The 288358-nt window shown below is 40.5% G+C and overlaps 5 protein-coding genes and 1 pseudogene across 17 annotated transcripts; 4 read left to right on the plus strand and 2 right to left on the minus strand.

Annotated features, from left to right (window-relative positions):
* Positions 1-7418: 7418 nt before the first annotated feature.
* GGPS1 (geranylgeranyl diphosphate synthase 1) lies at positions 7419-18705 on the minus strand. Of its 8 annotated transcripts, none has more exons than XM_081297205.1 (4): positions 18524-18705; positions 12816-12888; positions 8736-8806; positions 7419-8493 (listed from the first exon to the last, which is right to left on the minus strand). In XM_081297205.1, exon 4 carries the CDS (start codon positions 8470-8472, stop codon positions 7732-7734), a length of 741 nt encoding a protein of 246 aa, XP_081153331.1. In that variant the 5' UTR covers positions 8473-8493; positions 8736-8806; positions 12816-12888; positions 18524-18705; the 3' UTR covers positions 7419-7731. The 8 variants fall into 8 exon arrangements, with proteins under 8 accessions (XP_081153331.1, XP_081153329.1, XP_081153326.1 ...); XM_081297203.1 differs by having other exon boundaries at positions 18473-18705; XM_081297200.1 differs by having other exon boundaries at positions 12796-12888; positions 18524-18704.
* Positions 18706-18856: 151 nt separating this feature from the next.
* On the plus strand, positions 18857-162776 carry ARID4B (AT-rich interaction domain 4B). Of its 4 annotated transcripts, none has more exons than XM_081297193.1 (24): positions 18860-19462; positions 20009-20063; positions 84266-84376; positions 87337-87402; positions 89941-90031; positions 93407-93486; positions 99703-99794; positions 107259-107397; positions 111353-111432; positions 113660-113736; positions 115088-115242; positions 118506-118578; positions 120286-120380; positions 121310-121407; positions 122295-122538; positions 122827-123002; positions 128364-128630; positions 143835-143919; positions 146580-146778; positions 150157-151371; positions 153135-153248; positions 155594-155809; positions 157567-157713; positions 162572-162776. In XM_081297193.1, the coding sequence occupies exons 2-24, from the start codon at positions 20058-20060 to the stop codon at positions 162697-162699; spliced, it is 3954 nt and encodes a 1317-aa protein (XP_081153319.1). In that variant the 5' UTR covers positions 18860-19462; positions 20009-20057; the 3' UTR covers positions 162700-162776. The 4 variants fall into 4 exon arrangements, with proteins under 4 accessions (XP_081153322.1, XP_081153319.1, XP_081153320.1 ...); XM_081297194.1 differs by having other exon boundaries at positions 128364-128522; XM_081297195.1 differs by lacking the exon at positions 128364-128630 and having other exon boundaries at positions 18861-19462.
* LOC308652279 (ornithine decarboxylase-like) lies at positions 61804-68866 on the minus strand (the record flags this gene model as incomplete). The annotated part of the gene is made up of 2 exons (XM_081300043.1): positions 61804-62800; positions 68839-68866. 2 exons carry the CDS (start codon positions 68864-68866, stop codon positions 62121-62123), a joined length of 708 nt encoding a protein of 235 aa, XP_081156169.1. The 3' UTR covers positions 61804-62120.
* Positions 162777-168212: 5436 nt separating the features above from the next.
* Positions 168213-189307, plus strand: RBM34 (RNA binding motif protein 34). Of its 2 annotated transcripts, XM_081297197.1 has the most exons (11): positions 168213-168392; positions 168467-168638; positions 168715-168851; positions 171786-172020; positions 173629-173688; positions 177185-177228; positions 183703-183786; positions 184113-184176; positions 185800-185839; positions 186025-186143; positions 187419-189307. In XM_081297197.1, exons 1-11 carry the CDS (start codon positions 168340-168342, stop codon positions 187698-187700), a joined length of 1290 nt encoding a protein of 429 aa, XP_081153323.1. In that variant the 5' UTR covers positions 168213-168339; the 3' UTR covers positions 187701-189307. The 2 variants fall into 2 exon arrangements, with proteins under 2 accessions (XP_081153323.1, XP_081153324.1); XM_081297198.1 differs by lacking the exon at positions 173629-173688.
* Positions 189308-191276: 1969 nt separating this feature from the next.
* On the plus strand, positions 191277-202673 carry TOMM20 (translocase of outer mitochondrial membrane 20). Its single transcript, XM_081299317.1, has 5 exons — positions 191277-191492; positions 195360-195406; positions 197167-197248; positions 200909-201051; positions 202150-202673. The coding sequence occupies exons 1-5, from the start codon at positions 191372-191374 to the stop codon at positions 202192-202194; spliced, it is 438 nt and encodes a 145-aa protein (XP_081155443.1). The 5' UTR covers positions 191277-191371; the 3' UTR covers positions 202195-202673.
* A 27158-nt stretch (positions 202674-229831) lies between these two features.
* On the plus strand, positions 229832-235328 carry LOC308651893 (selenoprotein K-like; annotated as a pseudogene). The gene is made up of 2 exons (XR_014024445.1): positions 229832-229887; positions 234643-235328. The product of XR_014024445.1 is annotated as a selenoprotein K-like (transcript).
* The last annotated feature ends 53030 nt before the right edge of the window (positions 235329-288358 follow it).

The following is a 288358-nucleotide window of genomic DNA, read 5'->3' on the forward strand; positions in this document are numbered from 1 at the left end:
AATTATCCCAATAGCTGTAAAAATCATACTTCAAACATTGTAGGAAAAAAGCTCTAAATCAAAATGTTTGCACTGCAATCCATTCTGAGTCCCATCATTCATGCAATAAGTAAATATTTAGTGAGTACTAGCTTTGCACTGAAGATCTAGCTATGAAAGGAGAAATGCAATATTCCAATCCTGGAGAGATGTATGCTTGATGGTGTGAGTTAGACAATATGTGCGGGGTACAGTGATGCATGACTTACTATACCATTGACTTGGGAGGCCGAGGCAGGAGGATCACCAAGTTCAAGGACAGTCTGGGCAATTTAGTAAAAGTAAAATATAAAAAGAGCTGAGGATATAATTTAGTGGTAGATCACCCTTGAGTTCAATCCCCATTTATGAAGAGGAAAATAAAAAGTGGCTTAAACCAGAGAGGTAGGGCCAAAACTGAAAGAGGGGGTTGCAGCTACTCGTGAGAGAGAGTATTAGAGTACCCTGCTCCCTTATCCACGTGTTGCATATCCAAAGACAAGATTAAAGCCCAGCCAATCAAAGGCCTTCTTATGACTTCACTGCTAAAGTCAAAACAGGAGCTTTTGCCTTTGAGGTCTTGGTACTTGGCTGATAAAGACATTGGAAGCCAGTGACTGTTTTTCCTATCATGGGAAAGAGTTTGTCCTTTAGCATCAAAGAATGAGGCCAACATTTTTTAAAAAATGTAGAACTAAGAGAAAAAATGAGGAGAGAATAAGTGATTTAACCCCCAGGACTTAACAATAACTAAAGTAAAAAAAAAAAAAAAAAAACCTGGATTTTCCAATTATAAGCTCCAGCTAATTCCTTTTATGATTAAATTGGTTTGACTTTAATTTCAGTTGCTTAGAATGGAAAGAGCCCTAACTACTACAGAGTTCAATACTCACAACCTATGTATCAATTAGGCTGGGGGAAAGATAAAGATTAAATGTTTTAGATAAAAGAAATTTAGAATTAGGAATGCAGTACAGTGGCAAGAGTATTATTATGTGCAAGCCCTGGACAACAAAAAAATTGAAAAATATGGGAGCAAAGATAGATTATGAAAGCACATGCCAGCAACTCAGGAGGCTGAGGATTACAAATTCAAGGCCAGTCTCCACAATTTAGTGAGGGCCTAAGCAACTAATAAGACCTTATCTCAAAATAAAAAAACAAGAAGGGCTAGGTATATAGCTTAGTGGTAAAGTGCCCCTAAATTAACTCTCCAGTACAAAAAAAAAAAAAAAAAGAGAGAATTGGGTGGGAGAATATAGCCAATAAACAACAAAGGGTGTTTGTTATAAAGCTCAAGCCTCATTTATTTTACATATATTCATTAATCAAATAAAAGTGACTCAGGTCAGCAGTAGACATTTGTAACTTGTGTTTTTCTTTTAAAAGTGGTGTAGAGCCAGGTGCAGTGGCACATGCCTGTAATCACAGCAGTTTGGGAAGCTGAAGCTGGAAGACTGCAAGTTCAAGGCCAGCCTCAGCCATTTACCAAAACCCTCAGCAATTTAGTGAGACCTTGTTTCAAATTAAAAAATAAAAAGGGTTGGGGATATGACTGGTTGGTTAAGCACCCTGTTTAGACTCCATTGCCAGTAAATAAATAATCCCATATTGAATAAATGTTCTCTAGCTGCCTTACAGTGAAGTCAGTAGCTTATTCAGGGCCTCTTGTATGTTGGGAATAACAAAAAAGACTGCAGTTGAGCCAGTCTTATGTATTTGAAAATCCATTACCTTAACTGAAGGCCATATTTAAGTTTCACTCTGAAAGGTACCTATTAAATACTTAGCTAAAAGCCACTTTCACTGATTTCCTATTGGATGGAAGGGAGTAGTTTGTTTAGTTACATCCTTATTATTATTTGTTATAAAAACATCTTAATTGTTCAATTCTCTAAGGTTAATTGACTTAGTATCTGTGGCACACATCTGTAATTCCAGTGCAGTGTGATTGCAAGTTTGAGCCCAAGGCTTGGCAACTTAGTAAGAGTCTGTCTCAAAGTAAAAAAAAAAAAAAAAAAAAATTAAAAGTCTGGGGATGTAGCTCTGGTACAGCACCACTTGGGTCAATCTCTCATACTGCAAATAAATACATTAAACAAATAAAACCATTTGTTTCTTATAAAGAATCGACATCTGCTGGATTTAGTTGCATATACCTATAATTCCAACAATTTGAGAAGTTGAGGCAGGAGGATCATGAGTTCAAAGCCAGCCTCAGCAACTTGGCGAAGCCCTAAGTGACTCAGCAAGACCTTGTCTCAAAAAATAAAAAAGGGGGCTGGGGATGTGGCTCAAGCGGTAGCACGCTCACCTGGCATGCGTGCGGCCCGGGTTCGATCCTCAGCACCACATACAAACAAAGATGTTGTGTCCACCGATGACTAAAAAATAAATATTAAAAAAATTCTCTCTCTCTCTCTCCTCTCTCACTCTCTCTTTAAAAAAAAAATAAAAAAGGGGGGCTGAAGCTGTGGCTCAGCAGTAGAGAGCTCGCCTAGCACATACAAGGAGCTGGGTTCTATCCTCAGCACAACATTAAATAAATAAATAAAAACAAGGTATTGTGTCCATCTACAACTAAAAAAAATGCCTAAAAGTAAATAAATAAAATAAAAAAGGGCTGGGGTGTGGCTCAGTGGTTATATACCCTTGGGCTCAGAATCTGGTATCAGAAATAAAATGAGATATTGACATCTATATGTTAAGAGTATTTATTAGGCTAAATCTCTTGAAAACTTGTTAACTTTTAAATGTTCAACTATTCCCATTTTACAATTTCTTTTAAGCAACTCATCAAGTTTTGGTTAAGATTTACAAACCACTTTTACCAGTTTACCATTACTACTACTTCACCATTGAAGTCCAAGTATCTTCTATTACTCATCATAGTAATTCTAATATCTTTGCATATATTTTTCTTTGTGTACACTGATATAATATGTAATTCAAAGATATTAAATTGGTAATTCTCCAAAGCAGAGTACTTTTAAAAAGAATGTGCCAGCTGCTGGCTCAGTGACATGAACCTATAATCCCAGCACTCAAGAACTGAGGTGGGAAGATCCCTGAGTCTAGGGAAGCAAGGGCAGCCTGAGCAACACAGCAAGACCCCATCTCAAAATTAAAAAAAGAAAAGAGGGCTGGGGATGTGGCTCAAGCGGTAGCGTGCTCGCCTGGCATGTGTGCAGCCCGGGTTCGATCCTCAGCACCACATACAAAGATGTTGTGTCCACCGAAAACTAAAAAATAAATATTAAAACAAACAAACCAAAAAAAAAAAGAAAGAAAGAAATGTGGGTGGTTGGTAAGACAAATGTTTCCAAGCTATCTCAGTGACAGAATGCCCATTAATCAGTGGTATGAAACACTGTACATAATTCACTTGAACTAAAGGGTTAATTCTGAAATTTATTAGATTATTGCTTATTGCACTTTTTGTGGGAGGAGGGTACTAGGGATTAAACCCAGGGGCACTTAACCGCTGGGTCACATCCCCAGCCCTTTTTTGTGTTTTATTTAGAGACAGGGTCTCACTGAGTTGCTAAGTGTCTCACTATATTGCTGAGGCTTGCTTTGAACTTGAGATTCTCCTGCCTCAGCCTCTCAAGTCTCTGGGATTACGGGCATGTGCCACCGTGCCTGGCTTATTGCATTATTTTTTTTTAACCAACCCATGTATAGTAAAACTATGCCATAACATTGTAGGTTATGTCCAATATATTCAATTACAAATTACTAAAAGTACCAGAGTGAGTCTGCAGTTAGTTAAGTGGGGTGTAGGGGTTGAGGAAGCCAAGTGCCAACTGCATTATATCTGAATTCACATTATTGTAGGGCCTCTTACTATCTTTTTTTGTAAACACTGAATATCAGCTATTGTGGCATACTTGGGAGAAGGATGGACTGAAATGGGGAGACATTACAGGAAGAAAACTTTCTGTTATTTTAATAACCAAGTGCTTTCCAAACTTTTAACAGCATCTAAGAGTACATGAAGCATTAGAGACAGTGCAAAAGAGCCCACTGCTTTGGCTTGATTCAAGGTCCTGGTGCTGCTTTGCAAATACTTGAAGAAAACATAAATATCTCATGCTTGAAAGACACTTCATGAATATTTCCCCCCTTTCCTCCTCTTTATACATTGATGAAAAGAGCCAATGGATAAATCTTGAGTATATAAGATGGAATGGAACAAGGCTTTCAAAATATAGAAAGTGAATCCAGGCATGGTGGCTCAGGACCATAATCCCAGTGGCTCAAGAGGCTGAGACAGGAAAATCACGATTTCAAAGCCAGCCTCAGCAATGGTGAGATGCTAAGTAGTGAGACCCTATCTCTAATAAAATACAAATAGGGCTGGGGATGTGGTTTAGTGGTTGAGTACCCCTGAGTTCAATGCCCAGTACCCCCCCCCCCAAAAAAAAAAAAGCAAATAGATATAGAAAGTGAAGGAATCAGGAGTTCCTTTGGCTTAGGGCAAGTCAAACTTTTGGGGGGGACTAAAGGCAGACTATTTGAAGACAGACTTGAATAGAAGGGAGGAAAATTAAGAGAGTTTACATTTCACGAAAGAGTGGGAATTAGTGGACATTAAATTGATAGTTGAAATCTTCCCTGGGAAAGATTAGATGAAAAATAGTTATTGGACTTCAATATAGTAAGTTATAATGGCCACAACAGCAATTCTGAAAACATTCCCTAGAAGCACTCAGCAACAGAGCAAGAACGAAGTAGATGGTTACTTAGGCCAAGGAAGGGAAGCAATGATCTAAAAGTCTTCCTTAAGTGAATGATAATAGGGTGTAGGTTAGGGACAGAAGGAGGTAAGGTAGGAAGAGGTCCATAGAGCAGAACAGAGAAGAGCAGCTGAATTTCAGGTCCTGCTGAAGCTGAACATGTCTAATTCCAGCTACTCCAGAGGTTGAGGCAGAATGCAGAGTTGGAGGCTGGCCTTGGCCATTTAGTTAGACCTCATCTCAACAAAAATAAATCTTGCTCAGGTAATTGACCTTTATATTCTTTTGAATTTGGAAAATAAATGAAATCAATTTGTCTTTTGGAGCTGTATTGACTAGAAAAATTATGTTTTATCTTTACTTTTTTTTGGTATTGGGGATTGAAGCCAGCCGTGCTTAACTATTAAGTCATATCCCCCACCCTTTTTTTATTTACTTAGATACAAGAAATTTAACCCATGGACACTTTACCACTGAGCTACATCCCCAGTGCTGTTTATTTTTTGAGACAGGGTCTCAGTAAGTTGCTTAGAGATTTCTAAGTTGCTAAGGCTTGTCTTGAATTTGTGATCTTCTTGCCTCAGCCTCTAGATAGTCTCTGGGATTACAGATATGTGCCATCATGCCCAGTCCTTTTTATTTATTTTGAGTCAGGTCTTGCTAAGTTGCTCATGCTGGCTTCAAATATGAGTAGCTGGGATTACAGGTGTGCGCCACCACACCTGGCAAATACTCTTACTAAATGGTAAAACCCAATTCTTATTTGATCATGACAAGATTTTCCCTTATTCAGGAAAAAAAAATTGCTGTATCATAAACATAAGCAGATGAATTAATTCATTTTGATTTAAACTACTTATTATCTCTTTCTATATTAATAGCTCTGACTACAGTTGGAGTGAAAAGAATGGAGTTTTATTTAATAAAATGAATTTTTGTCAAAACGTTCTCAATTCAACGCCAAGCATTTCTGTCAATGGCAAAAGCAAGAGAAAAATGGCAAAAGAATCATAAAATTAGCACCAGGTCAAAACTATTTTGATTAGGCAAGGACAAAAAAATTATGTAAACATTCTTTCTACTTAAATTCTTTTTTTGGGGGGGGGGGCAATATTGTGGATTGAAACCAGGGTCTTTTTGTTTTCTAGACAGGATCTCACTGAAGGGCCTAAGCTAGCCTCAACTTGCAATCTTCCTACCTTGTCCCCACTTTTATGTCACAGTTTAGTACCATTATGGAATTAGACATGTTCAGCTTCAGCAGGACCTTAAATTACTGAATTTGTGATCTTCTTGCCTCAGCCTCCAGAGTCTTTGGGAGTACAGATAGGTGTCATCATGCCCAGTCCTTTTTATTTAGTAATTCCAGAGGATTACTGGTATTCACCAGGCTGTCTGGCTTTATCATTTTTTTGTGGTGCTAGGCAAGTGCTCTACAACTGAGCTACACCTCTAGTCTTCAAAGGTTAATACTTTAGTCAGCATATTTTTAAAAATAATCATGTTTTTCTTGAACTTGTGATCCTCCTGCCTCAGTCTCCCAAGCCATTGGGATTACAGGGGCATGCCACTGCACCCAGTTTGGAAAACATTAACTTTCAATTTTGGGATATCAACTCTTATGTTATTATTACTATTTTGGTGGTGCTAAGGATGGAATTCAGGGACTCATGCATGCTAGGTAAGCACTCTACCCCTGAGCCATATCCTCAGCCCCAGTAGCATGGGTCTGGAAATTATACTGCAGGAACAGCTGGGTCAGGGTTAGTGATCTCAAAAAGCTGATCAGTGTGGTGAAGCCTTTATTGCTATTCAGCCACACTCTGAAGGCAACACTTGTTACCTTTAATCAGAGATTAAAGGTGTCTCTTCTCTTTCCATTCAAGCACCTACTGCCTTTTCAAGGGTGGTGGTGATGTGGTTGGGAAAGAAAAGGGCATTTCCCCGTTTTTGTACTGAAGCTACTCAAACAGCTCTTTAAATATCTCTACCACCAATGACCATGAAGTATGACAGCTTAAGAAGCCCCCTCCTAAAACTTATTCTTTATATATATTTTTTTCTTTCCCAACCGGACAGATGGGGACTGGGGTTATAACTCAGCACTACTACTCAGAGCTTGTTTAGCAATGCATGATGCCCTAAGGTTGATCACTAGCACTGCAAATAAATGAACAAAGCCAGAAATTCAAATGGAAAGACAATTCTGTACCTTGATACTAAACAGTCTGTGACATAAAAATGTTACAAAGAAAAAGAGAATTCAGATTAGCATGTGAATTTCATTAAATGGGACTCTGGTTAAAAACCAGAACTTACAGGGGTAGGAATATAGCTCAGTGGTGGGCACTTGCCTAGCATGTTTGAGGCCCTGGGTTTGAACCAACCAACAAAAAAGTAAGGTTGCAGGGTGAAGGTGTAGGAAAAAAAGAAGAGGGTAGGAGAGAGAACACAGTATTTCCTGTTTTTCACCTGCTCAGTCTTTTTATAGAATACTTTAGCAATATACTTAGTAACAGCATTTTGGCAAAAAAGAGGAGTTTGTGATCTTTGGGTCAGCAAGCTAAAGAAATCAGTCTCAAGTAGTCATCGGTTTGGAAGTGGGATAGATGAACTGGGAACTGCCAATGTAGCATGAGTAGGAAGTACCTAGATAAAAACTCCTGGAAGCTAGTCCTTTTTATTGACAGAATCAATAGAACATTTATGGTACCATGGCAGATTGGTCACAATGTCCTGCCACCACAACTTCTGACATTCAAATTAGATCTATATAAATGTGAATCCTTTTTATTCTTTCAACTCTGTATTACATATATGGAGGGGTTTCTACATTGGAACAGTTTCACTCACACCGTCCCTATTTACTCAGTTTTTGAAGACTAAAGCTTGGTCCAAATTTGTGAAAAGGTGACAGGCTAAAAGAAAAATTAAATTAAAGAAGCTATCCAGCCCAATCAAGAATGGCTTAATATTATTCATTTTCTTCTTTGAACATCTTACTTAAGTGCTTTATTAGAGCCACTAGCGCAGGGTTCCCACCACATGCCTCAATTTGTTTATAGGCTTTAGATTCAAGCTCTTTAAGAGTATTCCGAGTGTATTCAAAAGAACCTACATCCTCCAGATAATGTACACAATATTTTTTAATATCTATGTTTTCTGTTCTTTGGCGCAAGATGTTCTGCACCTGGGTGCTTTCAGGCCTTGACCAAATAGCATGAATAGTAGGGAATGAGAATTTTCCCTCTGTTAGATCTTCACAAAAACTTTTGTTTTCACTATATTCTTTGGAGTGCAGATTAGCATAATCATCTCTAATTTGAAAAAAGAGGCCAAGTGTATTAAGTAATGGCTTTAAATCTTCTTTGTAGTCAGAGAATAGCTGCATGAGACCTACTGCTAATCCAAACAGTCCACCAGTCTTTTGCAGCACCATGGCTTTATATTCTTCTTCAGTAGGACAAGTGTAATTATCCCTCCAGTAAATGTCCAGGCCTTGTCCCTGATGGAGTTCTAAGAGCTGACGGGTAAAAAGTTTCACTGCATCTGGATGATCCAGAGTTAGGACTTTTTCTAAGCCAAGGAAATATACATAATTGGCTGAATTGATGACAGATGGAATTCCATAGATGCTATGTGCTACTGGAAAGCCACGTCGGAGTTTTGAATTGTCTTCAATATCATCAATGAGTAAACTGGCATTGTGCAACATTTCTGTCACTTCAATGATAATCTAAGAAAAAAGAAAAGAAAAAAATTACTTCACATTATTTGAAATATTCAAATAGTTTATATTTAGTGGTAGTAATAGATTAAGGAAGTCTCAGGTGTCTTAAATTTCATAATGAAAAATTATTTAGTAACCTGAACATAAGACAATAGTGTATGAACATAAAACTAAGTCAAGAAAAGTAATTTCATGAGAAATCTATTAATTTGGGGAGACCGAGAATGAGATCAGAATTGCCTAAATACCTGTAATTTGTCTTCTGGAACTTTTAGCCAATGATTAAATGCCTGTGAAAGTTTGGTTCTCACTTGTTTACCTGCAATTAAAAAATAAAATATGACAATAAAACAATTATTTACTTACACAAAACAGGAACTTCCTTCAAAACATGTCAGATTTGGCAAATGCACCCCCATCAACCCATTACCTACTGCAGAGATTATATTTCACTGCTAAATACCCAACCCCATCCCTCTGAAATCAACAGGCTAAAGTGCATAACCTTTCAGAATTAGAGCAGATAAGATAGATTCTAGATAAATTCTATGGCACTTCAGGAGGCTTTAATTTTTTTTTTTTTTTGGTACCTGAGACTGAACTCAGGGGCACTCATCCACTGAGCCATATCCCCACACCTATTTTGTATTTTATTTAGAGATAGGGTCTCACTAAATTGTTTAGCATCTGGCTTTTGCTGAGGCTGGCTTTAAACTCATGATCCTTTGGCCTCCTGAGCCTGGGATTACAGGCATGTGTAATCCGTGCTACGGTGCCCGGCAGTATGCTTTAATTTTTTTAAAATATTTTTTTAGTTGTCAATGGACTTTATTTACTTATATGCGGTATTAAGTGTCTCACACATGCTAGGCAAGAGCTCTACCACTTAGCCACAACCCCAGCCCAGTAGGCTTTAATTTTTAACTTGCCATCAACAACTTCTGAATGAAACGGGCATTTTTAGGAAATCCTCCTGCCTCAGCCTCCCAAGGTGCTGGAACTACAGGTGTGTGCCACTGAACCCAGCACAGAAAATCTTTTGAGATTATGTTATTATAGATCAAGAACATATTTGTCCAAGGCGTGGTTCTTTTTTTTGTTTTGTACTGGGAATTGAACCCAGAGGTGCGCTTAACTACTGAGCAACATCTTAAAAAAGTGAGTTAACACTCAAAAGCAGTATCCTGGATTTTTCTTTTGGGTACTAGGGATTGAATGTAGGGATATTCAACCACTGAGCCATATTCCGAGACCTTTTTTTTTTTTTTTTAAATATATTTTATTTAGAGACAGGGTTTCACAGAGTTGCTTAGGGCTTTGCTAAATTGCTAAGGCTGGCTTTGAACTCATGATTCTTCTGCCTCAGACTCCTGAGCCAAGGGCACCACCGTGCTCAGTTTCCTGGCTTTTTCTTTCTTTCTCTTCTGGCACTGGCCTCAGATTTGCAAAACTCTGCCTCAGCCTCCTAAGTCACTGGATTACAGATATGTACCCTTACACCGGGCTTAGGTTTTCTTAAACATTTCTGACTTCACTCCATTTTTTTTTTCTTTTTAAGAATTAACATTAGCAGGTTAGTTTCTATTAGGGTGTGCCAGAACAGAAATACTACTAATCATGATAGTTTCCTAAGTGTACCTAAGGAGCTAGCATTCTTTTGGCTTTTTTTTTTTTTTTGGGTACAGGTTCTCATTAAGTTGCCTAGGGTGGCTTAAACTCTTAGCCTCACGCTATCCTCTTGCCTCAGACTCCTTAGTACTCAGGACTATAGGCATGAGCCACTGTGCCTGACTCTTTTTTTTCCTCTCTTCTTCCTTTTTTCTTTTGTGGCGAGGGGATTGAAGCCAGGGCCTTGTGCATGTGAGGCAAGCACTTTACTCACTGAGCTATATCCACAGCCCTTTGTTTCACTGAGTTGCATCACCAGCCTTTATTATTTTGAGATAGAGTCTAAGTTGTCTAGGCTGGCTTTGAAAAATGGCAAGTGATTCTTCTGCCACAGCCTCCTGAGTTGTTGGTATTTCAAGTGTGCATCAACATTCTGGGCTCTCTTTTGGCTTTCGATAACCATATTTATCCTACCCAGATTCAGGAAGAACAGAAAAGCATATTACCATTGTGGTGTGGTCATAAAGATAGATATGTACTTTAGGAAGAGAAAAAAAATATCTACTGTGATTGAAAGCATCATTATAGTTTAGCTACACTATGAACTAAATAGACTATTAAGGTTTCAAATTGCCTTTTATGTTATTATTTGTGGTACAAGAGATTGAACTGAAAGGTGATCTACCACTGAGGTACACTCTTAGACCTTTTTCAATTTAAGATAAGGTCTTGCTATGTTGCTGAAATTGGCCTTAACTTCAGGTGTGTGCCACTGTGCCCATCACTTCTTATATTATTTTTATGAGAAAGAGCATGCCAACTTCCAAGTAACTCATTTATAAGTAAATAAAAAGTTTTTTTAAATTTTTTATTTATTTTTTTATTTTTAAAGAGACAGGGTCTCACTATATTGCCTAGGCTGGCACCAAACTCCTGAGCTTTAGCAATTCTCCTGTCATGGCCTCTCAAGTAGCTGGAACTACAGGTATATGTCATTGTGCCTTTCTGTAAATGAAACAAACAAAAAACAATTTTTTTTATAGTGTTGAGTGTTGAATCTAGAGCCTTATGCATCCTAGGCAAGTATTTTACCACTGAGTTACACCCTTTAGCTCCTCCAAATACTTTTTAAAATTTTTATTTATTCATTACTGGAAATTGTATGTAGAGAGGCTTTACCAATGAGCTACACCCCCAGCCCTTTTATTTTAAAACAGTCTTGCAAAGTTGCTTAGAGTGACCTCAAATTTGTGAGCCTTCTGCTTCAGATTCTGAAGTTAATGATTACAGTTGAGTGCCAACAGGCCGGCTCTATTTTATTAATTTTTTTTTTTTTTTGTACTGGGGATTAAACCCAGGGATACCTAACCACAGGGCCACATACCCAGCCCTTTTTCCTTTTTGAGACAAGGTCTTATCAAGGATCTCTTCGCTAAGAGAAAAGATAAAATAAAAAATAAAAGGGCTGGGGATGGGCTGCAGTTGTAGTTCAGTGGTAGAGCACTTGCCTAATGTGAGAGGCACTGGGTTTGATCCTCAGTACCATATTAAAAAAAGTCGGAGGAGGGGGTGGTGGCTGGGGCTGAGGATGTGGCTTGGTGGTTAAGTGTCTTTGAGTTCAATCCTTGGTACCAACCAACAAACAAAACAACCTCATATATACACACAATAAGGCAGCCATTAAGTCAGAAAGCTGTGTTCAGGTGATACTCCCTTATATAAAATAATATGGTTAGGTTTCCAGATAAAGTGACTTAGTTGTATTAGTTCTCAAAGGAACTAATAGTGTAAGAAATGCCGGTAGTTGTATAGTGGGAGACATGATCATGGAAGGTGACACTTTAACATGGAGTATAAATCAAACTTTCTGTTGTTATACAAATCAGAGATAACTTCCCCTAATATCTAAATAGTGAAAAAAACAGGTTTGGAGGTGCAGTCCTGTTATCTCAGCTGGAAAGGTAAGGTAGATGGATCTCAAGTCCTAGGCCAAGGCCAGCCTTGCCAACTTAGCAAAACCCTGTCCCAAAATGAAAAATAAAAAGGGCCGGGGATATAACTCTGGGGTAGAGTGCCCCTGAGTTCAGTCCCCAGTACTGCAAAAAAATAAAGGGGAGGGGGGTAGGGGCAGAATTTGAATTTGCAGTCATCAGACCCAGTACATTTATTTTTTGAAGTATATCATTGTATTTTTTAAAAAAATGTTTTTTAGTTGCAGATGGACATAAAACTCTTTATTTTTTATTTTTATGTGGTTCTGGGGATCAAATCCAATGCCTCACACATGCTAGGCAAGCACTGTACCACTGAGCCACAACTCCAGCCCATCATTGGATATTTTTAAAATTACTTTTTAGGAGTGAATAATTATAAAGTTTATTTGTAAACTTTCTCTAATATATCTCTCTTTCTTTCTTTGCAGTACTGGGGACTGAACCCAGGGGTGCTTTACCAGTGAGCTATGCCCTGGGACATCTTTAATTTTTATTTTGAGGTAGGGTTTTCTTTAAGTTGTCCAGCCTGGCCTTGTAGTTGTGATCCTCCTGTCTCAGCCTCCTGAGCTGCTGGGATTATAGTTAATGTATCACTTTCAGCAGGAAATCTCAAAGGCTGATAAAGCTAACCTTTTCTGTTTGCTAACATTTGAATGACCACTACTGTCTGATAACTATTCTATACAGACTGTAACTGAACTGTTACCCGGTAACTGAAGTAAGTACTTGTAGGGTTCTAGAAGAATTCTTTGGACAGTTTCTTGAGTCTTCTCCATTGTTTTTAAATTTCAAAGCTGATCTGTAGAAAAGAAGAAACAGAACCGTGATCTTATGAACCAAATTATCAAGCATTAAACTGCCAAGAAATTTGTATCTCAAGGTGTTTTGGGAAAAGCATACCTTTAGTTTGGTTTAACCCAATTTTTTTCAGTTGTTGATGATGAACCTTTATTTATATGTGGTGCTAAAAATGAAACTCAGTGCCCCACACATGCTAGGCAAGCACCCCACCACTGAACCACAACCGCTGCCCCTGGTTTAAAATTTTTTAAATGTATAAAATATTGAAAACATTAAACTAGGAGTGGTGGCACATGACTGTAATCCCAGCAGCTTGGGAGGCTGAGGCAGGAGGATTGTGAGTTCAAAGCCACCTTTAGCAAAAGTGAGGCACTAAGCAGCTCATTGAGACCCTGTCTCTAAATAAAACACAAGATAGGGCTGGGGATGTGGTTCAGTGGTCAAGTGCTCCCGAGTTCAATCCATAGTACTCCCCCACCAAAAAAATTGAAAACATTATATTACATTAAAGAAGCCAGTCCCCAAAGACCACTTATCACATAATTCCACTTACATGAATGTTCTGAATATGCCTATATAGATGGAAAGTAGATTAGTGGTTGCTGGCACAGGAAGAACAAGGAACAAGAACTAACTGCTAGTGAGTAATGGTTTGTTTTTTGTTTTTTGGGGGGAAGCATCAAACCATAAAATTAGATTGTGGGAATGGGCATGGTGGTGCACACCTGTAATCCTAGTGGCTTGGGAGGCTGAGGCAGGAGTATTCCAAGTTCAAACCCAGCCTCAGCAACTTGGTGAGGCTCTAAGCAATCTGGCAAGACCCTGTCTCTGAATAAAAAGTAAAAAGGGCTGGGGATGAGGCTCAGTGGTTAAGTGCTCCGGGTTTCAATCCCTGGTACAAAAATAAAATAAGATAAAAATTAAGATTGCGGAAAGACTGGGGTTATAGCTCAATCATAGAGTGCTTGCCTAGCATATGTGAGGTTCAATCCCAGCACCACATAAAACTAAATAAACAAAATAAAAAAATATTGTGTACATCTACATCTTAAAAAAAAAAAGAACGTGGGATGATTGCACATTGTGAATATACTAACAATATGGAACTGTCTACTCTTCTTGATTGTGTGAGATGGCATCACACTTTGCCGCCCAGGCTATTCTTAAAACCGTGGGCTCAAGCAATCCTTACACATTAGTTTCCCACGTAGGTGGGACTACAGGTAGTTACTACCACATCCTGCTTAAAGTGTACACTTTAAATGGTTGGTATATGGTATATAGATCACATCTCATGTTTTTTTAAAAATACAATTCTTCATTGAAATGATGACATTGGTCAAAGTGTTCAGCTGATTTAAGTGGTTTTCTTAGATACATAATGTATTATTATGCCTTGCCTGTTTTCATCAACCATAAAAGACTTAAATGATTGAAATCAAACAAATGTCAAAACAAATCACAGAATTAGATATTTTTGTTATTAATTGATTATATAAATTAGTAAGCATGTTCCTTCTATGAACATTAAGATAGCTTTTTAAAAATTTTATTACTGGGGATTAAATACAGGGGCACCCTACTACCAAGCTACATTCACAGCTTTTTTTTTTGGGGGGGGGGTGTACTAGAGATTTCCCCAGTCCTATTTTGTATTTATTTAGAGACAGGGTCTCACTGAGTTGTTTAGCACCTCACTTTTGCTGAGGCTGGCTTTGAACTCGTGATCCTCCTCAGCCTCCTGAGATTACAGGCCTATGCCACCACACCCAGCCCTTTTTGAGATAGGGTCTCAACAAATTGCTGGGGCTGGTCCTCCTGCCTCACCCTCCTGAGTAGCTGGGATCACAGCCATGCTCCACTGTGCTTGGCTGGCTGGGTTTTGTACCTCCAGTCCCAAGATGGTTGTTTTATATATTTATAATTTAAAGGGAAGTACTCATATTTGCTCTAAAATATGAGACTCTGTTTTAAAATATGCATTAACTTGAATGTAATCTTATGTATTAAAAACATTCCCCTGTAATGTTTTATTATTTGGAATTTTGTATGTACTTTAACATTTTTGTTGCTGGGGATTGAAACCAGGGGTGCTTAACTACTGAGTACATTCCCAGCCCTTTTAGTGTTTTGAGACAGGGTCTCAATAAGTTGCTGAGGCTGGTTTTAAACTTGTAGTCCCTCTTCCTCAGCTTCCCAAGTCACTGGAATTATATGTATGTGCTACCGCACCTGGCTTATTTCAATATTTCTTAAGAGTATCATGGTCTTTATAGGGTCCTCCTTTACTGCTGAATCTCTCTCTCTCTGGCAATCCATTTCTATTTTTACCTGTCACATTTTAGGAGTTTATCATTTTTGTCCTCTTTCTTTTGCCTTTTTTTTTTTTAAAGAGAGAATGAGAGAGGAGAGAGAGAGAGAATTTTTAATATTTATTTTTTAGTTCTCGGCAGACACAACATCTTTGTTGGTATGTGGTGCTGAGGATCGAACCCGGGTCGCACGCATGCCAGGCGAGTGCGCTACCGCTTGAGCCACATCCCCAGCCCCTTTCTTTTGCCTTTTGGGACTATGATTTGGTCTCCAGGATCACAAGACATCTTCTAATCAATATTTTTGGCTTAACTGACAATATACAAACATAAGAATAAACCTAATATGATATGGCAGTTCAAGATTAGTGCAGCTGAAAGCATTACACATCATAGAATTTTGGAACTGGAAGGCATCCTAGAGTTCTCTTGTATGCTTGAATAAAGCTCAAGAATATATTCACTTGGGTGAGTGTCACTTTTTTTTGGTGCTGAGGATTGAACCAGGGCCTTGTGCAGGGTAGGCATGCAAAAACTCTACCAACTGAGCTATGTCCCCAGCCCCCAAGTGTCACATTTATGAAATCAGGTATACTTTGTGTTATTTTGCCTAGTCAAAGGTCTTTTTCGGATTCACTAAAGTCTGGGAAGAGGACTAGGAATCTCCATTTTTGATATGCATCATATACAATTCTTAAGGAGCTGCTTGAGAAAATGGTACAGGATCTGAAGATAGATAGCTTCATCATACTGCATGACAACACAACCAAGGGGGATGGGCTCATATTTTTATTTACTATAATGCTGAGGGTGCATTTCTTGATTTCTAAACCTGCTCTAGTAACCTCATAAAATTAAATATGAAGCCCATTCTTCTGTAGCCCAGTCATCTGAGACTATGATCTCATCATCTACCACCTCATGGATAAGGCAATTCTAGTATCTATTACTGCTTACAAGTATCAATTAAAAAAAATTTAGATGGACATGATACCTTTATTTATTTATTTTTATGTGGTGCTGAGGATTGAATACAGGGCCTCACACATGTGAGGTGAGCACTCCACCACTGAGCCACAACCCCAGCCCCAACAGGTATTAAATTTAAAAATGTAAAATAACTTTAGAAGAGTCTCATGTTTAACTCATAAAATACAAGACTCTTTGTACATATTTTCAGTAGATGAACACACTGATACCTTGATCCATACTTCTAAGCAGAGCTAAAGCTCCTGAATAAATACTGACAAAGTGCCACAAAAGTAAATGATTTCTAAAAGCTATTAAGAACATAGAAAAGCTGCAACTGATCAACCTGTAAGAACCAGCTAATGTTCCTGCCTCAGCAGGCACCTAACATGAAGGTAAAGTGTGAACCCTATCGTGCCTATTTTTCCACTATGGAATGAGATGCCAACAGGAGGGAAGAATAAAACCTCTATATTATCTAGTCATTGTGAGGCAGACAGAAGGCCTGTGAGAAAGGAGAGCTAAAATGAAAATACACAGATTACCATCAACTCTACAAGTATTTGGATGCTTCCACTAAGTATAAACCACTTGAAGGGTAGGAGAAACCTTTTGATATAATAAAAGCTATGGATCTTCTTTAAAAAAAAAACAAAAAACAAAAACAAAGCCAGTGTGTAAATCATTAAGCTCCCTCCCACATACATATGCACAGCAACAAAAATAAAATCTGTACCCAACTTTTAAGGAATCACATAGTCCCTGAATGCTTTACCTCAGATTAAAATCCTCAAAGAATATTTTCATACTTTTAATATCAAGCAAATCTGGTGTTTGCATAATAGGCCAAGACATAAAACCCATTACCTTAACTATTTCTCTGGTAGGGGAAGGGGAGGATATAGGGGATTAAACCAGGATGTTCTCCCATTAACTTATGCCCTCAGCTCTTATACACACTGGCTAAGTTGCCCAGGCTGTCCTGAAAATTGTGATCCTCCTGTCTAAGCCCCCAGATTTGGGATTACAAGTGTGCATCGCTGCATCTGGCTCCATCTTAATTTTTTTATTGAAGGCAGATTACAAATGGAAATCCAATCTCAATTCATGTAGGTATCAAAAAATCAGTTTGTCTTGTCTTTTTTTAAAAATATTTTTTTAGTTGTAGGTAGACATGATATCTTTATTTTTATGTAGTAGTGCTGCTGATCGAACCCAGTGCCTCACAGGTGACAGGCAAGTGCTCTTCCACTGAGCCACAACTGCAGCCGTCTTGTCATGAGTCCAAGGGGACCAGTAAAGGGGCAATATTAGGAAATGTTATTGGGTGCACGTATGAACAGGTGACAACTAACCGCACCACTATGTACAATTATAATGCACCAGTACAAATACGGGGGGGGGGGGGGGGGAGTCTAAGGACTTATTTGCCCCGCCCACCTTTTTTACTCAGCAGTTTATCAGAGCCGCAACTCCGGCTTTCAAGTCTAAATACGGAAGAAGACAGTAGTGTACATTTACGAATCCTAATTCATTTTTACGGCGAAAAACTACAGAAAGCTCCAGCCAGAGTCTCAAACTACTCTCCCACTTTTAAAAGTTAGAACCTGCAGGAAACGTGCTCAGAGTGGATCAGTGAGTTCAACCCTTGCACCGGCGAACCACGGCCGTCGAAGGGCCTCCTTCCTCCCAGCGGAGAGCCCCCGAGGCAGCCCCCGCGCGCCCCACTGCAGGGCGAGCCCGCCCCGGCCCGCCGCTCCCTCAGGGCCCCGGGGTCCTTTCCCCGGCTCTTCCTAGCCCTCGCCGGCCCCTCCGCCAGTCCCCGCGCCCTGCACCGCAGCCAAGCCTGCCCCTCGCCCGTCTCCTCGGAGAAGCACACCCGGTCGTGTGCTCCGTCCGCCCTCCCGTCGGGCGCCCACAGCATGCGCGAGGCCTGGAAGGCTGCAGAGCACCCACTCGCGCCACCGAACTGGAACTTCCGCGCAAAGCATTTCTTTAAAGGGGAAGTCTGGATTCAGAATTACTAAACCCGGACAGACGAAAAGCGTGGCGGTCGGGCGCAGGCGAGCCCTCCCACTCCTAGGGACGCGGCCCATCGGCCGGGAACTTCGAGTCCCGGGGGTCACCTGAGACATCCCCTTCCGCCCGCTCGGGCCGCTCCTCCTCCCTCCGCTAGGCGCTGGCAGTCACCCGAGCGCCGGGTCAGCATCCGGGTCCTCTCACTCCTTTCTTCTCCCCGCGGCCGCGGCCCCGCCCCCGCTGTGTCCCATCCGGGTCCCCCCAGCCACCGCCGCCGCTCACGGTTTCACGATGGTCTCACGACTTTACGCCGTCGGTCGGGTGTAGCAGTACCTCATGTCAACTTCCCACTCCGGAGTTCAGACCAAGGCTCCTCTCGGCTCCTTCATAAATCTCTCTGCCTACTTCACCACAAAACTCTCCGCCCTCCTCAGCCGCCAGCGACGCCGCATTACTCGTAGCAAGAAAATGCGCCATCCCGGTTACACTGCGCAGGCGTCGTTGTCACCTCCCCGTTTCCAGGTGGCCCCTCCCTCTTTCCCTCCCGCTTCCGTCTCACGCAGGCGCGGGGTGTTGCGGGTCTTGCAGTTCTCGCAGGGTAAGGCTTTGAGCATTGTTCCCGGGAATTGGACTACATTTCCCAAGAAGCTTTGGGGCGTAACTTTCTGTTTCCATAGAACTGGTGGGAAAATGGCGTCGTTGTTTGTATGATGGGGACCAATAGAAACAGGGCAAAGGCGGGCTCTGGTGGACCCCAACCAATCCGAGGTCGTCTAAGAGGCCATCCGGGAAAGAAGTAAGGGAGGGGAAAAGAATCAAGGGGAGGGGAGAAGGAGGAAAGGGGGGGCCGGGGTGGGGGGAAAGCGATGTTTGCCCGTCAGTCGAGTCCGGAGTGAGGAGCTCGGGCGCCGGAGCGGAGGAGTCTCTGGAGCCCTAGCTTGCCGCCGTCACGGCCGCCGCCTGGACCTTTGCCCGGAGGGAGCCGCAGAGGGTCCGTCGCCGCCATCCTCTGGAGGGCGGCGCGCCCGGGGGCCCGGACCTCAAGTCCGGGAGGGATTTTTCGTCGGCCCCCTCCCCCCAGCGAGGGAGCCCGAGCGGCCGCCAAACAAAGGTACCAGTCGCCGCCGCGGGAGGAGGAGGAGCCGGAGCTTCAGCCTCGGCCGCCGCTGGACCCGCCGCCCTTCTTCTCCATCTCTGCTCTGGGCCTGCCGCGTCGGGGGAAGGAGGAGCGCGACTCTGGACGCGCCAGCTTGGACCTCGCCTCCGCGGAAGGTAGGGGCATTTTCTGGGCGCTCACCGTCCGTGGCGTTGTCCCTGGGCCCGCCGCGGAGCGGGGCGGATGGCTGCGGTGCTGTCGCCGCGCCGGTGTTCGCGGCCCCGGCCTCCCGGGACCCCCGCCCGGCCACAGCTCGGCGCCCGGTGGCCTGCCGCGGGGGGCCCCGGCGGGCGGGGGCGGCGGGCCGCGGCTTCTCGGCCCCTGCGGCCGGGCCCCGCTAGGGTGGGACGAGGCCCCCGGCGCCGTCCTGCTCGGCCCTCGGCCCGCTGGGCCCCGGCGCGACGCGGGTGCCTACCCGTGGGGGCGGACTTCGGCGCCCGCGCCGGACCCTGGCGCGTTGCGAGTTTCTTCTGACAGAAATGGCGTCATCGTCGGAGACGGGGCTCCGTCGGGTCGCGACAATGGGGACGCGGAGCTGCGGGCCGTGGGGTGGCCGCGGGCGGCGGGGCCGAGTGCGGCGCGTCTGGCTCTCGCCGAGCGTCCTGCTGGCGGCGGCCGCGCAGGCTGCCCGGCTCTGAGCGGTGCCTTTTGTCTCCCCGCAGGTGCAGGTGACGCTGGTGTGGTCGCGGGGGTCGCGGTCCCGGAGTCGCCATGAAGGTAAGCTTGCCGCCCGGCGCTGCGGCGGGGCCGAGGTCTGCGGGCGCCGCGCTGGAGGCTTGTGCGGTGCCCGCGCGGGGATGGCCGCGGAGTTGCGGTGCGGGGCCCCGCTTCCGCGCGGCTGGCCCCGTGCAGGCAGCGCCGGGGAACTGCGGGACGCGGGCCAAGCAACCTGACCTGGGTGAGCTGTGGGCGCTCTCGGGTGCGCCGCCGAGGGAGCACCTCGCCCGTTGTGGGAACGCTGCTGTGGGTTGCTAGCCGAGGACCTTTTTGATGACCACAAAGCTCATCTTATTGGAAAGATTTTAGAAGGATTTTGGTGATCTTTGCACACTTCGGAGAGAATAGTTCCTTTTTTGAAGGGACTTGGGGTTATATGTTTTCTTTTCCTTTATCGATGTGTGCCTCTGCAGGTTGTCGTTGTTCTGTGGTGTCGTATGGAAAAGTGATGGCTAGTTCCTTTTCAGTAAACCTATTCACTCAGTACATACTGTGTCTAGTAAGGCTTAATTGTTGGAGGAAATTAAAGCCATAGAAGTACCGGGCTTTTCACTTTAAAGATCATGGGAACAAATTCTGTCTCGTTTGTTCACACTCTCAGGGATGACAAGCCTAATGTACTGGAAATGTCTAGATTTCACTGGTGTAACTTAGATACCAGCAAGTGTTTTTTCACCTATTATAAATTCAGAAGTGCTTAAAGGGTAGAGTGTTCACAAGTATAGATATGCAACAGATAATATGTTAGAATGTAAACTTCATGTACTTTTATTTTTTTGAATACTTTTTATTTTATTTGTTTTTATTTTTGCTGTACTGGGAATTGAACCCAAGGTGCTTTATCACTGAGCTACGTCCTCAGCCCTTTTTATTTTTTCCAGATGGGGTCTGGTTTCCTTGCACAGGCTAGCCTGGAACTTTCAATCCTCCTGCCTCACCCTCCCCAGTAGCTAGGATTATAGGCATGTACCACCATCCCTGGCTGCTTTGAATTTTTTTTTTCCCCCACTTCTCTTCAGAGTAAAGATTACTTTTACAGAAATGCATCCAAATTAAAATTTGTAATGCTTGTGTTTATGGGAGACAGTGAAAGCTGTGGATATTAATATTTATCTACTGTACAAAGTAATTTAGACTAATTAGGCCTCTTTTTGAATTTGGGGTGCTGTGGACTGCCTAGAACAGTTTATATCTGCAGAGTTCCTGTCTCACTTTCATGTAAATGAAAACAAACACTGATGTTTCAGAATGAATCCTTTTTGTTAGTCACAAATGCTAGTTAAAATTCCTGTGATCTGTGTAAAGCAGTGAAAAGTGAATTTATTAGGAAAACCATGTATCTATGTTGGATGAGAATTTAAGAAAACTTTGGGTTGATTAATAGATAACAAGTTCAGAAGCTGAATAGTATTTGGGATAAATGTATTGTGTTGCAGTTACAATTGTAAAGCCTGGTACATTATAGTTCTCTGTAAATGTTTGGCTTGTAGATATATAGTAAGCAGAGGTATTTTAGTTTTAAAGTTTCTTTTTTTCCTTTCGTTTCCTTTTTTAAACTTGCCAGTTTAAAAAAATGAAAGTATATGGGAAACTTTAGCCCTAAAAGTTTCAGGGTATTAGGCAAATGCAAATTTTTTGATATAATTTTAGAACTAATAATTTTAGTGCTTAGCATTTCCATTCTTAAAGTTAAAAAGAAGTTAGTAACTTTAAAAGGAAAAAGGTTATGAAAACAAATTTCCAACTTTACCAAGACCTGTACAGCAAGTCTTCTCTTAGGGAATTTACTAGTAATCATTAGTATTAACAACTTAGAAGTTAGGTGGTAAAAGATAAACTGCTCATGATTTTTATTTTGCTTTATAGCAAAAACAGCAATTGGAAATGCATTTAGTGTTGATTATATTGGGCTTAAATTTTTTTCTTGATTTAGTGTGTTCTCAGTTTTTGCATTATGGTGACAGTTATGCTGTAGAGGATTTATACCATTTATTGGCTCTTAACCAAATTTCTGCTTTGAAGTAGGGTTTTAAGTCTATATTTCGTAGTACTCTTTGCTTGTTGCCTTCTAGTCCCCAAATAAAGAAAATGTATACATCACTCTAAGTATTATGCTTTAGTACCAGTTTTCCAGTAGAAAAGAAAGCCCTGTACTGCTTAGCATACTCCATCCTGTGATATTTTTGCAGTGTGTTTTTTGAGAAATATAACTTATGACATTAAAGCACTTTATGCCTTAAGTAGATCATAATGTTGGTGCTCTGTTGGATTTGCTTTTCCTACTTGTGGTAGACCTTTCAATATCAGTGATAGCACATTAGAAGGAAGCGTTAGATTATTAAAATTTGTAAATAATTCGTTTGTAAACGAATTCAAGATTCGTTTTCTAATTTTTTTCTAATGAAACCTTTTTCTGCTTTCATATTATGTATTTTGCTAGCATCTGCTTATAATGAGTGTATTTTTGAATGAAATGGGCCAGACATCTTAGAATTTTTAGGGGATCCGTGATTTAGATAATTGTACTTAGAATCTGGGTAGATTGGCTTTTTGTATGTTCCATTATCTCTTTAATAACCCTGGCTTAGACCCTGTAAAAATGTGGATTGATTACAAATGTCTCTTTTTTTAATGCCCTATATGTGTGCACACGTTCCCTCTACCTTTCTTTCCCCTTTTCTGTCTTTATCACATCCTTTTCTCCCTCCCTCCCTCCCTCATCCTTTCCTTCCTCTCCCTTTGCCCCTCTTTTATAAATTGTTCTTTTAACAACGTCTTCTATGTGTCACGCATGTGGGATGAACACGTATAAGTTATCTGACTTGCTTTCAAGGAGTTCACAATTTAGTAGAAGACACAAACAGTAAAGCAAAACTCACAGTATATTGCATTACAAGAGTATTTATTCCAAAATATGCTAACTGTGGTAAGAGTTGTGGGAGGACAGACAATATCTAAATCAGAAAGTTTTCTGATGACATTGTGTAAGTTAAGTGTTAAAGCTTTTGCCAGACAGATAATGAGAGAAAAATGTTTCAGGTAGAGGGATAGACAAGATATGGGACAATAAAGAACAAAACGGAAGTGGTTTATTTGTAGTTTGCCAAGTCTGTGGTAACAAAGTATGATGTGTTGAGTGTGAGAATAGAAGGACAATGATCAGTAATAGGAGATGGAGCAGGGTTAAGGAGTTGAATATTTTTTGTGTATGTTGGGGGGTGGAATTGGTGCTGGGGATTAAACATGAACGTTTTGCTGTTGAGCTGCAACCTCAGTCATTTTTATTTTTTGAAATAGGGTCTCACTAAGTTGCTGAGACTGGCCTTGAACTTGTGATATTCTTGCCTCAGACTCCCAAGATGCTAGGCTTACAGGTGTGTGCCATTGCACCTGATTTTCTTATTTTCTTTCTTTCTTTTTTTTTTTTTTGCCTTTTCTCTTTTTTTTTTTTTTTTTTTTTGGTGGTGTTAGAGAGTTTTAGGGTCTTACACATGCTAGTTAAATGGGCTACCACTGAGCTACATCCTCAACCTAAAATTTTTCCTTTTTTTTTTTTTTGATATTTGTATTGAACCCAGGGATGCTTTACCACTGAGTTACATTTCCAGTCCTTTATATTTTTTGAGACAGGGTCTCTCTGAGTTACCTAGGCCCTTGCAAAGTCCCTGGGGCTGGCCTTGAACTTGTGGTCCTACTCACTTGGCCTCCTGAGTTACTGGGATTACAGGTGAGTGCCACTGTGCCTGGCTCAAAATTTTCTTAAAAGCTACATGGAACCACTGAAATTTTTAAGAAGGGGCAAAGATGTTGGATTTGCATTATGGAAAATTCACTTCAGAAGTATATTAGTGAGTACATAAAAAGGAAGATCTGAATGGAAGGTATGGAGATTGTGCATGAGAAGTCCAAGTGAGTTGTGAATTAAGAGACTGAATAATGCATCAGGAGTGGAGGAAAGGGGAGAGATGAGAAATTTTTAAGTAGAATTTAAGATCTATTAACTCACCCTGAGGTAGGAAGAAAACGAAGGTTTCTGTCTAGGAGAATTAGATGTTATTTTCATTTGAAGCATGTTGTCATTTCAGTAAAGATGAATAGGGTTTTTAATACTTAAGGAGGTAAGCCATTTATGTCTAGTGGACCTACTAGTTAAGTTAAAAGACTCAGAGAGCAGGTAGTTGAAGCCAGAGACTTGGATGAATTAATGTGAATGTTTGTACCTAATTATAATAGTTGAGGGATTTAAGAGTCTTGATATGGCAATGGTATTTTATGTTATAAATTGTAGTCTTTTGGTCAAGAGGTAATTTTGTAAAATCATACTTCTTTCTGAATTAGTAATTTCTTGTTTATTTTAATTTAATAAACTACAGTAGATGAGTGCATACTTCACTGAGGAGTGAGTTTTTGCCAATTCAGCCATCAAACAGATAGTGTACCTTGTTTGTGCTACACATGGCTCTGGGTATTGAGGATGCAGCAGTGAGCAAAGTAAGAGTTCTTACTCTCATGGAGTTTTCCTTCTATTAGGGTAAACAGACACTAAGGGGAAAAAAATGTAGTGATTAGTGCTGTGAAGCTGAAGTAGAATAACCATTAACACCAAATCTGAAGTAGACCAAGTGTGCTACTTCAGATTTGGTGGTAATGGAGGATCTTTTTTTGAGTGAGTGTGGTTCTGGGGATTGAATGCAGGGCCCTAGTGCATGCATGGCAAGAACTCCAACAGATGAGGTATATCCCCAGCCTGAGGATCTGTTTGAACAGATGACATTTAAGTATAATATGAAAAAAGTGATATAGTGAGCCATTCAGTTTTCTGGAGGGAGGGGCATTCTGGACAGAAAAAACAAGTGCAGAAACCCTGAAGTGTTATGTGTTTGGCATGTTTGAGCTGGGCGTATTTAAGAAACTGGGATGGCCATTATGGCTGCAGTAGTAGGAAATGAGACTAGAGAGGATCACCAGGGCCAGTAAAATGTAATTCCTTGTGGGCCATGGCTTGAGCTTCAGATAAAATCTAAATATGTTAATTCTGTGGTTTGGGATGGTTTGAGTGTTTCCCCCAAGGGTTCATGTGTTAGAAGCGTGGTCTGCAGTGTGATGATGTTAGGAAGTGGTAGGATTTTTAGTAAGGAGGCATTTGGGCGTGCTGCCCTTGAGGGATTAAGGTAAGGTAGTTCTGTTTGGACAGTGAGTTAGGTCTCTCCAGAGAGTTGTTATAAAAAGAGAATAACTGGGCCCTCTCCCAGTTCCTCTGCCTGTTGCACATACTCCAGTAGTTACAGTATCTGTCAAGGTTGAACATGTGGGATTGCCTGATCTGGGACTTTTAGCCTCTGAAATTGTGAGCTAACTAAATAGTTTTCTCTTCTCTTCTCTCTCTCTCTCTCTCTCTCTCTTTCTTTCTCCCCCCCCCCCCTTTGGTGCTGGGGCTTGAACCCAGGCCTTGTACATGCAAGGCAAGCACTCTACCAACTGAGCTATATATCACCAGCCCATAAATGTTTTTTTTTTTTTCTTTATAAGTTACCCAACCTTAGGTATTTTGTTGTAGGAAACGAAAGTGAACTAACTATATTAGGAAAACTTATTAGTCTTTGTTGACCTAAATTTTTTTTTTTCAATTTTTAACTAAAATTTCTTTTTTTTTTTTGGGAAAACTGTTACTTGAACCTAGGGACTCTTTACTGTTGAGCTACATCCTCAGCTCTTTTTAATCATTTATTTATTAATTTTATTTCAAATTTGTTTTTAGTTGTAGATGAACGCACAGTATCTATTTATTTTAGTATGGTGAATCCAGTGCCTCACACATGGGAAATAGGCACTTTACCCCACTGAGCTACAGTCTTACTTACTTATTTATTTATTTAGTGGGCTGGGGAATCAAACCCAGGGCCTTGTGCATGCAAAGCAAACACTCGACCAACTGAGTTATATCTCTAGCCCTCTTTTTTATTTTTTTATCTTGGGACAAGGTCTCACTGAGTTGCCCAGGCTGACTTTGAGCTTGTGATCCTTCTGCCTTAGCCTCCTGGTTGCTGGGATTATAGGTGTGTGCGCCACATCAGCCTTTGAAGGTCTGAAGACTGAAGCCATCTGATAGAACAGTAACTGCTGTGTGGAGAATAGGTTGTAGGGAAGTAAAAGTGGAAGAAAGGAGATCAGTCAAGAGGCTGTTAGGTTAGTTCCGAGAGAGATGGTGATGAACTGAGTCAGAAAAGTGGTAGTGTTGAGGATATGTTTGAAGGTGGGGATGATTAGATTTGGATGGATTTGACATGATGTGAAGGTTCTACTTGCTGTTATTTACAGATGAATAGCCCCCAAAACACAACCTTTTTCCCCCTTTTAAAATAATTTTCCTGTAATTGGTAGGTGGATGGGGTTCTTGAAACAGTAAAATCAAGAAGATAGTACCAATTTTTAGTCTTTCCTTATTATAAGTGAACAGTCAATATTGAGCCAGGCAGTCCTCTTAGTTGTTTCTGGTTTAGGTTTTGAATTTTAAAAATTGAGGTGTTGGGCTGGGGTTGTAGCCCAGTGGTAGAACACCCGAGTAGCATGTGCGAAGCCCTGAGTTTGATCCTCAGCACCACATAAAAATAAATTAATTAAATAATAAAGGTATTGTGTCCAAATACAAGTAAAAAGTAAATATTTAAAAAAATTGAGGTATAACTCTGACTGCAAAAATTTTTTTTTTTAAAACTATGTAGTTTATCACGTTATTTTTACACAGTTGTGTGTCTATCATTATTACCTAACTCCAGAGCATTTTCATCCTCCCCATTAACTCCCTGCTCTTCCTCCTCCTGTTCTTCACTGGCAACTACTGATCTACTGACTGAAAGAATTTGCCTGTTCTGGATATTTTCTGTCAGTGCAATCATACAATATGAGGCCTTTTGTGTCTAAGTTGTGACTTTGCACAGTGTTCTCAGGGTTTATCCATTTTTTTGAATGTGTCAGTACTTTTATTGCTGAATAATGTTTCGTTTTGTGGGTAATATTACATTTTGCTAATGTGTTTATTATTTAATGGACTAGTAGGTTATTTCCACTTTTCTCTATTATGAGTAATACCGTGAGCATTCATATATAAATTTTTCCACAAATGTTATTAACTCTTAATTTACGAATGGACCTTCCAATTTTCAGGTATTCATTTTAGCTTTGTGATAATTTGTTGAGTGTTTTAACTTCAGGTGTTTTGCTTGGAAGTGGCTATCTAGGCTTTGGACATTTTAAAAATTCATAAAAATGTGTATTGAATGAATTCACATAATTTATGCTTTTATTATGTGATATTTGTCCTAACCATTTAGGACATATCAGAAAATAAAATGGGTAGAAATTGCTGGCTTTGTGGATCTTATATTTTAAGGTGTGCCTGGTGGCAAACAAATAAGAATAAGTGTAATGAATTAAGTGTTAAGTAATGTGGAGATAAAGAAAAAGTTTAGCTGATTTAGGGAAGATAGAAAATATAAGGCAGGGACAGTTGCAGTATTATGTACAGTGGTGAGGGTTGGCTTTATTGAGAACACTATGGAGCAGATAGTGAGCAAGTTAGCCCAGTGGCTGGGTGGCAGGCCAGGGTTCAGAGTGGCAGCATGTTCAGTGAACAGAACAGAGTCCAGAGTGCCTGGAGTGAAGGAAACGAGAAAACAGTGAATGGGGTTAGATAGCTAAAGGGGATGGTGGCGAGGAAATTATTGCGGATTTATCCAGGAGTGATGCAGTCTCTCATCACAGAGTGAAAAATTCTGACTATATTTCTACATATCTTTTGAAGGTAGATCCAATAGGAGTCCTTGTCAGATTAAGCATGGAAAGAGGAGAAAGAGTCAGAGGACACCAAGATTTTTTGTGTGAATAACTGGAAATGAGTTTAGGATGAAGTAAGGGCTACTTAATTTTTGGAAATAAGCTTTGATATTTTATACTTCGGAAAATGCTGACTGGCATGTATTATTATTATTTTGTGGTATGGGGGATTGAACCCAGGAGCACTCTACCACCGAGGTACATATATAGCCCCTTTTACTTTGAGATAGAGACTTGTCCAGAATGGTCTTAGACTTGTGATTTTCTTGCCTCAGCTACCGGAGTAAATGGGATTGTAGGTGTGTGCTGCCTGTTATTTTTTTAATCTTTATTTTTATTATTTTAATGACTGAAGAAACATCTAAAGCTGAAATTTTCAGAAAGAATCATTTGTTCTTGCCTGTCTTTGTACCTTTTTCTGAACTTGACCTTGACTTCCCTTTAGGCCCTGCACTTAAGATCAGAGTCTCTGAAGACATCCTTATTGACAACAGTTTTGTCTAAGACTATATCTATAGAGTACCTTGTGTACATGAGATGATTGCAGTATTCAACTTTCACAAAAGATCTTTGACTGTTTGGTGATTTTCTTTCCCATGGCAGTTTTACTGTAGGGATAGTAGTCAGTTCCAGCCACCAGAGTGTGGTTGTGGGAGTGCTAAGGTACAATTATCCTCAGTGTTCCATGGTGAGAGCTTTGTGTCCAGCCAGGACCAGTCCCACTTTCCCTGGTTTTTTTTTTTGACTTGTCAATTTTGACAGCAGTCAACCTAGTCTAGAGCAGAAAGTAAAAGAATTGTTTAAAAATAGCATTTAACACTTTCTTTCATTGTCTGGGAACAAAAGTAGAGAATCCCATAGGTTGTTTCATTCATTCATTAGAATATGACCAGCCTTTAGCTTTTGTTCCTAAGATGATTGAAATATTTTTATTTAATTAATTTGTATGAAAATAGTATAATATAGCAGAGCCCTATGGCGCATGTCTATAATCCCAGCTACTTAGTATGCTGAGGCAAAAGGATTACAAGTTCAAGGCCAGCCTTTGCAATTTAGTTTGTCTCAAAAAAAAAAAAAAAGTGTATTTGTGACTTCTTAAGCTACCAATCAGTATAGTTAACTTTTAATTTTACTAATCAGTTTAACTTTAAAGAGAAGTTTGGTTATAAAAAATATCTATTCTCATGTGCAGGAAATTCTGACATTCAAGTTTTCCATGTAAAAGAGTATGCTTTTAGAAACTGGATAGTTTTCATACTAAAATTGGAGACAGGGCTGGGATTGTGGCTCAGTGGTAGAGTGCCTGCTTAGCACATGTGAGGCGCTGGGTTCAATCCCAGGCACCACATTAAAAAAATACAGTTATTATGTCCATCTGCAACTAAAAATGTTTAAAAAATAGAGACAGCATAAAGTGATTTCATGAAAGGTATACAAGCAGGTTATTAGAAAATAAAAAGCAGATCAAAGATCAGCCTATATAGACAGAGAAACTGTATTTTACATTTACCCTGCTGTGCTGATCATCACATATTGCCTTACTTTGAACATAGTTCTCAGTACTCCTTTAATTAATACTCCTTTAATTAATACTAGTTCATACTTAGAAAATGCAGGTATGGCTTCTGGGATCATCTAAGTTTCTCCCTTCCTCCAGAGTTATGTGCAGAATTTCATACATACATATGCTTTCCCAAAGAGAAGCTTTCCGATAGCTTTTATCAGGTTGTTGATGGAACCCACTATACACATGATAAGAAACAAAACTCTGTAGCAGTCTCTTAGCTTATCTATTTCTTATCGAGTTAGTAGGAATAGTCTGTTCATTCTTCTACTCTTACCATTATCAGTTAATCACTAATTTTCTAATTTTCTATTGCTTAAAAAACACTGCAGTATCAGCTGGGCATAGTGGTATGTGCTTGTAATTCCAGTGACTTGGGAGACTTGAGGCAGGAGGATGCAAGTTTGAGGCCAGCCTCAGCAATTTAGTGAGACCTGTATTAAAAAAAAAAAAAAAAAAAAGTGGGCATTTGGGGGGGGGTAGCTTAGTGTTAAACCCCTAGATTCAATCCCCAGGACCAAGAAACATAAATAAATCACTCTATAATAGAAAAAAGTTATATTGTTCCTGAAACATTTTTATGTGAAACACATATTACTTGAGGTGTTTATTGCTCTAATTCCTAAAAAGAATCTGATTTTTAAAAATTATAATTAACCTTTGATTTCATGGAAGCGTAAAATCATTAAAAGGTTACTCTGGAAATCTGGAAGTATAGTTTTTAGCATAGTGGCTCTTATTTATTTACTCATTTATTTATTTTATAGCACATCTCTTTTTTTTTAAAGTTTATTTATTTTTCTTTAGTTATAGGTGGACACAATGTCTTTATTTTGCTTTATGTGGTGCTGAGGATCAAACCCAATGCCTCACGCATGCTAGGTGAGCACTCTACCTCTGAGCCACAACCCCAGCCTGTAGCTTTTATTTATGAAATTATCATGAAAATTAGAATATATCTACTTTTAGATGTACTCAGCAATTAAAGATAAGTATAAAATTGGGCATTACCTTGAGTTGTGTTAGTGTCTTTCCAGCTTGATGATAGTATTATTAGTAAGGTAGTAGAGGGTCTACTTCTCTGGGCCATTAAAACAAAATTTTTTAAAAGAATTTAACCTTTAATTAATTAATTCATTCATTTATTAATGTGATGCTAGGGATCAATCCCAGGGCTTCCCTGGGCTAGGCAGGTGCTCTAATACTGAACTACAACCCCAGCTCCTGGACCATTAATATTGATTTGTAAGAAAGGAAATCTTAGGGAGCATAGTCTATATATCATTTTTAAGTAACAAATTTTAGCTGACATCATTAAAAGAAAAATAGTTCTTGCTAGGCCTGGTGATTCACACCTGTAATCCCAGTGGCTCTGGAGGCCGAGATAGGAAGATCATGAGTTCAAAGCCAGCCTTAGTAACATAGTGAGGCCCTAAGCAACTCAGCAAGACCATGTCTCTAAAAAAAAATGGCTAGGGATGTAGCTCAATGGTTAAGAAAAGCGCCTGTTGGTTCAATCCCCAATTAAAAAAAAAAAAAACAAAAAACAAACAAACAAACAAAAAAACATAAGAGAGAAATAATTCTATATATAGCTTTAAACTATTAAAACATATCAGATTGCAGCCTTCTAATTTGATATTTTCTTCTCTTTTGGTGGTTCTAGAAGTCAAACCCAGGGCCTTGTACATACTAAGGAAAGCACTCTAGTAAGGTGTTTCCTAGCCCCCCACTTTTTAAAAATATATTAATATATTTTTAGTTGTAGATTGATACAGTACCTTTAATTATTTTTGAATGGTGCTGAGGATCGAATCCAGTCCCTCACATGTACTGGATAAGCTTTCTACCACGAGCTACAACCCAGCCCCCAGCCCCAGATTTGATAGTTTGATTGGAGGGCATATTTTTTTTTTTTTTGTACCAAGGATTGAACTGAGGGGCACTTAACCACTGAGCCACATCACCAGCCCTTTTTAAATATTTTATTTAGAGACAGGCTCTCATTGAGATGCTTGGTGCTGGGGCTGGGACTGGGGATGTGGCTCAAGCGATAGCGTGCTCGCCTGGCATGCATGCGGCCTGGGTTCGATCCTCAGCACCACATACAAAGATGTTGTGTCCGCCGAAAGCTAAAATAAATAAGTATTAAAAAATAATTCTCTCTCTGTCTCTCTTTAAAAAAAAAAAAAGATGCTTGGTGCTTTGCTAAATTGTTGAAGTTTGCTTTGAACTTGCAATCCTCCTGCCTCAGCCTCCCAAGCTGCTGGGATTAAAGGCATGTGCCACCTTGCCTAGCTGAAGATTTTTAAATTTTGACCTCCTGCTTACCTAGTGTGTGCATTTTTCTTCAACTTTCTAAGAAGGCAGGTGTTCTCTAAAATGAGGAATGGTTGTAGTATTTAAAGGGGCTGTTGAGATTGACTAAATGTAATAACAGGATTTACTCTATAATGAGTTTTAATAAATTGTAGCCATTATTGTTAGTTCTATAGAAAGAATGTGCAAATATTTGTGAATTTAAATAGGCATTCTGGGGGCTGGGGATGTGGCTCAAGCGGTAGTGCGCTCGCCTGGCATGCGCGCGGCCCCGGGTTCGATCCTCAGCACCACATACAAACAAAGATGTTGTGTCCGCCGAAAACTAAAAAATAAATATTAAAAAATTATAAAAAAAATAAAAATAAATAGGCATTCTGGGTGACATAGTGACTCTAGTCTGTGGATGTGTGTGTCTGTGTGTAGGGATGTGTTTTACTGAAGATTAAACCTAGGGTCTTCTGCATGTAGGCTAGTGCTTTACCAGTGAGCTACTATCCCAGCCCCTGCCCCACTTTATTTCCAAGACAGGGTCTCCTTAAATTGTCCAGGTAGAACTCAAACTTTTGATCTTCTTGCCTCACACTTGCTGCTCAAGTAGCTAGATTACAGGTACGCACCATCAACTGAGAAAGGACTCTAATCCTTATTTTAGAAGTTTGAGGAAATAGTTGTAATTTTGTAATTAAGGATAAAACCTGTTATTTTTTGTTTGTTTGAAATCCTGAAAAAATGTTTAGAAGGTGAAAAGCATCCAATTTTTGTTTTCTCAATCCTTATCAGTGTGGAAACTTTTCTTATAAATGTAGTACTTACCTTTCCTTCTGGTTTGCTGCCATTTTATCCAGAATGGTATTCTTTTTACTATTCTTTAAGGAAAAAGTAAATTGTACTTCCCAACCTACAGGGTTGTTTACTGGATTAGGTGAGAGAGGTTTTATTATTTTTTATTTTTTAAAATTTCCTGGGTAAGCATCTATCACTTCTCTTGCTTATGTAGGGCAGAAATGCTTTGTGACTTTTCATCAGATCACTGTTCTGATGTGGCAGTTAGTCACCTAAAACCATGCGAGTGGGACAGGCAAAAGCTGGGGCCCTGTCAAAACTAGTATACTGGAGAGGAGTAAAAGGAAAGCTGAACAATCCTGAAAGTGGAGGAGCCACTACTACTGTCATTGTTTAAAGGAGAGGCAGCTTTCCTTATACGTATTTGGAAGGTTTTAAAAATTCAGCTTTTTATATTTTCAATTTTATGTTGATAAGGATAACTCACCAAAAGTCTTTTGTCCCCACCCCATGGCCCGGGGGATAAAAACTAAAGTCTTGTGCATGTTAGGCAAGTGTTCTACCTCCATTTTTCTTTCTTTTTTTAAATCTCAATTTCTGGGCTGGGGTTGTGGCTTAGCGGTAGAGTGCTCACCTAGCATATGTGAGGCCCTGGGTTCAACCCTCAGCACCACATAAAAATAAAACAAAATAATGGTATTGTACCCAACTATAACTAAAAAAATAAAAATTAAAATTAAAAAAAATCTGAATTTCTTTCTTTTTTTAAATACTTTTAGTTGTAGATGGCACAATACCTTTATTTTATTTATTTTATATTTATATGGTGCTGAGGAACCAACCCAGTGCCTCACACATCTAGGTAAGTGCTCTACCACTGAGCTACAGCCCCAGCCCTAATCTGAATTTCTTGCTGAAAGTAGTGGCGCTTTTTTTTTTTCCGTTTGATATCATCTCTCGCTGTGTTTCGGAGGCTGAACTTGAACTCCTGGACTCATGTGATCCTCCTGATTCAGCTTTCTGAATAGGATTTTTTTTTTCCCCCTAAGAAAGGCAAATCAAAGAACTTTTGACACTCAGTAAGTCACCTGTTTGCCCTGCCCCGACTTGGATAAATATTTTTCTAAATTAGTTCTACTCTTTACAAATTTAAGCTTTTATTGTAAGAATAAAAGTTTGCTGTAAATATTAAAAATTACAATATAGTTTACAGTGAACAGTAAAAGTGTTACTTTCTCCCAGTCTCACTTCCTCTGGGGAACTTGATTCAAGCTTGTGATATATTTTTCTATTCCTTTTTCTTTCTTAGTATTTTTATTTGGTTTTGTAAAAATTGATTTATACTATAATTATTATTTATGTCTTTTAAACCTTTGTAGCCGTATGAGTATGAACAGATGTATGTCATTGTTTCTGGGTTTAGCAAGATTTTATTTGCATCTGAGGTGTTGTTTTTCTCTAACACTAAATGATTTATATAGATCACCACTATGGTTCTTTGAGTTTTGGTAGGTAAGTTTCTGGAGGTCTCACTAAGAGGAGTGTTTAACATTTGGTAGGTATACTGTAAGTATTCTTAACTCTTCTGAATGTCTCATACTACTAGTTGGCATTCTACCAATACCTGTAACACATACAAAGCCTCTTGTAGCCATATATGTGATTTTTGCAGCTGCTGTTAATGCCTCTAATTGCATGTGATTGCTTCTAAAAAGGTAAGCTGTGAGGACTAGTGAAAGAGCCACCCTCTGATGGATGGCTGCTTCTCAAGGAGCTCAGACTCTCTTGGGATCCATACTAGTATTCATTGAAAGGTTAATTTTTGAACAGACCACTGTAGACAAGTGACCTCAGCAGATGCTCAGGGTCAGAATTAACAGTTTATAAATGATTCTTTTTTTTTTTTAAAGAAATTATTTCTGTTTTATTTTTTGTTCTAGGATCTGAACATATGTAAACATGCTAGTCATGTGCTCTGCCATTATTCTGTAATGGGATTCTTTAACATTAAGCTGTTTAATGTTCTTAAATGGTGCATTGTGTTTTGAAAGTTTTATAATAATCAGTTATTTCTTATAACATCCCTTTGAGGCAGGTCAGCAACATCCATCCCCCACCCCCTTTTGAGAGGTTTCCATATTTACACATTTATTTGGGTTCAGAGAGACAACACAGATAAAATTCCCCTTTGTATGGTTGAAGAATCAGATGCAAAACTGTTCAGTGATTTGCCCATAGGCACACATTAAACTGATCACAGAGCCTGCACTCCAGTTAGTACACTGATCCATGCTGCCTAGTGTTCTTTTGATAGCTTTATTGCTGTTTAGTGTTCTTTTGATAGCTTTATTGAACAGTCAGTATAGTTTAGAATCTTTTTATCAACTTTCTTTATAGGAAGAAAATACTTATAAAGATAGAATTTATTGATATCATGGTATTAAGCATCTCAAATACATTTACTCTGTTCTCTTAAAAATAGAATAAATCATATGAAAACATATTAAACTATGTTGGGAAAACATTCACTAGTTTGAAAATTAGTATTGTAAATCAGGAAAACAGTATAAGGCTTTGAAGACTTCATACTTTGAAATAGGAAAAAAAATGAATCCTTATATTTTCAAAAATGAATCTTCAGGTTGCATTGCCACAGGTTGAATTGAAATACTCTGTGTCCTATGTAGCTAGAAAGAGATCTTTCAAAGGTCATTTTGGCCCTGTGGAGTTAGACACCAACTTTTTTGCCAAGTGACAATATAAAAAATTTATTTAACCTTAAAAGACATTACATTTAGGATTACTTCTCAAGTTCATTTTGGGGCTGGGGCTGGGGCTGGGGCTCAGTGGTAGAGCACTTGCCAGCATGTGCAAGGCCCTGGGTTCGATCCTCAGCACCACAAATAAATAAATAAACATGTAAATAAATAAATAAAGCATACCTGTTTGTTTTGTTTTTTTAAAGTTCATTTTGTTCATTTGAAACATTTCTGTTTACTTGTTTGGACTTGGTTGTTTTATTCCATTACCACTTCCCCATTGTAATTATTTTTTTCTGTATTGTAATTATTTTTTTCTGTATGTGTGGCCCTCCCAGTTGAAAATGATTCTGTGATTTTTCTGTGTTAAAAGGGGGAGTGGAGGGGTTCAAGTAAATGACTATTGTAAAAAGATTTTATTTAAGGAGTCAAACAGTTTGAAAATTGCATATTCACATTCAGAGGGTTGAGACAGATGTCTTGACATGTGTGCATTATAAGTCTCTGATGATAAATAATGGATAAATCCCGGTTTTTTTGTAATTAGCATAATCCAGTGTTTTAGTAAGTGTTATGATTTCTAAATTATTTTTTTTCATCTGTATATGGTGGTATGGATTGAATCCAAGGACCTCATGAGCATGTTAGACAGTTGCTGAATCCCCAGCCCGAAATTCATCTTTTATTACTGTATAAACACCCTATTTTTCTCAAAATCAAGCTATCAGTTTTGACTTGTTCTCTAGTATTAAAATATTTATCATATAACTACTGTCCTGCTTATGTTCTTTTATGCCATCATTCTCATCACTGTTTTTATTATCATGTTATTTAAGCTACTACTTATTTCATGCTTAATGTGTTATAGTAATTTTTTACATTTCCAAATGTAATTCTCAAAAAAAAATCTTGAGAGCCAGGCATAGTAGTGATTATCTGTAATCCCAGCTATTTGGGAGACCAAGGAAGGAGGACTGCAAGTTCAAGTCCAATTTAGGCAACATAGTGAGACCTTGTCTCTAAAAGATTAAAAGGACTGACATGTAATTTAGTGGTAGAGTGCCCCTGGATTTTATCCCCAGAACCTAAAATCAATCAGTCCATTCATCCTGAGAGATTATATGTGTGTATTCTATATTATAGATATAAACTATCAATCAATCAGTCCATTCATCCTGAGAGATTATATGTGTGTATTCTATATTATAGATATAAACTATCAGTGCTGAGAGAGAGATTGTAATTTATCTAAGGTTATGTAACTGGTTAAGTGGCAGAGCTAGAACTTAAACCTGCACTACTCTAAACCAGAGCTCTTACTAATGCTAATGCTGTTTTAATTCTTATTAACATATTTACTGAGATACCTGTTTTTCTTATTTCACAGAAGATTTAGAACTATCAAATTCTGTGTGAGTTGTATATGTTTGTGTGTATGGGGGGGTGGATTTTTTTTTTTTTTTTTAAAGAGAGCAGCTTCTCTTTAACATCCTATAGGTCAAGATAAGGAGGCTGGACACCAGAGGTTGGAGAACCAGGAATGCAGACTCTCTCCCCGGGTAGTCCAAATGCCCAAAGGATACCAAAATGGTAGAAGATGCTCTGGAGTGGGGAGTCTTTAAGAGGAGAGGGCTGGAGACTGGGAAACTGGACTGCTGTAGTGCATTGTGTATTCCTTTGCTTATTGAGCCAAATGTGGCAGAAAGTAAAGCCTCTGAGGAGGAGTAAAGGCCTGTGGCTTTGAAACAGTTGTAGCTGACTTGCTCATAAAGGGTTGTATATGTTCTGAGGCCCATTCTCAAAATCCTTCCTATGAAGGGAACATGTTCAGTTAACAGTGGAATGGACATTGAAAAATTTGAGAATTATATGATCACTCCTCAGGTAATGAGGATGGGCCCCTGGCACAGGAGTGACTCCATGAGAAAAGGGAATCAGGGACTGCTTAAGTGTGAGTGAAGGGTAAAGGTGATGAGAAGCAGTCTTTGAGGGTGTGGATTTTGAACAGTAGTGAGAATTTGATTCATACTGATGGGAAGAGATATACTTAAGACACATACATTATTGCCTAGTATGTATTACATTTAACTTTAAAATATACACGTTGAATTGTCAAGCTCTTAAAATTTTCCATATTTTTATTTAAGAGAACGAAGAAGTAGAAAGATTTACAAATAATTCTATTAAATTTTCATAACAAGTTTTTGTTCTGGAAAGTCTAAATTTCTCATTTAAAAAAAGACATTATGGAATTTTTCATTCTTGTTTGTTGCTAAAAATTGATGTAATATTTTAAAAGCATGTGAAGTTTTAAATTCAGGATTAATTTCTGAAATTTGTTAAGAGTCAAGAAATTGTTATGTAAGAATATGCCTGTTGAATTTTTAAAAAATATGTTTTTAGTTGTTAATGGATCTTTATTTTTTAATTTAATTATATGTGGTGCTGAGAATTGAACCCACTGCTTTACACATGCTAGGCAAGTGCTCTACCACCGAGCCACAATCCCAGTTGACTTTTGAAGCAAACAATGGGACAGAAGTTTTTATAAGTATATATTACTAAATTTTATTTTTACTATTTCACAAAATAATTTAGCAAATTTACTTTGCAGATTGGGCTGTATTTTATATTGTTGCTGTAACAAATTATTACAAATTTAGTTGGCTGTTAAAACAACACAGACTTTTTTTTTTTTTTTTAACAGTTCTGGAGGTCAGAAATCCTACATGGGTCTTATTGGGCATTTTCCTTCCGAACTCAGGCTCCAAGGGAGAATAATTTCCTTGCTTTTTCCAGCAGAGGTTAAGAGCCTGAACACTTTCTGTCTTCTCTCTTTTCCCTTATTGTTTGGGTACTGCCAAACCCCAGGGATGCTCTACCACTGAGTCACATCCCCAGCCCTTTTTCTTTTTCTTTTGAGACAGATTCTTGCTAAGTTGCCTTAGGCTGCCCTTGAACTTTAAGATACTCCTACCTCAGTTTCCCCAGTAAAAACATTCCTTTTCTCCTGGGCTCTAACTTCAGTGCCAGCAACCTAATATCTCTCTGATTCTGACTATGCTTCTCAGGCTACCTCTTTCATAAATAAGGATCCTTGTGATTATATTGGACCCAACAAGATAAACCAGAGTAATTGTTCCATTTCAAAATTAGTTGATAAGCAATGTTAATTCAATCTGCAATGGAAAGTCTTTCCTTGATAGGTAATATAATATTTTCAAATATTTTGGGGTTTAGGATGCAGGCATGTTTTTCTTTTTTTGCTGGGGGGCGGTGTGGTACTTTGGATTGAACTCGGGGCACTGGACTGCTGAGCCACATCCCCACACAGCCCTATTTTGTATTTTATTTAGAGATAGGGTGTTTTGATTTGTTTGGTTTTTGTTTCAAGCTGCCTATCCCTAGAATTTTCTAAGGCAAACTGGGAAGAATGGTTGGCTCAAGGTTTGAAGTTGTTCGCCCCTGAGGAAGAGATAGAAATAGACCACAAATGCACATGTCAAGAAAATAGGAAAGTTGATACAACGATTGTTTTGTTTGTTCCGTTTTTGTTTCATTCTGTTTCGGTTTTGTTTTGTGTTATCTTGTTGTAGATTAGAAATTAGTAAAAAACAAACCGAAAGAGTGTTAAGTAAATTGTTAGAGGTTCAGACCATGGAGAAAGACATTTTAGATCAAGCAAAAGAGAAGGTCTCTCGAACTAGTCAGACAGAGGAAGAAAATTTAAAGGAAAAGAGGCTATTAGGGAAAAAGCTACAACAGGAGGCTGCTACTAACACTGTTCTATCACCAGAGCGCGTAATTCAACCAACAGTTCCACCTATGGAGACAACTGAGTGGCCCTCAACCCCCATAGTTGATAGATGGTATCCTGAGACAGGACCTCTAAGAATTAGGTTGCCAATAAGGAATTTTGCATGGAGACGGCTAGGTTACCCTTAAAGAAATTTAGATATGTTGTTAGGAAAAGGACCTTATGAGGGTCAACGGCAACAAATTGAATATGATCCTGCTATATATTCACAAATTGCTGCAGACGCAGTTAGGGCATGGAAGACTTTACAAGGACATGGAGATTTACAAGGTCAATTATCTAAGGTAATACAGGGAGCTAATGAACCTTACGCTGAGTTTGTAGATAGGCTTGTTCAAACAGCTACCAGAGTTTTTGGGGATACAGAACAAGCAATGCCATTAATAAAACAACTGGCTTATGAGCAAGCAAATTGTTGGTGCAGAGAGGTCATTAGACTATGGAAACATGGAGATTTAAACACATATATTAAATTATGTAGAGACATTAATGAACAAGGGCAAGTCTTGGCAGCTGCAGTACAACAGGCTTTAGACGCCAGGCCAAAAACATGCTACAATTGTGAACAGGACATTTTAAAAGGAATTGCCCCATAGGAGGAGGGTTTAACAAAGCTAGGTATCAAAGGAGTAGAATACCGGGTATTTGCCCACGATGCCGTAAAGGGAGACATTGGGCTAATGAATGCCATTCTCAAACCACCATAGAGGGTACTCTGTTATCAAAAAACGGACAAGGAACAGGTGTTTACCCACAATATCGTGGAGAAAAGCATCGAGCTCCATTGCCAGAAAACGGACTGGGGGGCCCAATGCTCCGGGGCCCACGACCACAAATATACGGGGCAATGGAGGAACCCAACAACACCATCAGGGTAGTGCCCAGGACACATTATCCATTAGATCCTTCATCAGACAAACCAGAGGGAGCGCAGGGTTGGACATCTGCGCCTCCCCAGAGCAGTACTAACTCCAGAGATGGGAGTTCAAATCATTCCCACAGGAGTAAAAGGAACTGTTCCCTAAGGAACAGTAGGCTTATTATTGGGACGCAGTTCTTCTACACTAAAAGGACTTATGATAAGTCCTGGGGTAATTGATCCCGATTATGAAGGTGAAATAAACAGGGGTATATCAGTAATTTCACCAGGAGATAGAATAGCACAGTTATTAATAATACCCAGCCTGCATGATAAATTTTCCAGTCGTAGTGTAGAAAGAGGTTCCCGGGGAGCGTGTGTGGAGTGTGCTGGTGGAGTTCAGAAATAAAGTTTGGCAGCCATTATGAAGTCAAACAACAACAAGTGCTGGCGAGGATGTGGGGAACATTGCTGGTGGGACTGCAAATGGGTGAGGCCAATTTGGAAAGCAGTATGGAGATTCCTGGGAAAGCTGGGAATGGAACCACCATTTGACCCAGCTATTGCCCTTCACGGACTATTCCCTGAAGACCTTAAAAGAGCGTACTACAGGGATACTGCCACATCGATGTTCATAGCAGCATAATTCACAATAGCTAGACTGTGGAACCAACCCAAATGCCCTTCAATAGATCAATGGATAAAAAAATGGCATTTGTACCCAGTGGAGTACTACTCAACACTAAAAAATGACAAAATCATGGCATTTGCAGGGAAATGGATGGCACTGGAGCAGATTATGCTAAGTGAAGCTAGTCAATCCCTAAAAAACAAATGCCAAATGTTGTCTTTGATATAAGGAGAGCAACTAAGAACAGAACAGGGAGGAAGAGCATGAGAAGAAGATCACCATTAAACAGAGACGAGAGGTGGGAGGGAAAGGGAGAGAGAAGGGAAATTGCATGGTAAAGGAAGGAGACCCTCATTGTTATACAAAATTACATATAAGAGGAAGTGGAGGGAAAAGGGAAAAAAAACAAGAGAGAGAAATGAATTACAGTAGATGGGGTAGAGAGAGAGATGGGAGGGGAGGAGAAGGGAGGGGAGGGGGAATAGTAGAGGATAGGAAAGGCAGCAGAATACAACATACACTAGTATGGCAGTATGTAAAAAAGTGGATGTGTAACTGATGTGAGTGTGCAATATGTGAATGGGGTAAAAATCGGAGTTCATAATCCGCGTGAATCAAATGTATGAAATGTGATATGTCAAGAGCTTTGTAATGTTTTGAACAACTAATAATAAAAAAAATTTTAAAAAAAGAAAAATGTGGCCCTGGGATTTACACACTTTCAAAATAAAGGATTTAAAAAATATTATAAGGGCTGGGGTTGTGGCTCAGAGGTGGAACATTTGTCTAGCATGTGCGAAGCACTGGGTCCAATTCTCAGCACCACATAAAAATAAAATAAAGAGATTGTGTCCACCTAAAACTAAAAAAAAAATATTTAAAAAAACATTATAAACAAGTTAGTATTGAAGGAATATATTTAAATTACATGTATGCAAAGTTTTTTCTATGAAAGAGAAGGATTCACCTAAATTATAAAGAACTATATAAACTGTCAAATTTGATCTTCACAACAACCCACAAAAATCTATTTGATATTCATTCATTTGAATATTGATTCACTCATTCAACATATTATTGGGTAATTTACTATAGGCCTGGAATTACATCGGGAAAATTAAGATGATAGCAAAAAACAAGTGTAGCAATTAATGGAAGTGAACACAGTTCAAGATATCATTGCTTTCAAAAAATAAAAAAGAAATGTTACATGGAACAGAAGTAAAATTGTTTAAGTACTCAGAAGCAACTGGTTTGCTATATTCAGCATTTAAAACTCTTACTGGACTGTTGTTCAGTCCAGGGCTCTAAACTACACACAGATAGGAAATCATGGAGACTTTTCACAGAAGAACCACAAGGACAATTAAAGGATTAAAAAGTAATGTTTATGAGAAAAGGCTACAGAAAGGGGATTATTTAGCCTGCAAAAGAGGATAGAATGGTAGCTTAATATTGACCTTTAAAATAAGGGTTCTAAAGATCCTGGATTACAATTCTCTCCCTTAGCTGAGAAAAGAAAAATAAGGAAATGGTTTGAAGCTACAACATCAAGTCAGACACAAGTTAAAAGTGAGGGTTGTTAGATGTTGGCATGAAGTCATGGCATTTCTTTCTCAGGGAGCTTGGTCTTTAAAAAGAAAATTGATTTTCGTCTGCTTAAATGACTTCCCAGATCCCCTTCATCCTTCTGGTTCTTTCTTGGAGAAAGGATTCCTTGACCTGGCTTAGCAATCCATTCCTAAGCCCAATAGCCTTCAAGGTCAGGAAGCTCCCTAGTATAATTCACCTAAATATATCCAGCTTCAAGTTGAATCCATTTCCTCTTGCTCAGTCATGGACCACAGTAAACAAGCCGGGGTTTCCATTCTTATATCAGATAAAGTGAACTTCAAACCAAATAGTTTCAGAAGTCTTGGTTCAGAGAAGGCCAGCTCCAATCCTTGGGGCTCCAGGTAAAGCTGAACATCATGGCGGAAGAGTGTGGCAGAGGGAAGCAGCTTACAGGGTGATCAAAAAGCAGGGAGAGATGTTCTATGATTTGAATCAGTCTAAAAGATAAAACTCATTTTTTTAAGCTGTAGGCTTTTGTACTTACTATGATTATTTTTAAAAGGATTGCTATAGAAAATAATTAACGGGATGCTAATTGCATTCTTTATTTTTTATTTTTATTTTTTAGTTGTAGATGGACACAATAAATCTTTATTTATTTTTACGTGGTGCTGAGGATCAAACCTAGGGCCTCACATGTGGGAGGCAAGTGCTCTACCACTGAGCTACAACCCCAGCCCAATTGCATTTTTTAAAGTTAATTTGTTTAGGATTATATTGTGTGTGTCTGGATGGTGTTTTTGGAGGTAATGTTGTCATTTCTTACTCTTTCTTTGGGCATGTTAACTCAGGTCTTTCAAAGTCTTAAAATCTTCATTATGTGAAGGAATATAAGGTGAAGGAGAGTAGATCTATACATCTCCACAGTAAAAGAAGTAGGTGGCAGAAATGGCTGTCAAGAAACCCTTGTTGAAGGAAAATTTAGAGACAGGCTTATACCATGTTATTCCTACTTCCATGTTGACAAACAAAACATTTATATGTTAGCATTCTCTAGTTCATGTTGTAGGTGTTCTAGATAGAAGCAGTTGTCAGCTAATTCTATCTTATTAGAAACTTAGGCAAGTAGTTGAGATTTTTCTCAATTCTCTGGTTTGAAAAAATCTTTCTAGATTGCCTTATGGTATATTCCTTTGCAAATATAACTGATGTTTAAATATGATTTAAGTTAGAATGTGTTTGAAGATTGAGTTGTAACCAGAGATGGCATGACAGGATTCTGTGATTCTGGGATTTCTTTCCTGTTTCTGATCCTTCTCTGTCCTATCACTACACATTTGGGCTTATTTCTAGCATGAGCCCTACAGTTCTCTAAAGACAGGAAGTAAGTATTGAATTGACACTTATTTTAATGCGTGCATCAGAATAAAACGAGTTTTATAAAGTTTCTTGTGCCCTGTGTTGTAAATTCATGCTCTCAAATTTTGTTTCTCATACGTGAAGTATTTGGTACTGTGTGCCTAGAATGTGGATTTGTGGATGATTTGAGTTTGATAGTACTTTTGGTGTTATATTCAAATTTTTACTTGTTAAAAATTAAAATACCTATTCCTTATTTTCATGGAGGTGATAGATTCAAGTGCCGCTTTTAGTTGTCAAACTTCATCAGAAGTGTATTAGAATTAGAAGTAAAAGAGGGGGCTGGGGCTGGAGCTGAGGCTCAGTGGCAGACAGCTCTTGTCTAGCATACATGGGATGCCGGGTTCAATCCTCAGCACCGCGTAAGAACAAACAAATAAAATAAAGGCATTCTGTCCATCCACAACTACCAAAAAAAGTTGAAAAAAAAAAAAAAAGTAAAAGAGTGTGTTTCAGGATGTGTTATTACTTAACTCATAGATAATACAGTACAGTGGCTCAGCTTCTTACCTAGTTACATTGCCTTACGCAGTTTACTTCTTTAAGCCTTACTTTCAGCATGTAAGAAATATGAATAATAATAAGTACTTTGCATGATTATAAATTTAAATAAGATGATGAATGCAAAATAATTATTGCCATGTTTGGTTTATAACTGCCCCCAAATGGTAACCTGTAAGATGATAATAGGGTGAGGGGAAGATCACTTTAGTAGATCTTCAAGTTAGCAATTACTGATAGTTTAAAATATATATGTTGTATGTTCAGTGTGCATTGTATTTTAATAAAATACAGTGCTTATTGCTGTGCATATTATTATTGGAAGTTAGGCTCATATTCCTTTTGCTTTTAGAACTAGTAAAAAATACCTGTTTGGAGGACAGTGTTTTTAGATGATATAAAATTTAGGAATATAAATTTTGGTTAGATAGTAGAGCATTGGTGGTGGTTAATAAAAACTTTCAAATCAAACTTTGAATTTTTATTCTAGTACCAATACTTCCTGCCTTGTACTTTTTATTGTCTCTGATGCTTAATTTTAAATTGTTTCTGAAATGAGAATAATGAAAAATCCTGTCTTCTACTTTGGAAGAGTTGAATGAGATAATCCATGTAAAGTATTTAGCATGGTGTCTAATAGGTAACAGCTGATCAACAGCTCTTAGTTACTGTTATTAATAATGATAAATAGGAGAGGGGATTAGTAGAAGGCAGGTATTTAGGTGCTAGAGTATATTGTTTGGAGCATTGTTATCAGTAGTAATAAATGGGAGCCAAGAGCAATTTTAAGTGTTCTAGTACTTGTAGTATTAAGAAACTGGTGATATTCATTATAATAATTTTAAAATTAATCCAATATATCTAAAACATTCTCATTTCAATATGTAATCAGTATCTTTTATTTTATTTATTTTTCTTGTACTGGAGATTGAACTTAGGGGAGTTCTACAGTTCAGTTAAAAAAACAAAAAACCAAAAAACAACTTTTATTGTGAGACCGGGTCTTGCTGAGTTTCTGAGGTTAGCCTTGCATTTGTGATTGTCCTGCTTCAGCCTTCCATTAGGCTAGGTTTCTAGGCATTCCTACTGTTTGTGGTGAAGATTTGGTTTTCATTCAACCTCTTGTATTAAGTTGTGTATTTAGAATTTGAATTTTACTTTGAAAAGTGTATATTTAGAATTAGCCAGCTGGATTTCAGTTTTGTTGGCAGCATCCAATGTGTCAGTCAGGAACTAGTGGAACATATGCTTTTTTTCTCACATTTAGACCAGACCAAGGTGTTGACCTTGGCTATGTTAATGTCATAGAGTTTTTTCTTAGCCTGTTTTATGTGATGGTCCATGGCCTTGACATCCACAATGAAACAAGTGTGGTGTTATCTCCGTCTTCTTCATAGCTGACTCAGTGGTCAGGGGGAATTGATAGTGGCATAGTAGTCCATAGTGCCTAGGGGGAACTCTTTCAAGGACTGCCTCTGGAGCTCCCGTATCTTGGACCACCAGAAGGAGGGTTGATATGTGATCTTTTTTCTTGTGGCTGTAGATACATTTTAGGCTGGCTGGCTGGCTAGCTTGCTTGCTTCCTTCCTTCCTTGCACCTTCCTTCCCTCCTTCTCTCTTTCCTTCCCTCCCTCTATCCTCCTTTTCCTCTCTCCTTCCCTTGAATTGAACTCAGGGACAATCAAACCGCAGAACCACATCCAAAGCCCTATTTTGTATTTTATTTAGAAAAAGTGTCTCACTGAGTTGCTTAGCACTTCATTTTTGCTGAGGCTGGCTTTGGACTCCTGATCCTCCTGCCTCGGCCTCACCAGCTGCTGGGATTATAGGCATGTTCCACCACACCTGGGCCCAGCCTGGCTTTCTTGGTCTTCAAAGTCTTTACTTTGACTTTGGCTTTGGGGGTTCCCTTCTTTGCTTACTGTGCCTTCTTGATGAATAGAACTATTTAACTTTTTATATTTGTATCTTGTGTTTAAAATCTTGGTTCCTAACAATATTAACATTATATTTTATAAATATGTTTTGAAATAATACCAGTCTTATTAGTAATAAGACCTAACAAGTGGAACTGAACATTCTGTGTGTTTATATTCTTCTGATGTCTATTCCTCTAGGAATGTAAGGTCAATATTTGTTCAAATAAATATTGAAATGATATTTCTCATTGTACTTATACCACCAGCTTAGTAAAATAGGACATGTATGAAATTTTGGTTTTTACTTTTAATTTTTTTTTCTTTCTTTCTTGCAGTACTAGGAGTTGAATTGAGAACCTTACATGTGCTAGGCTAGCATTCTACCACTGAATTATATCCCCAGTGCCAGTTTAAAATTATTTTCATTGTTGGTTAATCACAATAGTGGAATTCATTATGCCATATTGGTTTTTAGTGATTTTTATATAAAGTATTTACATGATTTCAGAATGGTTAGGTTATTTTTAAAAATAATATTATCATCTTATTCTGTCAGTAACTAAAGAAAATAAACTTTTATTTTACCATATTTTAGGATTTTAAATGTTTTACTGGGTTTTGAACATAGAGCATGTCATTTACAATGCAGATGGATCTATCATTATATAAAAGTTGAGATTGTAGTATTTGCAGATAATGAATTTCTTATAATCCCTTTTCATCAATTAATAAAATGGTTTTTAAATTTTTTTTTAAGTTGTAGATGGACACAATACCTTTATTTTTTATATGGTGCAGAGGCTCAAACCCATTGTCTCACACATGCTAGGCAAGCACTCTACAACTGAGCGACAACCCCAGCCCCTAATAAGATGTTTTTCAGGTTAATATTACTGAAATTATGACATAGAGTTAAACTTTCAGATTATGTTGCTCAAATTTGTCAGAGTAGGAACTTATCTGTGAAGGAGAAAGGAATCTTTTCCTAAAAGTCTATTGTATGCTACAATAATCTCCCATATCTGCAGTTTCACTTTCCATGGTTTCCGATACCTGCAGTCAACCCTCATCTGAAATTTGTTTGTTTATTTATTTAGGTACCAGGAATTGAACCTAGGGGTGCTTTACCACTCAGCTATATCCCCAACCCTTTTTTATATTTTATTTAGAGATAGGGTCTTGCTGAGTTCCTTAGGGACTTGCTAAGTTGCTGAGGCTGGCTTTGAACTTGCAGTCCTCTTGCTTTAAATAACATTAGAGCATATTGTCATAATTGCTGTCTTTTATTATTAGTTATTATTATCTCTTATTGTGCCTAATTTAAAAAAATATATATTTATATATATTTTTAATACTGGTGATTAAACTGAGGGGCATGTACCACTGTGTCCAGCTTCATCTGAAAATATTAAGTGGAAAGTTCCACTTAATTCATAAGTTTTAAATAACATTACAGCATATTGTCATAATTGCTGTCTTTTATTATTAGTTATTATTATCTCTTACTGTGCCTAATTTAAAAATATATATATTTAAATGTTTTTAATACTGGTGATTAAACTGAGGGCATTTAACAACTGAGCTATATCCCTAGTCCTTTCTAGTTTTTTGTTTTGCGACAGTCTCACTAAATTGCTGAGAGTCTTGGTAAGTTGCTCAGGCAATCTCAGACACCCCAGTTGCTTGCTTATACGTATGTTCTACCACACCTGATTCTAAGTTTTATAAATCAAACTATATTGTAGGTTGAGGAAACGACAGTATATATACAGTTTGATATTACTAAGAGTTCCATGCATTGAACTAGAGTCTTGAAATGTATCACCCAAGCATAAGAATTGTGCCAACTGAATTGACACGATTGTTAATGCTTCTTAGGAATCATTTGGACAGACCTTTAACAATGTGTTAAAAATGATTTTTTTTAGCAGTATAGAAAATTTTTAATTTCTATTTTGTGGACATGTGTGATTATTTCAATTGTTTATTATTTGCTGTTGTGAGATTGAGTGCAATATTACTAGATATTACTAAAGCCTAATGCCTGCCACAAGATGAGCGATCAATAAAATTGAGTTCTGATCTTTGTGGATCCTAGATGTGCTGCTCTTTAGGTTTTGGAAGAGGGTAGTATAGTTACAGAAGTATATTGTGGAATCGTGGAAGAGTTATGTGTTCTTTTCAGTGTACAACCTTCCCTTGGAGCTTTCTTCCTATTTACTTCTACTTCACCTTTTCTCCTCTGTAAGTTATGTCCAGAAGGCTCATTTGCTGTTGTCTGCACAACACTTTGGGGTCTGCTTTGTATTTCTTCTGTTTCTGTTACCTAAAAATAGATTAGAAATTTATCCTGTTAATCATAATCTGAAAAGTGAATCTTTAAGTTTTATGTTATGTCCTGGATGAGTCCATTTTGCCCAATCTTAAATTGGGTCATATAATGATAAAAATTATTGGTGCATTTTCCGTGTCACTGTAGAAATAATTTATGGAAAATGTGGAATTTCCAAGAGCCTTTTTAAGTTTATAAATCAGTACATTGAAATTGAACATTTTAAACTGGAACTGTTCCCAGAATATTCAGAATATAATATTTTTATAGGCACATGCAATACTTCAAAAAAGCAGATTGTTGGGGAACATGATCAGGATGAAAACAAAATTATATCAAAAGTAAATTATAATGAAATGAGGAAGTAGACAGCTTATATTAGAGGGTATATTCATATTGTTGAAGCCCAAATCTGTTTTTAAGTTTAATGTTTTGAATGAGTAAAACACATGGCAGAAAACTTATAAAAATACATATACAAGGAATGTATATGTAATGTATATGTATTTTTGTATAGGAATATATATATTTCATCCTACCCTTTTGTCTTCATTTGTTGAGTTTTTTTAATATTTATTTTTTAGTTGTAAGTGGACATCTTCATTTTTTATTTTAATGTGGGTGCTGAGTATCAAACCCAGTGCCTAATGTGTGCTAGGCGAGCACCATACCACTGAGTTCCAGCTCAAGTTTCCCTTCTTTATGCAGATATTTACTATTATTTATCTCTTATATATCCATTCAAAGTTACTTACAATAGAAAAACAAACACAGATTTGCTTCTTATTCCCATCTTTTTTGACCTTTGGCTTTTAAATCATGCCTACATATCTGTACTTCTTAATTTTTTGTCATTCAACACATCTGGGAGAAATTTTTTTTCTTTTTATCTAAAAAAAAAGACCACTGAGAATTGAACCCAGGGTTGCTTTACAGTTGAGCTGTACCCCCAATTCTCTTATTTTTATTTAGAGATAGGGTCTTGCTAAATTGCTGAGGGTCTCCCTAAGTTACTAGGGCTGGCCTAAACTTGTGATTCTCCTATCTCAGCTTCTCGAGTTGCTGGAATTATAGGTGTGTGCCACCACATGAGGCTTTGGAGAATTTTCTTCATCACTATACAGAGAATGCCATTGTTCGTATATTCTTTTTTTTTTTTTAAGTATAATAAAAATTTATTCTAATACTTTTTTTTTTTGGTACTGGGGATTGAACTCAGGGTTACTCGACCATAAGCCACATCCCCAGCCCCTGATACATTTTATTTTATTTTATTTTATTTTTTATTTTATTGTTGGTTGTTCAAAACATTACATAGTTCTTAATATACCATATTTCACAGATTGATTCAAGTGGGTTATGAACTCCCATTTTTACCCCGTATACAGATTGCTGTGTCACATCAGTTACATTTCCATTGATTTACAAATTGCCTTTCTAGTGACTGATGTATTCTGCTGTCTATCCCATTCTCCACTATCCCCCTCCCCTCCCCTCCCCTCCCCTCCCCTCCCCTTCTCTCTCTCCACCCCCTCTACTATAAATCGTTTCTTCCACTTATATAATTTTTCTCCTACCCTTCCTTTCCTCTTATATGTAATTGTGTATAACCCTGAGGCTCACCTTCCAATTCCATGCAATTTCCCTTCTCTCTCCCTTTCCCTCCCGCCTATCATCCCTGTTTAATGTTAATCTTCTTCTCAAGCTCTTCATCTCTACCCTGTCCTTGGTTACTCCCCTTATATCAAAGAAGACATTTGGCATTTGTTTTTTAAGGATTGGCTAGCTTCGCTTAGCATAATCTGCTCTAATGCCATCCATTTCCCTCCAAATTCTATGATTTTGTCATTTCTTATTGCAGAGTAATACTCCATTGTGTATAAATGCCACATTTTTTAATCCATTCATCTATTGAAGGGCTTCTAGGTTGGTTCCACAATCTTGCTATCGTGAATTGTGCTGCTATGAACATCGATGTAGCAGTGTCCCTGTAGCATGCTCTTGTTAGGTCTTTAGGGAATAGACCGAGAAGGGGAATAGCTGGGTCAAATGGTGGTTCCATTCCCAGCTTTCCAAGAAATCTCCATACTGCTTTCCAAATTGGCTGCACCAATTTGCAGTCCCACCAACAATGAACAAGTGTACCCATTTCCCCGCATCCTCGCCAGCACTTGTTGTTGTTGGACTTCTTAATGGCTGCCAATCTTACTGGAGTGAGATGGTATCTTCGGGTGGTTTTGATTTGCATTTCTCTGTCTGCTAGCGATGTTGAGCATTTTTTCATGTACTTGTTAACTGATTGTATGTCCTCCTCTGAGAAGTGTCTGTTCAGGTCCTTGGCCCATTTGTTGATTGGGTTATTTGTTATCTTATTGTCTAATTTTTTGAGTTCTTTGTATACTCTGGATATTAGGGCTCTATCTGAAGTGTGTGGAGTAAAGATTTGTTCCCAGGATGTAGGCTCCCTGTTTATCTCTCTTATTGTTTCTTTTGTTGAGAGAAAACTTTTTAGTTTGAGTAAGTCCCATTTGTTGGTTCTAGTTGTTAACTCTTGCGCTATGGGTGTCCTATTGAGGAATTTGGAGCCCGACCCCACAGTATGTAGATCATAGCCGACTTTTTCTTCTATCAGACGCCGTGTCTCTGATTTGATATCAAGCTCCTTGATCCACTTTGAGTTAACTTTTGTGCATGGCGAGAGAAAGGGATTCAGTTTCATTTTGATGCAAATGGATTTCCAGTTTTCCCAGCACCATTTGTTGAAGATGCTATCCTTCCTCCATTGCATGCTTTTAGCCCCTTTATCAAATATAAGATAGTTGTAGTTTTGTGGATTGGTTACTGTGTCTTCTATTCTGTACCATTGGTCCACTCGCCTGTTTTGGTACCAGTACCATGCTGTTTTTGTTACTATTGCTCTGTAGTATAGTTTGAAGTCTGGTATCGCTATACCGCCTGATTCACACTTCCTGCTTAGCATTGTTTTTGCTATTCTGGGTCTTTTATTATTCCATATGAATTTCCTGATTGTTTTATCTATTTCTACAAGAAATGCTGTTGGGATTTTGATTGGGATAGCATTGAACTTATAGAGAACTTTTGGTAATATCGCCATTTTGATGATGTTAGTTCTGCCTGTCCATGAACAGGGTATATTTTTCCATCTTCTGAGGTCTTCTTCTATATCTCTCTTTAGGGTTCTGTAGTTTTCATTGTATAGGTCTTTCACCTCTTTTGTTAGGTTGATTCCCAAGTATTTTATTTTTTGGGGGGATATTGTGAATGGAGTAGTTGTCCTCATTTCCGTTTCAGAGGATTTGTCGCTGATATACAGGAATGCATTTGATTTATGCGTGTTGATTTTATATCCTGCCACTTTGCTGAATTCATTTATTAACTCTAATAGTTTCTTTGTAGACCCTTTTGGGTCTGTTAGGTATAGAATCATATCGTCTGCAAATAGTGATAATTTGAGTTCTTCTTTTCCTATTTTTATGCCTTTAATTTCTTTCGTCTGTCTAATTGCTCTGGCCAGTGTTTCGAGGACTATGTTGAACAGAAGTGGTGAGAGAGGGCATCCCTGTCTTGTACCAGATCTTAGAGGGAATGCCTTCAATTTTTCTCCATTCAGAATGATGCTGGCCTGTGGCTTATCATAGATTGCTTTTACAATGTTGAGGTATGATCCTGTTATCCCTAATTTTTCTAGAGTTTTGAACATAAAGGGATGCTGTACTTTGTTGAATGCTTTTTCTGCATCTATCGAGATGATCATATGGTTCTTATTTTAAGTCTATTGATGTGGTGAATAACATTTATTGATTTCCGTATATTGAACCAGCCTTGCATCCCAGGGATGAATCCTACTTGATCATGGTGTATAATTTTTTTGATATGATTTTGAATCCGATTCGCCAGAATTTTATTGAGGATTTTTGCATCTAGGTTCATTAGAGATATTGGTCTGTAGTTTTCTTTCTTTGAAGTGTCTCTGTCTGGTTTAGGTATCAGGGTGATGTTGGCCTTGTAGAATGTCTTTGGAAGTTCTCCCTCTTTTTCTATTTCCTGAAATAGCTTGAAAAGTATTGGTGTTAGTTCCTCTTTAAAGGTTTTGTAAAACTCTGCTGTATACCCTTCCGGTCCTGGGCTTTTCTTAGTTGGTAGTCTTTTGATGATTTCTTCTATTTCCTCTATTGTTATTGGTCTGTTTAGGCTGTCTATATCTTCCTGACTCAATCTGGGCAGATCATATGACTTAAGAAATTTATCGATGTCTTTACTATCTTCTATTTTATTGGAGTATAAGGATTCAAAGTAATTTCTGATTATCTTCTGTATTTCTGAAGTGTCTGTTGTGATATTGCCTTTTTCATCCCGTATGCTAGTAATTTGGGTTCTCTCTCTTCTCTTCGTTAGCATGGCTAAGGGTCTGTCGATTTTATTCATTTTTTCAAAGAACCAACTTTTGGTTTTGTCAATTTTTTCAATTGTTTCTTTTGTTTCGATTTCATTAATTTCAGCTCTGATTTTAATTATTTCTTGCCTTCTACTTCTTTTGCTGTTGTTTTGCTCTTCTTTTTCTAGGATTTTGAGATGATATATGAGATCGTTTATTTGTTGGCTTTTTCTTTTTTTAAGGAATGCGCTCCAAGCAATGAATTTTCCTCTTAAAACTGCTTTCAATGTGTCCCATAGATTCCGATATGTTGTGTCTGTGATTTCATTTAACTCTAAGAAGTTTTTAATTTCCTCCTTAATGTCTTCTATAACCCATTGATCATTCAGTAACCTATTGTTCATTCTCCAAGTGATGCATGATTTTTCCTTCCTTCTTTTATTGTTGATTTTCAGTTTCATTCCATTATGATCAGATAGGATGCATGGTATTATTTCTACTCCTTTATATTGTCTAAGAGTTGCCCTGTGACATAATATATGATCTATTTTTGTGAAGGATCCATGTGCTGCTGAGAAAAAAGTGTAACTACTTGATGTTGGGTGGTATATTCTATATATGTCAATTAAGTCTAGGTTGTTAATTGTGTTGTTGAGTTCTATAGTTTCCTTATTTAACTTTTGTTTGGAAGATCTGTCCAGTGTTGAGAGAGGTGTGTTGAAGTCTCCCATGATTATTGTATGGTGGTCTATTAGACTCTTGTACTTGAGAAGAGTTTGCTTGATGAACGTAGCTGCACCATTGTTTGGGGCATATATATTTATGATTGTTATGTCTTGTTGGTGTATGGTTCCCTTGAGCAGTATGCAGTGTCCCTCTTTGTCCTTTTTGATTAACTTTGGCTTGAAATCTATTTTGTTTGATATGAGTATGGACACTCCTGCTTGTTTCCACAGTCCATATGAGTGGAATGATTTTTCCTAGCCTTTCACCTTCAGTCTATGTATATCTTTTCCTATCAAATGCGTCTCCTGTAGGCAACATATTGTTGGATCTTGTTTTGTGATCCATTCGACTAGCCTGTGTCTCTTAATTGGTGAGTTTAAGCCATTAACATTTAGGGTTATTATTGAGATTTGGTTTGTTCCTCCAGTCATATTTGTTTATTTATGTTACTAAACCTGATTAGTTTTCCTCTTTGATTACTTTCCCCCCTTTACTGTCCTACCTCCCACTGATGGTTTTCAATGTTATTTTCAGTTTCCTCTTCCTGTAATGTTTTGCCAAGGATTTTTTGAAAAGATGGTTTTCTAGGTGCAAATTCTTTTAACTTTTGTTTATCGTGAAAGGTTTTAATTTCATCTTCCATCCTGAAGCTTAATTTCGCTGGATACACGATTCTTGGTTGGAACCCATTTTCTTTCAGTGTTTGAAAAATGTTATTCCAGGATCTTCTAGGTTTCAGAGTCTGTGTTGAGAGATCAGCTGTTATCCTGATTGGTTTGCCCCTAAATGTAATCTGCTTTCTTTCTTTTGTAGCTTTTAAAATTCTCTCCTGATTCTGTATGTTGGGCATCTTCATTATAATGTGTCTAGGTGTGGATCTCTTATGATTTTGCACTTTCGGCGTCCTGTAGGCTTCTAGGATATGGGATTCTGTTTCATTCTTCAAGTCTGGGAAGTTTTCTCGTATTATTTCATTGAATAGATTGTTTATTCCTTTGGTTTGGAGCTCTGTGCCTTCCTGTATCCCAATGACTCTTAAGTTTGGTCTTTTAATGTTATCCCATAATTCTTGAATGTTCTGTTCATGGTTTCTTAGCAGTCTTGCTGAGCTGTCTATGTTCTTTTCAAGTTGAGATACTTTGTGTTCATTGTCTGATGTTCTATCTTCTAAGTGATCTATTCTGCTGGTAGCATTGTCAATTGAGGTTTTAAGTTGGTTTATTGCTTCCTGCATTTCTAGGATTTCTACTTGTTTGTTTTTTATTACTTCTAACTCCCTGTGAAATTGATCTTTTACTTCCTGGATTTGTTTCTGTAGTTCCTTGTCAATGTGATCTTTCATTGTCTGATTTTGCTGTCTCATGTCTTCCTTGAGACTCCAGATCATCTGAAGCATGTATATCCTGAACTCTTTATCTGACATTCCATCTGTTGCAGCTATTACCTCTTCTAGAGTTGAGTTGACCTGCATTGCTTGTGGTCCTTTCTTTCCTTGTCTTTTCATATTGCTTGCGTTTCTTTCTGCTTGGTGAAACTGTTGTGTTTTTGAAATTTTCCCCCTATTTATTTATATTGCTCTTGTATAGTTGGGAGATCTCTCTTGTAGGGCGGGTAGTGGCTGTGCTCCTCCTCTAATTAGGGTGATCTATCTACCACGCTGGTTGGTCGTAGGTCTGCCCACCCTGCGGGCGCGGATGGCTGCTCTACTCTGCCCCCCACTCCAGTTGTGGTGACGTACCTACCACGTCCTCAGATCGTTGGTCCAGATCCGGATGTGGGCGGCAGCTCTGCTCCACCCCTACTCCAATTGGTGTGATGTGTCTACCACGCTGGTCGGCCTCTAAGCCTGTTCCGCCGGTGGGTCTCAGATCTGCCTACCTTGCGGGCTTGGGTGGCAGTTCTGCTCAGCCCCCACTCCCAGTGGGGGTATCTAACTGCCTCTCCAACGGGTCGCTGGGCCTTTTCCGGACACTGGCGGCGGCTCTGTTCAACCCCCACTCCAAGCAGTGTGACGTGACTGCCTCGATGTACTTGTCCACCACACTGGCAGGCTGCCGAGCCTGTCCTGCCAGTGGGACGCAGGTCTGCCTACCTTGCAGGAACAGACGGCGGCTCTTCACGGCCTCCACTCCAAGTGGGGTGACTTGGCTACCCTGTCGTCGGGTCGCTGGTCCTGTTCCAGGCATGGGCGGCTACTCTCCTCGGCCCCAGCTGCAGTTGGGGTGTCGTGATACCACACCGGCGGGTCCCTTAGCCTGCTCTGGGCACAGGTGGCAGCTCCACTCTGCCCCCCAGGCCCCCGCAGCACCCAGCAGGAACCGGACCAAGAAGCAGTCCCTGTAGGATCCCCAACCCTGAGCCAGAGCAGCTTCGGGAGCCAGGAGCCGGCCTCTTCGATCCACGCCACGTTCTGCTAGGAGCAGGCTCCACAGAGCAACCGCCGCGGGTTCCCCAACCCCAGGCCAAAGCAGCCCCGGGAGCCCAAGCCTGGCCACACCAGACTCTCCCTGCTCGGTGCACGCTCCGCTGGGAGCAGAGTCAAAGACGCAGTTCCCGCGGGCTCCCCAGCCCTGGGCCAAAACTGTTCCGGGAGTCAGAGCCCCCCTGCCCCTCGGCGCAAGTTTCACTTGTAGCTGGCCTCAGCTCGCGGTCCCTGCAGTTTCCCCGGCCCTGGGTTCAAGCAGCTACGGGAGCCAGAACCCAGCTTCTCCGATCCCTGCCACACTCTGCTAGGAGCAGGCTCCACAGAGGTACCCCAGCCTCAGGCCCAAGCAGACCCGGGAGCCCAAGCCTGACCGCTCCAAACTCTCCCAGCTCAGTGTACGCTCTGCCAGGGGCAGGGTCAAAGACGCAGTCCCCCTGGGCTCCCTAGCCCCGGGCCAAAACTGTTCCGGGAGTCAGAGCCACGCCGCCCCTCAGCGCACAATCCACTTGTAACTGGCCTCAGCCCGGAGTCCCCGATGGATCCCTCGCCCTGGGCCAAAGCAACCCGGGGAGCTAGAATCTGGCCGCTCAAAGTCCGGCGCCCGCCTTGTCAGGGGCGAGTCCCGAAGAGTATTCTCCTCAGGTTCTCCAGTCCCGAGCCTGAGCGATCTGTCTGCGAGACGCAGGCAAATACCAGCCTGGAATCACCTGTTCTGTAGTTGAATGAGCTGAGATTAGTAGAAAACAGGGATGATTGCATCAGCTCTTCAAGATGGCGGCTGCTGTCCTCCTCCGTGTTCCGACCGGTGTCGGGAATCGAACTGGACTGGTTCTCTCCTCTTTCTCAAAGCCGGAACTCAGCACTCAGCGAGGCCAGTGCGCCGCTGGCAGGAGCCTCCAGAATCCGCTTCGCTGTAATCCCGCTCTGGTACCTCGCTGCTAACTAACTAGCGCGCGCCCCAGACTCCATCCGCGGGGCGGTCCGCCGACCAGGTACTGCTACCCTCCGTGCGGAGAAATCGCCCGCGACCGAGCCCCCCGCAGCCGAATCCCGCGCGCTGGAAATCTGTCCTCTAGATTCTGGAGCACCTCAATTTCACTGGAAATTCCCACCAAGGTAGCGTTCAGCCATTTCACCTCTGTCTTTCTCCCGCACAGTGACGCGGCGCACTGGGGTGCTGCACTCCCATTGCCGCCATCTTCCGGTCCTGTTCGTATATTCTTATAAACAACTTTATTGAGGGATAACATGCACACTAAAACAGTAAACCATTTTAAGTGTGAAAATTAATGATTTTTAAGTGTCTGTGGTTGTATATCATCGCCACAATCCAGTTTTAGAACTTTCCTCTTTCCCCTGAAAAGTTCCCTTCTGCTCATCCACGGTCAGCCTCACTCCCAGGTCTCCTCATTATTTATTTATTTTTTGGGGTGGTGGGGGTGGCAGTGGTCAAGTATCCTTGATTGAACTCAAGGGTACTTGACCACTGAACCACATTCTCAGCCTTATTTACTTATTTGTTTGTTTGTTTATTTATTTAATTTAATTTAGAGACAGGGGCTCACTGAGTTGCTTAGCACCTTGGCTGGCTTTGAACTCTCAATTCTCCTTTCAGCCTCTGAGTAGTTGCTGAGGTTACAGGTGTGCACCACTACGCCTGGATGCTCATTTCTTTTTGCAATTCTACACTAGTTTATTTTGTAGATGTAACATAATTTATTTAACCATTCTCCTGTTTTTGGATATTTAGTTTGTTTGTTGACTTTTGACTTTTACAACCAGTTCTGAAATGAGGTAACTTCATACATAGATTGTTTCATATTTATGCAAGAGTGTCTCTAGGATTAACTCCTGAAAGTATACTTACTGGTTAAAGGGAATATGCATTCTTTTATTTTGATGATCATTGACATATTTTCCTCATGTAGATTAAACAGGTAATTTTAAATATATACTGGTGAAAACACGTTTTCTTGGTAGATCCTTGAATATTTAGAAAAAGGAGACTACTGGAAGAATACCCTGAGTAAAGGACAGTAGCTAAGTTGATGAAGAACATAGGAAGGGAGAAGGTGAAGGGAGACAACATTTATTTTTATGTAATTTTATGTATTTGTGATTTTATAAAAACTAATTCATGTACTAACTTGTGAGAAAAAGAGACTTAACTTATATGAGACCAGGAATTCATGAGAATGGCTCTTGTTTTGTTAGGCTTATTTAATAATTTTAGTTAAAATAGTAGCTGCCAGTAGAATCGCTAGGTAGAAAATAAAGATGTCAACAGAAGTAGTTTATGAATTTTCTGGTAATTAGACATTAATTTGCATAATGTGATGGGTGTTCATCATTGTTGGGCAAGTACAATAATTAAGTAAACCCTTTCTCCTATACTATCTGAAAGAAGAGTTTCTGATACATTCAAGGTAGTAAACAGCCAGCTTCTTGCTCTATAGCCTCATCTGGAATTCCTTTTGTCTTTGTCTCTATAGCCTCTTTGGCTATTTGGTTAGCTCTCTAGTTCAGTTTTCTTTTCTTATGAAATTGGAGATAAGCAGTTAAGGGGATAAATGGTAATATTCTTCATCCCTTTGTTTAGTCACTAAATATGAAGATGGATGGCTTCCGCTAGTCATTCTGTCTGTATGCCAGTCTTACTGCAGACCATATGTTCTCATTCTAGATTGTGTGTGAGTGTATACACATGAGCACACACATACTTATATATACACATACACACATATACATATGTATATGTGTGTGTTTTTCATTGGTGGTATTGCAGATAGAACCCATGAGTGTTTTTTGTATGAGCTACATCTCCAGCCCTTTAAAAAATGTTTGAGACAAAGTCTAGCTCATTTGCTCAGTCTGTCTTCCTGCCTCAGCCTCCTGAATAGCCGGGATTACAGGAATGTACCACTATTCCCAGCTAAATTACAGTATTTAATTCTTAACTGGTCTTTCTGATCCTGCCTCATCTTCTTATAGTCTGTTTTCTGCAAGCTGTGTGATCTAAGACATAAATTGTGTCACTCCTTTTCATGAAATAAAGCTTACTCTATCAAAATGTTTCTCAGTAGGGTCATTAGTAATTGTAGCCTATATTGCCACCTTTCCCTTGTACTGCATTTCCCCCAAATCTTTGTTGTTTCTCATTTCATGTCATTGCACATCTTTATTTCTTTATTTCCTAAACTGCGAATCATTGTTCATGTAATTTCTGACATCCTAAGAAAGATGTAAGCCCATTTTAGGATGTCAGAGATGTCAGGATGTCTACCCTTGAACAGAACAACTTCATAGTAGTTACCTAACTGCTCACCTATTTAATTGATACCTCCGCTAGACCGTTTAGAAACAAAGACTAGAAGCTGGGGTTGTGGCTCAGCGGTAGCATGTACGTGGCTAGCATGTACGAGCCCTGGGTTCGATCCTTAGCACCACATAAAAATAAATAGAGGTATTGTATCCAACTGCAATTAAAAAATAAATATTAAAAAAAGACTAGGTTTTAGAGTATATGCTGTTTCTGTCATATGTGGAAGTTTCTGAATGGTTAATTTTACCATGCCACCAAACTTTGCCCTTTTCTATATTACTCTTCCTTTTCTGAGTTCTTTCCCTACCCAGTAATAGTGGGAGTAGGAGAAATGGAGGGGAATATATAATCAGGGATTTGATAAGTTATTGTATAATGGTGTATTAAGACTTGTAATGCAAAATAAATAAAAAAAATAGAAAAAAAAAAGAAATGGAGAGGAGAGGTTTAAAAAAAGGTGGGGGGGGGAACTAACAAAACGGAGTGGAGTTTTCTGCTGGGATTCATAGTATTCTATGCCTAATTTTTCCTTTCCCTGCCACACATATACTAGGTAAAAGGAATTAAGGCATGCAGGCCTTCAGCATGGGGTTTTGTGTTCTTCTGGCCAGGAGTTAGGCTTTATTTTGTACTTGCTGTAGCTATTTGTGTTAGAGGCTGACATTTCCTCTCATGGCATTGTTTTTATTTCCTCTTTTGTCTTTGAGTTTTCCTAGAAACTCCTTGAATAAGTTCCAGTTGGTTCAGTTCTTTGATTTGTGACCCCTTGTTATTATATAGATGTTCTGTTGATGTGGTAGAAAGATGTTGGACAGTGGGAAATGATCTTGGTTTTATGAGCATGTCTCTTTTTTTTTTTGTTTTTTTTGTGTTTTTTTTGGTGAGCCTATATCCCTTGGCTGTGACCTTCATAGGTGGTTCTCTGCCTGTTTTCTCTCTCAGGTAAGGCAGGAAGGCTAGAGGGGGCTTTCCCCCAGGTCATTTAAGCTCTGTGTCAAACAGAGGGCAGACCTTGTTAAGAATAGAATGCTCTGGGCATATTTCACAATGATTTCTTTCTCCCTTCCCCGCTTAGAGGCTGGAGGGGATTTTTCTGTAATCTCTGTGAAAACCTGGTAAGGCATCTATGAAATATGGATCCTCCTGAAGATGGAACTGTCCTGGATTCATTGTTGTTTGTGATACTGGGATTGAACCCAGGGACATGCACACATGCATGTACTTTGAGACACATCCTCAGCCCTTTCGGGGGCCCACAATACATTGTTTAGGCTGTCCAGCTTGTAATCCTCCTGCCTCAGCCTTCTAAGTAGCTGTCCTGGAGTTTTTAATTACCAAGCTTGTATATATTCAGCTTTTAAGAATTTATCATTTAGTTAGGTTTCCATATCCCTTCCTAGAGGAAGTGGAGGTTTCTTCTTCTGGACTAGTGCTCTGGTAAGTTGTGATTCTCTGTTTCTGCCTGCCTGTCTCTCCACTTTGGAGGACAGTACTTTGTCCTGTGACCTCAGTTCTCTGACAGATCCAGTAGGAGGTGTTGAATATCAAATTGTTCAACTTTGTTTTAGTGGAGGAAGATCATGACTTCTAATCTTCTTTATATGGTAGACTAGAAACTGGAATTCTATTTGCATTTACTTTAAACAATTCAGAGAAGATGGGGGGATGGAAAGAGAAACATATATTGTAAAGTTGTAGACTAAAACATTGGTAGGATGTATGTGCTCTGAGCTGGGACACAAAGAAGGCTAGGAGAATGCAGAGGGGACATTGTAGTGGGCATACAGGTATACACTGTGTATTTCATTTTTCTTCTCTTTTTTGGGGAGGGGGGGATATGGGGGATTGATCCCAGGAACACTTTGCCATTGAGTTATATCTCATCCTTTTTTATTTTTATTTTTTTATTTTGAGACAGGGTCTTGCTAAATTGCTGAGACTGGCCTCCAACTTGGCATTTCTCCTGCCTTAGCCTCTGAGTCTCTGGGGTCAAAGCTGTGTGCCACTGTACCAGGTGTAGTTTTTCATTCTGTTGTAAATAGTATTGTTTTCCAATTTTAATTTTTAATTGTTGGTAGAATAGGAATTTATCTATATTGATTTCGTATCTGGTGATCTTGCTAAACCTACTTAGTAGTTTCATTAGCTCTTTTGTAGATTGTTTTGGATTTTTTTTTTATAATGGATTATGTTACTAGCCAATAAAGAGAGTTTTTTTTTTTTTTTTCATTCCAATCCAAATGCCATTTCTTTCTTGGTTGTATTGGATAGAATCTCCAAATCGGTGCTGATTATAAGTGGTGAGGTGGATATCTCTATCTTATTCTTAACCTTAAGGGAAGCATTCAGTCTTTCATCATTAAGTATTATGTTAGTCGAATATTTGGCATGAATGCTTTTTATCAGGTTGAGACATTTCCTTCTGTTCCTGAGAGATTTCAACAGGAATGACTTAGATTGCATCAAGTACATTTTCTCTGTTGAAAAGATTCTGATTTTCTGTTTAAAGAAAAAAGCAGGTTGATACGGTTAGTAACATGGATTAACTTCTTTTTTTTTATTTCAAGATACTTTATTTTCAAAACAGGTCACAACTTTAAGCTTTTGGCCAATTCTGCCACTGTACAAGCTACAAATGCTTGCTGGGCAGCTGAGGGGGCACTCTTTAGTAGCTTGTTTGAAAAGTGAATAAAAATCCATATAAAACAAATATTCAAATAGTTTCCATAGGAACACAGATAAGTGTGACCCCATCTTCTAGTCGTCCGTATTGCTGCATCTGTGCCAACCCTACTCTTACAAAGACATTTCAAAACTAGCAGTAATTAAGTTAAATGGTCCCCCCAGATCCCTTAACTTAAGCTAAATCTGTAGTGAACAGCTACAGAGCGGCATCTACACGTTGATACTACTGGAGGTGCACGCTGCCGGGTGACGTTTCATGCTTCTTTCCTGAGCACAAGACACGGGCAGAGTGCCAACGTCCTGCTCCTCCACTTCGGGTGGGAAGCCATGGTTCTGGATTTGCTGCATGCACTGCCATGTTGGTCCTGACATCCCATAATAGATAGTTTGCCTCTGGAATCCATTGAAAGTAGAAGCAGCAGCAACAGTGTATGCACCCATGTTTCCAAAAAGCATCCAGTCACCCACATGCATTTCGGGAAGGTCACAGCACTCGACAATCCGATCAAGGCCATCACAGGTCGGTCCCCATATGCTGGATAAATAATACTTGTCATCTGGTTTAGGTCTCTTCTGCAGCAGGGGCTTTACATGTGCATGATCATAAAGGATGTAATTAAATGATCCGTATACTCCATCATTCACATAATACATAAAGGTCTGTTCACTTGCCTCATCTTCATCATCAGAGCCTGTCTGTTCCTTTAATACGAGTTTTTTGGCAATGATATTAACTGCAAGCGTGAAAGCTGAAGCAACATAATATCTTCCTGGTTCAGCTATGATTCTCACTCCAGAGTCTGATGGAAAGTATTTGTCCAGTGCTGGATTGATCACACTGGTGATTTCCTCAAACTTAAGCTTCACATCCTCAGAACATGGATTAACATCTGGATTTTAAAACAATCCTCTATATCTAGAGGATGGGGGCATAGCTCAGTGATAGAGGGCATACTTAATTTCTGTCAGACCCTGAGTTTAATCCCAGCACACATAAAAACAAACCAAAACAAAACCCTCCATTGCTAGGGTAAACATTACTTGATCATGATGCATTTATTACCTTAAAAAAAAAAACCGATTGATTGATTGATTGATTGATTGATGTACCCAGTGTCTCATATATGCTAGGTAGGTGCTCTATCACTGAACTACAAGCCCAGTCCAGTGTATTACCTTTTAAAAACATTGTTGTATTCTTTTTGCATTTGAGAGATGGTCTGTACTTTTCTCATAAGCTTATTATATGTCAGAATAATGCTTGCTTTGTACAATGAGATTTGAAAGCATTTGTGCTGAGTTGATAACTATTTCTTCTTAAGTGTTTCTCATAATTCTCCAGCAGTGGGACATTTACTTAGTGGGAGGTGTTTTAAACTGCAGAGTCAATTTTCAAAACAGATTTAATGCTATAGGTTATCTGTTTCTTGTTGAGGGTGCATTTGTACTTTGTGTCTATCAAGGGAGATGTCCATTTTATCCAAGTTGTCTAACTTATTGGTATAGGTTTGTTCATAATATTCCCTTATTGTGCTTTTAATATTTGTAGAATCTGTAGTGTTGTTACCAGCCTCATTCCTAATAGTGGTAACTTGCATCTTCACTCTTCATGTTCCTTGTAGCCAGGACTGCCAATTTTATTGATATCAACAAAGCCAGATTTTGTTCTTCTTGATTTTCTCTGTTATTTTACTGATTTCTGTTTCATTGATTTTGATCTTTTTTAAGTTATTGCTTTTCTTAATTCTGACTTAAAATTTTCTCTTTTAAAGGTAGAAAGTGAGGTCATTGGTTTGAGACAGCTCTTTTTTTTTCCTTTAAAAACAGTTTTTCCAGTTTATTGGTGCATTTTGTTTTAGCAATACATTCTAGTACGTAACGTTTTTGGTTTTCATTTTACACATAATACTTTCTAATTTTCCTTTTGATCTCTTCTTTGATTCGTGAGTTATTTTGAAATGTTTTATTTACTTTTTCAAATATTTTTAGACTTTTCAGAGTTTTTTTTGTATTGACTTCTAAATTAATTCCATTGTTGTCATACTCTGTATAACTTAAATGCTTTCAGATTTATTGAGATTTAATTTATGACTCAGGATATGTTGTCTTGGTAAATGTTCTGTGTGCAGTGGAAAAGAATGTGTATTCTGTTCTTGTTGGGTGGAGTGTTAGATGTAAATCAGATCAAGTGGATTGATAACGTTGTTTACTTATGCTTGCCTTTGTTGAACAACTTCAACTCCTCCTCCTCCTCCTCCTCCTCCTCCTCCTCCTCCTCCTCCTCCTTCTTCTTCTCTCTCTCTCTCTCTCTCTCTCTCTCTCTCTCTCTCTCTCTCTCTTTTTGGTACTGGGGACTGAACTCAGGGGCACTTGATCACTGAGCCACATTCCCAGCCTGGTTTGTATTCTATTTAGAGGTAGGATCTCACTGAGTCACTTAGCACCTCACCATTGCTAAGTCTGGCTTTGAACTTGTGATCCTCCTGCTTTCGCCTCCCAAGCTGCTGGGATTACAGGTGTGTGCCACCTTGCCCGGCCGAACTTCTTGATCTTGGTTTATATTTTTTGTCTAATTTGGAAACAGTTTGACCATTATTTCTTTAAAAAAATTTATTTTTCTGTTTTTCTACTTTCTCTTTCCTCCTCCCTTTCTCTCCTCCCTCATCCTTCCTCTCCCCTCTCCTTCCATATCCTTTTCTTCTCTCATAGTCTTGGGGATTAAACCTTGGGCCTCACACTAGGCAAAAGCTCTACCACCCCCAGCTCACAGGCCTGCATTTTGCTTTTTTTTTTTTTTTTTGTATGCCTGTTAATCTTTGGTGATCCTAGATGTAGTGAATTTTGCTATGTTGCGTACTGAATTTTTCTGTAGTGGGAGGTGTTTTAAACTGTAAGTCTTCCTGAGCTTTTTCTTAGCATATAGTTAAGTTCCTTGAGAAAAGCGTGATTTTCTGAGTCTTGCTTTAGAATCTTATTAGGTGAGGTTGGAGCAGTGTTCTTCAGAACAGTGGTAATTATTAATCTGCTACTGGGACCAGACCTTCTGGAGTATACTAACTAATGCCTAGAAATTGTGTATTTTTCTGGGTAGGCCGTTAGGCTCAAACTCTTAATCCTTAGTTAATATCAAGCATTTTTCACTCTAATTTTTTCCATTGTCTTGGATAATTCCTCATATGCAAGTGCTAGTAAGTTCTCACCAGAGTACTGAGAGGACCCTCTGTACATCTCTTAAGTTTCTCTGTCCAACAGCTCTCCTCTTTGGTATCTGATCCATAATCTGTAGGTCCATGTGCTGGTAATTCTTAGGGCTATACAGTAAGGTACTTCTACAGCCTGCCTTACATATTTTTTGTTGCTGTCATTCAAGAAAAGAAATTTCTTTTTTTTTTTTTTTTTGGGTCCTGGGGATAGAACCCAGGGCCTTGGTACATGCTAGGCAAGCACTCTACCACCTGAGCTATATCCCTAGCCCCAGGAAACTTGTTTTTTGAAATCATCTTTTCTTCTTTATCTGATGTCCAGTGATTGACATTGCTTAAAGTATTTTGTCTGTTTTTTGGGGGTATTGAAATGTCAATTGTTACTCCATTTAGGCTGAAAGAAGAGACTAATATATTTTTTTTTAAGATGCTATCTTACACATTAAGAAAAAAAAATGAAGTCAGGATTCCAGAACAGAGTGGACCATCAGAATTCATCCTTAATTCCTGCTGAAAAAATAATCACTAATTGTTGACTTTTTTCAAGGCATTGATAATATTCAGGTTTGCGAATTAGAAATCAGACTGTCATTAGGAATGTTGTTCCTTAATTTATTTAGGTCTCTCTTTACTTGCATTCTTTTTTTTTTCCTTAAGAAGGCTTGAATTTTCTTGTTATAATATTCGAATAGTCCTATTGCTTGAGGATGCAGTAAAACCTAGGCTCTCTGGAATCTTTTGGAAAAGTGAGTAACTAGATACCAGCTGTGATTTTGCTTATTTTAGCATTGGGCTTAAATTTTTTGAATGGAAGTCTTATAAAATGTCTTATTTTAAGTTGTTTAAAAGATTATTTTGAACTCATTTGAACCTGTTCTTGATAATGACTGTGTTGATAAGTCTTAGTGCCTCTTCATATATTTATTTATTTTTTAGTTGTAGTTGGACATGATACTTTTTTTAAAAAAAGTGTTGATGGACCTTTATTTTATTGGCTTATTTATATGCGGTACTGAGAATTGAGCCCAGTGCCTCACACATGTGAAGCAAGAGCTCTAAACTACTGAGCCACAACCCCAGCCCCACAATACCTTTATTTTATTTATTTATTTTTATGTGGTGCTGAGGATCAAACCCAGGGTCTTGCATGTGTTAGGCGAGCCCTCTACTGCTGAATCACAACCACAGCACAGTATAAGATGATATATTTATTCTGTTCTCTGTTTAACTAAATAAAATATTTTACTCTGTGGAAGAAATGTGTTTACTTCCTTTTGATAGCCACCAGATAACAAGTCCAAGTATGCAGAAAATTCTGAAGTTTTTGCAAAGTTAAAAACAAAGTTGAGGTGACACAAAGTTAAGGTGACAATGTATAAATGTAGAATTAAATCATTTAATTTTTAATTACCATAATGGCCATAGTTATTATGGGCTGTTTTTTGTTTGTTTGTTTGTTTGTTTTGTTTTGTTTCTTGGTGATGCTGGTTATTGAACCCAGAGCCTTGTACATACTAAGTAAGGGTTCTGTGGTTCTAAAGATAACACTTGTTACATTACAGCAACAGCTGAAAGACAGGGAAGTAACTGTAATTAATGTTCTCTGATCAGTTGATTACAAGCATCTTAAAATAGGTTTACATTATATCTGGAGAGTAGGCAGTTTAGGCCTTAAAGAATTATTGGAAATTCATTTAAAATGTACAATGGATTTAATTTCCTTTGTATAGATAGTGTCAGCAAGAAATCATTGATGTTACCATCTTCAAATAATAAAATTTAATATTAATTTTGTTATTTAATAATAAAATAAACTTTTTATTTAAACAAATTTGCATTATTTTTAACTCATTGTAGGAAGAATGAAAAATCCAGAAAATTAGCAGAAGAAAATCATTTATAAATTAGCATTTTTGTGTGGCATCTCACACATTTTACCTATGCATACTTTTTATTTTTACCTATGCATTTTTCTAAATGTATGTTGTGATACTTTTTATTTTTTCCATTGTGGTGATACCCATGGCCTTGGAATATGCTAAAGCATACACACTACCACTGACTTGTGGACCCAGACCAATAATTTTCTTTTTTTAAAAATATTTTGAGGGCTGGGGATGTGGCTCAAGTGGTAGCGCGCTCGCCTGGCATGCGTGCGGCCCGGGTTCGATCCTCAGCACCACATACCAACAAAGATGTTGTGTCTGCCGAGAATTAAAAAATAAATATTAAAAATTCTCTCTTTCACTCTCTCTCCTCTCTCACTCTCTCTTTAAAAAAAATAAAAATTTTTTGATTTTTTTAGTTATAATAGGTGGACACTATCTTTAACTTAATTTTTTTTTTTTTATGTGGTGCTGAGGATCGGTGCCTCTCGCATGGTAGGCGAGCGCTCTGCCTCTGAGCCACAACCCTAGCCCTCAGTAATTTTTCTTTTTAAATTTTTTTGGAGGAGCTGGAGTTGTGGCTCAGTGGTAGAGCGCTCACCTAGCATGCATGAGGCACTGGGTTCGATCCTCAGCACCACATAAATGTAAAATAAAGACATTTGTCCACCAAAAACTTAAAAATAAATAATTAAAAAAATTTTTTTGGGGGGGTGGAATCAGGGCACTGGGGAATTAACCCAGGTGTGCTTTACTACTGAGCTGTATCCCCAATACTTCTTATTTTGAGACAGGATCTGGCTAAGATTTTTTAGGATTGCTGAGGCTGGCTTTGAATTTGTAATACTTCTGCCTCAGCCTACGGAGTTGCTGGGATTATAGGTGTGGGCCACCATACTTGGCGGCTCTTCCTCCTCCTCCTCCGTTTATTTTTTTATGTGGTGCTGAGGATTGAACCCAGTGCCTCATTGTGTGGGGCTACTACTCTCCCTCTGAACTACAACCGCAGCCCTTGGCTTCTTCTTAACAGTTTAAAATTGCTTCCTTTAATGGGTAGGATAAATTGATTTTTTTTTTTTAAAGAATGATACGTTGCTACTGCCTGACAGTCAGCATAAAATGACATTCAGTGGAAATCTGGGTTTAAGCTCTTTTCCTCTTTTTTTGGAGGCGGAGGGGCAGACCAGGGATTGAATCCAAGGGTACTTAACCACTAAGCTACATTTCCAACCCCATTTTAAAAAATAATTTTTATTTTGAGATAGGGTCTTGCTGTGTTGCTTAGGGCTTTGCCAAGTTGCTGAGGCTGGCTTTGAACGCAAGATCCTCCTGCCTCAACTGCCTGAGCTGCCAGGATTATAGGTTTGGGCCACTGTGCCTGGCTCTTTTCCTGTCTCCAATAGTAGTGTTCTTTAAAATAATTTAAAGCTCTGCTTCTTCTTTTTTTTTTTTTTTTTGTACCAGTGTGAAATAGTGCTTTCTTACCTAATTTTTTAAATAAAAGTGAAATGTGTAAAGCTTGCTGTTATAAAATGAAATACTATCTAACATAGTAAATATTTTCATGTCTGGTTAAATCTGAGTAGTTTGCCTCAAAATATTCTTGTTTTCCTTTTCTCCCACATTAGTAACTTATATGAAAAATCATGGTGCAATAGTTTTTAAACTTTATTAAATTGATTTGGATCAGGCTTTATTGCATTAGACACATAGTCTTCTGAAAAATTCTGTCTTTAATTACAGTGAATTCAGATAGTTCTTCAGAGACCCACAGAAAGTTTTATGGTTTCCAGGTTAAAATTTTTATAGTAGTTTTCATTAATTGTCTATACCACCTACTTGCACTTCCAAACTTTGATTCACCCATGTAACTAATTATTGTACTATCTGAATCTATGTACTTTTATCCCAGAATCTACCAAAAATATGTCCTTGAGCTTACAGTATTATTTCCAGGAGACTTGAAGAACATTACCTTCTGTGAGTTAGAAACAAGATAAAAATCAATGCTTCTTGGGTCTGGGGGTGGGGGTGGCCTGGTACTGGAAGTTGAACCCAGTGGTGCTCTACCTCAGCCCTTTTTAGTTTTTATTTTGAGACAGGGTCTCACTGAATGCTGAGACTGGCCTACAACTTGTCTTCCCAGTTGCTGGGATTATAGACTTGTACCACTGTGCAAGGCTAAATCACAAGTTCAAGACCGACCTCAGCAACTTAGTAAGACCCTATCTCAAAAGATAAAAGGGGCTGGTGTTATAGCTCAGTGGTTAAGTGCCCCTAGGTTCAAACCTTCCCCCCTCCAAAAGAATAAGAAAATGGAGATAAAATAATACTTAAACATTTAGAGTATTATGAACCATCAGATTTAATGATATTTGCCTCATTTTTATCTTGGTATGTGACTGTCAAAGAGCTCATTTATCTTAGAACTAAGAGAATATATTGGGGATCCCTCTGGTTAGATAATTTGCAGGAGAACTTGTAGGACTCAGTGTGTGGGTTGCATTACTCAAAGTTGTGCTTTATTAAAACAGAAGGATATAAAGTGTAATCAGCAACAGGAAAAGGTGCATGGGGTGAAACCAGGCACAAGTTTCCTCAGTAGAGTCACATAGGCAAGACACATTTAATTTCCCGAGTAAGAAATTATGACAGTGCAAGTGAAATATTGTTAATTAGGTGAATCTTGCTGGAGACCAGCATGCAGTGTTTTATTGATGTCTGGTCACATAGGCAGTCCATGCCTGGCACATACTCAAATTTCAGACTCTTGAGAATGAAAGCAGGTTTTAAACATAAGCCATATTGTTTGTACATTACAGTTCAGGCACTGGTTTCTTATCAATTCATGGTGGAAATCTGGAAATCTAGATTCATGTAAGATCCCAAATGCTAGCTAACCTTGCAAGCAGAAGTCTCAGGCATGCCTTTAACTCTTCTGTGCATAGAAGTATTGGCTTTCCATTTCCTTAGTTTTTACTTATTTGTATTGAAAAAATGTGATTTCTTTTTAGAACCTTCTCAAAGCATCTTTTCTATTATATATTTTAATGAATGTTCCTTTTATTGCCCTATTTTGTGTTGATGTTTTATTTCTTTTTCATTATCATCATCTTGGCATCTTTTAAGTCTTTAATAGTTACTGGATTTCCCTGATGCTTTTCACTCTTCCATTTCATTTCTTCCATATGATCTCATACTACATGGTTAGGAAAACAAATGGTGATTCTGTTAATTGCCAGCTATCCCATTTAAGACTTAGGGAAGGGCTGGGGTTTTGGCTTAGGGGTAGAGCTCTTGCCTAGGACAGGTGAGGCCCTGTGTTGGATCCTCAGCACCACATAAAAACAAATAAACAACAAATAAATAAAGGTTAAATTCTTTTTAAAAATTAAAAAAAAAAAGACCTAGGGAAATAACCTCCGGGCTTAGTCTTCCCACAGGCGTATGATGCCTCAGAGTTCAGAGTTCTCTTGATGGCTTGATAAAACACAAATGGCTGGTTTCCTTCCCTAGAATTTCCAATTCAGAGTGAAATGGAGCCTGCACTTCTACCAAGTTCCCAGGTGTTGCTGACCCTGTTGGTCTTGGGAACCCACTTTGAGAACCATTTTTCTTGTTTATAACCATTGACTCAGGTTAGCAAGAGTAATGCACTGTGTAAACCCCCCCCCCCCCCAATGCAGGTTTACCTAATGCAGTATGCTAAAAGTGAATGAGCTCTTGGTACCACTGTCAACTCTTGTGTATTTTGCAACTGGTACATTTTTCTTTTCTCTCTCTCTCACTTTTACTGGGGATTGAACCCAAGGCCTTGAGCATGCTAGGCAAGTACTCCTCCACATGGCCTACATCACCAGCCTTTCAAAAATTTTATTTTATTTAGATATAGATCTCACTAAGTTGCCTAGGCTGATCTTGAAATTGAGTTCCTGCTGCTACCTCAGCCTCATTAGTAGCTGGAATTATAAGCATGCACCTCTATGTTCTGCTAACTTTATTTCCTATTTGTTTTTAAGATAAATAAAATAATAATAATGTTTTGTATGGGCTCAGTGACTCCTCCTCAGATCACAGGAAATTTATCATCTCATTTGGATAATCACAGTCTTGTGGATTTCTTCTTTCTTGGGGAAAGTGAATTGGCAACCAAAAATGCTAGTATTTTAAAGTGCTTTCTGGACTTTTCTCTCCTCCTGGGAATGCTTATGGGAAGAGATGCCATAGAAGTGTTTTTCATGATCTTAGTAGGGATCAGGAAATCCTAGGGAGACAAAACTTAACCTATGACTAGCTGGGGCTATTGAGTAGCAGTGCAGGTTTTCTAATGAAATTCTAAAATATATTCTGACTCACATGGGATCTCTAGGTAGACAAGCAGCCTAGTAATTCATTTCATTGGTATAGTTTTTTAAAACTCCCATGTCTGATGATGAAGGAGCTAATAATCTAGTAGATTTTATTGGAATCTATTAATTGTAACATATTAAAATGCTTACAGATTGAGTCTGTTTGTTTTTCAAAGTCTATTGAAAGGAGGGATGAGTTCAAGTGTCCTGGAATGCCTATTACAAACTCTAGCATAGGGCTGGGGTTGTGGCTCAGTGGGAGTACTTGCCTAGCACATGTAAGACACTGGGTTAGATCCTCAGCACCACGTAAAAATAAATAAATAAATAAAGGTATTGTGTTCATCTACAACTTAAAACAAACAAACAAACAAACCCTGGCATATAGCATGACCCTTCCTATTTAAGAAAATGGACTGAAACCTTCAGTCCATTTTCTTAAATTAGTGTTCAGTGAAGTGAGGAATAGTCATTTCTAAAATTTGATATTGGCTCCAACTTAATGGTAATATCTAATGGCTCAACACCAGTGTGATTTTATATTTTTTAGTTTGAAATAGACTCTCTAAGTTGTAGAGGCTGGCCTTGAACTTTGCAGTCCTCCTGCCTCAGCCTCCTGAATAGTTGGGATTATAGGCATGTGCCACCATAACTGTATATATTATATACTATTTCATTCTTAAAATTTATTGTGTTATCTGTCTTTATGTTATAGTGGCGTGCACACCCAAACACACACCATGTTTATCTAGTATTTAAATACATCAATTAGTAAGTAGTTCTTTGAGAAAAGAGTAGGTAATAATAGGTGAACAGACTTAAGAGTTTATTTATTCATTTTTGTATAAAGCTAAAATTGTATTTTTAGCACAGTGTTTTGAAATTTTTGATCAAATGATTTTGAGGTTTCAAACTGAGTTTTTCATTAATTGTCTTTTTTCTTTAAACATTTAAACAAATGTTAAAATTCCATTCCATTAATTTTGGGGGAGACCATCCTCCCCAATTAAATCATGACATTTTTAAGACAGGAAAATAAAAAAGCTTTTTATATATCTTGGCATCTAGCCAGGAACATAATAGTCAATTTCAATTTGATTGTTTGGATATGTTCACTTGTTCACTTAAATGGTATTTATGGAGCAATTACTATTCTTTTATTATTTCTTGTTAATGATCTATTTTTTTCTTCAGATTTTATAAGAGACTTCGTAATTGCACTTAACAGCTTATGGAATTGTTTATCCTCTTTATAAGATGGAGAAACAGAATAAGAGAGTTAACTAATAGTTGCATATTGGGGTCATAACCTGGGGTATTCTCCACATAAATCCTGTCCTCATGTTTCTATATCCTATTACTCCTGTAAGAGTCTTTGTCAGACCGAACTCCTCAAATTCTCTTGGGTCTAGTCTCAAAGTTCTCTTTAAAATTTTTAAATAATTTCATTGGCTAATACATGTAACTGTACATTCTAAAGGTATATACATATTCTTACCTTGTTATATCTTCCATTTTCTGCTATTTCACTCATAGACAGATAAAATGATTCAACATAAACATTTTCTGAGAATATCTACATCTGAATAAAAGAACTACCTTTTCAGTTTCTGGATCTGCTTTTTATGTTTTACAGTCAGAGGTGATAATAATAGTGTTTCTTTAGTTGTAAGTTTAATTAGAAAAGAACAGAGATGGAATAAGTGATAAATTTATATTTCCCTGCCTTATGAAGCAATATTGATCCCCCTGGTAAGGGTTTTGTGTTATTTTGAATAGAGGAAAGTTGTGGGAGAATTGATTGGTTACACACTGCTCAATTTTAAAAAACCTGGTAGTCCAAAGTAGTCTGTGTCATGTTTATGTTGTGAATGTGAAGTTTCAGCAGAATAACATCCATCTTAGTGAATTCATGTAGAGTTTCATAGACTTTGTTGGTTTGTGGAATTTAATTTATAGATTTGTGTTAGTTTTATGCATATGTAGTGCTATAAACATAAAGAATTATCAGTTCCAAGACATGCTTTATCAATATTGTAATATTTCTGAATATATCCACCAGTCAGTTGAGAATATGCCATTGTCTAATTGCCATCTTTTTTCTTTCATGGTGGTAAGTGTGGTTTATAATTAATTATGTAAGTTAGGTAGAATATGGTAACCTTATTTATATGAATTTTTGGTTACATAAAAATAACTTGTCATCACTCTAGCGGGTAGGAGTGAAATTTTAGTTTTTGAAGGGAGATACTGGGAATTGAAACCATGGGCACTCTACCACTGAGCTACATCCCCAGTACACCCACAACCCTCTTTTGCCTTTAATTTAAAAAAATTTTTAGACAGGGCCTTGCTAAATTGCTTAGGTCCTCACTAAATTGCTGAGACTGGCCTCAAAATTGAAATCCTCTTGCTTTAGGCATCTGAATTGCTAGAATTATAGATATGCATTGCTTTTTAAGAACAGTTTTATGTAAAAAATGGTGATCATGTTTTCTATCATACTTGTATCATATTTTTTGATTCCAGTACCCATACATAAATGTAATTGCCAGGAAATTGAGATTCCATAAAACATTTTTTCAAAATATTTGGAAAATCACGTGGTCTAGTCAAATGAAATTCCTACTTGTGAATATTCACATCATTCCTATCTCTGGTATTATATTCATAAGACTAATAGCTTAGCTGCTAATACCTATTTTTTTGGTTATTGTTTTTAGTTGTAGATTATTTTTATTTTTATGTGGTGCTGAGGATTGAATCCAGTGCCTCACACGTGCTAGGTGAGTGCTCTACCATTGAGCCATAACCCCAGCCCTGCTAATAACTGTTCTTGAGCTGCTTTTGTCATTAATTTTTACATCATTTGATTGTTAAGTACAAAATCTGCTTTAAGAAGAATGGCAACAATAACAAATTAAAGCTGACATTTATTGAATGCTTATTACATGCCATGAACCATTAAGCATTTTATATGGGATTTTATGTGTAACATATACATAACAGGTCACAACTTTATTGTGTATTTTATTCAACATGTACATAATTTATATTTAATATGTAATGAATCAATAAATATTTATTTTTACTGTCATCACGTTTACCTTACAAATATGAAGGTAGACTTAGAGAAGTTAATGTCTCACGAGTCAAGTATTATGGACCTGGAGTTTGAATCCAGATATTATGATTCTAGAGATTATGCTTTTTTACTTCCCAGCATAAAGTACCTCCAGATAGAAGATATTTTTGAAATATAAGTAATTTTCAACTTCAATGAAATCACATTTAGTAGGGCTTAAATGGTGTCTAATATCTTTGGTTTAACAAATATTTTCTGAATTTTTTCAATATGTAAGTGCTGTTTTAGGACTAGTGCATACAAAGATGAATGAGACACTATTTTCTGCTGTGAGTAGTTCAGTCTAGATAATAGATAGTTATGGTTAAAATACAATGTGAAGGAACCGAGGGTGTAGTTCAATGGAAGAGCACATGCAAGTTCCTGGATTGGATCTTTACCACCACCTAATAAAACTAACTGTGAAAGGTCATCTTTTCAAGATGTTTGTTTATTTGGGGCAAATTCAGTATTGTAGTATTTAAAAGCTCTGAAATTAGAATGAATTCTATGACTTGAGAGTATTTATTAGAGTATTTATTCTTTTAGTCACTAGATATAGTGGATAAAGTTTCATGTGATCAAAGATTAATGTTTCCTATTGATTACTTAAGAACAAGTAATCAACAGGGCTAACCTTGATTGTTGGGGGTTTTAAATGAATTTTATTGATCAGTCAAACTCTTAGAAGCGTACTTTAGATGCATCTTCAGTTTTTAAATTTTAAAATGTTTTACTTATTGCCCTTTTGTGTGTGTGTGTGTGTGTGTGTGTGTGTGTGCGCGCGCGCGCGAGCACGAGCGCGAGGGATTGAAACTGAGCGGCTCTCAATCACTGAGCCACATCCCCAGCTCTATTTTATATTTTATTTAGAGACCCTTGAGTTGCTTAGCGCCTCTCCATGTGCTGAGGCTGGCTTTGAAGTTTCAATCCTCCTGTCTCAGCCTCCTGAACTGAGGGATTGCAGGTGTGCATCACCCTGCCCAGCTACTTATTGCCTTTTAATTTGATGACCTTAGATACTACTCACATACTTTAGATAGAAATCATAGCAATGCCAGGTTTGGTTTTTCTTTGTATTCTTTCTTTTTAACTCTCTGCATCACCAGGCTCCTCTAACTTTCAGATTATTATAGTTTAAATATATTCTGAGATTTCTGTTACTCAGATGAAGATTTGTTTGCATTTGAATCAGATTTTGATCTCATTAGTAAGGTAACAAATTATGACTAATTTTTTTTTTCCTGAGGGCAAAGTAAATTGTCTACCTTTGCATTACGTGAAATAGCTACTTTGCTTTTCTGCACTTAGATCAGTGTCTTTTTTTTTTTTTTTTTTTTTTGTGGAAGGGTGCTGGAGATGAAACCAGGTGAGCTCCAGAGCAATGTCTTAAATATAGTGGGCACTTAATAATGTCTGATCTGGTGTCCTCTCTTACCTTTTTGCTGAAAATTCTAGTTAGAGTATCTATTTCAATTTCCAGGATTATGCAGAAAATCATCTGTTAATATCTGTAAATACAGATTTATCCCCTCGTTGATAGACGTGGGTCTAAAGGGTACTTTGTGATTTTATCTTTGAAAGCAATTTAAATTTTAATAAGAGTATTAAGAAATAGAGGTAGGATCCAGAGATAAGATTGTGCTTTGGGGAGGGTTTTTAAATTCAGTATATAGCTTTTTCACAATCAAGTTAAAAAAAATGAGTAACTTGGAAAGAGGTAAAAACATAAGTAGATAATTCATAGAAAAAGATAGTAAATGCCCAATGAATACATACTCCTTTTTGTTTATTTAATTTTTTAGTTTTAGGTAGACACAATATCTTTATTTTTTATTTATTTTTTTAATGTGGTGCTGAGGATCGAGCCCAGTGCCTCATGCATGCTAGGCAAGCGCTCTAACACTCGAGCCTCAACCCCAGCCCTATATACTACTTTTTTAAAAAAAATATTTTTCTTTAGTTGTAGATGGACCCAATGACTTTATTTATTTTTATGTGGTGCTGAGGATAGAACCTAGTGCCTCATACATGCTGGGTGAGTGCTCTATCACTGAGCTACAATCCCAGCCTGAATATATACTACTTTTAAAAATGGTATATTTTCTCCAGGTGTGGTGGTGCATATCTGTATCTCCAGCAGCTTTGGGAGGTAGAGACAGAAGAATCAAGTTCAAGGCCAGGCTTATCAACTTACTGAACCCCTCAACAATTTCTTGAGACCTTGTCTTAAAATAAAAAGAAAAGGAGTGGGAATGTAGCTCAGTTGTAAAGCACCTCTGGTTTCGATCCCCAGTTTATAAAGATAGGTTTACAAATTCAAACTTACAGAACTAAGAATTCATAGTTCCTTTTACCACATTAGCCAATTGTTATCTTGCACGTCATTTACTCTGTATCTGATCTTTGTCTTTCTCTGTCCTGTCACCCATAAATACCCCAGAGTGTAATTCTCAAAAAAGAACATTCTTTTACTTACCCTGCACTCAACATTCTAAACCAATAAATCAGCATTGGTACAGTACCTATCCTTTCCATGCCCATTCAGAGTTTATCAGCTACTCCAAATAATGTCTTTTTCTTTTTTGGTCCATGCTTCTACTCAGGAACACAGGTTGTATTTGGTTGTCTTGTCTTTCCAGACTATTTCAATCTAGAACTTTCCCCAAATTTCATTTAAATTATAAGAAATAGAAATCTTATATTCTGTAGGATAACTTTCAACCTAGTCCACCCAGTTTTTCTCATCATTAGGGTCAATTTTGGCAGAAAGAATATACTTTTATTCTCAGTGTTTCACATCCTCCACCTCTGAGTGGTATTCTAGTATGAAGCCAATATCCTGTTCATCAGACCTTTTACCAACCCATCAGCTAGTATCTCTTGACAAATTTCTGAGTCAGTTCCTTTATGATGGTTGCCAAACAGTGATTCTCTGTTCTAGTTATTCCTCCTGTGCTAACATTTTTATTAAAAGGATAAGCTTCTTTTCTGTCTTTTTTTTTTTTTTTTTTTGGTTGTTGTTATTTTTGTTCTGGGGATTGAATCCATGGGTGTTTTACCATGAGCTTTTGGGATGCAGTCCTTTTGGGATGCTCCTGACTCAACCTTCCAAATCCCTGGGATTACATACAGATGTGTTCCACCATGTCTGGCTCTTTATTTAGTGCATCTTAAAAATTCATTCATTCATATGTTCATTCATTTATGTAAATATGGACTCATGGATTCCAGATTCAATACATTATAATTTATCATTTTTTAAAAACCTATATAATCAACTTATAGTAGAATACACAGATGGTAAGTGTATCTGTTTGGCATGCATATACAGCCCTGACAAGATAATAGACAGCTAATATTTATTTATCTATCTATTTATTTATTTATTTTTGGTATCAGGGATTGAATCAAGATGCACTTAACCACCGAGCCACATCCCCAGTCTCTCTTTTTTCAGTTTCTCCCCACCTGGGCATTTATTTATTATTTATATTAGACCTTTATATATAGTAGTTGGGTTCATCCTGAGAAATTCATACATGCATGGAATTCGATTTCAGCTTAGCTCTCCCTTTCCCCCTCCTGTTCTCTCTCTTTTCTCCCATTCTTTTTCTTTTCTATTAGACATCCTTTCCTTTATCTGTTGCCATTTATATTTGATTATTCTATGTATTCATAAAGGTGAGATTCCCTGTTGTATATTTATGTATGCATACAACATGACTTTCTAAGAATTCATTCTGCATTGCTTCCCCTTACTTATCACTCCACTCTGTTTCTTGATCTCCTGCTTCTACATTACTGACCTTCCCTTTATTTTATGTTATCCTATTCTTCCCTCCTCCTTTCCTTTATTTTACTCTAGCTTCTACATTTGAGAGAAAACATTCAACCTTTGAGTTTCTTGAGTTTGGCTTATTTCACTTAGCATTATATTTTCCATTTCCATCCATTTGCTGGCAAATGCTGTATTTTCATTTCTTTTTATGCCGAACCCTTTTTAATTTTGTTACAGGGTTTCACTATGTTGCTTAGGGCCTTGCTATGTTGCTGAGGCTGGTTTTGTACTTGGAATCTTCCTGCCTCAGCCTTCTGAGCCACTGGGATTACAGCATGCGCCACCATGCCCAATCTAATACTTATTTTCATGTTCAGAATTATTTGATTGATAGGATCTCCTTCAAATTCCTCCTGTGTTCTTTTCGAATGTTCCCATCATTTATTAAGCATTTTCTTACTTTCTGGCACAAAATGTTTCAGATTCTTCCCTGCCCAACCTTGAAATCCGCCATTTTCTAAGGATCAATAGTTTCTTTCTTTTTTAATATTTATTTTTTAGTTGTAGTTGGACACAATACCTTTAATTATTTATTTTTATGTGGTGATGAGGATCGAACACAGAGCCTCACATTTGCTAGGCGAGTACTCTACCGCTGAGCCACAACCCCAGCCCAATGGTTTCTTATAATGGAGGATTTAGAAAGACTGGGCTATTGCCATGCTTCAGTCTTTCCCCCATAACACTTCTCCTCTTTTCTGTCACTTGCACATTCTTAGGCTTTCTTGGTGGACAGACTTGGGAAAATATAAGGTTGTACATAGGTACATGCATAGGTACACACAAACCTATACTTGTGGTGTGTATATATGTATTTCACAACCATGAATCCAAATTGTGTGTGTGAGAGAGAATGTGTGTGTGTGTGTGTGTGTGTGTGTGTGTGTGTGTGTGTATCATACACCCCCACATGGCTAGGAATTGAACCCAGGTTGTTGTGCATGACAGGCAAATGTGCTACTGAGCCACATTCCTAGCCCACTTAAACCATATTCCAAATTTCAATCCATTATTTTGACTTCTTTATACCATGTCCATTTTCTCCTTTTTGACAATGAGAAACATGGTCCCCATTATCCTCTAGTGTATTTACTTATTCATTCAGTCAGTTTATTTATTTGGTATGTGTAACACATGTTCCAGCCATGTTGCTCAACTCTTCTGTCCCTGTTGAGCCCCTCCTACCATATCCTTACCTGAAGATTGGGACTGTGCCTCCATGTTGCTTTCCCTAAATTCCTCCTTATTGCTTTTTATACTTAGTATCTGTTCTCTCTACCTCCTTGTGCTTTCCCAACCTATATCCTTCCTTCCTTCCTTCCTTCCTTCCTTTTTTTAATATTCATTTTTTAGTTTTAGTTGGACACAATATCTTTATATATTTATTTTTATGTGGTGCTGAGGATCAAACCCAGGGCCTCACACTTGCTAGATAAGCACTCTATTGCTAAGCTACAACCCCAGCCCAACCTGTATCCTTTCATAATCCATGTTCTTAGTAAAATGAAAGTGAGGAGATGATTTTAAAATTAGATTATGTGATTTTATTTTCTTAATTCATGTCCTAAAAAATGTATATTTAAAGCTTAGTTTTAAAATGATATACCTTTGATATTATATGTGGAATTTCATGCATTCATCATGAAATTATATCCTCTCTGAGATTGTCATAATGTAACATAGGTTGTTTTCATAGATTTGTTTGTTACTCTGTTTATTTATTAATGTATGTTTTTAATATCAAATTTAATTTTTTTGTTTTCTGATTCTCCCAGCTGTATTGGCATTGTAACCAATTTGAATGTTGTACTCTTTAAGAAACTAGATCAGTAAAGTTTCATGTAGTATGTTTTGATTTTTAAAGAATCAGTCTTGAATAACTGAATGTTTTCTGGGTTGTTTCATTGTTAACCAGACATTTGAAGAATTGATTTTTAACTATCATCTAAAACTTATTTTATATATTTGGTATACTGCAGTTCAGAGGCATATGAGAAATTGCTGTATATTCATTTGTATACTTACATGCTTCCTTGGCATAGTGACATCTTGAAAGACTTTTTCCACAAATTTCTAATTGAAAATTGCTTATGCCTTTTAGTGGTCTTATGGAACGCAGCAGTGATTTTTTTAGATGCCAAATAGGACATTTGGTAGATTGACTAGAAAAATAATTGTTTAAGAAGTGCTGTGAGGTAGTTGTTTCCTTGACAACTAGAAAACTGTTTTGTTTGCTTAACAAAGAGATGATAGTTTAGTAGTTTAATTTCTTTTATGTTATGGTTGTGTTACATAAATACATCTTATTTAAACCTTTGAGATGGTCCATATTATTAACCAAAATCAGAGAAACAGCAAAAAGAGAAGGTATAGCTGTGTAGATATGTATGTATATGTATCAGGGCTGGTGTTGGTCAAAGGATTCTTAGTTAATCTGGGTATATAATTCTTTGTACATCTCTACTTTAGACCAAAGTACATTAGCCTGGAAATAGGTGTATAAGTCTTGGTTGTCTTTCTGTCATTCTCAGGGACCATGATATACTTCGTTATGGAGCAGAAATACAAAGCCATAACACCTCTTGCTGCTACTAGAATTCAGAGTGCTTGCTTCACATATGAATTGAATGAGGGAATCGGTATGTTAAAGGTGCCTTGCCCCCATTCAGATCCCCCCCTGCGCCCCCCCAACACAGGCATCTTGTGTATGTGGGAATTCTTAGTGACTTAAATCCTTTTTCATAGGAATCAAATTTTTTTAAAACTCAGTTTCTCCTCATATTATTAAGCATAACAGTAGCCTTTAATTGGTGCTATATGTTGAACTCTGTACTAAACACTGTAGGTATGAAATCTTTTTCCTCATCCCTGTGATATCATAAACTGTTACTGTATCCTGAGGCACAAGAGTCCTAGACCAAGTCAGGCAACTAAATAAGTGGTAGAATTTAATCTAAGCATCTAATGCAGAAGTCTGTACCCTTTGTTGTTGTGTTGTTGTTGTTTGTTTTTTGATGCTAGGGCTTGAACCCAGGGCCTCGAACATGCTAAGTACAGGTTCTATGACTGAGCTGTATCCCCAACCCTAGTGCTTGTACTTTTAATTACTATTTTATACTGTCTTTCATTAATATGGTTGCATCAATAAAATGTAGGGTATAGAAAAATATTAATAACAAAACTCAAAGTAAAATTCAGTTCCAGTCACTGCAAATAATAATTTTTTTGTTGCCCTGATGAAGTAATACAGTATCTGGAATTTCCTTCAGGATAATCAGGATTGAGGGATAATTAAAAGAGGAGGGTTGATGAGACAGTTGTGTGGGTTAATAACTATGGTTACATGCAGAATTTATTATAGTAGTCTGACTTCTTTCTTTTTATTAGTACTGGGAATTGAACCCAAGGATCTTTAGCCACTGAGTCACATCCATAGCCCTTTTTATTTTTTTATTTTGAGACAGGATCTCATTAGATTGCTTACCACCTTGCTAAGTTGCTGAAGCTGGCTTTGAACTTGTGATCCTTCTGCCTCTGCCTCCTGAACCAAAGAGATTACAGGCATGCACCACTGTACTGTTCTGTCTTCTTTGGTATTATGTTTGTAACATTCCTCAGTGTACATTTTTAAAAACAAAGAATACAGTCAAATTGTTTAAAAAAAAAATTAACCTTAGAAGTGGACTTTGAATAAAACCTTTTTTCTCTTCCCTCATTTTGGTTTGGATGTGAAGTGTTCCCCCAAATCTCATGTGTGATAAGAATGTAATTAGTTCAGAGATGAAATTATTAGAGATGTAATCTAATCAATGGATTAATACAATTGAATGGATTGAATGGGTGGTAACTGTAGGCAAGTAGATGTGGCTGGAGGAAGTAAATCATAAGGGACCTGCCTTTGGGGTTTGTATTTTGTACCTGGCACCTCCTTTACTGTCCTCCTGCTTCCTGGCTGTTATGAACTGAGCTGCTTTTCTCCTCCATGCTCCTTCCGCCTTGCTGTTGTGTCTCATCTTGGGCCCAAAGCTAAGGATTTGGCTGATCATGGACTGAACCTCTGAAACCGTGAGCCAAAATAAACTTTTCTACCTCTTAAGTTGTTTTTGTCTATTGTGGTCACAGGGACAAAAAGCTGACTAAAACATTCCCTCATTCTATTCCCTTATCCCTCTTAACAGTTGTTCTTATTATTAGATATACTCTTTTCCACATACATAATATAATGTGTCCTTGGTTATTTCCACTTTGCTATAGGGGGAAAATATATAACATTTTAAAGGAATACACATTACCACTTATCCTGTGTTTTTTCCCTCATTAGATTTAGTACTGAGAAACAGTGAATTCTCAGGATTATTGACATTATTTGAAAAAACTGAAGAAAGTGATTTAACTTTGAATTTGCATAATTTATGATGTGAATAGTCATTTAAATTGAGATGTTGCTTCTTTTTTTTTTTAAAGAGAGAGTGAGAGAGGAGAGAGAGAGAGAGAGAATTTTTAATATTTATTTTTTAGTTCTTGGCGGACACAACATCTTTGTTGGTATGTGATGCTGAGGATCGAACCCGGGCCGCACTCATGCCAGACGAGCGCGCTACCGCCTGAGCCACATTCCCAGCCCGAGATGTTGCTTCTTGAATTTTTTTTGTGTGTGTGTCTGTATATATACATGTACATAGTGCTGAGGATTGAAACCAAGGCCTCCTAGGTGCTAGGCAAGCACAGAGCTACTTTTCATTCCTTTTTATTTTACTTTAAGACAGAGTCTTGCCTAAGTTGCCCAGGTTGGGCTTGAACATCAGATCCTCCTGCCTTAGCCTCCTGTGTAGCTGGGATTACAGGTGTGCGCCACCAGGATCAGCATTTCAAGTATTAAAGGAGGGGGTGTGTGGCATGCGAAATGTGAAATCATACTGCTCTATTTTACTGGTTTTTTTGTTCACTGTGTTAGTCAGCTTTTTGTTGCTGTGACAAAATATCTGGGGAAAACAACTTAGGAAGAAAAATTTACTTTGGGTTTTGTTTTCAGAGATTTCAGTTCATGGTGGGCCAGCTAGCTCTATTACTTTAGGCCTGGGGTGAGAATCAAACTCATTGCCTCACATATTGCCAGGCAAGTACTCTACCACTGAACAACAACCCCAGCCCCTCCTTTTCTTTTTTGATGGCGCATCGTGCGATATTAAATATAAAACACTTTGACAAAAACCGTTTACATAATCATCCTTTGGCTATGGAATTGGTTTATACAAGCAGAACTCCTTAGAAATAAATGGTTCCTATGCAGAAATTTCTGTGATTGTAAAAGGTAAAAGTAATTAGATTAGGGCTGTTATAAACACAATCACAAATGAGGAAATATAAGAGTAAATAGTTTGAACCTATATGAATGCATTTGAGATGTTTGACAATTATTTATTGGAAATGTCTCAGATTGTATTTTCTTATAGGTTTCATCAGTGGTTTGAATACATTTATTTTCCTTTCCTTTTATACTGTTTTACCTTACGTTGTGTGTACATATAACAGCTATTCTGAATTTGGGTTGAATCTTCAGATATAGCCTGAAATATTAGAAGATATATATATTTTTTCAGATTTTTTCATCTAGCAAATGGATCCTTCTCTTTAATCATATAACAAATCAGTGTTTTAGTGAGTAAATGAATGACTGGAGGTGGAAATGAAAGGCTATACCTTGTAAGTGAGCTAATTCATATCAGGGACTATATGTGTTTAATAGGAAAGAAAAACTTATATTTTACATGATAGATATTTAATACATTTAAGTAGGTTTTGTGGTACATATTTTATTATTTTTATTTTATAGATTTATGGTAAAATATAATTCTGTTAACTTAATAGCTAAAATAGGGTTGGATTCACTATTTTGATTTTTGGAAAGGAACTTCGCAGTTTGAGTCTAATTATATTTCTTTGCATGTTTAGGCCCTTGATGAGCCTCCCTATTTGACGGTGGGCACTGATGTGAGTGCTAAATACAGAGGAGCCTTTTGTGAAGCAAAGATCAAGACAGCAAAAAGACTTGTCAAAGTCAAGGTAAAGTAGTCGTAGTTTTTGTAAGTTCAGTATTTGATATTTAAACTCTTGTTGGGTAAGTATACCTAAGTTACTTTTCTGCCAAATGAGTTTCTTGGAGTAATGGTTGTAAAAGTAACCCCAAATAAGCATTATTATAAAACATTGCAGTTGGAATAAAGTTAGATTTTCATAGTTGGTATTTTGAATACAATTTCACAATGGATTTGTTATTGTATGTAATGTTAGTGTTTTAGTGCAGGGAAGGATGATACAAGTCGTCTAGTTTAATTCCTTAATTTTACTATAGGAAAATTGAGGATTACAGAGGGTAGTGATTTATTTCCCCAAGGCCATTATAGCAAAACAGTTTGCCAATTTCAACCATAAGCTTCGGTTGTGACTCATAATTGATAGTATCTTAATGATGAAATAAGATACATCTGGTTGATGATTCTTTATTCTTTATCTTCTGCGTTTTTTGAAAAATCTAAAGTTACATGAGTTTTCTCTCAAATACCAGACAAAAAGAAATGTAATTGCTTTCATTTTAATAAATGATCATGATCCTGGTGTAGTAGTGTTTGCCTATAGTTCTAGCTACTCCAAGAGATGGAAGCAGAATCACACTTAGAAGTTTGGAGACCAGTCTCAGGAATATAGCCAGATTTTTCACCCTAAAAACAAACAAGAGTATAGCTCAGTGGTAGTGTATTCACCTGCCCTGAGTGAGGCCATGGGTTCAGTCTGCAGCACCACAAAGAAAGGAGAAAAAGAGAAAGAATAAAACATGGGCCACCTATATTTAATAACAAAAATATGTCTGTGTATTTGAAAAATATAAGACAAGTAAAACATTTGAATGTTGATATTCATTCATTTATTATAATATATTGATTAGTAAACCATATTTATGAAACTTAGTGGGAAGGAGTGTGTGGGGATACGAGAATGAGACCTGAACTCTGTCCTCCAGAGATTTATCATCCTGATGAGCAGATATGTCAACCATTGGCTGCAGAGGTGTTGTGCTTCCTGTGGAGAATATCTGATTCTCCTCTGTAGCTTTTCCTATGTTGCATGCTTGGGTTCCTCACTCATTATGCTCTTATCTAAGAACCATTTGAAAAAGCCTTAGAATTAGCTATAGACCTATAAGATACGAATCTTGGCCCCAAGGTGCCTCTCCTTTCTAGTCTGCATGCTGACAGTTCACTTATAATGTGGTTTTATGAGGGTACTGATGTTTCTTCTTCTGACTGCACACACTGGTGTTCCCTAAACACTCCATTTTTCCCAGCACTATACTAGAGTTGAAGAGAAAAACACTCACTAATTTTCTCACTTTTTCTGGGGCTGCTTTTAGCACATGTAACACCTTCCTGTGAATTAGACAAAGATCCTCCCTTCTGGTAGAGAGCTGAGAACACACAACAACTCTGTTAGAAGAAACATGCTCTGGGGGCAGGAATCTTGTTATTCCAGGACCCGTGCTTTGGCCCAAGAATTAAAAAATTATCGTCTGAATTTTACCTCCAACTTGCATTCTAGCTAAGATGACATCTAGCATTCCTACCATTTTTTGATCTAAATAAAAGGAACAAAACTTTGTTTTTGGCTCTACTGCTTCCATTGCTAGGAGAGAACACCTTGTGCCTCATACTTTTTTTGGGGGGGGGTGCTCTAAAAATTTGTTTTGAATTCAAAATTAATGGTTTTCTTAACAGATTGAGAGCATATATCTTGACCAGTTTAATTTGTTTATAACTAAAAGTGAATGCATTTTAAACAAAATTGTTGATAAATTTCTTTACTACCAGTTTTCATTTGTTGAACATGTATTCTGTGCTAAGCACTATATGAAGACACTGAAACTTTAGTGTTAAGACCTCCCATCTGCCAGTGGCTTATGGTTTGAGTGAAGGATACATACAGATACCTATGAAGATGATTTAAGTAAAGTGGAGATGCTTAGTGATACAGAAATGCCTGGGATGCCACTATGCATCTCCTTTCATAGCTGGTTTGATAATCACATAAATCTGATAAGAACATAATGATGGTTCAATCCTTTTAAGAACTGTTTTGCCTTGTGTAAGAAAAAACAAGTTTTTCTGTACTGAACAGTGGAAACTATCATGTTTTTCACTAGCTAATTAAATATTCCAACACAAACCCTTTAGTTTAAATATTCAAACTTGAATCCTTTAGTTTAACTTAAGTGTGTTCATGTCTGGTTTTCTGTTTTCTGATTTCTGTAGTACTGACATATAGTACAGTAAAGTTCTGGAGCTCATTGAACTTTAGTGCCACCATGTACTAGTTATGAGCTTGGACCAGTCCTGAGTTTTGTTATCAACAGACTGGAAATACTCAGATCTACCTAAAAGGGTTGTTTTGGAGATTGATTGATTGATGATTAATTGATTTTGGCAGTATTGGGATTGAACCCGGGATTGCATGCTTGCTAGGCAAATGTTCTACTACTGAGCTGCATCCCCTTGAGTGTGATGCTTAGCTCTCAGTAAATTCTTGTGGCTACCGTTTATTATTAAGCTAAGCCTTCACAAAATTATATAACCTCCAATAGCTGAAGGTCTCTATGCTGTCTTTCAGATTTATTTTTTATTTTAATTAATTAGTTAATTTTTGTGGTATCGGGGTCCTTGACCATGGACCGAGCTATATTTCTAGCCCTTTTTATTTTGAGACAGGGTGTTGCTAAGTTGCCCAGGCTGGCTTCAAACTTGCCATTCTCCTACTTCAGCTTCCCAAGTTACCAGATTGCAGGCATGGACCATTGTGCCCAGCTGTCAAAAGATTTTTCAGTTAATCCATTTAGGATTTGGGATCCCATTTAAATTAGGCAATTGTTAGCTTTTACTTCTTATAACAGAAACGAAAAATTAATGTAAATATAAGATTATGTTGCTTGATTTTTGTTGTTATTGTTGTTGGCTAATTAAATTTATAATTTCTAGGTGACCTTTAGACATGATTCTTCAACAGTGGAAGTTCAGGATGACCATATAAAGGGCCCACTGAAGGTAATTGATTTATTCATTATCAATTCTGTGATTGGAAAACAGAAATACATGATCTTTTTCTTTTGGTTCACTTTGTTTTATAATTAATAAAATATATGCTTTTCTCTAAAAATTGAGTAGTAGAAAAAATAGCTTTAACATTAAAAAATACCTGATATGTCAGTAAAAACTAATAGTGTGTTCAGAAATGAAATATGAATGTCCAGAAGGCATTGAGTGTTTTCATTATCTAGGATGATGGATTTTTCCATGATGGAGAGATGGTGAATTAGAGATCATTGATGCACGTTTTGCATGAGAAACTTAAACACTAGAACTCTTAATTCTTTGGAGTACCTGCTGGAAAATGAAGTCTAAGAGTCACTAGGCAGCTGTAAATAATGAGCATGTTCCTATTAAAAGTTATGGAGTTTTATTTCTTTGCTTTCATTTTTTTCCTCATTGACCCATAAAATAAATGTTACTCTACTTTGTGTCAGTGAGCAAGCTCTAGAACATGTGAGGAGCCACTTTGTGATCTTGGGCCCTTTGAAGTGTCTGAAAATGGTCATTGGCCTGGCTAGGAGAATTTAAGAAATGTTAAGAGTATTGAAGAAATATATTTGTAGATATAAGAAAAATCTCTTAACTGTTGAAGCTGTAATTTTGAGACAGAAATAGATGTGTTTTATACTTGTTCAATTTTAAGACTTAATTCAACCCTCAGGGCATTAATATTTTGCATATATAGTAGGTATTATGCAGGATTAAAACTCATTAAGTTTGGTGGTGGTTGTTTTGTTTTGGTTTTATTCTTGCCTTGTAAAAATTTATTTCCAATCATTTCTATTTTATAGGTGTCATCTTGAATATTCATATACATGTTTATTTCTTGCAGGGACAAAAGACCAAAAACATGTACTTTTGTAGTGTGACATTAAGCCACCATTTCTTTACCCACCAGTATGGGCTAGTACAGTGCTAAGTCTTTTTGCACATAATATTTATCATAACACCTTTTTAGGGAAGTGGAAACTGAAGGGAGGTGAAATAATTAGGCCACAGTCTCAGTCAGTAATGGCTGTACCAAAGTTCTAATAGGGTCTTAGCCTGTCATCAAAAAAACTTCCCTGCTGAACATTCAGTACACATACATATCCATGCTCTGTTTGTGTTTGGCTCATAAGCACAGGAGCATGGCTCTTCATTGCTTGACTGCCCTGTTGGCCTGGCATAGACACACAGGTGTTAACTACAAAGTTCTGTTGTACAGGAATAGAAAAGGCAGCTATTTTGTAGCTTTAAGCCATCTTCTCTGCTTTGACCCCCAGCTTCCTGATAGTGGTATAGTTGATTTATTTTGTTCATTTAGTTTTCCTACATTAAAATTTCCTTTGTGATTAGGACTTAAGACTATTTTAATTTGACATATGCAGCGTACCACATTTTGGTCTCAAGATTATTAAAATATTTTTTCTTTTTTAGGAGGCAGGGTTAATGAGTATTGAACACAGGGACCTTTTACTACTGTGCTACCTCCCCACCCCTTTTTATTTTTCAGTTTGAAACAGGGTCACACTATGTTGCTTAGACCCTCATTCATTTGCTAACGCTGAACTTGAACTTGTGATCCTCCTGCCTCAGCCTCCCCAGCTACTGGGATTTTAGGCATGTGCCACCACACCTGGCTGAATTGCTTTTCTTACCTGTGGTTTTGTGGTTTGATTGTTCCTTAATATCCTTTGTAACTTTCTATCACCTGGTAGAGTGTCAGCATTTGGATAAAGAAATAAGTCTACCAAAAATGATGGTCATTTGATATCAACACATTTTCAGTAATGAGCTAATATGGAAATAATTCCTAGGCCATTTAACAAATAAAAAATAACAATGGTGTTTACTGATTGTAATCATTTAATCAAAGTCCTATTAATTCCTCAGAGTTCTCTTTTCTTTCTTGGGCATAGTTGGGGGTTAACAGTCTCTTTGAACAAGTTTAATAAATAGTTATCAGCATTTAATGATCAGATGGATAATAAATTGCTCTCATTAGTAGAACATACTATCCCTTTAGGAACCTCAGAGCTATTTTTTTCAATTGTCAATTTCATATGCAATGGTTCTTAAAAGAGTAGTTTGCTGATCCTATGCGGTTCCCACAACCCTTTAAGAGGATTGTAAGAGCAGAACTGTTTTTTCTTTTTAATTTATTTTATTTATTTTTTATATGGTGCTGAGGATGGAACCTAGTGCCTCACATGTATTAGGCAAGTGCTCTACTACTGAGGCACAATGTCAATCCAAAACTGTTTTTGTAATAATAGTTAGTTGTTCAAGTATGTTTTTCTGCTATGTCAATATTTCATTGATGTTATAAACCTATTGGTGGGTAAAATTGCTGGTATCTTAACACAAATCAAGTTCAGTAGTCATTTTATTCTTTACCATTGTGCACTCATTTAAAATAAAAAAAAAAAAAGAAAGAAAGCCAGGGTTCACTTTATTTATCTTTAAAAAGTTTTTAAAAATTTTTTTTCTAATATTTTTAAAATATTTTAGGTAGGAGCTGTTGTGGAAGTAAAGAATCTTGATGGTGTGTATCAGGAAGCAGTTATCAATAAATTAACAGATGCAAGTTGGTACACTGTAGGTAAGAGAATAATTTTTCTTTTGATGATATGTATTTAATTATATGGTAAAACTTAATCTTAAAATAGTGTTATTGGTTATCTTTCTAGATAATTTACCTTATTTCACTGCATAATCATGCCACCACATTAATGTATATTCAGTAGTATTCCATGCATCCTAATCTTGCACCAAAGAGATTTAATTACTTAAATGATTTTTAAGTAATTACACTACTGAAAATAAAAAGGTTTACATAATGGAACAACCAGAGACATGAAAAATTGTGCTTTATATGTGTACTATGAATTGAAATGCATTCTGCTGTCATGTATAACAAATTAGAATAAATAAATAAGTTTCTTTAAAAAGCTTTACATAATAGTCACACCCAATTTTTTTGCAAAAAAAAGCTCATAAAACTGACAATTATGTGGTGAAATATGGAAAAACGTTTTTACAAGATGTATATATGTGTACATAACAATTTGAAATTATTGAATGCATATATTATGCAATGGGTTTCTATTTAGTTTTCACTTTAAATTATATCGTATAGAGTTTTCTTTATCGTAACCATTTGTAAGTATGGAGTCTAGTAGTGTTAGATATTCACATTGTTGTTTAACAGGAGTTTCTTCTAACTATTGTATTTCATAATAGTCCATGCATTATAGTTTATTTTCTCTTACTATTTTGCCAGTCTTCTTGCTCTTAGAGTATATATTGGGTAGAATATATTTTGTATGTGTATGTGTCTTTTGTATGTATAATATTTCTCTAGTGTGTGCACTGAGAAATAGAAATAGTTTGAAAGGACTGTCCTTTTAAAAACTTAGTAGTGAAAACTATGTTCTTAGAAGACTCCCATGAACAGTGTATGATATGCTGCATATACCTGTTTTCCCGGTCCTTTTCATATTTGTCTTTTAAAATTTTTTGTCAATTTTGACATTTTATTTTAATGCCTCTCCCATGAATACTAATGAAACTGAACATCTTCTCATAATGTGTTTATAAGGAACATCATTTTATTTGTTTTCTCTATTGTGAATTGTTTGACCTTCCCATTCTCCCTTTTCCTCTTGGGATAGTTTATCTTTTCTTATTATTTTTAGGATGTGAGTTCTTCAGATATTCTAGATATTAACATTTTGCTCCTTTCATTGCATGTTTTGATGTCTGCTTTAAATTTTCATGCAATTTTTGTGTGGTCACCTTTTCCCTTGTTCTGAGATTTGTTTAAGAAAGGCCTTTAGGGACTGGGGTTGTGGCTCAGTGGTAAAGTGCATGCATAGCATGCGTGAGGCAATGGGTTCAATTCCTAGCACCACAATAAAAATAAATAAAATAAAGGCATTGTGTCCATCTACAAATAAAAATTGTTTAAAATTGGCCTTTATCAGTGTTACAGATCTGTTTGGTAATATGTTCTTCAGCTTCCTCATAGTTTTACTTTTGTTTTACAAATAGCTTTTTATTTTCCCCACAATTTTTTCAAACATTCTAAAATAATGATTGAACATTAGTTTTTAATGGATAGCCAATTATTCCATATCATACTTATTAAATGATAGTAAGTCTTATTCTTAAACAACCTCAAAGTTGAGAATAAACATCTAGTAAAATGTCTTTGGAGATGTCCGAATTCTGTAGAGCTTTGACATAATATGGGTGAGGTTTGTTTATATTTTGGTGGGATTAGGAAAAAAAACACAATAAAGAGAAGGAAATGTTTCATTTTGCTATAAGCAAAATATTTGATGATGTCAGTTGCAGTACTGGAAATGATTCTGTGTAGTCTAGGTGGAAATTAGATGTGGTTGTCAGTTTCTTGAACATGACACTTTTATCACTGCATTGGCTCAGTTGCAGCACTAAAAAATGTACTGAGAGTTATTCATCCAATCTCACATAATGTGAAGTGTCGCTTAATGTCTAAGAATCTAATTTTGATAGGTAGGCAGAAACTGTATAATTTCTAAGATTGTGATCTTGGTAACTCTAAAATACATGTACTCTTTTTCATAATTTCTGAGAAATGTAGTGTAGCCCCAAATTATATTTATCATGGAAATATACATACATTCCTTTTTTAAAAATTTTTATTAGTTATTGATGGACCTTTATTTATTTATTTGTTTATGTGCGATGCTGAGAATTGAACCCAGTGCCTCACACATGCTAGGTAAGCACTCTACCACTGAGCCACAACCCCAGCCCGTGAAAATATACATATATTCTATGTTTACAAATTTACGATAGTTTTGCTAGAATATTTTAATATTTTAGTTTTTGTTATTTAAAAAATTTTTCCCCTAGTTTTGTTGTATTGTGTTTTATTATGGTGCTGAGGATTGAACCCAGGTCCTCATATATGCCATGTTCTACCAGTGAACTACATCCCTAGTCTCTATGCTCTATGGAAATATTAGGTTCCAAATAAAATCGTGTAAATTGATTTTATTTGGAACTTGAACTTATACATGGAATGTATACTTAATGAGGAAATATATAAGTATATATTTATATATTTTGTCAAGTGACACTTGATAAAGGTGCCAAAAATATACGTTGGAGAAAAGGCAGCCTTTTTAACAGTTGGTGCTGGGACAACTTGGTTTTTATATGTAGAAGAATGAAGAGATGTCTTATACATGATGATTTAAGACATGTACATTTTGTAATGTGATTATCACAATCAAGTTAGTTAACACTTTATTTACTCATATTTTAGTAGACATTTGAGTACTTTAAATGTATAGTTTTCAACCAGGGAGGGAGTTGAATATGCTCCACCAGGGAAGCTTTGGTAGTATCTGGAGACATTTTTTGGTTGTGACAACTGGAAAGGAGGAACTAGTGGCATCTAGTGGGTAGAGTTAGGCCTGCTGCTAAATATCCTGAAGTATACAGGATAAACAAGTTAGACGGGGAAATATCTGATATGATATGTCACTGGTGCAGTCTGTGAAACCCTGCTTAAAATAATGAAAATAATCATTTTTGTAGGAACAGTTTGAATGTATGAGTTTGTAATCTTTCTGTCACTTAGGTAAATATCTATTGGTAACTACCAGTAGGACAACTTGCCTTGATAAGCATTGGTTAGCATTTAAATGATTTCCTCCTTAAATGCCACCTTGTTTTTATTTTTGTTTCCTGTTTCAGAGAAGATATTTTCATTTCAGGCATATTTCTTTTTTACTAGAAATGGTAAAGATATACTTCATAACTCTGACTTTAAAGTTATTCACTAAAGAATATAAAAATGTGCGTTGAATTTCAACGTAATGTTAACAGGTCTGTTCTACTCAGAAAATTAAATGATTTTACATTTTGTTGTTAATCTTCAAAAAAACTCTTCAGTAGCTTCCATTTTTACTTCCTTACATAGTTTTTGATGATGGTGATGAGAAGACACTGAGACGGTCTTCACTGTGCCTGAAGGGAGAGAGGCATTTTGCTGAAAGTGAAGTAAGTAGTGACCATATGATGAATGAACATCTTAATATCTTGTGTTGAGGGGTAAATTTTTGCTTCCTTAATTAATCTACTTATTAATCAGGAAAATTTATCAATATATGGTATTATTATAATGCCATCTGTGAAACGTGTTTAAGGGCTTGTTTTTGAGCACCAATTTCTGTTGTCCTGGTTGTTTCAAGTATTTTGGTGTTAGTATGGTAAGCTTGTATAATTATCTTTAGGTCACTTTTATATAGATTTCTTTAACTTGTCAATAATTATAAGAAGAGATGACTGATTTATTGCCCACTTGAATTCTGTCAAGAGTAAAAGATGTGTAAATACTAGCAACAGTTTCTACCTATGGCCAATCAACTTTGTCAGAGCCTCACCTCAAAGAAGTCTTACCAGACCGCCCTTTTGAAAATAGTCTCCCCATTCCTCTTCATCCTTTTAGGTTGATTTAGTTTTCTACATGACACTTATTCCTTGACTTCAAAATATGTAAATGCACTTAATATTTTGTTCATTGCCTGTCTTCCTCACAAGAGTGGGGACTTTGTGTCATCTTTACTTCTTTGTTCCTAGTTTCTTAACACTGCCTGGCACAGAGTGGGAACTGAATAATTGTTAGTTAGGTGAATAAATGAAGTGCTTTATAATTCCCAGAGACTTTGCTAAGAGACCAATATATGTTATCACATTTGCTACATTATATAGTAGATACTATTATTATCCTCAACTTACAGGTAAGGAAACTGATGACTAGAACAGGCTAAACCATTACTTTTCTAGCACCAAAGCCATATTCTTTATTTTAAAGTTGTATCATGAATGCAGGGTTTGTCCCACACAGATACATGCATCTGACATTTGACAAAGGTGCCAAAAACATACATTGGAGAAAAGGCAGCCTTTTTAACAAATGGTGCTGGGACAACTTGGTATCCATATGTAGAAGAATGAAACTAGACCCTTATCTCCCACTCTGCACAAAAATCAACTCAAAATAGAAACTATGCAACTTTTGGAAAGAAAAATGTAGCATAAATACTCCAACTTTTAGACACAGATGACGACTTTCTCAGTAGGACCTCAGACACTCAGGAAATAATTACACACATTAATAAATGGAATAGCATCAACTGAAATAGCTTCTGCACAGCAAAGGAAACAATTAGGATTGTAAAGAGAGAACCTACAGAATGGGGATTAATATCTAGAATGTATAGTAAAGAGTTCAAAAACTTTACATAAAAAAATTAAATAACCCAATTAATAAATGGGCAAATGAATTAAACAGACTCCTTAAAAGAGGAAATACAAATGGCCAACAAATACATGAAAATATGTTCAACATCATTAGCAATTAGCGAAATGCATTTCAAACCTAGACTGAGATTATATCTCATATCAGTAAGAGTGGCAGTCATCAAGAATACAAATAATAAATGCTGGAGAAGCTGTTGAGAAAAAGGAGTACTTTTACACTGTTAGTGGAACTGCAAATTAGTACAATCACTATGGAAATCACTGTGGAGTCTTTTCAAAAGGCTAGAAAAGACTTCTCAGAATTTACCTTGAAGACATAGCCATCTTACTACTTGCTGACCCATGTTTATAGCAGAGCAATTCACGGTAGCCAAACCATGAAACCAGCTTAGATGTTCATCAGTGGATGAATGGATAAAGAAAATGTGGTATACATACATAATGGAATTTTAGTCAGCCATAAAGAAAAATGAAATTATGGCATTTGCAGGAAAATGAATGAAACTAGAGACTATAATGTTAAGTGAAATAAGTCAAACTCAGAAGGTTATAAGGGTTGTATGTTTTCTCAGATGCAGAAGCTTGAAAGGGAAAGAAAGGTGGGGGTGGATATCTAGAACGCAGAGAGATCAGTAGAGGAAAGGACAGGAGTGGGAGAAAGTGCTGGGGAGTGATATTGGCCAAATTATGTAGTTATACTGTGTGCATATGTGAATATATAACAATAAATTCCATAAATATGTACAACTATAATGGACCAATAAAAAATATGTGGGAAAAAAAGTGAATACAGGGTTTGCAAAGTTGTGTAACTCAGTAGTTTGCTATTAAAAATTTGAGATGTTATTAAAATGGTGTTATATTTCTAGCCCTGTCTATATATATTGATTGATGCACAGTGTGGCCAAACTGTAGTTTATTTTTACTAGTCACCATTTGGGACAGTGTTTGTTTGGGGACTTACCTATTAAACTGTTAGACTTCATAGGGTTCTTCATAGGGTTTCTTGTTTAGTTTTGAAAATATTTTTGCTTCCTCAGTGACTGAATTCCCATTTAAATTTAGAATTTGGGACAGGTCCTCTGAATTATGATTTCATCTCATTTTACTATTTCCTGTACTTCTGCCTTGGTAGATTTCTTGGTATTTCTAAATTATATTTTGTGTTTTTCTTTTCTTGGTTCCTGCAGAGCCCTGCTCCTCTGTTTGTTGGAATTTTCCCTTATTTCTTAATCCCACTAGAAACGATTCCTCCTCTATGATGTCTTTGATGAGTTTTCTACCCAAATTTGTTCTCTTTATCCTTTGAATCCCTTGGCACTTTCCTTGCTTATCCTTGTTTTATGGTCTTTTTGTTACTTTTCCTTATGAGATTGTAGCTGTTTGAGGGGAGTAACCATGTTTTCCTCATCTTGATAGGCCTTCCTTTTCCCAGCAGTGCTTTCTACACATTAGTTTTCAATATAATATGTGGGCCTTGAAGTTTTAAAATCAGGAGAATTTTAAGTCAGAATAAGACAGATGTAGATTGAAATATTATGAACAAGTACCTGAGTATCCTTTATACCTTGGGGGAGGATCTGTTTTACCTTGTATGTTTATGCAGCTGTATACTATATGTTTTGTGAGAGGAAAATTAGTACACTGGTATGATTCCTTAAATCCTTCAGCATGCCAGGAGCTGCTGTGCTAAGGATTCAGTGTGAACCATGTAGACATGGAATTTATACTTAGATAACATCTTTTGGAGGGGGAAACGTTCATTAATCAAATAATTTTAAAATTTGAGTATATTAAGCCCTGTAGAGAGATGGTCAGGAATGTACACAGGGAATTTAATTTGCCATCTATATATACTCCTTTCCCTTTGATATATATTTTTGGTACCCTGATTGAACTCAGGGGTACTCAACTACTAAGCTACATCCCCCAGCCCTCTTTTGTATTTTATTTAGAAACAGGGTCTCATGAGTTGCTTAGTGCCTCTCCATTGCTAAAGCTGGCTTTGAACTCAAGACCCTCCTGTTCCAGCCTCCTGAACCGCTGGCATTACAGGCATGTGCCACTGTGCCCGGCTGCCTTTGATATATTTGATACTAAAAATGCTTTAGTTTTTTGTACAGGTATTTGGAGTAGTATCTGTATCATTTTTGCCTTGGGAAGGATGTTATACTATACCAACAGTATTTTGGTTAATTAATGCCATTAATATACTGTGTACTTCACAACAAAATCATAAATTTGAGATTTTCATGATGAGAACAAAAGTACCTCAGTCATTTCAAATTCCCACTCTGAAATTGCTGGTCCAGTCATAATCAGCTCATTGAGCATGTTAACTGCTGCTTAAAAATCAGGGTATTTCTGCAGAGCATTCATACTTTTGTTTATTATCTGAAAGCAGATTTTTTTATCTGCTTTGCTCTCTGTGCATTTACTACATGCAATTAAAAACTCTATCAAGAAGATTAGATAAAATTCTAGTCCCCTATTTTCTGCATCCCATTTTAGGGAAATAGACATTTCCTTCTAGACATGTGGGGTTTTCTGTGTGCCTTTAATATCGCTTCCAAGAGTCTCTGGTGTTTACTCTTTAGATATGACACAAAGCAGATGCTATCTTTCCACCAGTCTCTTTTGTCCCTTGAATAAAGATACTACTCCTTTTTTGGACATGGATTGAGGCTATGACAGAGATATTGCTATTTACTGTTTATAATTCTTCATTACATACCAGACAAAGATTGTAGTTTCTTAATTGAAAATTACTGTAGTGGAATTGGTAGCACATGCCTGCCTATACTCAGCAACTCTGACACCTGAAGTCAGAGGATTGCAAGTTTGAGGACAGCCTAGACAACATGGACCCTGTCTCAAAAATAAAAAGGGCTGAGGAGGTAGCTCTGTCCTAAGTGCCCATGGGTTCAGTCCCTAGTACTGGAAAAATTTTAAAAAGGAAAATTACTGTATGTAAAAGGAAAATACTGTATGTAATTTAGAAATTTTCCTCCCTGTGAAAAGTGAAATGACAAACAGATTCTTAAAGTAGAAATCACAACACATAATAAAAATCTCTTCTTTCAAGAAAGCAGCCTTAGTTTTTGTGGAGGGGGAGAAGCATTTAATCCAGCTCTCAGCTTGGCAGAAAGTGAGTCCAGAGAATTTTTTTTCCCTATTTACCTAATGGAGTACTTCGAAATTTTCACTCTTTAGAAGTATAATTAGTAGTTAAAAAGTAACTTCTAAGGACTTTCTGTTTGGTAGATATTGTGTTTGGGATGGCTTTGGTCTCTAAACAATACTTTTCAAATACCTGTTTCATTTGTATAGAGTATTACAAATAGCTCCTCTATGCTCTACCAACCTTAACAGCTGTTATTTACTTCCAGTTTCTCCCTGTGTATATCTTGGTGGTATAATTAGAATGGAAATAGTCCATAATCTCTATCAGCCTTTGTACAAACTGAATTTGAAAGATGAGGGGTTTTTTTTTTTTTTTTTTGCCCTATAAAAATTAACAATTTTGCCTTGAGGGAATCAGTCTTTTTGTAATTCTTTATGACTGGTACCTTTTTCTTATATACCATATTCTTTGTTGTTGGATGAATATCTAGATATCTTAAACACATTTACATATATTTTAATGGATCATACACAAAAGATTGTTAATATGCTTTCCCTTTCACAGTTCAGTTCATCATTATTTTCATTAATGTTACCTCAATTTAAAAAATGGAAGTCGAAAATTTCTTTTTAAATTTAGCATTGTTTGTTTAGATGCCTGACATTTAAATCAGAGTCGATGGATATCTTTTCTTATACTATACTCTCTTGATTGTAACTTTAAGAAGTCCATGCTCTGAATAGTTCCTCACCCTTATGTCCATCCTGGCCGTTTTCCCAGGAATCCCTTGTTTTCTTGGTGCTCATAAAATTATCTCCAATAGCAAAGGACACTGAAGGAAAACTGGCCATGGAAATCTCAAAAAGAGTTTTTTGAGAGAAAAATAGTAGAGACAGTAGGCATATTGTCAAAGTTGATATTGAGAGAGTCAAGTTTAATATCTTTGCATTGATAGCATTTTATGTCAAATCTTTTCAGGAAGTAAAGGCCAGGCAAATTGTAAGAAAATTTTTTTGAGATATCTAATACTGAGAAAGTTAGGGCAAAAACAAACAAACAAACAACAAGAAAAACTAATTCTTTTCTTCCCCTCCTTCTGTCTTCAACCATCAGTCTTTTACTGGAAATCATTACTTTTGGAAGGGGGTGAGGGACTTTGGTTGATGTGAACTATGCACTTGATAATAAAAAAGAAATGTTCATTTATTGGTTGACATTTTCATATGAAGTATCATGATATTAGTTGCTGCAGATTAAAGAGGAAAGGAAAATAAATTTAGAAAAACTTATGTTTTAATTTTCTTTAAAATACTTATATTTTCCAAATAATCATACAGCTTCTCTGAAGTCCATTTCAAAGCAGTTGGTGCTTATCTCGATAGTTAACCTGTGTTTGTGTTACTTGTTAATCATTTTATGAATTATAATCCCATATGTACAAGGGAAAATTTGAGCTACAGTACACACCCATCTAAGAGTTTGATGGGTATTTTACTTCTCGCATCCATATTCCCTGAGTTATTTTTTAACTTTTTCTTGTATTTTAATCATTCTGAGATGCCTGTCAACCTTTTAATAGGTAATGAGTCATCTAGACAGAAGAACCAATTTTTTTTCATTTTTTTCCTCATTAATGGTCTCATTCATCTTTATTCTAATATCTTTGAAACTAGAATTTTCTATCTTTAGGAAAGTTGTGTTTTAGGTTTTAGCCTTCCTTGGGGAATAATTTAGTCTCGCAATCTGAGCATAATCTCAAACTGATTTGGTTTAAAAAGAAAGCACTTGCAAAGTAATAACTTGTGATGGGTTTATGTTCTTACCCACAGACATTAGACCAGCTCCCACTCACCAACCCTGAGCATTTTGGCACTCCAGTCATAGGAAAGAAAACAAATAGAGGAAGAAGATCTAATCATATGTAAGTCCATTTTCATAACTGTAGTTGAACCTGAATTCATTTCTCCTAATATTGTTTTAATAGTTCTTATTTTTAAATTGTAATTTGCAGAATGCTAATGAGATCAAATAGTAATTTTAGATCTAGTATTGCTTTCAAACTGCTCAGCATGGGTAATTGAGCTTCTCTATGCTCTACCAATCTTAACAGCTATTATTTACTTCCAGTTTCTCCCTGTGTATATCTTGGTGGTATATTCAGAATGGAACTAGTCCATAATCTGTATCAGCCTTTTTTTTTTTTTTTTTAAATCTCTAGTGCCTCCTTCCACGTCACTGTCTTGCTCATTCTTTAATTCTCAACAGAAGTGCTACTTGCTTTATGTAAACCATTTTGTGTCTCCCAATTTTTTTCTTGAAACCAGACATGCCACATATTGTTGGAGTATCTATTAAAAATAAGTATTGAGTTAATTATTAAAAACCTTCAGTGTAAGTGAATGCTTTCATTCAATATGTTGAGTCAAATATTAATTCTAATTGTGTCTGAGCATTGGAGATAGTTGGGTAGGCGCTCTCTCTAATTATTTAATTTCAGCCTTACAGCAACTCTTTAAGATAGGTTATCCTTATTAAAATTAAGAAAATAAACCTAAGAGAAATGAAATATCTGATCCAAGGAATAGAGGAAGAACCAGGACTTGAACTCACCCTTACTCCATAAGCCTTTTCCTGTTCAACTAAGGGACTCTTTCTTTAGAGTACTTCAGTTACTGCACAAATTATTTGTAATAATAAATAAAAATTCATTTGAGGGAGTAAATTAGAAGATGAGTTATTGCATTGAAAAGATACTTAATGTTACTCATTTTCCTACCATGTCTGTGATTAGTTACCACGTGAATAATTTCTCTGACTAGTGACTTAGATTACTGGTTATTTGACTATTTTTAGGATACCCAGGTTGTAAATGTTAACTTATTTATATGTATGACATTTAAAAATTGAGACAAAAATAAATTAAAAATATATAATAGCATTATTAGTATGAAAGACCTCTGTCATGAATATTAGGTATTACTGTGATGTAATAATGCTTCCAGTTTTTCCAGAGGGCTATTAGGTTGCCATAATGTATTCACTGAAGCACTTCGTTTTTGATATCTTTGGATGTCTCTTTGAAAATTAATGACTTTAATTATGAATTAAGATCTTATATATCACTGATCATTATAGTCTTCCTCTAATTCTCTACTTAACTTTTTTTTTGTAGACTTGATGTTTTTTTCTTTTTTTAAAAATATTTTTTAGTTGTAGTTAGACACAATATCTTTATTTTATTTATTTATTTTTATGTGGTGCTCAGGATGGAACCCAGGGCCTTGCACATGCTAGGTGAGCTTTCTACCGCTCAACCATAATCTCAGTCCTTTACTCAACTTTTAATTATGATTTATGATGTCAGAGTAGTGAGGTTCATGAAATTTAAAATTATTTTTTTATTGATGATTTCTGATTATCTAGCCCAGTGTGGAACCAGATGGCTTGGGCTTGAATTCTAACTCTCCCACTTTTTTGCTGTGTGATGTTTAACAGGTTACTGAATCTTTTCATGTCTCAATTCTCGCCTATAAAAATTGAGGTATTAGTATTACTTATTTTTTAGAGTTGTTATGGAAATTGAATTAATATCATGAGTGTGTTAATATAGTAAGTACAAATAGAGAATCCCTTTTCCAAAATGCTTGGGACTGGAGATGTTTCAGATTTCAGAGTTTAGATTATTTGTGTAGACTGTACTGGTTAAACATCCAAAATTCAAAATGCTCTCATTTCAGACCATTTTAGATTTGGCATGGTCACCCTGAAGTAGGTAAATACCATCATCATGTTATTTACATGAAGAAAAAAATTCATGAAGAATTGGTAGTGTATCAGCTGAACTCATTATATATGAAAATATGTGTATATGCATGTATATAAAAATTCTTCTTACTAGTATTTACATCTAATAGGCAAGTATTGGTTTTTGCTGCATTATCTGCACTTTTAAAAAAATATATATTTTTTTAGATGTAGTTGGACACAGTATCTTTATTTTTACATGTGCCTCACATGTGCTAGGTGGGTGCGCTTCCACTTAGCTACAGCCCCAGCCCTAGCATTATCTGAACTTTTAACAGCATTCACATATATTTTAGGAAAAATGGTTTTTTATACATCTCAATTTTTTTCCATTTTGAAAAAAATTGTGTGTGCTGTTTATAGCATACTTTAAATTTTAAATAGCTATATTATGGAGTATCATTTAGACTGATGTACAAAAATGATTAAAAACTAGAATCTATTAAAAAGTCTGTTAGGTTTGTAAACTGAGTTGTCCCTTTCTTGAATATGAGAATAAAGTATGTGGGTGCTATGGAACAAGTTGATCTTTGCTTTTTAAAGACTCCAGCAAACATTCTAAGTTGGAGGTTTTTCTATTAAGAATCTCTGTGTTTAATGAGAGATTTGCCTTGGGATTGTACTGTACACACACCAAGTATGAAACAGATAAAAGATTGAGAATTGCTTTTCAAGGGGATGAATCCCATTTTGATCTGTGATCTTGTTTTACTTGCTGATTCTTCCCCTTTACTAGTGAGGTTGGTCATTCTCAATGCCGAGGGACCTGAACATTTGTGCTTGCTTAGTGTTTGGAACCCTGTTGTGTAAGCATCATGAACAAGTACCACAGTTTGAATTACCCATATCCTTCAATCTAATTCCTCAAACTTCATTCTCCTGTTTCTTCCAACTCATTCTCTACAACAAAGTCTTAGACCTAGATCTCAAGACTGCTCATCTGACCTTCATTTCTATTTTTAATACTCTACTAAAAAACATCTTCATTGTGGTTCTCTGATTGCTGTTTAAAATGTATTTTTGTACAAAGATAAATAAGGTTGTCTCTTCAGAGAATTCCATTGTTGTAATAATCTATCACTACCTTTGTTTTCTTTTAGCAGCTACACCAGTTAATGTGCCCCCTGTTATTCCAGAATTATTTTTGACATATTTCATTTAATCGGCTTTCATTTATGTTCTACCTTTAATTCTAACAAGTTCAACTATTTTCTTTTTAACAATGATCATCTTCTGTCATTAATTTTTTAAATTAATTAATTGATCTTTTTAATTAGCATGTAGGTACCCATTGAGGCTGACATAATTTTGTAATGCCTCCCTTTCCCAGTTTTTTCCGAAAATTTGGCTAAAGAATATGTGCATTTGCAATAGTAGGAAAGCAGTCTACTTGCTGTTTTCTCCTTCAGAAGTAATGATTCTTGCTAACAAGGAACTATTTATGAGTAAATGTTTTACCCAGTGACAGTGCTAAGATTAACCTGATGAACTAATGATTTAACTTGGTATTTACAGGTCTACAGATCTTACCACATTTTTTATGGATACGTAATTCACACACCATAAACTTCACCCTTTTGAAGTATACAGTTAGTGATTGTTAGTATATTCATGGAATCACACGGTTGACACCACTGTTTAATTTCAGAAGTGTTTTTACTCCTTTATTTTGAAATGAGAATTGGATTCTAGTTTCCTTCATAACTCTTCTTTCTTTCTTATGTTTGGCAGTGTTGGGGATTGAACCCAGGGCCTCACACATGCTAGGCAAATGTTGTACTTGAGCTGCATTCCCAACTCTAGTTTCCTTCTTAATACAAGTTGAGAAGAAAATTGGAACACTTTTCTTTTTTTCTTATGTTTTTTAAATTTGTTCAAACTCTTTTAAGTGTATAAGTCCATATATTCCATATTTCTCAGTATCTTAAGACCTGTTATACGTTGTCAGTTTTCATGGTACTATATAGGCTTTTAATTTACAACACCCAAAGTATGAAATGGATATTGACTAGCCTGAAATAATAAAGGATCATTGAATTTGGAATAGCATTTCAAAGACTGATCCTCTGAAATTCCTAGCCCAGTTTTTCATTTGCATCTTACCATTTGCCTTTCTTTGGCCCACGTCTTATCTGAAGTTCTTCTTTCTAGATTTAAAACTTATTTAATAGTGATAATCACCTTTGAGTATTTATTATAGTATTATGGTAAATATGAAATACTTTGTTTCCAGTGGCATCAGATTTTATTTCATAGAGGCAGGGCATTATTTTTTAAATATTTTTTTTAGTTGTAGATGGACACAATATCTTGGTTTGTTTATTTTTATGGGGTGCTAATGATCGAACCCAGTGCTTCACACGTGTGAGGCAAGGCTGAACCACTGAGCTATAGCCCCAGCCCAGGGCATTATTTTTTTGTGACTCTATTAATAAGTACTTTGCCACTGAAGAAAAAACAATGTCGGAGGTGAACAGAGACCAAGTAGGCTCTTTAATTGCTCTGTCTCCTCCACCTCACCTTGCCATACGTCTATAGTGTAGTGCTGGGCCCGGAACCCACATGATGGGCAAGTGCTCTACCACTGAACCAAAACCCTAGACATTCATATACACACACACACACACACACACACACACACACACATACATACATACACACAAACACACATTTTTAAAAAAATATTTTTAGTTTTAGATGGACACAATACCTTTACTTTATGTATATGTGGTCCTGAGGATCAAACCCAGTGCCTCACATGTGCCAGGCAAGCACTCTGCCGCTAAGCTACAACCCCAGCTCTCTTCATATATTTTTGATGCTCATTTATTTTAGTTCATCAGTTTATTGAGTACTTGCCTTCATTAACAATTTCCTGGCTAAGTTCCTTTAAAAGGACGTAAGAAAGGAGCTATGGGCATAATTGTATTATTTACACTGAATGTATATATTTTTTGATTTAAGAATAAAGTCAGAATTACCATAGTAGAAAGAAGGAAATCTTTTTATTTATTTCATCAAATATTTATTGCTGTGTCAAACGCTGTTGAAATACTTCAGATTGTTTCAGTGGAAAAAATAAACAATTATTTTAAAAAATTCTCTGCCTTTAAACCTTATATTTTCTTAATGGAGGAGTTGGACAATATGTAAATTATACAGTAGTAGAGCAGGGTAAAGGGAGATGGAAGGGGTGAGCAGGTTGAAAACTTGAAGACGTGGGCAAGGCAGCCTTACAGAGGGGACATTTTAGACTCAGATGGGTATTTATCAGTTTTGAGGGGAGGATCAAAAAGAGATGAGAATAAGGTAAGAGAGGCTGGAGGGAAAAATGAGATTAGGATATTTTTCTTTTTTTTTTAATTTATTTTTTAGTTTGTAGTTGGACACAGTACCTTTATTTTTTTTATTTATTTTTACGTGGTGCTGAGGATCGAACCCAGGGTCTCCCAAGTGCGAGGCAAGCGCTTCACTGCTGAGCCACAACCCCCAGCTGAGGACTTTTTTTTTAAGATGAGAAAAATGACAATAAATTGATGGAAATAACAGTATATTGATGTTACTGAATCTAGTAGAGGCAGAAAAAATGGATACCAGAGAGTGGAGGATTCATGGTGGGAGGAAATGTTGAGGGAAGGATAAGGATGAGGTTGATCTAGACCAACAAAGGTTGTTTCTTTTTTTGTATAACTTTGAGATGTGAAGTCTTCATACTTGTTAAGTCTGAAGAAGTCAGAATTTTGATAGAGAAATTTACTTCCCCAATAAAGCTCAATTTTCTATATTTTACAGATTTTTATATGTATGTTTTATATGGTGATGGGATTTTCTAGCATGCTAATGATATAAAGGGCATACACAAACCTTGATATTAGTAAGAGAGTTGAGTGACTACTTTTGAATAGTGATATTGATGGTGTTAAGTTTGGTTGTGCTTTATATTTATTAGAGGGTGGAGAGATTAAAAGTCATTGCCCTTCAGAATGTCTTCTACTGTGTACCCATATGTATAGTCTCATGCTCTGGTAATAAACAGGCTTGTTGAGTTTTTTGGTTTCTTTCTACCTGCTTTCTAAGTGGGCATTAATCTCAAGTGCTATTTGAAATACAGGACTTTACTCGATAGCCGACTTTGCTTTGTTATTTACTTGGCTGATTGTTAGAGTCAAATTTTGTTATTCCCATGTCACTCAGATTATTATAATATTTTTTGCTTTGTTTACATTCATATTGAAATGTATACATTTAAAGAGATGTTGTAACAGATATCAAAAATAATTTCAGAATATACTGGACTTGTCCCAATCAACCAAATAGATGAATCACTTTAAAATTTGGTATTGTTTTTGGTGCAATGGATGAAGTGAAGGGCTTTAGCATGCTAAACAGGTATTCTGCCATTCAAGTACATCCCAAACCCCAATTATGTTTGAAGTTTTAAAGTAGCAAATCTGTTAGCAAGTTTATTGACAAAAAAAAAAGTAAACTATCTTAGATGTTTTCATCATTGTATATATTCAGTGCTAGACATTATTCTGTGTTATAAAAGAGCATATTTTATATTTTATGTATATTCTTTACATAAAGAACATATTTTCATGTAGTCAAAATTTCTTAGTGTCCTTTCTTATTCTGGGCATTTGAGCAGTCAGTTAGAAATCTTTTTGTTAGCAGCGATTGTGAACTTTCTTGCCACCAGGTATAAGGTAGAATATCTTTTTGTTTTACATTTTGTTCTGTTTTTCTTTTTGAAATTTGCTTTTTACTTTATTTACCTCAAATATTGATAACATAGCATCTGGTTTTAGGTCCTTCCTTTTTCTTCTGTCAGTTAACAGTTTTTTAATTTACTAGCCCAATATTTTATGTTACTATATACATCTTTAAAACATAATACAAAAGAACCATATGGAGTTTATGAATTCCTATTTTTTGTTTGATACTAAGGATAGCAGTGATGATCTCTTACCAGATTGCCTCCTCTCCCCATTCTAATCTCTACTTAATAAAGATCTGCAGGTCCTTTCTTAAAATTTAGCTTTATACTGGGAATGTAATATGACTTTCTCCCTAACTCCTAAAATCTGAGATTGAGATCTAATATATACATTTATTTTTATTTTTTTGTAGTTATAAGTGGACAGAATGCCTTTTTAAAAATTTGTTTATTTATATGTGGTGCTAAGGATCTAACCTAGTGCCTCACATGTGCTAGGCAAGCGCTCTTCCAATGAGTTACAGATCCAGCCTGGGATCTAATATATTTTAGTGTAGTATTGAGATATTTAATAGAGACCTTCAAATTTGGGGGGATTTGAGGACCGGTTATTCTGATCTGTTGTTCCCCCTTAATCTTTTAAAATAGTAGTAAATAAATTTGAAAGAGTTTTAGGAATTTGATGTGCTTTTCTTTGAAGATAACTCTTGTTACTCTTTAGAAAGTTCAGAAACTTTAAAATTTAAATTTGCCATTTTGTAGGTGTTAGGAAATCTGATAAAAGGTCTGAAACACCTATATTCATCATTGGCATGTTTATTCTTTCTAAAGATAAATGGAAATATCTTATTTTTTTTTCTTTAGACCAGAGGAAGAGTCTTCATCATCCTCCAGTGATGAAGATGAGGATGATAGGAAACAAATTGATGAACTACTAGGCAAAGTTGTATGTGTAGATTACATTAGTTTGGATAAAAAGAAAGCACTGTGGTTTCCAGCATTGGTGAGTAGTTTCAACATTAAAGAATTTAATTTTCAAGTATGTAATTTATGAGGAAAAGAATGGATTTTCTTACTGGTGTTTGTCATAGATGCACAATGAAATGTTTCTAACATCAAGTTCACACAAAGATTACTTTCAAAATTGTTTTTAAGTTCAATGATTTCTTGATGACATCTAAGAAAATAAAAATTTGATGATCTTAGAAGTAGGTATATGACAATTGCTTATATTGCTCTATTTTAGGTAGAAAATTAATAATGCAAACTTGTAAAACTCCAAATCTACCATGAAGTATAGACTGAAAAAGAAAAAACACTTTCTTGGTTGACATCCCCCAAGTAGGTATTTTCCCCATACCTACTGGACCAGGGCATTTGCTTGGATCTTAATCTTGCCTCTTTGGTACTTCCTGCATAATCACAACTGCAGTTACGTATTACCCAGTCTCTGATTTTCTTTATAGTGAATTCTCTTATCTACCTACTCTTTCATGTTTCCTCTCAAATTACAGTTCTGTAGGTTGACTATGTAGAATTTTCTATTTTCATTATCTTTCTGAAATTCTGAGGAGGTAGTGCTTCATCATCAGGAGTATCCTGATTATTTGTTTGTAGTTCCGTGCAGCTCAGGCAGCAATGGCATGTCACAGAAAGTCTTTTGAACTTCATTTCATTGGTGTTGCTAACCACTAGCCTCTGTAGCAAGTTGGAGGGGTTCTGTGTAAGAGTTTTTCCTTTGTATTGTTTTTCAGCAGTACTGACTATGGAACCCAGGACCTCTTATCTGAGAGGCATGCACTTTGTCATTGAACTACTTCCCCAACCTCAGATAATTTTTCTTTGACTTTTAGAAAGAAAACACATATCCACATATCTTTCAAAGACTAACTTAGGTTGGCTTTCAACTAATCTTGTGGTGGACAGCATCATAATTTTGTAGTTCTTAAGGCAGACACAGACTTTACTAACAGTCTTGCTATACTTTAATGAAGATTTAATTCTTGTGACAGTAATACATTTTTTTCATCCATAAGGTATAATTGGATAAGTGATTAAAAGGTGTCTTTTGGGGGGTCGTGCTGGGGATTGAACCCCAGGACCTTGTGCACGCGAGGCAAACACTCTGCCAACTGAGCTATATCCCCAGTCTAGTTATTAAAAGTTTTAAATTTCAAACAGGAGAATGAAGTGAATAATCAGTATCTCTTCAGAATTATCTTGAACTCTTAAAATTTGATGTGTCTAAATTTATGGCCTCTGATGAGTTTGTCTGAAGACCATTGGTTCATTTGTGTCCAACACTGGTAAACACATCATTTACAGAGGTGTCCCCCACACACTTCTTATTAATAGACCTTTCGCCTGAAGACCTGTTGACTAAATTAAGGGTACATTGCAGATAACATTCTCACCTCTAACAACTACTTTGTTTTCAGATATCAAGAGACAGAATGGGTCAAAAATTATTCACTGAACACTGTTTTATGTTTTACTGTCTTACTAATAGTAATTAAACAAATTCCCTTAGAATGCATTTTTCTTCTGCTAAAGTCATTTAGTGAAGTTTATATGTGTTCATGGGATTCTTTAAAGCATATTTGTTAAATGTGGCACTTTTTATATGTTAAGCATTGTTTAAAATGTTTTATAGGGATTGACCCATTGAATGAAGTAAAAGTTTTTTGTTCTTGTGTTTAATTAATTTTTTAAATTATCGGTTGAGAATCCACTAACCATTATTGTCATCTTGTTTTCCTTTACACTGAATACCACTTGCAGAAACTTGGAGATAGGATTAAAATACATTATTCAGTGTTTAATGTGCATTTGTATGAAAATATGTGTCCATCATATGTATAAACTTTTATACATTTGCAGTTTTATTTATTTATTTTTATGTGGTGCTGGGAATTGAACCCAGTGCCTCACCCATGCAAGGCAAGTGCTGTACAACTGAGCCACCACCCAGCCCCTTATATTTGCAGTTTTAATGAACTATACTTAACCCTAGCCTCATTATTATTTCTCAAATTAAATACAATAAAATTTGGAGTAGAAACATCTTTCTTATGTACTATGTACTGTTGTCTACAAGTGATGACTATAATCCTTTTCAGTTTATACATTTTGTAGTCTTTATTCCAAGTGCTTAGTTCAGTGTTTGACACAAAATAAAGCACCAAATCAATGTGAGTTTTTATAAAGAAAAATAACAAAGATGATTCTTTGGTTTGATAAATATAAATACTTTCTGATGCCTTTATCCTCCAAATATCCATCCATCCATCCAACGTTTATTGGGTGCCTATTATGTACAAGGATTGTGCTAATAAGCCTTCACAGGTACTCTGAGGATCAGTATTATTATTTCCCTCATTTGGAGATTAGGAAACTGTGAATATTAACCAGAAGAGTTAAGGTCATACTTTGGATGAATAAGTAAACTGAAAATTTAAATCCCAATGTATGTGACCATTTTCTTTGTTTTTATATATGAGGGATATTGAACCCTGGGGCACCTAAACTCTAAGCCACACCTCCAGTCCTTTTTTATATTTTACTTTGAGATATGGTCTCACTAAGTTGCTAACAGCCTGACTACATTGCTGAGGCTGGCTTTGAATTTGCAGTCTTCCCTGCTTCAGCCTGCTGGAGTTGCTGGGATTACAGGTGTGCACTATCTTGCCCAGCCATTTCTTTGTTGTTAATGTGGTAAAATTCTTTGTATGAATTCCTTTTGAAAATATGTTTTAAAAACTGTTCTGTGTATCTTTTTCTCAACGATAAGTAGTTGTACATGTGTTTTTATTGAGATTGTATTTAGCCATCTTTTAAGAGGAGGAAGTCTTAGCTTATTCTCCTTTTCAGTTTTTTTTATCAAGTGCTCCTCATCAACTTTTAATGTTTGTAATTCAGAGTATGTCAGTATTCCCTTTAGGGTGATACTATTCTGTTTTTATAGCTTCACCCCTAAGATAAAACAAAGAAGTGTCTTAGGGACCAAGAAAATAATGAACAGGATAAAATATAGATTTGGGTTCTATAACAAATCGAGTATGAACTCACTTACCTACACACCACTGTCAGCACTGGCCAGAGATGATCATTTGTGTAGATTGCATAACCTGTAGTTTATCAAGAAAAAAATGGGTGACTTTGGTTCACAGGCCCTATGTTGTAAAACTTAGGGCTTTTGACTTCCAGATTTCTATCTTAGAATCTAGAGTTGGGCTGAACTACAGACTTGTATATTTTCCTGTTCATTATCTTCATTCGGATATCATTTAGTTGCCTCAGAACTTAAGCCCCAAATTTACCCCTTTGTTCCTTGTTTTCCTTTCTTGAGAATGCACTGTCATTTGATGAGATAGGAAAACCTAGTGTCCTCTTCTATTCACCTTTTACTTCTCTAATTCTATGGTTTTTCTCATTCATTTAATTTTCTATTGTTGCCACTTTCCATTCAAGCCACTGTCTCTTGCCCAGGTGATTTCAAGAGCAAAATATTTAAGTTCTTGTCTGGTATAACAGCCAAAGTGAATTTCTAAAAGGCAAATTTATGATGGCAAAATCTTAAATTAGCCTTTCTAAAGATCTTAGATTTTATCCTAATAATTATGCGATCAACAAGGCTCTGGAAACTTTGGATCTCTCTTTATTTTAGTTGTGGTGCAGCTTTGCCTCTTTTCTCTATTCTGCTGAGAACTTTGCCTACAGCTTCATCCCCCTTTCAGCCATGGTTCTGTTTTCAACACCATCCTGTACCAAAAAACCGGTCTGAAATGTTCAGAATTGGAAGGATGTAAAAGATTGATTTCAAGTTACATAGGTGTGCTTACTACTCTGTAACTAAAATTGGTTTTAAACTCTTTAAGTTTAAACTAATTTTTAAAAGGATTTAATTAAAAGGCACATTTGTAACTAATATGCTAATAGTCTCACACTTTTTTTAAAAGGTGGTTTGTCCTGATTGCAGTGATGAGATTGCTGTGAAAAAAGATAATATTCTTGTTCGATCTTTCAAAGATGGAAAATTGTAAGTATCATTCATTTGGTTTGAAAAACCTATCTAGAAGTACATATGCTTTCCCCTCTTCAGTTTAAAATGTTAAGGGATGAGTGTTATTTCCAATGACCTTAGCTTTCATTTTTCACCAGAGAGAATGTTTCAAAGAGAACCATTTTTCACATTGGAGATTTAAAAATTTAAACTGTGCTAGGGTTCAAATCCAGGGTCTTGCATGTACTATGAAAGATAATGGAAAATTAAACTACCACTGAGCTTTATACTCTAGCCCTTATGTTTCTTTTAGTAGTCTTGTAGTACCTTTCATTACTCATTTTGGTCCATTTATATACACACACACACACCCCCGCAGGGATTGAATCCAGAGGCACCTAACCACTGAGCCACATCCCCAGCCCTTTTTATTTTTTATTTTGAGACAGGGCCTTGTTTAGTTGCTGTGGCTGGCCTTGCACTTATGAACATCCTGCCTCAGCTTCCTTGAGCTTCTGGGTTATTGAGCCAAATTTGATATTTTTAATACTAATAAACTTAATGACTTTTCTTTATGGTTCATTTTTGTGTGATTTGTTAGTTTTTTCTAATATTTCTAGTTAGGTCTGTTGGATAACATTTGGCTTTTATATTAGTCTGGAGGTTTAAAAATGGATTACATTAGATTTATGTAACAATTATTTTTCATATAGAAAAATTTTAGAGCTGAGGTCTTAAAATCTGTGTGTCACTCCTCCCCACCCTCCCTTTTGACTAGAGAAGCCAGGTATTTTCTTCTGAGCCTTGTCTGGTATTGTCACATTTTAAGATTTGGTGTTCAGGTTTTAAAGTTTTCAAACATGATTTTTAAAAATAAAGCTGTGACACACACTTGTAATCCCAGTGGCTTGGGAGGCTGAGGAAGGAGGATCACAAGTTCAGGACCAGCCTTAGCAATTTAGTGAAGCCCTGAGCAACTTAGTGACACCCTGTCTCGAAATAAAATATAAAAAGGGATGGGGATGTAGCTTAGTGGTAAAGCAGCCCTGTGTTTAATCCCTAGTGCCAAAAAGTTGTTTTTGAAGATCCGTCATGAAATATCATATAAATTATAATGCCTTGAATTTGTTTCTGAATAATCCATTAAGGTTGGAGGCTGTGGTAAAAATATCTGAGTGATTGAGTTTACAGTTATTGTAGTTGGATGATGGATACATGGGGGTTCATTGTACAATTCTGTCTACTTTTGTTTGTATTTGAAATTTTAAAAATAAGCTGGTGTGATGGTGCATGACTGTAATTCCAGTTACTTGGGAGGCCAAAGCAGAAGGATTGCAAACTCAAGGCTGGCCTCAGCAACTTAGTCTCAATGTAAAAATAACCAAGCGTGGGCTGGGATTGTGGCTTGGTGGGACAGTGCTTGCCTGCCATGTGTGAGGCACTGGGTTTGATTCTCAGCACCACATACAAATAAAATAAAAAAATTCATCAACAATTAATAAAACGTATTTTTTTAAAAATGCCAAGCGCTGGGCACACAACCTAATTGTAGAGTGCTTGCCTAGCATGTGTAAGGTTCTTCAGGGTTCAATCCTTAGCACCACAATGAATGAATGAGTTAAAAAATGACAGACTATACATGTGTTTGGAATAGTTTTCAGGCATTTGTAGTTTGAGTAACAGAAAAATCAAATGCTCAAAAGCTGAAAGAAGATTTATTAGGGTAAAATAGAAAATACATGTTATGAATATCATAGAACCTGTCTTGGTTGTGTTTAACTGACCTTCCTTATGGTCAGGGAATTCCATAAATGGCCTCAGATTGCATATTAGAATTTATTTTGAGCCGAGAAACCATTGAAAAAAATTATCAAAAGAACATTTAGATTTAACTTGGTACATATTCTTCTTAAACTCATTTTTATTGTTGACTTCTTTTTTTACTGTATTCATATATTTTTGTCATCTAAACATTTTTATTTATTACTGTATTATTCTAAATAGTTTTCAGTATTTTTTTTCAGGCAGAGGTCTCTTTGATAACTGGAAACCAGGGATTTTTATAATATTTCTTAAGGCAGAATCCTCTCATAGATCTTCTCATATTTTAACATGCTGTCCAGCATGTGATTTGGGATTTGCAACCCTGTGTATAGTCACTTTCATTGTATATGTCAATATTTTCATATATGTAGTGTCTATCTGTGGTATTTAATTGACTGAACTCCTAATCTGTCTTTTCTTTTATAATTAAACAATACAGTACTTCAGTGCCAAGAAAAGATGTTCATGAAATTACTAGTGACACTGCACCAAAGCCTGATGCTGTATTAAAACAAGGTAAAGATAATCTTGGAATGAATTGGAACTACTATAAAAAGGGCTCAAGTGTTTTTGAAGATTATGTTTTGTTTTTAAATTTTTTTGAAGTTATATCCTTAAAATTATATTTGATTCTATGTGATTTATACTTCTAAAATCTTTTTTGGGGGGATGCCTAATATTAGGGGCAGTATTCTGGAAAAGTGGAGAAAACTGTGTCATCAGCTCTTGACTTTTCTCCTAGTAAATGAAGTATTTGTTTCCATAGTTATAGAAAAAGGAATCAAAGTAGTTTTGATGTGTTAACTTTCAGTATGAATGGAGGCTCCAGTAGTTACATTTGATTGAGGAATATGCTATAATTGCATTTGTTACTTTATTGTTTGGCCTTGTAAATATTGTTATTTTGTCTTTGCCCTTATACATCAATTCAGTAATATGCTGTGTAATCTGCCTTAAAAATCATTAAGATTTTATGTTTTGTAATTAATTTCCATGTATTGTAAAAGGAGGAATGATTGTGTCTAGCTAAGTTTAGTTGAAGCTAATTGTTATACTTAGATTTAACTGGAAATGTAGAGAACATTTATGGTCAATTATCAGGTATTTCATTATAACCATGGCTCACGTGCCTTGTACATAAAACTATTTAGTAAACGTTGGATAAAATATCGAATGACTGTGTTAAAGTTGTTTTCAGTAGACAAGCTTAATATCCGTTTGAGAGAAGAAAACTGTTCCTCTTGTATTTGTTTGAGCCTGATAAACCTTCCAATGATATCAGTTTTGCTTTCTGTGTAAGAGGATACCAGTGGCCTTGAATGAGCAAGACTGCATGAATTGCTGCATGGCAAAGCAGCACACAGGGCCTAGAGCTCAGCAAACAGCAAATACCTTGTAGCAACATAGTTGTGTTTATTTCTTTATCTTTTTTTTTTTTTTTTTTTAATTTACAGTTGTAGATGGATAGCATGCCTTTATCTGTTTAGTTTTTTACGTCATGCTAAGGATCAAACCCAGTGCCTCACACATGCTAGGCAAGTGCTCTGCCACTGAAGTCCAGCCCTCTATTTCTTTATCTTGTTAAATATTCTTAGAGAATATCAGTTGGGTTTATTTCTTTATCTTGTTAAATATTCTTAGAGAATTTCAGTTGGCTTAATTTCTTCTATGTGATGGATATCATTATCCAAAGTACATGTATGAACACACGAATGGTATGAATACACTTTATATACACAAGAGATATTTGTTCTCTCTATTTGTAATATGAATTATAATACGTTCTGTTGTCATATATAACAAATCAAAATTTTTTAAAAAATGAAAAATATTTCTCCAGTTCACATATTTTATGGTCCTCTTCCAGCTTTTGATCAGGCACTTGAATTTCACAAAAGTAGAACTATTCCTGCTAACTGGAAGACTGAATTGAAAGAGGATAGCTCTAGTAGTGAAGCAGAAGAAGAGGAGGAGGAGGAAGATGATGAAAAAGAAAAAGAGGATAATAGCAGTGAAGAAGAGGTAAATAAAAACAGTTGATGCTTTAAAATTCCAAATAACAACTGGTTAGGTCTTCACATGAAGTCATTAATCACGTAAATATTTTTAGTATTAGAAATACTTCATAATAAAATTATATTTGAGATTCATCGTAATCGAGTTGTTTGCTTATCCAAAGTAGAAATATGATCTCATGACATTAAATATATTTAGTATAGATATACTGGTAATTCAGTAATGTCTTAATCTTGCTGTGGTTTTGGTTTATTGGATGATTAATGAAATATCACCTAATACTTCAATATGAATTTCACTGCCATATACACAGGAAAGCTGTCACTTCCTGAGTTTTTTATTGAAATACCTCGAAAATTATAAAACATTTTCCATTATTAAAAGAAAAATCAATAAAAGTAAAGTTAATATTTCTTTGATTCAGATAATCTTAAATAATCTCATACGAATGGGCAGCACCTATGCATTTTTAGCTCTTGAATCCATATCCATGAACTAAAATCTTAAATTTTACTGTAATTGGTGCTTTAGGCCTAGCAGTGACTGACACTCATTAATGGTTTTCTAAACAACTTTTTAAAAATCATTTAAGTGTTGCAGATAGTGACAGGTACTATTTTTGACCATGAAGTGTGAACTATGTTTAATGTGTTTAGAAAATGTGTTTAGAAAATTAAGGTAATTTCTATCAGTATATAATATTTTTGTGACTTATGAAACTATGCCCTTCATTTGTAGAGACTATTAATGAAATAGACTCTTTAGGAAGTTATATTTTAGAGTATAGTGACCTGATGCAATGGATAGTGTAAAATTTCTCTGCTTGAGTCTATTTCCTGACTTCTTTCTATTTAATAAGCTAAATGAGCAGTCATTCCCTTGCTTAAAACCTCCAGCAGTCAATCCCTTGCTTAAAACCTCCCAAGTGGCCTTTTGCCTACCACAAAAGTAAAGCTTCAGTATAGAGCCTCTTTTTTGGTACAACCCTTCCATTTTTTCCTTGTCACTGCTTTGCTACATTCTTCCCCTTTGAACTTCACTCTCTAGTTATGTCAAAGTAGGGACCTTGCTGCATCTCTGCATATCACAGTACCTCTGCCAGCACCACTTTTCCTTCCTTTTCTTAGTCTCTGGGCACATTTCTGTTCAGTTTTCAAAACCGTGTTTGTGCACATTTTTGTGTTTCATTTTTATTAATGAAAACCTGTGAACCATTGCTTTCCTCCTTTCCCCCAGGAAAGGTAATCATTCTAAACCATTACTTTTTTTGTACATATCTTTGGTACTTAATGTGTATGTACACATACATTATATATATTTAGGTTAATAGCCTGTTTTTTATTTTTTGGTACTGGGGTTTGAATGGTTGAACACCCAGGTTTTAACCACTGAGCTACATCCCTAGCCCTTTTTATTTTTTTATTTTGAAATGGCCTGAGTTATTTAAGGTCTCACTACATTATCGAGACAGAATTTGAATTTGTAATCCTCCCACTTTACCCACTGGAGCTGCTGGGATTACAGGAGTACGCTACTATGCCTAGCTTGCTGATTTTCTTTCTCCCATGCTACACTGTAAGATCCTCAAAGATGGGGGAGAATCCTGTCTTTCTCATCTTTTTGTACTTGGTGTTTGCCATGGTGCATAAAATTAATGGATGACTGATAAATATTAGTTACCAAATCTTTTGTTGTTAGGTTTGTGTTTTATTAGTTGAGTGTGTGTGTGTGCATGTGTGTGTGTGTTTTTTTTATTTTTTTGGTAATGGGGACTGAACCCAGGAGTATTACTTCCCCAGTCCATTTTAATTTTTATTTTGAAATAGTCTTGGTGATTTGCTGAGGCAAGCCACAAATTTGCAGTCCTCTTTCTTTAGCCTCCCAAGTCACTGGGATTACAGATGCGTACCACCATGCCCAACTTAAAAGCAAATCTCTAGTTTAAGAATTTTCTCAAAAACTTAAATATTTTTGGAATAGGAAAAAATTTGGCAGTTTAAGTCAAATATTGTACCACAGTATTTTAAGATAATGTTTAAAAAATAGACAACTCTGAATTTGTTTTCAGTTACCTTACCAAAACCCAACATATGTGTACTATGAGAAATAACACATTTGTTATAAGGATATCATTGTTTTTCATTTTTTATTCTCTGTCCAACTATCAATGAGAAACCTACTAGTTAATCATCATATGTTTCTTCTTTTAATTTTATTTTTTGAATTTGCCTGCCTTTGCTGTATTAGTTTTTAAAATTAAAGGGAAAATTTCACTAGAACAATGACATTAGATACATGATTTTCCAAACTTAACAATGCTGTATTTAGATTTATTGAGCATATCAGTTGAATATCCCACCATATATATCAGTTGAGTATAACTACCATATATATTTCATCTGGAGTAACTGTAAAGTCTGGCTTTACTGTTTGAATACCTTTTTTTCTGCAGTTACTCCTAATCATGTTCTGTAACGGTAGGCTCCATAGCTTATTTTTCTTTTATTTGATTCAGCACCTAGTACAGTGCCTACACTTACAGGTGCTCATTATTTGTATGTTGAATGGATGAAAGTCATTGGATTGGTGAGTTCCTCAATCTTACCTACTACCCTGCTCCTTGCAGGTTGCTTCAGGACCAGCTCCCTACTGCCACAGCCCTTGGCCACAGCAGCAAGAAGCTAGTCCCTCCCTTGTAATTGATAAATCGGGGAACTATTTTATTACTTGAAGATTTCCCTAAGTCTGAATCTTCAGGTATTGTAGATCAAGTTTGTTCCCCACTTTACTGATTATATAAGCTTGAAGTACTATACAGTGGGGCTGCCTATAATGAAGAATACTTGTAATAATACCTAATGGGACCCATATTTGTACAGTTCCTTGAGGAGTAATAATAGAGTCAGATATGACCCGATTTAATGTAAGTAAGAGTAGGTATTATTGAGTCTGTGACCCTATTGAAGAATAGCTCTCTGGTCATTAAAAAAAAAAAAAAGTTCATGAACAATCTTTAGTGTCTTTTCTTTCATGAGAATTTATGTTTGGAAATCTATTGAGATACCTTTTAGGATATATTCCTCTGTACAGCATAAAATGTTAGACATACCTGGTTTTGGACAGCTTAGTATTAAGAAATATATTTTATTTATTAAAACACTTGAAATATTTTAATGAGTATTAGTTTTTGGTGTTGGCAGGATGTCTGCTTGTATTATTAAAATGCTGAATTGAGAAAAATAATATCTTTCTTCTGTGATTAAAATTAGGAAGAAATAGAACCATTTCCAGAAGAAAGGGAGAACTTTCTTCAGCAGTTATACAAATTTATGGAGGACAGAGGTGAGTGTTTTTGCTTTCATTCATCCTTAAATTTGTAGATTTCAGTGAGGTAATTAATATTTTGAAAAAAGGTATTCAGCTTATTCAGCCTCATGTCGTGGCTAATTAAGACTGTGTTTCGACTGCTTGTATTAAAACACTTGGCACAGAGCTTGTCATATAGTAAAAAAGAAAGGGCCATGAAGAATTTGACTGTATTTTGACAGATTTTGTCCAGTTCCCCTCCTATATGTATCATAACAAAGGATCATTCATTATCTTATGGAACAGCAGCAGCATGGGAACCATGGCACCATTTAAGTAGCATCTACACAAAGGATTTTATTAAAATGTCTCCTCCAAATCACAATATACCTAGGTGTGTGTATGAGAGAGAGAAATAGAAACGACACACTTAATGTGGCCCTTATGTCTCTTATGACCCAGCCACATAGATATAAGAAGAGAATTACATCCTTCACAGAGAGCCAGAAATACAAAAAGAAACATGACTTGGTCTCGAGGTGAGCCTTGGCTCAGTTGTAGCTACCTAATGTGGAAAAACTGCAAGGATGAACGGAAAAGGAGTGGGTGCTAACCTTTGTAAATTTATAGTGATGGCCTAGATCTTCAGTAACTGTGTCCTTGTTTACTCTTGCTTCTTCACTTGGCCAGAGTTTGCTGGAAAGATTCTAGAAAGGTAGAAGGGAAAGGCAAAAGAATTTGTAGCTGGAAGGAAAGGACAAGATGAGTGTGATAATATTTGGAAGTGCCACACTACTCTGGGAATTAATGTTTTCTAAATCCTTGTTTGTAATGCTGATGTGTAACTGGGTCTATATGTCTTCTTTTGTTCTAATAAATGTTAATGGCTACCCTAATATGGGTATCTTTTCATTCTTCAATAAAAAGTGTTTTTTTATTCCTGTTTTCTTTTCTTTGAATGGAGGCTTGGCCCAAGAATATGCTTTTTTCTTAGGCTTTTAGGTAAGATACATTACAAACTGAAGAATACAAATAAAATGTGGTGTTAGAAAAGAGGATAAAATAAGCCATCCATTTTTAGAGAGGTTCATAGATTGCAGTCCATCACTATATTATTAATATCCTACCATTTTTTTTTAAATTTGAGGTAGGTGGACACAATAATCTTTATTTTATTTTTATGTGGTGCTGAGGATCAAACCCAGTGCCTCACACATGCTAGGCAATAGCTCTACTACCACTGAGGCACAACCCCAGCCCCCTCTACCATTTTTTAACAGTTTTAGAGTTTAATGTAGTATCCTTGACCTGCATTTCCCAGTGTTGGAATGAAATAAGACTGTAGAACCAGTAGAAGTGGATTAGTAAATATAAATAGAGCATCATATAAACTGATATCATTGTGTAGCAGTTCCTTATCAATTATCTCAGGACTTTCTTTTGTTTAGCCAAAACTTGCTTCCTTTATTTTTAAAAGCTTGATTCTGTCAGCATTTCAGTTTGTTTTGAGTATATGCTTTTTTCACCAGAAGGAAGATGATGTAATGAAGTTTTTAAGGTTTCAAAATTCTGATATACAAAAACTGTAAAATTGTGACATGGGTTTAAGTATGGTTATCCTGTCTTGCAATAACAAAGGAGGTTTTTTTCCTGATATGTATATATGTGTATTATTTGAATCTTTGAGACTTTAGATAAAAAAATGAAGCATAACACTAATATATTTTGTGATTTCTGTAACAGGTACACCTATTAACAAACGACCTGTACTTGGATACCGAAATTTGAATCTCTTTAAATTATTTAGACTTGTGCACAAACTTGGAGGTTTTGATAATGTAAGTATGGTCGTTGTCTTCATACAACATGCTTTCTCAGGTGTCTGCTGTCATTAAAATTATTTTCTTTTAATAAAAATGCAAGAATATAAGGAAAAGAAAATGGAAAGTACAGTTTAGAAACAAGGAAGTTTCACCCTCGGGTGAAATAAAAAATTTTTTGGCTTGTGTTGACACTGGGTATTATATGTTGATTAGGCTGGAGTTCTCCTATCTTAGCCTCCTGAGTACTTCGGATTACAGATTTATATCACTGTACCCTGAAATTTTAATTTTAATTTAAAAAGTCTTCACAGTGAGCTTTCTGATTTTGTCAGCATTTCGTGAAAATCCTGTGCATGTCTCAGTCATAGAATGACCATATAGTAGAAACAGTTTCTATAATTCTTTGTCATTAGACTTGTATATTTCTTGAGAGTACAGATCCTTTTTAATATTCTTTACATTTTTAATCTTTTTCACTGTGCCTTCTATAGATAGAAAATGTTTGTTGAACTGACTTAAGGAAATAATTCTAAGGTTGCCATGATGTGTGGTATTCATCCAAATAAGAATATTCTGTAGAATAAAATGCTTTACTACTTGTAATAGAATTTCTTTGATTTATTGGCTTGTAAGTTTTATGGGATTTGTAAGTCCTTTAAAATTATTTTTCTCTCTTTGTTACAAATTTTGTTTTGCAACCTGGATACTTCCATGTTTACTATAAACAATTTTATTTAAAAGTCATATGGTCTAATATTTCAACCTTTGTAAGTCTTTCAGATAATTATTTATTTGTAAATGAAATTTAGAATTAATCATGTTTGAGATATTTCATTCTTTTGAAACTAGAATCAATAAATTAAAACATTTATATGCTGTATCTATCAAAATATTACTATATTCATACTCTAATTTGAAAATTTTCATTTCACTTTGTCTTTTAGATTGAAAGTGGAGCTGTTTGGAAACAAGTGTATCAAGATCTTGGAATCCCCGTCTTAAATTCAGCTGCAGGATACAATGTTAAATGTGCTTATAAAAAGTAAGTATCTGGTAAATTATTCAATATTTACTGTAGAAAACAGGATTAATTTACCAATTTAACTGAAGCTAATTACTTCATTAAAGAACTTAGAAAATTTTACTAGAATAATCCTGAAAGTTTTTGTGGACAAGAACATTAGTAAAGTATTGCATATAGGTTAGAAAGTTAATATTCTAAAGTAAGATAAACCTAGGTTTGAATCCTAATTTTTAAAAAAAATTTTTTTTAGTTGTAGATGGACACAATATTTTATTTATTAATTTTTTTATGTTGTGCTGTGGATCAAACCCAGTGCCTCACACATTCGAGGCAAATGCTCAACCACTGAGCTGCAACCCCAGCCCTGAACCCAGTTTTGAAGGTTATTATCTCTTTGTGCCCTTTGACCATTTATTTGTTCTCCTAAGCCTTAGTTTCTTCATTACTACTATTTGCCTCTTAAGATCACTGTTTATTAAATGAGATTTACTGATTGGCCCAATTTTGTTGCACTTAAGAAATATCAACAAGTAGATGATCTTACTAAATAATATGTCTTATAGCTATTATTGTCACTTTTGTTATATTTAAGATTATGAAGGTCTTTCCCCCCCTCCCCCCCCCGGGGAGGGGAGGGGAGTGGTTAGTGCTGGGGAATTGAACCCAAGGCCTTGTTCAAGCAAGGCAAGCACTCTACCAACTGAGCTATATCCCCAGCCCATCTTTTTTACTCTTAATATTGCTTTTAAATGAATTTTTTTTCTTGCGTATTTTGGTTGAACATATTGAAAAGAACTAAAGATAATAAATTGGCTTTATATGGCTTGATATTTGAAAGCATAAATAAAAGAGAGGAATGCATGTTAAAGAAATCTCTACACTAATATTATATCTTATGTTTCCAGGTACTTGTATGGTTTTGAGGAGTACTGCAGGTCGGCTCATATTGAATTTCAGATGGCATTGCCAGAGAAAGTTCTTAACAAGCCATGTAAAGAGTGTGAGGATGGAAGAGAAATGAAAATTAAGGAAGAAAATGAAACAGAGATCAAAGAAGTGAAGGTTGAAGAGGAGAGGAATGTAATACCAAAAGAAGAGAAGCCTACTGAGGATGACATTGAAAGAAAGGAAAATATTAAACCTTCTCTGGTAAATCAGAAATTGTTGATTGTCCTTTTCTACCTTTGGTATATATTTTTTTAATAATATTGTACTTTATTGTGTACATTTTTCTTATGTACTACTTTAGAATATTTCTGATTATATTTTTACGAATGAAAGTAGTTTTTAAAAAATGACAAGAGTTTCTTAAATGTTAAAAAATAACTGTATCTTCATTAGTATTGGCTGGTAGTTCTTGTTCCTGACACTTAAGATGATGGCTTTGGGTTGAAATTTTTTACTTTTGTTTGTTTAGTTCCTCTGATCTTTTCCTAGGGAAATAAAAAGAATTTATTAGAATCTGTACCTACACAATCTGATCAGGAAAAGGAAGTTAATGTTAAAAAATCAGAAGAAAGTGAAAATCTGGAAGATAAAGACACTGATATAAATAGGATAGACGAATCCCTCAGCATAAAGGTAGAAGCTGAAGAAGAAAAAGCAAAATCTGGGTAAGAAATTTGTTTTTGGTTATGATGTATTTTGGCTAGATGAATTCTTCTCCTTTGATCTTTATGTTTATGTGTGTGAATCTAAATTGATTGACAAAATATGGAATAGTAGTGGTTTGCATTTATTAAGAAAACAGCATTTGCCTCTTTCAGAGACCGTAATAATGTTCATTTATAGAAAGAGATCATATTTTTGATCCATTCTTGCTCTCATCATGGAAATTTATAAAAATTTTTAGAGAAAAGTACTTTAAAAAAATTTTTTTTTTAACTGTGTTAAGGTCTTTTGAATGACCAGATAATATGAACTTGAGACGATACCCTTCTTGTGTTCTGTGGATGGTTTTTTGGCTATAGATTTGGAGAGTTGTATGTATTGAGGGGGAAAAAAAGGAAAAAAATACTATTATAATAATAATCTTCAAAGACCAAAATCATTGTTGTGTTCTATATGATAGAAGCATTTACTTGTTTTGATCACTTTGGGATGATGAATTATTTAAAAATTTATGGACTGACAGGGGCCCCCTAGATTTAAGAGGTATTCTTTGGCATTTAATTTATTTCTGAGGTTGAAAAAACATCAGCATTGCCAGGTGTGCACTCCTATTAATTTCTGTAATCCCATCAGCCCATGAGCTAAGGCAGGAGGATCGATAGTGGGACCCTCTCAAAATGAAAACAAAGGCTTGGGGCTAGCTTAGTGGTGTGGCATCCCTAGGTTTAATCTCTAGTACTACAGACAAAATGTAAAACACAAACATGATTAAGCACATTCAATTAAATAAGCACAACCAATTTTTTAAAATCATTTTAGTATTTTTCTTACATTTACAGCATACAAACAAGGAATTAAAAAAAAAAACTGTGCCTAGGGGGATATATTAAGAAGTACTTTTTTATTAAGCTTTGTTATATTTCTATATGTATAAATATATACTTGAAGTACATCTTACTGCTGTTGAAGACTCTTTAACTATTAACAAACTTAGTGAAGGGCTGGGGATGTGGCTCAAGTGGTAGCGGGCTCGCCTGGCATGCGTGCGGCCCGGGTTCGATCCTCAGCACCACATACCAACAAAGATGTTGTGTCCGCCGAGAACTAAAAAATAAATATTAAAAATTAAAAAAGAAAAAAAAAAGAAACAGTGAAATTGAGCCTTTTGCCTAAAATATCTTGATTATTTAGACTTCTGAAATTTTCGTGGCAGTGAACATGGAAGAAAACAAAGTGGGGTTTAGATGAATATAATAAAATGTTTATTATACTTTGTTATATTTGTGTATAGGTGTATATGTGAAGTTTTTATTTTTCATAGAAATTATTTCATCTAATAAGAAATCTAATCAGGTTTTAACATTTTGCCTAAAAATCTTTAGATGGTTTTGGAACATCTGTTTGTAAGGCACATTGGTAAATCTGTGTTTTTCTTCGTTATCATTAATTGTTTTCAGTTTGGTATCTTTTTTTTTTTTAAAGTTGTATATGGACTCAAAACTTTTAATTTGTTTTTATATGGTGCTAGGATCAAACCCAGTGCCTCACTGGTGAGGCAAGTACTCTACCACTGAGCTATACAACTCCAGCCCCTGCTATCTTATTTTATAGAACAGTTTTTTTTGTTGTTTTATTAATCCCTTTAACTCTTAATCTGTATGACTTTTTTGGTGCCAGTAATGTAGTTCTGTGCTGCATAACAATTTTAAGGTCAAAGATAGTCCCTTTATATTATAATACAGCCTAGAGTCCATCCTACATAGGGATGCATAAATATACTGTGTGATTCTTGCACAATGATGTAATCACCTCATAACTGACATGTTTGCCTGAATTGTTCTGTTTTCTTAAGCAACACTTGCCTATATTTATACCAGAAACAATTTTCCTAAGGTGGCAGCCTAAATATGATAAATATTCTTTAAAAGCATTGTGTGTTATTATTACTGATACAGTAGTTGCCCCCACTCTTTGGGGGCATGTCCCAAGAACTCCTAGTGGATGCCTGAAACCTTGGCTACCACTTAGTGACAACATATTGTGCTGTTTTTTTTTCTTATGCTCTACAGCATTGCCAGATTTAGTCTATCCTTTCATATTTTATGTCCTTGTATCTTCTTTGAATCATTGCTGTTTCACTGAGTGTCCGTTTTAAAGTAAAATACAGGTTACTTGAACCCAAGCCCTGGTCCTATGATATGATAACCTAGATGGCTACTAAGTGACTGATTAGGTAGGTAGCCTATACATTGCGGTTGGACATAGAGATGATTGACATTTGGGCAGGATGGAACAGGATGGGACAAGATTTTATCTCAGTCTCAGAATGCTACACATTTTTAAATTTATAAATTATTTCCAGAATTTTCAGTTTACTGACTGCTGTTGACCATGAGTAACTGAAATTGGGGAAAGCAAAACCCAAGAGTGGGGTGGGAAGACTGCTGTAATTTTTTAGTTTTTTTTAAGTGTAGATGGAATTGTTGCCACATAAAGTGTGTGGGGTGTGTGTGTGTGTGTGTCTGTGTGTGTGTGTGTTTCTAATATATGAACTTTTTCTAAGTATTTGACTACTACTAAAAGTTTTCATTGTCCTTTCTTCATAGGCTAGGCATGATAGATTGAAGAAGTTTTATATATATATATATATACATATATATGTGTGTGTGTATATATATATATATATATATATATATATATATATATATATATATACATGCCTATGATGCAGCTCAGTGCTGTTGCACTTGCTTAACATGCATGAAGCCCTGAGTTCAATCTGTAGTGCCACTATAAAAAAGTTAATATATATAAAACGTCTGATTTTAGTGATTGGCCCATAGGTAGGTCCTTAGTAAACTGAAGCTTAAAAAAAAATTCTTAACATCAAACTGAGGGAAATTTGGCATTTCTTTGTTAATTAAGATGAAAAATATCTTTTTAACACATTTGATTTCCCAAAATGTTCTTTAACTTAAATACATATGCATGTATTTATATACATGAATCAGTTTAATTTTAGAAAATCTATATATTAGTCACATTTAAGACATTCAGAGGATGTCTTTCTTGACATTCTTTGTTAGTACATTACCTTCTGAATTTGCCACTGAATCCTTTGAAAGAAGAGTAGAAGTGTTGCATAACTATAATCCCAGTGACTCAGGAGGCTGAGGCAGGAGTATCATGAGTTCAAGGCCAGCCTCAGCAACTTAGCAAGCTTCTCAGTAATGTACTGTGACCCTGTCTCAAACTAAAACAATAAAAAGGACTGGGACTGAAACTCAGTGGTAAAGTGCTACTTAGCCCTCCAAAAAGAGCAAGAAGATTAGAAGAAAGTTTTATTTGGCTGATTGCCAGTAATTCCATTATTTGCTTCTTTATTTTTTGGTGGATTATTTACATAAATTTTATTAGCTTGTGTCTGAAATTGATATTAAATGCAAATTTTTGATTTTTGATTATTTTATTAATGTAAGTATTTAGTTTTCATTCTAGTATAAATAAAACTGCCTTGGCTACCACTTAAAGTATGATAGTTGTTTGTGTTATTGGCATTCATCAGTTGTATTTGGTCTGATATATACTGTAAAGGTACAGTTTAGTGTTTGTTTTCAATTTTTAGAATTTGAACTTCTTATTCTATATCTCTGTCCTTTCCTACATGGTGATTCTCAGGTGCATGATAAATCTCTTCCTTTTACTGTGACCATTAGAATATACTTCCTTTTTTTCCTGACATGCAGGGATATAATCTTAAGACTTAAAGTATTTCAAAGATATTTCTTAGCTGTTTTAATTTACTATATAATTTTAAGAACAATTTTTTAAACATGTTATTTTTTTAATTTTATGGTTTATTTTAAAGTTTAATGTCCATAGTACCAGGTAATTTCTTAGATTTTTTTAGCCTTATTAAAGTTATTTATTTATTAGAGAATTGTTTATGTATTTTCAACAATAGTATTTTTTTACCTCAGATCATAGCTGGTTTCAAGTTGTATTAAACACTTATTTGACTATAACTGGGTGTTTAAAATAAGAATAATTCTTGAGAATCTTTGTACTCTTTATATTTCTGACAAAATTGAAACCTTTGGCACTTTGTGAACTCAGACTTCATTCCCCACATCTTTTATGTTTCTTCCCAACCACACAAACCAGAAAATGGGTGATAAAATATTTGAGAGTACTATTTACATCATTATTTATAGGTTATTGTATTGCCTATATAGTTTACATAATTAGAAATGACAGAAAATATGTTGTCACTAAAGGGGTTACATATATAAATGTAAAACTGTAATTAACAGTAGAGAAAGACATATATTACTCTGTTGTTGTAAAGCGTTATTTATTAGCTGTCTTGTTCTTTTTCATGGTATTTATTCATTTGTCAGTTACCAAGTGATGGGTGCTTTTTTTTTTTTAAGAGAAAACTATTGTAATAAGAACAGAATAGTGCGGAGGATATCAAAACTGACCAAATATGGTCTTGAATTTCATAATGATATAGCAATTGGAAATATTTATAATTGAAAATGTTCTCTAGTTCAATGTAGATTTGTGGCTAAAGAATGCTCTGGTTTAGAGAGTACATGGTATTGAGAAGATCAAATTAGTTGTAATAATTCTAGAATAGTTTTGTGTATTTGGAATTGGTCTCATATATTATATATACTTACATCTTTGAAACTTTAAAGTTGAGAGAATCTGTAGAAGACGACTCTCAGTAAATATTTGGTAAAGAGTAGAAACTAATGTTCAGAAAGAGAAAAAACAAGCTTGATGTGATATTGATGTGACATTAGTAGAATATTCCTAAGTAACATTTCAGTTAGTGTAACATTTGAAAATGTGGTTGAAGCATGTTTTATTAAGACTAGCCATCTGCTAGTAAATATTTTAGTTTTAACTATCCTGAGTCTGGAAATATGTGTTGAAAAATATTTTTAGTCAGAAAATGTCAATGAAATATAATGACTTTCTTTGTCAACTGAGATGTAAAACACTTCCATAAATAAAACCTGAGAAAATTGTTACAGTTGATCTTATTAGTTTCTTGATCTTACTAGTTTCTTGCTATTTAGACAACCTTCTGTTCTTCTGATTGTTGGAAATGTTCTTTGAATGCACTTATTTTTAAATCTTCATTTTTCACTAGACGTATCTTTCTGTAACCATGGTCATCTTACACAGTTTTAGTTGTTTACATTAAATTGAAACTCAGAGTATTTCACACACATGGAATCTGCTGTTCCCGGAACAAGCACAGCCACGATTTTTATCAGTGTATGTGGTTTGGAACTGAAAAGCTTATGAAGTATCTTTTATTAACTCTGCAATTTTTTAAACCTTTCAAGAGATGAAACGAATAAAGAGGAAGAGGAAGATGATGAAGAAGCAGAAGAGGAGGAGGAGGAGGAGGAGGAAGAAGAAGAGGAAGAGGATGAAGATGATGATGACAACAATGAGGAAGAGGAGTTTGAATGCTATCCACCAGGCATGAAAGTCCAAGTGCGGTATGGACGAGGGAAAAATCAAAAAATGTATGAAGCTAGTATTAAAGATTCTGATGTCGAAGGTGGAGAGGTCCTTTACTTGGTGCATTACTGCGGATGGAATGTGAGGTAACTTGAGTTTTAGCTAGTGATTATTACCTAAAAGCACTACTAAAATACTTTTCTATTTTAAAACTTAAGTAACAAATTTCGGACTTGTTAGTATTCTAATTGAGGTCATAGTAGTGTATAAAAAATTCAACCCGTAGTGTGTAAATACCTCACCTAGTGACTTTCTACTTAATGTTTTCAGCTCAGTAGACATCCTTAGTGTCTAGAAACAGAAATCTATGCAGTTGATTTTTATGTAATAAAAACATAATAGAGAAAACATTATTGATGGAATGATACCACATCTCTTAAACAGGTAAAAGGGATTTGAATGTCCTGATTTCTACCAGGCCATTTCCAGTCTGTCTTCTCTGTTTTAAACTACATTGCCACAATAGACTCTTGCTCACATTCTTAAGTCATCACTCTTTCTTCAGTAGGCAGAGATTTACAAGTTGAGGTTTCTTAGGGAACATTAGTTGTTTCAAGAAGTCCTTATCTCCTCAATAACAGCTGTTACATTATACCCTTTTCTAAAGTCTTAGAAATTTATTTATGTCTTTGAAACAATATAATTGAAGATGTTGCTGGCTTGATGAGAATAGAATGCACCTTGTCACTGCCGCTGATTTAAAGAACTGAAAAGCAGATTTAATTTCAGGTTGTGTTCAGTGGCTCGAGTTTTTTTTTTTTTTTTTTTTAAATACCACTTTTCTTTGGTTTCCTCAAAGAGATTTTATATTTCATTTTTATCCAAAGTTGGCAAGTCAGTTTTACAATCCGGTTACTTTGTTATCTTTTAATGATACCTTAATTCATTTTGTAATGTCTTACAATATATGTGAAATCTAGACTGTGATAAGAATTAGAACCCCTGGAAAATCAACCACTGACAATTTAAGTGTCAGTTTCATGGTTTGCCTATTCTTTAAAGAGGAATATGGTTCTTTTGTTTCATATTTAAATTGGGATAGGGGTGTGGCTTATCAAGCACAAGACACTGAGCTTGAATCTCAGCACAGTACTCATGTGTGCCTGCACACATACACATCAAAATATTCTGTGGTTTGACCCATCTCCGATTTTCTGTTTCTTGGAAGTACTTTTTTTTTTTTTTTTTTTAAGAATAGGAAGTTCTGGAAGTGTGGCCTAATTAATTACCTTTCTTATTTTGAGACAAGTTGAATTTTGATCCATTAGGAAACTGGAAAGAATACAGGAATTTCTGTCATGCGAGAGTATTCAGGAGGTTTGTTTGGCCTCATTCTTTATTTTTTTCTAATCAACAAGATTTGCCAAAGGAAATAGTAATTCTAAAAGCAATTCTTTCCAGAAGATAGAAATATTTTAGTTTTGAAAGTGATAGGGAGAGGGTAGGGTAAGGAAAGATTTTTAACAGAGCCATTCATGTTTGTAATAACTAAGGAAGAAAATGAGACCTAGTTCAACAAGTCATGCTTATGTCATTAAGGATGCCATCAATTTCTGACAACTCAAGTGTTCGTACGCTAAGAACTTTCAAAAGAAGAAAACTTGCCTTCTTGATGAAGACTCGTGTGTTGGAGCTCTACAACTCCAGCATCGTAGAGAAAACAGCTGCACTTCAGTAGACTAAGCAGTTAACTTTCTTATTGTTCACATGACAGTGTCTTGTTTCTTTCTGTAATAATAACGAAAGAGATTGTCTTATTGATAAATCAGCAAAAATTATAATATTTGCTACATCTTCATGTCTGAAGTTAATCTCATAAGGACTGCAACAAATCCTCATCAACTCTACAGCTATTTTCCTACTGTTTGGGGGTCTTCACCTTTAACTTCACAAACGAAATCAGAAATGAAGATTTATGCAGAGGGAGGCTCATGAAAAAAATTTATCTTCGGTGACAATCATTCTCAAGAACATTTAGGAAATTTTATGGAGCAATTTGTACATGCTTTTGTTTTATCTGCAGCTTTTTTAACAAATAGATTTTTCTTAAAAGAATATCTTGTTTTTTTAAAGAAACATTTTTTCTCAATTTCTACATTTTTTCCCTTTTTTCTGAAATGCTATGTGGATATGCAAATATCCCTATGTCATAGATGAAAAAAAGTATTGATTTTTGTTATGCACAGATTAGTATTTGAGATAATTCGTTTTTTACTACAGCAATGAAGGGGGGGGGAACATTTTACCTGCTTACATGAAATTTATTGGAAATAGCCGGAATTCTTGACCCAAACCACAAATGGTATAATGCTACAGAATTTTTCTGGTGTGTTGACCGTATATAAAAACTGTTGTCCATCTCTGTAGAATTTATTAGGTTATCAGGCGGGGCAGAATATTTGGGCATTCTGTCATTATTTTATAAATAATTTTTAAACTTTCCTGAATTACATTCAATATATTGACAAATGTATTTAGTTATAGTGTGTTCTCTTTTAGTCTTTAAAAATATATAATTACATTTTTAAAAATTATAGTATGGGGCAGGGGGTGTACTTCAATGAAAAGTACTAGCCTAGTGTGTATAAGGCCGTAGGTTTGATCTCCACCACTGTCTCCCCAAATATACATACAGTTCTGTTTTAGTAATTTTTAAAAGTAGACTTTCTGTTAATTTTAACTTCTCTTAGTTATGTTGATATTTTACAGAAGTTCTTAATATTGTTACCTAATTGATCCTCTTCACTCTCAGTCTCCAAGGCATGTCATAAATATGGGAATGATTTTTGTAAAGTAAGGCTACCTACTGAATTAACATACCATAAACTTCATGGAATATGATGGATTTACCCTTGGTTTGTAAAAGTTGAATGTATTGGAACTATATGGATTGCTTGGCATGAGATTTAAAATGCATCAGTACTTCACTATGTTGTTGTGATACTGATTAAATTTTCTCTCTTCATTTCCAACTTGGCTTTCTGCAGTCAAGGGAGCTAGGAATGTGATGAGGGAATAATATTTTCTATATTGAGGATAATCAACTGAATTAAAGGATACCATAAAGTAAAAGAGGAATAGAAAAAAGATACTTTAAAATTCAAAGTATAAAGCTCAAGTGGGTAACAATAGTTCTATTCCTTATTAGAAATTATTGAAAACTGAAAATAAGGCAAATTATGTATATATTATTTTAAATAAAAATTGATTAGATTTTAAAAATATCTAATTACTCCATGTGCACTGAATCCTTTGGAGGCAGGGAATCAAGAAGAGAAAAAAAAAATCTGAGTAAAAGACTCACAAATAAATGGATTCAATTCCATTTTTATAATACTCAGTTGCTTTTTATTAAACTTTATTAGAAGCAAACATAAGTTGAACATCTATGTGCTAAATACTGTGTTGGGGCTTAATTAAAAAAAGAATTTTTTTTAAAGGAATTTCTAATCCAGACAAGGAAATCAGTCACTACAATAGGATTTTTTTTAATTCTTTAATTTGTTTTAATTAGTTATACATGACAGTAGAATGCATTTATGCACTTTGATATATCATACATAGATGGGATATAATTTCTCATTTTTCTGAGTGTACAGGTTGTAGAATCATATTGGTCATGCAGTCACATATACACACACAGTAATTATAATGTCTGTTTCATTCTACTATCTTTCCTGTCCCCACATCCCCTCCTCTTCCCTCCTGTCTCTTCCCTCTACCTAATCTAAAGTAACACTATTCTTCCCTAGTGCCCCCAGCCTCATTGTGAATTAGCATCCGCATATTAGACAAAACATTCAGCCTTTGGTTTTGTGGGATTGGCTTGTTTCCCTTAGCATGATATTCTCCAACTCCAACCATTTACTGGCAAATGCCATAATTTTACTCTTCTTTAAAGCTGAGTAATATTCCATTGACTATATATACCACATTTTATTTATTCATTCAGCTATTGGGGGACACTTAGGTTGGTTCCATAGTCTAGCTATTGTGAATTGAGCTGTTATAAACATTGATGTGGCTGCATCATTATAGTATGCTAATTTTAAGTCCTTTGGGTGTAAACCAAGGAATGGGATAGCTGGGTCAAATAGTGGTTCCATTTCCATTTTTCTGAGGAATCTCCATACTGCTTTCCATAGAGGTTGCACCAATTTGCAGTCCCACCAGCAATGTATGAGTGTACTTTTTTTCCCACATCCTCACCAACATTTATTGTTGCCTATATTCTTGATGATTGCCATTCTGACAGGGGTGAAATGAAATCTTAGAGTAGTTTTGATTTGCATTTCTGTAATTGCTAGAGATGTTGAACACTTTTTCATATTTTTGTCAATCAATTGTATTTCTTCTTGTGTGAAGCATCTGTTTAGTTCCTTAGACCATTTATTGATTGGGAAAAAACCAAAACTTATCCAGTAGGATTTTTGAGCCATTGAATCTACCACCCTTAGCCCTCCTTTGTACCCTCAGACCTTTTCTTATGTGGTGTACTTTTGTTGATCAGTTGTTAGAATAACTTCATGTGACTCCCAGCCCTGCTGTTGCTTTGTAATAATAGTATTCCTTGACAAAAATCACAAGATCCCCGAACACTCTTACTCCTTGCCTTCTGCCTCAGCAGCCATTCCTGGTTGGAGTTAAGCAAACAAACCATATTGACTGTACTTATTTTAAATTCCTGACTGTGAACCTTAGGTGATCCCTTAATTCTCTATGTCTTTTTCCCATTCACTTTCCTGGTTTTTTAGTGGACTGTAACATACTGTTTTGTTTTGTTTTTAAATCTCTTTACATCTCTAACATCTCTTTCCTGCCTCACTTTCAGATTGTGACTTTGCTTTTTGCCTCATTGAGAAATTGAGAAGAAAATTTCTATAGATTTACATTGCATCTACCTTCCTACCTGCATTTACATTCATGTTCTCTGTATTTGCACTTTTGGCGATATGTGTTTATAATCACATTACAGTCTAAATGCCCTCCTTTCTTTCCAAAGCAAAGACATGGGCCTATTTTTTACTTGTTCAAAATCATTCCCACCTTTAGACCTCTAATTATTTCTCCTATCTCAAAGAAAACTTTGCCTTCAGTCTATCTGGTCCCACTCTGCCATTTCTTTTCTTCATTTCCATCTAGCAAAACTATTTGAATGAGTTATTTTAACTTGTTTTCCATGTTTTCTCTTGTATCTGTGTAAATCCATTCTAACTACCCCCACCTACTCCACCTCCAGAACTAAGTTTATCAGGATCACTAGTGAGTGACCTCATGTAGCTGAATCCATACTCCATCTTTTCTTGTATCTTGTCTCATCAGTGGTATTGGTAGCATTTAGTTTATCATTCTTTCCATGATGCGCTTCACTTGGAACAGCTGCAAATTATTTCTTTATTATTTCTTTTCAACCTTTCTCAAAATTAAAACAGCCATTCTTCAGATATCCTAACTTTTGTCTCTTTTTGTGTGCTTTTCCCTTATTTTTTCTTCTGTCCATTTAACTTTTAGCTGTCTTTTACATTTGATTTCTCTTTCTTTTGCTATTCAGTCTTAAACTTGAGTCACTTTTCTAATATTGAATCAATCAATCTTTCTTTTTTTAAATGGAGTTGGGGATTGAACCCAACAGCACTTTACCTCAGAGTCACATACCCCAGTTGTTTTCTGTTTTAAGACAGGTTCTCGCTAAATTTGCAATGACTGGCCTCAAGTTTATGATCCTCCTACCCCATTCTCCTGAATTGCTGGGATTATAGGAATGCCCCATCATGCCCACCCACCCTGATATTGAATATTCTATGTGATTTTTCTGAGCTTAAGAAATTTCATCTCCCAGAATATAACTTCTGCCTAAGATTCTGGCTCATTCCCTCTACTACTTCTTCTTTTTTTTTTTTTTTTTTTTTTACCAAGCTTTCTGTATCTGGACCAGATTACTTTATGTTACACAGACCATTTCACTTAAAACACGGGGAGAAAATTCCTGTTATATATTAATTCCATTAATATATATTAGCCATGTTTAGAAAAGTTAAAAGTATGCCTGGCATATGGCAAAAGGAAATGAGTTATTTTAACTTGTTACCCATTTTTTCTCTTGAAGAAGTTCATATAATAAAAGAAGCCTCAATGCTTTTTTAAAGTGGTTCTTGAAGAATATAAGAATAATGGGCTACTGTGACAGATGTGGCCTGTACCTTGAAATGGAACCTCCTCACAGCTCATTTATAAGTGTAACTATGTGCTCACTTTTTTTTCCCCCCCTTGTACCAGGGATTGAATTCGGGCACGTGATCACTGAGCCACATCCCCACCCCTATTTTTTGTATTTCATTTAGAGATAGAGTCTCACTGAGTTGTTTAGCATCTCCCTGTTGCTGAGGCTGGCTTTGAATTCATCATCCTCCTGTGTCAGCCTCTTGAGCTACTGGGATTACAGGCATGCACCACTGCACACAGCTGTGCACTCACTTTCTAAGGGACTGTCAGACATTGCCATAGAGGCCTCACTAGCAATGTATTAGAGTATCATTTTCTCTACATCTTTGTATCATTTGTTGTTCTCCATTAAAAAAATTTTTAGTTATTCTGTGTGTGAATTGATATCTCATTGTGATTTTGATTTTGATTTTCCTAATGATTAGTGATGGTGAACATTTTTTTACATGCAGTCATTCATACATCTCTGGAGGAAATTTTGTCTTCAGGTCTTTGTTTTTTGTAATTGGTTAGGTACTTTGTTCGTTAGCTGAAGAAGTTCTTCATATATTCTCGATATTAATCTGTTATCAGATATGTGATTTACATGTATATATTTTTTGTTTAGAGACAGGGACTTGCTTAGTTGCTTAGGGCCTCACTAAGTTGCTGAGGTTGGCCTTGAACTCACAATCTTCCTGTCATAGCCAGTGGAATTACAGGCATATGCCACCAAGCTAGACTCAACATACATATATTTTCTCACCCTGTGGCTTATCTTTTCATTATCTTGGTGGAATGCTTCTCTCTCCCCTTTCCAGTACTGGGGATCTGAGAATTAAATTCAGGGCTTCATGCATGCTAGGCAAGTACACTACCACTGAGCTACATCCCCCAGCCTTTGGAATGCTTTGATGTACAAAAGTTTTTAATTTTGACAAAGTACAATTTATGTATTTTGTTGCCTTTTTTTTAATTCAAGAAACTTCCATATCCAATATTATGAAAAATTTGCTTCCTTTTATATTGAATGGGTAATATATAGGTCTTTGATCCATTTTAATTCATATTTGAATATGTCATAGTCAATTCTTTTTTGTGACCTATTTGGGTACTATAAAGAGAGCCTATCTTCTAGATAGCAACCAAAATGGAGTTTAGACTGAGATACCTGAATGAATTTAATTGAAAATGCTTTATCCGTAATTTTCCTTTTACTTTTTGTCTCTTTTTATCTCTAAAGAATTTTTAACATTAATTTTCATCTTAATTTCTCTAGTCTTTATAGACTATGCTGTATGCTTTATTTCCCTCTCCCATTTTACTTCCATGAAATTTGATTCCTGCTATACTGTTATTTGAATGTCATTATATTTAGGAATATTCATGAGAGGGTGCAAAGTTGTTCTTGTCATACGTACATTTTGAAATAATTGATAATAATAAAAATGGTAAAAGCAAAGTGCAATAGGAAATTATATGTTTTGTTTTTATATTATAAAAATTAAAGGCCCATAAAATGAAGGCCATTTTACAGTGGCTTCTTAGTAAATACCTGTGAAGTAGTTTTCGAGGAGAGTGACTTTTTTGGGTGGTGGTGTTGATGGTGGGGTAACCAAGGATTGAACTCAGGGACACTCAACCACAGAGCCATATCCCCAGCCCTATTTTGTATTTTGTGTAGAGACAGGGTTTCATTGCGTTGCATAGTGCCTTAGCCTCCTGGGATTACAGGCATGTACTGCTGCCCCTCGTGAAAGTGGCTTTTTGAGTAACCATAATTTGGGGTACATGTAAACATAAACATTCTCAAAGGTAGATAAATATTCAATGTGGGCCTGTCCTATTAGGTAGTTTTTATAGATTGGCAGTTAATGTAAAGCATAAACTTAAACATGTTCTCTTTGATTGTCTTATAGATTGGCCAGTGTATTAGTATTTTGGTCTAAATATACACAAATACCAGTTCTCCAAGCCTTTCTGATATTAAAGTAAATTTTTGAGGTATTCAAAAACCTCATCTGTATCATAATATATAGTTTATGTTGCAGTTGTTAATCCTTTTTAGTGTTCATTATAAGCTTGATAAATTCTTGGGTGGGGTGTTTTTGGTATTGCATATTACATCTCCCTTGAGATCTATACTTTTGTTAATTTTCCTAAATGATAAATCTTAAATATGGTTGTGTTATAATATCCATATTTTTGTCAATCTCTGTTTTGAATTATGACGAATGCCATTCCTGTTTCTTAGTGAGTTTAGCAGTGTTATGTTTTTTGCAGTTTAGGTACATGACTAAAAGCATTAAATGGTGATCAATGGTTCTTTTTTAAAATTTTGCTTTAGATATTTCATCAGATTAAAATATAAATTGAGATTATGTAAAATTCACGTTTAAATATTGCCAAATTGCTTATATAAAATTTATAGTTATTAAACTAATGATACTTTTCATTTTCACTTTCCTTTTTCCCCCCCTTCTTCTGTTAATTTTCCTTAATCATTTAAGGAGGGGAAACATTTCCTTGTTAAAATAGTTTAAGTTTCTACTTTGGATCTGAAGATTTTAAAAATTAGTTGATATGATATGTATTTTCTTTATGTCTCTGGAGAGGCAAGATAGAACATACATATTGTCTAATAGTTATTAAATGAGTATCCAAACAGGGGAGAAAATATAAATGTTTCAGATATATTCATGTAAGGTCATTTATCCTTTTAATAATATGTATATATATTTCAGAGTTTCAAAGTATTAATGTCAGTTTGGTTTTGCTGCAATATTATCTTTGAGATAATTTTATTAAGAATGTAATTTATTTGTTAAAAATCTCCAGACTATGCCATTAGAATATTTATTAAGTGCTCATGTTATGTCTTTGAAAGTTGGGCATTAGAACTGAAATCTTAAGTGATATTTGCGTGGTAACTGTTTTGGTCAGTATATCTTCTTTGATGAACTGTACTGTTTTCATTATTACTAAATTATTTCTTAGGTGATTTGCCAGTATATCTGAACAACAATCAAAGTTTCTCTTTAGAACTTTTATTTTTCTCTGGTGAGAGCAAGTATGCTATGGTCTCTGAATGGTTTCTGTTAGTTTTATACTGTTATTTTAACCCATCTTAAAAATATTGATGTTCGATTCTCAGCACCACATATAAATAGATAGAGGCCCATCAACAACTAATAAAATATTTAGAAAAAATACCCATATGGCTGCTTCTTTCAAAAGGTTTGTATTGTTACTTTTGTAATTACTGCTTAGCATTGTTATCTCTATTCAATTGTAAGCCTCTTGGTGAAAGGAACTTTTTGTTGCATTCATTGCTGAATACCCAATGCCCACTGCAGAGTCTATCAGGTAATAGGTACCTGTGAGGTATTTGTTGAATGAATTAAGTCCACCGAGGCTTGGAATCTCATATATTTTGTCTTGTGGTTCAGGTACTGCATTTTATGTGGTTAGGGAGCTTCTGAGAGCTTTAAAAAGTTAAATATTTGAGTTGATTATGCATTGTTCCTCCATGTCTGTTCCATTAGTTAAATGTTAGATAATCTTAATAGAAATACTCACATATTATTCATGTATATACCTTGAAAATATTTTCCTTAGTGGTGTAGATGAATATTGGATAAAGTACTTGTCTGTGTTTCATGTATATCATAAATTGTAATGAATGGTTTGATAAGTGAATTGAAAAATTTGGACTAATAATCATATTCTTTTATTTTTGTTTTTCATAATGTTGGAGATTAAATTCAGGGTCTTGCAAATGGTGGGCAAGCACTGTACCACTGAGCCATACTTCCATACCCTGCTAATCACGGTTTTAATTTTCTAACCCAGTATTTGTTTCAATATTTGTTTATTTACTTATTTATTTTTGTGGTACTAGGGATTGGACCCAGGGGCGTTCTACCACTGGCTACCCACCCACCCCCTTTTATTTCAAGAGTGGGTCTTGGTAAGTTGCACAGGCTGGCCTCACACTTAGAATCCTCCTGCTTCAGCCTCTGAAGTGCCACCCTGTCTGGCTCAATATCTGTTTTTATGTGGAAGCATAAGATTAATTTTCTTCTGGCAGAAATTTTTTTCTTAGTGTCAAGAAGAGGACAATTAATCCTCTGATCATAATTTCTAAAGGTAAAGTTCACTTCAAGGCAGGATAGTTTAAATCAACATTCTGCTTTATTCTTCATATCCATTCCCATAAAATTCTATTGCATGATTCTGAAGTTGTAAGACATTTTAATATTTTTTATTTTATTTTTTTGTGGGCCAACTGCTCAGATTAAGTTTTTTTCCCCCTCAGTTCTCCAGCTACATTATCATTAAACATGTAGCTAATGGCAAAAGACCTGTTGTGCTTAGAGAGAATTCTAGTTGTTAGGTATAAAGTGACTTTTCTGAAGATCTGCTGCTGTTATAATACTATGTCCTTCCTGCTCAGTATAGATGTCCATCAGAATGTGCTAATGTCCTGATGGCCTGTGTGATGTTTAAACCAGAGTCAGCCATACTGGAGTGCCCTGTACAGGAATAACCAGTGTATCTGAGAGGATAGGGTTTTCATATGTTTGGGGATCCCTAAGAATAGGACTAGAAACATTTTAAAACCAAAAGGTTTGTTAACTTACCTATGAAGACTCCAGTATTCTTCAACAATGCACTTTTGAGTCAGGAGCAATGATGCACACTTGTAAGTCCAGCTACTCAGGAGGCTGAAGCAGGAGGATCATAAGTTTTGAGTTCAGTGTAGACAACTTAATGAGACTCTATCTCAGTAAAATAATAAAAAGGACTGGGGGTGTGTAGCTGTGTGGTATAGTGACCCTGGGTTCCATCCCTAGTAGGTGAGGCATTCTGTTCCTTGAGAAATGAAAAGGTATTTTATGCAATAAGGTATCCTAAGGAGAATTTGGGAAATATTTTATGGTCTTCTGTATCTTAGTTGCAGTTTTCTGCTCTTTGCTATTTCCTTTTCAGAAATTTTACTTTTTAATGGTGTTCAAGGTATTTGAACTTGAGCTACATTTGCCCACTTTTTATCATCATTGACTACTTTATCTGTTATACCTAAAATAAATGTGTCATAGTCATTTTAGGTTATATTAAGTATACTGAATAAAAAGTCTAAAGTTTGTATAGATTAAACAGGGTGAGTATAGCTTTTTGTTGTAGTTCTGAACTGAATTACTTTTTATTCATGTAGTTTCTTTTGGTATTTGATGAGAATTAGAAATTTTGACCCATTATTGCTTCCCTTATTTAAAGCAGTTGGCATTAGTAATATACACATTGAGCACTTTTTGTGTCTGTTGATTTTTGTTGTTTAGTGAGGTGGGACTAATGTGGCCCAGGCTGGCCTCAGAATGCCTCCACCATTCCTCCTACCTTCACCTTTCAGGTGGTATCTGTAAAGAATATTGGGTTTGGGGACCCAGCTTTTTGGTACCCCCAACACACATGAATTTGTTTCTTCTTTTCTGTTCTTTGAAGGTAGTCTTTAAATAAGAGCAGTTGTGTAATAATCTAAAGGTAATTATATGAAGGGAAAAACGTTTCCTGTTTTCAAATAGAATAATCAGTTATAATTATTATTTTATCTTCTGATTGTCTTTTGCTTGGAAGATTGGCCAGGCAACTAAAATGCTACTTAAAACCTCATCACATTTTAAAATATTTGTCTGCCTGTATGTCTGTATCCATAGTCTCAACCTCTGTTTGGTAAGAGCATTTGTATTTAAAAAGATTTCCGGTGGCTGGGGTTTGGCTCAGCTGTAAAGCGCTTGCTTCCCATGTGTGAGGCACTGAGTTGGATTCTCAGCACCACATAAATCAACAAAAATTTTAAAAAATCCATTTACAACTAAAAAAAAAATTTTCAACCAAAATTCTCATGTATTGTTTTCACCTGTCTGTCCTATTCACGGGTAGTTTCTTTTTTTTTTTTTTCCTAGTTATACATGGATGCAACTTCTTTATTTCGTTTATTCAGTCAGTGGTCTTCCCTGTGCTTACTTTGATAAGGCCAGGAATGCCCCACACCATTATTCTGGTGTTTTACCAATCAGTGGGTATCGGGGATTGAACTCTGGCACTGGACCAGTGAGCCACATCCCCAGCTGAGTTGCTTAGCACCTCGATTTGCTGAGGTTGGCATTGAACTCGTGATCCTCCTGCCTCAGCTTCCCCAGGCACCCGGACTATAGGGGTGCACCACAGCTCTCAGCTTCCTTTTGTTCTCTAATTCTCCAATTCTCCACATAGTGTCTTATGGAAAGCCTAGAATACTTGAAAGAAGTCAGTAATATTGTTGTGTCAAATAAGTACAGTAATTAGGATTTTAAGCATACACACTATACTTCTAAAAGCTGTTAATTATGATGACAATTACAGTATTCTTACTACATTTTATAAAATGAACAGAATTCTGGCTAAGAAAAGAGAAATCCAAAAGAATAGTGTCAGAACAAGGGAATACCTGAACAAATTAATGTTAAGTACCAAAAAAGTGGATCGGGGAAAAAAAATGAAGGAGTCATAACATTAGCTAATATTTTATAGACTTGCAAGTTAATATGTAATTGCTGTAACAAGACATATAACCAGAGTGACCATGATGGTTCACACATGTAATCCCAGCAATGTGGGAGGCTCAGGTAGTAGGATCACGAGTTTGAGTGCCAGGCCAGCTCAGGCAACTTAACATGACCTTGACTCAAATTTTTATAATAAAAATAAAGTGGTTATGGACGTAGCTCTGTGTTAGCGCACTCCTGAATTCAGTCCCCATTACTGCAAAGCAAAAAGTTAAAAAAAAAATCAGAGAAAGATAACCACTGACTTTCCAAATAATTTCAAAACCACATATGGTATTTGATGGTAATTTTGAAACAAAATTGTTACCCAGAATGATTAAGACCATAGTGATTAATTGCTATTATTGAAATAGTAATAAGAACTATTTATGTAGATTATTCTATCTAAGTCTAGATTGACATCTTACTTGTAATAGTCTGCTTGGTCCAGTGGTCTTTCCACATCAAATTCTTCTGACAGTCAGTCAGTCAGTCCTTTGATACCATCCTTATTTTATAATTTCGGGGAAGAAGATGAGGATTACCAGATAGTGTCTGTATACTGTGGCATTTGGGAACTGAATAACAGCCTTTACTATATAACAAATAGTCTTTGGTTAAGAAAAGTTTTTTAAAAAGACATGTTTGTTTATCTCACATTAATGTAATGTGTAGCCACCATGAACTGCCTTTGGTGTATCTCAAATAGGAAATTTGTTTTCTTTTACTCAAATTTGATAGCACTGACTTCTTCCATAGTATATTCTCATAAAGGAACTTTTTAGGAATCACATTGAACTTTGCAGAGGGTTGGAAATTGGAGGTATTTTGTGTTAATATTCCATCATCTTCACAATTTTTAAAGGAACTAAATTGTTTCTTTTTTATTTTTGCAGTGCTGGGCCTTAGACCCAGGGCCTCATACATGGTAGGCAGGCACTCTGCTATTGAGTTACTGCCCAGCTCTAAATGGCTTTTTAAAGTATAATGTAATTTTTTGTATTGCTGGGAAAGATAAAATGCATCATAAATGTATAGTAGATGCTACTCTGCCAGAATAGTTCCCAAAGGAATAATAATACTTCCTTTTTAAAGCTATTCAGAGTACCTAACATATATTTGATTCTCAAAAATCTTTATGTGGTATGTAGTCTTATTTTTTAGTGTATTTTTAAAAGCTGTCTTATGTTATACAGTGGAAAACTTGGCCTAGTATTGAGAATAGGGACATATGATGAGTAAGCAGGTATTATATTAAGACTTTTCCAGTGTTCCTTCCATTCCTTTCCCTGTTCTCATTGTTGCTCTCAGCAGCTTCCAGTGGGTGAGACCATGGCATGATCCCTTGCATGGAGTTGAGTCCTCAACAGTAGTTTATACTAGCTATATGTAGCCAGTAGTTTATACTAGCAGGATGTCATTTTGCCTGGGAGTTGCTATAGATAATTTTTAGGCTATAGTAGCAGGAGAATGTAATTTCCTTATCAAGTCATGACTCAAGTAATTTACTTGTTCATTTGGGACCCTTGTTAATTTGTTTAGTATCACTAATTTAAAACCTCCTTTTCAAACTTTCATGTTCTAGAGTTTAAGATTTGAGTTTTTCTGCAATAATGTATATAACGTTAGAACACAAAAAGTGAATGACAATTTATTTTATTTTAAAATTTTTTTTAGTTGTAGATGGACACAATACCTTTATTTGTTTATTTTTTAATGTGTTGCTGAGGATCAAACCCAGTGCCTTGTACATTCGAGGCAAGCGCTCTGCCACTGAGCCACAATCCCAGCCTGACATTTTATTTTTAATGTTTTTGCTTTCTAAGATTTTGCAGAAAATGAAAAAGTCACCGTTTTTTTCATAAACAAATAGCTTTATTGTAATCAGTACTAAGTTGCACCCTGTAAAATCATTAAGACAAGAGGTCACCATAGCTCTGTTGATGTACAGCTGTCTATTCACATAGGAAGTAAGCATCTCAGAATACTGAAAATTTGACAAAATGTTTTTCTAGTATTTTATGAGCAGGCTTTTTTTTCCCCCTAGGTGGTTTTGCATCATCTATAAGTTACAGTAGGAGGCTTTTGAAAATCAGATAATGCCATTTAAAATCACCATATTACCTTACCTTTCTGATGGATCTGGAGAAAATAATTGCCTACTTGCTGCTTAATAGCAAAACAAAACAGAAAGTGTAGAAAATACCGTGATTTTTCCTAATACTTATTATACAGATTTGGTTTCTCTTTTGTGTAGCAGAGTAAGGACTGCACCTCGGAGTCAAGACTTCTCGCCTTATCCAGTAGCTAACATTGTGAACTTTGCCAAGTAAATCTCTTTGGGCCTTGGTAGCTTATTTATCAGACCCAGGAAATTGAACCAAGTGCTCTCCAAGATCTCCAGTTCTAAAATGTTACAATTCTGTGTATAAGTTTAATGTGGTATAGGTTCTTCTGTGGTTTTATGTTTTGTATATTTACATCAGTTTCTTTTAATTTTAGATATGATGAATGGATTAAAGCAGATAAAATAGTAAGACCTGCTGATAAAAATGTGCCAAAGATAAAACATCGGAAGAAAATAAAGGTAAATGTGTTGATTTTGCTACACATGACTGGCTCTTAAAGAACTTTTCATCCAAAATGATGAGTTAAGTGTGTGCACTAATATTGTTCTTAGTTTTACACTCTCTTGAAATAGTGTGTTTTTTGTTTTTGTTTTGGTGCTGAGGATTGAACCCAGAGACACTCAACCCCTGAGCTATATCCCCAGCCCTTTTTTATGTTTTATTTAGAGACAAGAGTCTTGCTGAGTTGCTTAGGGTCGTTAAGTGTTGGTTTGTTTTCTGGGTTTGTTTTTTTTTTTTTTTTTTTTGGTACCAGGGATTGAACTCAGGGGTACTTGACCATTAAGTCACATCTCCAGCCCTGTGTTATATCTTATTTAGGGTCTCAGTTGCTTAGTGCCTCGAAATTGCTAAGGCTGCCTTTGAACTTGCAATTCTCCTGTCTCAGCCTCCCAAGCCACTGGGGTTACAGGCATGCACCCAGCTAAAATAGCATATTTATGAATGCTGTATTTTGTCAGCTTGTTGGAATGCATTTTTAGAAATAATGCTAAATGATTTTTGAGGCTTCATCAGTCCCAATGTTGTATAAAACCACCCAACCAGTTTCCACTTAACCTGCTTCAACACTTTTCTCTACTTCTGGTCCCCAGTTACCAGCCGTAAAGTAGTATGGCTGGGAAACATGGGTTAAACCTTGGGTAAACTGTTCTGTGGAAGAAAAGATTTTTGAAGGCAGAGGAGAGAGCCTAGTCTATCTGACAAGTCGTCTTTTTATCTTGTCTTTCTCTGACTGTAGGTAGTGGTTTAGAGTATATTCATAAGAGCCTCACATGTTGCATCAGTACCTCGGGTACCTACTAATGAGCTCACATGGAAAATTGTTATTACAGTTACATATGATAGAATTCTATTCTTTTAGACTAAATCTTTTTGAATGTTTGATGAGAAAGCAGACCTTTAGATTTTTAGAATTTTTAATGTTTTTTAATTCTTTGATATATTTGCTTTGGGAAGCTTAATAGTTCTTCTGAAATTCAGTCTTCATATTCAAAGTGAAGAGCTATTTACCTTCTTGCCAAATGTTATCCTATTGTCCCCAGATAGTGAAAAGCTTTTCCCTAAATTGGTTCTTCTTTACTTACTATGAATTAAGTCTGTGTTTTTAAATTTTTGGTATAGCTGTAACTCAGGACTTCTTAACCCCTTTATATTCTCACTCTTGGTCTTTACCATAAATTATATAAATAACACTGTGTTTAGCATTGTTTTTAGTTACTGGAAGAATATTTTTTTGTGGCACTCAAAAAAGCCAATGTCTTTATACAAAAAACAGAGCAACTGTTTGAGCAATATTTCTAAGGTGAAGGATAGGTTAGGGGTGCAATAAACAATGCTAGAATATTACATAGAAAATTTTTTTCTATAAATATTTGCCTCTATTCACTTCTTGATGACTCCTCAGGCATATTAAAATTCCTGATCATGGGGAAGAGCCTTGTGAATTTTTAAAAGGTTTTCTAGGTAATATTTTCCGATATTGTACAGAACTCCTTGGAATACCTGTTTAAACTCAGATTGCTTAGCCCCCATCCTCTGCATTTCTGATTCAGTAGATCTGAGATCAGATTTAGGAATTGGTGTTTCTAACAAGTTTCCGGAGAATGCTGTTGTTGGGCCAGGAGCCACACTGAAGAGTCACTACCCTAAAGGCACATCTATTATTAAATGTAGGGAATTAACTTCTTTTCTGCTCATATGAAATAATAAGCTATATACCATTCTTAGGAGAATTTAAAAATAATCACTCAAATATGGTAGTATAGCTAGATAACAGGACTTCTGAATTATTTATTGCTAACCCATACTTCTGAGTTTGCTAAATTATATTTTTTCTATGAGGCATTTTTAAAAATTTTCTTTTAGTTGTACGTGGACATATTACCTTTTATTTATTTGTATGTGGTGCTGAGGATTGAACCCAGTGTCTCACATGTGTTATACAAGTGTTCCACCTCTGAGCCTCAACTGTAGCCCTTTACGAGGCATTTTATAGCAAAATTTAAAAAATATTTTTCGGAAAATATGTAAGCCTCAGCTCATCTGTTTATAAGCAGAGAGTTTGAGAAAATTTCAAATTTTACCCGAAATTTCAATTTTTTTCAATGAAGTAAGAAAGTTTCCCTTGACTCGATCTTACAACTGATCATTTGTTTAGAGTTTTTCAAAGCTGTCATTTAAATGAAAATATGGAATATTGTCATTACCATCCCACACTTTATAATGAGAGTGTGAAATTTTAAAACAAACAGGTTAAAATTGTGTTTCTTTTTTTGTGCATGAATATTTAATTTGAACATACTGTGATTTTTAGTTTTAAAGGATTGGTAATATCAATTATTAGTATATTTATTTGTTGGTTTAAAATTCCTGTCTGATTACTGATTTGATTCCCAGTATTACATGGTAAATACAAAACGTTTTTGCTCATTCTATAGTATTTTGTTTAATAAGTTTTTAAAAACCTTGGCTTTTTGAAAGGGGGCTTTATATATTCTGTTGAATAGTTAACTAACAATATATCCTATAACTTTTAGTTAAAATGGTATTAACACTGTTATTTATAAATTCCTTATGATAATGTATGATCAACATTTTTTTTTTTTTTTGCTTTATGCAGAATAAATTAGATAAAGAAAAAGACAGAGATGAAAAATATTCTCCGAAAAACTGTAAACTTCGACGTTTGGCAAAACCACCATTTCAGACAAATCCATCTCCTGAAATGGTATCCAAACTGGATCTCACTGATGCCAAAAACTCTGATACAGCTCATATTAAATCCATAGAAATTACTTCCATCCTTAATGGACTTCAAGGTAAAAAAGCAGATATTTTATTGCATGCAAGTATTTGGTTTTAGTTTCTGTAAGTTAAATTATATAAAGACAATTCATTGTCATTAGTAGGTTGCTTTTTAGTGAGAATTTTGTTACCTCTTATGTTTGAAAAAAAATTGGTCATTGATTAAGACACCATGAAATTTTAGTTAAAATATAATATTCACCTTTCGTTTATTTCAGGAACTTTTTGTTGTTGTTGTTGCCATAAAGAACAGTGTATCTTAAACAATGTCAGACTGTAAAACTGTATCTTCAACAATATCAGATTGTAAAACTTTAATACCAAACTGTTTATCTTGATTACATCTGTTAAAGTTTCTTTTATGGTGGCATTATAGCTTAGTATAAAAGGCAGAATGAAGTAAAAAGTATCAAGTAACAAAAGCAGTAGGACTTTTGTTAAATTCACTTTGCAGGAAAGGAGGGACATCTGATCTTTGAACTAAGGCCTTAGAGAACTTATATTCCTAAAAACATTTTCACATTGCTCATGTTTTGAGACTGTTGATTTTTTTTTTAATTTTTGAATATAATAGAAATTGGTTTTTGACCCTTATTTTAGGTGAATATTTACATGAAACTATTTTTCTCTAAGACAAATGCTGTATAATATTGAAAGTTTGAGTTTTACAAGTTTTCTAATATATGTGATAGAATAATCTATGGAAAATATATGTAGAATTCGAAGGACTGTAATATTATGGATACTAATGTATCTCCACAGTCATGAGCAAATTGTATTTACTTAAAATCCCCAGAAGTACTTACCACTCTTGACTTGTGTGTGATTACCCACCCACCTACTTTCCTTCCTTCCTTCTCTCTCCCTGTCTCCCCTCTCCCCTCTCATTCTTCTCACTTTCTTTTTGTCAAGGGGGTACCAAGGATTGAACCCAGGGGCACTTAACCATTCAGACATCTCCAGCCCTTTTTAATTTTGAAACAGGGTCTCCTAAGTTGTTGAGGCTGACTTTTGATCTTGGAATCCTCCTGCCTTAGCCTCCCAAACCACTGGGATAACAGGCATGTGCCACCAGAGAGAATATTATTTAGATTTTTAAAAATTGAACAGAAGACATGAGCCTGTCTTTGTACAAAAGCTCCCTCAGAATGCTGTTTGAGTAGAGTTCTTTAAGTCATATCTGATTAGGAATTGGCTTCTTTTGAGAGTTACAGAAGCTTCTCCAGGGAATTCATTTGGATGAGGTCATAACAAGTTCTGGGTAACAGGTACTCACCACATTTAGAATGTCTGAAACAGTTTGAAATGGATGACTAGTAAATATGCTCTGTAGGAACAGAAGGATGCTCTGTGTTTTCTGAGAATAGGCTTCTTTTGATTGACCTCTAGCTTTCAGAAGTAAATGATGTCAGCTGATGTAGGTAGTACCACAATAAGACATGGAGGGAAAGTTGGAATTTCATTAGCATGTACTCAAAACAATATAAAGAATAAAAAGAAAGACTATACAAAGACTATACAATGGCTGTAGGCCCCTTAATAGACTATACATTGGCCCTCAGTATGACTGTCTTTAGAAATAACACTACACTAGTTTGAACTGGTTTCCTTTTACATCTGGTGAACAGCTATCTTCCCAGGAAAGATACATTCATTTTAGGGTGGGATGGACAGATGGGAGGGATCTCCCTTCAATGTAGTACTGGAAATTCCTTTCTTGATATCAGGCCTCCCTATTCAAACTCTTGTTTTGATATGGCACATTTTCTAGTAGCTCCTTAAAGATGAGTATAAGGGAAGGAAAGTACATTTTTTAGACACTGAAAGTATTTATTTACTTTTGCAAATGGCTTTATTCTATTTATGATTGAGTAGTTTAGTCTGTTTTCTCTAATATAAGAGAATGCTGTACTCTGGACAATTTATAAAGAAAAGAAAATTATTTTTCACAGTTGGAGTGGCTGAAGAGTCTATCACTGGTATCTGGTGAGGGCCTTCTTGCTGTGCTATATAATAGCATGGTGAGGGCATCATCACATGACGAGAGAGTTTTATGTAACAAAGCCACTCCTGTTGCGCAGCTAACTTAACCCTGTGACAGTGACATTAATCTGTTCATGAGGGGGTACCCTCATGGCCTAATCACCTCTTAATGGCCCCAACTCCCAACATTGTCATGGCAGCAATGAAACATGAGTTTATAGAACATTGAACTGCATCAGCTAGCATTGTTCAGTTGTTCGTCTGTTTTTTCTTTTAGTATCATTTCTGTTAAGTCCTCTGCTCTTCCAATTCCTGATTCTTTGTGACTTGTTTTATTATCGTTTCATTTTTTGTTTTTATACTGGAATTGAGCTCAGGGACACTCTACCACTGAGTTACACTCCCAACCCTTGTTATTTTTTGTTTTGAGATAAGATCTTGCTGCAGTTGCCTAAGCTGGCCTCCCCCCATTGCAGTCCTCCTGCCTCAATCTCCCTCCCCTGCCCCAAAGAATTTGTTTTTAATGTCCTCAAATTCCATAATGAGATACACCTTGTGTAAATGTATTTTCTGCACCTGTGGTGTGTACTCTGTCATTCTAGGAGCTTGCATTTGTGTTTCAGACAGTTTTCTTGAGTGATTTTGTTGATTATTTCTTCCACTTTTTTGTCCAGTTAGTTCAGTATTATACCTTGTACAGTATACCCAGTATATTTTTAAGTTTGGAGGGGTCTTTTAATTATTTTTTTAAATTTTCCATTAATTTTTATTAAATTTCTGTACTTTTCTGATTCTTTTATTGACTACAATTTAACATTATGCTATTTGACTGCTTTAATGCTTAATGTCTTAAATTTTTTAAATTAAACTTGCTTCTTATTTATTTATTTATTTATTAGTATCAGAGATTGAACCCAGGGGTGCTTTACCACATGAGCTACATTCCCAGCTTTTTAAAAAAATTTTTGAGATAGGGTCTCATTAATTTGCTGAGGCTGGCTTTGAACTTGCAGTTCTCTTGCTTCAGCTTTCTGAGTTGCTGGCATTATTTTATTTTTTTAAGAGTTCTATTTCCTGCATGTTTTTGTACCATGTTCTGCTCATGTACAATTAGCTTTATTGAGTTCTAATTTGCATAAAATCAAATTTACAACTTCTGTATTTATAATTTGATGAGTTTGGCAAGAGAGATCCAGTGGTGTGAGTAACACGATGATCATGATATAATAGACCATTTCCATTTGGGGTGAGTGTTTTCACCTTTTGGAAAGAATTTCTTCACCTATGAAGTGGGGATAAAAGCTGCAGGGACTGTAAACCTAGGAGCTGTTACATTAAGTGCCTGGCACTTAGAAGACATTGCTTATGTTCACATTCTCATCATGTTTTTTCTCCCTCTTGTTTTTTAGCTTCTGAAAGTTCTGCTGAAGACAGTGAACAGGAAGATGAAGGAGGTGCCCAGGACCTAGATAATAATGGCAAAGAAGAATCAAAGATGGATCATTTGACACATACCAGAAATGAACTTATTTCAAAAGAGGAACAGAATAGTTTGTCTTTGCTGGAAGAAAGCAAAGTCCATGCAGATTTGGTAATGTCCAAACCAGTATCTAAGTCTCCAGAAAGATTAAGAAAAGACATAGAAGGAATATCAGAAGATACTGATTATGAAGAAGAAGATGAAGTCACAAAAAAGAGAAAGGATGTCAAGAAGGACATAACTGACAAATCTTCAAAGTCACAAATAAAACGTGGGAAAAGGAGGTATTGCAATACAGAGGATTGTTTAAAAACAGGATCACCTGGTAAAAAGGAAGAGAGGGCCAAAAGCAAAGAATCACTTTGCATAGAAAACAGCAGCAACAGCTCTTCAGATGAAGATGATGAAGAAAAATCGAAAGCAAAGATGACACCAACGAAGAAATACAATGGTTTGGAGGAAAAAAGAAAATCTCTGCGGACAACTGGTTTCTATTCAGGATTTTCAGAAGTAGCAGAAAAAAGAATAAAACTTTTAAATAACTCTGATGAAAGACTTCAGAATAGCAGGGCTAAAGATCGGAAAGATGTCTGGTCAAGTATTCAGGGACAGTGGCCTAAAAAAACACTGAAGGAGCTTTTTTCAGACTCTGATACTGAAGCTGCAGCGTCCCCACCCCATCCTGCCCCAGAAGAGGGGGCAGCAGAGGAGTCACTGCAGATTGTGGCTGAAGAGGAGAGTTGTTTACCTGGTGTAGAGCTAGAAAAACCACCGACAGTCAGAGTCGATAGCAAGCCCATTGAAGAAAAAGCAGTAGAAGTCAGTGACAGAAAAGCAGAATTTCCAAGTAGTGGCAGTAACTCAGTGCTCAATACTCCTCCTACTACACCAGAATCGCCTTCATCAGTCACTGTTACAGAAGCCAGTCAGCAGCAGTCTTCTGTTACAGTGTCCGAGCCCCTGGCTCCAAATCAAGAAGAGGTTCGAAGTATCAAGAGTGAAACTGACAGCACAGTTGAGGTGGAGAGTGTCGGGGGAGAGCTGCAAGACCTCCATTCTGAAGGGAACAGCTCACCTGCAGGCTTTGATGCCAGTGTGAGCTCCAGCAGTAGTAATCAGCCAGAACCAGAACATACTGGAAAAGGTGAGGAAGAAAAAGCATGTGTTGACTTTAGGATCTTCCCACCTACAGTTTTAATGCTTTCACAGTATCTCTCCTTATATTGTGACATTTAAGTGCCATACTTGTGTGAACCCAATAAAATAAAAAATTTGGAATATAATTTGAAAATAATGATGATTGAATACATTTAAGAGCTTGAGGTTTTAATGTCCTTTGCCTTAACCATCCATGACATATCAAGGGAACGGAACACATTCGAGAAATTAGACCTAGGCCCAAAGCCAAGCCTGTTTGAAAATTTGTTATACTGTTTTACTGTATGGCATGAGCACCTTAAATAGATTTCTGTGACATTGTTTTTGCATTTGTAATGTGCAGTTTTTCACATATATTTTGATTTATTGATAGACCCTCCATCCTTAACTAAATACTGTATGTAGGGGTTTGGAACAACCAACTGTCCAGGCACTTGCTATCTGCAAACAACCATGTCAAACTGATTTTCAAGCCTAACTAACTTAGGAAAGTTTGTAAAGGAATTTGATGCTTCCTTAGATGCATAGCCCCCAAATTGAAGGACCAATGTTTTTGTTAATAACCTAAAGTAATACTTTTTTTATTTTTTTTTCAGAAGTGGAAATTCAAATTAGTACTTTGTATATATATTAATGTCTACTGATGTTGCCATACCTATATTCTGTCATCATTTTTCCTATAAACTAGTTTGTTCAGGTGTATTAAAGTACATTTTAAACTGAGCCTTGGCTTTGAAACACACATTTTCTCTTGTGAAGTTAGAGCACCAGAGGGTATATGTTTCATATAACATGTCAGATTTTAGTGTGCTTGCTTTAGGTTTTTAGTCTAGATCAGATTGTCTAATTAAAAATTTCTCACAAATCTTTTCTTAAAACATGTCTTTTTAAAATTTTTTGAAGTAAATAAGTAAAAAAAATATAGTTGCAATTGGGATGTTCAAGTACAGCTACTGCAATTGCATTTATGTGCCGTGCTGTCTTGGAAGCTGTATAATCCAAGCAGAAGGCTAGATGGGCTTTCAGCAGTAATGTTGCAATGCTAGTTCTACAGAGCTTGCATCCTTACCATATTCCTCATACCTTAAAAGAGATTAAAATTAGCCCAGAATAATTAGAATATCATGTCTGCAGACAGACTAAATCATCTCTGCCCATTTGAACCTGTGTGTGTGTGTGTGTGCGCACACACCCCCACAGAGTTGGGAATCATGTGTTTATTAACCAGTGCCCTAAGCACCAAGTTTTTCAAATAAGTTGGTAAAAACAAGTGTGAATTTCTTCCAGAATTTATCTCATTAATATCATTGTATTTATTTTCAAATTATATTAATTCATTAACATTTTAAGCTGTTTAAATTATTTAAAAATTATATTAATTCATTAACATTTTAAGCTGTTTAAATCTTAATATTTTGGTTTTTATTAAATCGTAAGTTCAGGTTTTCAGTATGTATCCATTTTTAAATTACTAGACTCATAAATTCATCATTTTTGAATTACTAGACTACTCAGAACTATTTTCAGTTTATATGTAAGTTTTTTTGCTTTCCAAAACCACTTTAACTTATGCATAAGAATTCATCTTCATTAATGACAGTATATCAAAAATTGATAGTGATTTCTGTGATAATTTATAAATCTCATAGAGAATATGTAGTTTGAAATTATTTTCTAAAATGTAAAATTATTAAATACCTAGGGAATGTTTGATTTATTTTGTGTTACTTAATTTATTTCCTGTCATAGCCTGTACGGGTCAGAAAAGAGTGAAAGACGCTCAGGGAGGAGGCAGTTCATCAAAAAAGCAGAAAAGAAGCCATAAAGCAACAGTGGTAAACAACAAAAAGAAGGGAAAAGGCAGTAAGTGTGAAACCTCTAATTTTTAAAATACAACAATAATAGCTGATGTATTTTTTCCTCCCATTAAGAAAAGGATATTCAGGATATGGAATAGTTCAACATTTTGATTTTGTTTCCATCCTCAAAAAAGTTAATTATAGAAGTTTTCTGATCCTAGCTATATTCTACAATTAAACAATGTTGGTATTATTCAGCCTTGGTATTGACTGCTGGTGAATGATCACATAATTCTTTTTTTTTTTTTTTAAGAGAGAGAGAGGGAGGAGAGAAAGAATTTTAATATTTATTTTTTAGTTTTCGGCGGACACAACATCTTTGTTTGTATGTGGTGCTGAGGATCGAACCCAGGCTGCACGCATGCCAGGCGAGCGCGCTACCGCTTGAGCCACATCCCCAGTCCACATAATTCTTTTGAAAATGTAGCCAGCATAATGTAAATACCAATATCTTTGTTAGCTTTATGTTTCACAGTTCTTTCCACTTGATTGTATATGTCTCATATTATGAAATACTTCAATCATATATAATTTTATTACAGTGAAATAAATTAGTAATTCTTCAAGGAAATATCAGCATTCAAGTAAACAATCAAGATAGCTTCAGAGGTATAATTCCCACAATTTCAGGCTATGACTCATATCTTGAGCACTCCAAACCATGTGACCTGAGAGCAGCTACAAATAATACTTTGGCTGAGTATGTTCCAGCTTAAGACATTAGTAATGACTCTTTCCATCAACTTGCCCAGAACATAATACTGTATTTCTTCTGAGGGCTGCACATTTGATCTCTCTTTTTTTTTGTAGACAACATAAGAAGCAGAAAATATGTAAAGAATTTTTTTTCAGGTGCCCCACATTGACCTCCTGCTGCTCTTCCAGGAGACTCCTGCCACCTCCACTGCCTGACCTTTGCTAGCAGCCGGCTTGGCTGCACTTCAGTGCAGAAAAGGGTTATTCGGCCAGCTCCCCGAGGTTCTGCTGAGCCCATATGACTTCCAGGCGGTGAATATGGCATCCCTTGGGGCCCCGGGCGGCTGTGCTCAGCAAGGCCACGAAAGGCAGGCTGAGGCAGGCCACTGCATAGAGTGGGGCCAACCCTTGGGCAGCTTAGCTAGGAGTTTCCAGGGGTTCCAGAGCAGCAGTGGGGGCTGGGCCTGGAGGGGATTTGTACAAGATATGTGTAAAAGAGTGGTAGAGTTTCTTTATTCCCAAACACCACAAAGGGAAGAGTTGCTTTATACCTTTGTTATTTGGAATACTTTTGAGACTTTGAGAGACTGTTTTTTGGTTTGTTTTGGGTTTTCCTTTTATTTTCTGGTTGCTTTTAATGAAGAATCAATAAGCACATGACAGGTCACAAATTATTTGGTGTATCTGAAAGGATGTAATTGCTTATTTTTCTTACCCTGTGATGTTTTTGTCTTCAAGACTTTGCCATTTGAATGATATTTTCTAAGAGTGCCCATCTTTAATGAGTAAACATATATCTTTACAAAGATATAACCATTAATTGTATTCTCCCATTTTATTTACTGGGCTTCTGCATGGTAAATCCAAATGAGTTGTCCATTCTCTGAGGATAATTTAGTAAATTAACTCTGATGGAATCTCAAAATAATACCTTTTATCCAGAAAAAGGTAATTTATAGCAGTACTAATTCTGCCACCTATTCACCTGGTAAGCTGTCATGGTTATATATTTCCATTTTATTACTGAAACTTCACTAACAAAGGCAGATGTGACATGATTATCACACAGACTTCTGCATTCTTCATGAAGTATGGAGTATATCTAGCAGGGGAGACTGATGGGTTTATTGTAGCCAATAAGCTGTAACATAGCAGGTACTTAAGAAGAAATTTATTATACATGTCAAAATTTAAGTTTTTTCCCCAAGGAATTGTTTATTGAATATTATGATTATGCTTCATTATTTGCTTGTGGCCCAAGTGTTAACGTGCACACAACCTGAATTTATTGAAATGAATTTCTACAGTGAGTTAGTTTAAAAGATGGTACATTCTACTTTATGTATTAATATGATAGAATAAAAAAAATTCCAATGATTACTGACTATTTAACAGTCTACTTAGTAAAATAAAAGGTTATTACGACTTTTTAAAACCTAGTATTGGCAGTTCAGGTAAGAAGAGTTTTTTTTTTTTTTTTTTCTTAATTAAGATACTTCTGCATTTGCATGTGATTTTCTAGGTTTTATAGGCAGGTTGTTTACTGTAGTGGTAAATTAAAATGGTTAACTTTGGTAGCTACTAAAATCTGGGCCAAAATACATTGTTACATTTTTGTTTGTTTGTTTGTTAATTCTTTTCTTTTTCTTTCAGCAAACAGTAGTGATAGTGAAGAACTTTCAGCTGGTGAAAGTGTAACTAAGACTCAGCCAGTCAAGTCAGCCTCCACTGGAATGAAGTCTCACAGTACCAAATCTCCTGCAAGAATGCAGTCTCCTGGAAAATGTGGAAAGAATGGAGATAAGGACCCTGATCTCAAGGAGCCTAGTAATCGATTACCCAAAGTTTACAAGTGGAGTTTTCAGATGTGTAAGTGATGTGCATTAAAAATTGATCAGCAGAAACTTTATTTTAGTAACTTTTTCTCCAGATTTTTTATTAGTGCAGTATAGTGGTACATATTGATGGGATTTGTTGTTATATATTTGTACATGCACACATTATAACAATATAATTTGACCAACATCTCTTCCCAGCACTTGTTCCCTCCTCCCTCTCCCCCCCATCCCCTTGTCCCTTTCCTCTCTTTCCATCTCTTTGATTTCCACGAGATCCACCCTCACCTTTCTTTTCCCTTTTCCTTTCAAGCTTCTCCATATGAGCATACATTCATCCCTTTACCTCTGTGTTTGACTTATTTCATTTAACATAATGGTCTCTAGTTTTATCCATCTTCCTGTAAACGACATATTTCATTCTTTTTGTGGGTGAATAAAACTCTATTATGTATGTGTATGTGTATATGTAGGTATATATCTCCTAGTAACTGTTGATGCAAATACTAAAAAGGAATCTACCAAACCTGAGAGGAATTTTAATCAATAGACCTTACTTGGATCATGATTTGAATACACAAATTGGTAAAAGAAAAATTTTAAGGGAGTCAAGGACAGTGTCAACGCTTGAGTTGATATATCTGATACGATATTGGGAATATGCTTTTAAACAATAAGGTGTTGGGATAGGGATACAGATAAGACACATAAATTGAAAAATTACTAAAGCTGGGTAAGGATACTTCTCTCTATACTCATATATGTAAGAAATTGCCAGAATAATTATATAATTTTCCTTGTACAGGGGATTGAATTCAGGGGTGCTTTACCACTGAGCTACACCCCAGTGCTTTGTATTTTTATTCATTTACTTTTTGAGGTAGGGTCTCTCACCAAGTTATCTTAGGCAAACAAGCCTTGAACTTTCAACTCTTCTGTCTCTGCCACCCCAAATTGCTGTGATTGCAGGCTTGCACCAGTGCCCCTGGCTGAAATTTCTTTAAAAAACAACAACAACAAAAAAAAACAGGCTACAGCAGAGTTTCTCACATGGGCAGATACCTCAAGTATTCATAGGACATTTTTGTCCTAAGAGTTTTAGGTCTTTTAAATTTTTCTTTCCAATTTAAAAGTTATACACATTTTAATAAAATCTCTTTAAAATTATAAAGGTAAAAGAGAATCTGGGGGGAGGGTATGAGGAATGAAATTCAGGGGCATTCAACCACTGAGCCACATCCCCAGCCCTATTTTTTTTTCTTTGTATTTTTTTTTTTTTTTTTTTTTAAGAGACAGGATCTCACTGAGTTTACTTAGCAAGCCTTACCATTCTTGAGGCTGGTGCTAAACTTGTGATCCTCCTGCCTCAGCCTCCTGATTCACTGGGATTATAAATGTGCACCACTGCAAAAAAGAAAAACTTGTCCATACTTCTGTCACTCAGAAATATATACAGTGTTAACATTTGGGTGTGTTTCCCATCTTATTTCTACATATGATTTTTAAAAATCATACACGATAGTGCTACTGTTCGTATGACTAGGGATTTTAGCACACTAGGGTTATAAGGTCTTTAATTCTGTACATATTCATTCATTCAACAGATCTTGTGTTTTTGCATAAGGTTTTATTCTAAAATAGAGAAAGAATCTCAGGAGACAAAATATTTAGAAGTCTGTTTGTTCATTTTATCTACTTCCGCCTTATTCTACAACCACACGCTATGTTCTCTTTTTTGTATCAATTTTTTTCCCCAAAATGCATATTAATAGAAGTTTTATAAATTGACAGCGGATCTAGAAAATATGACAAGTGCTGAACGCATTACAATTCTTCAAGAAAAACTGCAAGAAATCAGAAAACATTATCTGTCCTTAAAATCTGAAGTAGCTTCCATTGATCGGAGGAGAAAGCGTTTAAAGAAGAAAGAGAGAGAAAGTAAGTATTTCATTAGATAATTTATATTATAAAATTAAGTTTACTCCAAATCATTTTTTAAATATTTTCTGTTTATCTATTTTATTTATTATAAAGTGGACATAATACTTTTATTTTTATGTGGTGCTGAGGATTGAATCCAGTGCCTCATGCATGCTAGGCGTGCGCTCTACCTCTGAGCCACAATCCCAACCCCTCCAAATCATTTAATATGCACAAAGTAATTATAAAAATCTGAATGTAATAAGATTTAATATTTCACTTGTACTTTTGATATAAACATTGTCACACAATGAATATTTCATAGCAAGCAAGAAAAGTAGCAGCTAAAATGTAAGTAGTTGATTTGCAAAGTGAAAGTGAATATTTTTAGCCTACTTAAACCAGCTTACTGCTCTGTAGTTAATGTGGGTTTATGTCATCTGTGGAATGGAGAACTTTTTATCCAAAATCATACTTTCACTTTCACAGAGCTCACAATCTACCCCTAAAAGGTGAATAAAATAATTTTAGTTAATGAAAAGCACTATGAAGAAAAATTGAGGGATATTTAGGTAGTAGTGACTGAATGGGTTACTCTATTTAAAAATGTATTTTTAATAGATAATATTCTTTCTTCTTTAACAGGGTATAGTATGATGTTTCATATTCACACATTGTGTAGTAATAAATTCAGGATATTTATGTATTATATATCAAACATTCATCATTTCTTTATTGAGAACATTCAAATCCTATCTTCTAGCTGTTTTGAATGTTATAACACACTTTTGCTGACTAATGACCCTTCTGTATATTATAGTACACCAAAAATGTATTCCTGTCTGGCTGATATAGTAACCATTAACTAAACTCTCTCCATGTCTCCTCCTTCTTTACTCTCCCCAGCCTATGGTAACTACTGTTTTATTTTTTGAAACCAGCTTGTTTAGATTTCACGTGTAAGTGAAATCATGTGAAATAGAAGTACAGATCTTTTCTACAGACTTATTTTTATATTCTTTGGATATGTACTCAGTAGTGGGATTGTTGGACCATTTGGTATTTATATATTTAATTTTTGAGGAAATTACATTCTGTTTTCCATCAGGAGTGTACTAATTGACCTTCCTACCAATAGTATATTAGATAATTTCCTTTACTGGGTGGGATACTTTAGTTAAAGATGGTTGGGATATTTTTACTGAGATGTTAGTGACTAGAGAAAGTGAAATAAATTAAAATCTGGGAAAGAGTTTTCTTGGGCTCCAATTTCAACAACAACAACATAGACTGGGCGACTTAACATTAGAAAGTATTTTCTCATAATTCTGTAGGCTAAAGGTCCAAGATCATGGTTCCAGTATGGTCCATGTCCTTCCCCCAGCCCCCCATGCTTTCTGGATGCTGGCTGCCTTCTTGCCATGTCTTCACATGGCTTCTGTGTCTGTAGGTATCCTTTCTCCTTTTTATATAGACACCAGTGTTGTCATTCTAGGGACCCACACTTACTATGTTAATCACCTCCATATCTACAAATAACAGTCACATTGACAATTAGGGATACAAAATAGTGTTTTGGAAATACACAATCGAGTTCATAATGAAAGTCCTGGACTGAGAGAAAAACAGGCCCTTAATACAGCATTTCTCAAATGTGGCACTATTGACATTTAAAAAAATATTTTTTTTTAGTTGTAGATGGACACTTCTTTATTTTATTTATTTATTTTTATGTGGTACTGAGGATTGAACCCAGTGCTTCTCACATTTGAGGCAAGCACTCTACCACTAAGCCACAACCCCAGCCCACTATTGACATTTTGAGCCAGATAACTTTTTGCTAAGTGTGTCATAGTGTGTTGAGAGCAGCATCCCTGGCCTCTATTAGATGCCAGTAGCACTTCACAGTGGTGAGAACCAAGAATGTCTCCAGATGTTACCAAATGTCCTCAGGATGGTGGGAGATGGGTAAAATTACCCCAGGTTAAGAATCAGCACTCTGAGGTGAGAATGGTAAAAATATCAGCCAGGAAAGCGGAGGGCAAATCGTGTGGGGCCATGCAGGTCACAATGAGGAAATAAGATTTTATTCTAAGTGAAATGAACAGTTCCTGAAAAGTTCAGGAAGCGAAATTGAATGATATCTTTGAAGGTTTATTGTCTGCTGGGTGGAGAGTAAAGTGTGCGGGGGGGGGGGGGGGCGCGGGGGGGGGCAACAGTGAAAGCAGTGTTGGTAAGGGGACCCCATTGCTATAGTTGACGTAGGAGTTGATGGTGATTTGACCCAGGATGACTGCAATGCAGATGGAGGTAGATTAATTTTGAGTTAACAGCAATGCTAATGTATTGAATTTGGTGGGTAAAGGAGAGGAATTGAAGATAATTTTAGTTTTTTGACTAAAACAGCTGTGGACACGTTGTCATTTGTAAATGGTGTAGCTCTAGAAAAGACAAGACATGGATTGCGGAGCAGAACAAGGTTCACATACTGTTTTATCCATGGTGAATTCTAATTCTATTAGATATCAAGGTGGAAATGTCAAATAGATCCTCCTGCCTCTCAGCTTCCCCAGTTGCAAGGATTACAGGCATGTGCCACCACACCCAGCTAAAGCACTTTCATTTGTATTTTCCTTTTTCTTTAAATGAGGTTATTTTTTTTTTCCCTTTGACTTTTCTTATCTGGTTTCATGGTACTCTAAACTCTTTCCACCTTAATTTTAGTTTGTTTTGATTTGTGGGGTGGGTGAACATCTGAGTTATAAGAGTATTTGAAAAGAAATTAAATGTTAATGTATAGAAAGATTATAGGAGCATTCAGTTAAAGGAAGGGGATTTTAATGTTTTATGTGTTTGATGTCATGTAATCATTTTTTAAATGATTAAAAATAAGGTATAGTAATCATTCCAATTGTTTAAATGATTTCACTAGAACACCTCACTCTTCGGTAACCAAAGCCTTTCTAATAGGAATTTTCTATGTCATAAGACATCAATCCAGAAATAGTTCCTTCACAGCAGTATTCTGTAAGTCTGGTCAATCACAAATACTCTGTAATGAGAGACTATGATATTTAGATGTGTTCTCTGAGGACTTAGCATTAAAAGTAAATTTCTAAGTACAAGTGAAAAAAAAAGTAGAAAAGTGATTGTCATGACTAACCAATAAAATGCAAATCAAGTAAGGTATCACTCTTTGCTGGGGGTGGGGGGATAACCCCAAAACCCTATGTATATCTAAAATCAATATTAGGGGAAAAAAATAGTGAGATTCACATGTTTATGCATTGCTGAAAGCTTTTACATAGTTAGCTTGTAAACTTTTTGTCAGATATATCTGAATAACTTGATAATTCCAGTTCTAAGTATAGATCTCTAGGTCAAATATGTAGCCACAAAATTTATTATACTGATATTTAAAACAGCAGATGGAAATTGTTAAATTTCATCCAGTTGATGAAAATAGATTTAAAATTTTATGATGCTCAAAATATTCATTACATTTTTTGTTAACAGCAAAAGACTAGAATTTAAATGTTGTGATTCATAGATACAGTTGATTACTACTTTGAAAAGGAAAAAGAGCTGTATATACCAATGTGGAATAATCTAAAATGTAGTTTTTCAAAAAGTCAGATACTATACAGTTTCCACTTGTGTTCAAAAGTTATATCTCCAGATTTTAAATTTGTGTATCATTTCTTAAAATTCTAGATCAAATTTCTCTAGAACAAAGGTTATAGATGTTTTCTATACACACCACAGTAAATATTTTAGGCTATGAAGTCTACAAAGTCCCTCTAAATCTACTCAGCTCTGCAGTTGGAGGTTTAAAATCTCCCACAGATGATGTGTACACAAATTGGAACACGATGTTCCAAAGCAATTTTCTTTTAAAAATTAGGCCTTGGGCTGGGCACCATGGTGCACATCTGTAATTGCAGCTGCTCAGGAGACTGAGGCAGGAAGCCAGCCTCAGCAACTCGGTAAGGACCTAAGCAATTTAGGGAGACAGAGCTCAAAATAAAAAGTAAAGTAAAAAAATTGAAATGGCAGGGGATGAGGCTGTTGCCCCTTTGGGTTCAGTCCCCAGGACCAAAACATACTATACACTCAACGACCTTGGAACAGTAACTTTCCAGCCTTTCTTCAGTTTTTAAAGAATATGAAGTAGCTGGTAAAAGTGGGGTATAGAATTTCAGGGATTAGGAAGGCCTTGTTTGAGAGGAAGATTTGGTTTTCCAGCTTCTTCCTCTGTGCTAAATATATATATTTTTCTTTTAATCTGGGCATATTATTTTTTAAAAAAATCTTCCTTTTCAAACACTAATTTATAACAATGAGTGAACTTCTCTGAGGAAAATAATTGTGTTATTTGCCTTGTAAAACAAGTGAAGAATGCAATTGTTGAACTATGGACCTCCCCCCAGCAACTTACCCTCCCATTCTTAGCACTGTATAAGTTTATGAGAAAACTCTAAATGCAGAACGAATGGAGGCTTGAAGAGGGAAGAAAAGATTTTGGGAGTATAACACAGACTTTTCCCATTGGATTCAAAGCTCTCTGAGGCATTTATTGCAGAAAGTGTTTCCTGTAGTTTGTTTCCATGTCTTATAGACCAGGCAGGCACCCAGTCCCTCCCTCCATCCCCTTGAGACATGCAGATCTGTCCTCTTTCATTATGTCTGTATTTGGGCACTGTCAGGATTCTGGAGACACACTGACTTCTTCCTTATCATAGTGGTGGTAGTGAGAACTGATTTATCTTTTAAGCTAACAGTTTTGAAGAGTACAACAGAATTTAGTTCAGAGGATTAATGTTTTTTCCTGTTGTTAGACATAATTTACTAAGTCATTGGTCTCCCTTTTCCTTAGGTGCTGCTACGTCCTCTTCCTCCTCTTCCCCTTCATCCAGTTCCATAACAGCTGCTGTAATGTTAACGTTGGCTGAACCATCAATGTCCAGTGCATCACAAAATGGAATGTCAGTTGAGTGCAGGTGACAGCAGGACTTGCTAAAGCACTTTGCACTTAATGGCTGTTGAGGGCCACGTCTTTTTTTATACTGCACAGTGGCACACACACAAAAAAAAAATCAGACAAGCACTATTTTGTATTTAAAAATTGTTTCTTGACAAGCTGACTTGGCACTTAAGTGCACTTTTTTATGAAGAAAAAGTACAATGAACTGCTTTTCCTCAAGCAATAATTGTTTCCAACTTGTCTGGGAATTGCGTGTCTGGTAACTTGAAGGCCTTCCACTGTGGCAAATGAAGGCTTTTCACTGCCTGTAGAGACAATACAGTAAGCATAGTTAAGGGGTGGGCCAGAACATGTAAGATAACTTACTGTATATGTATTCCCTCGTATTTTGTTAAAGCTGGAACATTTGATATTTTTCCATTTATTTATGAAAAATATGAACCTATTTTCATTTGTACAAGCTAATTGTTTTTTAAAGCAAGTCACCTTTGGGTGGCTTTAATTGTATAAGTCAAGCACATGTAATAAATTCAAAACCTGCAGTTAACAGGATATTAGACATCAGTCCTGGTAACCAAATATTGAAGATTCTCCTTAAAAAAGACTGAACATGTTTACAGGTTTGAATTTGGCTAAAAGGTCTTGCAGTGGCTTTTCATGCCCCTTCAAATTGGAATGGAACTACTGTACTTTGCCATTTTTCTATAAATCAGTATTTTTTTTTAATTTTGATATAATACATTGTGTGAAAAAAGAAAATGGCTAATAAACTGTATTAAATCTTAAACAATGTATAAAGATTGTAATTAGCCAGTTCAAAGTGTATATTTATTCATAATGAATTATAACAGTTATATTTTTGTGTTTTCTTGTAAATGTTTCTTTTCCCTTAAATACAGATAATTCATTTGTATTGCTTATTTTATTATGAGCTACAACAAAGGACTTCAGGAACAAACTGTGTTAGTATGGTTCAAGGTTTGTATGAACTGTCTTGAGAAAGATGGTTGTTATTTTAAGTATAAATAGCTAATTGGGGTGATAGGCCTTTAAAATTAAATGCCTTGTATAAAATCCAAAATGAACGCAAAATTGTTTTCACTTGTATTGACTTTATGTTGTATGATTCCAGTCTCTGTTCTGTTTGGCACTTGTATTTAATTCTTCACCTTTGTAAGACATTTGTATATTAAGGATGTGTTCATTGAAGCTATTTAATACCTGGCACTGTTAATACACAGTACTTTGCTGTACAGACTGTTTTACTGTTTTAATTGTAGTTCTGTGTACTTTTTTTGAATGGGGCTGGCATGTTTTGTTTTCTGGCAATACGACGTGAGAATTTCAAAGCATTTTGTTGTAGATGCTAACGTGTCAGAATCCTTTACATTCAACTTTTCTAAGAAAAGCATTTTCAGTCTTGTAGTGTGTGCTTATAGTAACTAATTTTGTTGAAAATGGTTTCAAGTTACTCAGATTTGTACAGGACTGTAAAGATTTGTTGACAGCAAAATGTTGAAGAAAAAGCTTATAGAATAAAAGCTATAAAGTATATATTAGGATCTGCAAACAATGAAGAATTATGTAATATATTGTACAAATGTAAGCAAAGGCTCTGAAATAAAATGCCATAGTTTGTGAATCCTTGATTTTGTTTCTAAAACATAATTGTAGTTCATTACTATATGTAATGAACTAACTAGAACATATACTGCTAGTATATATATTAGCACAAATGGTTAACTGACATATAAAAATGGGAATATTCCATCTTTAAAAATTACAAGTCCATTTACCAGGGCTGGAGGTGTAGCTCAGTGGTAGAATGTGTGCTTAGCATGCATAAGACAGAGTACAATCCCTAGCACCAAAATTTTTAAAAAGTCCATTTGAGATGATTGATAGGAATTTGGGAATAAAGGAAGAGAGAGTTCCAAAGGAAGTGCCTGTAAGCCACCGAAATGCAGCACCTGTGAAATGCAGCTTCCAAGCAACATGCCCTCGCCTGTGCCCGTGTACAGAGGGTAGTTTGCAAGTGCAGGAAATACTTGGGGAAAATTATGTAAGTCTGCCTGGGTCCACCTTAGATCTAGCCTCTAGCATGGATGCTGCACCAACAGGTTGCTGCCTCTCTCTGGAAATGGCCTATATTCTCCCTTGAATGCATAATCCTTGCTTTACCCCAAGGTATCTGACTACCCCAATCTCCTTTGAATATCTACGTTCCTAAATAAACCTGTGTCTGCCTCTGACTGGCACTTGCTGAAATTATTTTTTTGTCACACATGCCAAGAATAGCACTGGTCAATTTTCCCTTCTCTCTGGAATCTCCTCAAACCCTTCTTCAGAGACATGTCTTCTCCTGTGACATCTTAAATCAGAAAAGGGATTGTTTTAGGCCTTTTTGAAGTACATACACTGTTTTACTTGAATCTGTATTTTTCTTAAGACTTCATTCTCCAAAGAAGAAAAAAAAATTAAAAATTTTCATTAACACAAAAAACATTACCAGTAGCTATTTTTTAAAATTTTAACTAGATCTTTATTAAGTCTGCCTTACTCTTGTTGCAATCTGGAATCAAATGGGCATTACTAAAACAAGTTAATAGTAAAACCCCACCTCAGAGAGTTCTATTTAATTGGTCTGGCACAGTACCTGAGTGTTGATTTTTTTTTTTTTTAAACAGAATTTATTATACTCATTAGGTCCTGGAGGAAGGAGACAGGGTATTTATTCCATGCAGATTCACATGGGAAAGACGGCAGGATGGTCAGGTGGAGTAAGACAGGAATGAAGGGAAGGGATAGGTCTATGAGTTTTTTTTGTTGTTGTTTTGTTCAAGGTATTGAACCTTGGGGCCCTTAATAAGTCACATCCCAGACCTTTTTATTTTGAGGTAAGGTCTTGCCTAGTTACTTAGGGCCTTACTTAGTTGTTGAGTCTGGCTTTGAACTCCAGTGATTTTAATGTGTACCTGTGTTGAAAACCATTGCAATGCTCCAAATCTTCTACAATCAACATTTAGCTTTTTGTTCCCATTTAGTGGATTTTCCAACAAAAGAAAAAGTTCTTAAGACAATGAAGATTAACTTGGACACAAAAATCTCAAGTATGCATTAAAGCATCTTTGGGAAGATCCTTTATTTTACAGAAATTAGTTTTAAGGGAGAGGTTTTAAAATCTGTCAAACCTGCTTCCCCCAAATGAGTTTCTAAATATTGTCCCCTAGAAATGTATTCTCAAATACATCTGGTAATGCTCTATAGAGCATACTCTTTGTAAGGAGTCGGTGTTGACTGTTTAAAAGGTGAGAAAGCATGTAGAAAGATACTTGGCTAAATAATTTCCTTTATCCTATTGTTTTCAATCTTACTCATCACAAAACCCTAACATGTTACAGACAGTGCTCCAGAGAGTAATGATAACCAATTTTGTTGGTAATCATATGCTTATGCCCCTTTTTTACTAACCTCTCTAAAGGGATTGAAAATTTCATTATATATCTAGAATTTGACCCAAGTCTACCAAGGATTGCCTAAAGTACATTTATTAGGTTAGCTCACAGTATATTATAAAACTGAGATGTTATATTGTTTTCCAAAAGGTTGGTTTCTTATTGAAGTAACTTTAGGCAATTTTCTGATAAAGTGGAGCAGAATCCATGAAACCCCTAACATTTCTTTCTCTTACTTTTGGAACCAGGGATTGAAGCCTGGGAACTGAGGTACATCCCAGCCATTTCTAATTTTGAGACAGGGTCTAAGTTACTTAGACCCTGTTAAGTTGCTGGTATTTCAGACATCTGCCATTGCACCTGGCCAAACGCCTTAGGAAGGGTTAGCGATATTTTAATGGTTAAAAAACAGTTCTGAATGGCAGTAAGGATAATCTTTATATTATTTCCAATAACAGTCTCTTGCACACTACTTTCCTGTTTTTTTTTTTTTTTTTTTTTTTGCAAGGATGGGTGGTACTCAGGGACCAAGGATTTATTTAACCCAGGGACATTTTGCCACTGAGCTAAATCCCAGACCTTATTTTTCCTAGAGCTTTGTACATGTGAAGCAGTCTACCACCTGAGCTATATTCCAGCCCCAGCCCCACCCAAACCCAGACCTTTTTAAGACAAGTTCCCCATAAATTGCTTAGGGCCTAAGTTGCTGAAGCACTTGAACTTGCAGTCCTCCTGCCTCTGCCTCTTCCTGGAATTACAGGCATATGCCTGGTCTTTCATTTCTGAGTCCTTTTCTTCTAGTTTTAACCTGTCATCTAGGGATTTGGGACTAACATCAGGTGAGGGGTTATGCACTCATAAGATAATGTTTCAATGGTACAGTTTCTTGGCTTCGTTGTGCAATTATGGTAAGGCATAAAATCAAGTGCAATTTTAAGTGAACTGCTTTATCTGGGAGAACCAGTGTATAATGGCAGTGTATCAGCACGTGAAAGTTGTGGTATCTGCAGACCCCAAAAGGGCGATTTACCTGGCAATCAGACGTAGGCTAGTGTGGAGGCTGGAAGTCCCCAGGACCAGATAGGATGAGACTACATTGTTTTAGGTAGAGACAATTCTTGGAACGTTAGGGACCGACCATAGAGAAGGAATGGGATAGGGAGACATTCTGAGGAAAACTGAAGAGAGTTTTTCAATAGATCTGATGTAGGACACATGCAAGGTGCATAAGTTGCACCACCTGCTTACGTGGATCGTTTTATATTTTAAATAAAAAGGATACCAACACTACCGGAAACCAAAATAGGAAGCACAGTAATCAAAAGCAGGGTCAAGCAGATGAATATTGCGTGAGTTCCTCATAGTTATTGGACAGGGCAAAAAAGGATCACATGTATTTCCAGTCAACTTATGTTAAGCGACTTTCAAAAGCAAGGCTGTTTCAAAATGATTGCAAGTCAAATCCTATTCTATAACCCAAACTACTAAATTGGATACCATCTTATTACATAAAGGTCAATTTAGCAAATATTCACCAGGTACAGTGAACAGATACCAAGTACGGATGAATAGGACGTAAATCCTTACCGTCACGCCTTTAAGAAGGCAGTGCCAATAATTAGCAAAAGACGGACAGAGGAGGGCAGGAGAAGCAGGCCAGGACGGGAGGGTTTGGAAGGGGGCCGAGAGATGGGCTTGTTGGAACCAGTGTCTCTAGGCAGAATCGCGGGCCGCAAGAGGATCTCAGCAGCTCTAGGTGCGAACGCTTGAGCTGCGGCTTCATTTTAAGATGCCAAGTCTGAGGAACGTGCCAAAGAACTCAAAAGCGCAGTGCGCCCGTCGCGCCGCCTCCCCGAACGCGAGGCGCACTTTCCCCCCGCAGCCTTCAAGCCCGCCAGGCCTCCCCGCCCTCCTCAACTACCCACGGTTTGCTCTTCGCCCACTCCCCGCCTAGCTGGACCCTACGCATAATCCAGGCCTCAAGCACTGGACCATCTCCTTCACTCCCACACCAGTTTGCTCCGACAACCTCGAGAACGCCGGCCAAACTCACGACCTCGCCCCGCCGCGGCACCCCTAAGGTCGCTAAGAAGCCGCCGGGAGCGTAGAGGCGTGGCCATGGTCGGAAGGGGCGTGGTCATGGGCGGAAGGGGGTCGGAGCGGGACGTTTGTCGCTGAGGCAGTTCCGGAAGTCTTGCACGAGGAATGGCCTCAGAGGGGAAGAACAAGCTTCAGAAAAAGAAAAGCGCGAGGCGCACGTGAGTGGTGGGCAGCGCAGTGGGCGAGGGGCGCGTTCGCTGGGGCGCGACTGACTATCGGGGTCCGTTCGCAGGGCGCGCGCGGAGGACGGCAGAGGGAGCGCGGCCGGGGACTACCTGGTGGGACAGGTCGCCGACAGCCTGTTAGGCGGCTTGCGCGCTCCGCGAGGCAGCGACACCACGCTAACCGCCCTCTTCAGCGCCTCCACGCCGCGGGCCCGCCCGGTGTACGTCCCCGCGCCTCAGGTGAGCCAGTGCGGCATCCCCGAAGGCCCCTGAGCGCCCTGGTGCTCGGCGCGGCCTGACGTCATGCTCCTCACAGGAAGCCTCGCGGAAGCGGGGGCGCGAGCCGCGAGAGGAGAGCCCACCCCAGGGTCGCAGGCCACTTTTGCAGGAACCTGCAAAAAAGACGAAAGCGAGGAAGAAACTGTCCGAGGCGGAGGCCAGGTTGGCCGACAGGTTGGTACAGTTCTCTTAGCCGACGTTAAAGAATCGCATGGTAAGAAATGAAACTTCACACGCCCGCAGTATGCATACTAGTTGTTTTCTCACTTCATATTTCGCCCTATTTTTTGTAAAAATCTTATACGAAGTTGCAAAGAATAAGAAACCCACTGATGGCAGTCATTAGAACAGACCTGTTTCACCTTTGCCCTATTCAAAGTGTCCTCCCCATATGGAATCGAACTTATGGTTTATGTTTTATCAGTAATTATTTCAGAATGTTTATAAAAGGTCAGTTTGGTTTTCCTAGGGAGGAAATTTTTTCTATTGATTTTTTTTTTTTTTGGCTGTACTGAGGATTGTTCAAAATTATCTCTGCCACTTGTGCTGCGTCTATCACATACCCGTTCTGCCTCCTTAGAGATTGTGCTATCAGATCCTCTCCTTTTCTTCTCTTTTCCTTTGTCTTTGAACTTCTTTAATATATTTTTTTAGTTGTACATGGACATAATATCTTTATTTTTATTTATTTATTATGTGGTGCTGAGGATAGAAACCAGGGGCTCTCTTGCAGGGCAAGCGCTCTACCACTGAGCCACAGCACACCGCACTGTGTTTGAACTTTTAACCATTTAACATGCTCAAGATTCTCTTCTTGAAAAAAGAAATCCAACAACCAAAAACCCCCATTTACGGTTGTTGTGTGTTTGCTACTGTTCCCACTGTCTTTTTCTTCATATCTGTACTTTGGGGGAAAAGTAGTTTGTTGTTGGACTCTTCCCCATTTTGTGACTTTTTTTTTTTTTTTTGTACTGAGAATTGAACCTAGGGATGCTCTACCACTGAATCACATCCTTTGCCCCTTTTTTTGAGACAGGGCCTCATTAAGTTGCTTAGGGCCTTCCTAAGTTGCTGGAGCTGGCCCTGAACTTGGCCATCCTTTTACCTCAGTCTCCCAAGTCATTAGGATTGGAGGAGTGTGACACCATGCCTGGCTCCTTTTCATGATTAATGAATTTTCCCACAGACTTACAGTTTGGTGGTGTTTTTGTTTTTGTCCAAACCATATAACAGTGCTTGGTGATGCATCTTGACTTACTCGTCATATATAATGGGCATTGCAGCTCTTGTCCTCTCTGTCACATTTTACATTGCTGCTTTCATCTGTAAAGCTGTTGGTTTCTCTGAGAGCAGTTTCTTATAATTCTCTTCTTGCTTGTCTTTTCCTTTTCACTGTTAATGTGGGTTCATTTTGTCTCTTTAAAATGTTGCTTTTCCTTAAAGTTCTTGTTCCTGGTCATCTTCTCAGAACTTTGATTTTTTTTTTTCACTGTTCATTGTCGGCATTGTTTGTTTGTTTGTTTTGTGCACCCTCTTACATTTCTCCTGATCTCTAGACTTGTTTAACTTTTGCCTACTGACATCTGTGCCATGTGCTTTAAATGGAGATGATTCTCCTCATCAAATCTGTTTATGGGCATGATGGTTCCACTCACTTTGTAAGTTGACTAAGCCAGTGTTTTGGGAATCATCCTATGCTCTTCCCTTTCCCTGCATGAGCCATTAGTTGCCAGATGCTTGTACTTTGTTTTGTTTTGTTTTGATTTTAATAGACAGGGTCTCACTTTATCCCTAGGCTGGCCTGGTATTCCTGGGCTTGAGTGATGCTTCTGCCTCAGCCTACCAGGTAACTGGGATTATAGGTGTGCATCACCATACCTGATCAGTGCTCTTTTAATTACCTCTTTAATTTGTTTTCTCCTTTCCACCTCCATCCCTGTTCTGATTTATCTGTTTTCTTCTTAGGTACACACTGTTGTAATCATCTCCTTACTCGACTGTTTTCTCCATCCTTGACCTCTTCTTTCTTTCTGGCTGTTGCTCAGATTGATCTTTTTTAGATGTTTTCAATCTTTGGCAGCTCCCCGTCTTCTGTAGAATAGAAATCTAAGTGCTTTTGCATAACACGGATGTTTCTTCTTGACCTGGACCTTAGTTTACCATGTCATCTGTAGTTCCTTTCCATCTTACTGTATACATGGCATACCATGGTGAGCAGATCTGGATGTGACATGACATACCATGGTGAGCAAATCTAGATGTGGACCCTCTCTGTAGTGGAGATTTGGTCTGGTGAAGAAGTACTTGTAGCCCATGTTTCTTGAGGATTGTGTGCCAGATACTGCTTTTCTCCTCTTAGAAATCTTGTTTCTCTTATTTCTTTTAAGTTCCTATACCATGAATTTTAGCTGATATTTTTTTCTGTTTTGAATTTGGACTGTCTTGACTTTGCTATTGAAAGGTTGATAGTTCTTCATGTCCTCAGAGCCTAGAACATAGTCGGAACCAGCAAGTATTTGCTCGTGGGTGAATCCCACTTCCCATTCTTTCTCCTCACTTCTTAAGATCCCTATCTCGTTCTCTCTTTGAATCCATGTCAGACCTTATGTCTTTATGTGCACCAATTTACTTTTGATAAGCAGCCTTTTAACTATTACAGAACTTTTGTAAGTTTGGCGATCCAGCTTTTTCTATTGACGAGATTCTTTTTACAAAGTGAGTGCTTGGTGGCCATATAAACCTTTTTAGAGCAGAGACTGAAATTAGGCTTTGATGAAGTGTAAACTAAATCTCCGAGAGCTTTAAATAAACTGACTTTTGTTTAGATAAACTTTTGTTGCTGCTGCTATTGCCTGGCTGGTTTTAGCTTGTGTTTAAAATTTGTGCTTAACTTTTTCTAACTCCTGAGTAATAGAATTCATTTTCTAAGTCTCCTAGTCTCTTTTTAGTTATGCTACTTTAAGTCTTTTGATATATTTATTTGTAGTAAGTTTACATTTAGAAAAACCACAAGTCCTGGGAAATGTTTCTAATAAGGAGGGTAGAATTGTACTTGGTCAAATGCTTATTTCCATAACTTCTCATTCTATGTTTTTGCCTTAAAATTAGGGAAAGTGCTCTAGCAAGTGCTGATTTAGAAGAAGAAATTCATCAGAAACAAGGACAGAAAGGGAAAAATTCCCAGTCTAGTATTAAAGTAACTGATAGACAAGTACTTAATGATATAGATCACAGCTACAATGTAAGTCAAAGAAAGAAAATTGAGATCAATCAAGAAGAAGAAAGATTAAAGAATGAGAGGACTGTATTTGTTGGGAACTTGCCTGTCACATGTAATAAGAAGGTGAGTTTGTGGTTTTGTAAATATTTAAAGAAATTAATAACTTTATCTACTCTTTCACTATGAGTAAGCACATAATTGATAAGTCATTGATGTAACTTTATTATCAATTACTACATTTATCATTCTACTACACATTGGTTCCAATGTTTGTCCCATTTTCTTATTTCTATAGTCATTGCCCAAATTCAGGCTTTTGCAAATCATATTTGAAATGTCAGAGTGGGCTTTTCCCTAGCTTTTTTCTTCCGGCCTCATCTCTGTTATATGCCATTGGGATAAAAAATAACATGCAGGAGTATTTGTCTCTCTCCTTCACTGCTCTGTCTCTCACACATGAGAATGTACCTCAAGCATAGTAGGGGCTCTATAAACATTTGCTGTTGTGAAAGAATGAATACATTCTAAGTTTCTTGAATTATGTCAGTTTCACTAAATCTAAAACATGCCCTTACGTTACTATTTTTTGGGGGGGAAGTGGCGGAGGGACCTATGATTGAGCTCAGGGGCACTTGGCCGCTGTGCCACATCCCCAGCCCTGTTTTGTATTTTATTTAGATACAGGGTCTCGCTGAGTTGCTTAGTGCCTTGCTTTTGCTGAGGCTGGGATCCTCCTGACTCAGCCTCCTAAGCCACTGGGATTTCAGGTGTGTACCTCTGCACCTGGCACTGTTTTCATGTAGTAGTCACTGTATTGACAATTCTTGCATCAAAAAGCTGCTGGTGTTTTGAAAGACCATATAAATTCTACTTCTTTACAATACAAAAGATGTCGTGGTTTTTTCCTTTCTCCCTAATGCTTTTGTCTCCTGGCATTTGATTTGTGATTTTTTTAGTAGGCCATCACACATTTTGCTCAGTAATATAGTTTTATTTATCTTCCTGTTAGATTATAAAGGGCTTAAGGGAAGGGAGTGTGGCATATGGTGGTTTGAGCAAATTATCATTTGTAAGTTATTTTTTAAACAGAATGAGTTATGGAAATTATTACCTATCTATAAAACTGCCCTACCTATAAAACCTATGTGTTCTTCACATCCAGGAATAGGAATAAATGCTTAAAATTTGCTTTCTAAGAGTTTGTTCAAGCTGGTGGTCTCAATTAGACATAACTGAAGCATTTCTTAGTGTGACATAAGCTTCTTTAAAATTCATTTTGTTTTAAGCCAATGTGAAAAAAATGAGAGAATATGTGAAAATCCAAGTCTACCCTTAACTAACATGGATAAAAGACTAAAAGATCGAAACAAAAGTATTGTGCAATTCATAGGCATTGATATGAACTGAAATTGTGTTTTGTTTTTACTGTAAGTTTCAGTAAAACTTTTTTTCCTTCTGACTGAACACTACTAATCTGCTTTTCCTCGATTATTCTTAAAGTGAAAACTGGCTTTCGACTTTCAGTCAGTGGCTGGGGTTGTGGCTCAGCGGTAGAACGCTCGCCTAGCATGTGCAAGGCCCTGGGTTCGATCCTCTGCACCACATAAAAATAAATAAGTAAAGTTTTTTAAAAAAGACTGACAGACAATTCGATGGCATTACTTTTTGTGACACCTACTTGATATTCTGAAAATGGACTAATTTGTTTTTGTTTTTGTTTTTTAATTTTAGAAACTGAAGTCATTTTTTAAGGAGTATGGACAAATAGAATCTGTACGGTTTCGTTCTCTAGTAAGTTCTCCCCCTCTTAAAATTTCTATCATTGTAAAATTTTTCATGTGAATTAAACTAACTGACTTTTTGGTAATAATGATGGTGGAAGAGCTTTATATTTTGAAGTCAGTAGGTATAAATCTAGCACAGGAGAAGATGGCTCTCAGTGTCTGTTGTTGAATGTCAAACTGGTTACATAATTTAATAAGCTCATGTAATAAGTAAAAGTGATGTTCTTGTGTATGTTTGAGGGTGGGTGAATGACTTTGCTGTGTCAATATATTAAGCAGAATTGTTGATACTGAATAGTGTTTCTGGAATTGGGCAACCCTATGAGAGGCATTCAGTGTGGGAGGTTGGCATGAGGTTGAGCAGGTGTAGATGATGTATCTTTTAATTAATTAATATTAAAACTTGATTGACATTAGGGGTGCCTGATTTCACCAGTTGCATACTCAGGACCAGTCATGGCCGCATTCCCTGGAGCATGAAATAAGCATAATTCATGTTGTTTGATTTTTTTTCCCATTCATGTTTTTCTTTCTGGATAGTTAACTTATAGTAGTATATATTCTTGAACACTATTATTTTTTATTTAAAAAATTTGTTTTTCAGTTTAGATTGATACAATGCCTTTATTTATGTATTTATCTTTACGTGGTGCTGAGGATTGAACCCAGTTCCTCACCTGTGCTAGGCGAGTGCTCTACCACTGAGCCAAAACTCCAGCCCCATGAACACTATTTATTAATATAGATAATGTATAAGAGTGTAGGCAATGTTTTTTCATGTTTCTAATTGCTCTTAAGTGATTCTCTAAAATAGGGTTTCTTGGCCTTCATACACTGGCGTTTTAGGCTGGTCATTCTTTGTTGTTGAGGGCAGCCCTGTGCACTATACGATATTTAGTAACATCTCTGACCCTCACCCACTCGATGGGCAACCCTCCCCACCCCAGTTGTGACAACCAAAAATATCTCTAAATATTGCCAAATGTTTCAGGAGGCAGGGCTGCCCACTGCTGTACAAGGAGACATTTCTTGAGATTTTGGTAGTCACCATAATCTGTCAGTCAGTGTGTTTGCCATTTGTGTTTTATCTGCCTTTCAGAGTCCCATTTCCCCACACCAGAGCCTTGCTTAGTCTGCTGACTATGTGTCTTGCCATCTTCCCATCCGCAGTGTACCTGTGCTTACCTCCACCTACCCAACTATGACCTATGCTGTGTGCTGATTTTCTCTGTTCCTCGGTTACACCTGGCTGCAGGCAGGCTTTGGAGTTGCCTTTCACTCTTTGTCTTACCCAGCCTAGTTTTTCAGCTGGAGTCATTCTTTTTGTACCCCCTGCCCTAGCTACATTCTCATCACCTCTTGTCAGATTAGTAATAAAGGGCCTGGCACAGTGGTGCATGCCATAATCCCAGTGACTCAGGAAGCTGAGGCAGGAGGATCACATGTTTGAGGACAGCCTCAACAATGTAGAGAAGCTGTAAGCAACGTAGCAAGACCCTGTCTCAAAATAAAAAAAGAACTGGTGATATAGCTCAATGGTAAAGTGTACCCCGATTCAATCCCCTGTACCAAAAAAAAGAGAGAGAGTAGTTGTAAAAGCCTTTTAGAGTTTCTTCCTTCGGTTTTCCTATAGTTTGTCTCCACATAACTGTCAGCTACCATCACTTTTCTGGAACTCTTGCCACTTTTTCTGTGCCACTTGTTAACATTGTATAAACACACACATACCCTGAGTCCTGGTATTGCTCCTCACCACTGGGGAGCCTGCTCAGTCTCTTCTCTCACCCTGGGTTCTCTTTGGCTCCATCCTGCAGCTTGGAACTTCATGCATTGTTTAGAAACTATTTGATACCATTGTTTGCCTGCCCTGTCAGACTGTAAGCCATGATTACAAGTGCAGTTTAACTTGCTTGTCCTTGGGTCACCAGCACCTGATGACATTGAATATGTATTGACGTATGTATGCTCTAATTCTTTTCATGGCCAGTGAAATGTGTGTGTAGTGCTTAGCTTGGTAACATGTTCCTCCACATACAGATTTTGTCATTTGACTCATTTTACTTGCTTTGGCCTGCATTTCTCCTCAAAGTCCCATTTTACCATATTTTTCAGTATGCAGGTAAAACTGGCATTTCTTTAAGCCTTTTCTGATACATTATACCATTAAGTGGTTTTTCTTCCTGTAATTTCTTTTTTTTTTAATACATATTTTTTTAGTTGTAGATGGTCACAGTACATTTATTTTATTTTTTCACTGATGCTGAGGATCGAACCTATTGCCTCACGCATGCCAGGTGAGCGCTCTACCACTGAGCCACAACCCTAGCCCTCTTCCTGTAAATTCTTAATATGCTTTATTGCTTGGTGTTGCATTTATTTATTATCTTCAGTGACAGGTATTTGCCCCATGTCTTGTACTGTTTTTCTGTCTACATTGAGAGTTTGACTGTACATGAGCAATTTGAGTAAGACAAACTGAGAAAAGAAGAAATAGTTCAAATTTCTTAGTTTTGTTGTATAAACTTACTAGGTAAGTAAGGGGAGGGAAAAGTGTTCTGGAGATTTTTAACAACTGCCTAGAGAGATTCACCATTCATGGATTGTGAGCTTGCAGGCTTGGTGTATTTTCACCTTGGCCTTTTCAGTACCCAAGCTGTGTTTGGCACATTACTGACCTGACATTTATAAATGTTTTAATTTGAAATTCCACCTCTTCCAAAAAGTATTATCTGCCTGATTCATTCACTCTTAAAAACTGTATATGACTAACCTGTGCATAGTCGCTCACACCTGGAATCCCAGCAACTCAGGAGGCTGAGGCAGGAGAATTGCAAGTTTGAGTCTAACCTGGACAACTTATGAGATCCTGTCTCAGAATAAAAAGGGCTGGGATGTGCCTCAATGATAGTGCCCCCATGGGTTCAGTCCCCAGTACTGCTAAATAAATAGGTTGAATAGGACTGCAAATAAAGTGATCCTGAATATTGCCCAATTTAAGAAAGCACTGAATGTTTTTCCAATTAGAATACATAAACACTTAGAGATATGGATGAGGTAACAAATCCTTTTACATTACTTACTAATTTAGTTAGACATGTTTAAAATGATATAAGATAAACAAGATATTAATCTATAAGCATTGCTCTTTTCTTACTCACTCTATGAAATGATTTTCCTTTTCTTCTCATGTCTTCATTACCGGTGTCTCTACCCCTTGGAGTCACTGGGCGGTTGGCGAAAGCAGTGTGCTGACTTCATCTAGGCCATCTGACAAACCTGGCCTGTTCAGCCTCGTGGGTGCTGCATCTGTAGGGATTTCTGTCCTGAGCCCAGGATATCCCTCTCACGTATCATCAGGACTGTTGTTTCTGATGTGATCATTTCCCTAAAATGCTTCTGATCACAACATGACAGTTAGATATTGGCTTCAATCGAAAGGAAATTATTGAAGTAATATTTCAAGTATTGAATTTTCTGTAATACGTTTTTTTTCCTCTTAACAGATTCCAGCAGAGGGAACTCTATCCAAAAAGTTGGCAGCAATAAAGTAAGTTTAATTCAAGGAAAGGAGTTGTCTTAACCTGTCTTCTGTTTTTGTTAAAAATTGAGGTCATTACTTAGCATTTTCATAGATTTTTGTATTTGATCATGTAGTGTGCTTGACTATTTCCTTGTGTCTGTGATAGCATATAAATTTGTCAGATGTTTGTATTTAAATATTAATTTAAATTGTAGTTACAAGAAAGTATGGAAAATAATTTATTGAAAATGTGCCATGAGAATTTCAAGAATGTTTATAGTGTTTGGAAGAAAATAAAGATGTTTTGTGCCCAAATTCTTTGCTATCAATTGTATATACCACATTTCCTCAGTTCTTAGGGATGTATCAGTGTCTGAGCAAGGTGCATCTAAAAATCAGGAGTGCGTATACTTGCTATGGCTAGTCAGATTTTTACAGAGAATTCTGTAGTTAGTTTTGCTGATCATCTTAAAAATGACTAGCCTGTAGCCACTTGAAGTTCCCTGAAGGTTTGGGGACCATACAGCTAGTAGTGATGCTTGGGATTCAAAATGCCCCCTTTTTCTACTCAGTGTTAAGAGTAACATACAAGTCTTGTTCCCTCTTTCCACATGGAAGGTTTCTTTCTCATTCCCTTTCAGCTTTATGCACGGTTTATATTATTGTCTCTGTTGGGTGTTTTTTCTTGATGGTACTTCAAATGGTATGTTTCAGAGGCAGGGGTGTCTTTAAGATGCACTAAGGTAGAAGCATTTCAATCCTTTTGAACATGTTGATGGCTTTTTTGGTAATTTGCAGTTGTTTGGTAGAGCAGAGTTTTTTCTGGTCTTTCCCCATAACCATTGTAGTGCCAGGTGTGTGGTTAGTATTGACTGACTTCCACAATGTTTGTTGAGGTGACCGAATGTGTAGCTCCTCAACTTGGGGTATTGTGCAGATGCTTTTGGGAATGGGAGACTTGGTGTAGTGCAGCCCTTCTTTTTGAGGTATATAAACACTTATTTCTGTGTGAGGCTGAAACTCAGAAACCTAAATTTCAACAGAAACAGAAGTTCTGACCAGATTATGTTATAGCAGTACTAAGAAGTTTGGGTGGGATATGCCAGAAAATTGGAATTTGCATACTGTGATTGCCATCAGTCTCTGTTTTCCCCAGGGTTTTGTGTTTTGTTTTTTTGGAATTTTGTTTGTTCGTTTGTTTTTTAATTAAATAGATGATGACGTGGATGATTAAGACCCACAAAACATGAAAGTGTGTACTGTGAAAAGTTTCCTTCCTGTACCTTTTCCCTAAATTGTAAGTTTCTTGTGCGACCTTCTTGAGGCATGTTGTATGTATTTCCATATTCTTTCCCCCACAGATGACCTGTTTTTTGGATGGGAGGAGTCTAGGGATGGAACCGAGATCTTTGTGTTCTAGGCATAGGCTCTACCACTGAGTTGCCCCCCACAGCTCCGCTTTTGAACTCAGTGATATTTGGTGTTTGCACTATTCCATATGTTCCATTTTTCTAGTGAGCACAGCTTGGAGATCTGTCTGTATTAGTATAAAAGTAATTCTTTCTCAGAATGTATCTTGTCAGATTTATCTTAATTTATTTGGAAAACATTCCACTGATGGTCATTCATTTTTTCCTCCAAGTTTTGTGGCCATAACAAATAATGCAGAAATAGGTGAATAAACTTGTACTCAGATAATTTGTACATGTGCTAATTGATCTGTAGGATAAATTCATGATGGTGAATTGTTCCATTAGAAAGGTGTGGGAGGCTGTCATGTTATGTGACCGGCGTTTTTCCTCTCCTGATTGGTTTGAGGCACTGTTGGTCACTGGTGATCTGGCTGCCCAAATCTTGAGGGTAGAAATAATGCAACCAAATGTGTCTTCATGTGTAGGTGTGCCTTCCTGCAGCCCCATGGGTCGAGCTATGCTCACCTCTTCCTTTGTGATATAACCCCGTGCCCTGTTTAGGATAAAATGTTCCATGGAAATGCCCTTTGTGTTTCCTCTTCTCTTACTCTGCCCTTGGGTGTGGCCTTCCTAGAAGTCAATCAACCTGCTGACAGCAGACATCCTGAAGCTACACTCAGACTCCTGAAACCTGATTCCTTGCCTCATTTAAATGGCTTCTCCTCAATAAAAGGGGTCTCTGCTCTCTCTCTTTCTGTAGACCTTTAAGGTCAGAGGAGCTGTCACAGCACCCCCAAAGATAAAGGTATTTCTCTCTCTTGTGTGGTTATTTCCTGCAGCCCAGTTCTCCTGGAATGACCCTGAGAGTTTTAGTCACAAACAACCGACAGAAAGGGTGTTTGCATTCATTATTTTGGCTGCCATCCTGTGGTGTTGGTCACTTATTAATATTCTTATTCATATTCCCACACCTTTACCAACAGTAGCGTTTTTTGCTTTATAAAAACAGTATACAGCAGCTCAGTGAGTGAAAGTGTTTCTAATTTACATTTCTCTTATGCATGAATGTCTTAAGTATTAAGGAGTCATTTGTTACTTTTTTTCTTGCTTTTGAATTGTTGGTTTTAATGATTACTGTGATGTTAATGAAATCAACCCTTTGAAATAGGAGTTACAGATGTTTTCTCTGTCTTGTGGTCTGACTCTGATTGTGGGGGATTGTGCTTATGTAAAACTTTTTGTGTTTTCATATAAGCCAAAAATTTATTTTTAAATGTTTAAGGTTTAATTTATCTCCAGTAAAACAACATATTTGAAGTGTTATTCTACAATTTTAATGTATGTGGGCACTTGTGAAATCATTGCTAGGTCAAGGTAATGATTATGTGAATACTTCTAGCCCCAGGGGTCTTTGTGCATTGGCAGTGTATTCCTTCACCCCTGTCCCAGGGCAACTACTCACCTACTTTGTCTTTGTTTTCATTTTCTACAGTTTTATATGAATGGCTTTATCATACAATATGTTGTTTTAATTTTGGATGCTGGAGATTGAACCCGGGACCTTGTACATGTTAAGCATACACTCTACCAGTGAGCTGCACCTGGGCCCAGTACATGCTCTTATCTGGCTTTTGCTCAGCATGATGATTTTGAGATTTGGGCATTCTATTGCATGCATCAGTGGTTTATTTATTTTTATTGCTCAGTAGATTCCATTGTGGAAATACCAAAAATTGTCCATTCACAGTTATAACATTCAGGTTATTTCAGTCTTGGGCCATCAGACATAAAGATACTAAAAATATTTGGGTATAGTTATTTTCTTTCAAAAAAGTGTCTGTGGTAGATTTTTGGATCCTATGGTAGGTTTATTTTAACTTTCTAAGAAATTGCCAGATTTTCTTCAAAAGTGGTTGCAGCATTTTATATCCCCATCAGCAGGAAATGAGACCTCCAGTTGCTTCGCCAACACTTGTATTGTTAGTCACTTAATTTGCCATGCTAAAAGGTTGTCATTATAGATTTAATCTGTGTTTTGCTGATGACTTAAAGATGGTAATCATTGTTTTTATGTGCTTAGTGACATATCTGTTCTTTGGTGAAGAAGCATTATAAAACTTTGCCCATTTTCTCTTGACTTTTCAGTCTTCTGTTGAGCTGTAAAGAGTTCTCTATATTTTCTGTATGAAAGCCCTTGTGATCTACATATTTCAAACATTTTGTTTCAGTTTTTGGTGGTGGTTTGCTTGTTTGTACTGGGGATTGAACCAAGGCATGCCCTTTCACTGAGCTACATCTCCGGCCTTTTCTATTTTTTATTTTTAAATTTTATTCATTTTTTAATATATATATTTTTAGTTGGACACAATACCTTTATTTTGTTTATTTATTTTATGTGTTGCTGAGGATTGAACCCAGTGCCTCTTGTGTGCAAAGCAAGCACTCTACCACTGAGCTACAACCCCAGCCCCTTTATTTTTGAGACAGTCTCGTTAAGTTGCTGAAGCTGGCCTGGAATCCTCCTGCCTTAGTCTCCTGAGTATCTGAAATTACAGGAGTGTACCACCATGCTGGCTTGTGATATTTTTTAAAGATACCTTTTAAAGGATCTCAAGTTTAGGGATGGGAATGTGGCTGAGTGGTAGAGTGCTTGACTGGCAAAGCATGAGGCCCTGTGCTCAATCCCCAGCATGACAAAGTAAATAAATAAGTAGATAGATAAATAAAAAGAATTGCAAGTATTAAATTTTGTTGAAGATTCACTGTAGAGAGTGCCATTGTTGGTTGGTTGGCTTGGTAATCTGGTGGGAGTGGGGAACAGTGAGATCTCTACTGTATTGGCTCAATCCAGGCACAGGCAGGCCCAGGAGTCTGTGTCTGGGGAGGTTACTGGTCAGCCCCTCCTTCCTGTGCACCCAAGCTCTACTTTTATGTTTTTTTCTTTCTTTTGATCCTGGGAATTGAACACAGTGGGTGTCTTACCATCTCCAACTCTTAATTTTTTGAGATAGGATCTCCCTATGTTGCCCATATTGATCTTGAAATTGTGATCCTTCTGCCTCAGCCTCCCATGTAGCTGGGATTACAGTGTGCACCATTGCACCCAGTTTGCCTTATACCTTTGTTAGTTCTGCTGTAGTAGAACATTTCCCATCTTTCTGCTGTAGTAGGAGACCTCTCTTCCTTCAGCCACAGTGGTCTCTGTGCCCTGGAAGACAGGGTTACTGTCTGTTTCCTAAAGGCTTAGTCTTCTCCATTGGGACAAGAATACAGGTGGGACTTGGTCATTCCTTTTTCTTGGCTGTAGTGAGTGCCCAGGAATGCACTCCTGTCTTCTCTGTGGACACCAGTGGAGTTGGTGGTAGGGGAGGGTGCATAGTCCTGCATCATTGGCTTCTGGTGTTTTTCTTGAGGCCCAGCTCCCTGCAGAACTAGCATTCCTGCTGTCTCCTCCTTAGAGAGGTGCTGGTTCCTAGCTTAAAAGCTTGTAATTTCCCCCAAATTCCAGCTTTCTGATAGCTTCCACAAAAGTTATGATGCTATAGTTTATCTGGTTTCTTCTTAGGGGCAGAAGGAGGATGCTCTTTTGGCTTCTGCATTCTCTGTAGAAGAGCAGAACTCTGTCATTAGTTATTGGTGTTTATCATCAGGCTTGTTTCAAGGCCTTTCTTCAAGTCAAGTGGAGCAGAACTGCATGCTTGCCCTTTGTGTTCCCTATGCCAAGGAGGCCTTTTCCCAGAGTAACAAAACCATGTGGCATTCATGTGTTCCTGGGGATAACACTAGAATGTGTCAGATTTGGATGTTATCAGAAGCTGTGTGTTATGTGGAAAGAGCAGGGCTCTATAGAGTCAGCTAGAGTTTGATTCAGACCTAGACTTAGGATCACAGTCATGTACTTCTCAAGTCTCAGCTTCCTTATCCATAAAATTAAAAAAATAATACCCATATCTGAGATGTGAGATTAAATGAGAGACATAAAATGTTTAGCTCAGTGCCTCATATATGTTAGGTATCCAATAAATTGCAGCTGGTTTCATCCGTGTTGGCAGTGTAACTCAGTGGTCGAATGCTTGTCTGGCATGTGTGAGACCCTGATTTTCATCCTTAGCATTGCAAAAAAATAAAATAACAATATTATTAAATGGTATAGTATGTTATTGTAGAATGCTATGAGCCATGCTGTGCATTGTATTTCAGTTTCCTTCTTAATGATACCTATTCATGTGTTAGCATTTTTGTTGCTTCAAAACAATAGGCTGACATCTTCAGGAAAAGATCTTTAGTCATTATGAGGTCCTTTTGACTTATCTAAATTGTATCACCATTTTGAAAACCTACTGAGTTAATGGATTTAGCCTTTGAGTAGCACCAAGGGCTAAATATTAATGATTGTTGTCAATAAGAAAGAATGAAAACCGGTCATAATGTGTCTCCCCATCAGAGAATATAGCAACCTATCTATGGTCCTGACAAAAGGGCCCAGTCCGAGCCTTATCAATCTTTTGGATCCAGCTGTCAGCTTCCAAGAAATACATGACTAAGGTACATGTTGGACTACACTGCTAGTTTACAGCAGGAAAATTCAGGCACAGTTACTCACTAGACAGTGTTTAAGAACCTGCTTGATCTGTTCAAACAATAAGAGATGGGGGAATCTTGTAAATTAAATGATACTCCAAAGACATATTGAGTGAAAAAAATGGACAAGAGCCAAGTGTAATGTTTAGGAATAGACACTTGAGCGATAGCACCACTGCAGAAAGCAGTTCTTACAAACATGGGCCTGATGATGACCTTTGATGACCTTTGAAGGGAAAGGAGGGACTGTAACTTCGAGGGGCCATAGAGAGAGGCTGCTGGTTGGACTGTGGCTACCAGGGCATTGACCTGTTGTTGACTGAATAAACTGTCCATGAAAGTTCTTTGTTCTTTTTGAATTCTTACTACATATTTACCCAAATAGATGAAACTTCCACCCAGGAATTCTTTTGTCATATGTGTAGATAGTAGGAAAAAAGCTAGATTTATTTTAGTGACTTTGAGGTTAACAAATTTCACATTGTTGTCTTTTCTTTCTCTTGTGTAGACGTAAAATTCATCCTGATCAGAAAAACATTAATGCTTATATTGTGTTTAAGGATGAGATTGCTGCTACAAAAGCACTGAACAGGTAATTATGCCTCTGAAGTTTGTAAAGAATGATTGTCCTGTTATTTCTATGGAGACTTTTTTAATTCACATTAGAGCAGATTCACATTGGAGCAGATACTTAAGTAATTTAGTGCTTATTTTTTATAAGTATTTTTTAGTTGTAGTTGACACAATACCTTTATTTTATTTATTTATTTATTTATTTATTTATTTATTATGTGGGGCTGAGGAACAAACCCAAGGCCTTGCATGTGCTAGGTGAGAGCTCTACTGCTGAGTCACAATCTCAGTCCCAATTTAATGCTTATTTTTAACAGCTGTTTCCCCCTTATATTTATAATACAGAAATGGGGCCCAAATTGCAGATGGATTTCGTATTCGAGTTGATCTTGCATCTGAGACCTCGTCTGTAAGTAGTACTTAATTACTTTAAAGAACTTAACTAGAACCTTGTGGAAAGAAATATTTTCTTGTGAGATTAGCTGGGAGTAATTAGTGGAATCAGTAATGTGAACATAAGGAAAATGAAGCAGTCTTTGTCCTCTGGGATCACAGAGTTGATGCTGGGGCTGGGATATAAGGACTGGCATCTGCATTGCCTTTAAGAACAAGTCATTTTCCCCTTGAAGATTTCTCTACTCTGTCACTCTCAATGATTATGAAAAGTTGGGATGGAGAGTGCATGACACCTGGACCAACACCTTGTTTTCTAGACTGAGGTCTAAAAGTTCAGTTACTCACTAGACAGTGTTTAATTCTAAGGAATAGTCTCAACTTTCATACTATATAGTGGAGATGAGTAGAAGGACAAATTGTGATTCTGCTTTATGGTGAATACTGTTACAAGTGCACAAGATGTTCAATTCAGAAATGAGGCACTTGAGGACATGTCAGCAAGAAGAGACAGGAGGGCTTCCAGGAGAAGGGATCTCATATCATTTTTGAAAGATGAGTAATATTTACATAGGGAGGGGAATTTTTTTTTTTTTTTTTTTTTTGAGTGATAGCAATATCTGGGCAGAAAAGGCAGTATTAACAGTGGGGACAGAAACCCCATTGCTCAGGGACTGGCAAGAGCTTGACAGTGTTATTGGGTGGATAGGATGTGAACGCAGTAGTAAGAGTTAAAGGCCAGATCAATGCAGAGGAATCTGGATTTGTCAGGAGCTGGTCCAGAAATTCAAATGTGGGAGCAGTGGGACCAGGTTCACTTTTGGCAAAGGCGTCTATAAGTGGATGAAGAATGGTTTGTAGGGGTTCACCCCCAGAAATAGTGTGTTTCTTTTGATGTCAAAACAGTCTAGCTGAGCTGGGTGTAGTGGTGCATGCCTGTAATCTCAGCAACTCAGGAGGCTAAGACAGGAGGATCACAAGTTCAAGGCCAGCCCCAGCAACTTAGTGAGGCCCTAAGGAACTTAGACCCTGTCTCAAAACAAAAAAATAAAAAGGTCTAGAGGTGTAGTTCAGTGGTTAAGCACCCCTGGGTTCAATCCCCAGTACCAAAAACAAAATTTTAAAAAATGGTCTAGTTGAGATATGTTAGTTGCCTATTTGGCATCCTCTCATAGTTTCAGCAAACCATGGCCTCAGGGCCATACCCATCTAACCACCTGTTTTTGTTAATAAAGTTTATTGGTACACAACCACATTTGTTTCTGTATCATCTGTGGATTGTCTTTGAGCTACAGTGCCAAAATTAAGTAGTTTTAACAGGCCACATGGCCCATAAAGCCTATAACATTTGCTGTCTGACCCTTTTCAGAAATGGTTTGTCAATCCCCAATACAGCAAGCCTTTCCTGAGCACTATTATGTGTCAGTGCCATTCTAAAAGAAAAGGCCCTCCTTGCTAGTCTTTGCTCACTCAGTCCATTGGGAAGATGGAATAGTGAGAGTCACACAGAGGGCAGAAGCATGGTTAAGTCAGAAGGTGCATGACCCTTCAGATGTGGGGGTATGCTGGATGGGAGGATTTAGGGTGCTTCCCATTTTCTGGTCCATTGAGTGATTTTTATTAACCCTCTTTGTTTCAGAGAGACAAGAGATCAGTATTTGTGGGGAATCTCCCATTCAGTAAGTTTGTTATATTGTTATTAAAATAAGGGGCAGTCATAACTCAATGTCTTGCTTAACATAATTTTAGGATATGTGTAACTAACAATATGTTCTTGGCTACGTTCAACTTGCTATATCAAATATCTCAAGCTTTCCAAGGAGAAGGCAAATTTTTATTTCTGTTGTGGTTGAATTTGTTTTAGAAGTTGAAGAATCTGCCGTGGAGAAGCATTTTTTGGACTGTGGGAGTATTGTGGCAGTGAGGATTGTGAGAGACCCAGTTACAGGAGTAGGCAAAGGATTTGGCTATGTGCTCTTTAAGGTATGGAAGACTAATGCATTTTTTCTATCCCGTGAAGTGCTCAGGGAATTGTCAAGGCTGAGTCATCATTCAGATGTCATTATTATTTTCATGTCAAATTCCAACTTAAGAAAACTAAATTCATTGGGCTGGGGTTTAGTTCAGTGGAAGAACACTTGCCTAGCCTGTGTGAGGCACTGGGTTCAATTCTCAGCACCACATAAAATAAATAAAGATCCATCACCAACTAAAAAATATTTTTTTTAAAAAAGTAGAAGAAAACTAAATTCATGATGTTCAATGGTAGAGTGTTATTGCTGTAATTGCACCTAACCAAAAAATGTTTTGGTTCTCCCTTTCTTCGTACTAACACTATTAAGTAAGTAATTTTGTAGATATTGGATATTACTGGGATTAAATATCTGAATCTCCACCTTGTATAAAATGGGAAAAAAATAATTTACTTAAATCTGAAGAGAATTTTAGTCTTTGCACAAGATTAAATTTCATTCACTAATTATTAGCCAGTGTTTCATGCCCAGCTTTAAGTAGTAAAAGAATGTATTTACATAGCACTTAATTTTTTCTTACCTAGCAGTAACCCCTTTATATAGTTCATTTAATAATGGAATTATAGTGGTTATGTGTTTCCTTGCATTTTGGATTACTTCTTTAGGAAGCACCCCACTGGGATATATGTAGGTCAGAGTATATCACCATTTTAAAGACTTGATAAGTATCACTACTTTTTAGTTGCTTGCCCTATGTTGTATATTCTAGAGATCTTACTGCTTCCCTGATTTGTCTTTTTCACTTGGTAAGCTTGTAGAGTCTCTTTAACAAACATTCAGGTTAATTAGCATTAATAGTTCTTTGTTAAAGTAAAATAATAATAGGATTTTGGACCTGTGTGGAACTCTAGAATGTCTAGTCCCGTGTCTTCAGGACTGTAATGGAGAATTCCCTGGTCTCACCATACAGTAGGACTTTTACAGAAAGGTGCCTTGGGAGAAGGTTTATTGGTGTATGTATGTTAGTTGAGATCCCTTACGATGGAGCAATGAGGCCTGACCATGACTCACCTAGGATTTGCCAAGGCAGCTTGAGTGCCCCTAGGGCTGTGTGGAGCTTAGCCAGGAGGAGCACAGCAGCACACACAAGATTGGGCTTCTAGAGTAGGGCTCCTGTGCAAGCTTGACGATCGATGCAGTTCAGTATTGTGGATGTTTTATTAGTCCCTTTGCAGGTGCATTTCTGTTGGAAGTTAACGTATTGGATTTTTTTTTAAAATTGCAGGACACAGATGCTGTTCATCTTGCTCTGAAATTAAATAATTCTGAGCTAATGGGAAGAAAACTCAGAGTCATGCGTTCTGTGAATAAGGAAAAATTAAAACAGCAAAATTCAAATCCAGGTTTGAAAAAAGTCATTAAACCTAAGCAGAGTCTTAATTCTGCTTCCAAAGATGCAGGACATTCTAAACATGTATTTATTGGAGAAAAGGCTGTTCTGATTAAAAAGAAAAAGAAAGGACAGAAGAAAAGTAGACAGGCTAAGAAACAGAGAAAACAGAAGTAACCATCAGAAGCCTATGTTCTCCTTCCTGTAGAGGACTGCTGATTTAAGTGGATGAACCCAGGAGTTGAGTCAGGATGTTTATGGATCCTATGTGTGAAATATGAAGACTTCCACAGCCTTAGTTGGTTTACATCATAATGCTACCTTTGCAGCATTTGTTTTTAGATGCAGGCAAACAAGTTACCATGGATTATGTGTCACTACTGAAGGTACAAGAGATGACTTTGGACCTAAGATGAATGTTTTTAATGATTATTTATTAGTTTATATTAGAAATACACATTTTTATACTTCAGATGGTGATTGCAAGAATATTATTACTTGGGATGAGACTAAGTTGAAAAGTAAGTAAACTTAAAAGCAAACTTAATACTGATTGCACTTAGACCACGTCTAGTAGCCTCAAAGTGGGAATGCTAATCCCAAGTCTAGTCATAAACCCTGAGAAAGATTCAAAAATTGTTGTAGAATATCTACTCATTTTTCTTTCCTTGCACTTGAGACAAGTATACTTCTATATTCTTATCTCATTCCACTAACCCAATAATAACTAACCAACAAGAATATAAAATGAAATGTGGCTCTCATTTCTTACGTGTAACCAGTGACTAGATTGGTTATTGAAATCCTTGGCAAATTGGTCATCAGTTTCCACTTTTTATTTTAATTTGAAAAATGTTCTTGGAAAATTTGTGTTCCTTAAATAGTGTCACTGTGTAGAATAAAACGGTCTTTCCAGAAAAAAAAAATCATTTTTAAGATAAAGTTTTCTAATAAAATACAGTAAGGCACAAAGTATAAAGAAAGGTCAACAAGGGAAAAGAATAGCACTGCATTCACCTAGTGGCAAGCTGGTATCCTCTCAGTTATCTTATCAAGCTGAATGGTATATAGGAGGGAGGCCTGGTGTTGGGGGAGGTAGATGATGGTGGCTGATCTCTGACAGGCAGAACCTGCAGTGAACAAGGGGTGCAGTCAAGGGAAAGTGAGTTACAGCTGATTTGAAAATCCTGTCTGGGAAGTAACACATGGAAGACCTAGTGGATCTTTAAAATAGCTCTGTAGAGAGTTGATAGAGCTTCATTTTCCTGTATCCAGGGACTGCACATTTTATATTTGGTATCCCTTATGGCATTTAGAAATTTGATTTTTTTGTAAGTAGGGTTCAGTAAGTATTTATTAGCCAATCATTGTTGAGCATTTTGCACATATTTCTGGTAAAATAAAAATGCAACATCTGTAGACTATAGATTTTATGGCGATATGTAATGCCTTTGCATACACTTGTGACCTATGAATTGGTAGTTTTTGAAAACACAACAGTAACATTAAAATTTTACTTCATGTTTGTTACTGTTTAATTGAAATTTGTACTTTCTCTAGGCGGAATATGCATGTGTTACTATATAGTTTAAAACATGACTTACGGAAAAAGGAATATGTGTTTTGTAGAAAAATCCCCAGATATTTTGTGTAATTCTTTGTTACCTGAAAAAAATTCTGGTATCATGCTATATGTGATTAAATTTTTATTAGCCACAAGAGTTATATATGGGTGGTCAACAGTGGCTAAACTTTTCATGATTGTAAATAAAGATTATTGGTTGTCTTTATTGATCATGATCATTATTCTTGTTTTTACTCACCCTCTTCCCCCCCAACTCTGCCTTGTGAATGTATTTCCTAATAATGATCCTGGGCTTAAAATGCTGGGTTAAAGAATTCTCACTTATAATGAGAATATAAAGGAATGCTTTTACATCACTTACCCAAGTACTTTCTCACTGGGATCAGATGGAACTTAGTGCCCTGAACATAGCTTGCATAGTTTGTTTCCAGCTTTCATGTACAGAGCCCTGGAGTGGTTGTTTTGTTGTTGTTTGGTTGTTTTTTGGTACTGAGCCACATCCCCAGCCCTTTTTTGTATTTTATTAGGGTTTCACTGAGTTACTTAATGCCTTGCTAAGTTGCTGAGACTGGAATCCTCCTGCCTCAGTTCCTGAGCTGCTGGGATTAAAGGCATGCACCACCTTGCCCTGCTTCAGTGGGTTTTTGATCTAGCTCATTAACTCTGACCCTCAGCAATCTCTGTACCTAAATATTTTGATTGGATGGAGATCAGTGGTCTCCTGTTTTTGTGACTAAAATTACCTTTAATTTTACATAGTAACAAGTATAAACATGAGTATATTTAACTGACATGATAATTTTTTAAATCTATTTAAAAATACTGGTTATGATCCACTAAGGTTATTTCACAACAGAGTCCACTTAGAACCTTGTTGAGGTGACTTTCAGCCTGAAAACATTTCTAAAGTGTAAATGTAAATGTTTTTCATTAGAGTTTTGCTTTTGTATATCTCACAGTAGCTGTCAACACTGACATTGCATTTACTTCACACAAGACTGAGGGGGGGAGTAGTACCTGTTTTGTGTTTATTCAGGAGTCATAATGTGGCCACCTAATCTCATTTTCAGGAGGCCTCTCATTGTCAGCTGTGTGGCTTTTTACAAGTCTGATTTCTCTTTTCCTTGGAAGGAGGGGTGCTGAGGATTGAACCCAAAGCATTGTGCATGCTAAGCTAGCTCTCTACCAATGAGAATCCCTCAGGCTCTGCAAGTTTTTTGTTCCACAGGGCTGAGGCTCAGGACATAACCTCCTTCAGTAATTGAGGTTTGCTGTCAGCTTTAGGGAATGAGAACGAAAATGTGTGTATGCGGGATATAACAAAAATTGCGTTTTGTGGGTCTCTTGTGTGCAATCCTGAGTCAAATCATTCACTCCACCTCCACACCTCTTGCCCCACCCCAGTCGGAGCAGATGCACATGTTAGCCAGGTCTGACTTCCAGTCTTGGGGGGCTCAGGTTCCTCAGCACTTAACGCAGGCGATGACATTGGGTCCTGTGAGTGCAGGTCTCCACGTGCCTCGGCCTGGCTCATAGGGTGCTGGGACAGTCCTCTGTAGACTGCTATGCCTCAGACCCGGCCACTAGCCTGGGGACCTCGCACCTGGTGTTACCTATTACCTTCTCTGGTCCAATGCACTGAAAGGGCTGTAAAATCAGATTGCAAACCTAGGCGCTAGTCAGAGCCGGCCATTGGAGAGGCGGATGTTCCATGCATGTTCTACGGAGTTGCCCTATTTTTCTCGCACATCTCATGACACCTATTGCAACATACTTTATTTTTAATATTTATTTTCTAGTTCTAGGTGGACACAATATCTTTATTTTATTTCTATATGGCGCTGAGGATTGAACCCAGTGCCTCATGCATGCTAGGTGAGCACTCCACCACTGAGCCACAACCTCAGCCAGCAACATCCTTTTTTTAAGTGAATTACTGTGCCCAACTCGATCAGGACTGGACTTGCAAGGAAAGTGCACGTCACAGACCACTGGAATCAACTGCAAGACAAAGCTCAGTATGCAGTGGCCTTCTACCTTTGTTCTTGCCTGCGAAGATCCCTAGCGCCCGACGCTCCGATGCGCTCGCTGGGGTCACAGGCTGTGCGTGCGTGCGTGTTGGCGCACTCCGCCGCGCAGGCACCAACGCGAGCGCCCCGGGGTCCTCGGAGCCGGAAGCGCCTGTTCCTCCTTCCGGCGTCCAGAGCGACGGGCGGCGAGGCTCGTTCGAGTGCTCGCGGCGGCTTCGCCGCACTGAGGAAAGATGGTGGGCCGGAACAGCGCCATCGCCGCCGGCGTGTGTGGGGCGCTCTTCATCGGCTACTGCATCTACTTCGACCGCAAAAGGCGGAGCGACCCCAACTTCAAGAACAGGCTTCGGGAACGTGAGTGGGCCCTCGCGGACCGCGCGGCGCCCCTCCATCTTGGCGGCGGGCGCGGCCTCTCCTTGGGCCACGCACCGTTCTAAGCCTCGGTCCTTAACCCGAAGGTCGAGCCTCCCTACTAGATGGAGTTCAGCCCGGGCTGGAACCTGCATGCCCACTGCGGGCGTTGCATTCTTAAACCCTCTTGGCGGCTTCGCCTAGTGCTTCCAAGATATGAGTGAATGCTAGAGAAATTGCGGGGGAGTCCAAAGGGCTGCGCCTCTCTCGTGGCTCAGCCTCATTTCATACCTGCGACATCTTTTAAGAGCCGCTTCCCGAGGGAAGAAGTCATGTCCCCAGAAACGTTCGTAGGCCGCCTTGCCTTTCGGGGGGAACTTTGTTCGCAGCAGTAGAAAAGCAGATTTGTTTTAATAAGAAATATTTTGGTAATCTGTCCAGGTGGCTCAGCCATGTGGGTTGTTAAGGCTGCGGTCGCACGAAGAAGTGGCCGCTCTGCTTGGTACTGGGTGGTTAATTCGGCAGTACCAGGTCGCCGCACGTGGTCCGTAGCCGCACGCGGCTCGCGTTCTGGAGCGCGCTGGTCGGAGACCTGCCTTGCAGCACGGTCTGGCTCCAGGCATTAGTGGGGAGTGAAACCGAGGATTTGGTCTATTTACCGCTAGGTAGTCTCACGGAAAGAGCGATATTCTGGACTCAGACACTGGGTTTCCAGGCCCGGGTTGGTCACTGATGAGCAACATGATCTTGGGCTTTCTGCATCTTAATTTCCTTAGCTGTAAAATCAGGTAATGCGGCTTGCCTCTTGTTGGTTTGGGGGAAAATAAAGTGTGAAGTGCTCACCATGATTTATGTTGTAAATGCTGACCGTTAAGGATGACTGTTGGAATACAGTTCTATGGTTTCAAAAATGTATTGGGGTGGAGGTGCAGGTGCAGAGTTCCATAAAAGTAGATTAATTATACCTTTGGAAGATTTGAAGATCTGTTTTAAAAGGGTTTCTTCCTCCCCTAAGTACTGAGGTTGGTAGGGAAGCCCTCTACTACTGACCTATACCCCCAACCTTTTTTATTTTGAGGCAGGGTCTAAGTTGCCTAGCCTGGCCTCCATCTTGCCATATTACAGGCAAGTGCCACCATACCAGGCAAGAAAACTGGTTTTTGGTTAAAGAAATCATAAGAGCTATCATTTTAGACGAATTGAGAAAGTTATTCTCAGAGTGCCTTTTCCATCACTTTCAGTCCAAATATTTTTTTAGCTTTAGCTGTGATATGATCATTTTAAGTGGATTACTAGCTCCAGCAGTAACAACTTCAAGCTTTTTTGTAAATGATGTGATTAAAGTATAGAGTTTAGTACTGCTCTGACACAGTAATTGGTGAATGCTAGAGATTTTAATTGATGTTTTTTGCTAACAAGTAAAATATCTTTGATTCATGTAATTTTGCAGTTTGTTTAAAGTTGCATGGTTGATACTAAGATTTGGGGTATTTTATGTTTGTGGAATGAAGTTGATTTCAGTTTTTTAAATTTGAATTTCTCTAGTCTAATTTCCAATAGAATACTTAGAATATTTATATTTGCAATGAATAGTTCTTCAAATCAGTCATTTAGGTTTTTTTTTTTTTAATAGAAGCTTATGTTGTTGAAAACAAGGTTTGGGGGTAGTTTGAGATTCTGGTTTATTGATACTTTTTATTTTCTGTTACCAAATTGTCTACGCTGTGTGTGCATGCTAAAGATTGAACTCCAGGGTTTTGTGTAAACTGGGCCCCTGTTCTACCGAAGTTTTATACTTACAGCCCCTTTCAATACTCCAAAGCATAATTTTTTTTTAATCAATCTGAGTAATCATAAGTGAAATTTAATCTCTAAATTATAGTGCCAGCTGTATACATGCTGTGAAAAGGGTTTTGCTAAATTGCCAAGACTGGTCTCCAAATTGTACCCCACTCAAAAAATAAAAAGGGCTGGGAAAGTAGCTTTGTGTTACAACCTCTGGTTATACTATGCTGTGTAAAATGATACATCATTAGAACTACTTTAAGTTAGCTTTAAAAATGATTTGTGACTATTGTAAGCTTATATTTTGTGGATATTTTTGAAAGTACACATCCCTGTTTTAACTTAAGTTCTCAAATTTTTTGAGATGAATATCAGCAAATACTGAGTCAAGGCCTGGTTTTGCAGATTGAATGTGTAAGTCCTTTTGGCTTTTTTTGTTTGTTTTAGGTGAACACAATATCTTTATTTTAAACTTTGCTGATGTGACAGTCACACGTATTCAGTGACACCATGTACTCCTCCTCACTCTGATCACAAATGGAAACAAATTTCATTCTACTGGGTTTCATTGTCATTTTTGTCATTTTCCCCAAATTCTGGTTTAGTGAATTGTATTTTTCACTGTTAATTCCACAAATTTCTTTTGTTCATTTCTGAAAAGCCTTTTATTTTTACGGGTATGTCTTTACTGCTTTATGCTGTTGAGTAGAGAGGCAGAATAGAATCATGTTTAAGGACATGTGCTCTGAAGTTCAGCTTACTAGTGACCTTGGCAATTTTTCTCATTTGTAAGAGGGAGGTGACATTAGTACTTGTTTTAAAGTCATTGGGAATATTAAATATGATATTTAGACCAGGCATGTTGGTGTACATCTGTAATTCCAATGACCCTGGAGTCTGAGGCAGGAAGATAGCAAGTTGTAGACCAGCCTTGGCAATTTAGTAAAACCCTTAGTAATTCAGCAAGACCCCATCTCAAAAAAAATAAAAAAGGGCTGGGAATGTATCTCTGTGGTATAGCACTTCTGGGTTCTGATCTCCAGTACCTACAGTCTTCTAGTCTTACTGCTCCCCTTCCAGTGCAGGGCCAATCTGTACATGTCTACCTGTTAGGTGGTTTTGTCTGTTATCATTGGTTATTTTTGGCCTGAAGAGGGCCAAAACCCTTTAGCAGATAAAGGGTAGAATTGTGTTCTGTGTTTGTTTTTCACACTTAGTCATGCAGTGATGTGAACACTTTAGTAAAGGTAGTTTATAAGAAAAATTGGTAGTCTTTATGTAAAGTCAACTTATATTTTTGTGTTGAAATGGTTAGAATTGTTTTTAATTTGCCTTAAAGTGGCAGCACTTTGTGTATTATGAGGGACTAGAGTTGGCAAGGGATACTGGTGTGATTAAATCTACTTTGTAGGGATAGAATCAGAAGAGTGTATTCTGTCCATTGTAAATTAACCATGTCTAGATTTATGCAAACAGGATACTACTTCTTCAGGCATTTATTGACTCTAGGTGTTCAGGGGACCAGGGGACATTGCTTGTTTTGTGGCTTTTGTTTCTCTATTCCTATAGAGAGTTGGAGAGTTAAGAGATTTAAGTTAAAGAGATTTCTCTAAGTTTCTCTAGCTAATAAGCATTATTAGCTATGCCAAGTGATTATTGGCCCTGTCATAGTGGTTTTTAGTAGTTATTACTTTTCTAGGTATTTAATAGTATAATTCAAATTAGACAATCTAGACAGAGGCCTTTATTCTCCTTAACTAGGGAGCAGTACTTAATTTAAGATTTAAGTAGTATAAGAACCTGTTGCCTAATTCTTGCTTGTGTTCCATGTTAGCTCTGTTGAGATCCAGCTGTTTGGAGCAGTCTTCATCCTCTGAATTGTTTGGCTTGATAATCTAGAGAAAGAAGGCTTACTGACCAGAACTATTCATGTGTCCCTGACAGATTACAAGGAGTCTAGGGAAGCTGAGATTTTAAGTCCCCATGTTTTGCAAATAGTATTAATGACTGCCACGCAATCAGACTTACTTTGATTCTCATTTTTGATAATGGGAAATGAAAATATATACATAACATTTCTTGTAGGAAGAAAGAAACAGAAGCTTGCCAAGGAGAGAGCTGGGCTTTCCAAGGTAATACTCAAGTCTGATTTTTGTTTAGATTATGCTATGTATTTTATTCTTTTTAATTAATATTGTTCAGTTGTCAATGGACCTTTACTTATTATTAGTTAATAACCTGTTAAATATAATAAAATTATTTATTTATATGTGGTTCTGAGAATCGAATCCAGTGCCTCACACATGCTAGGCAAGTGCTCTACCACTGAGCCATAGCCCCAGACCCATGCATTTTATTTTTTATTGAAATATTATCTAAAAATCTACTTCTGGTTTTGAGAAAGCTAGTTGATGTTGGATATTTATTTTCTGTTTTAAATGTAGTTTGTGAATGGGTGAATAACTTAGTTTAACTGTAGGTCGTCTAGTCCTCTGTTGGCAGTAACAGCATACAGCTACTAAACAAGGGCGTAGTTAGAGGCAATCAGATGATAGTCTCCAAAAGATATTTCACCAGAAGGTTAAAGTGTTGGCTGGGGTTGTGGCTCAGTGGTACAGCGCTTGTCAAGCATGTGTGAGGCCCTAGGTTCGATCTTCAACAACACATAAAAGAAAGGATAGATAGATAAATAAATAAATGTAATTTTTTTTAGAAAGGGTTAATGTGTTCTCAGTTGCTTCAAAATGATAAAATATAGAAACTGTTTATTTTAATTCCCTTGTTCCAAGTTCCTTTAAAAGAACCATGTTATTCGTATTCAAGATTATTCACACTGATCCAGAATCCCAATGCCCTGACTAGTTTTAACCTTGTTATATGTAAATCTGTTATTTTTTATGTTGAAATCTATGATTATTTTTACTGAGTACATAGGTTTATCTACTTGATAAAAATTTTTTCTGTGACACATGTAGGAAATTAAGTAAATGTTAATGGTGGTGCTTGCTGCTTTCCCTTTTATGGAAACTAAGGACCTGGACTTTTGGACTTTAAGGTTCTTTTTAAGTTAAGACCAGGAAAAACAAAATTAAATGTTGCATTTTGGTGTTATGAAGCAGTTGTATAATCAGCACAGCTAATTGAATGGACATGGTAATAGTGAAATAAAATGGGGAGGTTGTTCTAACATGTCCAAATTATCTTTCTGACACATGTGATATGTTCACTGTGGATATAAGAGAATAAACATATGGGGTTCTGTTTTGGGTCTTGGTTTATGTGTGTTGTCAGGGATGAAATCAGGTCTTTACTCATGCCAAGCAGTGGCTCTTCCACTGAGCTACTTCCCCAGTCCCGTTAATGCGTTTTTTAGATGCTGGAATTATATCTAGTGGCATTATCTATTATAGTCATTTAGTGTGGTAATGTTGTTCGTAACAGCAAAAAAAACAAAAAAGACTAGCTCAGCATAAATAGGAAAGTATATAGATGGTGTAGGTATTTGTACCCTTCATTTTTTATGTTTGATTTAGAGCTTTCCTTTTTATTTCTTCCTGAGATATTGGGGTTTGAGCTCAGGAAGAAATAAAAAGGTTCTCACTATAGTGTCCAAGCTGGCTTGGAACTTGTGATCCTCTACTTCAGTGTCCTGAATAGCTGGGATTACAGGCATGCACCACCAAGAACTATATGATGTTGAGCATTTGTTCTGGTTAAGAACTAAGAACTATTCAGATACCAGTTTGATCAATAAATGTTTTTCTTTCATTTGTTTTTATTTAGGAGTTTTAGGGCAAGAAGCCTTCTTTTTTTTTTTTTTTTTTCTGTGTATTGGTTATATCCCTGGCATTAATTTTGGTGTCACTTACTAAATATTTCTGTTTCCAAACAGTTACCGGACCTTAAAGATGCTGAAGCTGTTCAGAAGTTCTTCCTTGAAGAAATACAACTCGGTGAAGAGCTGCTAGCTCAAGGTGATAGTCACTGAAGATGGAGGAACTAGACAGAAAGTCTTTACACCAATGTAAACTTATAATGGAAAGGGGGTTTGCTTGTGTAGTTTGGCTGTTTTAGGAAAAAGGAATTCTAAATGTTTCAAGATGGGGTTTCAGGTACTTAATAATTTTATAAGATTGACTCCAGGAAGAAATATTCCTTGTGGGTTATCATTGTCCATGATGTATTTTAAGTTAGTTACTTGCTCCATCATTTGATATAGAGGATATAATAAGTAATCTTTACAGTGAGGTTACTTTTGATTCTTTTAGAGTAAATAGCCACGGTGCAGTATAAATAATAACAGAAGGAAGGAAAGTTAGGAATGTGTTTCTCTAATTTATATGTGACAGCAGAATGCAATATAATTCTTCTTACACATAGAGCTCAATTTTTCTTATCTCTGGTTGTATACGAAGTATATTCACACCAATTCTTGTCTTTATACATGTACTTTGGATAATAATGTCCATCACATTCCACCATAGTTTCTAATCCCATGCCCTCTCCCTTCCCCTCCCACCCAGGAATGTGTTTCTCAATTCTCACATCTAATCTTGAGGTCTTTTCCAGTATGTAAGGGAAGGAATGGCTAATCTTAGTCCTAGAGAAAGTTAATTTACCTAATTGAGGTCACATGGTAAATTCAAGACTTATTTCAGAACCAGTCAATAATCTGATCCAGAATTTACCTTGTGCCTCATTTATTCTATCAGTAGTATTAAGAGGTGCTTTGAGCTGAGCATGGTGGCACATGATTATAATCCCAGCAACTCAGGAGATTGAGGAAGGAGGAGAATCATGGATTGTCTAACCACTGTATTCAGATTGACAACAAATTATGAATGATTAAAAACAAGTAAATAGGGGCTGGGGCTGTACCAAAAATAAACAAAATAAAGGCATTCTGTCCTTCTACAAAAAAAAAAAAAAAAACAAGTGAATAGGGGCTGGGGTTGTAGCTCAGTGGTGGAGCAGTTGCAATAAAATTGTTAAAAAGTGAGTAGGAAAACCTATCAAGTATCTTAAATGTGAATGTGAGATAGATGCCAATCAAGAAATATTTCCAGGTTCCTTATGGGCCATGTGCTTTAATTTCCCCAACAGCAAGAAAAAGAGGACCCCGGCATTGGTAAAAGGGAAAGAGCATTCCCCTAACACAGTACTTAATCTCAAATGGCACTGCTACTGAGGTCCTCTAATATTGGGTTTGATCTGTGCTGTGTAATAGATATATGATGCTTTTGATGCTGTTGGAGTTAAGAGTAGATTTCACTTTTAATCTGGCTATCCAGTTAGCAAAAGTAGTAAATATCCACTTTATACAAGAAGGAAGCTGAAGTTGACTTACAGACTTACGTTATATTATTTTGATTTATGTTGTATTGAAATATAACATTGACTTACTTGTATGTCTTGAATACACCTTTCAGCAATGTTGGATCCATAGAAAAGATTATTTCCAGTGCTGGTTCAGAAGAGATTTAAGGCCCTAAGGTTATCTATTCACAAGGAGGAACAGAATGAATCAGCCTATCTTACCACCCACAACTGTACCAACCATTATATGGATCAGTGCACAACCCTGAGTTGGTTCTCTTGTGATGGGTATCATTATAGCATCATTTTAATATCCAGGAAAGAAATTTGTATAACAGGTGGTGGCTACATACAACCCAGCAACAATGGTCAGCATAATCAGGAGGTATCCTCAGTGCGTAGATGACACAACTATAATTTCCACATTGGCAGGAGAGAGAGCTGTTAGTTGAGAGGTTAACAGTGTCCTTGAAACCCTTTATCTATATGCAGATACCTCAGACTTGGACCTAAAGATTTCTCAGCTGCTCAGACTGTAGAATAAGAAACACCATAATATACCAGATTTAAGACCAAATAAAGGAACATCACAGAGCTGGGGTTGTGGCTCAGTAGTAGAACACTTGCCTAGCACATATGAGACACTGGGTTCGGGCCTCAGCACCAGATAGAAATAAAAGTGCTGTATTCATCTACAACTAAAATATTTTTTAAAGGAAGAACATCAAGAATGACAGTCATGATACCCATGCTTGTCCTTAGTTTATAGGGTTGTGGACATGGAGTGTGATGGTGGAACCTGAAACATGCTTAGTACCCTCAAGCTTGTGTGAGTGTATAATATGGTAGAAGAAGATTGGCCAGTGTATGGAGCATGGTTGGGGAGAACGCCCAGACTGGTAGAGACGGTCCAAAACAGTTACCTTTTTGTAAAGGCTCAAAATACAACTGTTTTTGTAGTACCTTTTATCTGTTTTATAGTACACCTCATGTCATTGTCAACGTGGTTTAGAATAAATCTGATTTGGTTTAACGTTTGTGCTGTCCTTGGATTAAGGAGAAAATTCAGAAACATTAGCAGGATTATGGAGTAAAGGGGTCCCCTGGGCTTAATAACCTGAAGCAAATTGCTTGTAAAATGATTGATATAGTACATTAGTAAAGTAATGATATGAACCTATTCATAAAAAATCACGAACACCAGGCACAGCAAATCAACACCTGTTCCTAATGGACTGCATGGTGGGTTGCGTATAGGAGAAGAGTCCTGAATTTAGAGGACCCAAGTCTTTTCTAAGAGGTAGTCATGAGAATATTTGCCCTTTGCTTCAACATGAAAGATGTGATACTAGATACTATGCAAACCTACCCTTGCTCCAGAATCTAAGGCTGTTCACTGTACAGACATTCTTGAAAATATTTGGAGCAAAGGCAGTAAATGCCTCCATTGAGAAGTTAAGAAACATGAGCAACACCTGGAGAAATGAACCCCAACTATCTTTTTTTCCCCCAAAGAATACAAAAGAGATCATTTTTTTTCCTAAAAGATAACTCTTAAATAATTTTCATTGAAATTCCTATATAAAGTACTTAATTTGAAATAACTTTAATAAAGTCAAGATATTGTTCAGAAAATTTGTTAACAGTTCTTTGGAGTTTAATTTAAAACAGTTAACTGAGAACAAGGACCACATGTCAAGTACTTAGTATTTATTGAATGAAAATCTTCAAAAACAACCTTTGTTGAACTTTTTGAAAGTTATTTATAAATGTCTGTTGAAAGAAATTCACAGAGAATTGAAAATAAATTCTACTAAGAGATAATGGGGTTTTTTTTAACCTGCTACTTGTCATGCTTTCATTGTGACCATTTTTCCTAATATAGTATCATTTGAGATTTTTTTCTTTTTATGGGGTAACATTCAAATTGTCAAAAGGGTTGGTTTGAAGTGAAATTTGGTCTCCCTTTTCACTTAAGCCTCTAATCTTCTACTTCTCTCTTTAATGTTCCATTGTTAGCAATTTCTTATGCAATCTTTCAGAAGTATTTTAGAAATGTGAATAGTAATGTATTTGGATATTTCAACATTTTAATTTCCCTGTTTTGTGTATTGTGCACATTTCCACATTAGTACATATAATGTGACTCATTCTTTTTACTTCATAATGTTCAGTTAATATAGATGCCCTATAGATTATTTCTAATTTTTTACTTGCACAGAGTTTTTGGTTAGCACCACTGAGAGACTGAGTGAGAAGTTCAATTTTTGACAAAAGCCCAAACTTAGGTTGCTTATAATTTTGTGTAAATTTTGCAGGTGAATATGAGAAAGGTGTGGACCATCTGACAAACGCAATTGCTGTTTGTGGACAACCACAGCAGTTGCTGCAAGTGTTACAGCAAACTCTTCCACCACCAGTGTTCCAGATGCTTCTGACTAAGCTCCCAACAATTAGTCAGGTAAAAATTGGGGTGTCATGAAATAAGAAGTGAGTGGGATCTAGGGTTGTTTTTAAATGAGCCTAGCAAACGTCTAATACTTGTAATACCAGTGCTTGACATTGTCTTCCCTCAGGTGTAAACTTCAAATGTCTGCACCCTAGACCTGAGACAGGAAATGTATATCTTAGTGTTGTTTTAGGCCTTGGTATTTGAGCCCCTAAAGGCTACTCTTTAACTATTTTATACTGTTGAGGGGCAGCTGTCTTAGTCTGCCTGCTGTTGCTATAACAAAATGTGCAATGTTGGATAATATATAAAGAAGTTTGTTAGCTAACAATTTTATTTGCTGGAAAGTCAAACAGCACAGTTCCAGTGTTGACCAGGGCCCCCTGCCTTTGTCACAAGGTAGAGGAGCAGGAAGGGAGCCAACCATGTGTAGAAGGGACATATGTGCCAGTGAAGAAGCAAGGAAGCCGGAAAGTGCCAGATTAGCTCCTGTAAAGGAACTAACTGGGACTTGTGGAAACTCTAACCCCTCTTGAAGGTGGTACCCCACTGACTTAAGTAGTACCACACCAGGGAACAAGTTTCCAACACATGAACCTATCCAAACTATAGCAGCAGCATGACAGTACTTTGACCTGAGGGTAGTGTCTTTGAAATGTCAGTTCAGGATGAAACCTAAATTCCCCTCTGTAGAAATGTCCTCCTCTACTCAGTTCAACTGTCTAAATGTTATGTGGAAATGTTTGCAGAATGCTGTGTTCCTTCCTGTAATGGCTGTGAGCCATAAATGGAAATGTTTGGAGCAGAGAATGATTGGTGAAAGCACTAATCACTATTCTTAGGTTGTATGGGAGTGTAAACTCTAAAAATCCCTATTTGTTTACGGTACATGATTGCTAGTCCCATACTGTGCTACATTTGTCAGTGGTAATAATCATTTTCTTAGATGATAGAAATGTATAAATAAATAAATAAATGTTGAAATAAATATCAGCATGGATGAAATTCAGTACCATATTTTATTTGAATACAAAGCATTTTATGTTGGACTTTGGGATCTGGATTAAAATGCTATGACACTCAAAAATTGAATTTTTATTTTTCTTTCAGAGAATTGTGAGTGCTCAGAGCTTGGCTGAAGATGATGTGGAATGAGAAACGTCAACATAATAAAATCTCAGATAAAAAATGTTAAAAATTGTTAACTTGGAAGATGAGCAGCTCTGGGGGAATAAGGGCAAATGTGTTTGTTATAGACTGTCCTACACTGAAATCTACCAAAGTTATTGTTTGCTTTGTGTAGATCCATTCATTTGTTTTATTTATTTTTCCCAGTGAAAAGTGTATTTTGATAGAGCTTTTCATTTTATAAATACACTATAAGTTACCAAAATATCACAGATTTTATGTATTCCTAAGACATGCAGTTAAAGTGTATGCATGGCATAGGTTTCTTGGGCTAAAAAAAAGCCAGTTCTCAGTTTTAAAAGTTAGGCAAAAAAGTGTGAAGAGTGGACATTTTTTAAGCTAGTACCTTTTACTATAAATCAGAAAATTGGATAGAAACTTCATTGTTTGTGAAAATGGAGCATTAAATCTTTGAGAGATCATTTCATCTCTGAAACATGAGGTGTGCTACTGTGCTGTGTTAACTTTACCCTGTGTATCGGTCCTAAAATCTTTTATTTAAATCAGTGGGCTTCTGTGTTCTGGGTATTATATCCTTATTTTAAGAATATGGGGTTGCAAATGGCACCAGGAGTTAGATCTGTGTGCACCTGGTGTCACCACATGAGCTTTGCCAGTACATGTATGCTCACTTTCCTCATTCATAGAAGGAGAGACTGGTCTGCTGATCCCGCAAGGGTCCCTTTAGTTTGCAATTCACCTGAGTGTATTTGTGCAGCCAGGCCTTGCATTTTTTTTTTAATATTCTGAATTTTGCATGCTTGCCTGAATTAGTATTTCTGAATTGATCTTCTAAATGGTATGACTGTCTTCGTTTTCACTGAGACTAAATAGTTTTGTCACTACTGTGTAAATTAATCTGAAACTTAACCTTTTAAGTAACTGGGATGATCTGCTTGTAAGATGATTCCTTTTTTTGCTTTTATCTTGAGTGTACCTCCTTAATTCTTCAGCTTGATTGTCTTGTGCGGTGAATGAAGTGTGATCTTGTAACTAAAGATTTGGGAAGACTGGGGCTGGTGGGACCTTTTATTTTCAAATAGTGGCATATTATCTGAGTCACGGACTCTTTCAGAACTGAGAATAAATAAAGATTCTTGGTACTTAATGGCATCTGTTTGTTTCAGGAGCATTTCTTGTTGTAGGGGTTGCCTGTGTTCTGACAAATCTGTGGAGAGGCCCAGAAGACTACTGTGTAGCAGACTTCATTTTGGTACTTAGAGGCTTTTCTTACCTTTCATCTTGGGTTTGTTGTGTTTGTGAATATGGCTCTAGTTTCTGCCTCCAGTTAGCTGCGTAACCTTGGGCAGTTACCCCCACATATTTGAACTTGGATCTTGGTGGGGGTTTGTTTTTGTTGTTGTTGTTGTTTTTCTACTGGGGATTGAACTCAAGGGCACACAACCACTGAGCCACGTCCCCAGCCCTATTTTGTAATTTATTTTGAAACAGCTTCTCACTGAGTTGTATTGCTGAGGCTAGTTTTGAATTTGTGATCCTCCTGTCTCGGCCTCCTCAGCTGCTGGGATGTCAGCCCTGTAATGTTTGCTGCCTCTTTCTGAGGTGCTTCCTGGGCCTGTGAACAGTAGTGCTTCCTGGTGACGACAGAGTGTGCTTTTGTGGGGCAGTGGCCTGTAATTATATGCTGGTTAGGGAGTTTGCTGATGGGATCTCAAATACCAAACAGCATGGTGGCAGCTGCCCAGGGACTGAGCACACAGCCAAAAAATAATCCTCTGAAGCTCGGACATGGGCAGAGGGCCAGAGGGAAAATAGGTGGGGAATGGGAGTGGCAAAAGCTTGGCAGACAGAATGGGCCCAGAGAAATGAGGGCTGGCTGGGAGGATGTGGGGCAGTTTAGGCTGACCACCTCAAGAAAATGGTGTGGTATCAGCTGTATGTCCCTGGGCTCTCTGGAGATTATTTCCCTACTGGAAAAGGCAGTGATAAGGCTGTTTTCTTATTTCAGTAATAGGCTTGTGTCTTTAAAGTTAAGTACCACCTTTGAGAGCTTGCCGTGTTTGTTTTAAAATAAAAGTCAGCTGGGGCTGGGGTTGTGGCTCAGCGGTGGAGCGCTCGCCTAGCAACTACGAGGCCCTGGGTTTGATCCTCAGCGCCACATAAAAGTAAACAAAGGTATTGTGTACAACCACAACTAAAAATTAAGTTTAAAAAAAAAAACCTCTTTCCCCCAGAATCACAACTGCTGAATGCTTAGTGATAGAACCAGCAAGTCCTGGGTGCTGGCCAAATAATGCTCAGAAGGTCAGTGAAGAAATGCCACGTTTCAGTAGACTAGGTAACAGTTTGAATGCCAGTGAGCTCATCCGAAAGCTGTGGGAAGCACAACTTGAGTATAAGAGCAGGTGACACACTTCTTTGGGCAAAAAGATGCATTATTTGGTTTGTATTTAAAAAGAAGAAGCATTTAAAATCCAGGCAAGCCTGGTGGTAGCAGTGCTATCTTGGGAACAGATAACTAGAGCCGTGTTCGTGTGTAATGGGAAGTGTGTAAAGCCTATTGCATGGCTGGAGAGCAGGAAATGCTTGATTCTGCTTACCTCAGTGAGTTTGTTATTTTTACCATCTTTCACTTTCATGACCTTTTTGAATCGACATATGAACCAGAGTGTTGATGAAATGCCTAAGAGGTGATGGTGGATCACGCAGATAACATACCAGATCCTGTTTTCTTGTAACATTTAAAAAAAAAAGTGTTGTTACTATTTATGTCTCAGCTGTTCAAGTGAATATTAAAGGGCTTGGAGAAAAGTTTGACTTTATGTGTATTTATAAAAGTGAATTCTGCAGAATTTGGTGGCTCTAAAGCAGAAAGCACACCTGCTTTTAGGATGTTGAATTTCAGGAGCTGAGCTGAGCAGTTTCTCCCCTAGGAGAAAGCACGGTTACTTGTGATTCTGGGGTTTTGGGGTGGGGCTCATTTCAGATTAAGAATCTCTGCTGTAAATGTCACTAGATGAGGCAGAGGTTCAACCTCTCCATGTCAGCACTGGGAAGGTTTGTTAAAGCAGATTGCCAGATAGTTATGGAGCAGTGTGCAAGTATTAGTGTTTCTAGCAAGTTCTTGGGTTGGTGGTAATGCTGTTCTGGAAGTGACAGATGAAGGAGCTCAGTGGCGATGTGGAAAAGGTGAGCACGAAATCCCTCTTAGAGAATACTGACTGGGTTGATGTCAGACCCAGTACTTGAGTCCTCTGGAAACTGGCCAGCTGGTAGCAGAACGTGCTTTAGCACACTGACCTGAAGCAAGACTTCTTAAATCATGTTCCAAAATAGGGTGATCCACTAACTGCATCCTTCAGTTATGCAAAATTATCACATGTGAGCATTTTAGTTTTACCTTTCCAAAAAAAACTTTCCCAGAAGAGGTTTCTAGGATGCATTAAATGCACTTGCTCTTGTAAAGGGCACACTTGTATGAAAACATCTCCGTGAACACTGGCAGAGTGCCAGGCTTGGTAGCATGCAATTGTCCCATCTACTTGGAAGACTGAGGCAAGAGGATCACGGAGCCTATGAGTTGAAGACCAGTCTGGGCAATGTGTTGAGGTTCCAAAGGAAAAATTGCATTGGGAGGGAGTGGAAGCAAGGAAGAAAAGTGGAGGCTAGAGGCTGTGGTCAGGTCGCAGCTTCTTAGGAAGAGTTAGGTAGTGGGTGGTGCTAGCACACTGAAGATTGAGGGAGTCTCCGTGCTGGTCTTGCCTTTACATAAGGAAGTAGACCAAACAAGCAGCCTCTCTGGTTTGGTTTTGGTAGGGTGGGTATCTTTGAAGTCCTGAAGTAAGACTCTTCCCACCATAATAGACTGGTCCCTGGAGGTGGAGCACTGTAAGGAGGACAGTGGGTGTCCTGGCAGCAATTCACTCTGCCTGTGGTTCCAGATCTCATTTCCTAAGGAGCCTTGCAAGCAGAAGTTCCCAGCACTTGCACTAGGTCCAGTGTAAATTAAGGCTCCTAGGAAGTACAGGAACCAGCCTGGATCCATTTAAGAAGTAATAACCCGGGCTGGGGATGTGGCTCAAGTGGTAGCGTGTTCCCCTGGCATGTGTGCGGCCCTGGGTTCGATCCTCAGCACCACATACAAATAAAATAAAGATGCTGTGTTCGCCGAAAACTAAAAATAAATATTTTTAAATTCTCTCTTCTCTCTCAAAAAAAAAAAAAAAAAAAAGAAGAAGAAGAAGTAATAACCCTTGTTAGCTCCTGGGAAAGAGTAGATTCAGGTTGGATCTACTGGGGTCTCTGAACAAGGACATTTCCCTGGAGCAGCTGCAGGCTCAAAATGACAGTGTGTTAACTGATGCTTTTCATCATCCAGTAAGGAACTTAGTTGAAGAAGCCTGTCCAGGGGGTTGTACCTGGCAACCTACTTGATAGCAAGGACAGAAAGAGAGGAGACTTTCTTAATCTGAAAGGCATGAAAAGATAAGCAAACAAAGTGGCCTCCACAATGTTTGAGTTGTACAGGGGATGATTGCTTATTTCTAGGGGAGACACAGCCTTTGAAGTTGAAAGCATAAAGCATTGACCTGTCATACCTTTAAATTTTATTTTCACGTTTTGCCAGCAGTGGAACCCAGGCCTTCACCCATGCAAGGCAGATACGCCACCCCTGAGCTACACCCCAGCCCTCTCCTACCTTTTTAAAAAATATTTATAATGTTACTGTTTGTGACATACAACTTTTCCCCCTCCAAAGTTGCTGAAATGGTTGATGCTTTGGGAGAGTATGCTGTGACTTCAAAGCTCCTGCCAGGGAGACCTGGGAAGCAGGACCAGAGGTGTTAGAAAGGCTGGGTTGGAGAGCAGATGTGTGTGAGAGGGTTGGAATAGATCTGGGCTAGATCCAAAGTTGCTCCTCAGAAATGTCCTGATGGACTAGACTACTCCTGTCTTCTCCATTCTTGAGGGATTTTTCTAGCTCCCAGCTTAACACTTAAAATCAAGTTCACTTGGCCTTTCCCTTTCCCAGCAGTCTTCTGCCTGGCTGTTACTGGCCTTGTCCTGTCAGTGACCCAGCCCTCCCATCCTGTTCCTACTGGCTCTCTAACCCCTTGCACCTCAAGGCCTCCCTGCCGCTATCTGGGGTTTTGTAACCAGTGTTGCTGCTGGCTCTTCCCCTACAGTCTACTCTTGCCTACAGAGTACCAGTGCCCTCCTCCCCTCCCCACAGGTCTAGTCCTACTAAAGTGTACCCCCTGCCCAGCTGCCACCCCATCTTTTGCCTAGGGGTTTTACCCATGATGCATCCTGGGCCATGAGCCAGCCACTGGTCCCATGCCTGAGGTAAACATTCCATGCCCTCAGTCATTGTACCATCTAGCTAAGAGTCTTCACACCATCTTCCCCCTTGTGTGTGTGTGGCGGGGGGAGGGGGGGGAGTTAGGTACTCCTTACTAGGAGAATGTAGAGCCCTGGGACATTCATAACCATGGTGTTTACCAAGATCTACTGTAATCTCCTGGTGGCTTCCATATTTCCTACTAGACCTTTCTTGTAAACAGTCGTGTATCTTACTGATTATTAGCCTCCCCAGCATAAAGCATCGATAAATGGTCTAAATAATGAGTGGAAATCCACATGGGCAAAAATAGGTTGGGAATTTTTCACAGTGAAATGTGAAAGATAATGCGGATGACCCAAGGCAAGTGGAAAGAAAAAAGTAAGCTTTGTGAGTAGAAGGGAACAAACCTGTTTACCTTACTTCATACCTGATGGTCAACTCTCCTAGCTTGGTAAGATGCCAAAAAATAAAACAACCTCAACAGCCATTGAAGTAGCATTTATAGTTTGTTTGGTTTTTATTTTAATAAAAAAGTATAATTTACTCTAGGCCACTGTTTCCATGGAAACCTGCCAAATGCAGGGGAGAGTTATGTGCAGTTCATATGGAAAGCTCCCCTTCTGTGGACCAATCTCTGCTTTGCTCTCCCTGGTCCTGAGGACAGGGCAGCTGGAGACAGTAGTCCAGAGAGCTACCTCCTGTAGACTATGGAGACTCAGTTTAACCTGCTGGTTCTTAAAGTCATTTTTACATTGAGAGAAATTCTAGCTAAAGGAACCCTGCCTCCATTAGATGCTGGCTGACAGGAGACTTGCCAGGCCTTCCCTTACGGTATTGCATTGGATATCAGGTAAATTCTGTTTAAATGCTGCCGACCAGAACAGTACAGGACAGACTGTAGTCTAATAATAGCTCCCGTGCTTAGAATTCTGGCTCTGGCTTTCTAACCTTGAGTGACTAATTACTTGGGTACTTAATTACTTAAAAATATTGTCTGAACTTTGGTTCCTCAAAAAGAGTAGATCACAGTCATTTGCTTAGTTGCTTCTTCCCTATTAGACTGTGAGTTTCTTGACAAGAACTGGCTCTTCCTTTTCTTTGTATCCTCTCTACCACGCGGCCTGTGCAATGGTTTCATTAATGAGGTTCTAGGCATAAAGTTAGCTAGATGAGATCGAAATAAAACACATAGACTCAGTTACCTTATTTATATTGCTAGGTCTGAGACGGCTCCCCTCTCTGGTTCCCTCCTCTAACCGCCCAGCAGGGCAGCAAGGATTACTCAGGGCTAGCAGGAGAGAGAGAGAGTGAACACGCCGAGGAGTAGCCTTTTATTGGGGAACGAGATTCAGGGGAGAATTCCATCCAATGAAGGTTGAGGGGGGCTGCACTCCAAGGTCAGGGTCAGTGATTGGGTCCCCGGGGTCAGTGGTCAGGCACACCCCCACACGGATGGGCTCTCTGATCAGGAAAGGGCTGGGAAAGCTTCGACACAGCCAAAGCGCCTCAGACCCTTAACGGGAGTCACCCAATCACGTGTTAGAATGGCTTCCCACAATCCTCAGATTCTGCTCTGATGTGTCAACAGGCAGATGTAAATATGTGTTGAGTGGACACAGGGTGAGCCGGTGGTCTGAATTAAAATATTCTAAGACGAGATGACTTTCCTTTCTAGACTAGGCCACATACTGTTTTTTTTCTTTTCTTTTTTTCTTTTTTCTTTTTTTTTTTTTTTGGGATTGAGGAACGAACCCAGGGATGCTTAACCACTAAGTCACATCCCCAGCCTTTAAATATATATATATATATATATATATATATATATATATATATATATATTTTTTTTTTTTTTTTTTTTTTTTTTTCTAGAAACAGGGTCTTGTTGAGTTGCTTAGGGCCTAAGTTGCTAAGACTGGCTTTGAACTCCCAAGCCACTGGGATTACAGTGTGCACCATAATGCCTGGCTCTGGTTTCAGGATCCTATAAGAAGTCAGCCACAGGCAGAGTTGTGGCTCAGTGGTAGAGTGCTCACAGTACATGCAAGACCCTGGTTCAATCCTCAGCACTACATAAAAAATAAATTTAAATAAGATATTGTGTCCAACTACAATTAAAAAAAATCAGTAAATATTAAAAAAGAAAAAAAGTCAGCCGCAGGATTTCTGCTACCCCTTTACTGTAGTCAAAGATGAAGTGCAAGCCACATTCAGATGTTTTCAACTCCGCTAATGTGAAATTTCTAAATGGTTTGGGGGGTCACAATTTCCTTGGTTTTGAAGGTGGGCCCCATATTCATCCATGATCTGTCCCCAGGCCCCATGCATGTGTAGGATGTAGAGGTGCTGGTGACTTCCTCAGAGGGATTACTGACTCACTGCACTTGGGTGACTTAGGGAGTGTATTTTTCTTGATTCTTCAAATAAAGCAACCACACACCTACCTTCTCCTCTGCCTCCTTTCCTCTGTCTCCCTTCTTTCCTTATTTATAGTGCTGGGGATCTAATCCAGGGCCTCAGCTAAGAGTGCAGTCCAGTCTCCAGAAGCAGGAGCGATGATCTCAAGGGACACTGGGGGCCCACGTTGGCAGGGTAGACGTAGAAACTTCTCCAGGCCAACTCCCTGCATGTAATCTTGAGGCAGAGAGACTGTGTGACATGAAGATCAGGCACACTCTTGTCCCTCTTGGAGAAGTTCATAAGGGGCAGTCAGATTCTTCTGGGCATCAGCTGCTGGGGTTGAGGCTGGACAGACTGCATATGTGTTTTAAGGCCTGTCGGCCAGCTCTGGGTAACCCCAGGACCAGTTTACTATGTTTGTTCCCTGTGGCGTCTCCAGTATGGTTTCTGGCAGGAGATGATGGGCAGAAGCATCTCAGGAGAGCCGTCTGGGCTGCTACAAGCTGGCAGACTGCACCTCCACAAGACAGCCACAGCTGGTCGCAGCTCACCCTTAGTACAGCCTCATCTCCCAAAGCCAAGAGCAATTGTAGAGCAGACTGACATCTTCCTGGATACAGGGGTTATAGCCCTAGGGTGATATAAATAATATTAACTCTGGCCAGTTCAAAATAATTTATGATGCAGGATATGGTGGTGCATGCCTGGAATTCCAGTGGCTCTTGAGGCTGAGATGAGGATCCCAAGTTTAAAGCCAGCCTCAGCAACTTAAGGAGGCCATAAGCAACTTTGTGAGACCCTGTCTCAAAATAAAAAAATAGAAATGGCTGGGGATGTGGCTCAGTAGCAAAGTGCCCCAGGGTTCAATCTCCAGTACAAAAAAAATAAAACAATTTATGATGAGCTTGGGTGTGACTCGGTAGAGCACATGCTTGGCATGTGTGAGGCCCTTGGTTCCATCCTCAGCAAATAATAAATGAAATAGCTCACGATTTTAAATTTTTAGTTCATTCCCTGCTGAAAAGCAGAGGCATTTTGAAGTAAGCATGTCATCTGGCTACCTTTCCAGCCTGGCGGGTAGTATAGTTCACATACTCATCATGTAATCAGCCTGTCACCCCTGTCTTGGGCACACCCCCTCCCCCTTGAGTTCTTCCTCCAAGTCCCTATGAGCTGGCCAGCCTGTGCCTTTGGGGTGTTACTATGACAGGAGGGAAGTAACAGGTGAGCAGCTGTGCATAGGCCTTCCGGAAGATGTGTTTGGCCAGGCTGTATGGAGCCTAGTCCCCATAAAAGAGGGCTCTGGGCAGCAGAGGTTTTCGACTTGGAGACCAGTTTTTTTGAGAAACTACAATCAGCGAAGTATGTGTCATATTAGAACATATATAATGTGTCTATGTATTACGTATATCCACACAACTTCTCTCTTCTCCCGACGTCCCATCCGCTTTTCTCTGCAGGGGCATGGTGGTCCCTCACTGCCCTGCAGCTGGCTGCTCAGGCGTGGGGAAGGGCCGCCGGTCCCCGCGAGGCGGAGGGGCGGCGGGCGCCCTCTGGCGGCGGCGGCACGCTATGCTGGTCCCCGTCCCTCTTGGAACAGTGTCCTGTGAGGTTTGGGGAAGGTGACAGCCAGAGAAGGAGGCAACCACGTTTAGGGAAAACCAGGCTCACCTGGAAATGTTGCCAAGAAGTTTTGTTTCAGTTCTTCGTGAATTAAAATTATGTATGGGGACATGCTGAATGAGCCATGTGATTCAGAGCGGCTGGAAAGACTGCTGCCTTGACCCCGAGACACCCCAGCTTCATCCTCAGAGGGATCCAAAGTAGCTTATGTGATCTTTGCTATTAAAGGCAAAGAATAAAACACACCAGTGACTCCTTAATTTCCTGATGCTGTGTAATCATCTTGGAAGAACAGAGGCCCCAGGGCTGTGGCTCAGTGGTGGAGCAAAGCAGTGGGTTTGATTCTCAGCACCACATATAAATAAATGAATAAAATAAAGGTCCATCAACAATTTTAAAAATTTTTAAAAAAGAACCCTGTGGTTAAAAAGAAAAAGAAGAAGAGAGACACCTAGGGCAGGGGTGGAGCACACACAACACTTGGATGAGGAAGCCCAAGCCCCAGAACTGCCACTGACTCTCAAACTCATCTTCGAGTCTCAGCTGCCTGCTTTCCAGATGAGTGGCAGTGTCACCTCATAAGGAGAGTTGTCACCTTGTACATCCAATCCCACAGCAGTGGCCTTCCCCAAGATGGGTTTAAGAGATACTTTTGTGATGTTTTGGGGAGATATGAATATTAACTGGCCTGATGGCCAGCACCTTCAGTAGGTGGAACTCACTTGCGCAGGCCCCAGGCAGGAAAGCACTGCCCACCTCGTCAGGAGAAAGGTACTGACTGGCTCTGCGTGGCTCCCGTGGGGCCTGAGGACAATAAGGGGTGAAGGGCACACCTGAAATGCCTGCCAACCTCAGGCACCAGTTCTCCTGGCCAACTCTGTGGTCCTAGCAGAAGGGCGTCCTGTGCCTCCAGGGCCCACACCAGGCCTCTGGCTCTCAGTCGCATAGATTCATCCGAAAGGAGAAAAAGTATCCTAAAAGCAAAGTCAAAAACCTGCTGGGACTCTTCTTTCCAGCTAGCAGTAGCCAGAGGGCAGTCACTCACAGCCGGCATCTAAGGGGACACTCAGGAGGGCACCTGATGGGCCAGCTCTAAGGTGCTTCCGAATGGCATGTTTTCCGGTCTCCAGCGTCAATTTTGGGAACTGAGGGTGTGATAACCACTATCTCTCGGTCATGAGATTACAGCTCCAGCTTCAATGATGCTTCCAGCAAAGATTTGTAATACTGGGAGAAGAAAAGGTATGCTAAGGAAAACTGCTCTAATTGAACCCAGAATCTAGCTCTGAGCACCCTGGCAGCTTGTTCACAGAGCATTAAACCATCAGGCTAAACAGTAAGGAAGAGCTGATGCTCTGAGAGCTTCCTGTTCACCAGGTGCCTCTTCTTTCCATCTCTAGAACCTCTCACTGTGCTCACTTTTCTCAGTTCTTGAAGGCTCTTTACCCTTTTTTCTCATGCCCTGAGCTGAGTCCTTGTCCTGTCTCTACCTAGAGCTGCTTTGTGTCCTGCTCACCTTCCTTGGCAATTGGATGGGAAACTCACACAACGCCTGGGCTGGCAATGCCAGCCTCGTACAGCATGGTGAGGTCCTGGAGGGACGTGGGCAAACTCAGAGCTCAGATGAAAGAAAGTTCACTGCTACTGGACGTTAATCAGAAACCAAGGGCCAGAGACCCGGCGTTCTGTCCTGTTTCTCCCAGAGGATCACCTTCCTGGGCTCCCGGTGGAAATAGAATGAACTGGTTCAGCTGGTCATATTCCCAACTGACTGAAGCTCCCATTACCCAGGGGTAGCGGGACTCACAAAAGCCCATTTTACAGCATCTTTTGCCCCAGGGGGCTTGCGGATCTCTCCAGACCACCTAGTCTGTCACAGAGCAGGTTTTACACTGGACTTTTTCCTGTGTTGACAACTGGAGGAAGCTCACGTGTCCGGGTGGCCGGCCACCATCCCTCTTCCTGGGGCTCATCGCCTTGTGGCACTTCTTTGGGAGCAGAAGTCTGGCAGCTGCTCACATGCCCTGTAGGGAACCCACTGGCAAGTGGCCCCTGCTGCTTAGGCATCTGAGTGGCGGCCCCTTCCCACACACTGTGGGCAAAGTGCCTGTAAAAACAGTCATTCCCAAAAGCAGGGGCAAGGAGGGCACCCTTTGGCCTCACTTCCTGCTTGGGATATTTTCCCCTAGATTTGTCCTATGTACAACTTTTTAGCGGCCAGCCATTTTCTGGAAAGGTAAGATAGAATAGTTTACTTGTGGGAAGACGAGGATTTGTAAACTTTCCTGTGAAGTCTGTTCAGCCTCTCTTTTGTGTTATTCCTAGAGTGTAGTTTTGTATTCTAACTTGCAGGAACACACCTGCGTAGGTGACAGAATTCACTGGGCAGGGCTGGTTAGAGTCCTGACTCCCAGGAAAAGGTAGAGGTAGGCCCAGAAATCTCCATTTTAATAAAGAGAAAGTAATCTGCTTTCCTTGGATCCCAGACCAAAGGTTTAGAATGATGTTAAGAAATAGGAACGCGGGGCTGGGGATGTGGCTCAAGCGGTAGCACGCTCGCCTGGCACCACATACAAACAAAGATGTTGTGTCCGCCGATAACTAAAAAATAAATATTAAAATTCTCTCTCTCTCTTTCTCTCTCTCCCTCTCTCACTCTCTCTTAAAAAAAAAAAAAAGAAATAGGAACGCACTTTCAATACTTAGCACGCTGTTCCTGAATGTAGTAAGAGTCACTATTTGTGGAGTCTCCGTCACGTGTGGGCGCGATGTTGTATTTAAACCTCACCAACTTTGACAACAGGTAGTATTTGTCTCCCTTGTACTTTTGAGGACACTGAGGCTGAAGAAAGGATGATGACTTAAAGGTCTGTGAGGATCATGATTTTCACTGAGACCCTAGACTGTCAGAAAACAGGACAGAACCAAACCTCCTGACTCTGGGGGCCTTCCCCGACTTGGGACTGTTCTTCTATTGAGTATAGGATAACCAGTCTCCACTGCACCCAGAGGGCTTCCACCCACCCAGGCCAGTCTGTGTTTCAGAAATCCCTTCTCTTCCTCTTCCTAAAGTCTGTGGTCAGCCTGAGGTTGGCAAGCATTTCAAGTGTGCCCTTCACCCCTTATTGTCCTCAGGTGCCTGATCCACTTTGCCCAGGCCTCACGGAAGGGGTCTCTCTTGCCCAAGCCAAGGCCTTTGCCCAGATTCCGTCTTGATTACTGCAGTCCCATTGGAGAACAGAGCCTGACTAAGAGGAGGAGCTCCATGGCCAACCTGGCAGAAGGGCACAAGTCCACTTGTTTAAGGCAGAACAAACTTTCAGTCCCTCTGTCCCTCTGTTCTCTCTTGGGTGGACAAAGGGACAGGCTGCAATGTTTTTCTTCCAAGATAGAAAGCCTATAAGGTTACTATTCATGTCGAGCATTTAGAAGATTTATTTTAAAAACTGGATTGCCAAGTGGAGTCCAGCGTGTCTGAATGTGTCCCCCAGAACCTCACATGTGGAAAACCTCATTCCCAAATTCACCCTAATGGTATTTGGAGGTGAGAACTTCAGGAAGTAGGTGGGACAAGAGGAGGTCATAAAGGTAGGGTGAGAAGGATTGAACCCAGTGTGCTTAACCACTGAACCACATCCTCAGCCCTTTTTTATATTTTATTAAAGACAGGGTCTCACTGAGTCGTTTAGTGCCTCACTAAGTTGTTGAATCTGGCTTTGAACTCACGATCCTCCTGCCTCTGCTTCCTGAGCTGCTGAGATTACACCACCATGCCTGGCTCACATTCGTAGCTTTTTAAGGAGAGGCGGGAGCTGAGCTGGCAGGCTGGCTAGCAGGTCCTGGGATGCAGGACCAGGCCCCCCCCAGGTGCCAAGTAGACCCTGGCCCATGCCCTTGGACTTCCAGAACCACGAGCAGAGTAAACAGCTCTTCTTTACTAATCACCTCATCTGTGGCATTCAGGTACAGCCACAGAAGACACATCGAGACAGCAGCTCAGATGATAGAAAGTCATTTTTTTCCCCAATAGTTTTTATAAGTCTATTACAAATGGCCTCATTTTGCTTTAAGCAAAAGGTTTCATTGTGCTGACAATATATATACACACATTAAAGTAGTTCCTTACAAAGCAGCAAATGGAAGAATAATGAGTAATTTTGCTGATAGTGGTGCTGTGTTTGAGGTTTTATGACAAAAGAGAGCTATGTGGCAAGCCTGGCCCTCACCTTAGCACAAGGTCCTGCTGAGTGTAGCCCACACTGGAGCTGTTCCTCAGGAGGAAGTGACACAGTCCCACTGAACTCAGGAGCCTGCCTTTAAACCCAGAGATGCTTCCAGTTGACAATGGGGATGTAAACAGGGCTCCAATTAGTGAATTTGCTAATGGCTGCTTCCTGTCTGTGTTTTCAGCTGTGTTCGGCTAAAAAAGTAAAATGTCTTCCCTTGTCTCCCCACGTACTCATCTCCAGTTAAGTTACTTATAATCAATCTGCAGACCTTCAGGGATCTTCGGCTATGTTTTTATAATATTATTTTAGTTGTAGATGGACACAATACCTTCATTTTACTTATTTATTTTTATGTAGTGCCAGGGATTGAACCCAGTGCCTCACGCATGCCAGGCAAGCACTTTACCACTGAGCCCCAACCCTGCCCCCATCGGCTGTTTTTAACCATTGACTAAAAGTTCTACCCTTGGAGCGCACAGCCCCACAGGTCAGGACAGGGCTCTCAGAGGTTCTGCTGAGAGGCACTCTTGTAGGCCTTGCTCCCCGTGTAGCCTTCTGGGGTGTATGTGGGAAACAGAGTGACGGGTGAGCCTCAAGTTCTCTGGGAGGAAGCAGAACTCTGGCCCCACACTCCACTGTCGCACACAGGGCTGTTGGGAGCAGGCAGGCAGGGGGTTCTTGTCCCCATTCGAGACTGTGGCTTCTCTGCACTGACAGCTCACGGTGTGATTCCAATTTTAAGTGTCACTGGGTGGTGTTTGGAGGAAATTGACTTGTACTGTTGACTCTGAGGAAAGCGGAGGCCCCTCCTCATAGGGGTGGGTCTCTTCAACGGAAGGCTGCCTCTGTGTGGCTGGAGCCCTGACACATCCATGATGAAACTTAGGATGAAGCTCTTCCCGTGGGTGCATTCACACTGTTGCTTCCGCGTCTTGGAGAAGCCTGATAATACAGCATGTCCTGCTGACACCAGCTCATCTGAGTAGGATCACAGGCCTTCAGTCAAGGGGACCTTACGGGTCACTGACACCTCCCTGGAGCTGCGGTGGTCCAGGCCCCAGCCCGGCTGCCTGGCTGAGTTAACAGCACCTTCTGGCGTGCTTGGTTGCCACCTAGTGCTGTGTGCAGGTACTGCAGCCCTCAGCCTCTTTCACTCCCCCCAACGTGCTTCATTCTCTATTCAACAAACGTGTAAGCTCATGCACCCGGCAGGCAGCAGTTGGTCTCTCCCCCGCCCCCCCATGGAGCTGGAGTCGGAACCTGGGCCAGGAGAGAAACCTGACAAGGATCCCAGGAGCTAAGGGGCTAGCCAGGGTGACCAGAGGGTGGGCCACTGTTGGCACACGTTCACTGTTCTAGCATTGTAGGCTTTGGGTTTTGAAGGCCGCAGCCCCTCCATCCAGCACCCCGGTGAGCTTCCGGGCATACTCCTCTTCCCGGCATACTCCTCTTCCCTTCTGCTCTGGATCTGGCCTCTTGGGCACAGGATGCTTCACTCTGGTCAGGCCCTGGGAACAAGTTCCCTGCACTGGCCGGAGTGTGGCAGCGGCTCTGTGAAAAGAGACTCTGCCCTAGTGAGCTGCGGGACCCACCTGTGGGGGCAGCTGCAGGACCCACCTGTGGGGGAAGCTGCAGGGGGCTGCAGGCTGGGAAGGGTACTGTGAGAGTGGGTGCTGCCCAGGACTGCCCCTCTGCTCTGTCACTCACTCTGGCATAATTGGCCAAGAGGAAGCAGAGGAAGCCTTGGGTCCTGCTGGTGCCCTGACATGCAATGGGGGAGGGGCCCCACGGGTCTGTTGCCTATCTTCTCCACCTCTGCAGTCAGTAAGGTGGGCACCTGAGCTTACGGCTAGGTGGTATTGGCCTGTCTGGGAGGCTGTCACTGGTGTGGGGCTGGTATCTAAAGCAGTGGTGAAGCTGTCCAGGAGCTCTGGGCCCCTGGGATGCTAAGCTTGGGTAGGGCGGGATCCATGCATAGGGGACAGACTGGTGCAAATGGTGGGAACCCCGGGTTAAGAGAATGATTTTATAAAATGGGCCCCCTGTGCTGACCCCCACATGCTTTCTTTTCCTGCAGCCCCGCCTAGCCCAAGTGGAAAAGCTATATCTCGTTCCTCAGCAGAAGAAGTGCAGGCCTGAAATAACATTAATAAGGGGAATCCAAGCCACCCTGAAGGTGGAGAGCTTTGTGACCCTTTTCCTAGACCAGATCCGAAAACTCAGAGAGATAAGGATAATCAGTAAGAATGTATGGTTAAGGATCCAATTAGAACCAGTCAGCTTAGGCCATAGTTGCCATGGCAGTGGGGACCTGAAAGTCTTATGTCAGCCTGCTGTCAGTCAGAAGTCAAGAGGTGGAGCTGGGTGGGACTCCCTGGAAACTTTTCTGGTATCCCCAATAAACCTGGGGTACAGGAGGGGCACATTGTCCCTCTCCCCTCTGAGAGAACTCATTCTCTCCCTTGAGTGTGTCCCCTTTCCCTTCTCCCACCCCTTCAATAAACACATGGCTGTTACTCAGAGTTACATGAATGAAACTTTTCTGAATTGATGGCAAGAATCGGAGTTTGAAGGGGGGGGGTCTTCACGCTGCCTCAGTTTCCCTGCAGGCCTCCCTCTCTGGAGCACATGAGAATGGCAGGAATGGAGAAAGGAATGCAAGGGAAAGGTCAGGCTTGGAGGGTTGGGTGGGAGGTGCAGCCAGCTGGATCTCACCTGCAGTCTAGGTAACAAGCACTGGCACACCCTTGAGGAGACAGCCGCTTCCTTCCCCTTTAAGACCATAGAGCTGGAGACATCCCTAGAGCCACAGGCCACTGCTGCTTTGGAGAGGAGCAGACCTGAGCAGGGTGGTGCAGGGAGCTGGAAGCAGAGGGCCTCAGTGGGGCCACCCTTGTCACTCTTGCCGGAAAGTGCCTTGACTCTGGGTGGCAGGTGTCTCCAGCAGGCTGCTGCAGCTCTGGTTCCCTCTGAAGATTGTGTGTCAGCCACCCAGGCCTCTTTTGGTCCATTTACTCCTCCGTACAATGGGCCTTCTGGATTTGCAGGACTGTTACGAGGCTTGGATAATGGGTATGGAAGTGACCAGGGGCTCAGAACACACTGGGGTATAGCAGGGCTTAGTCCCTGGGCAGGCAGCTGGTTAGACCTTAGGATTCTTCTTTCCCAGAGTTATAAAGTCTTACCATCCCAGGGTCAGCACCATCACTGGCCCAGCTTACAGGTGAGAAGGCTGAGGTCAGGGTGGGGCTGGGCCCAGGCTTCCTGCTTCCACGTGCAGGGTAAGGAGGGGTTTGGGTGTCCCTTAGCCTCTGGAGGGGCCAATGTAGACCCTGCGCATTAGACATCAGTTCTGGCCTTCTGTGTGGGGGCTTCCTGATGTCCAGGGGCCTCCTGCTTTTGGCAGATACGGAGCTTGGGTCCAGCATGGCTGGATGGTGTCACAGTGCTGCTTGCCGCCTGCAGCCTGCCCGCTACATCCTCTGGTAGAGCAGACACGGATCCTGGGTAAAATCAATAGCCTGGGCCCAGCTCTCCCCACAGGGACTGCATTAATCTGCACGTTTTTGCCACACCACTGCTTCTCATGGCAGCTCAAGATGTTTTTCTGCTCCAGAGTATCCCTTTCTTAAAAGAGTCCCGAATCCCCGGCGCGGGGAGCAGCCGCCCCTCTGTCGCCCCCTGCCTCCCCAGGTTCCCAGCGCCGCTTCTGTCTCCAAGTCTCCCACAAGCCTTTCCACATCATTCATGTTGACATTTAAAAGTTTCCAAGCTTGCTCTGAAATACCACAAATGCTGCCATTGTTGTTTGCTGGCTTTGGAATGCTGAGAATCCCAGGACATCGGGAAGGGCCTCCTGCCTTCGCAGGGAGCTGGCATCTGGACAGGGCTGGGAGAACGTGGCCAGACAGGCCCAGAGGCTGTGGCTCTGGCCTTCTTCCATTCCCACCGTTCCAGGCCCTAGTTTTGTTCTTCCCGGAGCATCACAGAATTGCTGCAAGCATGCCTGCTATTTAGGAAACTCATTCCTCTTCTCCGAACTCTGTGATTTTTTTCACCTTCTGCTTGGTTCTTGCTTGTAAAAGGCCCTCGGGGTGTCTGGAGAGGAGGTCAGAGAAAACAAACCCTGCCGTGTGTGGATTCCCAGCCATGAAGCTGCTTTCTCACAGTTCTTATGCAGCCTGAGAGGCTGGGGCCCTTTCCATGGGACTGCATGTCCAGCCTGCTTTGGCTGTAGGTGCTATTTTTGCACACGGCATGCTCACAGCTCTCTGAAGTTGATTGATATGCAGGGCAGCTGGAGGCACAGGGGCAGGCAGGCCTGGACTTGCGGTGAGCTGCTGGGACCTGGATGGGCTCCTCAGAGGTGTTGTAGTGCCTCCTGGTGCTTATTTCTGAGCTCACAAAATGCTCCTCTCAGAGAGGGGGACCCCGAGGGTTTCCAAAAGGATAAACGATGACTTAAACAAGGCTGTGCCTCAGATCCCAGCACAGGGCATCACATTCCTTAGCAAGACCTGCCACTGGCTTTGATTTTTCACTAGCTGCTCCCAAACGGGTGGGTTCAGGGGCTAGAACGTGATAATAACCGTAGACGTAGCTGACCAGTTTCATTTGCCCAGCAAAGGTATAAAACACAGCAAAACGACCCCATGATCACAGCCACTCTCATTTCCTAACACAAAGCGTATTTTAATGCCAGAGCATGGGTAGGGAATAAAATTGGTGACAAGCAGTACTTGCTGTCAGGGACAGACCTGCTGCAGTGGCGAGGCCACTGCCACCCAGCTTCTAGGGAGGTGATCCAAACTGCTGTCCCTGCTGGTGCCTCGTCCCTTGGAGCGTGTGCCAGTCCGCCAGGGCTCTCGTTAACTGCAGAATCTTCACCAGGACCCGGCTGCCCTGAGAGTCTGCTTTTCAACAGGCTGCAGGTGAGCTGGGGACTACTGCTCCCCACTGGCCACTCTGAGGGGCAAGGCCCACTCTATACCACGCAGAAAGGATGCTGAGGTTTGGTCAGCTAAGAAGACAAAGTTTGGTGAAATGGTTATTTCATCACTCTTCGGGTGAATTCTCTGCTATTGCGTAGACGGGGCTGGAGTTGGCAGAGGCCCCCACTGTCCTGCCAGAGTTTACATGTAATGACATGTGGTGACCCCTTGTACCATGGGAATAATGGTCACAGGACAGCTGCCATCCTCCAGTGTAACCAAAAGTAGCCAGAGATTTCAATCCTGCTTCTCGTATTCTGCTGATTCTGTGAGCACCCTGAACCTTCCTCTCTGTCCCAGCAAAACCAAATGCCAGTGTAACAGTGAGAGCCAAGTGGGTCTATGTGGGAATCCAATAGGGCAGGACTAGCCAATGGCAGGGGCAGCGCTCAGGAAAGACTAAGCCCTGCCTGGGTTAGTGCTGGAAAGCCCTGAAGTCCTGCAGTATCCAGCCTGTGTCTGAAACCTTGGTGCTTTAGTTGGGATCTTGAATGTCTAAAAGCCAACTGACAGTGGCTTGGTCCCCAGAGAGGCGCTGTTGGGAGGAGGAGAACCTTTAAGAGGTGGGGTTTGGGGGAGGTCTTTATGTAGCTGGGGCAGGCCATTCCTCTTCCACATGAGCGTGAGCGGTTCTACTTCCACACTCTCCTGCCACAAGCCCCAAAGCAACTAGGCCAACTAATGGTGGCCTGAAATCTCCAAAGCTGTGAGCCCCACAACCTTTTTTCTCTGTAAGTTGACTGTCTCAGAGGTTAGGTGGGGCATGAACAGCTGGCTGCCACAACGGGCCTGTGGAACTAGTGAAGGCGCTCGCGCTTGCCCACAGGCATGTGAGCCCTGTTGGGTTGTGGGGAGGGATGAAGGGGAGGGCCGTGATCCGAGGCCCGCCAGGAGTGGCACCTCCACATCTTTACCTGGTACTCAAGCCTTCATGGATCTGACTCTGGTTTCTACAAAATAACACTTGGGCTGATTGCTTGTGACACACTGGTGTGAAAAAATATTCAAGTGCTTGTTATGACCCACTATGTTGATTGGGCCCTCTACTGGTCGCCCAAAGTGTGACACATACCAGGAAGCCTCCTCTTAAATGAGAAGGTACGACAGTCATCCAGAGTGAGAAAATCTCATCTAGGAAACACACACTTAAAATGAAGATGCCTTCACATGCTCCCCTGGATGCTCTTACTGAAGGGATTTGGGGCATCCATTTCTTTTTTTTTTAATTTTTAATGTTTATTTATTTATTTATTTTTTAGTTTTCTGCGAACACAAACACAACATCTTTGTTTGTATGTGGTGCTGCAGATCGAACCCGGGCCGCACGCATGCCAGGCGAGCGTGGGGCATCCATTTCTTTGGTAAATCTCTGGGCACCTAAGAAATGGAGAGGTGGACGACCTGTGAATGGCATACCATTTACAGATAATCACGTCTGTGGGAAGTTTCAGGACAAACAAACTCAAAGAAAAGTGTTAGGTGTTACTAGTAAGGGCAGCCCAAGTGGATATGAACAATAAAATGCTTTTGAAATTAAAATTTATAGCAAAAATGTGTTAATATTACCTTTGTGCCATTGTGACCAAAACACCTGACGTGAACAACTTAGAGGAAGTTTATTTTGGCTCATGGTTTTAGGGATCTTAGTCTGTGGTCAGCTGCCTCCATTGCTCTGGGACCAGTGAGGTGGAACATCATGGGAGAAGGATGTGGTGGAGGAGAGCAGCTTAGAACTTGGCAGCCAGGAAGGACAGGGCAAGAGAGAGAGAGATGAGTGCTAGGGGCAAAATATAATCCCAAAGTCATACCCCCAGGGACCTGCTTCCTCCATCTACAGCCTACTTGCCAACAGTTACCACCTTTCAAATGATTAATCCACTGATTAGGTTACAGCCATCACAATTTGAGCATTTCATCTCTGATCATTGCTACGCTGTCTCCTGAGCTTTTGGGGACACATCATATTCAGAGCATAATAAATAGGAAAAATGATTGATTTTCAAACAACTTTTGAACATGTCAATGATCATGACAGCATCAGTGATGGCTAGGTCATTATGTGCCATGTTATAAAGCATTTTAATTCCCAGTGTGTCCGTCTATTTAGAAATCACACTTTATTTTCGAAAACAGGATGTGGCTATGGAGAGACCATGTATGGCACTGGGCTGAGCTGATCTTTATTCTTAGAGCTGGGAAGACTTTTTAGATGATCTCATCTAGCATTTTAAGCTTATAACAGAGGTTCCTGGGAACAGCCTAAGAACAATGGTGGACATTTTTTTTGTAGGAGAACATGGTACCCACGTTGGGGTGCAGTGGGATGGGGAGCTGGGTACATGCTCTGGGCAACTCCATTGTAGTTGAAGATGGATGCCCCGTGTCACCTCAGCCCCTGGGTTGATGTGAAGAGACAGACTTTGACTAAGTTTGATTCAGTTTCAAATTCAGGCAGGGGAAATTAGATGGGTAGGTATCTGTCTTTTGAAAAATCAGTAATAGTTCGGGTCTGGGATCATGGAGGAGAAATAGGATGTGAGGATTGTGACTTTGCTGACAAGATGGGCAGTTCTTAGAGACAGGGACAGGGCTGCTCCCTCCACAAGTGACCATGATGCCACCATGAAACCCTCTGTTCAGATGAAATCTTACCTAAAACTAGTCGTGGAAGATGGAGGAGGGCAGAGCTGTTCTTTCTGGTAGAGGGCCTGAGGGTCCAGGTCCCACTGCACCCTGGGGCTGGGGAGAGTGGTTCAGAACCCCAACTCACCCCATCCCATTTGCACAAGAGAGGAGGCCACCCCTGAGAGGGACAGTCCTCCCTCCTCTCAGACCACCTCCTCCTCATTCCCAGTTGAGAACGTCTTTTGTTTCTTTTAAGTTCCTTGTCTTAGAAATGAAACCACTTTTGTGTTTTTTAATGACTTTATTTTATTTGTTTGTTTATGTGGTGCTAAGGATAGAACCCACTGCCTCATACGTGCTAGGCCAGCGAGTGCTCTGCCACTGAGCTACAGCCCCAGCCCCCACTTTAGTATTTCTAAGGTGAATTGATTTTTGAGCTGCGGAGCTTAAAAAAAATGAGGGGGATGGCAGGAGGACATGTGCCCCACGTAGGTGAAATGCACTCGCATCCGGGCCCTGAGGAGAGTCTGGACAGTGTCCCCAGTACTGGTGCTGGCTGCAACTGTCCTGCTCAGCACCGAGCTGCCCTCGGTTTGGCCACCATGGACAAGAGGCTGATGTCATCCATGGGCCTGCTCTGGCACCTTTTATTCGACAGTGACTTCTGTCTTTTTGCTTCTGGGCAGAAATTTCCCAGGAGGCACCTTCAGGAACTTGGTTGGTAACCTTGACCGCTGGCTCCCTTTAAGGCTATCACATCACCTGCAGACCCTTCTAAGGTGTGGTGCCGGGCATCCGCACTGAGGCTGTAGGCTGGCCCTTGGCCTGCAGGGAGCCCCAAGCTGGACCAGCCCCTCAGTGAGGCCCTGCTGCTCGCCAGGCTGTCCTAGGTGCTGCCCTGCTCCTGCTGGCTGAGCCGCTGGGTGGCACTGTGAGAACTGCAGAAAGTCCCAGGCCGCCACCCACCTCCTTCCACACAGAGCAGGACACAATCACTGCTCAGCTGCTCCTGCTGCTGGGCCCCGCCCTGCCTCCCTGGTCCCTGGCCCCTTGGAGGTCGCCCCGCCCTCTTTCCTGCCCGGGAGCTCCCACTACTCCTGGTTTTTGTGTAGCCTTAGTGTCCTGTGTTAGGGGCTCCAGCAATCTGCAGGAGGAGAAAACGCCATGAAACTTGGAAGAATTTGGGAATTTCTCTGAAAGAGAAAGCAGAAGTCCTAGAGACCTTCGGGCCATGTGGCTTGTTTTCTAGAAGAAGCAAATGGCAGTGGGTGAGGGCAGAGGGAGGCAGTGGGAGAAGGTGCTGGAGGAACAAGAGGAATGTGCAGAGAGGGTAGGGTCTCCGTGGTGGAATCTTGGCCCTGGGTTGCAGCTTTAAGGTTCTGTTCTTGGCTTCCAGCTGCCACTATGTCACCCCCCCCCATGGGGTCAAGGTGGGTGGGGCGATGTCAGAGGGGGGCCCTGCCTTCATGTCTGCTTTGGTCTCTGGTTTCCAGTTCTTGCAGCCACTTCCCCTTCCTGGGAGAGATGGGACAGGCGGAGGAGGCCTCTGAGCTGCCCACTTCTTGCTCACCAGATCAAAGGCCCACAGTGCCACCCGCCCCTTCCAGTCTCACCTCCCAGGGGCTCCAGAGGCAGGAAGGAGAAAACTCCATGGCTTGGGAGGAATTGCTGTGAGAAAAGCATTTTCCCCAAACAATGACCGGGAAATATTGTCCTGACTGATACTTGAGACATGCACTACCTCCTGGGCAGGATTATCTCAAGGTTTTTTGAGGCACGTGAAAGGTGACCGGGCACAGTTCCCAGACTCAGATGACCACCCACCCCAGCTGCCAGGGCCTCTGGGTTCTCCTGACAGGAGCTGTTGCTCTCACCCCCTGTGAACCTGACCTGAGCAGGGCCCCAGTCGTGTGTTGGTGGGGGGCCCTTCTCTGCTGACTCAGGCCGGCACTGGGCAGGTGCACGCCTTCAACCCATGAGTAATGCCAGCTTTCATCTTCAAAGGGCCTTCCGAGATTCACCATTAGTCACCCCCAGGAGAGCCGCGGAGCAGGTTGTTATTGTCTTCATTAAGCCTGTAGTAGGAAGGAGGCAAGTGGAGTCCCTCTCCAGGCAGGGAAAACACCAGTAGGAGTGTATGGACTCGGGTGCCAGAGTGGACAGCCACTCCAGCCGCTCAGGGCGTGGAGGAGGCTGTGACGAACCAAGGGCCCCTCACCAAGGGCCCCTTACGTGGAGTGGGGGCTTCCTGCCAAGCAGGGGTGGGAGATGCCTTGAGGGGTTGGTGGAGGGACCAGGAGTCTTAGGCTTATGAAGCTCAATCAAGGAGATGGGAAGACAGATTGACCTAAACGTACCCAAGGGGGCACCACCATATGTTCCAAGCAATTCAGAAAACCATTGCTGATTGTGCTCAGATCACTTGGCCCTGAGCTGTTCAAGTATCTGTGAGAGGAGTCTGGGAACACTTTTGGTTTGTGTGTGAGGATTTTGAGGGGTTGAAAATGATAACGACCCATCGACTCAAGGACCTTGCAAATAAAAACTGTGATTTGAAAACGTAGAAGAGTAAGAGGTGAACATTCCTGCAGCTCACAAGCCACAGGCCTGTCCCCTTGGGTGGACAGTGCAGAAAGGGTTTCAGAGGCAACTCTGTGTCCTGCTGACATAGTGAGAACCAGAGCACCTTCTGGAAGCTAGACAGCAGAGCGAGCCTTTCAGTCAACCCTGTCTGCAGCTGCTTTTTATAAACTTGGCATAAATATGTGCTTAGGAATGCCAGGACAGTGTATCTGGAAAATATTTTCCACCATTTGAAAACACACACATGCACACACACATACAGTCACAGAAAAGAAAAAAAAAAACAGAAATTGTGCGTGGTATAGAGTGGCTTCACTTGTGGTTTTTTTCCATTACTTCCTCAGTTCATTTTTCTGTTGCCAATTTTAGAAGGCCATAAGTCATAGTTGTTGTTAAACTTTGTCAGTTAAAGAGTAACTCTAAGAACAAGATCATATGATAGGCTGTGGTCAGGTAGCCTTTGGAGCACAATCCTGCGGAAGGCACACCTTCCTGCACTGGTGAGCAGTGAGTTGGCTCCTGGGATCTCTGGTATTTTCTGGTGTGTGCGGCACATCATGCTCCCAGACAGGCCTGCCTCCCCTCCCGCCACTGCCAGCCGGCTCACCACAGCTCCATAGAGCCTCCTATCAGAGGAAAGAAGATGTGACAACATCTACTCTGTGACCCAGAAGCTGAGTGGGTCTCATTAAGGGATGTTTGTTATAAGTTCTCCACTTTCATTTCTCCTAGAAATGGCTAGATTCACTTTCTTTTTTTTCTTTTGTGAGATGGAGGACCTAACCCAGGGGTTCTCTACCACTGAGCTACATTCCAGTCCTTTTCATTTTTAATTTTGAGACAGAGTCTTGCTTAGTTATTAAGGGTCTCACTAAATCAGACAGTCTGGCCTTGAACTTGTGATCCTCCTTCCTCAGCCTAGCTAGTCACTGGGATTGCCACTGTACCTGGCTCTCTTGGTTCTTTTTTTTTTTTTTTTTTTTTAATTTATTTGTTTTTAGTTGTAGTTGGACACAATACCTTTATTTATTTATTTTTATGTGGTGCTGAGGATCAAACCCAGGGCCTCGAACAAGCTAGGCAAGCTCTCCACTGCTGAGCCCCAGCCCCAGCCCCAGCCCCCTCTTGGTTCTTTTTGCTCTGCCTGTCCGAAGGGGCTTGCATGGCCCCTGCTGTGTGGGGGACACTTTCCCTACCCACACTCACTGAGCCCTGGTGGGAAACGCAGGGGCAGCTTCCCTGCCCTGGGCCCTCTAGCAACAGCACATTCAGCCCGGGAGGTTCCTGGTGCTATTCCCACCTTGCTGTGCAGCAGCTGGCTTCCCTGGGACGCCTCCCAGCTGCTCTCTTGGGGCTTCTTTCTTCCTTCAGAGCAGAAGTGTGTTGTACTCTCCTTCCTTCAACAGGCACATGATGCACTGCTCCAGGCTGGGACTCTGCACTCAGTACTGGACAGTCTGGGAAGAGGAATGTCCCTGTCTCCATAGAGATGCTGTGTGTGTGTGTGTGTGTGTGTGTGTGTGTGCGCACGCGCGCGCGCGCACGTGCACCCATGCTGATGGACATGGACCAAGGCCCCTGCAGATGACCATTGCTAACAAGCTTGCCTGGGGTGATGAAGGAAGGGTACGGGTGGCCAAGACAGAGGTTCCTGGCACCCATGTCTCGGTCACATCAACTCTCACCTATGGGGGTGGTGTTTGCTCCACGGGGTGGCGTGAGCGGTGGGTAAAATCACTCTCCCATGTCCCTAACAGTCTCCTACGTTCATTTTTTTCCTTCTCTTGGGTAAACTGAAGCCAGCCCTGCCTGGACAAACAGGGAAACGCACTCTATCTTCTAGCCATTGTTTGGAGGGTGGAGTGGGGAGAGGACTGATGCTCCCTTCAACTGTCCCCTTGCTAAGTCCAGTCCTGTAGATGGCTGGTGAAGAGCAAGTGCTGGGGGAAGTTCTTCCTTCGCTGGCCTGTGCTGCTTGCTGGAGGCCGCCTCTGCCTTCTGGCCATAGCTTCTCTGTGATTTGAAGACTCAGGAAGTGAACTCACATTTTTTTTTTTTTAAATTTCCTCCCCCTCCTGTTCCAAAACAGCACAACCTTCCAGGAAGAAAGCAAACAAAATAAGCGTGACTATTTAAAAAGAGATGGGAAAGCCCGATCTGAACAGTAGACTCTGAATGTCTCCCGGGTGGGGGTGTCACCTGCTGCTGGCCCTTCCTCTGAGACTGAATCCAAGCTGAGCAGGAAGCAGAGGGCAGGGGACAGAGGGACCAGTCCCCCAGAGGCAGGGAGGGGCGAGTCCCCATGTGCTCATGAGGCCATGTCCAGCTGGCATCAGGCAGCAGGACCTCCCTGCCCCACAGTGCAGACTCTGCCAGTCGTGAGTGAGGATGTTGGGTTTAGGTGTCCACGGTGACTGGTGGCATGCGCAGGGTGTTGTTTCTGACACCACTGGCTGCACAGGGGAAAAGGATGCAGCCCTTTTCATCGCAGCCATCTGGCCAGAGTGCGTTTCCTTTGATGAGGGAATAACCTTGCAGGGTTTCCATTGGATTGCTGCCTCCCAATTAAGGTGACAGCAGATACTGGATCCCGCCCTTGCAGGAAGCAAAGGCTCAGCCAGGCTGTCAGGAGGACGGGAGCAGCACCCTGCTGTCAACTGGGTTTGGTATGCAGTTCAAGCACCGACTTGAAGGGACACTGGGCCAGAGCTGCCACGAGGTGTTTTCGGGTTGGAGGGCTCAGCTCAGGTTTTCCACGGCCAGGTGGTGACAGCGTCACAGACACTCCCCCCACCCAGCCATTCCTCTGCTTTCATAACAATCGAGGACTTTTTTTCTGACTCATCTTCAGAGGACCCCCCCCCTCTGTTTGAAAGTAAATATAATTAGCAACAGGCAGACATACTGCACACAGCCAGCCCTTCCTGTGCAGGAGGGTTATAATTACACATGCGCCCGTCTGTTGCTCTCCGTCTGTGGAACACCTGCCTAAATCACCTTTACAGGGTGCTTTATTTTGAAGTAGCCTAACCACTTTCAGGAGGGGTGCTTAATTTTGAAGCAGTGGTCCCCATGGGTATTTCTGGGAAAGAGACCTGTCTGGACTTGAGTCAAGGTCAAGTGCAGTCTGAAGCTAAGACTTGGCCTTGTGGCAGATGAGCCCATCGGTCCTCAGCCCTCCCCCATTCTCGACCCTGGCTTGCTCCAGCAGCACTGGGATGAGCATGGCCAGTGCTGGGCCTACTCCTCTTGGGGACTGAGTGTGGTTGGCATGGAAACGGGGTGGCCTCTGCCACTGCTGTTGGCTGCAAACCCTGCAATGGCGAGGGCACCTGTGCCTGCAGGTTAGGATCTGCCCTCCCGGCTGAGAGCCAGGCGTTTGCCTTTGTTCCCAGCTGCCTGCTCAGGAGGCTGGCACCAAAGCCGCAGCCCCACCCCGGGGTTGGAGCCACATAGGTTACCCTGGGTCACCCTCAGCCTCCCCCCTGATGAAAGGGCAGGCTGGGTGCATGGGGGCCGCTGTCCAGGCCTGGGGAGGGCTCGGATTCTGCTGAAATCAGTGGGGCAGTGGCCCCAGGAAAGCACACACACCTCGTGGGCATATTCCGGGACCACAGCCCAGCCAATGGGCTTAGTGACACAGGACTGGTGACACAGGAGAGGCTGCTGCACCTCCCACCCCTTGGGCAGGCTCGGTGGTGACCAGATGACAGGCTGACCCAGCCCTCGCTGGCCTGGATGGAGGGAGCAGGCGTCATGGGAGCCGTGGGCACCTTTCCCCAAGTTGCTCAAAGTGTTTTCCTAGCAAACAGTTGTTTCATAACACCGTGAGAAGTAGGTGGGGTGACAAAGCATTCTTTGTCCCTGTCTTACAGATGGGAAATTGGAAGGCTTGCCCGGCCTGAGGGTAAGACCAAGAAAGGTAAAAGGCTCTGGCCTGAGGCTCTGGGGCAGGAGGGCTGGGGCCCAGGGTGTCTGTCACCATTCCTGCAGGGAGGGGCGGTGCCTTCAGGGAAGAGGCCTCTGACGCCACTACAGCAGGACATGTCCTGGGCCTTGCAGTCACAGGGTTGGCACTGACCACACTGACCACGGCAGGTGTCTGGGTGCTCTGGCCTGCTCAGTGTACTTGAAGTTCTTGGGGTCAGTAGTGAACTTCCAAGCACCCTGTTGTGACCCAGGGATTGTTCTCAGCTTGGAGATACAGGGGCAAGTGAAGGGATGTGGCCCTGCCTTATGGTGCTCGCAGGAGACCTCGTCATGATAAAAACAAAGGAGAGATCATTTCAGAGAGTGGCATGAATTACAGGGACAATAAAAATACACGAGTGACAGAGATCGGCTACAGGAGAGCCAGGAGGGGGGATGGCTAAAGGGGATCAGAGAGATTCAAGCAGAAGCCAGACCTGGGACCAGATTCCAGGGGCCAGGACCGATGGTGTGAAGGCCCTGAGAAGGGAGTGAGGGCTGCTGTCCAGGAGTTGGGGAGACCTATGCTCCTGGTGGTGAGATGTGGCCTACAGGGTGAGCAGGCCCTGGTCACCTAGGGAGGACCTTGCTGGCAACGGGGCCACAGGTGGTCCTGGGTGCCGGGGGAGATGATATGCAGTCAGAGTTTCTTGGGAAGGTTGTGGTGACATATTTGCTGAGGGGACTCTGTGGGCCTGAGGAAGGAGGAGGGAAAGTTTCAGGTGTGCCTGGGCTGTGGCTGGCACAGGAGGAGAACCCATGTGGAGTGCAATAGAGATGGCTTGAGCCACCGTGAGTTTGAGGTCCTCTTTCTAGGTGGCTGCAAGTGGGGCCTGTCTCTATCTCTGACTCTCTCCCCTCAGGTGGTGGAGAGGAACCTCGAATTGCCTGAGGCTTCCAGGGCTCAGCCTCTGTTTTGCAGCTGGAGGAGGTGTCTGTGAATTCTGGAGTGGGGAAGGGGGTCAGTCAGGAGGGTGCATCTGCTGGGCCTGCAGGTCTACTGCCACTCACATCCACCCTTGGTGATTTTTCTTGGGGCTGTAGTTAGTCCAGTCTAATCACCTGTGGGGGAGGACAGGCCTGTCTTGCCCCTCTTTTGATTGATAAATGGAATGGTAAATTTTAGCGATTTCTTCAGTAAAGAGGCTCTTTGAAGAACATGGGCCCACATGATCTGACAGGCTCCACTAGGCAGGAGGGCAGGACTTCTTTTAGGCTGTTGACCTGGCATGCAGCTTTGGAAAGCTTGTGGACTCTGGTGACTGTGTAAATTGGAAGCTACAGAAGGAATTGCCCCAGAGAGCAGGCCTGAGTTCCTGCTGAGCACCCAGGGACCCGCCCGAGGATCCCTTTGCAGCCATTAGTGCAATGTATGTTCCAGGGCTGGGTCTCTGGGCAATTCTTTTGGGGAAAAGTATATGCATTATGTTTACCTCTGTGGGGTGTTCTGGCACCTCATTACAAAGCTTTGCATGTGGCATGAGGCTCATTTTTTGGAATTTACGGGGGATGATTTCTTGCCAACTTACTAGAAGTCCTGTATTGGGGGCCCTTTCTAGGTGGACATCAGTTCTCATACCCCAGAACCCTCTGGGTAAAGATCTGGGGACAGTTTTTCCTCAGGGCAGAAGCACTACACTTGCTTTACGGATTTCACCGTCATTTCTCATTTGCTTCTCCCGCAGAACCTATCCCTATTGGCCATGTCTAGATGCAGAAACTAAGAGAGGCTGAGCCCAAAGCCACACAGCAGGGCAGAGCTGGGAATTAGCGTCAGTCCTTGGCCTTGGCTGGCACACTTTCCCAAGTCCTCATTGTTGGGCCTTTGGTGGCAATGGGCCAGGCAGTTCCGGGCACCTGGACGGATAGGGTGATGGTGAGTCTGGTAAGCCGAGCTGGGAGGTGTTTGCGATGCCCTGAGCGGGCTCCTGGGAACTTGCTTTGTGCACAGAAGGCAGTGTTGCAACGTGACTAATGGATGAGAGGGCTGAGGCTGAAAGCCATTACTTCACCAATTCGAATCAAGGTCACTCGTCACCCCAGGAAGCACGCGGAGCTGTGACACTCAGCAGCCCTGCCCTTGGCGTGGCCTGGCTCTCGTCCTGTGTGGCAGGGATCAGGGAGCTTCTGCAAGTGAGGATGGGCAGGGCGGCGGGCCAGCAGTGTGGGTCTGCAGCTGCCCCCTTTCAGGGGGTCTTGCCCACAAACTGGGGCGAGAGTACCCATTCACAGGGTTTTTGGCAGGAGATGGCTGACTGCCATTACCAGCTAGAGTGTCCTGGACACTGTGATGGGGGACTGGAGGGTCTGTAGCTCCTGACTCTCTGGGGTCCCTGAGGAAATCAGGCCATCCCAGGGCTCTCAGAGTGTCCTCACAGGACCATTCCCTGTTGGCAGCTGTCCACCACATTGCTGAGCCTCAGAGAAGGGGGCCGAATGTCAAGACCATCCCACTCTCGTTTGGGTCAGTGTGTGCCTGTGTCTGACACCCTAAAGGAGTACCCATGTCCTGGGCCACTTCTGCTACCAGCAACACGGGTTCTCTACTGTGGCTTCCCCTGGGCTCTCCTTCTTCAGGGGACCAGCCCTGAATATTCATGCATCTGGTCACTGAGCCCCAGCAGAGACCTCCCTTCCTCTGCAAGGATGCATTAGCCCTCCTCACCAATCCTGATGTCCTCCGTGGTCCTCGCCCTGTAGGAACCCAAGTGTTTTTTTGCTGGCTCTGCTGTCTCCCCTCAGTGATAGGAAGGTTCCATGAGAGATGGATTCTGCCTGGTTTGGGCCACTATTGCGTCCTCCACATCCTTGCATAAAGCTGGGTGCTAGGGACACACATCTGTCCTTTGAGTGAGGGATGGATGGACAGGGCCAAAGAAGTAGCTGAGGTGCAGATGGAACCAGGAGGAGCAGACACCATGCGAGGTCCCTCCAGGTGCTCCTGGGAGCTACCGCCAGGGTGGATGGCTGAAGCCCCTGGCACCCTGTAGACTACTTGTGGGCCGAGTAGGAGGCACATCCCAAGGGCTGAGGTGTTACCTGGAGTGAGTGGGTTGTGCAGGAGAGTACACAGGGCTGGCCAAAAGGTCAGGTGTAGTCCAACCTCAGAAACTGCACGTGTGGCCAGGAATGTTTTTCCTTGATGCTGACCTGCCACAGGGGACCACACCTGCTTCTTGACCAGGAGCGTGGGAAAGAGAAAGCACAGCTTGTTTTGGTGGCAGCAGAGCTGGTGCTCATGGAGGCATGCCCTTGCCCTGAATCAGAGCGGGAGGTGCTCTGGCCCTGCCACTGCCTAGGGATGTGGCAAGCTGCCGGGCTCTGCCCTTCCCCGGCAAAGGATTGAGCATGGCTCTCATGAGACAAGAGTGGGCTTTCTAGATAGGAAGAATGGGTTAGGAAGTGGAGGTTGGGTCTCCTTGGACACCAGAGTCCCCAGCTGCTGCCTGTAGGCCATACCTTTGCTTCTAGCCTCCAGCTCCTGCAGTGGCACCAGGGGCCTCCTTGCAGGGTCTTCTTTCATTCCCTGAATGCTGCTCCTCTGCCTCCCCAGCCTCTGGTGTCCCACAGAGAGAATGCTGCAGGCTGGAGAGTGGTGGGACTAAACCCCACCTGTGCAGGGACCCCAGCTCCACCCTGACCACTCTGCAGGCACCAGAGGCCTAACTCCAAAGAGGCATAGCTGTGACTCATGAAGGGCCAGGTTTGGCTCTCATTGAGCAAGTTGTCACCAGTGCCAGGTGATGTGTGTGTCCTCTCCTCTTCCCTTGCCTGAGAGCCACTGGTGGTGTGGTTTGACCTCCTCTCCACAAGCAGTGGGAAGGGCTGCTCTGGGCCAGGCATGGGTGTTCCATGGACCATGTGCCTCGTCCCTCACCACATGCAGTGACCTGCAGTGTGTCCAGGAATGTAAGAGCAGGATGGGTGACCCACGTCTGTTTTCTCCAGTTTCTGTGCCACCTATACCATACTGGGCAGGAGGCACGCAATGGACGAGCCCTACAGCCAGCTCCCTTGGGAATCTGGCTCCCAAGGGTCAAGAGCCCTGGGAACCCTTACCTCCTGCACTCGGTGCCTGGGTAAGGCACCAGCCGGTCAGGGGAGCAGTTAGATCCCTGAGTCTTTAAAATACTGGATGTTTATTTCTTCTTGCTTCTTGATCTTCCAACCTTGAAATTTTTAAGCACATCAAAGTCTTAAAATGCCCTCAAATTTCTGTCTCCGGAGGCTCTTTGACTTGGCTCTGAAGATGGGTGATTCTTCTTTGTCAGAAGGTGGTGTTTGGTTCTTGAGTCAGGGGTAACAACAGGGCAGAGACAGCTTTCTTAAATCAGTTGAACCACTATTATTTATTTATTGGCAGTACTGGGGTTTGAACCTGGGGACACTTTCTCAATGAATTACACTCTCAACCCTCTCTTTTTTAAAAAAAAATTATTATTTTTTAATTTTGAGAAAGTTTCTCATTAAATTGTCCAGGCTGACCTTGGACTTGTGATCTTCCTGCCTCACCCTTCTGAGTAGCGGGGATTACAGGATGCACTACCATGCCAGGCTTTGTTATATTTTCATGGCTTTTGATAGTGTTATATATTATGTCTTTTTTATATATTCATGCCTATGATAAAGTTTGATTTAAATTTTTACTTGCACACAAACACTGGGATACTGAAACCATCTACCTGATTTTTAGTCGCTGGGAAGCCGGGAAGCGGAGGCAAGATGGTTTACATCTCGAACGGACAAGTGTTGGACAGCCGGAGTCAGTCCCCATGGAGACTATCTCTGATAACAGATTTCTTTTGGGGAATAGCTGAGTTTGTGGTTTTGTTTTTTAAAACTCTGCTTCAGCAAGATGTGAAAAAAAGAAGAGGCTATGGAAACTCATCCGATTCCAGATATGATGATGGAAGAGGGCCACCAGGAAACCCTCCCCGAAGAATGGGTTGAATCAATCATCTTCAGGGCCCCAGCCCTCCCCCAATGGGTGGTCGATGAGGAAGGTAAATGTCTGCTCTAAGAAGCAGACAACTAAACGTACACATTCATAGAAGAAGGAAACCATTAAGAAGCAGAGGGCTACCATGCTAGACAAGTGGAGGAATGTGTATGTCTATATAAGGATTGCTCTGTGTCCTCACAGATCAATGAGGTCATGCTGGGAATTCCCTCTGCAGGGATCTGGCCTGACTGACATGCAATTCCATAAATGCACATGTTTGTCTCATCATCTTTTTTGTATAGTTTATTAAAGTATTAATATCATTTTAATAAGTAAATATTTTTAGGTTGTAAAACTGGTTCCTCACCTTTATATAATTAATCACAAAACACTCTAAACCTGAAGAAAATAAAGGCTGCATATTCAGTGAAAATAAATAAATAAATAAATAAATAAATAAAACCATCTACCTGATAATCAAGTTGGCTGCTGTGTAGTGGGCAGATAGCATCTACAGTATAGATACACTGAGATAATTCCTGTCCCAAGGGGTCAATGTGGGAAGGTAAGAGATTTCGTTATTTTACTCAGAACAGTGCACAATTTAAAACCTATGTATTTTTGTTTCTGGAATTTTTCATCTAATATTTTCAGACTGTGGGTAGCTGAAAGTAAAACTTTCAGGGGTAGGGTGGGGTGGGGTTTCCCAAACTTGATTTCTGACTGCTTCTCCTGGATGGACTACAAACATCGTGAGGGCAGGAACTGTTTCCATAGAGCCTAGACCCTAACCTAGTGCACAGCACTTAGTAGACCCTCCATAAAAGTGTTGTTGTGAACCCTCAAATAGCTGAGATGGGTACCAAGGGGCTGGTCCTAGATCCTCTTCAAAGCTGATAGGAGAAAACTCAGGAGTGCCTGAGTCCTTGTGCCCTGTCCAGGCACCTGGCTCAGGTCAGGAGACGTGAGCTGGGGTTTGACTGTTCCATTACTGAAGCCCATGTTGCTGAAGGAAGGAGGATCCAGTGAGATGCTGTGGCCTTGAACGTGCCATGCCACCTGCGCTCCAGGACTTTCCTCATGCCCACTAGGGCATGGGCTGGCTCTCAGCTTCGTGCCCAAGCCTGAGGTGTGCACCTGGGGTCAGTGTTATGAGAGCACACTGCCTGGTCCAGAATGCCGCTTCCCTGGGCAGTGGCTGAGGCGGGCACTGGGGCATAATTTCTGGGAGGTCTTGGGATGGATGTGAGATGGGGCCACAAAATTTAGGCTTCAGAGTGGACTCCACGGGAGTTCAATGTGCTGGTCAGCAATTCCCGGGTGCGGGCTGGGTGGAGGCTGGGTGGAGAGGGGTTGGTGGGTGCTGCAGAGCAGGCAGGCCTTCCCGGGTGCAGGGCTGTGATTGTGATGGTCATAGAGTTGTTGGCCATGCACACCTGAGAGCCAGCAGGTGTGTCTGACCTGGGCTCACGTGGTCATGAGTTGTGCAGCCCACTCAGCCGAGCAGAACTTGGGGGGCGGGTGCACAGGCAGGGGACCAGCTGCCTCCACTGTACCTGTTGTGGGCACTGGACTGAGTAACACCTGGCTGGATTTCACCCTGGAGGCAATTGTGTAACCAGCCATTAGCTGACAGCTTAGTCACCCCTACACCTCCTGAGTCCTTTCTCATTTTCCAGCACAAATCCTATAAACAGGTCACACAATATGACACATGTATTTTGCCACATTCTTCTGTGGTTATGTGACTGCAGTTTGCATATCCGGGTTGCCTCAGAGGCTGGCCTCCTCCCATGGGTGTCTCCCTGTGGGTACTTCCCTGGAGGTACAGACTGGCTTTCTCTGGGGCATCCGTCTGCTCTGTGCCTCTCGGTGTTCACCTTGACTCCTTTCCTCCTGTGGCAAGTGTTGCTGAGACCCACTGAGCCAGGCCTTCTGCTAAGCCAACAGCTAGGAACTAACCTGGGGCTTGATCCCTGGTGGGTGAAGGGATTGGGAACCAGCCATCTGTCATCAGTCCACGGGCTGAGCACCATGGAAGAGCAAAGTACTGTCAAAAGGACGAATAATAATCAGGGGCTGTGGTGCAGGCATCCAGGTACAGTTGCTTAGCCTCTCTCCTGGGGCAGGCGCACGCAGTAGCATCCAGTCCATCATCGATAAACAGAAAAGACTTCTATATACACATACAATGCAGCAAGGGCGATCCTTCAAAACAGGTGCTTGGAGTCATTATTATAATCAAAAGTACAGGGAGAAGTCCACATCCATCAATCAAGCATAATAAATATATAAGTAAACACACACACACACACACACACACACACACACACATACATATTTGTTTTGTAGTTGTTAAAGCATAGTTCAGTGGAAGACTTCTGCAGGCCAGTTATAACAGGCCAAAGAACTTTCTCTTTATTTTTTATTTTGTGGTGCTAGGAATGGAACCCAGGCTGTACATTTATCTATCTATCTATTTATATATGTATGTATTTAGTATTTATTTTTGTGTGTGGTGCTGGGGATCAAACCCAGGACATTCTTTTACACCTGCAGGAACCCTGGAGTGAAGGCTACCTGCAGAGTGGGAACCCATGGCTTGTCTCCAGGGGCCTCACCTGGCCAAACACATATTTGCATATTGACCTCTAGATTTTGAGCTTCTTACCTGGGACGAGAAGATTCCCTGTTACACGGGTGGTCAAGCAGCCAAGGAGCTCAGATCCTGTGCAGTGGGAGCACTGGGGGCTGGAATGTCAGGGCTGTACAGCAGTCCCAGGCCCCTGACGCTGTGGCCCACTGGCCCCACCTCTGCCCGCCCCTCCAGGCTAAGGCAGCTGGCTTCCACTTGGCACAGCTATTGTAAAGAACACCTGGTTCTTGTGGGGGGAAGAAGGTGACTTTGATAGCTGTTGATGAGCTCTCAGGTGTGCATAGAACTTTTCAAACAGGCCACACTAAGCTCAGGCCTTGTGTTGGGGCCCTGTGCTGCAGGCAGCAGGTGGGAGGTTCTGAGAGCATCAGAGTGGCCAAGTGCAGGTGAGCTGGTAACTGGATTGCCTCAGAGAAGCCATGGCACTGAGTGGTGAGGGTGGGGAGGCCGACACTGCCACACGGTGTCCCTCTCCTGGAGGTGTCCCCCCACAGGCTGACCCAGGTCTGTTCCTGCAGGACCTGCAGACAGGTGCAAGTTTCAGCGGGTGAGGGTTGGCTCAAATCAGTGCCATTTCCTTAGCAGCCATAACAAACCTGCAGGCACCTGGTGGGCAGGTGACTTCAGGAAGATGGTTCTGGAGGTGAGCACTGCTTTTCAGTGTGTGTTCAGTTCCAACTACCAGAGCAAACCTCATACATCCAACTACTGGACAGGGAACATGGACTTGGTGTGTGAACAGAGGGTCTGGGAAGTGAGTCTGCTTAGAGGGACACTGGCTGTAGACCATGTCCTCGGTTTCCTCATCTGTCAGGGGAGGGCCGTGGCCTCACCATCTCCAGGAGCCCTCTGCCTAGTGACCTGTCTGTTCTCAAGGCTCAGAGGCCTGGTCCAGCCTGAAGCCCCTGTCCATCTGCCTGAGCCGTCACTGTGGACACCATGAAGTCTACAGGTTGCTTTGAGGACAGGGCCGCCCCCTCTCTCTGAGGCAGTGCCTCCAGCCAGACGGTTGTGGGGGTGAGTGGCCCAGGGAGCTGTGTCCTCCATCTTGTAACCCAGTGCGTACCTGAGAACCACTTGTGCAAAGCGGAGGGAAGGACTTCCCTGGGCTCATGCTGAAGCCTCCCTTGTTGCCAGCCGCATGTGGACGTGTTTTCAGTGGGTTCTCCCCACCTCCACCCCCAACAGATACCAGTGAGAGAAGTCTGTCCATTATCCATGTTTCAATGACAAGGCCATCCAGGTATGGGGTGGGACAGCTCATCTCTGTGGAGGTGGCACCATGAATAGGCAGAGAGACCTGGGTCTGTCCACTTACTTCAGTTCTCCCTGGCAGCCCTCTGCTCCCTGGAGCGGGTGTTGGGAGGTGTCACAAGGCCTACTACACACCCCAGACAGGCTTCTGGGAATCTAGACTTGGCCCTGGTTTCCAGAATGCCTGGTTTGTGTTCCCTTTCTTTCTTTTTTGGGTACCGGGGATTGAACTCAGGGGCACTAAACCACTGAGCCACATCCCCAGCCCTTTTTTGTGTGTGTTTTATTTAGAGACAGGGTCTCACTGAGTTGCTTAGAGACTCACTAAGTTGCTGAGGCTGGCTTTGAACTTGCTATCTTCCTGCCTCTGCCTCCCAAGATGCTGGGATTATAGGCATGAACCACTGTACCGCCCAGCTATGAGTCCTTCACCGGAACGTGGAGGCTGATGCCTCTGGGATCCTACATCCAGGACTTAAAAGTGCAGGGTCAGATGCCACCACAGGCTGTCTTACTCTGAACTGTTTTGAATTCCACAGAAAAAGAGTATTAAAGTTATTTTTTAAAAACTTGGGAGTCCCTGAAGTTTTCTGCTTCTGGGAGTGGGCGGGGCAATGGTCCTTCCTTCTTCCTTCCTCTCTTGTTACTGAGCAGTGTTTTCAAGTATGGACAGGTCAGCAGGCCGATAGGGATGTGCAGACCCATCCTGAGGTGCCGAGACCCAGAGGTTTCGTGTGGTTACTTTGGGTGAACCCTTGGAAACAGATGGAGAACCCAAATTTAAGTGTAGACCCCATTGAGGGACGGCTCCTGACTTGAGGGGAATCATCCAGACAATCCACAGTGAACCTTCACTACTTTCAGATGACTAACAAAATGCAAAGATAAAATGAAAAAAAAATTTTTCGTGGATAATAAGAGTGCAGATACCTGAGCTCACGTTTGAGGAGCCGCAGCGCGTGGCTGAGATCTTTGACTTGGAGTCAGAGAATTCAGGCTGCCTTCCTGGCTCTGTCTTAGGAACTGATGTGACTCTGGGCAAATCACAGGACCTTGTCAAGCCTTTGTTTGCTCATGAGTAAAATCAAGATTATAACAGCACATACCTCAAAGGTCTGTCATGAGGACCAAGCCAGAGTTCTACAGTATGTTCCGGAAGGCCTGAGATCTAGGAAGCAGCCAAAGCATGGACCAGGGGTAAGAAGCACAGCCCTGTGTGAGCAGAGGCCCCTACGGCTGCTGAGGACCTCTGAGGCCACTCAGGCCAGCTCGGTAGAGGACCTCAGGGGCCAGGAAGCCTGAAGATCTGCCCTGCCCAGGGAGAGCTGGTGGAGGCATTGGAACTAGATGCTGAGAACTCTCCCGGGTGACAGGAAGCACTGCTTGTGGCTCACCTCAGCCTGTCTCCCTGTCTGTGTGAAACTCATTTTGCTAAATGTGCCTCACACCCTTGATATTCAGGAGGGAGAAGTTCTTTGGTGATGACCCAAATGAGGCCATCTCCAATACTGTACACAGACAAAACTGGTTTGCAGGCCGCCATCTGATAACACAAGAGTAAGCCATTGATGTGACCCACTCCTGCTGCACATGGATCATGTGCGTGTGCAGAGGGCTGGGCGTAGGCAGCCACGTGGAGGAGGAGGTGGCATCGCGGGCTCAGCTCACCCTCTAGCCACATGGCCTCCACCTTCTGCACGATTCCAGCTGGGCCTCGCCTGAGTGACAAATTCCTGTGCTTGTGGGTGAAGCTGTCAGAAAGGCTGGGTCTGCTGCAGTTATAAACAAGCCCCGGATCTCTGGCTTAAAGTTACACTGTAAGGCGTGACCAGAGCAGGCAGCAGGGTTGCTGGCATTACCCAGACCTGGGTGGTCGGTGGCTCCATCCTGACCATGTGCACACGGTGGCAGGGATAGGACATGGGGAAGGCTAATCACATGGTACTCTTAACATCTCCTGGAGGCAATGCCCATCCCTTCTGTCCACATCTTATTGGCCAAAGCAAATCTATGGCCACACCCAACTTTGAAAGGGGCAGGGAGATGCCCAGGGGAAGAACAGGAGGAGGGAAGAGGAGTATTTGTTCTTTAAAAAACCGTTTTGATTGAATTTCAACTGAGATATGATGAAATGCACACATTTAAAGTGCATAGTTTGGTAAGTTTGGCACATGCAGGTAGCTGTGAAACCAGCTTACCAGCAGGAGAATGAGCAGCTCCATATTGCTGGAAGCTTCCTTTGCCTCCGTACACCCATACCCTGACAACCCTAGTCCCCAGTTTCTGGGCGGTCACAGGACAGCTCTCTGTGGCTGTACGGAGGAGTTTGCATCTATAGGATTTTATATAAAGGGAATCTCACTGCAGTTCCCTTTTTATCTGACTTCTTTCACTGAGCATAATTAGTTTGAGATTCATCCAGGTAGAAGAGACATATTTGTGATCAACCTTAATATCTACCACAAAAGACTTTTGAGTTCCTAGGCTTCGTTCTTTTCAAGGACATATTTGCCATGGTGGAGCTGTGTCCTCTCCTGATGCATAGGTTGGGTTCCTAATCTCCAGTCCTGGGAATGTGGTTCCATCTGGAGACGGGACCCTTACAGAGGTAACCAAGTTCAACTGGGAGGGGAGGGGGAGGGCCTGGGCAGATTCTTTCCAAGCCCAGGGAAGGAGCCAGCCTTACCTTGATTCTGGCCTCCCAGCCTCCACGTCAGGAGACCATCACTGTTGATAAGTGGCTCAGGGCATGGCATGCTGCTTGGCAACCCTGACCAAGTGAATGCAATTGCTTTCAGGTCCCAGGAGGCAAACTGAAGTGAGCTCCCTTGAAAATCTTCAAATGTGTGTGGGTGTGGGGTGGGAGCGGGGACCCCAGTGCCTCAGTGTTGAAGGCACAGGTGTCTTTTGCTGTCCTCTAGGCTCTGTGGGCTAGGACTTGGGTACAATGAAGCCTCTGGTGCTTCAAGTTCTGTGTCCTTCTTGGGTGGCTCAAGGGCCTTCCCAGCTGTTCCGTGTGCAGGCCTGGCTCCTGGGGGCCACAGGCTGAGCTGGGAGGGACGGCGGCTGGAACTGGCTCCCAGGATGAGCGTTGCTTGCAGCACTTGCTGGCAACGAGCAGCAGAGCCAGAGTCAGGAAGGAGGATGCTGTATGCATTCTTCCAACCGTGAAAGAATGGACCAGGGCCATTTAAGAGATGAGGCAGCTGAGGCTCAGAGGCACACACACTGGGGAGGGACCAAGATGGTTCCAGAACTTTATCCTTAGGGGTGTGTGTGTGTGTGTGTGTGTGTGTGTGTGATGGAGGTGGACTCTATGGATCTCCTAGAGTTACGGGAATATTCAGATACTCAGATGTGTGAATTTGCTTCCTGACCTTTAACATTTGCCTTGAGGACTGGAACTGACTTTGTCCTTGAGGATGGAGCCTGCTGCCCAAAGGGTGAGGATCCTGTAGCATGTGGCCACTGGACCAGCCACAAATAACAATGTAATACATTCAGATAAATTTGAATTGAATTTCAGATAAACAATGAATTTTTTTTTTTTTTGCAGGGGAGGGTATAAGTATGTCCCATGCAATTATTGGGACATATTTATACTGGAAAAGGATTTGTTGTTTATCTGAAATTCAAATGGGACTGGGCATCTTGTTTAATGGGCAGTTTTGGGTCCTGGTGAAGCTGTAATTGGCCTAAAGCTGAGGAGGCTCCATCTGAAGAGGGGTCCTGGGGTTGGCTCTGCCCACCAGCTCCAGAAAAAAAGGAACTCTTTCTGAAACAGCCTCTCCATCCATATTGGAAGTTGCCAACTGGTAACTCAGCTAGAATCTAACTAGTGCTTTGTTTAACTTGCACAATTTTAATTAAGACATTTTTACTAGTCAAGTTTTAAAAATCAGCTTTCACATACAAACTTAAATTTCTGACTTAGAAAACAACCAGCTGGGTGCAGTGGTGCATGCCTGTAATCCCAACTGCTCATGAGGCTGAGGCAGGAGGATCATGAGTTCAAAGCCAGGCTCAACAACTTAGCAAAGCACTAAGCAACTCAGTGAGGCACAGCTGCCTTATCTCTATATAAAATACAAACTAGGGCTGGGGATGTTGTTCAATGCCTGAGTGCCCCTGGGTTCAATCCCTGATATCCCCACCCCTGCAAAAAGAGAAGAAAACAACCAGGTCCTCTATGCTGAGCCTTTGAGACTTCATGGCCGCAGCATGGCCAGTGAAGTACCGGCATCTCCAGGCAAGCCCCTGACTGCCTGGTCCATCCTCCAGCTACACTGGCCATAGGACTCACTCCTCTTGTTTGTCTGATGGCAGGGAGTTTCTGACTCTCCGAATTCACACTGTATTCCAGATAGTCCCTTTCTTCTTGCTGTGAAAGAAAAATATACCAAGAGTCTTCCACTGACTGCTCTCTCCATTTCTAAACCCCCTCCCTGTTCCATGCACTGGTGCCCACATACGGGTTGCTGCATGGTAGCCCCTGGCCCATGGCCCAGGCTGACCCTGAGACCAGTTGGCATGCTTCAGTTGAGTTTCTTCATTGTTCAGATTAATAAATGAAAAATCTGATTCTTAAGAATTACACTCAACTAAAACTGTGCAAAATTGTGACGAGGACCTGGGCAACAGGGAAGTGGGCTTTCTCACCTACGCCTCTGCTGTTTGTGAAGATCCGGCTTCACCATGTGCTCAATGAGCCTCTCTCTGACTGATTGATTGATTGATTACTAAAACACTCAGCCTCCTGGCAAAGCAGTTCTCACTCTGTTGAACAAATTATCTTTATGCATCTTAGTCTCTTGAGCTCAGATGAAGGGGAGTGCTCTGCATGATCGCTCAGCAATGTCTGGGAGCCTTGGATATGAGGACTGGATCCAGCATGTGCAGGAGGAGGGGGATGAGAGCTGGACTCTGAGACCAATGCCTGGGGATTTCAGATTTATTTCCCATCCTAGACCAGAGGAGGGCCAGCATGGCCTGCATGCCTTCTCTCACCTGGTGCCTGTTTTTATAAATAAAGTTTTATTGAAACATGTTTAAGTATTGTCTGTGGTTGGTTTTGAGCTGCAACAGAAATGCACGTGGCCATCAAACCCACAATATTTACCATCTGGATCTTACTAGAAAAGGTTTTCTGACCCAGATCCACTTGCCAGCCCTCGAGGTGGATGTCATTTTCCTCACTGAACACTAAGTGCTGGTGCTTAAAGGGGGCAGTGGTGCTGGCCAGGCTCACCACCCAAAGGGGTCAGAACGGAACTCAGCTGTTGGATTCTAGACCCGTCATCGTTTGACCAGCAGACGCCCACAGGATAAATCCAAACTCCTCAACTTGGACAACGCCACTACTCCTGCCTCCTTGTATCACCAGGCCAGCCACGCAAGACTCCTTGCTGGTTTCTGAGCATGCTGGCAACTTTGTATCTTTGTAAACATTACTTTCTTTTCAGGACCCACCACATCCTCCTTCTTCAAGAGCCCTTGGGACCCGGAGAACTCTCCCCTCCTCTGCTGAGCCTTCTCTGACTTTGTCAGGCAGCCTAGTGAGGACCCCTCCGCTCAGGGGCTTCCCTGGAGCCAGGCTGGTCCCTCTGCCAAAGGTGGATTAGGTTTTCCTGCAGCAGCCCTGTGAGGTAGGCATGGGTAGCCTCACTCTCTAAGGGGTTTAAACAGATTTCAAGAGGTGAAGTAATTGGCCAAGTTCCCAGAGCTAGCAAGGTCTGGACTCAGGATTTGGCCCAGGTCTGTCAATGCTACCACCCAGGACAGCACAGCCCTGTCCGCTCACGGCTGGCCTCCTCCAGGCCTGTCTTTGCACCGTTTGCTCAGCCTGCTGTGTGCTGCCTGTCTCCCGGGGGCTGGGAGCTCCTAGTGCAGCCGGCACATCCCATTTACCAGACAGCCTGGCTCTCAAAGGCGCTCAAAAGATACTGGAAGAAGGACAGCACCTCTGGCTTGGGGCCACCTGACCCCTGTTTCATCATTCTGTTCCTGTTATCTCAGTGGCATGTCGCGTGTGGGTGGTGGGCATCAAGGCTTCTCCAGATTCCTTTTTGCTGGCGCCATGGTGGCACTGCCTCTGGCAGGTCGTAGACCTGTGGCAAGCCCGCCCTCAGCTCAGCACCGGCTTGACTTGGGTTACTTGGTCTACTCTAATTAACCTTTCAGGGAGCTCCTTGCATTTTATCCTCATGATAAAGGTTTGTGGCTGTGAATAACAGGTGGGTTAAAAGTAATGACTGCAAATCAACCTTTCTCATAGTCTCTCTTCCCCTAGCAAAGCCCCAGCTGCAGTCAGACTGGGACATGGATCCACACACCCTAACAGGCTTTCTTGGGCCCCAGAAAACAGTGAGATGAGAGTCATTACTAGCCCCTGCCATCCTTGGAGATATGTTCCAAGACACCAGCGAGTGTCTGAAGTTGCAGATGTCATGAAACCTGGTGGCAGTCTATCTTTCCTGTACACATGTACCTATGCTGAAGTTTGTAAAGCAGGCGTAGAGTCCAGCAGCCCCAGCAGATGATCTCTTTTGGCCTTCATGAAGCCGTGAACTCTCACCTTGCCTCTGCATGGAAGTACCATGGCTTCTCTTGGGCATCCACAACTTGCTGGCACTACTCCCCTTGAGCTTTTGACCTTATTGAGTGAATACGGGTCACTTAGACACAAGCACTGTGATCAGTCCACCTGATGACCAAGAAGACTGCTAGATGACTAGCAGGCAGGTAGTGTACACAGTGTGGACACATGGGATGAAGGACTGACTTGTGCCTGGGGTTGGATGGAACAGGACAGTGCTAGATTTCATCACATCGTGAAATGGAAAACTTATGGGTTGTTTATTTTATGGAATTTTCCATTTGATATTTTCAGACAGTGGTTGACCTTGGGTAACTGAAACAATGGGGAGTATAATTGTGGAGGAGGGGGAACATACAGCTGGTGTATTAATTTTACATTTTATGTGATGTGATGGGCCCAGTCTCCAAACTCATTGTTCTTAGTCAGCTGGGAAGTGACCCTGCCCTCTGTGGTGCGCTGTGGTTGGTGAGAGGCTAGGCCCTGAGGACAGGGGCAGGGCTGCCCTGGAGAGGGGAGGTGGAAGGCAGCAGCCATGGCTTGAATTGGGCATAGCTTGCTGTATATGGAGCGGCCCTGGGCAAATGACAGTCGGGCAGGATTTGTACTTTGTCCCTCTGGCACCAAGCCCTGCTCCCTGCTGGCCCTAATGTCAGAGCACTGTGGAGCACCCCGAAGGCAGAGCCCCATGTTCACAGCTCCCATTCAGAGCACCAGAGCCACAGAGAGGTGCAGCAGAGTATGGTGCCCAAACCTTGTCCCACTGGCCCCCGTTGACATTCTTTTTCTTAACTCCAAATAGCTGTCTTAGTCAGGACACCTCACTGTGTCCAGGACCACGCAGAGGAAGGGGACATGGGACCCACTGTCTTCCATGGACTCACATCCTCCTGGGGGTTCTAAACAATGACCACCTACAGGATCCCTGTGCTGTGGGCAGGGGCGGAATCTCCTGCCCGCCGGGTAAACGGTGTGCTGTCCACCAAGACTTCTGGAGGAGACTGGCTCTGTGCTGCAGGAACCTTCATGGCTGGGCTTTTCCAGATGCTGGAAGGGACCAGAAGGTACAAGGAAGACTCAGGGTCTTAGCTGCTGGCCTAGGGCAGTCCAGATGACAGTCAGCATCACCACCACCCACACCAGCTCCATCCCTGCTACTGCGCTTTGCTGGTGTCCTGAGGGGGACTGTGTTCAGCCCCTACCTCTCACAGGTGCCAGAGACAGAAAAGCATCCTGGGTAAGAAGGGCAGAGCCCCAACCTGTGCAGCATGCCTTCCTGGGTCTCGCCTCCCAGAAGAATGGGTGAGGACACACAGCTTGAGTCTGGCCAGCCACGCTGACCTTGACCCTCACCTGTGGCCCCTCCCTGTGTCTCCCCTTGATTTCCATATGGGCCCTAAGTATGTTGGCTTGGTACCTCTGGCCCTGGTGATCACAGGGGCTGTGATCATGACCCTGGCAGCAAACATTTTGATCGCCCATGGCATAGACCCATGTGCTTTCTGCAGCGCGGGCGCTGCAGCTGCTTCGAGCTGCTCACTCGGCTGATGGCAGCGCGAGTCCTTCCAGGCAGAGGGCTCCGCTCAGGAAGCTTGCAAGTGATACCGAAAACAAATTTGCATTTTTCCTTTCACAGGAACTCAGCGACTCTCAGTTCCACTGAGATGTTTTTGCCGGGCTTTGTACAACCAGCACGTTGATGGAGCTCAGCTTGTGTGCACTTGGAAGCTGCCTCAGCTTCTGTCCTGTATTGCTCCTTTAAGATTTATTCAGCTGGATTCATGTTCCCTGGCTCAGGATGAAAACCCTGGCAGGCCTGCACTTTTCTGCTCCTCTTAGGAAATAGTCTGTCCAATGCTCCCTTTAATCGAAAAACAGTCTCAATTTGGAATTTTAATATCCAGGCCAAGACATTAGTCAAAACTCCAAATTTTAACATCCCTCCCCCTCCCCACTACCTCCAAGCCAGCAGAGGCTGGATGTCGGCATGGGAAAGCAATGTGGACGGTGGATGGTCGCCCTCTTCGCATGCTTGGGCTCCTGCTCTGCCTCCCTCCTTGCGGGGTGGGGCTGGGCGAGAGGGGACCAAGGCAGCCTCCCCTGAGGGGGTGCTGGGAGCTGATTCTGCATTCTTTGAGGGTGGGTGAAGGTGCCCTTGGCCTTGGTGGACTCTTCTGGGGGCTGCCCTTCCTTGACCTATTCTGAGCTGTCACTTGAGACTTGGTCCTCCGTCCCTTGGGTTCACCTTTGACTTATGGCTGCTGGAGTTTCTGCCCCTCCAGATGGCCTCTGTGGTCAGGCCCCTGGTGAACTGTCCCTGTTCCCTCTCCACATGGCTCGGATCCTCCTGGATCACCAGTTCTGACAAGCTCAGGTGCAGAGGTCAACCCAACTAGGCTCACCCCCGGTTCTGACACCTGAGCAGGTGGTGGCCATGCACATCAGATTCCTGTGGTACTGTGACAGCATCCCTGGACCCACTGCCTTTGTAATATTGTCTCTGCCGCCCTCTAGGAGGCATTTGGGGCCCTGTACTCTCATTTAGGGGGAACCCAGAACGATTTTCCTGTCTCACAATCCTTAATCACAATGACACAGACCCAATGAGACCTGGCATCTTGGGCCTTTTCTTCCTTCAGCTAGAGGGCATGCACCTCGGCTGCATTCCTGAGGACTTGGGGAGGCCGCCTTCCACGAAGCCCACTCATTCTCAGGGTTACCCGAAGGCTGCAGGTCATGGAGAAGGAACTGTCAGTGCCACTGAAGACACTGTTCAAAAGGACAAAAAGCTTAAAAAGTCGCACTTGCTCAGAGATTATCAGTGCACCTGATTGTTGTTTTCCTTTCTTCTCCCGTTTTCTCCTTTACTATGCCCAAAGCCCTACGGAGGAATGACTGGGAAGAAAATTCAAGTCTTCTCTTAGTTGCTACATCATATCCTATTCTTAGATCTCAGAATCATGTGTCACTGGTTCAAATGAGGGGTCTGTTCTAAGTGGACCCAAGTCTCTTATTAGGAAACTACTAGGGGAAACAGGAAGATTTTTTTTTCTTTTTTGGTACTGGGAATTGAACCCAGGGGTGTTTAACCACTGAACCACATTTCCAGCAGTTATTTTACTTTATTTTAGTTTTTTATTTAGAAACAGAGTCTCACTAAGTTGCTTAGGGCTTACTAAGTTGCTGAGACTGGCTTTGAACATGTGATCCTCCTGCCTCTGCCTCCTGAGTGGCTGGGATTGTAGGAATGTGCCACTGTACCCAGCAGGAATCAGGAAGATTTGAGAACAGCTTCGGAAGTCAGATTTTCTCTGGCATGGTTGGCCTGGAATTGGTTCCTTGGTGTATTAGTTTGCCAGGGCTGCTATAACAAGATTCCAGACCTGGTGGCTTAAAGATAAAAAATGTATTCTCTCATAGTTTTGGGGACTGGAGTCCGAGGTCAAGGTGGGCAGGGCTGGCTTCTCTTGAGGCCTCTCTTCTTGGTTTGCAGATGGCTGTCTTTTCCCTTTGGCCTAACATGCGCTGAGTGTGTACCTGTGTCCTACTCTCCTTTTCTTATGGGGACACCAATCAGACTGGATTAGAACCCACCCTAATCGCCTCATTTAATCCTAATTAAAATTACAAACCCTATCTCCAAATACATTCCGAAGTCTTAAGGTTAGAATTTCAACAGGGGAATTTGGTGGGGAGGGGGACAAAATTCATCCCCTAACATTAGGTTACAGTCAAGCTATCCTCCCAGTGACACTTTCGGGTAGACACGACTGTCCCCATCTAAGCATATGATGATATCAAGTCTGGACAGATGACTAGCCTGACCACATGAGAAGCACGTGGAGGAGACATGAGTCAAAGCAGGTCTGTGTGCCCCAAGCCTGTGCTTTTTCCATTGTCCCACAGTTGCTGGGGCCAGGTGGTGGCATAGTGTGAGGGGTGGGGACCTGAGAGGAGAAAGTGTCATATCATAAGCTGGCACTAAAAATAAAGTCCTGGGGGTCACATGCCCATGCACAGTCCACCCAGACTCTCCCTCCCACTCTGTGTCTAATGCTCTGCTGTGTCTTCTTGTCCCTAGGTCAACCCAGAAACTCATGTCTGACCCAACTGCAACAACTGGCAGTAGCTGAGGAGGTGCAGAAAGGAGGGGGCCTCTGTGGGAAAGGTGGGCCTGACAGAGGCAAAGTAGGCGGCTTGGAGCCATGGAGAGTCCTGTCCCTGCCTCAGGGCTGGTGTGGGAATCAGCCTGGACGGTAGAGGGGGACGATCAGCCACACCCACCTCTTCCCCGAGTTCTATCTTGGCTGCTCGGGAGTTCACATCAGGTTCCTGAGTGTTATTGTGTAAGTTGAAGACCAACCTTACTACCTCAGACTGGGACTATGTTGGACATAGAGTCTCCAAGAGGCAATTAAACTGAAATCAGATCATCAGGGTGGGTCCTAATCCAATTTAACTGGTGTTTTTAGAAGAAGAGGAGACAAGGACCCAGATAGCCAGGGGGATGACCAGGTAAGGGAGAGGGAGAAGATGACCACTGCAGGCCACAGAAAGAGGCCTCAGCAGGAACCAACCATGCCTACACCTTGACCTTGGACTTCCAGCCTCCAGAGAGGAAGGAAATTTCTGTTGATTAAGCCACCTGGTCTGTGGCACTTTGTCATGGCAGCCTGAACAAATCAATGCACCAGATGTATAAGCTATTTTCTTCCTCTTCTTCTCCCTCCCATCACTTGAGTAGTCTCAGGGTAGCCACGACTCTGCCTACATAATTTACAAACTAAGAACAGGAGACACATGGAGAAAGGCCAAACATGGAAAAGCAAAAAAAACTATTTTAGTGAAGCTGGGGTTGTAGCTCAGCAGTAGAGAGCTTAACTAACGTGTGAGGCCCTGGTTTTATTCTCAGCACCACATAAAGGTTAAGTAAATGAAACAAAGATGTTGTGTCTACCTAAAAAAAAAAAATCACCTAGAAAATGGGCTGGACTGTAGTTCAGTGGCAGAGCGCTTGCCTAGCATGTGTGAGGCATTAGGTTCAATCCTTAACACCACATAAAAAAATAAACAAATAAAATAAAGGCATGCTTTCATCTGCAGCTATAATAAATAAATAAATAAATAAATAAATAAATAAATCACCTAGAAATGGGTCCTTAAAAAAGATTCAAGGCCAATCATGCTCACTTTTTTGGTTGTTTTCAAAGTTCCCCATAAGCCTTTCTTCTCATAGTTGTCTTGATCCAAGGACACATCTCAATCCTTTGTGATTTCTAGAGACTACTGCTCAACCCTTGTGTATTAATTTGAGAATCGACACCTTTGCAATATTGAATCTTCTTATCCAGGAACAAGAAATCTCTTCCCATTTGTTTCGTTACTTAGTATCTTTCAACAACATGTTATGATTTTCTTCTAGAAAGGACTTATACTTTTTTGTTATTTCTTAGCATTTTTTATGCCTTTGGTATTTGTTTAAACTACATTTTCTATTTGTTTTTGGTAAATAAAAATGCGATTTTTTTTTGGTATTTTGACTTTGTGTCTAGCATCATGTTTTTTTCCTATTAATTTTAGTAACTTATATGGAGAACTCCTTTGTCAAGATCACATCATCTGAAAACATTGTTTGTTTCTTCTTTTATATGTTTCCTAATAGTTTTCTTGCCTTATTGCATTGTCTCTGACTTCCAGAGCAAGGTCTCCAACTTTCAGAACAATGCTGAAAGGAGTGGATTGACAGGAACCCTTGTTTTGTTCATTCTCATCTCAGAAGGATGGTGTCAATAATTAATTTCTTTTTTTTTTAAACAGAAAGGATTTTTTGAGAGAGAGAGAGAGAGAGAGAGAGAGAGAGAGAGAGAGAGATTTTAATATTTATTTTTTTAGTTTTCGGCGGACACAACATCTTTGTTTGTATGTGGTGCTGAGGATCGAACCCGGGCCACACGCATGCCAGGCAAGCGCGCTACCGCTTGAGCCACATCCTCAGCCCCTCAATAATTAATTTCTGTGGTTTACTGTAGGCTTTTTTTGTAAGTATCCTTTGCCAAGTTAAAGAGTTCCTTTCTATTCCTGGTTTGCTAAGATTTTTTTTTCTAATAATGAATGGATATATCCAAGATTTTTCCTTTTTTAATTTTCTAAAATAATAAACTATTTTAATTTATTTTAAAAATTAAACCAAACATACATTAAAGTTTTAAATTCATTTAAAATTTTTATACATTGCTAGATTTACTTCACTATTTTTTTAAAATTAGCCATCTTGGTTTTATTTTTAATATTTTTATAGTAGACAAACACAATACCCTTTAAAAATTTTTTTTTTTATGTGGTGCTGAGGATCGAACCCAGTGCCTCATGCATGCTAGGCAAGTGCTCTACTAACTGAGCTATAACCCCAGCCCTACTTTTCTAATTTTTAAGTAAAAAAATCATGAGAAAATTGGGACTGCAGCCTAGAGATTTTCTTTCTTTTTATTTTTAGAGCACAATTTTTCATTTCTCTGGTTTCAACCTAGAGATTTTCAATGTGCCCTTCCAGAGGTGCTTGCTCTCTTGTTGCCCCTTGCTCATTCCTGGACCTTGCCTGTATGCATGTCTCCACTGGGTTCCAGCATACTCCAATTCACACTTGAGTGGGTCCAGGAGTACCCAGGTAGGAGACTGGAGGGAGAGGGACCGACAGCATGGTTATCTCAGTGTGGTTATATTCTTTGAGAGAAGGCTATTAAAGTAGTTCCATAAACACGTTTTCTTCTTCTGAATTTTGAGACTCTCCCTTCCCTGGTTCCTGTCCCAGGAGCAACCTTGTATTCTTCTTAACTACACACTATAATTAAATCTTCAAATTATTTTTTTGATGTAGTTTTTGTTGTTGTTGTTGTTGGAACTCTCACTGATGCAGTCTATGACTTTTTCTTATAATACTCTTTTTGGGTTTTATAATCAAGACTAGGATGAGTTTAAGAAAGAAGTTGGAGAATGTTTCTGCTTTTTCTATACTTTGGACTAGTATTAGTCCCTTGATAAAATATAACCTAAGGTTAAAACTGTAGTGGGATTTGCTTATAAAACCATTTGGGCCTTTGGTGTCATATCTAAAGAGTCCTTGCTAAGGTCATCTAGTTGCTCTCCTGTGTTGTTTTCTTGGAGTTTTATAGTTTTGCATTTTGCATTTAGGGCTCTGATCCATTTTGAGTTCATTTTTTGTTAAGGGTGTATGATCTGATCTGTGTCCAGATTATTATTATGATTTTTTTGCATGAGGAAGTCCAGATGTTCCAGCTCCACTTGTTGAAAAGACGGTCTTGTCTCCACCCTTCGCTCCTTTGTCAAAGCTCAGTCGACTACACTTACACAGTATGTTTCTGGGTTCTCTGGTCTAGTTGATTGATGTGTTTGTCTATTCTTTCGCCAAAACCACACTGTCTGGATCACTGTAGGTTTGTTGTAAATCTTGAAGTTGTGTAGTCTGAGTCCTCCAACTTTGTTTTTCTCTTTTAATATGTGTTGACTATTTGGGATCTTTTGCCTCTTCACATAAACTCTAGAATTAGTTTAAAGATGTCCACAAGGCACTTGCTGAGAATCTGATTGGAATTGCACTGAATCTATAGACCAAGTTGGAGAAGGGCAGTCTCTTAACAATTCTGTTCATGAACATGGAATATCTCTATTTATTTAGTTGCCCTTTGATTTCTTTTGTCTCCATTTGATCCTATAGACTGTGTACATATTTTGTTACACTTATACCTAAGTCTTCCATTTTTGGGGGTGTTAATATAAATGGCTTTGTGTTTTTAATGACAAATTCTACTTATTCATTACTGGAATGTTGGAAAGTGATTGACTTTTATACATTAATTTTGTATCTTACAAACTTGCTCTAATCACTTATTCATTCTAGGAGTTTTTGTTTGTTGTTGTTGTTGATTCTACATAGACAATCATGTCATGTGAACACAGCCTTGTTGAGTAGTAACCTGGATTCTCACTACCCACTCTACCTCCTGCTACTCCATCTGACCTAGAACTGGTTCTTTAGAGCAGGTCTTTGTGAACAAAATTCCCAGTCGAGATTTTTCAGACTTCTAAATTCCTAACTTGAGTTATTTTGGGCCACCAGGGTAGATTAGATTGGACTGTGAAGTTGGCCTTCTCTGTGTACCACATGGGGGCTAGTTTGTAGTTGCAGAATCTCAGATAGATCTCCCTTCCATGCTGAGCAAAGGTGCAAGACAGGCTGTGGAGGTTCCTTATTAGACTCTTACCCTTGTCTCCTGTCATCTTACTGAGCTCAGCCAGTGTCCTCAACCTCACAGCTAGCTCTGGTGCTTGCTAGGTCATTAAGCTGACTTAGATCTTTACCTAGCATTGTGCTGTATGTATTCTTTAGTTTCTTGATGATGTTCAGAACTGATTATTACTTAGAAAATATTTGGTTCAATATTGTTTGTGGCAATTGTGCTGGTCAACTTATCAGTGTACTGTATTGCAAAAGCCGGAAGTCTCTAGACACGTGTTTTAAGTTCCTAATTATGCTCATTAATCTTCTGATCTTGTAAAGATAACTTCATGGGTGTGTGCTCCTTTCCTTTAGGTACTTTATATCTATACATTTATTTAATTTATCTTATTTAAAATAGCATTTGGAGATGAAAGTGAAATAAACAGTATTTTCCAGACTACCTTTTTTGATAGGTTCTGATACGTATTTTATCAGATATATTTATCTGTAACAATTTAGCCCACACTCAATGCCAGATATATAAATGAAATAAGATGTATGAAAGTATTTTGAAAATGATGAATCACTACATAAATGTAAGATGCTATTATCCCAATAATTGAAAGTCTCTTTATATCTAATCAGGTCATGGATTACTGGTGAGGGCTAAATTAAAAAGAAAATTCACAACAAATGCCTGAATGGAAACCCTAGGGGGCTGCTGGGGACTGCTGTGCTCCTTGACGCTGGCACCTAACTTTCACAGGTTTCAAGGAGTTCCTGCATATGAACTCGAACTGGAGTTTCTTACCAAGAGAGCGGCGGGAGTCAGTTAAGCAGTGTGCCCTCAGGAAGTTCACTGCTTGTTGGATTTCTACACAGTCATGGCTCTGGCCTGTTTAAAGGCATGCTGCAGTTTGCCCACACTGAAGGAGGGAGGGGCTTGTGTGATTTTGGGTATTTGCAGGACTTGGCATCAGGAATTCAACATAGGTCTCCGTACTTTAATCTTTTTTCCTCATTGGCTCCTTCATGGTGGAACATTCACATATTGTGTCTGAGTGGACTGTGAAGTTTGGCCTTCTCTGTGCACCTGATCAAAACCCAGGATGGGACATGGCTAGGGATGGTTAAGGACATGGGCTTTGCAGGTGGCATGTCTGGGTTCATTCTTTGGCTCTACCACCATGATCTATATGACACTGGACAGTTCCTTCTCCTCCCCAAACTTGACTTTTCTTGTTATAGTTTGAATGCAAAGTGTCCCCTTAAGGCTCATGTGCTGAAGGCTTGGTCCCCAGAGCAGTGGTGTTCAGAGGTGAGGTTTCTAGGAAATGAACGGATCACGAGAACTGGAACCTCATCAGTGGATGAGCCCATTGACAGATTCAGAGCTGAATGTGGAGGTGGCCGAAGCTACTGAAGGTGGGCCTCGTGGAGGCCCCGAGACTTGCCCTGGGGGTAGGGAGCAAGTTTCCTTGGCTACCTTTCCTCCATGAGGTTCTGTTCTCCTTGGCCCCAAAGCAGTGGAGCCATGGTCCACGGATGGCAGCCTCTGCAAGGGGAGCCAAACAGACCTTTCCTCCTTAAAGTTAGTTCCTCGGATGTTCTGGTCATCGTGGCAAACAGCTGACAACACAAGATAAAGGTAGCTTTGGTGAAAGATCCAAGAGACAGCCCTCGCCTGCTCAGCACAGTGGTCTCACCCGGCATCTGCAGCAAGAAGCATTTTAACAACTCGCTTAGGATCCTCCTACTGTGTTTTGAGCAGAGACTTCCAACTTTGACCCAACAGGAGGCTCACCTGGGGATCTTTGAAAACCTGAACAAGCACAACAGAATATCGGGGTGTGCAGGCAGGTTGAGCCCTACGTGGGCTGTGAGGTCAAATGGTGTGAAGATGCAGACATTTCCAGAAGGGTGCCCTCCCAACTCCCCTCCACACTCCTGCTACCCACCACTCGAGGTGGGGGGGGGGACTGCCAGGAGCAGGTTGCCCTGCGGAAGCTGTGTGCAATTCACCTGGCTAAGAGGAGGAGGAAGATCAATGTATGCAAAGACCCTGAGGTTGCAGGGAACAAGAATGACTTGAGGAAGCAGAGGAAGGCCACAGAGCCTGAAGGGCAGATGTAGGTGGTGCAGGAGAGTGTATGAGAGGAGACCACTGGGTCCACCCTGGCAGGGGATGGAGGCCATTGTTGTGTTCTCAGTAGAATGCTGAAGGCAGTTGTCACAGGGGTGGACAGGTGCAAGAGACTTCGGGTTGGTGGAGTGGATAGGACTTGGGGGAGTTGGAGTGGCAGTGGGGATGTTGGTGGAAGGCAGAGGCTGGTGGATGGTCTGGCTCATGTTCCAAAGAGCCCCTGAGGTGCTATTGTCCCTGTGGGTGCTGGTTTCAGGTGTGACCTTGGGCACCCCACCTCCCCTCTGCTGCTGGGCTCGGGGCTGGCCCGAGCAGGAGCTCCTTGTGGTCTGAGAAGTAGGTCTGTCTCTGATGATTCCTTGACACTGGTCCCCATCCTCAGAGTGGGTGGGGACAACTGTGCAGCAGGCAGAGAGCCACCCAGCCTCTAGGGCACCGTCTGCCCTCCGCGGCTCTCCTCCCGGCACCTGCCTGCCAGGCCTCTGCCCATCTCCCTTCCTGCACACTCCCCCATGACTAAGCCTCCGGGTGGATTTTCCTCCCTGATGTTCAAGGACAGTGCAGTGCCTTCCGGAAGCCCGTTCATCTTTGGCCCTAATTTAACCAGAGAGCGAAAGGCTGGGTTCCCTTTGACAAGGGTCCTAGGTGGGTGGGTGCTTGAGCCAGAGGTGGACTGTCCTGCCATCATTGTGGCACCCACAGATGTCTTCTCTCAGAGAACGAGTCTGTATTGGCTTTCCAGGGCCACATCACCAAGTGGCACCACTGTGGCCCTAACATCAGCCACTTGCTCCGGGCCCTGGAGCTGGGAGCCCCTGGTGGGCATCCATCAGCAGGTCCAGTGTCTCCATGGTCTTTCTCCTGGGCTGGTGGGCACCAGGTTGCTCTCCGCGTGTCTCCTCTCCTCTTCTTATAAGGACACCAGTCAGATTGAGTGGGGACCCACTCATGTGCCCTATTTAACTTAATGGCCCCTTTAAGACCTTATCTCCAGTGAAGTCACTTTCTGAGGTGTTGGGTTGGAACCTCAACGTGGGACTTCGTCGAGACCTGATCCAGGCCCTGACAGTTTTCCGAGGTGGGCACAGAGCTAGAAGGCCACACGGCTTGGGAACAGTAAGTTTTGGCTCTGGAGGCCAGGAGGTTTTTGACAGGAGCCTAGGAGGTTTTTCTGGATTGAAGACACTGTCAAGTGGGCAGGCTTGGAGCTGGCTGAGGGAATGTCCCCTCACTGGGGTGCTGGCTCGCTTCAGTGGGGAGCAAGCAAAGGACAGGAAGCCCGTGGGAAGGACACAGACCCAGGGCTGTGTGGGGCAGACACCCTCGGCCGTCAGTGACGAGAGCTCACAGGTGGAAGCACTGCGTGTGAGGCAGGGTGTGAGCTGGCCGGTGTCTGGGGTCAGAGGCCGATGCAAAAATAACCTGCATCCCAGCCCTGGGGATGGCCAGGGGTCAGCCTTCCAGATTCATCAGAGGCCTCTATCCCTGGCTGCAGTCCCCCACCCCGCCCCAGCCACCTGCCCCGCCATTTCATACTGTGACAAAAGGCAAGCAGAGTGCCTGGTGCTGGCAGCTGGGGCAGGGGGTTGGAGCAGTGCTTTGTGCTCAAGGATGGGGGACGAGGGACGTCTGCCTGGTTGCCTGAGCCAAAACTTACTGTTACTCGTTCCCCAGGTCCCCATCCATGTTGGAAGGCTGTTCCCACATAAGTCACAGTGACCATCAAGGGTGCAGGCTACAAGAGTTTCCTCAGGGAGGCTGGCTTGTGGGAAGTTCAGGAGGCTGGGGGACTTGTGGGAAGCTGGAGGCCCCAGTACAGCCAGCCTGTCCGCTGACCCCTGTTGCCACAGGACAGTAGCCTCTGAGTGGCTGGGGGCTCTTCCTTACTCTGCCACTCCACCCTGCCACCAGAGGCCTCGCTGACCTTTCAGGTCACAACTGAGGCTGGCCATCCCTGTCCAGGTGTCCCACAGGAGAGGTTTGCTCCTGATGCTCACAGGACATTCCCCTTTCTGTTCCTTTCCTTCCTGTTACTCCCATGATACCAGTTCTCCCTGGAGCCCAGCCAAGAGTGCCCCTTTCTCTTGGTGGCTGCGTCCTCCACAGGCTGGTGAATGGGGCCTCCAGCTGGGGCAGAGTGCTCCCCAAGGCAGCTACTTGCTTTTCTAGCTCCTTGGTTATCTTTATTGCTTTGGTCTGAATTTTCTGGGTTCTACACCAGTTTCCTGAATGGATGGAGCAGCTGCTGCTCCAGCAGGTACATCATGGAGAGAGCTCTTGTCTGGTCACCAACAAGCACCTCCCGTGTGACTGATGGCAGGGGGCTGTGTGGAGATGCCACCAGCTTCCGGGAACCATGTGGGCTGCTCTGCCCTGATCTTCCCAACAAAGGCTTTTAATGGCTTTTCAGTATGAAAACAGCTTTGCTACAAAGAAGGACCATAGCAAGGACCAAGGAAATACCCTGGGGAGAAGGGGAGGGAGTCTGGGGGACCCTGCAGAGGAGAAGGAAGTAGGCTGGAGAATCATGGACCATCACCAGCAGAGGGTGATGTCCACTCCCACACATTCCTGGTTTGGGGTCACCGAAAGTGCGCCCACCTGACCTCAAAAACCAGAGTGGGGATTCTTATTCCCATCCCCACTTCCTGTCCAGCTCCTAGTCAGGCTCTTAAGTGTCTGGGGTGTTGTGGGTGGCAAGAACATTGCCCTCACAAGGTTGGTGGGATGTTGATGCTACTTGGGCAAGGACAGGATGGTTCTGCTCCATGGGGTCCACAGTCAGCCAGTGAGACCTCACTTCATCCCTGGAGGGACTTCCAACTGAGGCGCCCTGGCCCTTAAAGCAGGCTTCCTTCCACAGCTCTCCAGTGCCACCTACTCACGGCACACAGATGCCCCTCCCCCGAGCTGTTCCTCATCCCTGGGGGCTGCCTCCAGTACTTTAGGACTGCAGCCCTCTGTAGCCCCCAGAGCAGGTGATGGAGTTCCTGTCCCCATCCTCTCTCCCTTAAGCCACGGCATCTGCTTGCTGAGGAGGATAAGCAGGGCCTGGGCCACAGCAAGACGGGGGCTGGGGGTGGGGGCAGTTGTCTCTTCCAGGTGCTCCCCTTCTCCAGGAGAGTTGGGGGCTCTAACTAAGTGTGTCTGCTTACACGTAAGACCAAGCTGGGTCACGCTGACCTCACATGGTTTTCATGAGAATCAAGTGAGGTCATATGTATGACCATGTCTCCCAGGCATGAAAATGGGACCCCAACAATGAGCTGGTGCTGGTTCTTTGGTAGGAACCATTGGAAGGGAAAGGACCTGGGACTCTAGGCTTGGGAGCACTCACTGCAGCCAGAAACACCTGGCAATTCTTGGGACCTACCTTAAGAACTTGGGGGAGCAGGGAAACAGGAAAAGTGTGCTCTCTTCAGAGGGTCCGTGTGAGAGTTCCGCTGGCCAAATGCTCCCTCCTTTTGCCTGGGCATGGGGAGGCAGGCAACCAGTCTCAAGAGCAGCCCCTGTCGGTGCTGAGCAGTGGGACCTGGCCTGGACACTGCCTTCATGCCGTGATGTGTGGCATTGCTTGATGTGGGGGCCTCTTTTCAGAACCTGGGGAATTGTTTAGGAAGTTGTCTATAATGGAATATGATTGACAGGACTGAAAAGAAGGCCCAAGTTTCTGTGACTGTTTGTCGTTTTCTGTCATCTCTGCTTTGTCCTCTGTGAGTTTGAGGGACTCATCTGCGGTAGCTGGCCGGACCCATCATTCGCTGGCTCCTCCCAGCATGCCCTTTCGTTTGGGTAGTTGGCTTCTCTCTGGGCAATATGGGCTCCCTGTCTAGACTGGGGATTCATGGTGGCTTTCCCAGCCACACGCACCAGCCCCCACTGCCCTGCCATTCCCTGAATAAACACGCTCTGTCTCTACAGCAGACTCTTTATCCTCTCAGTGTCCAAGGAAACTGATTCATCGCCCTGAGGTTTCTGTCTGGGAGCTGCTTCCAGACAGCCCAAGCCATGCTTCCCCCGTGTGTGGGATTCGGGTTTGGGTCTGGCCCTTCTCTTGCTTTGCTTTCCTACTTTGGTCTTCCTCGGGATGTGGTCTCCATCTCTTTCTGTCCCACTTTTTTTTTTTCACACAACTCCATGCCCAACCTCAGGTTTAATCCAAGAGAAATTCTTGTAGGTCAGTGACGTGTGAAACTTCTAGAATCGCGTGCTCTGAGCTCAGACGTGTCACCCTTTTCTTACCAGCAGGCTGAGGCCAAACGGGGAGCCTGTGGGCTTGGATTTTTGTGGCTTCCTGTCTCAAGTCAGTTTTGGGGGCTTTGATGGTGGAAGGAGAAGCATTTCTTTCCATGTGGGGAAATGGCTGCTCGGCTCTGTCTGGAATCCATTTTCCTTGTCCAATTAGTTTCAATCAAATGGCATTGTGAGGAAGTCGCTGTGAGCTTGTTTAAGCCCTCTTCTGTTGTGTTTTTGTGGTTTTTCTTTGCAAAATTCAGTGTCATAAAAAAATTCAGTGTCATATTTCACCCCTTTAAGAAGTTCTGACAGGAAGTTACAGAGAATTAACAGGGACCAGGTTGTAAAATGGAATTGAACCATTCATCATGGAGGAGGGGCTGTGTACAGGGTGAGAAGCCCCTCTGTGGGGAGGGAAGCACTGTGTCCTCCATTCTCTGGAGTCAGGGTCTTGCATCAGGGAGACTTGCTTTCTCCTCTAGCAGCTGAGTCAGGGCAAGGCGGAGAGTGACAGAAAGACATTGATGGGCCAACAGAGGAACATTAAGGAGACAAATAGTCCTTTGAATGGCTTGGGAGAGTAGCTGAGCACTGAGAGCATCTCAGGCAACACGGCAGGACTCAGCCTTGACATTCTGTGCTTCTTTTCCCCTTAAGGCCTAGGATCTGTTTTAGCACTTCTACTACTGTGACCCAAAGACCTGACAAGAACAATTACAGGAGAAAAAGTTTATTTGAAGGCTCATAGTTTCAGAGGTCTCCGTCCATAGAAGGCCAGCTCCATTCTTGGGGGCCTGAGATGAGGCGGAAGTACATAACAAAGTTGTGGAGGAAAGCAGCCCCAGAAACAGAGAGAGACTAACCCAGCTCACAAAGTAGAGACCCCCAACACCCCCCCCCCATGATCCACCTCTTCCCACCACACCCTTAACGATCTGGTTAATCCCTATGAGATTTCACCTCTACACCTTCTTGCATTGTCTCACACATGAGCTTTTGGGGGACACCTCATCTAAACTGTAACAGGGTCTATGTCCCTTCTCTTGACAGACTTGACAGTACTTTGGTAAAAATATGGGGGAAATGATGTTGTATGATCTCCAAAACTGGGTCTCACAAAGACATGCTGATCTGTCCTTTCCCTGGGACATACCCTTGGGTGTCTGTCACCAAGAAAAGTCTGGCCATGCTGTGAGGAGGCCATGTCTCTTGGTGAGGCCATAGGGAGACCTTGGCAGTCTTAGTCTGAGTTTGCTGAGCCCAGATGCCAGACACATGAATGCACAGGTACCCAGGTGGTCCAAACTCAAGCTGGTTAGTCACTTCCTGACTCCTGGCTTTGAATCTTCCCTGTTGAGGTCCCAGTCACTGAGGAGCAGAGAAAGCCCACCTCTCTCTGTCCCTTCCAAATTCCTGACCAAATTCCTGACCACATTCTGGGTAATTTGTTATAGTAATTTGTTCTGGCTTCATGAAATAGCATGCCAAGGAACTATGTTTCTGGGTAATTTCTTGTACAAATGTAAATGCTCCTCAGATCTTGTAATCCGTTGGTGTTTGTCATGTGTTTCATGAAATGATGTGCCAAGGCACCAGGTTTCTGGTTAATTTGTTACACAGCAAGAGAAAGTAAAGCAGGCAGTTTATAAATTGAGGGAAAATAAAGCAGATTAAGGGGTTAGAGAGTGAGGTGGAATTGGGGTTGAGGAAGATATTTTACATAAGGGGTCAGAAAACTTCTCTGGGGAGCTAGCATTGAAGCAGTGAGTGATATGGGGACTTGAGGACACCAACATCTGGGGGAACATGTCCTGGGGATGAGCACAGCAATGCCATGCCCTGTGGTGGGAGTGAGATTGTTCAAGGAAGGGCAGATGACCTTCATGCCTCGGGATGAGGGGGAGTGGCAGGAGATGAGCTAGCGGAACACCATGCTGGACTTTGGTGGCCATGAGGGGCTTGGGTTTCATCACAGGCAAGCGTGAGGTTTGCATGGGATCCATTCTCCTCCGGCCCTCCCTCATGGATTTTAAGCAGTCTGATGACTTCAATTGGCTCCCATACATTGGTCATTTCTAAGTATTTGTTCCCAGCCTAGACTTTGGCTCTGAACACCAGACTCTTTATCTAGTTGCCTGCTAGCTCTATACATGGATTAAACATTAGTATATTTCCTGTCCCCAAAACTGCTCCTCCCTCAGTCTACCCAGTGTGACCAAATGGCCATTGTCCAAGGTCTCAGGTCACCCCAGTCCTTTCTCTCACATCTCACAGGTATCCGATCGACCTCTCCTCTTTCCATATGTCTCCTGACACAGAGTGTGGCTGTTGAAATGCTCAGAGGTGGTCTGATGTTTCCTCCCTTATGAGTAATGTGGCCTTTTTTGCCTGGATGTCCAAGAAATTTTGTATTTTTCTTTGATGTCTAGAAATTTTCCCACACTATATTTTTTTCATGTTGATTTACTTTATGTAGTTTCACAACTTGAATTTATGACATTAATTTCAGAAAAGTTTCTGGCATCATTGGTTTTAGTCTTAGTTTTTCCTTTCTTTGATTTTTCTTTTGGGAACTCCTATTATACAAATGTTGGATCTTCCTGGTCTACATTCTGGATTTGATACTTTCTCTTAAGTCCCTCTTAATTCTTTCTTCTTTTGATGTGATCTTTTTTTAAGAATACTTTTTATTTTTTAAAAAAATTATTTATTTATTTATTTTTAGTTATAGAATACTTTTACTTTAAGCATTATTTTCTGGACTTATGCCTTCTCTTGTTCTTTAAAATTTAATTCTCATTTCTGACATGTTTTTTTTCCTGTTATTTCTAATGTTATGAATTTTATCATTTTATTCCTGAGTTTTTCTAGCTTTAATTTATGTCATTCTTTTAGTTTGCTTTGAAACTGGTTTCATTTGTTTTGTGATCATGTCTTTCTGCTATGTCTTATGTCTTCAGGGATGTGATTCTGTAACGTTTATCCTTTTTTCCTAAGTACCATTGTATATTATCTGACTTTTGGTAAATTAACTTTGTTAAATGTTTCTGTTGAACATTTTGATATAAAATTAGTTTATCTGAATTGCTAGAAGATATCATCCCACTCGGCTTTTCTACCTTTTATTGGTTTGGAGCTCCCTGCTCAGCAGTTATTTTCAGGAGTGTTCTAGAATATGGAAGTCCCTGTTTTGAAGTCTCTAGCTTCTGTCCCCTTTCCTTCTCTCAGATGGCCTTTTTGTTTGTCTCCCTCCTTTGTCTCTCTTGCCTTACATGCTGCTCAGATTGTATTAGAGTCTGAGAAGTTTCTCCTCAGTGTTGTCCTGCAGGGATTTTTGGTTGGTTGGGTTTCAGGATTCTTGGACTCTCTCAGACAGCTCTAGCCCTTTCAAATCTTTACTGCAGACCCCTGAAAGTCACCCACTGTTTGAGTAGTCAAAACTTTCCCAGTCTTAGCTGTTGTCCTCAAATTGACTCTCCCAGCTCTCTATGGAGTCTCACTGGGCATATTGGGATTCTCAGGTTTGTCATGGGCCCTGATTCCTTCCCTTTTCTTCCTCTTGTACAAACGTTAATACTACTCAGATCTTGTATCTGTTGGTGTTTGTCTCTGCATGCTTATATTTTTGAAATCATGAAGATACCTTGCCAGATGTTTTTCTGGTACACACTGACCATGGGTCTTTTGATTTTGCTATTCTCTACTGCTGTTATCCATTTTTCATGTTGGAATTTGGGGATGTTCAAAATTATGGTATAGGCATCATCCCAGAACATTCCTCAGTCTATATTCAATACATTATCCAGAGTGGTACTTCCCAATGTACCTCAGGTCATGGTACCCTCCACCAACATGCTTCAATGGCTTCCCCCAGTGGAGCAGAAGCCCAAGTCCCTATGTTGGCTGACAAGGTGCTTCATGCTCTGGCTTACCCCTGAACTCACTTCGTAGTACCCTCCTCCTCACTGTTACACTGCAGCCACGCTGGCCTTGGTGTCATTTCTGAAGGTGCCAGGAATGGCGTTGTCCAGGGTACTTGCACCTGCTATCCCACGGTATTTACTGTATCATCGTCCCTCTGAAAGCTTCCCTGGCTGCCCATTAGAATTGCAGCCCCTCCTCCTGTAGCTATTCCACACCCTACCCTTCCTGATTCTTTTTTCCTTTTCTTGGCACCTGTCATCACATATTTTAGTTATTAATTGACAATAATTTTTCAAACATAAACTAGAATGTGCACTCCATGGAGGCAGATTTTTTTTTGGTCAAAAATGAAATTTTTGTTGATTGAGTAATTGCATGAGTGAATATATTTCAGAAAATGCCCCTGATTTCATTGTGGAGAATGGCAATGTGACAGAAATGGGAGGGGGAGGACCGTTAGGAGAATGATGCAATAATTCAGGCAAGAGATTGTGTGGAACTGGAAGTAAATAGCAGAATTTGTGAGCCACTATAAAGGTAGCACGGGCAGACTGCTAATTATGATCCTAGGTCGACAGGTGCAGCTTACTGATTTGATGGATGAAATATTGTAACAGGTGGGGTGAAAATGACTGGCGACAGGCTGCTCCTAGCACCTGACTCCTATAAATCCAGCTAGTTTTTCTTCAGTCCACCAGTGTGGTGTGGCCAGGCAAAACCCAAGGGCAACCAGGGAGAAAGGTGTTTCAGCGGTGGGTTAAGGAGGGTGTTTCCCACACACTAACCAGACCAAAGCCTGGGGACTCAAAACAATAAGTTTTACTGTTTCTCCTGGTTCTGTGCATCATGTGGGCTGTTCTTCTGTTCGTTCTTCTTGGGCTTGCTCTCATGGCTGTGATTAGCTGGAGGCTCAGTGGGCTGGAACATATGAGGGGGCCTCTCATGTGTCCTGAGGTTGGAGGTGGTGGTGGGGATGGGGGACCCCTCCTCTCTTCCAGGTGGCCTCTCCTCTTTCAGTAGGCCAAGAGGACGGAAAGGGCTTGGAAGTCACACACTGTTACTTCTGCTAAATTCAATTGGTCAAAAGCATGTCACGGGAAGGCTCAGATTCAAGGAGGGCCAGAAAGAGACTGATTCCCGATGGGAGTAGCAGCTGTGTCCTTGCCAAGAGACAGCCTACCAAAATAGTAGGAATTTGAAGCCGTATTTTGCAGCTCCCACAAAAGGAGACCAATGTTACGGTTCACTGTGCTGCAGGCACTGTTAGGTACTACATGTACTTGATCCCTCTCCGTCTGCCCCAGCAAGCCCGTGAGGAAGCTACTGAGGAGAGGCCCAGGGACGATGTGCAGCCTGTCCACAGACCTAAAACCAGCAAGGGGAAGGCTGAAGGTCTAGTTTGAAATCCTGCTTGGCTTTTGCTTTTTCTCTTCCTCTTTGAGGCTGAGATATGCACCTGAGATGTGTAGCAGAGGGATTCAGGGGCCTTTGCTAAGCAGTTTTCTCTTCTCCCCATCCTGCTTCTTTCCTGTGCAGATGCAATGAGTTCCTTGCCTTCTCTGGGGACATTTCCTTGTCACATGCTTCAGAGTCCACATCACTGAGTGATGACTATATCTGAAGCTGGTTTTGCTCCAGGTGGATCCTGCTCTCTAGGTGGTGTTCCTGGTTGACCGGGATGCTCTGGGCTGCTGACTTGGTCCATGGCTCAACATCCCGCCCTCCTCTCCCTGGTGTTGTCAGGGGATTTTCTTTGCTGCAGATTCCTGCTCCAGGGGAGGCATCTCTGAACAGCAACCAGAAGCTAGTAGCCCTTTTGCACGGCCCAGAAGGCCTTCAGAGTCCTCTCCAGCAAGGCTACCAGCAGAGCAGCCTGCAGAGCCCCAGGGCTCTAATTCAGCTGCAGGTGGTCGCCATTTGGCCGCCGGATGGAGTGTACTTGTGGGTGGGTTGACTCTAGCCTCCGTGGATACTATTCCAACATTCCCCATTTTCCTAAGGGAAAGGATGAACAATGGTGTGTCCCTTCAGGGTTGGAGATGAAGGAACATGGGGCCCTTGCCTGACTCTTTGTGGCTGCCCCTGGCCTGGCCCTCCAGCTCAGGTCTGGCTGACTTTCAGAGCTATTCTTCTGCCCCTGCACATCCTGAGCCACCCCTGGAAAACCAGGAAGGAATGTGGCATGAGGAAGGAGTTGGGGACACAGAGGAGCAGATGGCCTCTGCTGCTCTCCAGAGTCTAGAAACTGATGCTGATGATGTAACCACAGGTATTGTTGGGTGACAGCTGCCTCCCCATGTGGGTGGACACAGTGCCGGTGACTGGGGAATCCCACTGGTGACAACACAGCCTCCTTCTGTGCTGATGTGGCAGCCGGTGCCCCAGAGCCGCTCTGCATCTGACAGTGTCCCTGGGAGGCAGGTGTGGGCTGGCGGACGGTGCTCCCTGACGATCACCTGTGCGAAGGCTCTTTGTGGTGGATTCACTGATGATTCATTTGTAATCTGGTTTCAACACTGTGAGTCAAAATGCACCACTTTCATTAAAAATAACACTCTCTGGGGTCTAACGGCTTTCTTTTTTCTGTGTTTTACTCTATGTGTATTTTCTGGATGGGGAGCTGTGGGGTGGTGGATGAGGTGTCCGAGGGCCTGGATATAACCATGCCTGCCTGGGGACCCCAACCCAGGTGGGGGTTGAGCAAGAGGCTTGGGGACCTGCCAGGGTGCTGAGCCTCTGGAGTCCAAGGGCCTGAGGGGCTGAGTAAGCCCCTCTGCCCTGGAGGAGAGTCTAGTCCACACACAAAGGCCGTGTTAGAGGGGGAGGTATCAGTAAGATTCGCGATGATGCAGGTGAAGATGCCGATCCCTGGGCTCCACTCCAAGCCTCTGGGAGGGGCCTGATAAATTACTCAGAAAAGTTTTAGGCACAGCCTTGACTTGGGTGGGAGGGAGAAGGCCTCCCTGCAGGCTGACCCTCCCTGCAAAGCAGAGAGGCAGGCAGGCTACCAGGCTGAGGGGGATGGAGGGAGCGAGAGAGGAAGAGGCCGAGGGGAGGGGGTGGGGGAACCCCATGGTGAAGGGCCCCCTAGGACTTCATTGAAACCCCCTGCTTTCTGTGAAGCACCCACAGCCTTCCTGGTGTGGGGACCAAAGCTTGGGCATCCCCTATTTTTCTAGTTAAAAAGAAAAATCATTTAAACTGTTCAATGGGCTTTCTGCAGGGTGAAAAGCCCTTGCTGAGGTCATGTATTTGGTTCTGTGTTCTTGAGGAGGTTGGAAACTTCATGAGAAAGACACTTTTAATAATGAAGCTGGGGAGGCGGGTGGGGACTGTTGAATGGGGACGGTGTTTTGTTTCTGCCGGATGGAAAGGGCTCTGGAGATGGATGGTGGTGATGGGTGCCCAGTGACATGGATATTTCATACCCCTCAGAACACTTCAGAGTGGTCACCATGCACATTTTCTGTCATGTTTACTTGACCACAATAAAAAAAAAAATTGGACAAGAAAGATACAGTTGAGTCTGACTTGGATGAAGATCTAGAGACACCCGCACCCCACCCTGCCCTGGTCTTAATGGCTCTTAGAAACCACTGTTTATTCCAGCCATTTGTAACCTGATTCCCCAATTCTTGTTGTTCTAAAGTCCCATTTCATAAAGGCTCTTCCTGCCAAGGCCAGGTGGAAGTTTGACCTGACCCAGTTGAGTCACCTCCCGTCTTTCCCTCCTCCCCGAGGCCTCCAGGCCCTCCTGAGAGAGGGAACAGCACCGAAGTCAGGGTAGGGCTTGGGGAGGAGGGGACATTTCCTTGCAGATGGCCCTGTTCTTGCAGGCCTTGGTCATCCAGCACCTGGACCTGGCCTGGCGGGCCACCTGGGTCTCCCCTGACTCCTGGCACTCTGTGGAGCACCCGCTTTGTTTGCTCTTCTCTCAGCCTTTCCAAGTTCTCTGAATTGCCTCAGTCAGAAACCAGGGTGTCAAGGGTGATCTCTCCTGCCTGTCCCCAAGTCTTGCTGCTGTGCCTCCCCTCAGCTCTGCAGTCCCTGCAGACAAGTCCAAGCAGAGAGGCAGGCAGGCTACCAGGACAAGCTACTCTGGACAACCCCAAAAGTTCTCTAACTGGTTGTAGAGCCTTGAAACATGACCCCAAAGACGTCAGGTGTCAGTCTCTGGAATCTGTGAGTCTTACTTCTCGTGAAAAACACCTTTCAGATGTGATTAAGTTAAGGAATCAAAATACAATTTTAATCATGGTAAAAGACTCAACATTAAATTTATTACCCCAGCCGTTTTTAACTGTGCAGTTCTGGGGCATTAAGGTCATTCAGACTGTGCAACACAGCACCATCCATCTCTGGAACCCTTCTCCTATTGCAAAACTGGAGCTCTGTACCTGTTATACATTAACTCCCACCCCCCCCCACACACACCCCCAGTCCTCGGACACTACCATTCAGCTTCGACTCTCCGAATCCAGCCATTCTGGACACTTCACGTGTGGTTATCCAGTAGTTCTCTTTTTGTGCCTGGCTTATTTCACTTGCCACAACGTCTTCAAGGTTCGGCCACGTGGTGATATGCATCAGAGTTTCCTTTATGTTTAAGGATGAGTAATATTTCATTGCATGTACATGTTCATCTGTGAACGCATGGGGTTTTAGTCAGCTGTTTTGTCTCTGTGACCAAAAACCCGACAAGAGAAACTTAGAGAAGGGAAAGTTTATTTAGAGCTCATGGTTTCACAGGCTGACTCCACTGCTCTGGGCCCAAAGTGAAGGAAGGGCCCAGTGGAGGACAGCAGCTGAGCTCATGGCCCGGTCAGGGGGTGAGGAGGAGAGAGAGAGAGAGAGAGAGAGAGAGAGAGAGAGAGAGAGAGAGAGATAGCAGAAGAGGCCACGGACAGAGGTTCCATCTCAGGTGCACCCCCAGAGACCCACCTCCTCCAGCCATGCCCCACCTGCCTACAGTCACAACTCCATCAGATGAGGTTACAGCTCTCACAGTTTAATGCTCTTACATCTGAATGTTCCTCCATTCACAGAAACTCTAGGGGGACACCTTACATCCAAACCAAAACCCATGAGTTACCTCCATATAAAAAATGTGAATAATACTGCTATATAAAGGTAAGTACAAATCCTCTTTTTTTAAAAAAAATATTTTTTTATTGTCAATGAAACTTTATTTTATTTATTATTTTTATGTGGTACTGAAATGGAACCCAGTGCCTGACACATGCTGGGCAAGTACTCTACCGCTGAGCCATAACCCCAGCCCCAGATCTCTCTTTTGGACTCTGCTTTTTACTTCTGTGTGTATAGCCAGAAGTGGGATTGCTGGGTCATGTGGTAAATTTGTCTTTAATTTTTTGAGAACTGCCATGCTGTGTGCAGCAGTTTAAACTAAAGATTTTGAAGAGGTGAAAGATTTATACAATGAAAACTACAGAACCCTAAAGAGAGAGATAGAAGAAGATCTCAGAAGATGGAAAAATGTACCCTGTTCATGGATAGGCAGAACTAACATCATCAAAATGGAGATATTACCCAAAGTTCTCTACAGGTTTAATGCGATGCCAATCAAAATCCCAACGGCATTTCTTGTAGAAATAGATAAAGCAATCATGAAATTCATATGGAAAAACAAAAGACCCAGAATAGCAAAAGCAATTCTAAGCAGGAAGTGTGAATCTGGAGGTATATCGATACCAGAGTTCAAACTGTACTACAAAGCAATAGTAACAAAAACAGCATGGTACTGGTACCAAAACAGGCAGGTGGACCAATGGTATAGAATAGAGGACACAGAAACCAACCCACAAAACTACAACTTTCTTATATTTGATAAAGGGGCTAAAAACATGCAATGGAGGAAGGATAGCATCTTCAACAAATGGTGCTGGGAAAATTGGAAATCCATATGCAACAAAATGAAATTGAATCCCTTTCTCTCGCCATCCACAAAAGTTAACTCAAAATGGATCAAGGAGCTAGATATCAAATCAGAGACGCTGCGTCTGATAGAAGAAAAAGTTGGCTCCGATCTACATATAGTGGGGTCGGGCTCCAAATTCCTTAATAGGACACCCATAGCACAAGAGTTAATAACAAGAATAAACAAATGGGACTTACTTAAACTAAAAAGTTTTTTCTCAGCAAGAGAAACAATAAAAGAGGTAAATAGAGAGCCTACATCCTGGGAACAAATTTTTACCCCTCACACCTCAGATAGAGCCCTAATATCCAGAATGTACAAAGAACTCAAAAAATTAAACAATAAGATAACAAATAACCCAATCAACAAATGGGCCAAGGACCTGAACAGACACTTCTCAGAGGAGGACATACAATCAATCAACAAGTACATGAAAAAATGCTCACCATCTCTAGCAATCAGAGAAATGCAAATCAAAACCACCCTAAGATACCATCTCACTCCAGTAAGATTGGCAGCCATTAGGAAGTCAAACAACAATAAGTGTTGGTGGGGATGTGGGGAAAATGGTACACTTGTACACTGCTAGTGGGACTGCAAAATGGTGAGGCCAATTTGGAAAGCAGTATGGAGATTCCTGGGAAAGCTGGGAATGGATCCACCATTTGACCCAGCTATCGCCCTTCTTGGATTATTCCCTGAGGACCTTAAAAGAGCGCACTATAGGGATACGGCCACATCAATGATTATAGCGGCACAATTCACAATAGCTAGACTGTGGAACCAACCTAGATGCCCTTCAATAGATGAATGGATTAAAAAAATGTGGCATCTATACACAATGGAGTATTATGCAGCACTAAGAAATGACAAAAATCATAGAATTTGGAGGGAAATGGATGGCATTAGAGCAGATTATGCTAAGTGAAGCTAGCCAAGCCCTAAAAAACAAATGCCAAATGTCTGCTTTGATATAAAGAGAGCAACTAAGAACAGAACAGGAAGGAAGAGCATGAGGAAAAGACTAACAGTAAACAAAGACGAATGGGGGGAGAGAAAGGGAGAGAGAAGGGAAAGCATATGGAAATGGTAGGAGACCTTCAATGATACACAAAATTATAAGAGGTTATGAGGGGCAAGGGGGAGGGGGAAAAAGGGGAGAGAATTGAACAACAGCAGAGGAGGTAGAGAGGGAAGATGGGAGGGGAGGGGAGGGGAGGGGGGATAGTAGGGGATAGGAAAGGTATCAGAATACAACAGTCACTAATATGCCATTATGTAATAATGTGAGTATGTAACAGATGTGATTCTGCAATCTGTATTTGGGGTAAAAATGGGAGTTCAAAACCCAATTGAGTCTAATGTATGAAAGATGATATATCATGAGCTCTGTAATGTTTTGAACAATCAATAAAAAAAAGAAAAGAAATATTTAAAATAAATAAATAAATAAAATTCTATTTTATGGCAAAAATAAAAAAAAAAACTAAAGATTTTGAGATGAGGGGGGTCCTGAATTGTTTTTCTAAGGAAAAGGCACAGGAAGATTAGATAAGGTGAAGGTGATGTGAAGACAGATGGGGACAGAGATAAGAGGGACACAGCCATGGACCACCAAAGCTGGAAGAAACAAAATAGCAGAGTTTTGAAGGGAATGCAGCCTGAGTGATTTGGCCCGGTAGATCTGATTTTGGGACTCTGTCTGCTGAAACTGTGGAAAGATAGATTTCTGTTTCTGTGGCTGCCTTATCTGTGGTAACTTGTTACAGCAGCCACAGGGAGCTAATACCCACTCCCCACACCCATCTCACACTCCAGCATCTCCGTGTGCCTCTCAAGTGTCTGTGTAAAAATGCAAATTGGGCCATGTCATTTCTAATGGGTACTTTCAATTGTTTCCCACTGTCCTTGGCAGTGCGACCAGCTGCTTTTGGACAAGGACAAGGCCTGCAGTGCCTGGGTGATGACCTCCTCTCTGGAGGCACCACCACTCTTCCTTTGGACCCTGTGCTAGCGTCAGACCAATTTCTCTTCATTCCCTGCTTCATGCCCTCTCTGGCTGCTAGGCTTCCTCGTGTGTTCTCCCTGAGTAGACCTACCTCTTGTCTTTACTCTCCAGTGCTACCATATTTGTTCAGGATTAACCCCTAATTTTCTATTGGGTCTCTGGTCTCAGTGGGAGTGTGACCGTCCCTATCTCTGGGGATGCTTCACATGCCCTCCAGATGAGGTTGGTGACCCCACGCCACGCATCCCCCAGCTCCCAGTGCCTGCTCATGGTTAGGTGCTTGTGCGTAGCTGCAGGGGCTCCTCCACTTGCCTGTGTCCTCTGCTGGGCTGGGAGCCTCCTGCAGGCCGTGACTCTGCTGTAGTCTGCCTGGCCTTATGTGCAGCACGGAGCTTGTCTTGGGTGTCCACCACCAGTCACCTGCTGCTAATGGACTGAGCAGATGTGGCAGGGAAGTGAGGAAGATCTCACTCCAGGACATCCAGGAAGAGGGCAGAAGCCATGCTGCCATTCTCCAAGGCAGGTACCTCCCGGGACCATGATCCCACGTGGGTGCCAGGAGCTGGCAGTGCTGTTGGGGGAGGTTTGGGAGACATCTGGAGCCAAACAAGCCACCTGGGCATCGCTCCTCGCTGGCCAAGGGTTTCGTCCTGGAGGTGTCATTATTATTGGTCCTCATTGCCCTCGCCTTGAATCTAGGCTCGGCACGTTGTTACCCAGCATGCGCACGCACCCACACAACGCCCCCCACACACACACACCCTGCCTTGTAAAGCACTTTTTTTTTTTAAGAGAGAGAGAGAGAGAGAGAGAGAGAGAGAGAGAGAGAGAGAGAGAATTTTTAATATTTAGTTTTTAGTTTTCGGCAGACACAACATCTTTGTTTGTATGTGGTGCTGAGGATTGAACCCGGGCCGCACGCACGCCAGGAGAGCTCGCTTCCACTTGAGCCACATCCCCAGCCCATTGTAAAGCACTTCTTAAAAAATAAAACCAAATTATTTTTGGCTAAACACACATAAAGAAATTTAGCAGTGTAGGCATTTCTCAGTGTGCAGCTCAGCGATGTCAAGTGCAGCCAGCGCCACCATTCATCTCCAGAGCCCTCTTCATGTTGCAGAACTGAAACTGTCCCCACTGAGAACTCCCTCGTTGTTCTCTCCGCCCACAGAGCCTCATGGCAAGACTTTCTCCTGCTCTGCCTGTGACTGCTCTGGGAGTCTCACGGCACTGGGGTTTTATACTATGACTGGTTGATTTTGTGTCTTCAAAGCCCATCTACCCTGTGGTGTGTGCCAGGATTCCCTTTCTTTTTAAGGCTGAGTAATATTCCACTGTGTGGACCTGCCACAGTTTGTTTACCCATTTATCCAGCAATGGGCACTTGAGGCGCTTCTACTTTTTGGCTCCCGTGGAGAGTGCCGGTATGAACACAGGCGGACGACTATCTCTTCAGATCCTGCTTTTGGTTCCTTTGGGTATACACCCAGAAATAGGGTTGCTGGGCTGGATAGAAGTTCTACTGTTTATTGTTGGAGGAATCGAAGTACTATTTCCTGCTGTGGTGCACTGTCTAGGATTCCCAAGGGTCCTGATTCTCCACACCCCTGACTCCCAGAGGTTTGGTGGGTTTTGCAGCTTTTTGCTGAATATTTTTTGGCTGAGGTGGGAGGAAGGTGGTTGCATCCTTTGCCACACCACAAGTGTTGCTAAAAGTGTCCTTTAGGCATTTCTCTTGTCCCCTGGGGCTCTCCTTCCAGCGGCAGATGGCTGTCACCCCCATTGTCTCCATCAACAGGCATCTTCCGCTAGCTTCATCAGTCCTTCGATGCTGACAGGCTTAGAAGCATTTTCTTTGCTCATGTGGTTCAACATAAAGGCTCCACCATCTCCTCCAGACATCCCGTGCCATCCGCTTCCATTCCCCAGAGGCCACCCTTTACCAGTGTTTTGATTACATGTTTGGAAATATTTTATATTTATGATATCGGAGAGTAAATTCCTGAAGAAAATATGAAAGTAATAATAGTTGAGTTCCAAAACCAGACTGAAGGTATGTAGAGGGGAAAGCCAGATGTGTTTAATGGCTGAGATCTCAGATACCAAGGCAAGTAGCCACTTGGTTCTTCTCATTGATTTGGATCCCAGAAGCACACATGGGACCACTGGCTGGGAGAAAGCAAGTCGTGTCACGGTGATTACCAAGACAGCACCACTGGTTACGGCAGCAGTGTCCCAGGAACCTGTAGATGCATTGAGTGGGATTCTGGTCGACTCAGCAGAGGGCACCAAAGAGGTGGGGTCTGGTGTTGGGTAACCCTGTAAGTCCACAAGTCGGCTGAGTTGCCTGGGGTGCCGCAGACCTGTTGGCTTTCTCACTGATCCCACTGGCTGCCAGTTAGACACATTTGACTTAGAAATGTCACAGTGCTTCCCTGCCTGTTGGTCCCTCTGGAGGATGGGTTCTGGCCAGGGCAGGCAGCCCACTCCTTGGCTTGTGCTTATGCTGTGAATACTGGTCCTTGGCTGGTCTCTCCACTAGTGGAATCAGAATTGGGCTTCACCAACTGGATATGAGAGGAAGTGAAGATGTCACCGTCGTGGAATAGTGTAGACTGACTAATCTGCGAGGACAGAAAAGTTTATTTGCTCATAGTTCTGGAGGCTGAACAAAGTTCCAGCAGGTTTGGTAATTCTGATTCCAAGATGGCACCTTACATTCTGTATCCAACAGAGCAAGGAGTACTTTGTCCTCAGAAGGACAGAGAGAGAGAAGGGGCCAAACTCACCTTTCTACAATGGCATCAATTCTACCCAGGAGGTCGCCCCTTTGAAGCTTCTACTTCGTATTACTGTCACAGTGACGATTAACTTTCACATGAGTTTTGGAAGGTACAAACAGTCAGACCATGGTGGACATATTGTCCCTGCACACTGGACACTGACAGCTACTCAAAAAGAGCCCACATTCTTGACCTCTGTACTGACTGGCTTCTCCTAGTTACTGCTGCAAATCATAGCCACCAGTGAAGAACAGATATATCATGAAAGCCACCATGGACCCTAAGCCACCGTGGAGGAACACGCAGCTCTTCTCATTCTGACACTGAGAGTATCAACCACACGGCCCCTGGCACCGGCACGGTCAGAGGAGGAGGTCTGCAGCTTGGACGGCTCTCCGTCCTGGTGTCCTGGGCCCTCTGAGGCTGGTTACGCGGGGCCCTCTCCTTCGCGGGGCTGCTCAGACAGTCATCGTCTACCTGAGCAGTGGAAGCAACGCCAGTTCCTGGTGGGAATCCTGCGGCTCTGCGCTCCCTCAGTCCCTGCCACCTCCATGGACACACCACTGGCCGTTGGGTGGTGTGCATCTGCGCACAGTGTGGCCGGCTGGCATCTCTCCTCTCCCTCTACTCCCACCTTCGCTCCAGCTCCTCTGTGCCTCCGAGTCCCTTCAGTCGGGGGACGAAGGGGACCCATCTTACCATGGGCTGTCGTCGTCTGTGTTGAACCACAGTCAAAACACAAATAGAAGTTCTCAGACCTTCTATTTGTTTAAAAAAAAATTCTGAGTATTTCAAGACTAGGGTCCCTGGTTCAAATGCACTGCCATCATCCCGTGCCCATATAGATCAACAACGCATGCTTTATGTGACTTTCAAATCAGTAACTCGGGCCAGACTGTGAACAGGAAATGCTCCCCAGGAACCCGGGTTCCTGCAGAGGTGCTCAGCGTGGGTCCCTTTGGTGTATGAAGGAGAGAGTAGCTGACCCTGCAGGGGGCAGGGCACAGTGTGTGCGTGTGCCTATATGCGCATGGGTTTCCATGAGATGTGGAGGTGTTTGTGAAGCCTGCTTCGTGGAGGACATCCTCCTCAGGGTCTTCAGAGTCAGAGTGAGTGTGACCTTGCCACACCCTTCCATGCATCCTTGGCCCCTCGTCCAGTCTCGCAGGTGTGCTTCTTGCCTTCAGTGACCCCTTGTTTTGCACTTGCTGCAGAAATTGGGGACTGAGGTGGACCTTGTTCTCTGTTTCCTTTTAATTCAGCTCCAGTCAAAAGTTGCCAGGGCAGTTATAAAACTGACGCATGTAGGATTCCTGAGAGAAAAGAAAGGCCAGCGGGTAAGCAAGGACCCCACCCCCTACTGCCCCTTTAAGGACACTGGTAAGACTGTCCATTCATCATGGAATGACTGGGCCCTTTTTAAAATCTTCCCATGAAAACCTGTGTACTTTGGGATTCAAAGCCACATGAATCTTTGCCTGGCGGAAATGTAAATGTTTTGAGAAGGCTACATGTTTCCGAGTTTGAGCCACAGCAGAGACGAGGCTCTGTGATGAGGGATGGTGCCTGAGCGATGCTCTGGGCAATTTCTAACGCTGACGGGACCCAGGTACCTCCCTCCCTCCCTCCTCCCCCTGCACATCTCCATCCCTTCAGGGGTCCCAGGCTTGGGGCCACAGAGAGGGTGCCCCTTCTCTCTGATCCTGGCCCCTTAATGGCATGGGACTGGGGCTGGAGAGGCCCCCAGCTTAGCTACAAATACCGGTTTGCACCATTACTGTTCCTGTGCCCCTTTGTGGGTGGGGACCGGAGCAGGGAAGGTACCATTGGGCTCCCTTGTGCATTTTGAACTCTGCATGTCTGACCTGAATGTGGGTAGCTCTAAGGTAACCCTAAATTTCCCCAGAAGGCTCTGTGTCCATCAGTTCCCTGGGACTAGGGTGGAGGAAACCAGAAGAGAATGGAGCTGGACTTGGAGCTTTCAGACAGCTGGGCCTGAGTGACCTGGCTGACCCTTGTTACCTTGGAGGAAGACACAGGTCCTCCTGCCTTTCCTGCCCTCGTTGGCCTCTCAAATGCCAGCAGTCAACTGGAGGTCGAGGCACCTGGCCAGGGTTGTTTGTGGCTGTGTAGACACACATACAGGGGAGGGGGTGTGGAGCTGCCGAATGGGGCACCAGCCTCCGAGTCAGGGGCCCCGGCTCCGGGCCTAGCTCTCCTGCTCATCAGCTCTGTGCCTTTGTTTCTCACCTCCACTGGGTGATTGTAACAGGGTATTGCTGACCCTCCAGCGATGGGTGGTCGTGACTGAGGCCCACTGTGGAGGCCATATACTAAGGTTGAGTAGGTCCAGGGCTCCTCTGGAAACGTGAGTATCCAAACTATCAGGGACTGCTTCCATGCCAGAGCTGAAAGGAAACAACCAATATGTGCTCCACATCTGCCCCTGGGCAATGAGGAAGCTCTGAACTAAGAAGGACAGTCACCTGGGTTGTTTTGGCCCATCTGAATGGCTCTGCTCCACAGGAGGTCCACAGGCCATGGACGTGGAGCAACATGGAGCTGGAGCATGTGGCCCACGCAAAGGGAGAGGGATGAGTGGAGAGCAGATGGCAGAGCGGAAGGCCCGACTTCTACGTGAAGAGCGAAGGCCAAGGGGTAGACTCTGGGCGGGACCGAGAGGGTTCTGCTGCTCTTGATGCTGCAAGTCCCTTGACCTTGTGAGCAGAGGTGATCCTCTGCCAGCTCGCCCCAGTCCTGGAGCAGCCTGAGGATCCCAGGTGTTTTGGGGGGGCGGAGGGGGGAAGGAAGCGGTGACTCAGGCCCCACCTGACTTGCTGCAGGGCTTTCTCCACCGCAGATGGCTCTGGTGTGGGGGAGGCCAGCTTTAGAGGCTGAGCCTTTACAGGGTGTGAGTAAGGCTGAGGCCTCGGGAATATAGGAGGGAAGCTGCACTCTTGACCTCAGCGGAGAGGCCTGGACTTGTTCAGTGGGGACAGGGCTGCTCACATGGCCCAGGATGGCAGGGGCAGGACCTGGGAGACAGGGGCAGGGAAAGCCGGCGCCAGCCCGGCAGCACTGGCGGCCCCTTGTTTGTGACAATTTGGATGTGTGAGGCCCTGGGCTCCTGCTTTGTGACAACTGACACCTGCAATGCCAATCACTCAGGGACAACTGGGGAGGGACAGCTGTGCCCTGGCCACTCCTGGAATGTTGGAAACACTGGCTGGGGAGGGAAGACGATCTCTGGCTCTCATAGTTCCTCCTCTCCCAGTGCACACAAACTCCCAGGTCGAGAGGCTCCCTGGCTCCTCAAGGTGCCCGTGCTGCACGCTGGTCTGCTGGACGTCGGGGACAGGCTTCCCTGTTGTTAGATACCTAGCACCATCACCCTAAGGAGACAGCTGCTCCCTGGACAGTGCTCCATGGGGCACAGCAGCTGCCTATAGGCCCAGGGCGAGGTGAGGGCTGCAGGCCAGGGGAGCTGGGCTGCTGGGTGGCGAAGGGGGATGAGAAGCGGGCGGCAGGCCTCTGTCTCCTTGGACTTCTCATCTGGTTGAGGCCCCAGGCTGGGAAATCACAAGGAAGGTTGATCTGTATTCACATTGTTTGGAAAACAGAGGTCCAGGAGAGTGAGCTTTGAGGTGTCTCTGTGCTGTTCCTGGGCCAGGCTGGAAGAGGACGGCTGTGTTCTCTCTGGAAGCAGCTGCCCACAGGCTGGGATCCTCCTCCAGCTTGAGGCTGTGCGAGGCCCACGTCAGAGGGGAGACAACCTTGTTCCTGCAGAGCCCAGAGAGCCTGGGCCCTGAGTCAGGCTGCTGCTCCGGCGTGAGGCCCCAGCTGAGGGCTGGGCTTTGCTAAAAATAAGCCATTCATGTTTGCACACCGAGCTCTGGATCTTCAGAGACCTGGCACTTGGTGCCATGCTGCCTCTGGAGGCGCCCGTGGGTGGAGGCCAAGGCTGACTGGGAGCAGGCAGGGCCTCTGGACTCTTCTCACTGGGCTGGGTGCAGGGGTGGCACTGCTGTAGATGAGTCTCTCCTGGCGGTCCTGGCCCACACCAAGTGCAGGGGCTGTCATGGGGAGAGGAGGAGCAGTGTGGAGGGACCACAGGGGTCAGGGAGTTCCGCTCCTCCGGGGCCACCCCTGCAGCCTTCGCTGGCCCCGGAAGCTGGCTGTCTCCAGGACACTGCTCTCCAAACGCCATCCCCTGCACCAGCTGTCAGGGGGCGTGAAAGTGAGCCTGGATTATTTTTGTTTTGTTTTCAAACTAAAAAGAACTTTGAAGTTTACTTATTTAAACAAACAAACAATCATAAAAAGGTAAGTACAAAGAAAAAAATTAAAAATCACCCAATATCTTCCTTCTCCCATAATTTTCTAGAGGAAATACACATATTTTCATATACAAGCGCACACATTTAGGTGAACACATTTTCTTTTTGTAAGAACAGGGTTAAATCAACATTCGCTGACTGATCTTTTTTGCAGCGGATCATGGACAATTTTCCATAGCCATAATTACAGATTTGCAGGATTGTTTTAATAGCTGTGTTACAGAAATCATAATTCAACCCAGGGGTCAACCCATTTTTTCTGTAAAGGGCCAGACGGTAAATATTTTTGGGTTTGCAGGCCACATGGTCTCTGTCCCAAGTGTTCTAGTCTGCCTTTGTCCCTCCAAGGTGGTCAAAGATAATAGGGAAACAAGCAGGTGTGGCTGTGTGCCAACAAAACTTTATTCATAAGCACAGGCCTGATCTGGTTTGGGCCAAAAGACCATAGCTGGCCAATCTCTCTTTTAACCTGTCACCTACATTTAAGAAGTTTTCGATATTTTACCATTAAAACAACCCCAAAATATGTACACACACACATAGGTACATGGACATACAGGATCTATCAAGTATAGGGTTCATACACATGATCATACAGATCTGAATATATATAGATCCTTGACTATCACACACATCAGGATATGTTGATGGGTGAAAATTTTCAGGATGTCTTTCTGCAGGGATTTCAGAGGGACTCTCACAAACCAACTGTGGATTCTGAGTTTGCCCCCATGAGCAAGCCTTCTCTCTGTCCGCTGTCTGAGGAGCGGAACATTACGCGTTAGCAGGGAGGTCACGGAGGGTGGCGGTGGCAGAAAACAGCTCAGAGGGCAGTTCTATGGCCAGAGGAGGGCGTGTGTAGGAGAGAGACGTCCCAGAGCACGCTGAGCTGGGAGGGACGACCAGGGTGCTAGGGTTGTTGGTGGGCTCCTGGGCTTCTTGGCCTCAGTGTCCTCACCCGGCTCTGTGAGCAGCATGAGAAGGGGAATGGCAACTGCACATGTCTGTGTCCCTACGGGAAGGCTGCAAGGCCATGGTCCTTCAGGTTTGCCATCAACTAGCATTAGGCCAGCAGCATCTATTCTATGCTGGACATGCTGATGGGTATCATCAGGACAGTGCTGGGTGGTCCAGGGCTGAGGCCAGCTAAGTGAGGCTTGGAGCTGGCGGGGACTGTGCCAAGAGTTCAGTTCACCCAGCATGGAAGGCCCACAGGGTCCACTCTGAGCGCACCTGTGTGCCCAGGAGAATGACTGGTTTGAGACCCGAGAAGCCTTTGGAGGTTCAGATCAGCTTGTATGATATTTGCTCTGTGAGAAGCAGGAAAATGACATTTGACTGAGGATCTGGTGATTTACAATGTAATTCCCCCAGAACAAGGGTGGTGGGCTGTCCCTGGGGGGGGGCAGGATTCTGTCCTCCTGAGGGCTTCTTCTGGCTTCTCCCGTACCTGTGTCCTCAACTCCACAGTTCACTCAAAGTGATTGCATCATGCTCCTGGCTTTGTCCATTTGTGCTGCTATAGTAAACTACCTGAGACTAGGTAATTTATAAAGAACTGAAGTTTATTTCTCACAGTACTACAGGCTGGGAAGTCCAAGGACAAGTGCTGTACTACGTACTCCAAGATGGTGTCTTGGTGCGCTCTCTTTAGGGACATCGAGTCCTCACACAACTGAAGAGCAGAAGAGCGCAAACTCACTCCTGCGGGCTCTTTTTATAGGAGCATCAGTCTGCTGCGGGGTGTTCCCAATACTTAAACACCTTCCAGAAGGACCCCCTCTCATCACTGTGTGGCGCTGGGGATCATGTTTCCAACATATGGCCTTTGGGGACTCATTTGGACCACAGCAGTCCCTGCCACTGGGGACTCCACAGTTGTTCTGGGAACCTAAAGCAAGCCCAGCCTTCTTGGCCTTTTCGTTTGCTCTTCGCCCTGCTGGCTTCCGCCCTCTGTGCAAGTCCTTATTGGGGAGCTCAGCTGGGGCTGAGGTTGTCTCACCACCTGCCTAGGCCCCTCCCCCGGCATTCTGCATCCTCTCCTCCTGTGGCTCCCTGGCCTCAGACTCCTCCTGGTGCCCAGCCACTTCCTGGTGATTATCTCCACCCAGCCTGTCCCTCACCTTTGTTTCTGGGGCTCACGGGGTCCCCCTCCATGGCTGCCAACTGGACGCCAGGGTTCTCCCTCCCAGGCCGGCCCCTCCACTGAAGCCTTAGCCTCACCAGCAGTGACCCGACTCTCCTGGTTCTCAGGCCTCACCCGAGGGCTTTGCCAGGACGCCCTACTTCTCCTGTGTCTTGCCTCTGGTAAATTCCAAGCCTAGTGGCTAACAGTGGGGATGATAGCCCTTGCACACTGATGGTGGTCACACACGCCGTCCCCTTGATCCTCAAAGGAGCGCTGTGTTGTAGGCGTTAACAAGCTGTCGGTTAATGCACGGGGAAGCCGAAGCACCTCACAGCAGCCTATTGACGTGTCTCAGACCCCGAGAGGTTTAACCCCGACCTCCGCCTAGAACTCCCCAGGTTTCCAGATACCCCAACCTCTGCCCTGGTTGGCACAGCACGTCTCACGTGGGTCTCCGCTCTGCCTCCAGTCTCCTCTGCCCCACAGCAGCTAGAGGAACACTCACGATGAAACTGCATGACCCTCACTGTCGGTCTCCAGGGTGGTCCTGAAATGGAGTTCTTTTTATTTAACAGGCGTAATTCCAGGCCCTGAAGACTCTGAGCTGCTTGAGGTGGTTTCCTGCCATCATGGAGCTCACTTTCTAGACTGGTGGCAGATAATAACCAAGCACACAGACAACTATACTGTAGGGAGAGGTGTAGGGTGCTGTAGGGGTGGAGAATGACCCTGAGTGGGGGAGGAACCAGGCTGGGGGCAGAGGAGCCTCCCTGAGGAGGTGAGCTGGAGCTGTATGACATGAGCCCTGCAGCTGAGATGGGAGCACAGGCGAAGTCCTGTGGCAGGGACAAGCTTAGAGCCTTTGAGGAATAACAGGAGGACAAGGGGGCGAGGGCAGTGGCCCAGGTCAGGGTGACAGCTGGAGGGTTTGGTTAGCCACGGTTAGGACTTTGGCTCTCATTCAGCAGATGACAGGAGGGTTCAGTTGGGCACTGGGAGGGGCTGCTCTATGCTTTGGAAGGGTCATCTGGCTATTGATGAGCTCTCAGGTGTGGAAAGAGCAGGAGGCGGCTGCTTCCTACTCCAGGAGGAGGCTGCTTCCTACCCCAGGAGGCATGCCCCTGGGGTGCTGGAGGTTGAGCCATCCTTGCTGAGTGCATGGGAAACAGGAGAGATAAGGACTGATGGCGGATGTGGCTGCATTTAGAGATGGGGAACAGGGTGGCTGAGTTGATGCTCCAGGGCAGCTGGGGCTGTGGACTGATGGAAAGAGACAGAAGTTAAGACACTGGGGTAGAGCCCTTGGCCCTGGGGTTGGCCTGCGGAGTTTAGACCCCTCCTAAGGCTTTTGCTATAATGCAAAGAAATGGGGTTTGCTATGGGTGACTGTGTCCTCTCAGAAGATGCTGGAGCCCTAACCCCAGTGCCTGTGAGTGCCCAAGAGTGGACCTTACTTGAAAGTAGGGTCTTGGCAGATGATTAATCTAAGATGGATCAGGTGAGCCTGAATCCAATGCCCAGGGTTCTGATGAGAGGAGGGAATTTGGACACAGAGGTGATGTGGAGACCCACCAGGACATGGAACCATCTCTAAGCCAAGGAATGCCTGAGGCTGCCAGAATCCGGAGGGACCTGGAACAGATCCTCCATCGCAGCCCCAGGGGAGCGAGCCCTGCAGGCACTTTGACCTTGGACTTCTGACCTCCAGAACTGGGTTACCCTGCCATGGGGCCTAGCTGTGGCAGCCCTAGGACAGTAACAGGTAATAGAGGTAGTCGTGGGGTAAAGAGGGAGATGGAGCAGCACATTCATAGGGAAATGAAAATGACTTGGGTCCAGGGAAAAGGGGATGCAGGAATGCAGACGGATGGTTCTCTGAAAGGCTCTAGGTTCTCCGTCCTGGGCCTTTGTTTGGCTGGTGCCCACCGGCAGGTGGCCCACCTCTCCCAGGGGGGTCTGCCATTCTGGGCCAGGGCTGGCTCTCTTCCACATCTCTGAATCTCCTCTTGTCTTGCAGTGGCTTGTTGGGTGCTTGCATCCGGCATCCTCCCCTGGGAGAGACCAGGAGGTGGGAAGGACACTGAGTCCAGCAGAGAGCTCAGCCTACTTCACGTGAATTTGAAGGAAGAGTTGTGAAGTCCTTTTGGGTTGTTTTTGGCCTCATGAGTCAGGTTTTAGAGCTCACGCTGGGCAACTGGTCCTGTCACTTGGCATTCCCTCCACAGACAAATGTTGGTTTTGTCTCATGTTTGTTCGGGCTCTGGGGAGTTACAAACCCAGAGACAGAGGGATTTTGACTAGGAGCAGACCGTCTGGCCTCAAGCCACTCCCTCAACCTCAGGACCTTGGCTTTTCCACAGGTTAATAGGCAAAGTGCTGCCCCTTCCCTCCTCCGCGGGTGTGGCTGTGGATGCGGTAGCCCTAGCTGCGCCAAAAGCAGAAAGATGGGTATGTGGATACATGACCTTGTGCGCGCCCTGAACTAAACGCACAATGGATGGCTCTTGGAGAAGAGCTGGTGTGAAAACACATAAAGGAGGGAAAAATTTAGTCACCCAGTATTCTTTGTTCAGTGCTGAGACATTAAAACAATTTTAATTTAAAATCATCTTTTTTTTTTAAAGAGAGAGTGAAAGAGGGGGGGGAGAGAGAGAGAGAGAGAGAGAGAGAGAGAGAGAGAATTTTTAATATTTATTTTTTTAATTTTTTTTTTTTAGTTCTCGGCAGACACAACATCTTTGTTTGTATGTGGTGCTGAGGATCGAACCCGGGTCGCACGCATGCCAGGCGAGCGCGCTACCGCTTGAGCCACATCCCCAGCCCTTAAAATCATCTTTAGGTGGTGAAATAGACCTTCCATGAAACTTGCCACAGTAAGCATCTTTAAATGTACAGTCCAGTAGTGTGAGATCCACTTGTGGCTCACCCCCAGCCACAAACTGAAACTTAGAGTCCATTAGACAACTCCCCACACCCTGCCCCCAGCCCCCACCAGGAAACCACCATTCTACTTTCTGTCTCTATGAATTTGACTATTTTTCGTGCCTCATATAAGTAGAATTGTACAGTTTTGTCCTTTTGTGACTGGCTGATTTTACTCAGCACAAGGTCCCCAAGGTTTACCCATTTCTCAGCAGGTGTGAGAATTTCCTTCCTTTTTAAGGCTGAGTGACATTTCTTTGTGTGTCTGCGCTGCGTTTTGTTTATCCACTCATCCGTAGACGGACACTGACATTGCTTCCTCCTCTTGGCTATTGTTGAATCATGCTGCTACGGACATGCCAGAGTCCAGTCAGGGCTCTGAGTTTTATATTCTGGCTCCACTTAAATGCAGCACTCATCATGCTCTGCTGGGCAGGTCTGGGGGTTGACTTTTCTATGGGTACAACAAACCCAGAAGGGTCCTGGCTGTGTCTCTTGCAGCCTCTGTCTGAGCAGATATTCCCAGGAAGCCTTTGTGCACATTAGATAATTTAAGGTATGACTGTTTTGGAGTTTTTTTTTCCTGAAGGACCATCTGTTTTATCTCCATTTGACTTTTTTAAAGTGCTGGAACTGTTTTTCGATTGAATACAAACATTTTTCCCCTCTGACGTTTATATGACTGAAGGTGGAAAAGTAAGACCTTTGGTTATTAACAAAGTGAATCCATCTCCTTCCCCCCGGGTCTTGACAGCAAGCCAGAGGCTGAGTCAACTTGAGAGGCTCTGCTGTGCGTGGGTTCATCTCTTCTCGAGGTTGGAGTTGAAGGAGACCCAGCCAGTTCCTTAGAATGTGAGGTTTCCCCAGGGGCCTCCAGAGTTCTCCTGAAAGCCCCCTGTTTTTGTTTTTCTTCTGGTCCCTCAGAGAGCACAGTTGGGGCACAGAGAGGTTAAGTGTGTTTCCAATGGTTGGCCCAGGAGACAGTGAGCAAGGAATCAATTGTGCTCTGCCCAGAGCCCTTAGTGAGGCTGCAGGGACATCTGCTTCATTGAAGGCTCAGAGGCTGCAGCTTCTGGTTGGAGTCCTTCTTCTCTATATCTTCGTGCCCTAGCTCTGTGGAGTTGCCCTGCAATGGGCAATGGCTCCCCTCTTGGGCCGGATGTTTTGGAGGCTCTGGGCCCTAGAGTTTCTAGCCAGCTCATTGAGAGTCCCCGCCAGTGGTGTGGTGTCCAAGGCTCTGTGGGTGTTGGTGGTCGCCTGGTTCTAGGTCCCCACCTGCGTTTGGCACCTGCCTGTGAGAAACAAAGCAAAGAGATTGTGGGAAATGGGCAGTAGGGCTAAGAAGGGACTTGGAGGAACAGCCTCAGGCCAGCCAGTGCCTGCTCTTCCCAGGTACCAGGTGCGTCGGACAGGCTCTCCTGGAGGGCAAGGCACAGGGCATGCTCCTGGCTAGTCTGGGGGCAAAGCAAAGCAAAGCAGAGGATGCCAAGCCCCTAATACAGAGGGTCAAGAAGTTTTAGGACCCTGAAATAATTGTGCATTAAATTTTGCACCTGTAGGGGAGCGCATGTGCAAGACGAGACTCTTGGTCACCTCAGCTTCCTGTCTGGGGGTGAGGAAGCAAGTCAAGGACCTCTAGGAGACACCACTTGCTTCAGCACACATGCGTGAGCTGGCCGGGCTGAAGTCTCTCTTTCCCCAGTGGCTCAGGAGCTGCGAGGCTGCGGATACGCCTGTGCACGGCCTCTCAGTTCAAGATTCGAATCAGGACAAAGGACAAAAGGTTGAAGGGTACATGGGGGGGGTGCAAAACAAAAACAGGAAGTGGTCTAGCTTGGAGATTTTCCATGGGAAGGCTGGGAAGCATATCCTGATGGAAAAGAGAAAGCAGGAGAAGGCTTCTCCGTATCCTTGGCTGTCTGTGGGGTGTGATGGGCCTCGGCAGGAGCCACTCAATAGTGATGACGGGGACCGGACTCCAAGGCAGGACACTGTGGCCTTGGACTCAGCATCATGGAGCTTTGGTCCCCTGCCTCAATTGCCCTCCCCCCATATCCTCTTGGAAGCTTGTCACCTTCGTGTCCCTTTGAGAGGTGTGTTCACGGATGTCCTGTGCCTGTGTGAAAGGGGTCTGCAGTGACTGGAGAACACAAAGGGGCCTGACTGGGTGAAGGCACTCGGCCCCTTTGCCACCAAATGTGGAAGGGCCAGAGGGAGTCTGCTGGCCTCCCTCTCTCCTTCTCCCAACCAGGGTGGCTTCCCGTAACTGCAGGTAGCAAGTATCTGTGGGTAGGGGCACAACACGGCAGGGGGGACCGCAGCACAAGGGGACGAACAAGGGCAGAGGCTGACGTCCACCCCTTGCTGGGGTCAGTGCTGCCTCTTCCCTCCAGGCTGCCTCAGGACGGGGTAGGAGGTGCCTCATGCCACTGCTTGGCTTGAGTCAAGAGTCTTTTCTCGGAGGAGAAGAAGAAAACTCCAGTTCCTCACTAAAGTTCTGTCTCTAGTCGTTATTTTAGTCCCCAGTTATCAAGAAGTCAGATTTTTATGTGAAAAGGGAAAAACATGCAGGGTGTCTTCGGTGGCCTCTGTGCAAGTGAGTCAGGAAAGCCCTCGCAGACAGCCCCGGAGGTCATGGGTCAGCCTCTGTTCACCATGTTCTGCTCAAAATATGCTGCAAGCAGGCGGCAGGAAATGAGTTGCAGCAACCTCTGTTTGTGTGTGAAAGTTTCCAATTAGGAATTCAAAGAACTTGTTGTTGAATGGAAAAGTGAACCGATTTCCTTTTATGTGTTTCTCCACTTCCTTGGTGGTCCCTGGTCAGGGCTGGATCCAGGGCAGGAAGGTGGATTCAGTTCACCACAAGGGAGGGGAAGGTTCACCGGAATCTGATGTCATGGAAAGGAAACGGCTCACACACTCAGGTTCAGGGGCTGGCAGGATTGCCTGGGCCCACGGTCTGCTTTTGTCAATAAAGTTTTATTGGGACACGGCTGTGCCCACTTGCTCATGTGTGATCAAGGGCTGCTTTCCCACTGCAAGGGTGGAGCTGGGATGCAGCTGGATGGAGACTCTGCCTGCCAAGCCCTCATGTTGACTCCTGGATTAAAAAAGAAAAAAACAACAGCAAAAAAAACTGGTCAGCCCAAGCTCGTGCTCACCAGTTTTTAGCTTTTCTCGTGTAAGTCATCCCTTTTAAAATATGGTGAAAGCTATATTTTCTTCTCCTTTCAGCAAATGCATGACTTCCTGGCTGAGAATGCCCACATGCAACTAAGGCTCTTCTACGGACCTGGATATTCTGGCTTATCCCAGGTGCAGCTTCTGAGGCTGTGAAGGACATCTGTGCCGGCTCTTACTCTGCTTGCTGCATCTGTTGTAGTTGTGATAACAAACAAACAAACAAACAAACAAAGCAACCTTGGATTACAGGTCAGGAGACCCGAGCTCTCTTCTTGGCTGTTACCCTCATGCTGTATGACATTGAGCAAGTCACTGCACTTCTCTGGGCCTTGGTCCTCTCAAATGCCACAGGAGAGGTCAGGAATAGGTGATTTCTTAAGGAGCCATCCAGTTTTAAGTTTCCTTGATTTCTAAGAGTCTGGAATTTGTTTCTGGAGTTGAGGAGAGAGGGGTTTGTGATTTGTGTTTTTAAGTCATCTAAATCTGCTTGGCCACCCAGAGAGGTGGTTAATTTAGTTAATTCCAAGCTCTGAAATCTGGGATTTGATTACCACATTGGGTGTTTGGCATCTGTTGGAGAAAACTTTGCCAGGCTCCAGTCTCCACCTCTGACCCCAGCCAGCCATCCGGATCCATCCAACAGGCACACAGGCTGCTGAAGAACATGGACAGTTGCAGTTCTGCCATATGCTTCAGAACTCTGGGAAAGCAACCCAGAGCCCAGCCTCCTGGCAGAACGTCCTGAGATGGCTCCTACTCAGCGTGAATGCATGAGGCTTGTCTCAGATAGGATAACTGCTCAGGGAAGCAGGTCACTTGCGAATTTGTGTTGCTTTTGTTTTTAAAACAAAAATAAATACAGCGCTTTTTTTTTCCTGATGAGAAAAGTGATTCATATTTATTGTGGACAATTTTAAGAAATACAGAAAATGTGAAGAAGAAAGTTAAAACCATCCATGAATCCCACTCTGCAGAGGTAACCTTCACAGTTCAATCAACATTTGTGTGTTTCTTTTTCTTTTCTTTTTAAAAAATAATTTTTTAAAAATATCTTTATTTTGTTTCCTTATTTTTATGTGGTGCTGTGGATCGAATCCAGGGCCCTGCACATGCTAGGCGAGCAC

Source organism: Spermophilus citellus, assembly GCF_964194105.1.
Source record: "Spermophilus citellus genome assembly, chromosome: 6".
Taxonomy (NCBI): domain Eukaryota; kingdom Metazoa; phylum Chordata; class Mammalia; order Rodentia; family Sciuridae; genus Spermophilus; species Spermophilus citellus.

Coding starts and splice junctions, on each gene's coding strand:
- GGPS1 (XM_081297200.1), bottom strand. CDS start 12,865: ATGGAGAAGACTCAAGAAACTGTCCAAAGAATTCTTCTAGAACCCTAC. Junction 8,807..12,795: donor GTACTTACTTCAGTTACCGG/GTAACAGTTCAG, acceptor TTTTAATTGCAG/GTAAACAAGTGAGAACCAAA. Junction 8,494..8,735: donor TTCCAGAAGACAAATTACAG/GTATTTAGGCAA, acceptor CTTTTTTCTTAG/ATTATCATTGAAGTGACAGA.
- ARID4B (XM_081297193.1), top strand. Junction 99,795..107,258: donor GGAAGAAGATCTAATCATAT/GTAAGTCCATTT, acceptor TTTTTTCTTTAG/ACCAGAGGAAGAGTCTTCAT. Junction 143,920..146,579: donor AACATCGGAAGAAAATAAAG/GTAAATGTGTTG, acceptor TGCTTTATGCAG/AATAAATTAGATAAAGAAAA.
- RBM34 (XM_081297197.1), top strand. CDS start 168,340: ATGGCCTCAGAGGGGAAGAACAAGCTTCAGAAAAAGAAAAGCGCGAGG. Junction 177,229..183,702: donor AAAAAGTTGGCAGCAATAAA/GTAAGTTTAATT, acceptor TCTCTTGTGTAG/ACGTAAAATTCATCCTGATC. Junction 184,177..185,799: donor TTGCATCTGAGACCTCGTCT/GTAAGTAGTACT, acceptor TCTTTGTTTCAG/AGAGACAAGAGATCAGTATT.
- TOMM20 (XM_081299317.1), top strand. CDS start 191,372: ATGGTGGGCCGGAACAGCGCCATCGCCGCCGGCGTGTGTGGGGCGCTC. Junction 197,249..200,908: donor TGAAGAGCTGCTAGCTCAAG/GTGATAGTCACT, acceptor TAAATTTTGCAG/GTGAATATGAGAAAGGTGTG. Junction 201,052..202,149: donor AGCTCCCAACAATTAGTCAG/GTAAAAATTGGG, acceptor TTTTTCTTTCAG/AGAATTGTGAGTGCTCAGAG.